Below are 286,471 nucleotides of genomic sequence, written 5' to 3'. Positions count from 1 at the left end.
AAGATCAAATCCCGTCATTAAAGATGTTGATGAAAATTCAGCTGATTCTCGGTGCGTGGAAGAATCCCCTCGAGTTCAGATAATACAAATAGGAATATGCCTTTCTTCATTTACAACTTTTGCATTGCACCTTCAGAAATACCCCCATGAAAGATGTAATTGCGTGAATGGGACCGTTTCTTTAGGGTCAAAATCACTCAGCAGAAAGGAAAGGCCGTACCTATTGCCTCAGTGCTTAAACATTAACCAATATCCGATTGTCTCCCACAGGATTATTTCATTGCTTGGACTAATTAAGTAGGAAGGAATCAATAGCTTCATAAGGTCACTGACTGCGGGCAAGAAGCATGGTGGAGCGATATATTACGAGTTATGTATTACGATATATTATGGGTCAGAGAGGCAGGAAAATGTCGATGAATTATGTAAGGGGCGCAGGTGACCTTTCTTCCCGCAGTAATGACAGGGAATAAATCCGTTCCTGCTTGCCGGAGGCTGACGTGGTCCCTGGGTAACCCGGGCCGATGGGTATCGCGCTGCCAAGGCCATATAGCAGTCGTCTCACAACGAAGAGTTACGCCAGCAAACATAAGCCGGGCTTGGTTTTGACGTCTTCCCAAAGCAGGTGGTCAGGTCCACCAGCCAGGTTTAAGCCTTGGAAGGAGCTCAGAAGAGCTGATGTGCCCCAGTCCACACTGCTCAACTCTGGCTGCCGCCCTGTAAGATCTCACTGCCTACAAAGCTGCTCCAGGCAGAAGTTCAGGTCCTAATGCCTGCGGCAACAACAGCTTTAGCCAAAGGAGGAAAGTGGCTGAAGTGGTATTCGAGCTTTGCAGGCTGTGACAGCCCAACACAAGTGATGTCCAAGCCTCGGCGTGCTTGGATGTTTCCACCTGTAGCAACCATCTCATGGAGTTCAGATATTTGTAGAGTAAAAGCATTTATTTTCTTGTACTGTACAATTGTGTTCATGCAAAAAGCTGAGCAAGAAAGTGAAGAGGGCTTGAAAATAATGTCTGGGCTGAACCCTCACTTACAGCTCCAAAAGAGGAATGGGAAAGGAGGGAAGCAAGGCTAGCATGAAAGGGATACGCCTTGGAAGTGTCTTGGAATCATCTTGGAAGACTATTTCACCCTTGTTTCTGTACAAGCTACTGGCGAGAAAGCTACTGCATCATGACTGCTGTCTCACAGCCCATGTGTTCCCTGGTGGGATGGTGAGCAGGACGTGGGGGGACAGCAGTGGGGACGCATGAGCTCCAGGTGGGACCATGCATTGCAAAGCCCCAGATATCTGAATCCAATTCACCAGTGTTTGTGCACTTGGCCTTAGAGGAAAATTCCTATGACTCCCTAGCGAAACAGGTCTGACAACATGGCAGCCGGAGGAAGTCCCAGGAGAAGGACATTGCCAAAGCCAGCGGGCACTATGGTACCTTCACTGTCCACTTCAGGGAGCAGCTTGCGCAGTGGCTTCCTCACTTCCCAGGTGCTGTTGATGAACGTGGGCATCACTTTGAGCAGCTCCTCCTTGTCTTCCTCGTGGATAACAGGGATCGTCTCCAGAATGAGCTGCATCTGTTCCAGCTCGTGACCTCCTACACAGGGAAAAAAACAGGCAGTGAGATGAGACCCAGAAGTTAAACTGGGAGTGGTGGAGGAGGTGGTATTATTGGCCACCCTCTTGCATGGCCGCCCCTCTGAAAGGAGCCATGTCACCGCAGCACCACATCTCCTGCCAGCCCCTCCACGCTGATGCATCCCCACATCAGCCAGCACTCTTTGCTCCAAGGAAAATGTGGTGGGACTTCCAGCTGGGTCACCTCTTTCTGAGGGTGAAAGAGTTAACCTAGATAATTTGCCCTCCTGGTGTAGTCACCCCAAGGTTGTCTGCGCAGCTTTTCGACTAATTTGGCCATCTATTTAAAATGGCTACGAAGCAGAAACTGTACCCGACTGAATCATGGGGCATGAGAGCTATCATCCATTGGTGGGGTCCATCCTCCCAACAGGAAAAGGGTTTTTCTGACTGGGTCCCACCTGGCTGCTGGGCACCAAGTCAAGGCTCTGATGGTGACGATCCCCACAACTGCTAGGAGCAATCATATCTTTTTTAATCCTTTTCCTTCAGGATGTATTTATCCACGCATCCTTAAGCCCCTGCTCAGGACTGACTACCAGTCAGTGAGAGGAGAGAAGCGGCAGTGCCAGCGGAGCAGAGCCAACCACCTCATTAATGAACGTTAATCCTATTCTTTACCGTGCTATTGGATGTGACCAAGAGCTCCGCAGCTGATTTCCAGCTTCCTACATGTACAGAGAAGCAGCCTGGCAGAAATACCGAGTCGTGCTATTGATTTTCTGTCTGCCAGAAGCACCGGTTATAAATATTCTGTCGTTAGAGGAAGGACTATCCATTAAGACAGCGAACTGGCTGGGGTGGACAAACCAACCAGGATTTTTTGGCCACCAAGCCTCTTGGTATGCCACTGATAGATTTCAGGCTGCTTCACCAGCAAGCAGCGCCCGGATGATCCACAGCAAGAGGATTGAATCCCATTTGCGGCACAGCACTTCCGATCAGTCCATAGGGAGGGTGGAGAGGTCAGCTTATAGGGGATGCTGGAGGCCATTGCTGGTGGACCTTTGGAGGTCCCTGGAACCAGACCTTTGGAGGTCCCTGGAACTCTGCAGGGGCTGCCCATCCCAGCCCAGAGCTCCCTGTAGGCCTGCAGGTGGTTTCCAGACTCACATCCAGACTCACATCCAGCTGACCCCAAACACACACTTGCTTGGGCAAGGGAAGGTCCAAGCATCAAGGTTGGGAAAGGGTCTCTATCAATTATGGCCTCATCACTCCAACAAGGTTTGGTTCAATGCAGTCGTGGCCACTTTCACCCCGAATGGCAGAGCACCAAGCCAGGACATGGCAATGAACTTAGAGAACCCCAAAGCAGCACTGACATTAACATGGCTGGTCACCATCACACCACATATCTGCTCAGAACAAAGCCTCAGAAGATCTGAGCAATAGGAAAAGCAAAAAAAGACAGAGGGACACCCTCCTAATATCAATCCTGGGCAAATGAATTCACTTTCCTACAGAAAAACTAGTTTTAGGTCACCTAGAGGTTCACATCATGGCTCCAGGAGAAACTAAAGATGACCACCAGGAAACAAACACCTTGTTAGTCAGGCTAATTCCCAAACTGTGATCAAAAGTACAGGGTATTAAAAGTCCCAAAGGCATTGTGGCTGTTCTCCTCTCAGTGCAGCTCCAGCCACTGCTCACTGAAGGTACCCGGCAGCCGAAAGGCACCGGGTTTACTCACATAAAGAAGCTGCTAACGGAACACAGGAAGCACTGAATTATCGCTCTCACAAACCCAATTCCCCACCATTATCCTCTATTTATGTAATTCCTAGGGACCTTCTGGAGGCATTAATCCTTGAAAAGAAAAACATGAACTACAGGCAAAATAAACGCAATGTGCTGTCGTTACCGAGGAGAGAACAAGGAGCTCTGCATCATGTTTTGGAAAAGGGAACCCTTCCCCGGGCTTGTGGCCAAGCCCCGGGTGAGCACCCCAAGCTCTGCTGGTGAATTCTCTGGGAGCAAGCACCGATCCTATGGGAAAAGCCACCGCGCCACCTCCCAGCGCTCAGTCATGGGCACGGCCCCGCTGGTAAACCCCACGGAGATCTGTGAGGACAGGTGGATTTTCTTTTTCTCCTATTTTCTCTTGTTTCCACTGGTGATGCTTCGGCAGCAGAGGGTGGAGAGGTCACTGGAGGGAGCTGTAGCTACTCAGTTACAGATGCTCTTCCCCATTTTCCACACTGCTCGTGGTGGGGGGCCTCTCTAATGGTCTGCAAACCAGGTTTTAGCTGTTGGAGACACGCTACGCTCCTGCGAGCTTTGGGTTAGCCAAATTCTTGTGCCCTCCCGGAGCTCTGCCAAACCGAAAGCTGCTCCTGCCACCACATTGCCCAGAGAAGGGGCTGCGAGGAGGGTAAGGGGACTGGGGGTCCCGCTCTGCCGGGCACTCGATACCTTGAGTAGCAGAATGAAAGCAGTGAGTGACATCTATTCCTAATAACCGATCACCTCAATTTAACTGCGTTGCTTAAGGACTTCAGACAGACTACTGAGTTAATTATATTGACTTATGCTAAGCTCCCAATTTAAATTGTACTGCTGACGCATACTCAAAAAACAATTTATCCAGTGTAAGGCAATTACTGGAGGTTTGCAACTTTCTGGGAACTACATTGCTGTTATTTCCCACGGGGTGTTTGCCGGTGACCCAGGACTCTCTGAAAGCCTCGTCCTGCAGCCCCGGAGTGTGGCTGCATCTGGTCAGGGACAAACTCCTTCTCTCAAGCAAAGAGGAGAAAAGCAAAAGCAAAAATGAGCCCCTGCTGTCATGCAACTGTTTGCCAGTTTTAGCTATTCTGAGGTTTGGGGGTTTATTCTCTTCCTCTTTGGACACCAGCAGATGAAAGAGGGTATGCGGCATGGGACACCATGGACACCCTGCCCCGCTGCTGGGCTCCCACCCCAGCTCTTCTTTACTTACTGGTATAGGGGGAGGCCAGGAAAATGGGGCACGGGGTCAGGACCTTCCTGTAACAACTCCACGGACTATTTTTTAAAGCAACCTGAAAGGAATATGAATTTTGAGTTTTGGTTTTGATCCCCACCCATTAAGTAAGGATCCTGCCGTCATCTGGGGGCTTATTAAGCGATTGCACAGGGCTGGAAAGGAGAGAAGCAGGAATGCTCACATACTTGTCTGGCCGAGTCCAGTCTGTGATCTGCCAAATCCCATCTCCTGAATCTCTAACCTGCTGTGTACCCTCAGGAACCAACCAGCAAAGTCGGGTCCCATATGGATGCCCTCGGGCATCTCACCCGGGGCAGCCGGGACAGGACTGATCTCACCTGTAGCCACGTGTAACACCAGGATGGGCACTTCAGCTTGTTCCCTGAGTGCTCTTTATGAGCAGTAGTGGAAAAATAAGTATTTCTAAGGCACAGTCTCAGCTGAAGGCAGAGAGCTAACAGAGGCCAGATGAATCACATCCTGGAGCTGCCTTTGCCTCTGTCTTCACCATGACAGGAGCTTTAAGGACCAGCTCAGACACCTAGGCAGTAGATGGCTGGTGTCAGCCAAAGTAGCTTCTATCCCTGGGATCCACAAACAGCACAAAAACCAAGTTGGGGCTGAGAGAAGGGTCAAGCACAGTTTGGAAGGCCAGGATAAAGACAAGTGCTTGGATGCTCTGATGGGGACAGCCAGAGAAGGACACGGACAAGCCAGTCTGTTTGACATGAAGAGCAAGTACAGGAAAAGAGAGATTGACTTATTATTAAAAAAGGATTTCCCTGGGGCTGCAGCTACACCCAATTTAACATGAAGCAGCACGGTCCTCCGGTCTGGTGCAATTCCTGCAGGACTGGGACACTGCTATCTGCTCTGGGGTTTGCTTCTGCTGCTCTGGTTCACCCGGGGCTAGTTCTAGTCTGGTGCCCTGGACTGGCAGAGCCTTGCCTCTGCCCTGGAAAGACATCGTCCAGTTTGTTCCCACCCAAAAAGCTCAGAGACCCTTCCATGGTGCAAACCACAGCTCGGCAAGGGGAGGCAGCTGGCAGAGCTGCCTCAGGAGCTCACTCATGTGCAGCATCTCCCAGCAAGACCAGAAAATGCCCGTGTCTGCAGGGACAAACAGCACATGGAGACATCCCCACCCCTGGAATATATCCCAGGGAGGCAGCAGGAGTAGCCAGGTCCCTGGACTCAAAAATTTTGAGGAGGGGAGACCAAGGACAAGAGGAAGGAAGGATAATTTTAATGTTCTCTTCTGCTTAATTTTCAGCTTTCACAAAAGAAACATGGAAGCTGCAAGTGGGAGCAGGGAGGGAGCAACAGAGCAGCTGCAAACACCGGCTGCGTAGCTCTGCGGTGCTCTGAAATACTTGTGAAGAAAGTGTCCTTCTCCATTATTAATGGGTCTAATTATTTATTTACACAACTCTGCAAACAGCTGCTCACAAAATGCGTTAAACCTTGTCATTTAAAACACTAACGGGCAATGGTAGAGACAACCAAGGAGGAGAATCGCTGCAGACTTTGGGCAGGGAGGCAGCTTCTTTGATAGGCAGAGTGGTGGCTTCATTCCTGAATGAATGGCTCCGCGTCCCAGCTTGGGAAGCACAGCTTTGCACCCCACAGTAGCTTTTTTGGAATTGTATTAAATAAAGATTTGCTTCTCAAGAACATCAGAGTTGAGCTTTAAATGCTGCCCTGGTAATAATGCACTCCTTGATGGAGCTTTTTTTGTCTCCTTTTCCTTGCACTGCACCTTTACAATTCCAATATCCGCTTATAGGAAAATCCTGAAAATGGCTGAAAAATGGGTAGTGGCATTGAAATGTCTTCCCTCAAAGAAAAGAAATACCTTGAGGACACCAATCACACTTAAAATCCATGACAGAGCACAAACCTCTTGGGACAGGGCTACATTATCTCATGTCCTTATACTTCACCCTACAATATTTTTTTTCATTCTCCCTCCCAACAAAACCCTCTTATTTTCCGTTGGAAACCCTGAAACAGAAAAAGGTTTTGTTGTTTCATCAGAATTGTTCTTTGTTTGGGGTTTTGCTTTTGGCAGCAGACCATCCCTGCCCAGCAAGGCTCAGCACAGAGGCACCGCCGACTCCGGCCAGCCTCGGGCACCCCACCGGACGGTGGCTTCCCAGTGGGCGCCATCACACCCGTACCACCACGTGTCCATCCCAGACAAGCGCAATAAGGCAGAGTGAAGATCAAGACGGTAACTCCTCTCCAGCCCCAAGGGCCTGTCTATACCAGGGGAGTTTGCACCAAACAAGGGATCTTCTAACAGCAGAGTGGTTTGCTCTGGAGACAGCTCTCATGTCTAATAACCAACTGTAGGATCCCTGTAGTGATGTTGGCTACAAAGAGAGGGGAATTCCCTCTGCCGTGCTAAAAAGCCTTTGAATTGGGTAGCAAGGAAAGAGGGAGGGAGGAAAAAATTAATCAATGGGAGCCAGAAACCTACCAGCAAAGAGCATCCTTCCCGTCAGCATCTCAGCCAGGATGCAGCCAGCTGCCCACATGTCGATGGCTTTGGTGTAGTTGTTCGGTGAGAGGAGGAGGCGAGGGGAGCGATACCATTTCGTTACTAAGCCTTCGGAAAGGTAACCCTGAAAAAGCAGAAACAGAGATGTCAGCAACCTTGCAAGAGAGCTCCTCTGCTCCTCCATGGTCAGCCCATGCTTCCCACTGTGGCCCCACCATCGGATCCTGCAGAGAAACCTGCCCAGCACGCTTGCAGGGAGAAAAGAGGTGAGATATACACCACTGGAAACAGAGATGCTTCAGTGCTCCAGGAGGCAAAGCGCTTGCTGCTCCCCAAAACCTCATTTGCTGTTCGTCACCGTGATATTGAAGCACCTTCTGCAAAGGACAGATGGCTTTAATAGCACAGATTTGCAGATCACACCTGCAAAAGTTATTTCGGGTCACTGTTAGAGGACTTAGAGGTATTATATAAATCCCAGTTCCACCATCTGAGACATTTTGGAAGTTAAGCACATTATTTAAGTACTGTGCTGGGTCCCAGCTATAACCCAGCAGTGTGTGAAGGAAGCCTTTCCCAGTTCAGTACCCCAAGCACAGCGCTTAGATTTCCAAACATTACCAGTTTGCAATTTCTCTTGATTCCATCTCTAGTTAATCCTATATCTATAGTCCCTCCATAGCTACCTAAACCACTAGTAACCGCAAACTATGTACCACTGAATTCCCATGGATCCAACTCCCAGCACTGATGCTGAAAATGAGTTTTCAAAGGGTACAAGGGGACACAAGACCAGACCAGAGGCGGCACGGGGAGCACACAGGGCTCCCGAGCAGGCAGCACCCAGAGGATGCTCTCAGCCAGATCCAGCCTCGCACAGACACCAGGCGAGTTTACCGCATCTGCGTCCTTGGGATGCTGCTGCAGTGAACCCCGCTTCAGTTTGGGGCATGTGCTGGAAACTGCGGATGAGCCCATGCAGCATCTCACAGGGGAGAGATGTAGGATCTCGTAATAAAGAGGAAAATGAGGGAATAGGCAGAAAAACAGATTTACGGAGGAACATGTCTACCGCGTGGAAGGAAAGCCTCCTGGACCAGCAGATGTCTCAAAGCATCGCCGAGCGGGTAACAGCCCCGTGAGGGCTCCTAGCCAAGACTCTTGAAAATAAGACGCCACGGGATAAGTGGGAAAGCCCTTTCGGGGATGAGCTACCTGACGCAGAGCTAGGAAACCCTGCCCTTTCTGCTCTGAGCCTGAGTCCTGCCTAATAAATCCTCTCCCTCCCTCGCCGCCCAGCCGCTGGGGCCCTGGCAACACTGTAGGCAGGTGGGTGACGTGGGGCAGGTCCCCGTCCTCCGTCCTACTTTGCTTCCAGTGAGGATGGTCAATTGGGATGCTTGACCCGGTTTTAAAGGAGATGGCCTCAGCTGAGCCCCACAGGACAAAGATCGAGCACTGTCGTCTCTTTGGACCACAGCCCTCCCACTCCTGAACTCACCCGGGAGATTTAACACAAGTGCCAAGCACTCAGAAGCTCCCGCAGAAATCAAGGGGATGCGTTCAATCCTGGAAATAACGCTGGCATCGTAAGGGATGTCCCAGCGCCCCTGGCTTCGCTTGCCAGCCAAGCTCCGGATGCGCGGGCGCCATGCCGGGGTTGGACATGAATGGTTATTTCATCAGGATAACGTAGGAATATTCATAAGTGGCATTTTCTATATTAAATATAATGCATTAACAGAATGAGGTAGCCTGAAACGCAGTAGAAAAGACAAAATAAAATTAAATTATAAAGTTGAATTGTATTTAAATGCCATGATGCATTTGGAGAGTATCAAAATGCAATGACAGCATGAATACAGTTCATATAAAAACTCAGTTAAAAACTCCATCCTACCTGATATAGTTTCATAAACTGTTTTCAGTTGCAATATAACTGCACGTGCATCCTTGGGGATGTTATGGGATACATCTCCCAGCCTAATGCGAGAGCAGTGCACCATCACAAACACTGCGAGGTCTGTAATGCTCCTCTTCTCCCAAAGCAGGTTTTTGTTCCAATTTCCAAATGTGCAAATCATCAAGCTTTTAATCATAACGAGTTTGCTTTTCAAAGAACATTTTCATTTTGGTCTTCTTAAGATAAGTTCTAATGGAGACTGATTAGCCGAGAAGTTTCATTTAATGCTGTTATATTTTTACTAATGCTGCTGAATCGGAACCGGCACAAAAGCCCCCAGGCATCATCCGATCAGACCACTGCTTTTCAGCTACTGCAATTATTCCCAACATTCGTATTTATTGGAAAAATCCTAAGAAAACAAACTTTGGGGATGGTGATATAGGGCAATTCTCGGCTGGAGTAATTTCCTCCCTTTTCCCAGCAAAGGAATGCCAACCTCCTTACAGATTTAATGCTCAGTTCATACAGTTCTCCTCTCTGACAGCAAGATGGATTTGAGTTCTTGGAGGTGTGTGCACCATGAAAAATGTATGAGCAATATACTGCACATCTATATGTTGCAACAAGCCAAACCTTTACCAGGCACCTCTCATGTATTGGAGAAAATTCCCTGCAGAAACTGACTATTTTGGACACATTTTCACCCCCTCCCCTGCTGTGGGAGGTTACTGGTGGTAATTAATTAGCAGCGCTTCTCATTGCACTTCCCTCTTCTGTTACCCATCACTGTGTATTTGACTGTTGTCTCCCTGCTTTCACCTGCTGAATAACCCAGACCATTGGGTCACACACCACCAAGCCCAGGAACGACCTGTGGAGAGGAGCAACCTACAGCTTCTCTCCATCCCACTGACTCGTGGACCATACAGCTGGACCTCCCCCTGCTTCCCGTGGCATTCCGCTGCTGGGCTCTGGGTTATCCCTCCTCTTCCTCAAGGGGAAAATACTGAGAAGGGAAGTTTGAAAATCAAGACTTTTCTGACCCAGCCCGAGGTTCTCTGATGGGAGCGGCAGGAGGTGCTCCCTGACCGGGCAGCACAGCATCCCAGTCCTGAGTGGCTTACCCAGCCTGAACACCTACATCTGCTCTGCCTCCATGGCAGACAAAAACATAGCCTAGATTTTTATTTTTATATTAATACGCAAGATGAGTTCCTGTCCTACCACCTGGAGGAAGTAACCATAGTCCTGTGGACTATCAAGTCCTATGGAGAAATACCACCACAGCTTTGGGAGCTGGGATCACGCCATCGCTGGCACAGCCGCAGGATGCTGGGGTAAGGATCCACCTAAACCTGGCTTAGGTACGGGCTCAGCTCTTACCTGCGGTGCCAAGACCTACACGAGGGCAGCAGCTGTGCCAGGATGCAGAGCCTGAGCACTTCCAGCCATCACCTATGCAAGGCACGGGCTTTAGCACAAGAATTTCACCATTTATGTAGATTCAACCAGACAGAAAGACCAAGAGCAGAAGCATATTAATTAGTTCTAACTAAGACAGAACATCCATCTTCACGACAGTTTTCTGTGGATTCAGCATAGCCCTTTCTGAACTGAAGAACTGCTGGAATCTCTTTAAAAAACGATATAACAGAGTTAATTTAAAAACAGAATTATTTTCAAGTCCAAGGCTTGCTCTCAAGCTCTCCCACACTATTTTTTTTGCAATTTTCAAGTATGATTGTCCTGCATCTCCTCTGCTCCCGCGGTATTGTGCGGGAACAGCTCAGGCAATCTATACAGGTGCTGAATTCACTACAGGTAAGATAAGCATCAAGTTGTATCAAACAGCACAGCAAGGAAACTGAAAAGGAAAGAAGAATGAATGCTTTTTCTAATCTTTACACAACATGGATTTTGTCTGTTGCTTGTAACACCAGAAGGAAAAAAAACAGTTCTAGGCAGGCGCGGGTGCTGCTGCATCCCAGTGTCATGGTGGTCATGGCACGCTGGACCACCTGCAGCCCGAAGGATGCTGGCACAGCACGGCAGCACGTGGGGAGCACAGCAAGACCCACCAGTGCTCCGAAACAACCATCGGCCAAGCTGGGAGCTCCTCCTTGGAGCTGGAGGGACCAAGGGCACATCTCCTCAAGGCTGATGCCAAAATTCAGGATCCCACCTGTGGCAAACCAAGCAGCCCCTAACGCCACAGCCCAAAGCCTCTCCTGAGGCCTCTCCATCTTTCTGCACTCAAAAAGCTACAGAGTTGCTTGCAAACTGGAAGTCCAGCCAGATCCAGCCACAGCCTGTGTATCCGTGCCTCCATCCACAGCCAGGAATGGGACTCCTGCTGCTGCATCCGCGGGAGCCGGGACGGCTCCTGCTGCAGGTGGCTGCAGTGCCAAGGGGGGAGAACTCAAAATAGCACCAACCCCAAGCTTTTGGAATAATCTCGGTGCAGCAGCAGGCTGCTGCCTCTTCACAGCATGGTTTTTAGCCTTATTTTTTAAAAAGCAGGTAGGGCAGTTCTAGGACAGGCCAGGAAAGGCACCGGGTTTGCAGGAATGTTGCTCCATAATAAAATAATCGACCTGCTGTTGTGCACGGCTCCAGCAACGTAACGTGTGTTCTCATCATTTTGGGATGACAGAGAGCATTTATTTCAGGAGCACAGATTATTATGGGCTTCATGAGAGGAGAGGGAAGGAGAATAACAGAGTTGGGGTCACAGTGGGGAGGCTTGGTGCTGGCTGCATGGGGCCACGTGCAGCTGCCCCAGGGTTGAACACAGAAGGTGGTCACCTCCAGGATAAGTATGGAGCAGCGTCCCACATCCTCATCTCCTTTGAAGACCTTCTCATGATGACCCACCTAGGAATTGTATTGTTTTACTGGATGAACTGGAAGCTATTATGTTTGCACTGATCAGCAAGTACAAAATGAAAGGAGGACTTCAAAGGTTTGAAGATATTCTGGAAACTATTTAGATTTTCCCCTAAAAGGGCTGCCACACCCTCCCTAGCATGGAATTTCTGCCAATTAATGCTTTAATTAATGTTGCAAATAGGCAAAGGTAGAGAGAGCTCCCTGGCAGCCCCATGTAGATGCCCCCAAGCTCTTTGGGGCACCAGGCAGAGCCCCCAGACCCCTAGAAGAGGTGATATGACTGTCTTTACAACACGGGCAGGCTACGGAGTGCCCCACTTCACCGCCTTGTCGCCTAAGAGATTCAGCAAGTCTCCGTGTCCCCGTATAGCAGGTATTTCTGTTGTATTCTCCAGGTGGGACCATCCCAACCCAACAGCTTCTCTCTGACCAGCGCCGGGTGACACACCACATGGGATGCACAGCCAGGCCTGAGTCTGCCCTCCGAAACATTTATTAGTCTTAAATCTAAACATTCGTTGGTATTTATCCCAATTTTTAATGCTTGACTTTGCTACCTCCCTGCTCTCCCATCCCTCCTGCCCACCATTGAGCTGAGGCTGCTCAAGGAAGGGCAACATCTCACTTTTACACCGCCTTCCTCCCCAAACCTGGGGAGGGAAATCACATCTGGACTCTCCTTTGGAGCCAAAGATACTTATTAGGGCATAAGAGTGAGGATGAACGGATAGATGGGAAGCTAAACACACCCAGGCAGCCTCTGAAGAAATGCAGGCAGGGACTGGACCATGGGGGGAAGGCAGGAAGGTGTAGGGCAAGGAGGACCACGAGGCTGCAGACAGAGGGGGCACTGCAGAGTGCTCCGATGGTGAAGGCAAGACGGTGAAGGCAACAACGTTCAATAAGGAGGTGGTTTATGAAAAGGGAAATGCTTGGCTTTGACTTCTTTACATGAGGACCTCACGGAGGCCAGAGCTGCCCCCTATCTTCATCTCCAACACTCCTCCACTCACCATTTGAGCACCGAGTCGCACAGCAAAGCGTTCAGACCACAAATAGCAGCGACCGAGGAAAAACGGATTAACGTGGAGATGTTCTAGAGGGATAAACAGCAGGATTAGCGACTCTTGGGGATAAAGAGTAGTAAGAAGTAAGAGAAAGGAGCCTGTATGGCTGGATGGTGACAGCATTGGGAAGGGACAGGGTGACAGAGAAAGGGAGACGCACAGGATCATCTCCTCAGGGTCCTCTTCTGCTAGACCTAATATTCTGTGCCCTAAAGAGATGTTTGCAAGTACATGAGCACTCAGGGAGCTTAGAAGCAGGTTTATCTGAGACAGGGCTAAAATTTAAGCTGTTGGGTCTGAGCAGCCTGTGAAGGTGTAGACCCAGATCTGAACTTGACCTTGGCAACCTGAAATCCATCTCATTTGCTACTGGGAAGTTTCAAACGAACAGATGCCCCCGTGCTGCTCTTACCCCATGGAGAAAGGGATTTAAGCAGCAAACACCGACCAAATGTTGGGAGAAACGCAAGCAAAGCTGCTCTGCTTTAAAGCTGGTGAAGACCAGCACCCCGCTGTGGTCCAGGGCACCTCCCAGAGTAGGAGAGCTCTCTCTTTCCCGCCAAATTATCCTAATTAAACGGTTGCCTGCTGCAAGCCATGTAAACAAGACCCATTGCCAAGTCAGGGCTATTATTTAGATGGTATATGTATTTCTAAACCGTGCTTAAAACTCTGCTCACAATCTGCCACAGTTATTATTTGCCATTTTAGGACTCAGCAGGATTGTTTGGGATAAGAAACGTCGGGTCAGAAGAGCTGTGACCTTTCAGACAAACAGCAACACACAACCTGCAATTTTTCATGGTAGCAAACCCCAGCCATTTGTCTAAGCATATTCCAGACACAAAACATCCCAAAGGAAAAAAATCCAAGCACTTAAGATGACCCTTCCTTGCCACAAAAGCTTGCAAGAAAACACTACACTAGAGGTGTAGCTCTGCACTGCCTTCAGAGGTTTGGATCTACTGGGTCTTAACAGCAATTAATTACCCAGGGAGCAGAATTTCACTTGCTTTTGGGCAGCTCTGCATTAGCACCTGCTGGTAGCACCAAAATTCGGGGTGTAAGGATCCCTGTTCTGCTCAATGCCAGTCAGCAGCGGGATGGAGGCTCGGCAGCTTCAGATGTGGTGATGCTCCAGTCCTCTCCTTCTTGCTGATGCTTTCTGCAAGAGCACAGACCAAAGAGCTTATAAATCTGTATGAGCCCTTGAGAAATGTGGAGGTTGAAAGAGAAACACGGAAAGGAATTGATTTTTCTGAGTCATCTGAGAAGAGCTGGAAATCAAAGGCGGGACTGACCCAAGCTCCATCCAAGCCCTCCTGTCGTACCTCTGCCTTTGCAGTGCCCGTCACCCAGCTTCGGGAAACACAGTCCTCCCCATTGCCCGAATTCATGAATAACTGACATTATTTGTGGTGCTGGATGCTCACCGCAGCACTGCTATTTTCAGCTCTGCTCTGGAGCAGTATCCAGGTCTCTCTGCACAGCGGGGCTCTGCCATTTTTTTCACACTGATCTCTCCCACCCCTGGGAGGAATCGGAGGATGTTCGTGCAATGGCATCTTGAAAAGTTATGTCCTACCAAGAAGCTGCAGCCATGGCCACCCTCCTGACAGTGCTTTCCCACTGCACTGGCTGTTATTAAGGTGACAGAGAATTGCTTCGAAAAAACAGTAATTCTGCAGCAGACACGGACAGACATCTCCTACCCTGATCCTGCAATCTCTGACAAGATGATGCTCGTTAAATCAGTGACTTTCTGTATTCACGTAGCGCTGCCGCCTTTGCAGGAGTTTTCTCCAGGAGTAACCCTCCCTTGGGAAAAGCCTCTGAATGCACCTGCCTTTAAAAAAACCCCAACAATCTGCTCACTTAAAAAGCCAGAAGCCTCTTCCTGAGCTGGATAATAACTAACTGGTGAGGAAGGGAGCACAGAAGGGGGAGGCAGCAGTGACAAGGACCCTGCACTCACTGCCCAGTGTCCCTTGAAACTTTCTTCCTTTTCCTCAGGCTCTGTTTCTCCCCAGACCCCAGACTCAAAACCAGAATGGATCAGGGCTCAGCTTCAGGATCTTTTTCACCATCCCTTTCCCTCTTCCCTTCCCTGCCTCCCTGCGCAAAGCAACGGTGCCCAAATCAAAGTCACACCGGGTAGAAACCCCCTGGTAAATGCAAAGCGTGTTTAAACTTCTGCACAGGCACAACGGCGGGTCCATGGGGGACACTGCACTCATCCACACAAGCATCCAGCTCAAGAAAATAGATTTTATCTTATCTTACAATACCTAATAGTAACTTTAACCAGAAACCGGCTGCAGACTGCATCATGTCTATTGGTGCAGACCACGCAATACTTTGCTTTCTCCTGGGACCACGTCGATCTGCGAGCTGGCTGATGAAGCCTCCACCGCTTGAAAGCTCCAGCCTAGACAGCAACCCGCATTAAACATCTGCAACTGCCTTCAAAATCCATTAGCATCAGGACTGCATGTTATGGAAACTTCTCACCCGCTTTCCTTGCCTCTCTCCTTCCCACACTGCCTGCCCGCTGCCACCACAGCCACTGCCCTCACCTTGAGCTGCTCCACCAGTGAAGCCACCACGAGCTGCTCTCAGTTCCAACCTCTCCTGCAAGGGAGAGCCCAGGGGCAGCTCGGCTGTGATGGCCGTGGGATACCAAGTCCCTCCCCAGCCCCCTGTCCCAAGAGAGAGCAACACATCCAGGGCTTACCCCACCAGGAGGGTTTTGCTGCTAGAGACTGCCACGCTGAATTAAATTTGTTAGAGGAAAAATGCAGGTCTTTTAATAGCTGCATTTTTGACTGGGTATAGAACTGGTTTAGCACCTTAAATTATTTTGCAGGGTTTGGCAGCTGCCTGGGAATACGATCTGTTGTGGAGAAGACCACAGCACCCAGGTCACTGATTGCTTGTTCAAAATTGCCGTTCTGGGGGAGTTTCAGCCCTCCTTGGACAGAGGGAGAAAAGCTAGCGACAGCAGCAGGAGAGGAAAACTGAGTCAGTCCCAAAGACACCCCCCCCAGGAGGCAACAGATTTCCCCTACTCAAGGGCAAGTATTTGTTTTCCTGCATTTTGCTTCATTCCTCCTTTCCCTCCTTCTCCATCCCAGCCAGACTGCTGCGGGAAGGCATGTGTGGACCAACGGATGGGATCACAAAGGATGCCCAGGCTGGGGGGCCCAGGGGACTCTGGGCATCCCCTGCCCCGAGCGGGGCAGCAGTGGGGCACACCAGCCTGCCTTGGGCTGCACCCAGCCGCTCACAATTATTATTGCATTATTATAACACAGTATGTAAGCACCAAAAGGCAAAAAAAATTATATATTATTTGGATCTTGACCTCAGATAAAAGAATATGACTATATCTCAAGGACCTATCCCTCTTTCCCTATGATTAAATAAGTGTAATTCAGATGGAGTTGGGTTTTTAAAAAGCCAGTTGGCACAGAAGTGAGGACAAAGACAAGCAGAGCGGCTGCAGACGAGCCAGGTACCCTTTCCATACGCTTCCACTGCGGGGATGAACGGCAGCTTGTGTTTTATAAAAGCGGCAAAGCAAGAAACAGAAAGTTTAGTCATTTAAGTAAAGCGAGCAAATGCACACCTCCCCACCGCTGAGACGGAATAAAATATGTAAGTATATATTTGATACATATGATATAAAGCAATGAAAGGCACCTGAATGGCACCTGAACCCTTGCTGTGCCCTGCTCGGTGCTTGGCAGCGCTGGAGAGGCCTGGGGCACACTCAGCAGAGCTCAACCCACGGGTTTTGCCCAGGAAACGCGTCCTGGCTTGGGGCAGGGAGAGCAACTACCACCAGTGGCCACCCCAGCAGGGCTTACAGCTGCCCAAACAGGCTCAAGGACCAGTTTCTCCAGAGAATATCAACTGCTGCACCCTACACACGTTCAATGCCTCCCCGTGCCGGCTGGCAGCTCGCCAAGAGACCACCGGCCTCGGTGATTCGGCATCGCCTACCTTGTGCGAGTAATGTTGATCCACGATTCTGGCCAGCCCAAAGTCGCCGATCTTCAGCACCAGGTCCTCTGTGCTGATGAAAATATTAGCCGGCTTGAGGTCGCGGTGGAGGACGTTGGCCGAGTGGATGTACTTCAGCCCCCGCAGCAGCTGGTACATGAAGAGCTTGGCGTGCTCCTCAGCGAGCTTCCCCTGCTCCAGCAGCCGCGCCAGGTCCGTCTCCATGTACTCCTGGACGATGTACACCATGTTAAACTTGAAAAAATCCCCGCGCAGGTTGGTGCCCTTCGGCCCCAACACCTCGTACACCTTCACGATGTTATCATGGTCCAGGCGGCGGATGATTTTTATCTCCCGGAAAGCATGCTTCATGCTCCGCGCGTCGCCAATGGTGATCTTCTTCACCGCCACTTTGCGGCAGCTCTTGCTGTCGAGGGCTGACAGCACCAGCCCATTGGCCCCAAAGCCCAAGGGGCGAAAATTAATGAAGCGACAGCCCAGGTCGTACCCATACATGCTGGCGATACAGTCGCACTTCTCTGCCATCGCGGGCTCTGTCTTCTTTGTCACTTGAAAAGCTGGGAGAGTCAAAGGGCTTCCAGATCACAAACGTGGTTTGAAATCAAGTGCCTCATTATTACTTACAGATGCCCATCGCTTCAAGATGACACGCAGATGCAGTGAAAACAGAGGCGAACACACACACATGAATAAAATGTTTTAAACTGGGTGAGAAATCAAGGGCTAGAAGAAACTTTCCAAGCAGCATAGATAAACGCAGTCCAGAGATCTCGGTTATTTTTCTTGAGACTAAAAGATCAGCACTGCTACATTTTTCAGCCACTTTCTTGTTTTCCTTCTCCGATATTCCCAAGATGATGCCGAAATGTGGAGCTCGCGGTGCAGCTGGAAGCCCAGCCCCACGTCCCCGGCGTCTCAGTGCTGGGGCAGCCGGCCAGCCCCGCTGTGGGGCAGAGCCCAGAGCAGACCCATGGCCCCTCCGCTGCCCCAAACCCTCCCTGCCCACAAGTTCTGACAGTGTTTTCCCCACCAGCGAAGCGCATCCAGGCGCTGGCCCGGCTCCCCACCAGTCAGCAAAGCTTCTCCCTTCTTGTCGCTCCCTCTTTGGTATGGACAGACCCCATCTTCCACATCAGCAGATAGAAATCTCGACAGCAGCAAATATTTTGCAGGCCAAAACTCACTTTATCAGCTGCGTTCAGTGCAGTAAGTTTCCACGTTTACAGTTCCAGCACCTTCCCCTTGTATGTCTTTCACTGGCAAAGCCAAGTGCCATCGGATCTTTCCAGCTTGCCGGAGGAGTTCCCTGTGCCGCACTGCCCAGTTATCTCTCAGCAGCGCTCAGTCCTGCTCCTGGAAGAAAAGAGGAGATGGATTAATTTGATACCAGCCCTGCCTATGCCATGGCTTGCTGCAGGTTAACCATGAGCAAAACTGTGACCTCTCAGAGACTCATTTTTTATCCCCTCCAAAGGCATGCATCATTACCAGCATTTTTCAGATGGTTAATTTTTCCTTTTCAATTTGTTATACACAGAAAACTGTAACTCTCCCTTCCTTCTTTGTTGGTCTTTTTTATTATTTTTATTTTAATCTGTCTGAAAATGTTACAGAGCGATTTGCAGAAGGCAAAGGTTCAAAAGCACACAACGTCCTCAACTGCCCATTTAAACCGCATCGCAAGGAAAGCACGGTGGCAGCCTGCGAGGGTACAAACCCTCCCTGCTGAGCAGCTCAGAGCAGAGGACACCGAATTTTTCAGCTTATAATGACCAAAGTTACTTGAGCAAACAAGGTGGTGCCACTCTGGCTCATTTTGCAAAGAGCCTTAAAAACTGGCTGCAAGGGTTGGGACACCCCCTGAACTTGGGGTCCCACAGCAAACCTGGGCAGCAGCTTGGGGATACCGCTGCCAACCCCTTCCCTTACACAGCAAACCATGTGATTTTAGTGCATTTATGAAGAGAGATGCTCCGGCATTGCTCAGCCTGGGGTGCACAAGCAGCTAGCGACAGGGCTCGTTTCTCCTCCAGCGTGCCAGGGGAAGGAGGAGAGCATCCTCATTAAGATGGACGAGCCGTGTCGTTAGCTGCGGAGATTTGCCATCCATCAGCAGTGCCTGTGACCGCAGCTCAAGCTCCTGGCTCCGGCAAGAGCCGCTTGGCATGGGGAACCATCCCCCTGCTTCTCTGGGAGCTTTGCTGGTAATGAACACAGGAGTGGGATGACCCAGTGGGAAAATAGGAGCTGACTTCATCTCTCACCGCGTCCTTCATAAGGGTGCGCTTGGCACCCGGACACCACAAAAAACAGTTCCTCCATCTGCCCAAGTTTAGCAGGTACTCCCTTCAGAGGCATAAGCCAGCTTGCAGCCTCCCAGCTTTTCTCTTCTCCTCCAGGAGGTCGTGGTTTCACAGACCCAAGAACTCCTCCACGCAAACAAGATACGTATATAAGACAGATAGAGGGTCCTACAGTGCTCCTTGAAAGTACAGCTGAATATATAAATATATATAGAGAAAGATTAATAATATAATGTTTAAGTTGTGTTTTTTTCACCTCCTACTAATATGAAAAGACTTCATGACACCCTTGGCATTAAGAAGTTGGAATAAATGAACGTGGACCCAACGCAAGCAAGGTGAGCAACAGCAGCGAGTTGTGGCATCTCAGGAGCATAACCCCATATTTCAAAGCCTCTCTGTGCTAACAAATGCTCCCTGGAGTGATGGAGGAATCTTTTATCATGATACACTGGCTTTTAAAGAAAAGCAAAGCAGCAGATGAACCTGCTGGCACCATGGCAGACCCCTCACCCAACTTCTGGCAATGGCATAATGGCCAAATACTAACATCTGCTGGGGATGAGGATGCAGATTTAGCCAGAGGCACAGAGGATCCTAATATTTTGAGGATTTTCCTGACAAAATGTCGTTTTCCAGCTGCAGGTCACCATGCAGGGGTGGCCACAGGCAAGGGACCACTTCTTGCAGATGCTCCGGTTGGGAGAAGATGGTTCAAAGCCCTCAGAGCCCTTCAGAGTTTTCTAGGTAAAACACTGCTATTTTTCCCCTGCAATTACTTAATTTAGAAATAGAAATGAACAAAAGGCATGAAGAGTTAGGAAATGTCTGGGCTTTTCTTTTTTCCAGATGATCAGCTCATCAAAGCTTTCGACCTACCACCTCTCCCTGCAGACGTTTATGAATCTCAGAGGAATGAGGACACCCTCTCCTGCCCCGCCTCCATACTCCTCCCAAACGCTCCCCAACACCTCATTTTACTGCACCCCCTCTTTGCCACAAGACCCACATGCAGACCGATACCCCGTGCCACCCTCTAAGGAGGCCACCAAGTCCTTCTGAAGCTGGGGAGACCTGCAGGGGCCAGCCAGCTGCATGACAAGGGCTGTGACCTTGCACAGGGATGTCCCAGATTACCAACTGGTCCCAGTGCTGCTCAGAGGGGGGAAATAAAATAAAATTACGGTAGATCTGCCCCCGTTGTGTTCTTCACGCCAGAATAACACCTCTGCTATAGCCCTTAATCACCAGAGCTGCTCTGTTAACCCATCAGTGGGTTCACAGCCTGGTCCTTCGCTCTGTACTCCCAAAGGATCAGGCATCGCTGGTGGTACCCTCCTGCAGAAGTGACCCAGAGTAACAACGGGGAAAACATCAAATGTTGAGCTTTGTTTCTGTTTGCAACCATCAATAATTAAAGGTGGAAGAGAACCATAATGCTTCAGGCCAGCACAGAGCAGCTATTAGAAGAGAGAACCAGTTAATGGTTAAAATAAAGGCATATGGACCATATGATGGCAGGGAGGCATGTAGGCAGGGCAGGGATACCCTTGGAAGAGCATCTGCCAGCAGTTCCCAAGCAGTTTGGCAAACACTGCTTGCTCCTGTAGTTGGAAGCAAAAATAATTACAGCCTCTCTTCAATTCAGCAATTATCTAATGCTGGCTTTTGCACGCAAGGACTGAACAGAGAAAGCCGCTCTTGCTACTAGGAAGCAGGGCAAGCCAGAGAGGTGCCTTGGACCACAGTCACAGGAGGGGAAAAAAAGGATGAGAAACAAGGAGTGAAGGGGAAAAGGAAGGTAAATAAATCCTGAGGCTCAGCAAGGACAGCAGAAAAGAGCACCCTGTGCAGGAAGGTCACCACTATGCTGCAACCCGGCTGCGTGGCCATGGCAAGGGAACGCATGTTGCTGAAACCCCAAGAGGCAGTCAGAGGTCTGAGGACTACGGGGAGGTTTAAGGACAGCTGGACCTGATGACTGCAGGAAAACTGGAGCTTTTCCACTTGTGGTGGCTAACCTGAGTTTCTTAAGGCTCTGCTGAACACCTCCGTCTCTGCATGGTTCTCCTGGATGTCTGAGCAAGAAAAAACCCCAAGAAAAGTTGCAAAGAGAACTATGAAATAGTGCTTGGGTCAATATGCTTCAACAAGGTGCCACATTGCATTCGAGATCCATCTTTACTTCATCTCTCAGCCCCGTCACCCAGAACCCACCACGTTTCTCAGCTTTTTGGCACTACAAGCCAAACTCCACAGGGTTGGCTGGGAGCAGGTAGGGCTGGATGGGATGCATGGGCTCCCACGCCGAGCTTCTTGGCTTACTCTAGATGCAATGGAAGGAAACCAAGTTTTGCCTCGTCAGCTTAATTATTAATAATTAGTACAGTTCTAGAAGCACTGAAAGGGAAAATGTGCTGCGTAAGACTAAAAGGGAAGAAAGAACCCTATTTCATATCACAAGCAAAGCGATGAGCGGTGCTCCTGGCTACATCTCAGTCCCCAGCTGAGTGATGACCCTGCAGCATCTTCTGCAATTAGAGGGGCTGAGGCAGAGTCACCCCTAAAAGGATGGCGCCGCAGGATGCAAATCCTGCTCCTGTCCTCGCTCTCGTGGTTGGGTCCCTCTCACTGAACCATCCAGGGAAAAGCTGCTGGTGAATACAGGGAGATGCACCATGGCCAAGGGACTAGCAGGCAACTTGCTCCCACGGGACTGACTGCTGTCTCTGTCCTTCTTATCTCTGCCTCTTCCAACCGAGACAACAGCAAACCCAAAGAATCAGGCTGATCAGCCTTCCCTCAAAGGCTACAGGAGTTATTTTCTAGTGCTCTCCATTATCCAAATTGGACATCATTTCTGACTGGTTATTTCATTAGAAGCACTAAAGAAACAAAGTAAAGCATGCACACAGCCTGGGTGCTGCTCCCAGGTGATCCGAACAGCCAATGCCTGGAAACTGCAGCAGGGGAACAACCATCTGACTATTTAAAAGTGCATTTCCAACGAAGGGCTTGGGACAGTACTGAAGCTAAGCAAGCTAACCAAGGGGCAGTTTGGGGATGCCAGCCTCCATCATCATCAGTCCCGGTTTTTCCTCTCTTCTTGGTCCTCCAAGTCTATTGTAATGAAAAAGTAGTGGTCTAATGAAGATAACGGCCAAGACCAACAGCGGTCATAAAACCAGCAGCGATGCTATTTGGCTGCAGATGACGGACAACGTGGTCTGTTTGCATGAAACTACAAACCACAGTCCCAGGGGTTTTCCAGCTGATGAGGCCAGGATCTGCCATCTGAATTCACTGGGAGCTTCAGGGCAAACTGCAGCAGAGCACAGCCAACAAACAGGTCCTGAAGCACAACAGAGGGTCAAGGAGCAGAGAGTGATAAAATTTGCGGTTACACCAAGATGACGTGCAGGGAGAATAAATCTGACTTGTTTATACCGGTGCAGTCACCCCAATCTTTTGCTCGTGTGCTCGACAGGGTGTTTTGCTGGGGTGCTGGAAGATGGTAAAACACAAAGGGACAACAGTTTTAAGGGATCTGAGTGCTAACTTTATTCCCATTTCCTTTCCCCTCTCCTATCGAGCCTAGTTTTAAAGCTAGGAAAGCTTTGGGGTACTTTCAGAACTCATGTACCAAAAATTTTCTCTGTTGGAAAATTCTCCTGGTCTGCAGACCATGAATCCCATCAATTTAATATATATGTGTGAGGTCAAAGTCATCGTTCAGACTTGCAGCACAGCCAGAGGGAAGGGTCAGGAGCTCCCACGATGCCTGTGCTCCGACCAGCCTGCCCTCCAGTCACCTGGGCACGGCGGGACGACTAAGGAAGGGATGCGGTTGCTTATGAAGAGAATTATACAATCAAATTCCCAAGAAACATTGAGCATAAAAGAATAATGCAGGATACGTAGAGACATGTTTCCTCTTTATGAGCATTGAATGTATTTTACAGTTTCAATTTACCTCTCACTCACTTTTTCAGTGGGGGCAGCATATCTGTTTCACTGTTTGCACAGCATATCACTCCTGAGATTTTATAATCGGGACCCCTTATACCGTATAACGCAAGGATAAGAGAATTAAGAAGTTTTCTTTTATTCTTCCATTATTTCTCTCTCCTATACCACTCTGTGCAAGGAAAGCATTTGCCCTCACAATGCTGTTGGGATTTGCTTTGACCTTTCTGCTCCCTTCACCCCTCCAAAGGTGCGGGGGGCTCTGGGTGCCTTCGCACATGTTCGGGGGGGCTCTGGGTGCCCTCGCACAGGGTCTCCACTGCCATCTCCTAGTGAGCTCCCAGCATTGCCCAGCACAAGATCTGACCACGAGGCTGTGATGAGCTTCGCCTTTTCATTGAACCCACTCCAAGCGGCAGCGATCTCGCTAGCTGGATGAATTCACTAAAGCTCAAGTGTCGTAAAAAGATGTCTGTTATTAACAGAGCACCACAGGTGCTCATTAAAGGAGGATAACAGCAATCTCTCCCTTGAACACCTTGTAAAGGGCCGGATTCTGCAAACCATTACATTTCAACAGCCTTTTCAACTGGGCCCAAGATTAAACACCGTGCTGCAAAGCAGGAGGGGTCTGGCAGGGGCTGTGTTCACCGTATAAGCTTAGCTTATTGATTCCTCTATCAGGTAGATCTGGCAGGAGCATGATGAGATTCATTTTTTCGTTCCCTCTCTTCGCCCCAGCATCCCTTCATCCCCCAGCAAAAGCCTTTCAAACATCCTTTATCTCTGCCTGGCCGCTCCCCGTGCCGCAGCATCCCCGCTGCGCATGGCGAAGGCCATCTCCGACCTGCAGGAGTTGAGCAGCAGAGACCCCGCAGCGGAGGGCACAGCAGATCGAGACCAGGGAGTTTGGTGCCTGCTGCTCCCGTGATGGACTTTAGGAAATCTCTCCAAGTGTTAGTCACAGTAACGGAGTTACTGATGCAGAGGGAAATACAAGCAAGCCTCCTGTAGCTCGTAGCTCCCAGGCCAGCGACTGCTTCAAGGCTGAAAATTAATTAGTCCTTCCCATCAATAAGCACAGGCTCCTGGTGCTCAGTTCTGCAGGAGCATCCTGCAGAGAGCCCCAGGGAGGGTCGCTCTTCAGGGCTGAACGCAGGTAAAGGCAACGTTTCTGCTCTTGCCTTGGCAAACAGCCTCTTCCCTCCCCTCCTGCAGCTCCAAGCTAGAAACTAGAGTATCTGGTTCCCTGCTTTGCAACCTCCTGCGCCTCCCAGGAGTATGAGGTTTCTATCACAGAGTTGGGGGTCCCCATGCCCTGCCCGTCTTGTGACCCTCCACACATCCTGATGCCTACAGGCCGTGCTCTGCACTGCTCCTCCCGGGAATAAAAGCACATTGGGAGATTAGATCTGGCAGATAGAATCCCAGGGAAATGGGAAAATGGGGGGTAAGAACCCACACCACCAAAATCGGTCCAATCTCAGAGGAATAAGCTGTTCCCCAAACCTCATGATGAATACAGCCAATGACAGGAACCACTCAATCTTCAAAGGATGCTGAAGAACAAGTGATGCTCTTGTGCCGTGTGTCCTCAGCTACCTGGGTGCTGGGGTCTCCACCAGGGACACCCTGCCCTGGTACCCCCGAAAGCATCACAAGCCTGTCCGCAGACACTGGCAAGCACTTGGACCTGTCTAAAAGCAAGCTGTGAAGTCACAGGACTGCTGTGGTGAGCTTCTCTGAGTGAAGCTCTTGCTAATTATCACCAGCAGAGTCCTCCCCCCGGGCAGAATGAGACCCTCGTCCACCAGAGCTGCTTATAGCAAAAAGTCAGAGATTATTACAGTCAAATCCATGAACGCACTTTGGGTTTCTGAGCATGGGCTTTATCTGCCCAGCTTCACTAGAGCTGCCAATGCACGGCACATCAGGTACCCTGTTTTTCATTAGGAGTTTTTTTCCTTTGGGATCTATCATGCCTCGACAACAGGGCTATACCAAACAACAGACATGCAACCTGCTCAGGAGTGCATTATATACCTATTTTCCCCAAAACAGTATTTATCAGATGCCTTAACACCAGGATCCAAATGGAAACCCATTGAGAAGGAGATGAGCAGAGCTGCCAGCAGCAAAAGGCCAGAAGGCACCAAGTGGCACCAACCCTTCCTTCAAAGGTGAAATCTCCGTGAGCCAGTGGGAAAAGCTGGAGGGAGAAGGTAAAACCAAAGGGAAGCAACATCAAAATGACCCCAGATTCCGGGCTTGAACGGTAGTAACACACACACACAATTTTCCTATGGATACCACTGTAACATAAGAGAGCAGCGCAGCATCACTCAGCGTGGCAAAGCCACCTCTGCTGCCCAAACCTTTCGCAGGAAAATAGGAATTTTCCTCCTTAACGGCTAGGGCACTTGCGGCCAGGCCAAATTACACTCAGGAAAAAAAAAAATAAAAAAGAAAAATCAGACAACGCTCATTAGTTCACAGAAAGAACAGAAAACAATGAAGAACTTGCTGACACTCGCAGGGATTTTAAGTGGTGCGGGAAAGCCACCCGGCTGTTCCCAGCCAGACAGCCGTTTTTGGTAAATCAGCTGTGGCAGGGGGCTCTGAGCGGCTGAACACAGACGAGACATGGGGAAAGATCTCGTTTCCCACCCGGACACAGCACGTGAAACCGCTCCGGGCTTGGCGGTCTGCAGCCAGACAGCAACCAGACAGTGCCTTGAACAAACATGGTTCAGTCCATGCATCCCGCAGCCAACGCACCCTCTCCCACCAGCTTAAATACATTTGTTTGACATGGTATTAGGCTGGAAAAGCCCTGTTCCATCTCTATGGAGGCATCTGCCTGGATCAAGCTGTCCATGACAGACAGACAGAGGTCGTAGCCGGCGCATTTTGCTGCACCTGTAGCCTCCATCCTGCTCTCTCTTCAGCCTTAGCACTGCCAGCCGCGGTTTTCATACTGCACGGGCTTTTAATGGCTGACAACACATTGATTTAAAACCAGCAGAATTATTTCCGTTACCTAAATAAAGCAATTCCTAGAATGGATGACTCAGAAGCCTCTCCCCTGGCCATAAATCAGAGTGGAAACACGATACCTCATCAGGGCAAATCACTTTGCCCTTTCGGTTTGGCACCTACAGTCTTTTCTTCTAAAAAGAAGACGGGAAGATCCGTTCTCTGCCGGCCCTTCGTCGGAGAGCTGGGCCTTCGCTCCCCAGGACGCCGTGGCTCAGGACTTTGCCTGTGTTATCACTGGAGGGGCTGGACCAAGATAAGCAAAAGCAGGATGGTTTTTAAAAAAAGTAATTAAAAAAAAAATACAGAAACAGCCCTAAGGGGGTTTTTTACTGTGACTGAAGAGCCCGCAGTAGGAATTTTCCCCAAAGGAGGTATGTGCAGCATGTGCCAGCAGGCAGAGAGATGGCAGAGCGAGTCCTTTGACTCGCCCCTACCCTCCATGAGCCCCAAGAGGTACCTCTGCGAGCAGAACGCCCGATGTCCTTTCAAAACACTGAGCTGGGATCTCACAAAAATGCTTGCACTTGTGTCTCTCAGAGCTGGTCTGTAACCTCTCCCTTAATCCTTCTGCTCACTGACAAATCTCATCCAGTTTATTTTGGGGGACGGGGCTGGACCGCTTGCAGACCTGCGTGCTCAGCTTGGGAAAACAACGAAGACAGGCTTTATGGAGAGGAAAAAACCCTGCATTTGTCTGCAGAAACCACTTTGTAAAAGGTTTCCACCCCCACTCCTCCCACTGTAGTCCGCAGTGATGTCCCCACACTGCTGCAGCCTCAACACAGCAAGAGGTGCTCCCCCAGAGGCTGAGAGAGGAAAGGGGTAAAACTATGCAGCGCAGAGACTTGCCCAGTGCCCCAGCCAGAAACATCCCCCCGATGCTCCTCTCTCCTCCCAGGTGGCACCACCAGGGGCTTGGGGGAGCTGTACCTCCAGCCGTGTGCTCTTGCCTGCATTGTCTTGAAGAGGAATCACAGAATGGTTAGAATTGGAAGGGACCTTACAGACCATCCAGTTCCAACCCCCCTGCCCTGGGCAGGGACACCTCCCACCAGCCCAGGTTGCTCCAAGCCCCATCCAACCTGGCCTTGAACACCTCCAGGGATGGGGCAGCCACAGCTTCTCGGGGCAACCTGCGCCAGGGGCTCACCACCCTCACAGGAAAGAATTTCTTCTGAATATCTAACCTAAATCTCCCCTCTTCCAGTTTAAAACCATTCCCCCTCGTCCTATGGCTCCCCTCCCTGATCAAGAGTCCCTTCCCAGCTCTCCTGGAGCCCCTTTAGGCACTGGAAGGAGCTCTAAGGTCTCCCTGGAGCATTCTCTTCACCCCCAACTCTCCCAGCCTGCCCTCACAGCAGAGGTGCTCCAGCCCTTGGATCATCTTCGTGGCCTCCTCTGGACCCGCTCCAATAAGTCTATGTCCTTCTTACGTTGAGGGCTCCAGAGCTGGATGCAATATTCCAGGTGGGATCTCACAAGAGTGGGGTGGAGGAGCAGAATCCCCTCCCTCGCCCTGCTGGCCACGCTGCTGGGGATGAAGCCCAGGATATGGTTGGCCTTCTGGGCTGCCAGCGCACATTGCCAGCTCATGTTGAGCTTCTCATCAAGGAGAAGCGATCAGAGACATCCATCTACAAACAACCCTCTGGGAGGGCGATGGCAGCCTTCGCTGAACTGATGTTCCCTTGAGGTGCTGGGGTTGCCGGACCAAGTGGCATGGCTGCTGAGCACAGCCAGACTGAGTACACAGAAAACATGACCCATCATAAACAGCACAGGCTGTTCCAACCTCAAGGTGAATTAATCATACATCCAGGAGACTGTCCAGACATGGTATTTCTCCATAAGCTCTGTGATATTTGACCACCGTTGAAGAGTCAGTCCTTGATCCAAGTGCACAGGGGTTTAGGCAGCAACATTCCTGGAAGATGTTCCTCTTCAAGGGCAGGCTTGAGCCATGTTTCAAACCCAAACTGCCTCACCGCTCCTACAGACACAAGCCCTCACTCATGGTCAGGTTTCTGTGGTGCACACCTCTGCCTCACGTTATCTCCCAGCACAATCAAAAGCACAGCCCTCCCCAGCCTGACCCATGCATCCAGGCTATCTGCCCCCATCTGCCTGGGGAGCAAAGCCGGTCCTTCCCAACAATGGGACTCAGCATCTCAAATTTCAGCCCTTTCCTTGGTCTGACTCCCTAAAGAGCAGGGCCACAAGGTCCCACACTTGCAAAGAGATGCTGGAGACCAGGAATCCCACATGAACAACTTCACGCAGCAAAGCTCCCCCTCTTCTACTCTGGGAAAAAGGTCTCTGCTGTTTTAATGCTTCCCAGTCTCATGATTTTGGGAGACTGTGGTGTGTAGTCATGGGACACCAGCAGCCAGCAAAGCTGAAAGCCAGTGGCAGTGAAAGAAATGTGCCAGCATCGTCAAAAAATAATGCAGGAGATTTTCTAGAGATTTAAAACAAAAATGTTGTAAGTCCTGGTCCTAAAACAGCCCGAGCAAAACCAACCCATGCTCCCAGTGACTTTTAGCCATCCAGATAATAGATGGGGAATAAAAGGCTTTGCTGGACCACTGCTAAAGCTTGCTCTCAGTATAATCACCTACTACTATAATAAGATTACGTGGATTAGCTGTATTTTAAGGGAACGTCAATGAACTGGACAGCCTTTCTAGGCAGGTTTTTAGCGCTACACAGAATAATACCAGAAAGACATCAAACCAGGCAGCTATTTTTAGAAATCATTCCTCTAAATAACCCAGGTGGAGAGAGATCGCAAGGCAACAGAGGTGCGCTAATGCAGGCAGTAGCGGAATGAATGAACGTCGCAGAGAAAAACAGATTCATCCCTGGTTTCTCTTGGCCGAGTTGCACATGAAATTAATTCAGCTGGACCCAAGCTTGCATTCCTCCAATGCTGTGTTGTGAAACGGACTCAAACGCTGGAGGGAATAAGCAACACGGGACACAATCTGCTAAGAGAGGAAAATGAGAGGGTTGTCACCAGGATGAACGTGGGGAGGTTTGTGCCTGGTGCCTTCGGGGTACCTGCAGCCTGACAGAGGTGACGAGCCCCAAATCCTCTCCCTGGCTGCCAATGGGACACGTGCCTGGGAAGGTGTCCCCCAAAAGAGCCTGAAATTAGACTTCATCATCATCATGGCATCCTTCACCATGTGGGAAGCAGCAGCCGTGTCCCATGCTGAGAGTGTGGGGTAGCAGTTCACTGAGGTGCGGACAGACAGGCGTTCACCCAGCACTTGGAGGGACAGGTCTGTTTTGTAGTCATTGTACTCTTGCTCAGAAACCCAGTGATCTGGTACTCGCTCTCATTTTCTCCTAACTATCCTCAGGACTTAAGAGGAACTCTCCGAGAATCTGTTTTTTTTTCATTGCTTTTCGTCCTTGGAGCTTACTCCCGCAAAACACCCAGCAACTTCAAAATTAGCTGGACACTGCACTGTCCAAAGTCCTTTACCCTTCTTTTCCAGGGCAGATCCAAGCTGGAGCCTTAGGGACTGAAGCCCCAACATTTTGCTTCCCGTGTTCCATCCAGCCGCATCTCTGCGCCTTTTCTCTCATCGTGACTCAGCCAGGGCTCGTGAATAAAACCCAATTAGGGACTAAACATCAGAGCAGCACAGCAAAAGGATGGCCCCTACCCCAGGCAGCTCAAAGCCTGGGATCTTTAGCTCCCACCCTGCTGAAGCGACAAAAATAAGCCATTAAAAAGTCACTTTAATTGCCTTGCCAGTGGTTTGCACAAACTCCAGCTAATGCTTGAGGTTAGAAATGAATTGAGCCTTAAATAGTAAATTCTCTTCCATTCTTCCCACTTTTACCCTTAAATTTTAACGGGGTTGTGGTGAGGAGGGGAACAGACCCAGCCAGTCCTCCTGCTCTCGTACCCAGCTCCTCTGCAATAAGGACCCAGCTCAGCGCCGCTGGGTTTGCTCTGCCATGGGTTCCCATTGCAGGCACCCAATCTGTTTTGGGACACACCACCCAGGCTGCTGCCTAGACGCAATTAAGATAGTTACAAAGTTGATATTCTTCATGCCAGAAGTGGTCTTAACCATGATGAGAACTGAGAGGGTGCAAACATACGTGGTGGTCCTGCAGAGCCCTGGAAAGCTCTGCTCCATCCCATGTGGGGCTCGTGTTCCACAGACATTGTCCAACACTTCATGTCCAAGTTTACCGCTACTCAGGAGCTGAAAAGTGCCACCACTATACCTTTGTTGAAAAAGAAAAAGATGCAAACAGAAGGTGAGCATATGCAACAAAGCCCAAACAGCATCTCACAGGAGCCCAAGCGGAGCGTTGCCTGCCCGCTGCCTGGCTATCGCTGTCTTCTATCCAAAGATCATCTCAACTGGACACGATCCTGCTCCCCATCAGGGTCTTGCTGCAGGGAGCAAGACAGCAGCTCCACAGCTGAACTGGGGGCTGCTGGTTTGCTCTGTTTTTAAATCTGAGGCTTTAAACGTAGGCCAGGGCATCAGCCTGGTGCTTTGGTGAGAACAACGTAATTAAAGTCCTCTGCACCAGCTTGGGCTCTAGACCACCAGTGCCCAGCATTTAGCCAAATACTGCTCCAAAACATCCCTCCTGCTCTGCACAGGGCCATAAAAGAGTGATCAGGATGGAGCAATTTCACAGCCTTAATCCATTTCTCGACTTTTGGCTCCAGTGGGCGGTAAGATATCCATTCTGCAAAAGGAATCATGCCAAGAAAACCTGGCTGAGTGGTTTGGTTTGCAAGACTCAAGCCTCAGAGACTTTTTTTTCTCCATTTCGATATCTATTGTTCAAAAAATGCTTATGATTCTAAAGCACTTTGCAGATCTTACAGTACTTTGCTGGGATAAAGGAAAGCTGACAAACATATTACAGCAATAAAGATTATTTTTTCTGTCTGAGTAGTAGCAGGCGCATGAGATTTATTCAGATAAAAGAGGCCAGCAAGGGAGATAAGCTTATATTTCAGGATATAAATCTAAACCATGGGGAGATTTGGAGACTCCATGGGGAACAGGGACCCCGCATCTCCAACGTGGGCGGGAAGGAAGTTCTGCAGCATTCCCATTCCCGTGCCAGAGTCTGCAGGACTGTCCTCATGGCACTGGTGAAGTGAAATGGGTGAGATGAGCAAAAGTACCACCCATGCTCCTCCGTAAGGAAAAAGGAGAAGTTTTCCAAACTTTGCCATCACTGTTCAGCTATTGCATTAATCCTGTGACTGCTCCTGGGGTCTGCTGAAACACACAACATTTTCATGTACTGAAAAGACATTGCAAGTATTGGAATTTCTTTCAAACTTCTTCCCTTTTTCCAAAACACTCTCTGCCCATTTTGCTGCAGACTAAGAGCAGACAGCAATTAGTTTTCCAGCTCAGAGATTTTTTTTTTTTTTTTTTTCATCCCTAGACCCATCTTTCTAACAGGCGAGAACGTGGCATTTCTAATGACATAAGGAGACAAAGACTGTAAAAGCCTTTCCCGAATGCAGAATTGCCTCCGCGCTCTCCAAACACACAAGATAATGAGGCCCTTCAAGTGCGGCGATCAAACTCCTTTCTACCAGCCCGATTAGCGCCGCTAACAATTTTGCTTGCGTCTCCTCCGCCCTCACCCAGTTCAGCAAAGCGCACTCTGCAGCATTTGCACTTTGTTAATCAGTTGGTATTTACCAGAAATCCGAGGTCGCTTGTGCTGAGCCGTTCCGCTTGCTCACCTGCCGTAACGTCAGGGGATGCAGCGATGCAATCGCTAACCCCGGGCAAAACCCAGAGCACGCAGATGGCACGGGCGTCTGTCGTGCCTAAAATCAAGCAGGTATTTTGGGAGCGACCGTATCACCGTATCATTACTTTCAGAATTTTTGTTTTCTTTTTAAATAAGGAGAATGAGCCTCTGTGTAATTACAAGAGCAGGGAAGACTCAGGTGAAGCAGGAATGTGAGACAAGTTGAAAAGTCAGTAATATCAACCATTGATATTGTTTGGCAAACCTAAAGCCCACCAAGATGCCCTTTGAGATTTCCCTGCACCTCATTCAAGCAAGAAAGACGACTCAGTGACGATACCGTGCACATCGCGATCCCTTCACAGCCACCGGTTATGACTTGAGCTTTGTTTTCCTAACAGAGTCTCATCAAATTGCATATTTCGTTGTTCACCTCTGTTAGCAAAGAACCCAAAACTGACCTCGGGTGTAAAGCAAACACCGGGGGGGGGGGGGGGGGGGGGGGGGGGAAGATAAACATGCACATGAAATTTCAACTTTGCATTGAAATTTATCGCACTGGATTTTAGCAAACTGTGGCATAGGCATGCAGGAGCGAGGAACATGTGCCAGCTGCTGTTGCTGGCACAGCTGTATGCACATCTGGCCCCAGCCCTGCAGCATCCATCCCCTTCAACCAAGCAGCAACCCCGGGAGGAACGAGAGCTGCCCCTTTCCACCCTACAAGCTTTTTTTATTTTTTCTTCATAAGGCTTCCCTTTTTGGCTCCCCAATAAATCCGCTTCCCCGCCAGCTCCCTGACCACCCACATTCCCCACTCTTCTTAGCAAGACAACAAGCCTGACCTACCCTCACAGAAACAGCAGCAGCCTGCTCCGTGCTTAGCTCCTTACTAAAAGCACATAATTATTTCAATTTATGGCATTTCTGACCACAGTCAGCCTGGAGATACGTGGAAGGAAACTGAGGCTGTCCTGCTCATTTCAGGCTCTGAGGAAAGGCTTTCCTAAATTGATACAACCTCAAATTAAAAAAAAAAAAACAACCCGAAACCGAAAACCAGGGAGAAAGTAAAATTCCCATAGAGCCAAAGAATTGTAATTCTTAAAAGAAATTATCTGAAATACTCTCTGGGTCAGATTCATGGCTTATAGAAGAGATGCAAACCAGTCCCAATGTTTCAAGCTGCAATACTGACAGAAATGCAAAGAAACAACTTTTATTTTTTCTCTCTCTCTTTTCCCATTCTCCTTGATCTCATTTTAATTGGAACCGGTCCCAGCTGAATCAGATCCCGAGAAACACAGTACCTACCCTCTGTCCTTGAAGTCATTTTAAGCCGGGACCTATTTCCCCATTCACGTTTCCAGTCCTGCCTCCTCCCAGCAGGTCAGGGATTAATTTACCTTTACCCAAAGGCACTTTCTAATAGTTCAAAACTTTCCGTATTTCACGGGATGGGGCAGGGGGAGTTAATGGAGCACACAGCGCCGGCAAGGGGCCGGGTACAACCGGTGCTGTGACGGCAGACATGGGATGATATTCCACCTGGCTTGCAAACGCGATCCAGCCTGCCTTTTCTTCTGCCTCCTCTCCTCCATAAACCCCCAGACCAGGAGCACGCACTCGGGGCTGCGGATACCCCCGGCTCCTTCCAGAGGGACCGGCAGCACCACAGCCACAAAAGTGAGAGATGGGGAAGGGGAAACAACTTGCAGAACGGGTCATGCTTCTGTAGCTGATACACTGCCTTCCCCCTGCCCCGCTTCACCTACACGTAGGAACAAGCCTCTCTCACGGTCCAGAGGTGATCTGAAGTTTCCTTTAGGGAGGGATTTTGGGAAGAGGGCTTAGAATGCCTCCAGAGGGAAGCAGCCTCTATGCTGAAACATTAAATTTGATTAGCCTTTTTATCTTAGTTTACATAGCTAATTGTTGCAGGTGTATCAGTTACCATGTAATTAATACTGTTGTAAAATCAGGTGTAGCCAAGAACTGACTTGTGCAAACAATCCCAGCAGCTGGGACAGATGGACACAGACAGATATTGGCCCGGGGGGGTGTTTGCTCTTCCCTGAATCTGGGGGGATCCTAACACGCAGCTGAGACGCTTCCCTGGGAAATCGTATGGACTCAGAAAGTCTCACACCGCTCAGCCTGGGAGTAAGACAACAGCTCAGGGTGTGGAGGGTAACTTTTTATCCGCGGCAGGTCACGGACGGTGAGGAAGGCACTCTTAGTGCACGAGCAGATGCAAGACGAAGGACAGAAGAGCAGAATGCAGGTTTCCCACCTACACATTGTGGATCCACACCGGGTCCCAGGAGGGGACCGCTCTCCCCACCGCAGAGCAGCTGTGCACCCAGAAAAACCCAATGAGCATCCCTGCCAGCGACCTGACAGACACGCACATACCCGGGCATCGCTTCTCACACCACCGGGGATACTCACATCAGTGCTCCAGAAAGCTTTTTCCTTGAGTTCCCAGGCTCCTTCCCTTCCTCCCAGGAAAGCCTCGAGGATACACACGCTAAGAGCTATGTAGCTTTGGGCTGCTGCAGCGGTGTGGGCTGACCAGCAACCTACAGAGATGACTGTTGTGTATAATATAGAAACCGAGCTGCTTGTTCCAAGCACAACCACGCCGGCTGCTTTTTAAAGACAGGCTTAGCTCGGATGCAAAGTGCTGCAGGAATTAGCAGCGCTAATTCCCCATGCAGCCTCCAAGCCAGGGGATGTTGTCGGTAGGGAGATTTGGGAGGCTGTCCCGCTCCTGACCCGGTCCCAGGGACAGGGAGAGTCCGCAAGGTCAACCTGGCAGGGCTGAAATCGGCTCCTGTAAATCCTCGCATGCAATTCTGCCTGGAAAGCCCTCGAAGCAGATCACTGTTTAACCTCACCCTAGCACGGATCACAGGAAACACTCAGGGGCTTCCCGGTGCCAAGCTTGGGCTGCACCAGTCGGCATCGTGCCTGCCTGGGAAGTGCAGCCGGTGAGGTCTGCAAGGTGCAGCAGTCGGTTAGGAAAGGAGTATGAAGGTGTTGAGGCACAAAAGAAGAGATTCGGTGCTTAAACATGCAAAAATAACTCAAACCATATGAAGTATGTGATTTTCTTCCACGGTGGCGTCAAAGACACTCGAAGACCATTTCCTGGGTGTTCGCAGGCCATAAGCACCAAATTTCACTCTTCTACGCGTTCAGCTGCACTGGTACAAGGAGGACATCGTCTTGCCACTATTCATCACATACATACACCCAAAGAGGCAAATAAAAATACCACAATGCAAACAACTAATGAATAATCAATACCAAACCCAAGGAACACACCGGTAAGTCTTTCGGATGAAAAACCGCTGCTGGCACGTGAAGTAGCTCACGTTTCAGCGTTAATTGCCCGTGGAGCAGCAGCAGATCTATGTGACAAGGATGAAGCCAAGATGAACTGCCATGTCTAATGCAAGTTCTCTTCCATTATAGCTTCTTTCTGTTTCTGCGCTAGTCACAGAAACTACGAGCCCAAAATAATGGCAGCAGTGGCTAAATTTAAAAGGGCAAGTTTTACAAGGCCAAAAGCAATTGTCAGCAGTACTGACAGTACGGGACTCGCTTGAAGCGTCTACCAAAGACCTCAAAAGTTATAAATCCAGAAAAACAGCAAGAGTTAAATCAGGAAAAAAACATTCTGGCAAAAATGCATGGAAACATGATCTTTTTGAAAGAGAAAGAAAAGGAAGAGGAAAAAGAAATGGTAGCAAAAAAGAAATGTCCAGAGTCGGTGACTTATGAGGACCTCTAAAGGAACCCATTAAATCTGAACAGCCAACAGAAATAACTGTAAAGCAAGTTACTTTTTAAGCGTGCCAGGAATAGAGAATTAGCTGCTAGATTCACTATTAGGTACTATCAGTAAAATTGGGCATGAGTACCCGTGCTGCCGATGGGATGCAGGGGATGGGATAAAACAGTTACCAAAGAGGACAAGAGAAATTTGGTCTACAGATTAACCATGCGCGTCCCATTCTGCAAGGCAGGACCTTTCCCAACAACTTCCTGTATAACCTGTCTTAAAACCCCTTAATGACAGAGACTTCAGTATTGCCAAACATCTGCTAAAATAAAGCATTTAAAAAATCAACCAGTGAAACACAGAGAAACTTTGTGTAGTCACAGTATCTTAAGAAAGGATGAAAGGCGAAAGGCAGGAGCAGCAGGCAACCTGGGGTTCAGCTCCAGCTAAAACAGCAGGACAGAAATTTCAGGTAAATACACAAACTGGAGACTAAAAATACAATTCTAATCAGCCAGATGTGTTTCCTGGAATTAGGTCTATTTAAAAGACTTATTTTTTCTTTGACAGCCAACAGGGCTGCATGACGCAGGCCACTGCAACTGCCTCGACACAGCGTTTGCCCGCATTTCTCCAAAGCACATAATATTTTGAGGTTAAGTCTCACACCAGGTGTAACGAACCCCACACACGTTAGGTGTGTGCCAGCACAGCCCCCAGCGTGGCTCTTGATGAGGAGAGACCAGGAGGGATGCCAGCACCTAAGCACAGTCCTCGGGGATTTTTGTCACCACTCAGTCTCATCTGCGATTCCTTCTGGGGGATTATATTAAATATAAACCTGTAACACACAATAAAAAGCAGTAACTAACGGATGGTTGGTTGATGACACAGTTGCGTGGAGACCGAAATCACCTCTGCGGAGGTCACAGTCCAACAGACCGTGTTTTCACGTGGCAAATTAATAGACAGGGCCACAAAAGGCACCTCTGCCCGAGCCAGAAAAGGATTTGGGATGAGCGTGGGGCAACTCTTCTGCTTCCGCCATCAGAGCAAAGTGAGAGCAAAAGGAGGCAGTCCTTGAAGGTGCAACGGGAAACGTGTCCATTAAAAGTTGGAAAGCGAGCTCACACCAACATGCAGCATTGCCAAGGTCACGGCTGCGTCCAGACTGGCACCTGGATGATGCTGTCACACCGGTGAAGTTCCAAGGGTGGCCACAAAAATCAGACATGATGGAGCAGGAGCCTTTCAGCATGAGCACCTTGAATACTTCAGCCTCCTGAGGTGCAGGTGAAGAGGTGACACCGCAGGCAAGGAGCTGGGAGTGACAAGTCACCTTTGTGACAAGGACACAACAACATCCCCCCTCTGCAAGTCAAAGCTAGATAAGTTCAACCTTGAAACGAGATACCATCTCCCCAGAGTGAGAGCAATTAAATGTTGGCACAAGGTATGGGAGGAAGACGGTGGCAGGAGTTCACCATTGCTTAGAGCCATTAAAACAAAATTAACGGGCTGGTTTTTAACCCAGCCTTCTGTGCCTGCAGGAGGATGAGCTGCAAACGCCTCCCAGCAGTTGCATTTCTGCAACACCTCCCACCTGGGGACGTGGAAAGTTTCAGAAGCATTATTTATGCCTCAAAAAAAGGCCTGAGTGGTAAGAGAACAGCAGGGTCAGGCTAAAAAAAGGAAAGATCAAGGCGAAAAGTCTGAAAAATAAGGTTTGCAAGCATTGGGTGAGATTCATCTCACTTAAATTTAGACCTCTCCGGCTCAGATATCCAAGTTGGAACCAGCACCCTGAACGGTGACTGAGGTTTACCACAGGGCGAAATGAATCCTGCTTGGGAGGTGCCTGTCCCCTCCATTTGGTGCGGGGCAGCTCAGACCAGAGACTTTCAAATGCTCCAGCGAGGGCAAACAAATGGCACCCACAAAAACAGCTTCAACTGTGAGTGAGTTGCCTGAAACCGCCTGGAAAATTGAGAAGCAATTTTACCTCATATTGCCAATTGCATATTGTCTGCACATCTCTCTTCTAGGTATAGAGAAGAAATAAAGAGAGGCCATCTGCATGAAGCACTCAACCTGCAGAGCTTGAGGCTGGCTGAGATGCTTGCGGTTCAGCATCCTTTCTGAACATTTAATTGGGATTTTAGCCCTTATCAGTCCTCACTGGGCTCAGCTTTGGGAAGGAAGGGACTGAGGCAAGCCTGGCTTTGCTCTGCTTTGGCTCTGAAGCTCACAGTGGTGGTTCTCCCAAACCCAGGAGAATCGATGGTATGTGGGTTATCACATCCCTTTACCCTCTCAGAGGGGCAACGCTGATGCTCACCTGCTGGGTGGAAGATTTATCCTCCAAATATTACGTGTAACTCCAGCCCTCGACCCTGTGATATCCTCGCTATGGCCCTGGTCTCCCTTTCCCTGCAATCCTTTGCACGCACACCTCCACAAGGCTTCTTTGTTACCTTCAACCTGATGGACGTCTGTCCATCCAAAAGGAGGAAAGCGCACTGCAAATCTGAGTCTCAGTGGCATCCCTTGATCACGTCCAAGGTGGTGAAAAAGATGTCACCGTCCCCATGCCTCGTTCTGCAGGAGGCTGGGCTCCTGCTGCAGACCATGAAAGGGAAAAGCATTCTGTGTTTCCTAGGATGTTCCCAGAACAAGGTAGGATTAGATATGCCTAATTAAGAGCAAGAAGCAAGCAACACAGAGCTGAATGCAGGGACTGAAATCCCTTCTCAGCAGTATCCAAGTGTTGCGTCCCCAAAACCAAGCTGCTTTGTGAAGAGAAACCCTCCCGAGATCCTTGACGCTCCATATCACCTTCTCCAGCCATGACATTCCCCCAAGTGCACAGACACGAAGCAGACTCGAGGGACAGGTGGCAGAGGGACCCAAACACCTCCAACACCATCCAGGCTGAGCTCTGGGTGCACAACCAGACCTAAAGGGACACCTCTTCCCAACCCACCCTGTGCCTTGGGGCTGGAGGATGAGGTTTGGCAAAGCGCTGTGCCCGGACAGCCTGTCAGAGCCGCTGGGACATCAGGGTCGGGCTTTTCCCCCACATTTTCTGGTACTCACACTACACCAGCCCGGGATAAATCTTCCAAACAGGCATTTACCACACACGGAGCACGTCTGATGCCATTAAAGCCCGGACCATCGCCACCTGCCATCTCCAAACCCACGCTCGCAGACCCCGAGGGTCTGGTTCAGGCGAGGAGTGAATAAACACAACGGGCAGCAGACGCAGCCTGCCTTGGAGCGGGGAGACGGAGGGAGAGGAGCAGATTTCACCCTCTCCGGACACGGGGAAGGCGGACGAGGACCTGCCGGGCACGCTGACACCGGCTCGGTTGCGTGGAGATGTAGCTGTGCAAGCCCGCAAGTCTGCGTATATCTAGACATAAAGCACGTATATACATATAAAGCACAAATATACACATAAAGCACATATACAAAGCATATATATCCACATAAAGCATGCACATACATACACATAAAGCGTGTGTAAAACCGGAGAGAAGCAAATGCATACGCGTCCTCTCCTCCTCCCGGGCAGCAAACCGGGGCTGCCGGCGCCTGAGGGGCTGGAAGCCCACCCGTTCCCAGGCGGGGGTCGCCGGCAGGCCCGGCGGTGGCGGCGCCGGGCTGAGCCCCGGGGAAGGGCGAGGCGACACCGGCACCATCCCCGGGACGGCTCCCCCGGCGGGCTCCCCGCTGCCGGCCCGCAGCTCCGCTCCCGCACGGGCGCCCTCCGGTCACCTCACACCGCATCGCCTCCACCCCCCCAAATCCCCTCACGACCGGTCCCCGGCGGGCTCAGCCCGCAGCACCGGCGCGGCGCGGCGGAGGCGGGAGTCAACGCCCGGGCGCGGCGCGGACAAGGGGAGGCGACGGGGCGCCGCACTTACCGGCACCGCTCCGCTCCGCCATGGCCCGGCCCGGCTCGGCGCACCGGCACCGCGCGCGCCCGCCCCCGCCGCTGACGTCACCCACCGGCCGCAGCCGCCGCGCGGGGGCCACCTGCCGGGGGAGGGGCAGGGGAGGGGGCGATTCCCGGTGAGGGGCCGCCGGAGGGGGTATCGACCCCCTTCACTGTCCCCGGGAGGGGCCGCCGGAGGGGATCCGTTGTCGTTACCCCGGCTGCTCCTCACGGTCCCCGGTGAGGAGCCGCCTGAGGGGATCCGGTGTTCCGTTCTCCACCCGCCCCGGCCGGACCCTCTGAGGAGCCGCCTGAGGGGATCCGGCTCCCCCTCACCGTCCCCGGGAGGAGCCGCCGGAGGGGATCGTTGTCGTTTCCCCGGCTCCCCCTCACCGTCCCCGGGAGGAGCCGCCGGAGGGGATCCGGTGTTCCGTTCCCCCCGCCCCGGCCAGACCCTGTGAGGAGCCGCCTGAGGGGATCCGACCCCCCCCCCCGCCATAGTCCCGCCTGACCACCCACCTCAAGGCGTCCCTCACAGCGGCCCTGAGGTGAACCCCCTCACTCTGACACAGCCCTCACTGGGCTTTCTGCCTTTTTTTTTTTTTTTTTCACCTCCCTGTAGCCAAACGCGTATTTATTTATCGGTATTAATGTGTGTGCTTCCAGGTCTGCACTGAGCCAGTGTCCCGGCCCACTTTGGCCCCGCAGAACCCTGGACATGGTCTGTCTGTCCGCTCCTGAGGTCTGTCCCCGCTGAACCAGCAAGAGAAAGGTGTAACGGATTTGGGGTAGTGCCCCAAACTACAGGTGAGGTAGCTGAGGTCTTTCCATCCCCAGCTGGCATGACCTGCTGAGCAGCCTTAATGGAAAAAAAAAAAAAAAATCCACTGTACGCTGTATTTACAGTGTGAAAGAACAATTAAAGGGAGCTGCTTCAACAGTCTAAGTGGAGGAAGCGCGATAGTTCGATAGTTATTGATCCCCTCCAGACAAGCGTGCTGCTTTGTTAGAGCTGGAGGAACCGAGCCTCCCTCGTCTCCTGCAGGGGAAACGGTGAGAAAAAAATAAAAGGGAAAATGGTCTGGTAAATTAAACTCCCAGGAAATTGCACAGAAGGAAATGAAGGTGTATAAACAATTTTTGGTGGTACAGTAATGTGTAACAGGGCAGCTGTTTCACTGTCAAAGATGAAAATGAACGTTCCCATCCTGTTACCCTGTGAGCAGGAAGGTATTGAATCGGTGCTTGTGCCCATGAATCCAAGGGGTAAAAATCAGAAAGAGGAATAGGAGCATTAACAATTATTGTTAAAACCTCCCAGGGAAACTGATTTCATGTCCCGCATCACTGCGAGCTGAGGTGCCGCATCCCAGTGCCTTTCAAAGCCAAATGTGGAGGTTATCCCCCTGGCTGACACAGGTGACAAACACACAGCCGGGGAGAAGGAAGGGCATCCCAGGGCCCTCCAGGGAAGTGTGTGGTGGGGGAAAATGGGGCTGTTTGGGCAAAGATGTTCTCAAACATGACTGTTGGCTGGCAATTTACTTCAAGGTTTTATTACAGCAAACTATGCTGTAATACCCCCAGCCCTGACTTGACGGTCCTGGCCCAGCATTCAACACAGAGGCTTCCATCACCTGTCAGCTCTGCTCAGCTCGAGTGCCGTATGGGAATGGAAAATAAATTACCACCCCAGCCGTGAGGTGAGGCTGGAACACACGAACACTGTGCTGTGGGGGCGTGCTCTGCATTCGCACTGGCTGGGAGCGATCCGGGGATTCGAGGACTTCTCTTCCACAGCTTGGAGCCTTTGGTTTGCAGCACGGCCGTACACCGAGATATTTTGCTTTAACAAATAGGCCAGCAATCTCCCTCTTGCAATTAAGCAATAAGCGCGTGCCCACATATGTACACGTTTATATTTTAAAGGGTGGATGCTGGTTTGGTTAGATGTGTTTGATTTTGATGAAGAGGCTGGATATTACTGGTGCTTCAGAAAACCAGGGCAGCGCTCAGCATCTCCCAGGGCCTTGGCGACCATCCCCGGAGCAGCACCGTGTGAACAACAAACTCTGGCAGCGCTGTGAATGGCATCGTGGAGCGGCTCTCACGCCACCCTAGCAACAAGCACCGCAGCTTGGCAGGATTGGTCCCAAACGCTAACGAGATAAAGGGGCTTCCATTCAAACAGGGTGATTAAACGGCGGTAACTCCAGGCAGCTATAGTTAGCTCGCCTTCATCATGAAGCTGCCAAGTGTAATGAATGGAAATACCATATTTCAGTATGCGGTGTTGGCGCGACTCAAAACTGTATGCCATAAATGGCAGGTTTTGGCACCTGTGGCTGTGTGATGGTGCTGTTACATGCACACAGACATCACTGGAGAGCTGCCGCTCTCCCGCGTGAGGTAGGTTCAAGGGCGTGTGTTTCCAAGCAGAATGAAGAGAGACAAGATGATAACATGATAAGCGACTTAATTAAACACTATGGAGCCTGAATAGATAATCATGGGCCTGTGCTGCATCTTCACACACGAGGAATTGTGCCTCTTTTTAAGCGGGGAGAAGCAAAGCTCTCAAAAACCTGCCTGAGTGTTTACATCAATTTCCTGGTGATTGGTGAGGAGGGACCCGGCGCACTTGATCAAAGCAGGCAGCGCTGTTGCCTGAAGCATGTGCCAATAATGGGAACTGTAAGAATCTTTTTTTTCCTCACCCTGCCAGAAACGTGGTTTTTAATCCAGGCTCTCTCCCTTCTCCCTGTGTGAAACAGCCGAAAGCACAGGTGAGGCAAAGGCAGAAAGGCGTAGCATCGGTCCTGCCTGAAACCCAGCGATTCAGCCTTCCCGCTGCAGGCTTGGGCTATCGGATGCCTTCAGGAAAAGGGTGCTTTTCTCTCTGCTCTCTCCTTTCCCAGCACTTCTTATTTTCATTGAGAGAGGGCATGGTTTTATTGTCTAATCACAGCATGTGCAGCATTTTATTTGTACCCCGAAATTCACAATTCACCCCTTCTGCAGGCAAAGAAGCCGAAAACCACGGGGGTGACATTCAGACTGGGGGACTTACACCCTGTCCAGGGGTAGATTTCACCTCAGTTGCATAATGTTGCTGTGACACCCACGGCAAAATGTTTAGCATAATATTATTCTGTCTCCTGTTAGATGACTTATCCAACATATTTGGGATGTTAAATCGTTAGCTGCTGAAATAAACAGGACTTGAGTGTCCACCGCACGAATGAGTTTCAGAAATCCCCTGCCAGATCTGAACACGGCGACGTCAGTGAAGTGATACAAGTCAGCCTGGCGCCGTTATGTGCCGCTGCATACGGTACAGTCAGCACGTCCTTTTTGACACGTGTAACACCACCTTTTCCAGACACATCCCCAGTATTTTATCAGCCCTTGGAACATGTCAGGAGTTGCCCTGTCTGTTAGTGACCCACAGTAGCACACCCTGGGATGAATCATTAATGCTTTCACAGGTCCATACACAACAGACAGAGAATAAAGACTCTTTTTTTCATGCAAAATTCCATAAAATGAAGTGCTTGTTAAGAAGTGGCCATGTTTCCACAGGTGCTAAGATAGGCTGCTGGGTTTTGGGGGCACCTCAGGACCCATGAAAAAACCCATCATGTTTTTATTCACCAACACTTTGTAGGTTGCCTTTTCTCTACATAGATGGGGAATACTGCTCTGGGTTATAAGGATTTCCCATCTTACAGTCGCTTTCTTGTGCTTGTGGGGAACCGCAGGATAATTTATGTGGGAAGGGACCTCTGGAGTCACCTAGTCCAGCCCCCTGTTGTTCAGAGTGTGTTTCTTCAGATCAGGTTCCTCACAGAGCTTTCCAGTTGAGTCCTAACCATCTTCAAGGATGGGAGGTTGTACAGCAGGGTAGGGTGAAGGAGATTAAACAGAATTGGGTTTCGCGTGAGGCACCAAAAAGAATACAGTGTTTCTTGCCTCGGGAGCCTCCTCTCCAAGCTGCAGGCTGCCTACCCCACACATACACACTGCTCACCAAATTTTAGCTTTCCTCAGCACTTTGAGCTTACAGCCCAATTTCATTCTGTCAGCTGTATTATTAATCAGCAGGCTGCAAATTATGTTGCTATAACCCACATACTTTTTGTATTTGAAACTGGAAATAACATAAATTGGTACATAGTAAACAAATCCCAGCTTTCCAGGAGAAGCACACGACTGGCGCAGCAGAGCAAGGGGAGCTGTTATGGGACTAGGACAGCCAGGAGCCCCAGGAGAACGACCTCGTCAAGGCTGGACCCCCTTGACAGCAGATGGAGATAATTAGCGGAGTGCTCATCCAGACAGGCTCTGTACAGATCCCAGGGTTGCAAACACACCTGCGAGACCGTCTCCCTCCTGCTTTTCACCTAAACTGCCACTTGGTCTGCTCAACCGGGGCAGATGAACCCAAATCCCCGGGGTTTGGCCCAGCTGAGCAGCCACGCAGAACTACCCAGAGAGCTGGGTACGGCATTTGCCTTATCATTGCCTCAACCCCAAACTGGACAAAGCGAATAGCTCTCTAAACAGAGGCTGAAAAAAAGAACAGGACAATATAAAATATTTAAAAATCTCCTTGACTTCCTAACCTTTTGTGCAGGAAAAGGACATACAAAAATACCAAAGGAGGAGAGGCTGATTAATGGTTGGGCCAGAGCTATTCTCCAATATCCATGTTTCCTATTCCAACTAAGTTTGCTGTCATAAAGGTCAGTTTATATTTCTAGCACACATTAGTTGGGCTGGAGGAAGGAAAAAAAATGCCATTTAATAATGCATATGCTTTTCCCCCCCCCTCCTTTTACTAAGAGGGAGATGCATTGCTCAGTTGAGCTTCGGTGCAGCTGTGGTGGTGGTACAAACACCAGTATGGTACGGCTCAAGCACAGTCCGGCCACATTAGCCATGGCAGCTCCACTGACTCCGCTGAAATTACTCTGTATTTGCACCAATGCCATCAGGAAAAGAGGATTTCTGCAGGGGATCTTGTGACAGTAATGTGTGATGTGTTGCCCTGGAGTAAGTATTAATGTACAAAAATGAAGTGGAAATTAAAAACAGCAGGACGGGAAAGTGCTGTATGTCAAGCTGGGGAAATTAAACCACTCTAACTCACCACGTGCACTGTTCACTCCTCCATGCATGCTCCAATTTCTCCCTAAAGTGTCATAAATCAAGTAGATACTTAAATGTCAGCGTATACAAAGCAGCTGGGCTGGTGGGGACACATTGGTGGAGTGAAGCAGCAATTGCCGGACACCAGAACATCAGCCGAGACACACTGATGAGTTGTCCCCTAAGGTAACAGCTCGTAACAGTCTGCCTCTTCAAAACTAGAATGCTTCAAGGGAGGAAATCTGAGTACAAGATCCATAAGGCACAAGTGAAGTATTACTCCCTGCCAGCTCCTCCAGTGCTCTGCAAGGAACGGAGAATTAAATGGAGGAGGAAGTGTCTGAGATACTTTGGAGCCATACTGAATTCAGGGCTGCATAACGTGGCAGGGGACAGCGCGGAGGGGCCATTTTGAAGAATAATTGAGCAGCTGAGCAGATGTGATGCCCAGACATCGAGCTCCTGGGGACGAGCCCATGCAGTGAAAGGGTTGTCAGCAACACAACGCCTTTAATTTCTATTTTTTGCAAATAAAGAGGATGATGCTTCTTCATCGCCTTGTGCCTGCAGATCCTGTCCCTGCCACAGCTGCACCCAGGCCTCAGCACCCTGCTTGCACCCTGAAATAACACTGCTTATTCCCTTCTTCCTCCATCTTCCCACATCACGTGGATCCCAGCCTGCTCCTTCCATCTCACTTGCAACAAAGCTAGTTAAGAGCAAAGCTTTTGATTCCCCAAACTGTCACCAATTTGGCATCAACTTCCTTGAAGTCTTCCTTTTTTCCTTCTGTCTTATTAAACTGACCTAAAACTGCCAAAGCAAAGAAAAAAGATGAAGTCTCTCTCATGTCGTAGGCAGCCACCTTTGTAAATCCCTAGGAATGAGCTTGTCACAACTCCCTGCTACGGGGGAATGCCGTTCAAACCATCGTTCTCTGCACACCCACATTTTCCACCTCCTGCTATTATTTTTCACGTATACTATAATCAGCCTTTACAGACCATGAACCTTGCACCCGGGAGTGGAGGTGCCTGCTGGAGCAATGGCAGGAGGAGACCCCTGAGGAGATGACACAACTCCCAGCCACATGTGCTGAGGGGCTCAAGGGACAGCCTCGGAGAGCCCAAAGTTTGTCATGGTGCTTCCTGGTTTCTCTCCCACCCCAAAGTCAGTTTGTCGTTAGCAATTAGTGCTGGCACCAGCACGGCCCGGCAGAAGGAGCTCCCGCATGCCTCAGCATCACCTCCCTTTCCCTGCCCAGCATCCTTCCCCGCTTACCACACAAGCCGTTTATCCTAGCCTCTCGATCATTAGTAAAGATGCTAATTAAAAGCACAGCCTCTGCCTGCCCATAACCCCCAGTGTCACTGGTTTAGCCATGGCTACTGAAGCCACGATGGGCATGGGGAGCCCAGGCGCAGCAGGAAGGGACCACGCAGGGTCTAAAGTGCAATTTTGGAGACTGGTACCCAGATCAGCTGCATGCCCGATTGCTCTAGGCATTTTGTACCCATAACAGAAATCCAGCCACAAGAAAGAAAACCAACAGAATTATTTTAAAACTTGCATTTTTCTTTCTAAAAGCAGATGATTTTCTTTTGCCACGGCTGCCCCCAGCATCCTGAGACCAGGCAATGCCAAGATTAAACAGCATCACCTCAAAACTGTCATTTCCCCACCCTTTTGGGGCAAATCCCTTGCAGGACTTCGATCCAGGCCTGGCTTTAAGCAAAGGAGCTACCCCAGGAACGACTCACCTGCTCACGTGGATATTTGAGTGTGTTACCAGCTCCCAGCATTTGCATTCCTGCTCAGTTGCAGGACTGAGCCTGCAGAAAACAAGCAGCCAGGTTATCTTCTGCATGGACCTTCAGAAAGCATTGCTCTAAATTACCTAGGAGAAGCACGGGAAGCAGAAGGGAAATGAAAATGGGAGTTAGTCAAGGTCTTCCTATGAATAGGTTATTTTATTCATTAATTAAAGCAGAGCAGACTTCAGAATGGGAACAGCTTCCCCGAGGTCCCAATTAAGTGGGATGGCTTTGCACCAGCCGCAGTGGGTATCCAAGGGACTGGGCGAGAATGGTGGGATTGATGGATGATAATGAAGGAGCTGTTTAAACATGTGCAAGTGAAGTTCTCAAATGACCTTAAGCAGCCTGGTTTGGGAAAGCTGTGCTCTCTGCGCTGGGAGATGCTATCTCCTCTGAGAGCAACCCAGCTGAGGCATCATCCAGCCCTTTGTATTTTAGATCCAATGTCTGAGGAATATTTCAATGTCAGAAATAACCAAAGGCAAGTGCATAGCAAGATGTTTTTTTTTTTCCCCCCACAAGACTGGCCATTTCCCTGCATTGCTGTTCCACTTGTAAATAGCATTTTTAAGCTTAACAAGGTGTCTTGGAAGTGATGCAAACTGTCCAACCTCCCGGCCCACAGGACTGCAAACTGAAGAGAAATGGCTCATGCTTCGTAAACACCGTTTCTGGCTCTCAGCCTGACGCTGGCCATCGCTGGAGACAGGTCCCTGCAGCAACAGCCATTGACCTGGCTGAAACCTGTAATTCTCATGTCCACGCTTAACAACCTCTCAGATCCCATGACACACCAAAGCCGAGCAGTATTTAGCCGACTTAGCCTTTTAATAGGGGGTCAGTTTGAATTTACAACTCAATGCAAAACCCTCCAAAGCTGGGAATGCAAAGGGGTTGAGGAGCAGACGCTGACAACAGCCTCCCTGCAGAGAAGTCTCCTGGCCCAGCATACGGCTGGAATGTCACATGGAGAGCACGGTTGAGAGAACGCCTAAGGTAGTTTAGGAAATGAGGTTTTAATTAATACTACTGTGCTTTTTCTAGAGGCTCTTGTCTGGGACTTCAGCAGGTCAAGGTTGGCAGTGATGCCGAGTTGCTCTCTTCCAACCCAAGCTAAGGTGCAAAATACCCTGCATCTGATGTGCTTATGACAGAAGCATGGCTGTTTGAGGAAGAATAGCTCAAAAGACACTCATTTAGCCCAAGATTGCCTAAACCCTCCCTCTGATGACACCCGTGTTACCACACACCGGCTGCGATGCTCCAGGTTTCAGTGTGCCTCCAGCAACGGCCCATGGGCAGCACTAGGACAGGATGGAGGAAGCAATGCTGTGGCTTGCTGGCACACACCAACCGGCGGCACTGGGACTGGGCATTGCGGGCTCCAGGTCATCAGTAGTACAGGAAAATTTGGCTGCTGACGAGGTGCTAACATTGTTAGCTGTGAGCTGTGAGCTTGCTCTTCCCTGCCAGCCAGGTCTCCTCCGGCCATATGGTGCCAGACAAGTCTGGCAAGCACTGGCTGTCACTGGAGGTGTGCAGACAGGGCTTGACCCCCAAAATCATGCACAGTACATGGGAAAGGCCAGGTTAGCTGAGGGTCCCAGCTGTACCCATCACCCTGTTGCTCCCAGTTTCCCTGAGGTCGGATCTTGCCAGAGTTGTTGTCCAAAAGGGATGGGGAGGCAACTGCTCACTCTCTCTGCGTGCATCTCTCTGCTGCCTTTTCCCTGTGGGCTCCACCTGCTGCTTTTGTGCCAAGCCTTGCATATCTTCATTAACCAGGGCATCATCCCAGGAATGCCACCACCACATGGGACATTGGTGGCTGCTGATGGGGACACATGGACCATTTCTCCATTCCTCTCCTTTCTTAGGTGGCCACAGGCAAAGGTTTCACCGTGCCAGAGTGGAAAGCAGAACTTAGGGCTCTACCCCTCAACACGTGGCTCCCATGTTTTTACTCTCATTGTCCCCCAACAAAAGGCAAGGACTGAGTGATTTCACCAGGACATCTGTTTCGTGATGCACGCTGTGGGTCATCACCAGGAAAGGGTCTGGGTCAGCCAGGGCTGCTTTTATATGAGTCAAGGAAGCACCAGCCCTGGCTCACATGGCCATGCAGTGCCCTGAAGACTTTTCCAGTGCTGGTTTGACATCCCTGGTACTCTCAAGCTTGCAAGACGAGGAAGACATTTCCAGCTGAAGAACAAAACCAGAATAACCAGCTGGGCCACTGGTGCCAACTGGTGCCTTCGGACTGGAGAAGACTCCAGCTGCCTGACAGCTTCTATGGACATGAGTCCTTTGATGGCAAGTGGAGCCCAGGCAGGGTGGTGGGAGCAGATGATGCTTGACCTCTGCCAGGCTGGAGGCAAAACCTGCTCTGAGCTGAGTCATGGCAGACCCAAGTAGGATTCTTTTGGCTCCCTTGTAGAGTAGTTCCCCAACAGATGGCTGGGTGGAGAAAAGTCAACGTCCTTCTCTATCAGCACCAGGTGAAAATACAGCAGCATTACTTACTGTAAGAAAGGAGACAGTTTTCTAGGGTGATTTCTCTTTCCCGAGGCGTGGGGTGAAGTGCAGCAATGTGCATGCAGCTCCTCGCACCCAGCCTCCATCCCAGCTCTAGCAGCAGCTCTGGAAGCCCATCCTCTGGCATCGACCAGCCCTGCTCCTCACACTCACCGCTGGACTTTATTCCTCCAGCTTCCTTTCTGGGGTGCCTGGTGTGAGCTCAGGCCAAGAGGGGGTTTCACTCAAACCCAAGGAAGCTCTGGATCAGCTGCCTCATGTACCCACTAACCTTTGCGCAAGGTCTCATCTTGGGAAGTTCAAGATAGCCCCAGTTCCATGCACACATCCAGAGGTGCACCACAACCCCAGTGCATGACCTGCTGCTTCTGCAGCCCCCAAGCAAGGCACAGCCTTTTTTTTTTTTTTTTGGCATGATAGAAACTGAAAACCCCCATCTGAATTACATTCACCACCAGCATATAGAGTCAAATCAGCTCACCTGCACTCCTTCCCTCCACCCATGAGCTGGCTGGCATCACCATGACATTTTCTGGAAACCTGCCCTGTTGTGGCACAGATGCGGGCCCGGTAGGGAGGGCAGGACAGCACAGAGAAGGCAATACTGAAGGTTGTGCTGCAACAGAGGAAAAGAAAAATGATGCTGGAAACCCCAGCTGAAAAGGCAGGACAACCTGAAGAAGGTAGAGAAGACATCAAGCAAACCTCAACACCGTTGTTGCTAAAGCCCACTATCATCAACGATAAGGCATACGGAGAAAGAGGAGGAAGGCGCTGCAGGATTTCAGAGGAAACCTCTAAGATACGTGCAACAGATTAATCTGTAATTTGATATTTTCATCCAGGGAAATTTTGTTTATCTCATCAGCTGAGGTACTCCATGACCTATTTGTACATTGTCTATGTGTCTGTGGGTTGTATGCTCCCTCCTAACAGCTGAGACAAAAGCCTGGATGCAGCAAAAGAGAATAAAAGACTATAAATGCTCCCATGGAAAAGATGTCTTGAACTGGCTGAGGAGCTTTGTGTCTGGGCTCTGTCATTAATCAAGCTAATTCAGATAAGTGAGTCGTTCAAGTGATATTAGGTCCAGCAAGAACAGCCAGAGCAAAATAATCAAGGCTTTAGAAGAATAAAGCTCTTGAAAATACAGACCAGATTTCTGATGGCTGCTGTGAGCATGTCTACAGAACCAGAAAATCAGAGGGGTCAAGGGCCTGGAAGCTCAGGACATGCTTTTGAGTCAGAGCACAAAGGATTTGGCGGCCACACAGAGCAAGAAAGACCCTTCAGTGGCTGGACCTGCATGAAGTTGGGTGCAAAGTCACATTCCATCAGCCCAGTTCAGAAAAATAAATGGTTGGTCTGGAGACTTCTAAGCACTGTTTTTCTGGTTGTTGGGGATTCACTTGCCTGCATCTGAGTTCCAAAACCAGGAATAAGTTATGATTCACCACCTCTGAAGCACCTTTGCAAGAAACCCTCCCCCTGCAGCCAGTGCCACCTCCACCACCCAGATCCCCTTCCATGCATCACCCCCCAGATGTGGGTGCAGAGAGGAGCCAGCATTTCAGTTCATTCCCTCACTGGTGCTTTTGGGGTGAGAAGTTTGGTAGAACTTTTGTATCACCCCACACCAGAGTTTGATGATAAGAGGTAGAACCAGGAGCAAGCAAAGGATAAGAGGTGATGCTCAAGCCATCTTATGGTCCCACTGTCACCTCCCTCTGCGCTCTTTGTGCCTTGAAGCAGTATTTTGTAGAATTGGAAAAAATAGGAAATGTCTTCTCCAGGCACCAAGGGTAGATCTCCCTGCATGGGCTCCCCATCCTCATGCAAGGCTTCTCCCCGCGCTGTCAAAAAGCTGGGACCTCAACTTTGACTGGATGAAAATATCCCGACCAAAGGCAGATGAAGGGAAATATTGAAACCAGCATCAAAAAAGCTGTGCGACCATCACAGCAGTGGCAAGCTGAGCAAAGCCTTCAAAAACCTGTGTTTTAATCTTGATCTGCTCCAAAAGTCAGCTCTGCAATGCCCCGCAGTTTTGTGTTCCCCACCACCTCCGCACAGCGTGCTTCCAGCTTTAAACAAAAGGGTGTTTTGCTGTATTTTCTGATGCTTCTGATACTATTTTGTAGAGCATCTCTCCTACGCTCTCTGCTTCCAGGTGAGCTTCCCAAGCTTAATAAATATTAAGGTCATGGGGCTGAAAAAAAAAAACCACACACGCAAGGGAGCAAATCTGAAGCGCAGGTGGGAGAAACATGGACACACATGGCTTCACATGGGGAAGGGCTCCTGCAGCATCATCTGCATGGAATTGAGAGACAGGGACCCATGGAGATGGTGCACTGGAAAAGTGGTATTTCCCATTTCTTTCCTGCTTCTGGACACACAAGACCTCAAAGCCCAAGTAAACCATAAGCAGAAGTGTCCCAACAAGGAGAAAAACCTGGAATCACAGAAAATTCACATCCCATGTGCTCAGATAAGGACCTAAATTAAAAGATGCAAACCATTGCTAACCGAGCAAGGTTGGTTGAAGATTGACTACGTGCACCCTAATGTCCTGAAGAACCACGACCACGAGCTTAGTCTGTAACATTTGGCCCTACTAATGGCATCACCAAGCCCCGCACAGTGAAGGGGGAAGCAGATTCCTGCCAGTTTCAGGCAGCACCATCTCTGGCGAAGGAGATGCCAGGTCTAGGAAGGAGAGCAGGACCGGCTTAGAGAAGAGGGTAAAACACGGGGCCAGAGCTTGCACCCAGCAGCCCCCAAGGCCAGACACAAGGACAAGAGGTTTTTCTCAGCTGTGGCTGGATTTAAGCTGGAGAGCTTGCTTGGCTTGTGAAGCCAAACACTTTGGCTTGTGTTGTGGCCTTGGGAAGTACTTTAACGCCCTGAGGATTCATTTTCCACTTGTACAACAGGGATAATACTACTAATCCATGCTTAGGAACCACTCCAGACATTAACATTAAGGCGTAATCACAAGAGATCCCCCTCCTGGTTCACGTTGCAGCGAAAAATATTAATGACTTGAAGTAATTTGTGACAATTCAGGGGTGGGAAACACTGAGGATCTCATCCAGGCGCTTGACAGAGCTCAGCCTGTCCCAACACAGGAGGAAGTCCCATGAGCATGTCACTGGTGATGGAGTAGACAAAGTATCTCAAAACCTCTAAACCCCTCCAGGAGGGAAGGAGAAGTGGCCGCAGGGATGGAGAAGGCGTGGAGCCAGCCCATCCCCGCGCACCCAGCAGCACAGAGACATCCCTTCGATGCTCTTATACTTTATTAATAAACTGCGGGTCTCGCCGCATGGGCTTGGCTCGCTTGCTGCATCGGAGGCTTTTTAAATTTTAACTGGCGTGTGCATATACATTCATACCCAGCCAGCTCCTGTCTGAGATGTTGCCATGGCATCTCCCAGCCCCAGGCCCACAGCACTGGCATTCAGCTGCCAGATTATTCACATGGCACTGCCGAGTGAGAGTGGGGGGTTCATAGTCAGGGCTCACCAGCACAGGGAAAAATGGGCTGTTTTTTCATTCATGGGGCTTTAACGAATCATCGAAATTGCCGACGTTCTGCCTAATTACCCCTTCATTAGCAACAGGGGAAAGAAATATTGAACCTCCAGCAATTTCTGAATTTCCCAGTTGCTGGGAAGGGGCAAGCGAAGAGCTCAGGGGCTGGTTCGCCAGAAGAGCCCCAGCACTGGGTTTGGAGTGAACCCCACAACCAGATCCTACAACAATTCACCTGTAGGGTCAGCACTTCCCCAGGCGCTCATATATATTCCCATATATTGCATCCTCCTTGGTGCAGCTGATGTGAGGGGTCCCAAGGCTGTTTCCCAGCATGGAGCAATCCTGAACCTCTCTCCTTAAGCAACCGAGCGACAACCAGAAGAAAACGTTGCTGCAAAGAATAAACACAAAAATCAACATATTTCCATCTCGTAACAGTCAGCACATTATTTAATCAAAAAAACCCATTAAGATCAGTGTGATTTCCCAGAGGGGAAAAAACATTTTTAAATTACTTCAGCAGCTGGTGCTCACTGCAGTCATTGTAAGGCAGGGAGACAGCTCTGCCCTAGACACCCACCGCACCCAAAAGTGATGAGAGGACAAATATTTCTAATGCTAATTCCCCGTGCAGCCAGGCTACGGGGCCACCTTCACTTTGTTGAGTCTTCCCAGGAGGCAGCACAGGCTGATAATTTACAACCTATTTATTCAGACATGCTTATAACGAGGAGCCTTTTCACCCTAAGATTTCTGGGGGTTTTAAAAGCCTTTTGACTTCTAGGATATTGCAGGAATACATTACTGAGTATTGCTAGAGCTAGAAAATGTAATTTTGATTTAAGCTCATCTGGAGGCAAATAACTGCATCATCTAGAAGAGCTTTTTTCCTTATCAGGCACCTGGAGTTCTGACCAGGTAGAGGACACGGTCCCAAATTATGAATTCATTTGAAGGGGAACCTGGTTTCTCCAGAGTGGGTGTCATCAGAAGATGTGGATGTTGGGAAAAGTATTATTTAGAAACTAGAAGCTCCCACGGCAGCAGTAGGGAACACAAGGATCCCATTAGTACTTTAATTTCTTTAATTTCCTTACTTTTTTGCAAGGGTGCAGAACCAGGCCCTCAGACCTTCAATCCAGGCTGCCAAGACGACCGACACAACCACGCTCTTTCCAGATGGAAGCAGACAAGAGACTAGCGATAAATGCGCTATTAATTAAACATTTGTCTTGCAATTACATACTTCTGAGTAATTATCGCCATCAAGACAAACACCAACTGGATTACCCAGAGAAGTGACAGACGGCAAAGGTTAACGGGTCTTTTTCTCCCTTTGCAGTTATTCCTGAGATCTTGCAGAGGGAAGGGCAGGATGTCCGGAGGGCCGCTACCACTGCAAGGGAGGAAACAAGCCCATTGGGGGAAGAATTACCCTGAACTGGCAGACTTTGAAATTACAGGACTGAGAGGGTGGATGATGATTTCTTCAAGGCTTGATGATGCAACCTAGACCATGGCCAACAGCCTCCAGTGGTTGTGCCTCATCCCTCTGTAGCACCTTCCCATGTTTTATCGTCCTTAAGCTCCATGAGGGTAAACCTGAAGCCACCGTTACAGGCCCACAGCTCAGCTGCAAGGTTCTGGGCTCTGCAGACACCAAGGCTGGAAGCCCCCAGGGGTGGCTTCAAGTTTATTGTACTTGTCCCTCCTCCCACCCCAGCCCATCTATCCCCACAGTGGGGTCAGCACAACAGCTGCTTCAAACAGTGTTGTCTCCCCTTGAATCAGTTCCTTCTACATCAAGTAATCCAAATGCCTTTCTTTTCACTTACATCAAACCTTTTTAGCTGTCCTCACTTCCATCTTCTGGCTTCTCTTTAATTTGTCCTTAGACGCAACCAGGACCGCACAGAGAAAGGGTCTGAGCTAAGTCCCCACCTGTAAATTAGTATGTTGACTGACTACTTTCCATTTCTAACAAAGATTTCCCATTTGGTAAACCTATTTTATATATATATTTATTGTCTTACTTTGTAATAGCCACACAAATTGATTCCTACTTTAATCTGTACTCTGCTGTGATCATCAGGTCTCCTCCAACATACCACTGCTGGCCAGCTCATTCCCAGCCTGCCCCCAGTTTCTCCTTCCAGTGGATATCCTTGTCTGTCTGTCATCATCCCAGGATGAGGAGAAGGCAAGGCACCATTAGACACACAAGCTAGGGAAGCAGAATTATCTGCAAATCAGATTTTAACAAAATCCACCAACCCAGAGCCTTGAAGTTCTGGGTAATTCATAGCATCCAGCCATAACTGAGAAGATGAGAAAGGGGTGCCCAGAGATGAGGTCTCCCTGGAGAGACCAAGGCAAGATGTAAGGAAGGAGATACCGGACAGAGATTTAACACCCATATACTCCCATAGTGGGTATCATGAAGTTGCAGCAACTCTGCAAGTCCTCCCTACAATCCCGCGCAGCTCAAGGCGGAGGTGCTCTGGCATGGTTGAAAGCATCACATAAAACCTCAGGCTATTAAAACAAATAGGAAAATATGGATTATTAAAATCAAATATTTGAATAGTTTGAATAAATCTCAGACTTGCACAACAACTGACTTAAAGTCACGCTTACTCACAGCTGTCTCTCCCAGATGAACAATACAGAAGCAAGTTGCAGGTCTCTTCCCTGCTCTGAACAAATCATTTTTCTACTTTGAGAATGAAGGCTGCACAGAAAAGCAGCCTCGGTGCATTCCCAAAGGATAATCTGATTTGCTGAGCCACAGCTGAATTATTAATGATTAGCACTGTGGTTTCTATTAAGGAACAAGCATACAGGTAGCAACCATTACGCCAGCAAATCTTTTAAGCCAGCACAGCTCACATCTATGAAGAAGCTCGTCCAACTCCTGGCCTGCACTTGGGCCACGGGGAAATTTAATTATTTAGGTTTCTCAGCTGCTGCATAAATATCAAACATAAAACAGTAGTTCATAATTGAAATGCTGCTGCTCAGCACATGGCAAAAGAAGCTGCATCAGCAGGGAGGAGCGAGATGAGGCTGGGGAGCATGAAGAGATACATGGGATCAGGGCTGAGCTGCTCCCATGAGCAAATTCCCCTTGAAATTAAAAAAAAAAAAAAAAAAAAAAAAAAAAAAAAGGGAAAAAGGCAAACTTCAGAACAGATCAATCCACAAGACTTCTACTGAGCATGAAACAGCCTTAAAGTATTGCCAGGAGAGTCCAAGCAGCTCCAGTTCACAAAGTGACTTAAAGGCCTGGACTTACCATCACTTATTAATCTCACATCACTTAAATAAAAAGCACTACTAAACTGGAATAATAAAAAAAATGCCATCACATTGCTACTCACCACTATGATATTCCACTAGTTTATTTGCATTCAGTAAATCCATGAAGAACCGAGGAAGCGGGAAAACCAATTCTCAATATGAGGAAACAGAGGCTATGACCTAGTACATCAAAGTACAAATACATATAATTGGTTTCGATCATAGCTTTCCAAAATACTTGGTTTTATTCAGCTTTGAAAGCAACGTATGAAGGAATAAACTTGTTCCATCTTTTCGCCTATACATATAGAATGCATAAGTGCTTCTGTCTATACACAAACGCCAGTGCGTTTAAAGTGGTTTCATTTAAACAAGTTTTTCTGCACTTTAATTGCATCCCAAATCCCAGGAAATTCCGTGTGACGCAAGATTAAAAAAGTTAAATAAAAAAAAAAACAGTGTTTAAGAAGAAAGCACCATTTAGCTTTTTTATTTTACTGTGGAAAACAGTAAGCCAAATTACAGAGATATTGAAGCTTTGTAGCTGCTTAAATATATATTCTGGTTATCACCCACACGGGTTCCAAATTTAGCCCAGCTCTTGGGTTTTGGTTGCAGTCAACATGCCTTAAGGGGTCTCCCAAGCAAAAAAAAACAAACTGTAAATGCAAAACTGGATTAAAACCATAATTTTTTTAAAATCAAAGTTTCCTGCTTTTCCATGCTGGCCCTCAGCACAGGATTTCTCTGTGGACAGCTGAATGGTTTTGTAGCGTGTTTGAAATGCAAAGCCACGCCACTCCTCTGGCAAGGGCAAGCTCGTGCACACGCTTGTACAGGGCAGGTTTGCCTATTTGTCGAGTGATTACAGTCACGATGGCATGTCAAGATTATTTAGTCCCGTGAGCCATAATAAGCACCACCCTAGAAAAAAGTTTTTAATTTTTAAGTTAAAGAGAACAATTCAGAGGGTCACCTGATAAAACTGTGCATGGGAGACAGACACCTTTCTCAACTCAGAGACTCTTCTCTCAAAGTCCTTGATATCAATTATCTTCTTTATCCAGCATTCCCTTACGCAGTTATTTACCGGCTTTGCTCAGTGTTAACTCCCTGTAAGTGAAGATCTGGCAGGAATGACATCAAACGCTCATTTTCCCTTCCTCCTCGTGGGCACTGTGAAAGGGAACATGTGCTCTCACAGATGGAAATCACTGCCTCCTGAAATAACACACAGCTAAACACCGAACTAAATACTCATGGGTAAGAGCGCTTTGAGCATCGATTTCAACAGGTAATTATTTCCATCAGTGCCTCTTCAGAAGAGGAGTTAAGGAGAACAAAAAAACCCCGCATTTTTCAACCAACAAAACAGCAAAGCAACAGGAAAAAAGAGCATATTAAAAAGGAACTTTTCTTTGTATCAACTTTTTAGACACATGCCTGGGTCCCCGACAGGCACAAACCCAAACTCCCCTGGGACCCGCATGTCACTGCCTTTCTTCTTCCAAGCAGCACGGTCAGGCAGTTCATCAGTCCTGTTCCTGCCAGGCTTGCGCAACGTTGCTTTCTTGCTGTCAAACGGCATCTTTCCCTTCCTCCAAACCCCCCACTGGGCAACAGGACTTAGTTTGATTTCTGAACATCAATGCCAAATTTAGCAGACATTTCTCTCTGCCTCTGCCCAAGACATTTACCACATCGTATCAGATTATCACAAACATTAAGTTCCATATTTTGTCTAGACCAGCCTGAGGAAGTAATTTTGCTCACCAAATACATATTCATCAACTGCTTCTCCTGTTCCTTATGGCTCCCGTTATGTCCGGGGGGTAAAGAGCAATGGGCGTGAAGGCAAGTCCTGTCCTGAGGAGAACAGATTAAGGCTGCGGGAAGATCACAATTCCTTTCTCATACATCAGGTAATTAAATTTGTGTTACCTCAGTTTGATTTCCTTGTTTTGGGAAGCTGAAATATCAGAGAAGCTGACATTTGGAAGAGCACAAGTTAGCACTGGAAAGCTGCAAGTTAGCTATATTTTGGAGGAGTATTACATTAAACAATCTGGCAGGACTGTCAGAAACACTGATATCCATTGCTATTGCCAATTGTATGCTGATGAAAGATACGGGGAGCACTAGCCAGAGAAAGAAATATGTAAACTTACAGCAGAAGATAGTCATCTTTCAAGGCAATCCCTGGAGACGAACATTTTGTCCCCCAAACACTTTGGAAACACCAAAAAGTCATTCAAAAGAGGAGACAGGAACTCGCTGAGCACCTGGGACACCAGGGCATTAAGTTTTTCCAACTCACAAGTCAGCGTGAACTTTTTGAGGAGGAAAGGTGGAAAGGTACAGTAAGTGACCACAGGCCACGGCTAGGCTTCCTCGTGAGAAGTAAAAGAAAGAAAACATAAATGTTAGGATAAGGGATTAAAATAATGAGCACATTTGTGAGAATCTGCCCGAGGGAAAATAGTTTAGAAAATTAAAAACTCCATAGTAACAGACTGAAAGCTGTTAACCAGCATCTAATTAATCACAAACTGCAATGCCCACAACAAAACATCAAAAGGAATTACAGGGGAAAAAAAAAAAAAATATTCATGTGGCAACCAAGCTTACCTAGACCGAAACAAGTACTAAGGGAAAAAAAAAAAAAGAAAAAGCACCATAGCGATGACAGGACTTCACTGTGAATAGCCAAAACCAAGGTTATGGTGTATACCATCAGGTTTTGGTTTTTAATATCTAGCAGAAGGCAGTCTCGACCCCAGCCTCAACATAAGTATTTAAAACCCTGTCAGCAACAAGCAGCCATCGGGTTGGGAACAGTCACATTGCAAGCTGGAGCAACAGCTTAGTCTCTGGCTACAGTTTGCCATTACACCAGGTGTCCGAGGGCAGAGTCGCTGCAAGCTTGCCCAATTTCTGCTGCTCTCGCTCTACTCCAGCCTTTAAATCTGCTACTGCAGATTCTGTGCCCAGCCAGAAGGTCCCGCAGCTGCATGTTTCCTGTCCCTGGAGCTACACAGGGCTTTCATGATCCAAAGACCTGCTAATTTGAACAGCGAGGAATCAAACATTTTGAGAACTTTTAAACAATCATTAAGAAAGGGTCTCTCATCTTTCCCTAATAATAATTGAAACATTAGACACCTGTCTCAGTCTTGTTTGCCCGTTAACAAGTTCCTTTTTAAGCCCGCCATAACTGTCCCATATACTTAGATTTCTCCTTATAGGAAAGCATTCACTTGGACGTGGTTCTCTGGAGTCCATTTGAGGCTCTTTTTGCTTCTTCCCCACACTTACAAAGCTAAAGCCATAAACTAAACTGCAGCAGAAGACATGTCAATGTGCTGTAAATACTTGAATAGCCCCATGTCCCACAGACCAACCTCCCTCTAGGTTCATCTATGCAATGGGATCTCCTCCTGGGGCAGTCCGGAGAGCTGAGGAGTGAGATGATCAGAGGAGAGCAGGAGAAAACAGAAGTTAGGCTGCTGGACAGTCTGGAGGAAGACATCTGGAAATGTCAAAACCAAACATGACATAAACGGCAACGCAGCGCAACTGCTTTATGAGGAGATTTCTTTTTATTAAATAGAAGGTTGCAAGTCCTGAATCTTGAAAGACTCTTCAGAGTACATGAAGCTCCAGCAAAATAAAAACAAACCACAAAAAAAGGACCTGATGATCCACGGACCCAAACCTCCACACTTTATTTGATATAAAATAAGCTCTGCAAAAGAACAGATGGACTCACCTGACACCTACGGAAGTCGATTTTGCACATCCTCCTATGCTGTGTGTTTATCTGAACATGAAATACATTCCAATATGATGCAGAGTAGAGACCTCAGCTTGAATCTCAAACATCCCAGAGCAAAGGACCAAAAAAAACACCCACCCACAAAAAAATGGGGATCTAGAATTATATAGCACTCACCGGTATCTCTTTATTGAGAAAGTTCAAAGTTCATTCAGGGTCTTTTGCTTATTAAATTGTCATTTTAACACCAACAGGATACAAGAGGAGGTATTTTAGATTAGTTGTTATGATAACATCAGATACAGGCTCATGGAAGGAAAAAAACTACAGCTTTTCTTATCAACACAGTTTTGATTACTTGCAAAGTTGGTATTTATCACAATAATTCTACTCTGGAACTTACTACACTAATAGGTCATTTGAAAGGAACCCATAATAAAAACTGTGACATGTTTGAACAGTACTTTCAAAGTGAAAAATCAACATTTTCACTTAAAAATCCCCACTGCTCTACTGTTTCAGTCTAATGGGTTGGTCTGAGGGGAAAAACTGCCTGCATGATGAAGCATGAAACCCATATGGCTAACAGAACCACCGATCATCAGTCTGGAAATGTTTAAACCACCTCAGATCTTCCTGTTCAAACGATGCAGGAAACTGAAACATACAATTAGGAGAAAAAAAAGAATAAGAAAAGGAAATCTGGAAATTGGGTTGAGGGATTAAAAAAAAAAATCAAATGCTTCCTTTCAGTAGCTACAGAGTCTTAAACACAGTCTCCAACTCATAAACACAAAAGGATCATTATTAACATCCAGAGAATTTAACTTTCATGTGCTGACCTGAAAATGTGATTAAAACCGCCTGTAACCACAGGTGCACAAATTGCGTATCTGGTTTGCATTTGTAATTTACCAAAAGACAACAGTTCCTCTCAAGTTTTCAAAAGAAAACTCAAATACTTCAAGGCCATCTGATATTGCCACTCCTAATTTAGGAGAGATGTCTGAGAAACGCTTCGTGGCCCTCACTACTGCCTTCTAGAAAATAAGAGAGCTGTATAGGAATGCCCACACATAGAATCTCTCCGTGGACAACAAAATCTCTCTCCATCTCAAAATACTTCTGCCTTCTATGTCTCGGGTAAGCAGAATATGGAAAGCTCGTTAGCAGATGACGTAGCGGACAAGTCTTGAGCCACGAACTTCTCTCACTCTCTGGCAGTGGCGCAGGATATTCAGGATACTATGGAAGCGCTTATCCACTTTCAGTTGAGTGAACTCTTTGATATCAGCCTCCACAATAAAAAATTCACCTGGAAAACAAATGACTTTGCTGTAGAAATTACTATGTTGTAGGATACACTTAACATTTCACAAATAACAATACAACCTCTTCTTAACAATTCCACACACTGATGAAAAAATACAACCAGCAGTAGGACAGCCTCACACTCTCAGGAATATTGTTCTATTTCTTAAATTTGTCACCAGAAAGAAGAATTACCAACCTTCCCATGAAGTTCAACTACCCTGCATCATCCACAGGCCCCATTCAGCGAGCTGCCTGTTGCCAGCTGTATTTACTAACATCTCTCAAACCATCCACACTCCTTTATCAGGGTATAAAGTCTGTAGCAGTCCAAAATACCACCCAGGGCCAGATACAAGATGTTCCACAGATGTGCCAGAACACAGGGATAGTAGAAAGTCAACTGACAGCACACCTCAAAGAGCCTTGATGCCTAACAGTAAACTACTTTGACGCCTTGCCCATTGGCATTCCGCTCTTGATGATGCCCAAAGCAAAACCAGAGAGATGCTCAGGGTCTGCTTACACATCATAGCACAGCTTTACAAATAAAGGCATCACACTTCAGCATTTCAATCATGCAGCACAGCTGAGTAGCAGTGTAATTTGAATCCCAAATAATTGCTTTTCCATGTCTGAAATAAGCTGTGGCTTGATGATGTTCTCTCAGCAGGCACTCAAGTTCTGGAATTGGCCCTCTGCAAATAAAAGGAAGGAGACCTGCATACATCAGTCCATCATTCCCTTGACTGTCATCAGATTTGGAAAAGCATAATTATTGGTTAATTAAGAAAATGCAAGAAAAAGACTAACCACTTGGAACAGCATCCTCCCCATGTCTCTAAGAAAATGGCACAGGAAGGTCCCGCATCAGAGCTGGCAGCCCATCCCTTCTTGCAGTTTATTAACTTTCTAAAATGAAATTCTCATTGTCAAGTGCTTGTAAGAAACAAAGGCCTTGACTGGAGTTAATGCATTTAAAATGCCTGCAACAGAAGCCCAAGAGCAAGACCCCACAAACAGGTACACACGAGGAAGGAAGAATTTATTCAAAGCACTCCATAGCTATATTCACTAGCTGTTATTTCATATTCAGTCTTTATACACTGCTCAGATGGGAGATAATTATAGATCTAGTAAAATGACTGTACATTTAAGACTTCCTGTAACATGGCATAAGATTTTAACCACGCACCTTCACAAAACCGTAAGAATGAAGAGCAACCTGAAACCGGGAACATGCTATTTAAGATATAAGACAGAAATATCCAATTATCTTTAAGGAGAGTAAGTAGAAGGAAATAACATTCTTTTGTAGTATCATGCATTCAAGTCTTACAAGAAAAGTGGAAGGCTAAGGGTATTCTAGCTCAGAAAAGGAGGACAGCATTCTCTCTTCACCTTTTACCCTTGAAGTAAGGCAGAGGCAGCATCGTCTTAGATAAGATGGAGCAACTCCTTTCTATTAAATTATTGGAGAGTCCTTCCAGTTTAACCAAGGAGAACGCAGCTGAGCTGATGCTAGCTGCAAAGCTGAAGATGCCAGGAAAGCTTTTATTTATTCATCAAACCAGTACAAAATAGCTTTACACAGGCAAATCTGCGTTTTTCTGTAAATGTTTCATCTTTAAATTTCACCTTATGAGTGATCTAACAAGGACATGCACTCGACTCTGAAGGAGCATCCAAGGATGTGACAGTCATTAGAACTCAAGTCCCAGAGTGCTGTTTACAAGTGTAGTGTTCCCCAAAATATTGCTCAGCCAGAGCTGAAGAATAACAGACCGTGTTTTCTCACAGACGGGGCAATTTTGAGAGTCGGCGACACAGATGTCTAATAGGAAGTAGAATCTTCCAGAGACAATAACTGTAAAAAGCTAGAGGTCTTGCCCCAAATGGGAACTATGCTGGAATCTCAGAGCTTGCAAGAATGCCAAATTCGCATACAGATGAGAAGTGGAAAGTTTGTTTACTTGGAAAAGAAAAAAACCCCTGCATAACTGCTTAAAATATAACTAAAAGTCAGATAGAGACGATTTGCAATTTCCAGTAATAGGGCAGTACCCCTAAATCGTGTTAGGAACCCAGGGATAATCCGCATACCGGTTTGGCAGCCTGTTGTACCTGGGGGAGCATCAGAATGTCCTGAATCTGTGCAGAATACAATTTCTTCTTAGATTTGCCCAGAACTCAGGGCAGCAACATTCAGCATAGCAAGATATTGTTTACGAAGAAACCAGAGCTGGCTAAAGGGTGGTGGTTTGGTTGGGAACAGTAACTCCATGCACTAAATAACAAGCTGAACTAACAGAGTCACCTTACTAGCTGGGAAGTTACCCCAATAAACCAGGCAGTGTCTTTTCTCATCTTGAAATCAGAGGAAGAGGTCAGCTGGCAATCAGCCCAGTCCGAGAAACTGTGGGAATCCTAAGCAGAGAGACACTCACAACAGAAATTTAACCAAACACATCAATGCATACACAACCTCAACCTGAAAAATGCAATGGATAAAGACATTTAATCATTTTGTGCTGGCCAGATAAGAACCAGCTGACAGCCTGCCAGACCTTTTCTCTAGACTTTCTAGATCATTAGTCACAACAAACAAAAACAAAACAAAACATCTACCACATACACACACACACACACTCAGATGCTGAATGTCCTAGTTTCCTAACTGAACTTTCCAGCCTAAAGAAGAAAATAAAGACTGTCTCTCAGGTACTTGAAGAAACTAAAAGCCTCAATTTTTCAGACTTAAAAAAAGAAAACACTTTCTGGCAGAAAATTATCTCTGACTAGTTGTAGCTTTCTCAAGTTGCTACAATGGCTCCTTCACTGCAGCTGAGGCTGCCGTGGCTCACCTTGCAGACTAAGCAGCATTCCAGACCTAGGAGGGCCCTTCTAGTGTTTAGCCTTTCTCTCCTCTACAGCCACAGGCTCAAACTCCTTACTATCATCCTGAGGACAGTAACAGTTAAAGCAGAAAAAAAAAAAAAAGTAAATTTATAATTTGTAAATTAAAAATGAGGAAGCAGGTATTTTAAGAAATCACAGATTAATATAAGCCATTGTTAAATTGAAGCAAAACTTGTCTAGAAAAAAAATATATATTCAAGCCCAAATCAGAAGCCAGTCACATGAAGTAGCCTAATTGCATGCCTTTAGCATGCTTCTATTAAAGTCCTTTACAACACTGACTTTCATATGACATGTATATCTTATAGGTCTCAAAATAAAAGAAGTGCCAGGCACGTCCAACATATCAGAATTTTTTCCCTACAGAAGAGATGCATTTAGAATCTAGTAGTTAGTGATGTTACCACCATACCATAAATATTGAGTCTTGATAAGCAACAAATCCAAAGGAAGGAAGAAAAAGTTGTCGTTTGTCATAAGGTGACTCCTGAGTCCCAGTGAATGCTTAGGGCAGAATGTTTTTACATTCTGTCCAGGGAAAAAATTCAGAGGTGGGCACCAAGGTGTTGTCAAAAAAAGATCTCTCTTTCTGTGAGACAGAAGAGAGTTTGCTCCACACTTTATGTCTGAACTTGGAAACATGAGTGCATTCTAAGGACATTGCCAAGCTCAATACATGCAGTACACCCCTCCAGGAATAATTACATACTTGTTCTCAAAATGAAAGGAATGTCAAAAAGGGGATTTTAATATTAGAGATTTGCTGTGCCACATATCTTTGGAAAAACTAACCTGTACGAACAGCTTGCTTATAAATTGAAAGACATTTTGGTGCATTTTTGTTCCCTCTACGCTTTTAAGAAGAGAAAATTTCTTAAGACTATCAGACAGCCCTGTCTCTTCCACAAAGCCACTGCAGCATGAGTGATTACCCAGATTTCCCAACTTCAGAACAAATTTTTAATAGTTCATCTCCATTCTAGCTTAAAAATTGAAAACACAGTTTATGCAGTTTGGTTACCAAATTAGGAGTTTTCAAAACCTGTAAGGATTCCAAAGTAAATCTTTGTGCACACAAGTTTTTGCTACAACATGCCACGAAAGTGACACGTTTTCAGTGAAAACATATAAAAGTAACCAAATGAGTTAGGGGAAGACTCTTCAGTCAAAACAATAACCCATGTTGCTAAACTATAGACTTTATCCAGAAGAGGTGACCAGATTTTATACTGAGTACCCAGTTCTGTAGAGTAAAGAGACATTTATGTTCCTCATGGCCTAGTATCTGATCTGGAGATGAATCTCATTTCTGTTCTCCTCCCCTTATATCAAGGGAGAACCAGAACTTTCATTGCTCCAGACTGTTGAAGCATTGTTCATCCCCTGTGCTGGACAGGAATTCTTCAGGGCCAAATCTGATTTAGGCTGTGGCACCATGTGCTGGGAAGGGAGGGAAAGCCCGCTAAGTCTACAGATTCCCCATCCCCCGGGTTCTCTGTCTGAGAATAAGCAATAGCGGGTTTTCTAAAATTTTTTGAGACTGATGATTTTAAACACTCCCACAGGTTAAACCATTCCATCAACTACCAGAGTGCCCAGATGGACTGTTTTCTGAGAATAAGATCATAGAATCATAGAATCAGTGAGGTTGGAAGGGACCTTTAAGATCATCAAGTCCAACCAGTAACCTACCCTGATAAAAACACCACCACTCCTAAACCATGTCCCTAAGCAGCTCATCTACCCTTTTCTTAAACACCTCCAGGGATGGTGAATCCACCACCTCTCTGGGCAGCTTATTCCAATGTTTAATAACCCTTTCAGTGAAAAAATGCTTCCTAACATCTAATCTAAACCTGCCCTGACATAACTTGAACCCGTTTCCTCTTGTCCTATCACTTGTCGCCAGGGAGAAGAGGTCAGCTCCCATCTCTCTAAAACCTCCTTTCAGGTAGTTGTAGAGGGTGATAAGGTCTCCCCTCAGCCTCCTCTTCTCCAGGCTAAACAACCCCAGATCCCTCAGTCGTTCCTCATAAAGTTTGTCCTCCAGACCCTTCACCAGCTTTGTAGCCCTTCTCTGGACACGCTCCAACACCTCAATGTCCTTCTTGTAGTGAGGGGCCCAAAACTGAACACAGTACTCGCGGTGAGGCCTCACCAGTGCCGAGTACAGGGGGATGATTACTTCCCTAGTCTGGCTCACCACACTATTCCTGATGCAGGCCAGGATGGTGTTGGCCTTCTTGGCTGCCTGGGCACACTGCTGGCTCATGCTCAGCCGGTTGTCCACCAACACCCCCAGGTCCTTTTCTGCCAGGCAGCTTTCGAGCCACTCCGCCCCCAGTCTGTAGCGCTGCATGGGGTTGTTGTGACCCAAGTGCAGGACCCGACACTTGGCCTTGTTGAACCTCATACCATTGGCCTCAGCCCATCTGTCCAGCCTGTCCAGATCCCTCTGCAGAGCCAATCTACCCTCAAGCAGATCAACACGCCCCCCCAGTTTAGTGTCGTCTGCGAACTTACTGAGGGTGCACTCGATCCCCTCATCCAGATCGTTGATAAAGATATTAAAGAGAACGGGCCCCAGCACCGATCCCTGGGGGAACAAGTTACACTACAACATGGAAAGCACATGCTGTCATCGGTCATTCAATATTTTGACCTGCATTTTTATACTTGTGCTGCAATATCCGAATGCTATGAGTTTGGTACTAACAAATGTAAAAAAAATACCTTTTGTATCCTTAGTTTCTTCTTCCAGGAACCTGTGGTAGAGATTTCTGACTGCTGCATTCATAGATTTCAAAGGCTGATGCAGTATCTTGTACTTGCCCACCACAGCCTTGTTAATTTCTTGAACAACTGCATTAATTTGATCGTACGTTAAACGACCTTTCATATACCTACAAATAAAAATAAAAAGCAGTAACCAGAAAGTCACAAGTGAAATTCCGTGTTTATTTTTCTTTCATCAGCCTTAATTGAACATGTTATTCCTAGTTAGAAGCAGTTTCTTCTGCTTTGTGTTAATGAATAAATGTAGTAGTTAATTTTGTTCATTTCCTTGACCGTTTAATAATGTTGAAAAGCCAGAAAGATGAAACATTAGAAAACTAAATTAAGAAGTAAAAAATATCCAGTGCTTAAGCTGTAAGGAGCTTTTCAAAATTGAGTAAAGGTTGCTTTTATAGTGTACCACTTAAACTACAAACACAAAAAATCAAGTAACTTTGCAGAAAACATAACATTGAGCCAAAACTGAAATTAAATGTTTCTGAGTAAGAGTGCAGTTTGGTTCATATTATAGTCATAAATAACCTGTGTTTGATCTTACAGCCATTCCTTTGTTTTGTTTTGTTTTTGTTTTTGTTTTTTTTTTTTTGTTGTTGTTGTTGTTTGGTGGTGGTTTTTTTTTTTTTGCTTTTTTCTTTTTTTTTTAAGAAATACCAGTTTTGTGTTGTTTTCTATATTTTATCGTGCAGCCTACTGAGCTATACAGACACAGTTCTGCACTACCAACATCCACTTCTGAACTTTCAGAGTATTTCATAAAACTAGTACGAAAATAGTAAGATCTGTTGATAACAGCCTGGAGGTACAGGAAGCACAGAAGATAAAAACAAAGCGATGTGGAAATATTAGAGCACTGGAATATTTGCAAGCAAGGCTATTCAGCATTTATAGATGTAAAGGCATGCATTCAAGGAAACAGGAAACATACTACAAACTGAGAAGCCATTATATAAGAATGAAATCTGAAACTCATATGACAAGCAGTACGCTAAACACAAAACAAAACCCCAGAAAACACTGCAGTAAAAGCCAGGGCAACCTCGCAACTTGAATTATCCTGTAATCACCATTCGGCATACAGTATCAGCTTGCAGATATATGGAATTGAGAAAAGTGTTACACTTCATTTTAAGAATGAATGGGGTTCTTTAGGTCAGGACATCAGGCAGCTAAAAGCTGGAGGACAATAAGACTGAAGAGATCAATGAACAGGAAATTCTTCCCTCATTTTAATATGAAAACCTTTATCTTTGAAAAACATACAAAGAATTGCAAGCACAAGTAGCTAATGAATTACAAATTCAATATTTCAAACCAGAAGACAGGCAGGCATTCTACAATTGCCAACTAAAAATAAGTGCTTGCTGCAGATTTTAGTAACAGCCAGTCCCTGTCAGGGAAATAGGTTTGCACAGGGTGCGTAAAAACTCCTGAAATCAAAGCAATTGCTCTAATTTCACACTGAATTGCTACTAAGTTATTTGTAGCCAGTTTACAACTTTATTGGTATTTCGCTTAATCCAGATTCAAAGTTAGAGCTGCAGCCATTTTTATAAAAATGCTCTACTTAGCACACATAACATCTTTTCAAATAAAAGCAAGCACTACCACTCCTGAAATGCAGTCACACTTGGCATAAATAAGTAACACAGCCCATAACCACAGAAGGGCTTTGCCTGTATACATTAACTGCTATTTATTGCTCTATATGCATCCCTTAGCCTATTTATAAAGTCACGGGGGAACGTGCAGAGCCGTGAATATTAAGGCCAGAGGTATAAAGCACCTATATTTAGGTTCCTGTGCTCCCACTATCAATAGAGATACAGTGGATACACTTAGTGAATCCAAGAGAACACCTCAGCTCCTTCCCACAAAGAAACAAAGAAGCAGCATTCAGCTGCCTAAACCTCTGCACTGAGTGCTCTTTGACCAGCCCTCAGGCATCCAAGATGCTCTCAGGAGGGCAGCAGATGTGCTGTGCTAGGGTATACAGAAAATTCAGAAACTAAAGATCTGGCAGTACACGCCAAAGCATCTCCAATGGCACCAGACAGTTCTGCTCAGGCAACTGCAATACACCATGACAGCTAAGCAGCTGAGATGTTTTCTGGTTTCCACCAACTGTACTGACTAGCGACAAGAGCAGGAGTGGGGGCACTCGGGGAGCGTGAAGACACCTGCGTCACAGACACGTAAATGCAGGCGCCTTAATCTGAAACTACATTCTGTCAAAAAGCAACTGGAATTTTTCTTCTGTGCGTAACTGTAAGGATCATAAAACCCCCAGCTGTTCCACAGTCTTCTCATGTTTCTATCCAGCCATGGCTAGCAAACCCGTAAGTACTAACGTTTATTTCAGTCCATACATACACTAACATAAAAATACAAAGTCAAGGAGTTTCAAATTCATCCATTTAATTTAGGCTTAAAATAACTTTAAAAATCGGCTTCACTACACCAAAAGGAAAAAAATTCAGAACTCTTTACAGAAAAAAAAAAAAAAAAAAAAAAGAGTGACCCAATTTCTTTTTTTAATCCACAGAAGCCCTTTTCAAAACTTTTTTCCATAGGTATGAAAACCAAAGCACAATGCTACATTCTTCGAAGAAAATAACAACATCAATATATCGCATATATACCACTGGAAAAGAGATAAATCTCTTAATGGCCAACCTGCTCCCTCAAAAACACTTAGGCTAAAAGAAACATATATTCTCCCAAGTTACCATTTTCTGAGACTTTTGAGTTATAATAAATGTGCAGATTCTAAAAATATGTTAAGCAGTAAGAATTTTAGAGACAGAATAAAGCAAGCATTTTCCTTTGCCTTGAATTCAAAGGTAACCGAGACATCTACTGTGCCATTTCCTTTTTCTTCCTCCAAAAAGTGCCTTCCTGCAACAGATATGAAGGCTCAGATAATTTGCAAGTTTCTTACTGTGCGAGAATATTCTATTTGATCAAGGTGCTCCATATCTGCACCTTAACACAGCGTGTACCTTTGTTAAATACCTGCTGCAGACTTCTAAAAATAGGAAGTCACTGAAAACTGCATATCCCTTTTAGTGCCCTAATGATGTAAGGGATAGATTCTCCTTCACTTTCAGCACAAAGGGGATGAAAACCACCTAGATTTTTCAGTTAAAATCTACCACAGCTGTGGTTAGGAGGGATTGAGGAATGAAACTCTTGGCAGATGCAAACCCCATGATACCCAGCTGGTATGGGATTTAGACACATGTGATGCATATGCACAGTTGGGCTTTATTAAGTCCCTCAGACAGGCTTAGCACAGGCACAGTCCTGTGCTAGCACAGCCACGTGGCTCCAGGACCAGAGCTGCGTAAAAGTGCTGTAGTATCCCTTGTTACTATTGCCAGAAGATATAAGAAATCCTACATCAGAACCAGCGATGACCTGGAGAACTAGGATATGACCCTAATCCTCATTCTCTTAGAAGAATATGTCAGGTGTGAGAAAGTTTGGGTCACAAATATTTGCTGCTTAGATTTGATTAAATAGTATGCAAAATTGCAATCTTAGTGGACTCCCCAAATCTTGTATTGCAACACTGCCAGGCAACAGGAAAAAAAAATGGTATATTAATAGGCCTACTTAAATTCATGTAAATCTTCCTTCAAAGAACAGACATGCTTTTCCCATCTGAATAAAAATATTTCTATAGTTCATAAGCACAGTCTAAGATGCAACCTTTCCATAAACCCGAGATGAATAGAAGAGTATCCAGCTGGCCTCTGTCCCCATTCTCCCCACCCACAAACAGCGGCAGAAAACCTCCCACTTTAAAGGATAATGAAACACTTCCAGGGATTATCAGGGAAGATCATAGCTTTAACTGGAGGTTAAGACAACATTTGGCTGGAATGGTCTATGTCTGCTTTGCTTGCCTTAGCAGAGATAATGACAAAAAATTCCCATGCTCCAGCTTTTACCTTTCAAAAATTCTATTAGGAGAGAAGTACCTAAGGGAGTACATCCACCAAATACTAGATATGATCTGCAGAATAAAAATACCAGATGCACGCACTTTTAAATAGTAACCAAAATAATCCTTTATTATTAGCTCAACATTCAGGCTCCTTCATTTTTTGGTTTGAGCAATTTGGTGGAAGAAAACGGACATTGCTCACCTGAAAATTTTGAAAGCTATAGAAAAGATGATTTGGAAGCTTCAAGTAAATCACAGACTCAAAAAAAATTCTTATTGAAACAAGTGTTGCCAGGGAACACACAAAATCTAGAGTCTAGATAACAATTTAGCCTTAGGCATTAACAGAATTTTCTCTTTATTGCAGAAATATTTGCCATTGTCCCCAAAGTGCCAATTAAGAAAAGTTATTCCTACATGACAGACTTCAAACAAGGATATCTATTAATCAGATCCTGGTGGTAGGGGAAAAAGCCCACAGCTTTCTATTCCAGAAATTTGCGATATTTCAGTGGGAGGTGTTTTTGGTTTAACAAGTCTGATCTCTTGCCCCATCTCAAAACAGGTAAGTCAAGACTTGAAGTTTTTGTAAACCAATACCTGGGTCAAATAAAAGCAGCATTTAAAATTGGTTTTCTTTTTAAGTGTAACCATACCTTTCATCTTATGAGATGATGGCTCTTTTTTTTTTTAAATGTCAGTTCTCAAAACATGAAGATAACCCATCTACTAGCTAATATATTGCTGTTTGTACAACTAAAGTGACTTTTGAGATGAGTTTGGGTTTTATCTGATTAGTTCTGATCTTCCCTACATATACATGAAGTACCACCAAATTAGCTCTATTCCTTTCATTTTCAGGTTTGCTGGTATTGCATATAAACTATTTGAAGTTATCATTATGATGTTTCACCCTGTGGAACATTTAAAATTTCAAAACATCTGTCAGTCTCAGTTCTGCATAAGCTCACTTTCCCAAACCTACATTTGCCACCCAAACTGGCATGACAGGGTCTAAGAAAAGCTGTGTTTACTTACGCAGGAACACTTTCAAATTCTTCTGTGGTTATTAAGGGTGCTTCTTTAATAAGTCTGGGCTCTTTTGTAGGTTTCTTTGTACGTTCGGGTTCTACAACTTTTGTTTGTTCTTCACATTTCACAGTTAGCCCAGTGATGCTGTAAAATGAATGAATATTAAGTGTATAAATAGCTGATAAGTCGTAAGGAGAATACCATTATATTATCAAGTCTGCTTCCTCACAGACCTAAGTTCTGACCCATCTGTTAGGCTGGATGAACACAATTCACCATCTTGCCTGAAAGAAAAATAAATAAAGCAAGCCTACTCCATTTCAAATTGCATACTTTAGCTGACTTCATTATAGCTCTTCATTTCTCTGCTAGAGAGGCTGCTAGCAGGTGAATTGGAAGCAGTCCAAATGCAGCACAGAGCAGTTAAGAATTCAATGTACCATTACATTTCACAGAACATGAGGCCTCGCCTCTTATCAGATGAACCAGAGCACAGAGCTGCAGCCTAACAGGCAGATTTGAAATACTTCACAGCTCTTTGAAACAAGTTCAAATCTTGGGAAGCCTGACTCATCCATTAATCTTTTGAAGCAAAGAAATTCAACACCATCCAGCAGGCTGGGATTTTTTAATTTTTTTTTTTTTTTTAGGCAAGATCCCAAAAGCTGAGGAATTTCTTGCTTTGAGTGATTATTACAGCATTATTTTTATAAATTCACCCTTCCTCCAAACCTTCAGCTTAGAGCCTCAAATGAAGCGTTATTCGCCAGCCACCCACCTAGCTGCTCTCCTACTCATCAGTAGGACAGCAAAGAGGATGCATTTGGCCAAATTCACTGTCATCTGAATACAAGAACATTACTGGGCTGAGATGTGCAACAGAAATAACTAAAGCAGCACTGAGCTGACCTATCACAAAGAACTGATCCTCTACTTTGATCTAACCTTCCCACAAGAAGAGATCTTTCTTTGTCGTGGGGCCCTACAGTCAGCGAACGGCACAGCATGCCTCTGTTGACCCAAAGGCTGGGATTTGACGTGTCATTTGACAACCCCAATCCCAGTGTCCCATTTCCCAGGTAAGACTGCAGTGTGGAGGGAAGCCAGTGCCACCTGCTGGGCTCCCAAACTATCTGGTCCATGACAGTTTGCACCTTAAAACTTCACTCCTCCGTAGACTCCAGTCTCCTGCCATCCTCCTCACTTTTCTCCTCTTTTCTTATCTAGATGATTCCCCTCCTCCAGGTACTTCTGCTTTGGGTTCCTAACCACTACCTTGCCCGTACATTGCTACAGTGAGGTGGTGCACATTCAGCTCACTGCTGACCTGCACAACGAAAAGAAAGAACCAAGGCTTGTATTCAAAATGTGGGCTTGGCGTAGTGAGAAACTGCTCTCAATAAACACCTGGAATAAAAAGGGCCTAAGATACATTGAACTTGTTTTTTATTTCAGTGAGATTCCTCTAATATAAGAACATCAAAACCAAGAACACAGGAGAGAAGCAATACCTAAAGCTATGAATTGTTCAATTCGTCTGTGTGGGCATTTTCATTCTTTCCGAGATCTGAAGACCTGCCTCCCCAGTGTTCAAGTGCTCACTCTGCTTTCTGCATTCCTTATCTCATGATATTCACTCAACAGACAATTAATACTCAGCTCCCCAAACATTTTTGGATGTAGAGGAACAGCAGTGGAGAAGGTCAATGGAGGAAGGTTTGGGGAAGAGGACTGAAGACCTGTTTACAGTGATACAGATGGACTCTGACAAATTATGGTCTGTCTTGCACTTGCTTGATCCTCCATTGCACAAAACAGTGAGCACCAAGAAGTGACAACATGGGGACAAAGGAAAAAGGGTGCTTTGACAAATGGCATTAACATATAATGTATTATTCCTCAGGAAAAAACAGCAGCACAAACTGACACTGTCAGAACAGCAGTTGTATACTGGCAGAGCATAATCTGTAGAAAATCATTAGAAAAACTTGCTTAGTTCTACATGTGTGGTTCCCTCTAGAAAGGGAAGAAGCAGCTAAAGTTGTATGACAATTAACTTTTGATCAAAAGCAGGACAAGACTGGAAGGTAAACCAACATCCTAAAGAATCTTTCCGATATCAGAGGTGACACAATGGCTAAACAAGCCTCATTTGCATCTAAATTCCAAGCAGCTAACATAAACTTAAGACAAAGGTTTTTCCTAAACTAAGAAAGTAAGTTATGAGGAGGCAGAAGTCCAGTGATAATCTCTGAAGAACTTACATTCATTCACACACACACGCAAAATTTTCTGCAACATCTAAATTGAAAAGGAACAAGACATCTCTAGACACATTTTAGGAGGCCATTTCCTAAGCTAAGAGTTCACATCTGAACAGTCGCATTCAGAAAAAAGCTTCTGCACAAGTCATCTCTCTACCAGCTAAGACTAGTCCAATTTTCAACACAAGCAGTGCCTACACAGATAAGAATATTGCTACACACACTTTTAAATTCCAGTTCCTTTTTCTCTTCTGTAACCCTGTTTCCACATCCTTAACCTTTTACTTTGCTGGAATAGGCCTGTAATGTTTTCAGCCTGAGGCTTGTCTGGCATTAGGAGCAAGACCAGGTAAAGCTGAGAGATTCAGGGCACATATTGGAAGCGTTGAATTCAACTAGACTGATGCATTGCCTTCTAACAAGCTACAAGGGTGGAAACAAGGGCTGGGATCTCCAGATGTTAAAATCGAGATGAGACCCCCATCTGGCATACACTAACAGCACTCAAAAATAAAAAGTAACAGACCAGAAAAAGAGCTGACCTCTCTGAGAAACCTAGTCAGAGTTATTATGTCTTACAAGCCTTCTGAATAATAGCTATTGTTTCACATACTTGTGTCTCATTCTCTTATTTGAGCTACTTTATACTGAACAGCTGCTTAGTACAGCCCTTTCAAAGGCAGGTGGATGTCATTGCTAGCTAAAATAAATGCCAGGCTGCTGCAGGAAAAGGAGAACAAAAATACCACAACCATAATTCAAATCCCCACAGAAAGATGATTGAGGTAAAGGACTTTTTTTTTATTATTATATTTGGAAGGGCAGTGTTGAACTTTAGCTCTTGTGACCCAGCATTTGGATCACTAACCCACCCCTCAATCCTTAGGCACTGCAACTACCAGATCATTGTGTTTGCAATTCTAAAGCAAGGAATGCTCAGATTTATCAAAGAACTAGCTTTATACTATAATGTCACACCTGCCACTGGAAGCTTCCATCTGAACAACTTGGCATTTTATAGGTTTCACCTGAGGGATTTGTTTGGGTGCTAGCACAAGCCTGGTAGTGAACAGTAAAGAGCAAACTCCAAAATCAATACATATAACCACACTGGCTCCCAAAATTTCACAATTAATATACAGTAAAAGGAGCAGAGCTCTACAGTGCTGCAGCTGGACACTGCCAGGAGCAGCCCCATACCTCCATACTCATATACCACATACCAGCTCTGAGTTGGTTTAGGCAGATGGGGAGGAATGTTTTCACGGAGGTGCTGTGCTTCAATTTGATCTCTCTCAGCAGACTTCTGGAGCTCCTGAAATTAACATTAGACTGCATCAGAAATCTGAAACTTAATGCCAAGCAAGTAAAATTAGTTTGTTGTTAGGGCAATGCTAAAATAATTTTTTTAAGTTAAGAGCTGCTATTTACTCTCTCCCCAACATCTTACTCCTTTACCCCCTACCTTCCCCAAGAGCATCTAGCAAAGCTCAGAAAAACAAAGCTAAGAGTGAGAAAACATAACTTTGTCGGTCCTTACACACAAAGTGTCGGAGAAATTCGAGTGGGCAAGAAATAAATCTGTAATAATATACCCTAGCAGGTCTGGGTGGTGGTGATGAAGAGATACTGCAGGAAACATCTACATTTCCCCAAACAACACTTTCACAAGAGACTTGGCACATGAAAGCACTGCTAATACACACTAAAACAACAAATAAATATTCTAATTAAGTAGTTTTCATAACTATTTTAAGTTAAAACTAGAACTGCCCTTCAGATCTCAGTATCTCTTATGATAAAGACATGCTTTCAATGTATAAACCTTGAACAATAAATTTTTTAATGTCCACTATGCTGAACAGCTGCTTAATAAACCATCAGAAAGCCTGTTCTGAGTCCCAGTTTCACTTGTAAGCACATGCATCCAAACACGCACTTAGGATCTAGAAAAGAGCACACGCACTTAGGATCTAGAAAAGAACAACTATGCAATTATCAAAGATTCCTTTGAATCTTTCAGCATTTTATGAACAGGGAAAAAGATTACTTTTAGCAAATTCTTCAGCTTTTCTTGCTGTTGAACTTCTGCTTCCATTTTATTCAGGAGATCATGCAACAGAACCATCTCATGTCCTATTTTACAGAGCATAGATTTGAGGGATGGTTCCTGACCTGTCAAAGAGAGAACGTTAAGCTAAAAAGCCAAAACACCTCCAACATAAAACCAAAATCCCATTCCGCTCCCCTCCACAAGCAGTGATTATCTGCTAACTCTATGCTCCCCAGCCACCGTATCTTCCCAGGAAAAGCAGTAATATTCACTAGTCAGTCAGCCTCCTACTCCATGGAGCCCACAGAGTTCAAAGCTGCTGCAGGAAAAAAGGCCCCTCTCCAGCACGAGGCTAGAAAGCACTAAGCTGTACCCACTACCACTGCAGACACAGCTTCTAAATGCAGCCTGGCTTTCACAACTCAGCACCCTGTTCTGCTTCATGATGTCCCTCTGTTTAGGGTTATAGTTCCTCTTCAAGCAGGAGGTTAGCCTAAATGACCAGCTGACCCCCCCAACCAACATTTCTATGATCCTGTGTAACCTCTATTTGTGCCTAGCAAAGGACAAGAGATGAATCCAAAACATTCAGATCAATTTCAGCACCTCAATTTAAATAAATTTGTTACCCACTGGGTGTTTACATCACAGCCAGGCACTCCTGGAATGCTAGGACAAGACACCTGTATAAACCTCCCATCTATGACTTTGCACATTTTTGTAATTAGGCTTAACATTCTTGCCAAGATATTTTTTCTTCTCCCATCTGCAGCTTTCACCACCAAATACATAGAATATAGGGTGCATTAACCACCAGTCTCCAAGTTCCTCAGAGAAGCATACTTTCACTTAGCTCACATTCTCTGCTTGGCACCTGATTCTCTGATAACACTCCCATTTCGCCATCCTTGCTCACTTTTTTGTTGTTGTTCTCTATATTTTACTTGATTTTCACTTCATGTAACATTCCTCGCCTAATTAGAGCATTCCCATTTTCTGCAGGGAGGTGCAACCCAAAACCCACTCTTAATTTCTTTTACCTATGTTTCTTAATTGAAGAGTCTTTTTAATAGTTGAAATCTTCATGTTGATGTGAAAGCATAAATCTTCCAGGTCTGAGGATGCCATATTCCTCTATTATCATACTGAGGGGAAATAAAAAAAGAATGCAGTAATTTAAGAAAGACCTAAGTTGCAAACACTAAGCACACAAGCAGAATTTGAAAAGGGATACTGGTCTGTTAAAGCAAAGAGAACTTAAATGAAGCAGTAAACATAGTAACTACCTTTTATTTCACTAAATTGGAAACAGGAGAGGAAGCACAAAGTGACTGACACCAGACAAGACAAAGCAATTTCCCTGAACTCTGGAGATAAGTGCAGTGTAACATCAGTACAACGATTCCTCATTAAACTGGGTAAGTTTTACATTAAGGTGTTCACTACTAAAGGAGTTGGAAATTTACTGCAATAAACAAGAAATATCTGGTTTATCTAAAGTACTGCTATAAGGTGCTCTCAGGGAGATTACATCAGATGATGAATGTTTGAAGAGGTGGGTTGTTTGGGTTTTTCTTTTTAAAGTAATTGAACAATGTGCACTTGCTTGCTAGCAGAGTATGGAGGCACAAAAAGTAGCACTGTATATCGGTTACTCTTGTATAAGTATACTTATTAACTATTATAGAAAATAACTGTTAAAAAAGTGTTGCTGAAACGCATCTTTCCCCAGCCGCAGTGTTAACAAACCTCCATTGAACACTATCGCCTGGCAGCCCTTGTGGCTGCAGCGCTCACACGGCCCCCTCTGCTGGCTACCTTACGCCTGAAAACGAAGCTTTTAGTTTAAAAAAACACGATCAATCAGCACGCTTGCTAAATTACTTGTTAGAGATGTACCGACTTCTACACCTTAGGAGAAACCGTTACAACCCGCGGCAGCCCCCGCCCTCCATTTTCCCTCACGTCCGGACCCCACAGGGGCATTTCCTCCCCCCAGCGCCCCGCTCTCACCGCTGCCGGCGACCGGAGCCGGCTCCCCTCGGATCGATGAGGCGGATAAGCGGCTGTTCGGAGAAGGAGAACGGATCACCGAGAAAAACCCCAACCGTCCCTCGGCAGCAGCGCCAGTTCAAATCCGCCGCGCTCCGCCGGCCCTGTAGCCGAGCGCAGGCGCCGCGCATGCGCAGGAGGCGGCGGGCGGGGAAGGCGGGAAGGGCTTAGGGGACGGGCCGGGGAAGGCGGGAAGGGCTGAGGGGAAAAACCGCCCCCTTGCCAGGAACTGGGTTTCCCCCAACAAAGCAACCCCACAGCGGTCGTTAATTGGTTACATAAATTAAGTTTATTTCGGCATTCAACAGAAGACAAAGCCCTCGGTAAAAAGTGAGTCACTTTTCAACGTATACTCATACTGGTATGTCTCACATAGAACGTCATCACCCATTGCTTTTTTTTCTCTGGGAGGGAAAGGGGGAAAAAAAAAAGCTTACATTTACCCCAAACTCCTTTTCTTCTAATTAGCTACAAAAGTCTATTGCTAAAGATAGATTGCTTGTCTCCCCAAAGAAAAAAAATAAGCAAAAACTCTGTTGCTTTTCCCCCAATCCCCAATTCCCTAATAAAGAATAGCTGTTTCCTCCCTCCCCAATTCTAAAAACACCCCCCCCCCCCAAAAAAAAAAAACAAAAACCAAAGCAAAGAACTGAGAAAGAAACAGGTTAACATACAAATTTGTTAAGGAAGGACCATTTTTAAAGCTATTTCAATGCAATCCAAGAAGTGAGCGCATTCAGCAGACTTAAGGAGCAAGGAAAATCAGCACAGGAGGGGGCGCATGATGCCGCCAGACAACAGGTTATTGAAATTGCTCGGTAGGAGAATGCGTTGTTTTATCATTTTTGGCGGTGACAAGAGCTTCAGTGGCGTGGGGAGGGCAGCACGAAGCCCTCCAGCAGTCCCGACTGCAGAAGCCCACCCAGCCAGCGCCTCCTGCCACTGCCATCTCCCAGCCTGTATTTGTCCCAAAATCTCCGGCAAATTCAACATTGAATGGAGAGACACGGTCTTTTAGACAAACCATAAAAGCATCGGTAAAAGGAGAAAAAAAAAAAAAGTCAAAAGCGCTGCTTCACAAGCAATTTTCAATGTCAAATATTAATAATTAAAAAAGACAAAAAACCCAGGACAAAGAGTGATGTCCAGAGCCCAAAAGCTCAAAACACACATCTCCTCCTAACCTGGGATTGTTCACAGTTGCTAGCTGTTTCAAAAAACAACTCCATTGTCTGTTCTGGACTTTAAACGCAGGGTCATCTTGCACTAACAACCTCTGCAGTAAACTGAATTACAACATATGAACATAAGAAGGAGGGGAAAAAAATAGAAACACCATCAGATATCGAGAAAATGTATTCTAACTCCCCATGCTTTTAAGAATATTTGAACCTGGCATTCAAAAATTTCTTTTGCTGTTTAACCACACCATGGGAATGATCTGATGTTTGCACAGACAACTGAAACTCCTCCTGAGGTCTCAATCAGTTTAGTGATTAAAAACGACATTTCTTCTGTGTGTTTTAAGGTTAGAGGAAAGAACTGCAGAAGAAAGATTCTTTCTGGAGTCTATTACACCATCTAGTGCTATCTGAAGTCACAAATCCAAATCTACAATAACCTTGCAGAAAGCTGTGGTAGGCAAGATGAAGGTACGCTACTGTAGGGCACTGAATATCGAAATTGCCATTTCACATCACCCACAAGAAACTTTCCCAAGCCAATACACAATGTTCTTTTTGTTTCATGAACATAAAATATTTAGCAAGAAGGTTACAAGTTGTCTGTTAGCGTTCATCTTTACAAGTCTATTTTATCATCAGGAAGCAAAAGAAAAGTGATCTTTACATTTTATTAAGCAAACACTCCTGAGTAAAGAGGCTGATATCCACTGTCTTCTCTCTTGCAAGTAAGCACGCAGACACTCAGCATGCCGAAGAACTGGAAAAGAGAGCACACAAGAGATTTAGTTTTGCTGTATTTTTCGTTTCAGTCATCAGACTCAACACCTATATATTAAACTTCTTCATCACAGCAAGGACATTCCTTTCATATTAAAAACACTTAGAAAATACATCTACAGAAAGTGATATTTTTTGCATATCAATTTCTAATAATAGTTCCAGCACAGCTTTTTCCTCCCTGGCTTTTCCCATTGATTTACACATCCACGTTAATTCCTAGTTATCTTACTGTGGGAAAAATTTCAGTGAAAGCACGGGATTATTCTGGACTTAAAATGAGTTCTGTAGAATATTTAAGCATAAAAAAATGCAAATAAAGATAGTGCAGAATATAGAATAATAGAATTGTCTAGGTTGGAAGGGACCTTGAAGACCATCAAGTCTAACCATCAACCTAACACTGCCAACACCACCACCAAACCGTGTCCCTCAGTACCACTTCTACCCATCTTTTAAATACCTCCAGAGATGGTGACTCCACCACTTCCCTGGGCAGCCTGTTCCAATGCTTCACAACCCTTTCCGTGAAGAACTTCTTCCTAATATCCATCCTAAACCTCCCCTGGTGCAACTTGAGGCCATTTCCTCTTGTCCTATTGCCTGTGACTTGGGAGCAGAGACCGACCCCCCCTCGCTACACCCTCCTTTCAGGGAGCTGTAGAGAACAAGAAGGTCTCCTCTCAGCCTCCTTTTCTCCAGGCTGAACACCCACAGGTCCCTCTGCCGCTCCTCATCAGACGTGTGCTCCAGACCCCTCACCAGCTCCGTTGCCCTTCTCTAGACACACTCCAGCACCTCAATGTCTTTCTTGTCGTGAGGGGCCTAAAACCGAGCACAGCACTCGAGGTGGGGCCTCACCAGTGCCCAGTACAGAGGGACAATCGCTGCCGTAGTCCTGCTGGCCACACTATTCCTGATACAGGCCAGGATGCTGTTGGCCTTCTTGGCCGCCTGGGCACACTGCTAGCTCATACTCAGCTGCCTGCTGACCAACACCCCCAGGTCCTTCTCCGCCAGGCAGCTTTCCAGCCATTCTTGCCCAAGCCTGTAGCGCTGCATGGGGTTGTTCTGACCTAAGTGCAGGACCCCGCACTTGGCCTTGTTGAACTTCATACCATTGGCCTCAGCCCATCAATCCAACCTGTCCAGATCTCTCTGTAGAGCCATCCCGCCCTCAAGCAGATCGACACTCCTGCATAGTTAAATATAGAAAAGATGGTTGATTTAATAAGGAATTCTAGATCTAGGCCTTTTAAGCACGCCCAGCTTTTTGTGCTTCCTACCAAATGACCAAGATGGATTCTCCGTTGACTTGCCATCCCAAATTCCCTACTAGCATTTTGGATCCCTCCCTTATCATCACACAAATGAAATATAGAAAGTTGGAAGACAACAAGTGAGGAACAGAGGACTGGGTCTACTTCAGACCCAGAAAAAGGCTGTAGGCTAATAGGACATGGTAGAAGAAAAAGGCCCGGGATCAAAGGGCAAATAGCATTGTTTTCCATGAGGGAAGAGATAGAAACACTTACCTTTACAATGGCAAACCCCAGGATTACAAGCATGGCGTAGCTGATAACACTCTGCAGCCCAGACTCCAGCTCTGCTGCACAGCCCTGCCATGAAAGAGATAGGTGAAAACTAGTTAAAAGATGTCAATTCAGCTGGACTTTTTTGCCTTGTTTCTCCCCAACCCTTCAAAGAATCATAGAATGGTATAGGTTGGAAGGGACCTTGAAGATCATCTAGTTCCAACCCCCTGCCATGGACAGGGACACCTCCCGCTAGACCAGGTTGCTCCGAGCCCCATCCAACCTGACCTTGAACACCTCCAGGGATGGGGCCTCCACAGTTTCTCTGGACAACATGTTCCAGTGCCTCACCACCCTCACAGTGAAAAATTTCTTCCTAATATTTAATCTAAATCCACCTTCTTCCAGTTTGAAGCCATTCCCCCTTCTCCTATCACTACATGCCCTCATAAAAAGTCCTTCCCCAGCTCTCCTGTAGCCCCTTTAGGGACGGGAAGGCCACTATAAGGTCTCCCTGGAGCCTTCTCTTCTCCAGGCTGAACAACTGCACCTCTCTCAGCCTGTCCTCACAGGAGAGGTGCTCCATCCCTCAGATCATCTTTGTGGCCTCCTCTGGACCCGCTCCAAGAGGTCCATGTCCTTCTTATGGATGCAGGACCTTGTAAGGCCTGTCTAACCAACCACTGCAGATCTGAGAGCTTCCATTCTTGTCTTCCAGACCCAATGGCTTGTCGTTCTCCGCTTGCTTGAGGAGAGGCACTGACAAACTACAATTCACTGCTTCTCAGTCTCCTCTAGCTCAGGTCACTTGTGCCAAAACTCGGAGACAGGAAGACCAGCAATGGTTTCTATAGAAGTCGGCTTAGGGGCTTGTGCCCTAGACTGAAGGACCTGGTATGCAATTCTCCAGATTCATAGTCAGTCCTAAAAAAGTCTCTTGCCCTACCCCAGATCTGTTTGAACAACTATGTGCCCTGGTCTTGTCACATTGCTTCTGTAGCAACATGAAATGGAGTTACCAGCAGACAGACAAGACCAAACAACCAGACTGGTGCCCCTCCTTCATCATCTAGGACCTTTTAAAGAATTATATGGGAAGGAAGTTAGCTAGAGGAAAACCATGGGGAGAAAAAGGCTTGGGGGATAAATTGCTAGAAAGAACTGGATGAAGTTATCCCTAAACCCTGCCTGCGGTGCTTTCCTTATTCATTCTGGCTGGTTGAGAATGATCACACCCCAGCTGTGAAACTGTGCCCTTTATCCTCACCCGTGTATTGAGTTCCTGCGGCTGATCCAGACGCCCTGTGCAGTTCTTCATATCTTGCCTGCAGCAGCTCAGAGGGACACTGTTGTTGCCGGTGGAATTAAACCACTGTGTAGTTGTCCAGTCACTGTAGTTCTTCACCCCACAACAATGAAGCTGCCAAACATGGGACAGTTACAGGGATGTATGAATATATATGAACATGAAAGCTAATGTTGAGTTAAACCTCTCTTAGGGATACTGGGCAAGAGCTGCCCACAGTATGCAGCAGATTGATGAGAAGTAGTACTTCAGGAAAAGAGCTGTAGATATAATAGATCAACCCCTCTCGTACATTATTACCTTCTTTTTGGTTTATTCTTTGTGAAAGCTCTAATATTAAAGTGACAGGTTGCAGCATAGAGTCTTCTGTCATCTTTCTATGTTATGGTACAGGATTCTCAGCAGCGGTTATTCATACATACTCATTTGGTCTGATCCAAAGGCCAGTCTCATCAACAAGATCATTCATTTACATGAACTTAACACCAGGAGCCTGAAAATGCCAACTTTGCAAAGTGGGGAGCGCCCTCAATTGCCTTGGAGAATCACAGAATCATAGAATAGTTTGGGTTGGAAGGGACCTTTAAAGGCCACCTAGTACAACCCCCCACCATGAGCAGGGACATCTCCAACTAGATCAGGTTGCTCAGAGCCCCGTCCAACCTGACCTGGAATGTTTCCAGAGATGGGGCATCCACCACCTCTCTGGGCAATCTGTAGAATCAGATGCTAAACACTGCTGCAGAGCTGAGTTCCAGGATACAACCATACTGGCCCTCTTCCCCTCCCTTCCCAGCCCAAATTCCTTGTTTACAACTCAATTGTTCTTTTTTAAAATAATTCCCAGGAAAATTTAAATGTTTTCTTACCTGTTCTTGCAAGTAATCCACAACAGTAGACTCTGGATTATTCCCATTATACTTCTCAAAGACTGAGTGCATTGTGCCTTGTACGTCAGTTTTTACCTATTTAGAGAGGGAAAAAAAACCATACTTTTTTAACATGAGAGCTAAGAATTTTATCTAGTGGAAACTGTAAAAGATCTGTATCCCAACTAACATCTGTATCCCTAACTAAGTCAGGGTAAAAAAAAATTAAAAATAAAATAATAATCAAGCGATGTTTTAGATAAAATGCAGGTAGCACTTAACCAGAATTATGTTCCTGCATAGAAGCTTGCCTCCCCTGATGGAAGAGCCCTCCTTTGTGAGCATCAACAACTTTTAATTCCAGAGAATGCTGCAATGCCTGCCAGGTACTTTATGTATTCACCATGTTCCTGACAAAGACTGATCCACCTACTGGATGGTGACATCCCCATTCTGACTTGCCCTGCAGACTGCAGGATAGGGGATGAAGTGCAAGGAAACTAGATATACTGAAATGCTCACATTTCGACAACACAAGATCTATTCTTTACTTTTAGGTTGGTACAGAGATGCTAATTCTTTGCTTACCTTTTCCCTGTAAACAAATCCCAGGACAAAAGCGGATACTTCTGCAATAAAGATAACCAGGATAATGGCCAAGAACTGAAATTAAGAGAGAAGGACTATAAGGAAGAATTCAATTCCACAGCATTTGAATTCAACTCTACATTACCCATCACATTAATTTATAGTGTTTAGTTATCGTTATCTGTTGTTGCCTCTCCAATCAAAATAGCTTCCAGAAAATAATTTAGAATAGGAGGTTACTGTGCATGGCTGGGACTTTGTGGCTCCCCAGGATCTGTACCCAACGTAGGCAGCCTCCGGAACACTGCCGTGATGTGATTTGTGTGGAGAGCCTATGAAACACATTAGAAGGCAGCTGTTGAACAGGAGACTGCACAGATAAAACTTCTCAAAGCTCATTATTTTCCACACTTATCTCCAGCAAGCTAGCTGAGGCAGAGCCATGAAACTGTCCTTCGCTGTGGGTATTTGTCTGTACACGACAGGACAACTAATAATTTAGCCTGCACCTCACTCACCATCAATCAGTGCCTCACAGCAGTACATAACTCCCACAAAGGAGTGGTGCAGCATATTTCAGAATAATCTTTTACTTTACTTTTTGTTCTGTGCCTCCTGAGAAGGTCTAGTGGAGCACCTCCCGTACCACGCAACAGGGTGAAGAAGAGGACACGCACAAACATGCAACACTCACCAGCCCTAGGCCAACTCGAGACTCCCGGAAGGTGGCACAGCAGCCGATCAAACCAATGATGAACATTACCACAGCAACGCAAATGATGATCACGGCTGGCAACAGAGCATACTTGTCCTGCAGAAAGTTGTCGTAGCTCTTGTAGGTGTTAATGACATATCCCCCAACATAGCTGAGACCTGCTGCTGCTGCCTGAAATGCAATAAAGTAAGTTATTAGCAACTATTTATTAAGCATCTGCCCAGGAAAGTAAATATGGATCTTTTTGTAATGGCGTAATTAAGATTTTAACTGCAGAAGTAATGACTACAGTATGCAAGGATCTAGGGGAAAAAAATGCATGTATCTGAAGCTAGCTCATCCAAACTTTAACACAGAGAAGACAGAATTCACTTCCTGAGAATCATTCCTCTGCTAATGAAGCACTGCTTCAGCCGAGCTGAAACATGGGAGTCTACCAACGTGCATCAGCCAGTGTCTCTGCAGAGGGCCAAGTTCACACTTCCTACCCAAGATCACCTAACTCCTACCCAATGCTGCATTTCGAGGGATCACTTTTAAGATGATCACTGCAGGGGTGGGCTGTTGATTTTGGCCTTTTTTTGAGAAAAACTCATCCTTTCCACTCTCACAAGAGCATTAACCGCTAAGGCATGAACGTTCTTGATCTCAGCAAAACACAGTCCCTTCTTTTCCTGGAGGAAACAGATTTCTACAACCTCTAAAATAAACAATGTTTTGCCGATTGAGGCCAATATACAGTGCATCAGTGACAGCTGCCCATCTAGCAGCCCTGGAGACCGAAGGCTTTTGTTTGCAGAACTGGGATCAGCCCTGGAAACAACACTGACAGACTCAGCAATGCCCTGCCAATGCCTCACCAATGGCATAAACAAATTCTCTCAAGAGTTGCAACAGCACATCCACCCTCTATAATCCTGCAGCATAAGGAAGCACTGTCCATACTCACGTTCTGGAAACTCAAGGGAAACCAGCCTGTTTGTTTTCAATAGGCTACAGCTGGATTTCATCATGCAGCTTATGAGCAGTTCTTTACTTCCCCCAGTGCTGTACGTTTTAATTAAATCAAATGCTCCTTACACTGGAGCTCGGACTTGCTAATTCCTTTACCTTGTTTGGCTCTTTCCCCTCCAGCCAGGTCTGGTGCCTGCCCTTCAATTACCTCCAAGTGCAGGGGACATACTTCATTTCAGACAGCTCTCATCCCACACTACTCTCACATTCCTGGATGCTGCCTCAAAATTACCAGGATCAGATGCACCAAGTGATGAAACCAGGGTCAAACTAACCCTTAGAGACGTTTAGCACATGTCATGCAAGATCCTGCTGTGCTGGGGCTCAGATACAGCAGGTCCTTTACGAAGTGAGATACAAGGAAAAGGAATAGGATCACCAGTTCTCAAGAGGTTTTTTTCTTCTCCATATGCATTGGGTTTTCAGGTGGTGCTAATGATTAAAGCAGTTCCTAAAAGTTCCTTTAACTTTTCCTTGCATTGAGGAAAATCTCTTTCCCATTTCCCTGTCTGCAGGCATGCAGTGACCAGGGCTTCTTCCTCCCACCCCTTTTTAGGGATGCCGGGAAAGACCACTTGAGCTCAAAGGTCACCATTGCCTTTTCACTTCACCACCATGAGCAACCTCCCCTCTTTCTCCTCCAACACTGTGCTCTTGTACTGAAAGTGGGAGAGGAAAAGTCCCTGGAGTGGCAGCAACACTTAAAGGTGGGGCTGGGTACACTGTACCTCCGTCCTGCTTTGCCTTCAATTGCACGAAAAGAGCAAGGTGTATGACTCAAAAAGTGCATCCCATATTTATGGCCTGGAGAGCTGGATGCACGTGCAACTGTCCACCTATTCTCCATTCTGGAACAGCATCATCTGGGCAAGGGCAGCCACAGAGCAGGAAGCAACACTCCTGAGCTAACTATCCATCATCGCGGAGTAAATGCGATGACGGGATTTGGCCAATATATCCTTTATTTCTAATATTTTCTAGGACTTCCGAGCACTGTCATCTGGCCATAGTGGCCCCAAACCCAGTGAAAACAATGCAGATTCGAGAAAGGGGATGCAAGGGCTTTTATTAACCACAGAAATGTTCTCCTCAGCTGGGCTAGCACCAGCTCAGAAAGCAGCTTGTACAATTCCCAAGAGTTCCGAGTTTGGCCCCTGCTCCCATGGAAGCTGTGGAAAACATCCAAGTGACCACAGCAGGAACAGCATGATGCTCTGAGCTGACTTAAAAACTTCTCCCTACTTTTACATGGCAAAATATATTACATGAATAATGCCACGGTTACTGTTATAGTTGTCCCATCCTGACTGTAACCCCTGACTGGGGTTGTTCCTGGGTTTTGAAGCCTTCCTGGTAAACAAGGGTATGGCTGAAAAGTAATGGTATTCTGGTTTCTCGGGCTTTTGGGAGATTTCAGGAAGGTGCACCATGACTCCCCAGTGTGCACCAAGTCATCATCCTCCACCGTGAATACAGACACAACACAGCGATGCTCCCAACCACCGTGCTTGTACCCCAAAATCACTTCATCCTCAGTCTCTGTGCTGCTGCCATCACTGCAAACCTAACGCAGAGCTGAGTTATGGCTTTATAAATTCCAGGCTAGAGAAGGTACTGCCAGGTAGTCACCCCAAACCAAAGGTGGAGCCAGCCACTAGCAGCACAAAGCCTCCTGTGCATGGACTTAAACCTAGTGCTCGCATCTGGGCATAGTCACTAACGAGAACATTTTTCCTGAGGCCATCAGCCTTTGGTACAGCTCAGCACCCAGGTTGGGATGTCCCACCACAGTTGTCATCAACTGCTGAGTGCCCACAGCCCCAGGAGAAAACCAGAAGGACTGAGACCCTCAGAAAGGTTCATGATGGAGTAAAGCAGTCACTGGGGAAATGGAGCAGGGGTGACTTCACCGCCCGAAAGGCAGTACAGACTGAGTAGCTGGGGTACAAAAAAAGCATAAGCCACGTTTTTTCTGGCAAGTATATGAGTCATCTGCATCCAGCAGCAATGTCATGTCAAAACATGCATAACGAAAGAGCCTTGTGACTTAGTTAATGTGTAAAAGTTAATGTGCAAAGTGCAAAGTTAATCATGTGTCACCTTCAGAGAATGTAAAGCCCTGCTTTTTTGCTTAAGTCCAGTCCCAGCCTTTGCAAGTAGTTCTCTACATCTAAAGACAGTCTGCTTCATAATTTAATCTTCCTATAGGATGCTTTACACAAAAGAATCCTCCAATATTTCCATTATTCTTCTGCAAGTGATTTAGATGACCGACCCATTCTTCATCTCTCCTCTCTACGCCTGGTATTCTACCTATTTTCAGCATGCTCAATATAGCACAACGCAAAGGAAGGATGCACAGGAAATACTAAAAGCTGTGCAAAACCAAGAAAAAACTTGTTGCTAGTAAAAAGCTACCACGAATTCAAAAGCATAGTGTGAAGCCAATTCACAGAAGTCCTGTAAAGCCAGGACTAGCAAAGCTCCACGACGGTAAGCCAACATCAGAGGGTCCGGTGTTGAGTTCAAGGAGATTCTTGCCCCAACTTTATCAATGCAAGTAGAGACTGGCACTATCACAGCAGGTTTTACTGCAACATTCAGGATTGTCTGCGTTCTGGTAAGAGATGAAACACAGCCAGCAAGTGGTCTATTATAATTTCCAAATTTCTGCTTCCAAGCAGAAAAAGGAAGTATAACGAGGTAAAAATAAAAAGACTTTGGGTAACGATCTGGCTTAAAGGAAGTTCACGTTTTTCCCCACAAACTGAGGAACAGCCACGAATTCACCCATAGTTTTTAATTCAAAGTGAGTTTTTTGAAGCCTGAAGAGCGGGGTCACTTGGGGAAGCATTTCAGGTAACCATCTGTTCCCTGGTTTGGTTGTTTTTTGTAGATGAGTCCCAGAGCTAAACTTTGAAAGTGGAGAAGAAAAATATTTCAACATATAAATCTTTGAGCTCTCCCACTTAAGCCTTTCCAGTACTGAAGGCAAGTTCAAAATCCAGTGGAGTTATTTTCCCCTAACACTGCAAAATCTTCAGCCCATTCCTGAATCTACCATGAAACTTCTCTTGAAGAGAAACATGACAAGAAATGTCCTTTGCACTTCTGAAGACAGACCTTAAGTCGAGAGTAAAAAGTGTAAAGTACAGCCAATTAAACAGATTTCTGTTGGATCTCAAAAAGAAAGAAGAACCTTTCACAAACACAAAGGCCAGTTTAAGCAATTACTTTTGGGGAGGGAGAGACCAAATAATTCCTTCTTCATGATTAATCAAACACCTTCTCAAACACATCTAAAAGTACATACACGGTTGCCAGGATTATTCTGAGAAATTAATACTATAAATTGTTATTGTTATTTTTTTTTAGGCTGCTGCGTGGAAGTTTTCTTTCAGAAGAATTCAGCGCAGAACAGGATCACGCGATGCATGGAGAGGCTTGGCCCAACACAGCTGGCACAAACCCCCGCACAGGCAGCCAAGGAGTGATGCAAGGCTGATATGGGACAACCAGTTCATCCGGTCTGTGGGGCAGCATCGCTGCCTGCACGTTGCTGTGGTCCACCAGCCACAGCAAGCAGAACATCCCAACCTTACCCCTTCCTCCCCAAACTTCCCCGGCTGACTCACTGGGGCTCCAGGAAACACTGCTGGTATTTACAATGCAGGTGATACTCATAAGACAAGCTGAAGAGATGAGGTAAATGGAAATTTTGCAAGAAAGCCCCTTTTCACAGCTGAGTGACAGAGCTGCAAGCGTCTCTGCTCACATCGTTCAAGGACCTAAGCAAGACTTTTACTTGCTTTTTCATATCCTGTGCCTCTGACAAAGCAGAGATCTTAAATTGTTTGAGTGCGAACAACAAACTCCTTGTTGGGGGTGAGTGAAAAGAAAGCAAAGCCGTAACAACAGGGTTTTCCTAAGCTGATGTTAGGGCAGGGTTACTCACCAAATTGACTTCACCCACCTCTTCCATACTTAGCCCGGCCGGCTGAACTGGGCAGGCAGGTATACAGTGGTGCTCTGCTGCAGGAATGTATATAACATATATAACGTGCTGGAACTCTCTCCAGCCATATAATACACATGCAGCACCGTAAATATTCAATCTTGCCCGTGAAACAGAAGGGAATAGGACTGAATGGCTATGAGGAGCCCAAGCTCTCTCACTGATGCAGAACAGAGATTTTATATATTTTTCTAAAGTACAGCAATTTCTTTTACCTTGTGTCCCACCATCAGAAGGGGAAATTTTAATATGTTGATGACCATAAGCCCCTGCCTTTCTAGAGGCACTTATGGCTATGCAAATACTTCATGACACTTTATCAATGTCACAGCCACAGAAGGGGCTCCTTAAACTTTCCTCTATACAACTGCTCTGAAAAAGAAAAAAAAAACCCATAAAATTTGCATCTATCAGTCAGGCAGAACAGATATTTTTCCACTTTGCCATCTTTGTTTTAATAAGTTGACCTTATGTGATGGCTGGGAACAGAGGTTTGTGTTCATTTGCATTTATCAGCATAGGCTTCTTTGCCCTCCGCCAAACCTAAATAAAATACAATAAAGGAGCCAAACTACTAGCTACGAAATTAAAAGGCAGTGTTTGTCGGTTTGGGGTTTTGTGGGGTTTCTTTTGAAGGTTTCTTCCAGCATCCTCCAATTTCAGAGTGTTGATTTGATCATTTGGCCTGTTAATGTGGACAAGTATAGGGTTTTCTTTTTAAAAGATAATCAGTTAAATACAGAGTAACAAAGCTATAGTGTTAAAAGGGAAAGCTGTAAGACCAGGGTAAATTGCAAATTCTTGCGTTCAGCAAGATGCATCCTCCATGTAGTGAAAGAAGTGAGATAATGAGACTTAAAAAAGTCATTTCTCCCACATCAGTTTTCAGACAGGACTTTCCCAGGGCCAGCACTAATATCTAACACAGCACAAAACTTGGACTGATTTGACTTTGTCCCGTATCATTAACTTTTTATGGGCAAAGAAAGATATGGCAAATAATACTGTTTAACGAGTAATAGCAGTTGTTTTCTGCAGTAAACTACTATAAATACATGCTGGAGAACTATCAATACCCACACAAATACTTTCTGAACCATTCCCTTCTAGTTCTTCATTAGACAATCAGCTCACGGAGGAGTTTTAGTTAATTTCAAGGCTCGAAAACCACTTTTTTTCACCACTGTCTTTGCACAGCAGTGATTTAAGCCAGAGCACCTCACCCCATACAATACCTGATGCTGATGTTTTGCCTTTACATCTAACAGCTACATTCACTGGGATGCTATCACGTTTTCAGCAATTTTAATTTGCCAGAGGACATATAAGGATATAATCTTCAATTACCAGTTTGCCACGTGTTTGCCACTACTGTGCTGTCCCAATGCCCCCCCCCCCATCTAGAATCAAGCCCCAGCAACACTGGTCTCAATTACAGCTGCACATCCCCTCCTTAATGCAGAAGACACTCCTCGTCTTGGGTATTTTTTTGTGTGTACAAAAATGGGGTTTGATTTAACTTGACAGGTAAATCCTCTGCTCGAAAGGGTTTGCACAACACTTCCTCTATAAATGATTTACTACCCAACAGCCAGAGTGCATGGCAAGGGGTATTACTCTTTCTGGCTCCCTTGCTGCTTTACTGTACTACAAGTTTTATTCTTCCCATTCGCTGCCAGATTTTCATGTCCTCCCTAGCTGCTGCGTTACTACATGTCCACGGAGTCAACAGCTTTTCTAAGGACTTCAGGGGAAAACAAAGGCACTGAGCACTTCCAAGAAAGCCTTCTTCCTTTTATGCTCGCTTTAACAACTTTACAATTCCTGTTCAAAACTGCACTTAGCCCATACGGACCACGCAGCTCCCCAGACCTGACAGTCTCCCTTGCACCCAGGCAGAGGTTTTTTTTTTCCCCAGAAATTAGGCAATTAGGGCAACTCTAACTCATCATTTGTTATCCCACTTGCACAGATTCCTCTCCCTTTTCCTGTCCCAGGTTTAAAACTCTGCCGGCTGGGAGGGACCTCCCGGCTTCGGCTACTGTTTCCTACTGTGCTTACGGTATCATTTTCTCTGAACGATAAATCAATTATTGCAGCACTTGTGTGATCTGGCTTCATCCAGGACAGTGTGTGACCCTCCACGTGCAGCACAGAGCAGAAGGAAGGCTCCAGCATGCCCATCAAATGGCCACGCAGGCAACGACTGCTATGGAGGGGATGTACCCACCATCTGCTGTAGCTCCTGGCCATGCATAGCTGATGGCCACTGCTAGACAGGCTGGTGGTACAAAGTCACAAAAGCACAGAAGGGTTGAAGTGGGAACAAACTTCTGGCGGTCATCTGGTCCAACCTCCTGCTCAAGCAGGGCCACCTAGAGCTCGTTGCCCAGGACCACGTCCAGATGGCTTTTGAATATCTCCAACGGACAGGGACTCCAACACCTTTCTGGGCAGCCTGTGCCAGTGCTCAGTCACCGTCACAATGAAAAAGTGTTTCCACAGGAACCTTCTGTGGTTTTCTGTGCCCATGGCCTCTGGCCTGTCACTGGGCACCACTGAGAAGAGCCTGGCTCTGTCCTCTTGGCACCCTCCCTTCAGGTATTTATATACATTGATAAGAACCCCCGGAGACTTCTCTTCTCCAGGCTGAACAGTCCCAGTTCTCTCAGCCTTTCCTCACAGGAGACATGCTCCAGTCCCTTCGTCGTCTTCCTTGCCCTCTCCAGTATGTCTGTGTGTCTCCTACTGGGGAGCCCATCACTGGACCCAGCACTCCAGACATGGCCTCACCAGCGCTGAGCAGAGGGGAAGGACCACCTCCATCCACCTGCTGGCAATGCTCCTCTTGATGTGGCCCAGGGTGCCCTCAGCCTTTTTGCAGCAAGGGCACATTGCTGGATCATGGTCAGCTCGGTGCCCACCAAGACCTCCAGGGCTTCATCTGCCAAGCTACTTTCCAGGACACACATGGATCTGCTCTGCTCCCCACTGTCCCATAGCTCTTTCCATTTCCAAGACCTTGGAAGCCCATAGCTTCAAGTATTTCCCCACTTTTTTTCTGCTGGAAAAAATAAACAATTTAAAAACCTAGTACATACACTTTCTGTGTTCCCTCAGACTCTCATGTTGTGAAAACATTGATTAGCAAAATAATAAAAAATACTGAACTCAGCAAGTTGGCTTTTTATTGGAGCAAAAAGCGCCACAGCTGTGAGCCCCCCCAAGTTGTCCTCGATTGTCAGCCCCACCTACAGCCCAGGGAGAGACTTAACCGCTGATCTCGTGCCAGATGTTAGCCACAATTTCAAAACCTTTAAACCACAGTCTCCTCATGTGAAGTACAGAGTTGGGACATAGCCGACAAAACTGTACTGAGCCTACTTACACAAAGCCATGGGAGACTCTTCAAAGAACATTATATCTCAATATTCAGCTGCGATGCACAACTACGGGGCATGTTTCAGCTTGCCTTCAAAACATACCGCAGGGCTGCTCAGCAGGTATGGTGGGAAGCGCTTGTTTTTTCCTTTTTCTTCCTCAAATGAAAACAATGAGCAGCAGCCAAAGGTTCTGAAAAACAGTGGCTCTCTTACAGGGGAAAAAAAAAAACCAAAACTAATACCTACTTGCAGTTTCTGCAAGCAGCAATCCCACACATTCAAGATGAATTCTGGTTTTCATGGTTTTGTTGTAAAGTTATGCAAAATTATGTTCCCCTTAGAGTAGTCCAAGCATGTCTTCTGTTCCTCCAGCCTAATTCTGTTTTTTTTTCCACCCCCTAAATGCCAGCATGTATCCTATGAAGCGTAAGGGGTGTGATATCCTCGTGAAGACACTGCACACCAGCACAAAGTAAGGAATCCTGCCCCAAATCCTCTGCTTCTAATGCTTAAACCTCTGCCTTGGGGTCAGTCTGCTGCTGCTAATCAAAATCACAGAGCAGCACGCACAACAGGACCGCTATGGGGAGAAAGCAGCACCACCCTTTCCACTCTTACTCTCCCCAAATACAGACACAGCTGCAGGGCAAGAGCTCGCTGCAAATTTCAGCTGAGCATGGATGGATTTATCAGCTGCTGCCAAGTTGTTTTGGATCTAACAGTCAGTTCAGACACAAAACACCCTCTAGTTCAATATTTGCCTTCAGAACCACCCTAGTTTCTTAACAAGCTGTTTCTGGCTCAGCCACCAGATCCTGTGACTAAACCGAATAGCGAAGTGTACCTAAAACACAGCGGAGCTAATCCTACAGCCTGGGGAAACATCTCAGAGCTGGGGACGGAGCAGACGCCTCTAATCTGCCCTGAAATATTGCTTGTCACCCAGCTGAAAGGGAAGGGACATGGGCAGTGGGGCCACGTGGCTGGTGTGCACCTCTTCCCGTAAGGAAAAGTGAAGGTTGGGATTCTCCTGCCGCAGAGGGGCAGCTCCACGGTAAAGCAAACACAGCTTGGCAGTGCGACGCTTCTGGGGAAAATGAAGGAAATGCCCAGTTCATACAACAACTACAGGTAAGAGACGCTTTCTATTCTGCCTAGATAAAGCCTCCTCCAGCTCTGAACTTCTTGCAGAGGGGTAACAAAATGGGACCTCTTGAGCAGCTGTAATTATCCGAGGCAGTTCTACAACATCAAACCTCTGGTTTTGGAGACCTGCAAACTGTGAGACTTGTGAAGAGACCAAAGTGCGTTTACAGCCAGATCCAGAACCCGGCCACTCAACAAGAACCTTTCCACAGCCTCAGGGAACAGCCAGACTAAGGTTGTTCCCCAGAAGCACACTTCCCCTTTCCCAACCGCACAGCACCGACATCTTAGTTTTAGTTTTGTCTGTGAGGCCCCTACATGTACAGCAAAGTGCATTTTCCTCAAAGTCAGTTAAATTCAGCTTCCTGATTTGGGACAGATTAGTTTAAAATAAGGAGGAACTTTGCCCTTTCAAAGCACGCTCAAGTGGATCACGCCAAAATGCCCAAACCCAGTACCAAGCCCTGGCATCAGCCCTGTCTGGTGACCACTCTGGCTAACATGGCTGGTTTTCCCCCCAAAGTTCAGCAAGGAGTTCACTGTGGAGCAAGAAACGGACCCACCACTTTCTACTTCCCACTCAATGCACCTCCCGCTGGGTTAAGACGTCCCCCGGCCCTCCCCGGCTCATCGTCCCGTGGGTCCCAAGGGACCCCAGCCAGTACCATGGCCCATCAGAGGGGCAGAAACAAGGAGCCTGGAGGGTAACCTGTCATGAGCCCTTTCAGACGTGGATGAATGACCACAGCTTTTCTCACTGCGTATGCTAAGAAAAAAAAAAAAAAAAAAAAAGAAAAAATAAAGCTCTTAGTTAAGCAGCTTTTTCTGCTGCAGACGGTGAGTCAGACTGACCCTGTGGCCCATCAGCGTCGTTTCCCTGACCCGGAGCGGAGAGAGGAGCTTCCAAAGCAATTCCATCTTCTTATCAAGTATCACACGCAGCGTTCAAACCAGGCAGAGCTGCCTGTCCCCCACTGTCACACACAGCAGGCAGCTACAGGCAGGATTAAGGATTTGCCCAAGAACAGATGGAGGAAAGGTGAGAAACGGGTCACAGGGCTGCTGACACCCACGGGTCACAGGGCTGCTGACACCCAAACCTCTAATGACTCTTTGGACAATACCTCCGTCCTTAAAAAGAAATGTGTTTCTATCATCAGTAATCTCCAACATAACCTTTGCTATTCACTACATTTTCAATTCCACCTGGGGATTAAAAAATCTCCTCCTCCTTGGGGTTTTTAATTTATTTTGTAAGTGTCCGTCTGATTTCTCTCTGACTGAGTGAGCATTCCCAAACCTCCCATCACCGGCATGATTTCAAACCACTCACAAATGCAGGAACTTTTTTTACATATATGTTTATCCCTCCCAATTACTAAAAATGATTTCAAAGTGATACCACAGTAATATTGTGATTGCTTGAGCTTCCAGTGCACCCTCTCACATCACTTGGCAAACCACTGTAAAGTTGAAAACCAGTAGCTTTTGGTCTTGGATGCACCAACGGCAAAGGAGATAGATTAAGAGCAGACCAGACAATTACTCCAGGATGCCCAAACCAGGCTGAGTATCTCCTTGCAGCAGAGATGACACTAATACCCCAAAACACATTTAATTCATGCTCCTTGGAAACTCTCAGGTCACAAATCCAAAGATATTTGCAAAAAAACCCCCAAATGATGCAGAGTGGAGAAGATAGGAGAGAGGATAGGGGACAGCCGGCCAGTGTGAGCTTTGCAGTGCTGGGACATTCTCAACAAGGACCAGGTGTGAAGGCAAATCCCCTCTCTATTCTCCAGCCAATTGATGACTCTTGCAACGTCAAGTCCCAACCCAAAGACTGCAGTTCACACCTCTTGTTAGCAAGAGGCAGAACCCAGCTGGGTTTTCCGAAGTCAATAAAGCTCCTGAACAACTCATGTGGGGCTCAACTGCACCTCAAGTGTGTGCAGGCACAGAGGGAACCAGAGAAAGCCAAGTCTGGCTTCATCGCTTGCAAGTAGAGCACACCCTGCCAGGGACCACAGCTAGGATCACTCTCCTGGGCTTCTCCTCCTTGGACAGTCCTGTTGCTGTCAACAGATTGAATTCTGCTCTCTCCAATGCACCAGTCTTCCTACAACCACCCAGACAACACCCTTATCCTTCTCTCTAGTGTTGGGCAAGTGAAGAATGGCTGGGGATGTGCCCACCTCTGGTGGACTTTTGGCAATGAAGTCCCCAGGACTCATGGTAAATTCCAAACCCTCTCTGGAAGCAGAGGTCTGTTTGGTGACAATGAAGCTGAAGAAGGTGAGCAGGGGCAAGGGGCTAATAGCTGAATTCAGCAGCGCAGCTTTGGGGTTAAAGAAGGGAGGTTAGAAGAAAAGTAAGCTGGGAAGGGTGTGTGGAACCCATTATGCAGAAATATCAGAGCATGAAACTTTCATCTAGTTTTAAGATTCCTAATTTCTTCCCTTAGATCAGTAAGTGAATCCCAGCATCTCGCCTCTCTCCTTCAAGGACCATCGTAACATCCCACCCAGCTGAGTCCCCTCACAAGACATTGTCAAGAACATCAGAGCCTCCTCTAACCCTTCATCTCCCTCTTTTAGGTTCCATGAGTTAAACCAGCATCCCGTCTTCCCTTAGAACAGGCCAACACCCACTTACCAAAACAACCACCCACTTGGACCTAATTAGTAGGTGCTAAAAAGCAAAATTGGAGGTGGGCAAATCTCCCACAGCTTGAAGCACCACCCCTGGGGAACTGTGTAGTTAAAACAGCTTCAATCAATGCCTTGTTTGTGGGGGTTATGCACATCCCCACACACCCCCAATCCACACACACCCTCCCAGTAGCAGAATGACCTGCAGGGACGATGCTGAACCTGGTGGGTAACAGAGAAGTTGCTTTTTCATCCCGTTTAGGAAGTCCCTATTTGTCAATCTGGAAAATCTGTCTTCGCTCCCACACGATGATAATGATCAGAGATCCAAATGTGGATTTATTGCCTTTTTAGGATGTTTCTAAGCTATAACCTTTGTCAAAGCACCATATCTGCACTGGCTGCTGAATACGCAGGTGGTGAATTATTTTCCATAATCATTTCCAAGCTGGGTAAGATTTGCAGCCTGCAATGCCCAAGCACGAATTACTCCTTAGAGAAAGACTCCGACGTTCTTTGCAAATCTTATGTTTTGATAATGATCTGGAGCCTTGTACTTGGGAGAGCCCCAACAGTTAGAAATGTTCTGAAAGAGCATAAAAGAGGCAGTTCCTCCTTCCCCACCCTCATCAAACCTGAATTCCAGGTTCTGCAGTTCTGCTGCAGGAATGCGATTACCACATAGTAATGGTGGTGGCAGCCTCTAAATGCCACGGGCTTTGGGGCTGCAATGCTCTTCCTGGGATAAAAAACCAAAGGGTTGGTGTGGGTTACCCCAAATTCAAAGGCTATAGATGGGGAGAAGGATAATTACTGATCGTTTGTGGATCCAGATGACCTAATAGCTTCAGTCACGATTAGAGATTTCCCTTGCAGCAGAAGAAAAAACACCAGCAACGCTTCTAGGAGGACACAAGGCTGATTTTTAAAAGCCAAGCAATGATGCTGATCTGTGCTACACCTGAGCTGAAGCTCAGGGGATTTTGACACGCAAATAGTGGGATGCTCCAGTGTTTCTCTGCGGGTATTTAAAAAAAAAACCCACCACGAAAGAAACGTACGGGGTGAGATCATGTTACTGGACATGCAGCAGCGAACACGACCTCCTGCACTGTTCAGGCTGGCAACAGGAGAGGTATATCATGCTGAGCCCCCTAAAATCAGGCACGGGAGCTCCTCCCTACAACCAGCAGCGAGTCCCATATATTTACAAAACAGGGCACAACACCCCACAAGACCTCAGGGTTTAAGTCAAGCAATATTTCATTTTTTTTTCTTTTTTTTTTTTTTTCATGTAGTTTCTCTCTTTGGGAAACCTCCGGTTCTCTTTAATTCTTCGTTGCTTTAGAAAAAGTCTAAAAAGTCAGCCGGGCGATGGCAGAAGAGCACAGCAGGGGGGTGCCGTTGTGCTGAGCCCTAACCCCCGCTGTCACCGGCCAGTAATTATTGAGGAAGTGATTTGCAACGGCGTAATTGTAGCAAAACATAGTTGGAACAACATTTGCAGCCATTTCCCCCCCCGCCCCAATACTCCTTGCCCCAAACTGGGAAGGCAGCCCCTGCGTGATGCCCTCACCCCCCACAGCCGAACAGCTCCGCTTGTTTGCAGTCCCAGAATTAGCTGGTTGAGTGCTTTAATGACACGCCTTTAAAAACACTACCGAAAAAACTACTACATTAAAAACCCTCCGAAAAAAAACCCAACCAAACTCCAACACTTTTTTTTTTTCTCAGAAACTTTAAAACCCCCGAATCTTCTTGTTCTTTAAAGATATATACATAGGGTTTTCTATAGAAATTAACATCACCTGCACATTGATAAACTAAACACCCGTTTAACTTTGGCAACGCCGGTTACCCACATCATGGTGTGTCCCACGGCACCGTCCTCCTCTGCCACAGCCCTTCCCTGCAACCCCCACCTAAACCAGGGGTGTCCGGGTCCCCCCCCGCGTCCCAGCACCCCGCAGTGGTACCCAGAAGGCGAGGCTCAGCAGCAGCAGCACCGTCTTGGAGGTGATCACGCCGCAGTCCATGGCGTGGAGCAGGACTGGGGAGGACGAGGAAGGACCCAGCTTTGGGTCCCGCGTGGGGCCGCCCACGGAGCCGCCCCGTAGCCCAACCCCATCCCTTCCCACCCACCGAGAGGCAGTCAGTGTTTCCCTGGGGCCAAAAAAGCAGTTTCCCAATCTTTTTTCTTTTTTTTTTTTTTTTTTTCTCCAAAGGAGAGCTGGGAACAAATGTCAAAGCAAATTAGTGTTGACTTCAACATGTTTTGGTTTTTGCTTTTTTTTTTTTTAACTTCTGCAACTTTCAAGCTTGGTTAAACGAGCTTTTGTGAAAAGCTCCCGCTGTAGCTAAAATGTTTCCATCAAATCTGCCTTCCAAGATTGCTAACCCAGAGCCGAATGTTTCCCTTCATCCTGTGCTTCTCAGCCTTTCTGGTTTGGCACCGTGTCACGGCAAGCTTCCCAGTCACACGCGCCACAGATAGTGGGAATACAGCTACAATGTGGGTTTGGACACTGGACAGTACGTCCTCATCGCTGAAATGTGAGGCTGAGCAGCCGCAGGGAGAGGGATTTGAATTTGGTGACTGCAGAGGGCTGCAAACGTCGCTTTATTTCCACCAGCCGAGCCTCGTGCTTTTAAAAGATTTAGATTTAGCTTAGATATTAGGAAGAAATTCTTTCCTGTGAGGGTGGTGAGAAACTGGAAGAGGTTGTCCAGAGAAATTATGGATGCTCCATCCCTGGAGGTGTTCAAGACCAGGTTGGATGGGGCTTGGAGCAACCTGGGCTGGTGGAAGGTGTCCTTGCCCATGGCAGGAGGGTGGGACTGGATGATCTTTAAGGTCCTTTCCAACCCATTTTGTGACTCTCTGAAAAACAAGCCGAAGGTGTAGGGCTGGCAGCCAGGGGTTTGTTTTGCAAAGCAGCAGCCTGAACTGAGCTGAACTGAACTCTCCGCTTGAATGCAGCGATAACGAGTTTCCCGTCTTTGCCCCTTCCCGGCAAAAATAGATGTGATCCAGTTTCCTGCGGGAGATAGGGATTTTGGAGCGGTTGTGCTCTGCAGCGGGAAATCTTGGAAAGGGAGATCACAGGCAGTCTCTGCCCGCAGCCCATGAATTTAAGCCACTGCTGCTTTGAAATCACAGCTGTGCTGGCTGCCGAAATCACAGAAATCCCCACGGAGAAAGTGGGGTGAAGCCGATCTCCAAAATTAAATTCTTTTAGGAGTAAAGATCGGCACGATGTCAGACCTTGATGACTGCTGACAGAGCTGCTCCTGCCAGCAAGCCTGTCTGTGCTGTGACAATTTCTATCACAGCAATAAATATTAACAGAGTGTATAATTGTGGAGTATTTCTTTATTTAAAAAAAAATCAGCATTTTCACTTTTCCTTGCAGCACGGCAGGCTGAGGTGCTTATAAAGAAAGAAAATGGCCCAGAAATCATTTATCTTCATAATTTTGTGGGAATGACTGGTAATCTGGGGGCAATACTTTGAATTGGAATGATCAGGCAAATTCTGACATTTCATTTTCAATGTGAAGGAATTAAAAAAAAAACCAACACTGAAGAAACCACCTTGCCAACCAAAACTCCACCTTTCTTTAATAGCAAAATATTGGTTCTGTTTTTGTCGCTTGTTAGTTCTCTATTTTATTTAAAAATATAATAAAGGTAGTTTCACAGTGAGAATGAAATAGCGATCTTAATCAAATTGTTAGCAGCTGTATGCTGTTTCTTTCAAAGCAAAATGTTATTAAAATCAATGGCAGCTGATATTTTATTAAAGGTGGCCTCGAAAGTAACTTGCCAGAACAAAGATGTGCCCGCGGAGACGTATCCCAGCCCTCCCAGACAGCCCAGCTTACAATATTCCGCACTGTTCTCCACCAAATTTAGTTTTAAAATCAAGAGATTCCTGTTGAACATGGGATTTTTAAAAAGCAGTAAGCTGGAAATTTCACAGTCAACTTTGGAAATGAATGGGGGAAAAAGGAAATAAAAAGTATCTAACACGATAACACAGAGAAAGCTTAAAAGGAGACTCAGTTTCCAGAGCTGCTTTCTGCCACGGGAGTTTTTGCCAGGGATGAATTGGGTTTGTTTGGTTTAAATCTGAATATGGTTTAGGGAAAAACAACAATATGGTTGGGAAAACAACAGGTTTCCCACTGATTTATTTATTTATTGCATGTTTTGCAATGTGGAAGCTCAATGGTTTGCACTGGAAGCCGTAACGTTTGGTAGGAGAAGGATCCCTACTTTTCGCCTCATGCACCAAGCATCAACCATGTAAAGGCAAAAATTCCCTTTTCCACACCAGGACACGTCTGAAAATCTCTCTTTTTAGTTTTCTTACCACTAGACTGAACAACTTGTCAGCTCAGGTATTTTTCAGACCTGCTTCTCTCCCACTAAGCCTCATTTTTCTTGAAGTGCCTAAAAATGGGGAGCATGTTCCCCGAGGGCTGAGCTGTGCCGACGAGGACACCAGAGCCCTCTGGCTTCTCCTGCTGTGCTGGGGCACTGCTGACTCACTTCCAGCGTGTGATCATCCATTGCTCCAGATCTGTTTCTGCCGAAGGAACCGCTTCCAAGCCGGCTGTTCTCCATCCGCTTCTCCCGATTATTCCTGCCAGGGAGGGTGACCCTGCTCTTGTCCTTTCTGCGCCACATCTGATTTTTCAGCCCTTTCCTCCAAATCCTCAAGGTTGTTTGGAAACTCTGTGCTTACCCCAGTCCCAGCCCTCGCCACCTCCGTGTGCTCTCTGGATTTAAATCCTCTAGTCTCTCCTCCAGGTTATTACTGAAATTAAAACCCATGAGAGGCGGGTGCAGAAGTCCAGGTGACAGCAAACCGCGAGTGACTGTCCCCGGGCCGGGGATCGGCCCCGACGGACAGGCAGCGGGGCTGAAGCTGCTGTGGGGTGCAGGAAGGCGTTAAAAGCCTTATCATCTGATATTTATTGCTTCTTTCCCCACAGGACCTGTTACCCATCACAGAAGGAAATGAGATTAAAGGCAAACCATTTGTCCTTGACAAATCTACGTTGGCTGGTATTCATCTCCGTATTTTCTTCTTAGTTGCTTACGAATGATTTCCCAATTACTTATTGCATGGTCTCTTTGATGTTGTTTTTCAAGAACTGAAGTTAATTGGCTTGTAATTTCCAAGCCCCTTCCTTTTTTTTTTTTTTTTAAAAAAATAGAGCTTATCTTCCCCCTTTGTCAGCCTGCCAGCACCTCGCCTCCCTCCCGAAACCCCCACTGCAAACAGCTCTAAGATGGCTGGAAACACTTTTTAAAGTCTTCTAGGATAAAGCCCATCACGCAAAGTTCATTTGAGATCCATCAGTTTATAAAACCTCAGTGTAACCTGTCCTTTCTTCACTGTCCCGTTGACTCTAACCCTTTATCCCTGCTTTCTGCTGTGCCAGCCGCTGATTGCGCCGGATGTTTTGGTGACCCGTGGTGCAACGGGGAGAGAAAATCAGTATCCTGTGGTTTGGCGTGTGAAGATGACGTAGAAGCACCTTTCATAGTTCATGATCTTACTTCTCAGAATGGTTTGGATCTCTTGGAAATACTCATGTAAAAATAATGGGAAGGAAAGTTTACAGTCAGCAGTGAGAGCTTTTTAGCTAAAAACACAAATAATCTTTTACGGAGATCACAAAAGTAGCAAAAAGTGAAGTTTGAAAAACTCCAAACTCAAATACTTTAAGTTTCCTTTTAAATATTAGATGAGTTACACACTCAGTTCTTGTCCCAGTCATGAAAAGATGTGTGTCCCAGCAACAAATATTGACCTTTTCTCATTTTGACAGCAGGGAAATCGTTACCGCCCAGAGCTTAATTAGGAAGGGAAGGACTCTCCGTGGCTCTTCATCCCATGCCAGCTCTGAGCCCACCACAGCAGCTGCATTCACTGGAGTGCTCGTGCGAGGTTTTGCAGTTTAGACCTTGCCGTAGCTCTAGACATAGAATTTTGATGCCTACCATGCTTCAGCACTCTGCTGAGCAGGTTCTACAGATAACAGGGCACCGACCCCGAAGCTGTGACTGCAGCGATTTCAAGCCTCATGCTCCGCTCTGCTCCATCAACCCCGATTTCCCGGGAGGGGAATTTTGACCACACCACCGGTCTTACCACACTTGCTGACCTGGTGACCGAGGACAGCCAGGTAGGACGTAGGTGGTGAAACCCTGAAAGATGCCTAGTTAGCTCTTCTGTGATATTTCACTGTCATTACAAGATACGGCTAAAGCAATTCAAAGATATTTTGGTCTCTGGATCCCAGTGGCAGCAGTGACAGGTTGGCACCTAAAACCAGATGAGGCATCGAGGCTGTGTCCAGCATAGGACTTAAACCAGTGCCTCTAGAGGGACAGGAATACTGGCAGCACTGGGTACCGACAAGCCTGGGCAGGAGGATAGAATCTTCCCAGTGAAACTTGGAGCATGGAGGGAGGAGAAAGAGAAGTTTGCTAAGCAGAGCACTGGCAGGTCACCTCTTGGGGCAGGGAGGTAGGGAAGGACCGCAGGCAGCTTTTCAGAAATAAGTGCAGTTTTAATGGCCGGATCCACCAAACTGTGTAAATCTGCTAGCAGGGCAGCCCTAAGATACACTGTCAGTGTTCATGACAATCTTCTCATGCTGGGATTATTCACCCCTTCTTCACGCTGTGTCCCCCTTTCGTGGTTAGTCTTTGGTCTTTCAAGGCTGAGAGAAAGAAAGGAGAAGAACATCTACTTTACTTGCCCATGGGCATGGAGAGAGGAGAGCAGCTGATCTTCTCTCCCACTCCCTTCCGTTGTGTGGGTGAGGGGTAAAAAAGACCATTTGTGTGACGGCGCCTGGCTCAGACGTGTCTGGGGAAGGGCTCTGATCTTTGCACTTCTACATTTAAACCACAGCAACCAAGCATGACCCGTGCATGCAGCTGATACCATCAGCCAAAGCCAAAAACATAGACCTGTCCCATCAGCTGCCTCCTTTCTTCACTCACGAAGTTCACTGATCTCTTTTCAGCTCCTAATATTTGAAAGCTGACCAGCTACTCCTGGGCTCCGACTCAAAATTTCTCAGCCCTCACACGAAGCTCAGAGTTGATTAAACATTAAGAATTACTCGTCTCCAAATGACGCGCCAACACTCAAAGCTCGCGTCTCGCTGCTGTGTAATTCCACGGGGAGACACACGGCTGCGAGAGAAACACGTGCTTTGTTATAGATAACCCCGAAGAATGCTGAGAGCCGACCCTGCTTACAGCTGCACGATGAAACGTTTGCAGGACTCAGGCTGCAGAACTCACTACCAGCACAGACTGAAATTAATCACCAAGGTGATTAATGAGAGATGAGAGCCAAGATGTAAGGCTGTTTTCTTGGGGGAAATGGCACATTCCGGCCACAGCCGGGGCTCTGCGCCAAGCCATGCGGTGCTGGGTACCGGCTGTGACACACGGCTGAAGGAAAGGCTTTATTTTTAACTTCTATTTTTAATGTACGCTAATATAAGTTCAGAGCTCCGCAACTCACGCCTCAATGGAGGCATGTTTGTGTGACTCTCCCATCCCTATTTCTGACTCAGCCAGTCATGTGGATCTGAGCAAACAGCAAATCCTTCAAAAAACAAAAGAATAAAAGTACCCAAAAGACACAGAAAACAGGAGTCATGATTTCCCTAAGTATTTGGAAGATTGCCTGAAGGCGCTGGCAGGAAGGATTAGAAGGGAGCATGACCGGAAGAACCTGAGACGGTCCAGAGTGTGACCGGTGAGGAAACCCCTGGGGAATTCAGAACCAGAGAGGAACTGGCAACTTCTCAGAGCTCCAGCCTGGGAAGCCCAGGGCATCTCTGGGGGCAGAACTTTTGATCCTGTCGAAGCAAGTGAGCTGGTGTGCCCAAGTGCTAAGCTACCACAATCCCCCACAAAAAAGAACAGGCAGCCACTGTAGGAATAGTTTTTATCTTTTGAGGAGTGGGGATGACATTGGTTCCCTCAAACTGAGTTAATTTTTCTTCTAGAGGAAGAAGTTAAAGGTTTCTTCTGTACAAAGTAAAGGGGGAGTCGTTCATCAGCTGATACCAATCAACTTCTCACACTTCCTCAAAGAGCAGAAAGACCCTACTGTCCATGCTGGGTTTTCCCACTGGAGATTTTGCTCTTGATGAAATGGCTCTGGTTTGCCAAGTTGCTCTAACTCATCACATGGTGCTGTCCTTCCCCCCATTCATGCCAATGGACATTGGTATTCTTGCAGCCGAGCCCAGGCAGATCAAGCCCGAGGAGCCACATCAACCCGTTATTAGGGTTTAGCTACGTGAGCTGTATTTTTGCACCAATCTGTCTCAACGGGGAGAGAAAGGAGAGGTGACTCCATACCTTTTTGTGGTGGGCCACGCTCCATTTCAAGCGGTTCAAAACCTCGGCCCATGTCTAAAGCTCTGACTTTTGGGGCAGTTGTCGACACCTGTAAGTGGGGCTTTTTCCTGGAAAGTTCCTTGGCTGTTCCTTAGAGAGAGGTTTCAGGAAGGAGAATCCAAGCCAGCAAACCCAGGACAGACCATATGCTACTTATATCCTATATATATTCCCCCAGGGAGGAAACCCTGGAGAACAATGCAGTGACCAGGATCTGCTTTGGCGTGAGTTAAGGAGAATCTGTTTTTTTCAGTTAACACTAACATAAAATAAGCTCAAAGTCACAAGACATCCGTAACACCTTTGGACTAAAATTAGCTTTTTCAGGAGTAAATCTTTTTATACCTGGTGGAGGGACTTCACAAAAAAAACATTAATAAAGGGATTGGAGGATCCACCCCCGCACCCCCCCCTTTTTTTAAAAATCAAACAGATGGAAGCCCTGCATGTTTGTATACTGTCTGTATTTATTTATTATACATAAAATTGACCTGTGTTTTCGTGTAAACATTAAGGCAACATTTTCCATTAAACACCCCATAAAATATTAGGAAAAATTGTAATATACCAAGAAATTCAGCCCTCCCAACACTTAAATACCAGAGTTTTCAGGGGGAAAAGCCACAGTTCCCTGCTGTGAAGTTGTTTCCCTCTCCCAAACATCTCAAAGAGTAAGTCACAACAGGATGAGAGCGTAAATCTCTACTGAAACAAATGCAAGGGATTCCAGTACAAGCACTACCGCAGTGGCATAACACATACTACAGTATGGAAATGCTGTGTTTTGTGTGATGGTGCAAAGACCCCATCACCGATACCAGAAATAATTGTGCTGCAAATTGCAATGGAACAAGCTTTACAGTCAGTGCTCAACATCGACCTTTCTTCCTCTGCATCATTTTTGCAACTTGTTATCAGCCAAGTCTTGATTATCTGCAAGAAAGCAAAGTTCGTGGCAGTATCTGTGTTCCTGGGCTTCAAAGTTTCGGCAACAGCTTTTTCCTGTGACTTCTTTGGAGCCAATGAACTTGAAGTAATCACTGATCCACAGCCAATGTTTCATTTCCCATTTTCCTCCATTCCGGGCAGCTCCGTAGCCTGTCCTTTGGCAGCACAGCTACCATGGGAGGCCTCCACGTCTACCTGCCCGCCCTGACCAAGGAGCTGTGGGGTTCACACAGCGACAATCAACCTGCGGGCACGGGGAATCCTCTCCCGCCATTAATCTTCCTTTTATGCACTTATTAACTCACAACCTTTCCACTCCTGCACCCACCGGTGACAACCTCTGCTCCCACAAGATGTCACCACCTCTTCACAGCGAGGTAACTTTACACGAGCGAGGAGCCCTGTGTGCTCTGTCACCCTCGGGGGCTCAGCCCCCGCGGTTGCTGCGGGCCGGGGCAGAGGCCTGGCCCGCCTCACGCCGCCATGACAACCCCACGTCCCCCCCTCCCACCTCCGCCCGCATGCGCATGCGTAGCACCGCACCCTCATCCCCACTCTTCCTTTCTGCGCTTGCGCACGCCCCCGGCGTAATGAAGTCACTTCCGCCGCTGTGGGGTTGCTATAGCAACAGGCGGCGTGGCTGTGGTTATGGAGGCTCAGCGGTGGTACCGGGAGGTGACCGGGCCTCTCCCGTCCTCTTTCGCGCTGGTGAGGGACCACGCTGTGCGCTGGTGGAGGTCGCTCCGCTTCCAGGCAGTGCGGGGTCCTCGGGGCGGGCACCCCAACGCGCGCCTCTTGGGGCAGGGCCCGCTGAGAGGAGGTGGGAGCGGAGCGGGGTCGGGTTACGGGGGCAGACAGCCTTGGTAGGCCCCGCCGTCACCCGTTGCGCGTCCCTCGGGGAGCCTGTACCCGTGCGGGGCGAGGTCGCTCCTTTAGGGGGTGCCAAAAGTTGGGGTGTGGTGGAGTGTGAGGAGGTGCATAGACCCCTGGGGAGCTGCGCTGGAAAGGGAGGCGGCTGCAGGTTGTCTGTGGTGAGGCCGTTTGTTTGGTATGCATAAAGTGGATTGTAAACACCCTCTTGGATGTATAGGGTAAGATTTATGCTGTGGGCTGGGCAACAGACAAGTGCCGGCACCTGAAACCATTTCATGCTCTTGGTGTTGTGATCTTCAAGGCAAGGCTTGTCGGGATTTACACCTAATTACCTTGAACTCTCATCATTTGGTATTGTCACAGAATTGTAGAATCCCAGGTTAGAAGGGACTTCAAGGATCATCTGGTCCAACCTTTCTTGGCAAAAGCATGGTCTAGACAAGATGGCCCAGCATCCTGCCCAGCTGAATCTTATGTTCAATGTTGGGGAATCCCCCACTTCCCTGGAGAGATTATTCCCATGGCTGATTGTTGTCATTGTGGAAAAATTTTCCTCTTGTGTCCAATCAGAATCTCCCCAAGAGTAACTTGTACTCATTACTCCCTCATCTTTCCCATGTGACTCCTTGTAAAAAGTGAGTCTTCATCTTCTTTGTAGCTACCCTTTAAATATTGGAATGTGGTGATAAGGTCTCCCTTAAGCCTTCTTTTTTCAAGGCTGAACAAACCCAGTTCTTTCAGTCTTTCCTCATGTGGCAGGTTTCCCAGTCCTTGGATTATCTCGGTGGCCCTGCTCTGGACCCTCTCCAGCCTGCCCACATCTTTTTTTGAGCAGCAGGGACCAAAGCTATACACAGTATTCCAGGTGTGGCCTGACAAGCCCCACGTGTACTTATGTACTTATCTGATCATCAATTCAACTAAAAAAACAAAACAGAAAAAAACCCAGAATAACTGATTATATATTCACTACTGACATATGCTTTCTCTTACAGAAAGCCAAGCCTCCTAAAGAACAAACAAGTGAAAATTTTGTCTTGGCCCGCAGACAGAAAGAACAGGAACTCCTTGAATATGCTGATTTCTTAAAGCTCCACAACCACTGTCGCCATGTCCATGAGTGGCAGCAACGCAATGAACAAAAATGGCTGCACAGCGCTGCGCAGAGAAAGGTGGATGCGACAATGAGGGAATATCTGGCAGGGACTGATGAGAGAAGAGAGAGGTAGCAAACAAGTAGATAATACCAATATCTGCCCTACTATTTTCAACTTAAGTGTATGCAAGATAAAAGTAGTAGTATAGCACTTTCATTGCTTGATTTTTAAAGAGAACGAAGAGTCAGAACAGAAGTGTCAGAAGCTCTTAATTGTTGGGTGTAACTGAGGGTTTTATTGCAACCTCATTAAGTTAATGTTTAGGTCCTACAAGTAATGCTCTGACACAGGTAGTTGAAAGAAATGAAAATTTGTCAGAAGTCTTTCAAAAATAATAAAGTTGAAGCATATTACTGTTGTAAAAAACAGAATTGTGCTCTGCTGATCTTAGAAAAAAATCATATATTTTAATTTCTCTGTTACTCTTTCATGTTAAGTGACTTTGGAGCTGTGAAGGTCATCAGTTTGGTATCTTGGTTTGATGTGTCTTCACAGGAATTGTACACCAATTGCACAGAATAGCTGAGGTTGGAAGGAACCTCCTGAGAGAATCTAGTCCAAGCCCCTGCTCAAGCAGTCACCTAGAGCAGGTTGCCCAGGACTGTCCACTTGGGTTTTGCTTATCTCCACACGTGGAAACTCCGCCACCTCTGTGGGCAACCTGTTCCAGTATTTGACAACCTTCATAGTAAAAAAAAAAAAAAGTGTTTTTTTTACCCTGTGCCTGTTGCCTCTTGTCCTGTCACTGGGCATTACTGAGAAGCAGCTGTCTCTTTTTCTGCATTCCCTCCTTTCAGGTATTTATTTATGTTGATAAGAGCCCCCGAACCTTTTCTTCTCCAGGCTGAATAGCCACAGATCTCACGGGAGAGAGAGAGATGTTCCAGTCCCTTAATCATCTAGTGGCCCTTCGCTGGGGTCTGTATTTTCCTTGTGCTGGGAAGCCCAGAACTGGACCCAGCACTCCGGATGAAGTCTCATCAGTGTGAGAGGAAGAATCACCTTCCTTCACCTGCTGGCACTACTCTTCCTCATGCAGCCCGAGATGCTGTTGCCCTTCTTTGCCGCAAGGGTGCATTGCTGGCTTAAATTCAGCTTCTTGTCTGCCAGGACCCCCAGGTCCCCCTCTGCAGAGCCACTTTCCAGTCAGTCAGCCCCCAGTATGTACCGATGCATGGGGTTATTCCTCCCCAGGTGCAGGAATTTTGTTGAACTTCATGGGGTTTGGTTTTTTTTTTTTTTTTTTTTTAGCTGCTTAAGAGCCCTATGCAAAGAGATTCGGCTCAGCGTGTGGTGAAGAGGGCGCAACTCAGTTTCCAGAATTAGTCAGTCTTTGGCTTTGCTGCCATAACTCCCACCAGGAGTGCCAGTGTAGGTCCATAGCACTATTGCTCGTGCATCCCGTTGCATGAAAGTGAGGGTGATTTCTCAGAGACTGCTGTAGCATTTGGGCTGGAATTAGTGAGTTCCTGGATTTCTTAGTCCTAGGTTTGTTACTGCTAGGATTAATAGAGACATAAATGGCGGTGTGTTTAAAAATTGCCAATTTGTCATAATTTTCTTATCAAAGATCTTTCAGAATGAAGTGGTGTACGGAGTGATGCTAAAATAACAAAAGGTAGTTTGAGAGAAGATACAATTATAGATGTGTAGAGAAGGGTAGTAAATACCAGGGAGGGATTATGCTGAAGAATAACAATAGTACAAGAGCAAATTTGTATCAACTGGTGACAAATGTAGCCTGCAATTATAAGAGTTTGTTTAACGGGGGACTGAAGTTGTAAAGCAGAATTGGAAATGGGTTTGTAAGATAAGGAGCTTAAATCCTGCCAGGACAGAATCCCTCCCGTTGTGCTGTAAGATTCCCTCCATGGGCACAACAGGAATGATCCCTGAGTTAAAATTTGATGCTCCCTTCTTTGGCATTTGCAAGAAGTGTTGAAAGGAGCCCAGTACCCATTTTGCGCTTCCAACAAATAAACTAAAACTTTATCATTCAATGGAAGGATTGTTTTAGCTTTTATTTAAATGTTTTCATTACAGGCTTCGTGAGCTTCTGGAGGCAGAGGAAAGTAGGTACTTCGCTGAGATGGAGGCACTTGAAGAAACGTTACAGGAGAAACACGGAAAGATGAAGGAGCGAGCAAAATTACTGAGAGAGAAGAGAGAAAAAGAAAGACAACAACTGGTGGCTGAAAAACGAGAGCAGCAATTCAGGTATGCTACAAAATAGAATTTGGGTTAAATAAATACAAGGAGGCAATTTAACAAGAAGGTGACAATAATAAACTGAGGAAGGAAAGATGAATGCGATTGAAATGATAAAACAAAAAAAAAATTAAGGTGGTTTGGATAGAGGTGTATGAGCTTTGCCAGAAGTTGAAAGGCCTCAGCTATACTGCGTGCAGTGGAGCAGAATATAGTCTTTTTCTGACTTTCAGTGAAGGGGTGCAGCCTCTAAAGATCAGAAATCCAAACTGGTGATGCTGTAATGCTCAGTAAACTCTGTGAGGAAAAAAAATTCATTAGTAGAGATGAAAGCAACAGGTGCAGAGAACCGTTCTGTCTCCATTATGTGATTTAAGTGTTGAGATACAATGAAAACATTCTTCCAACTGTAATGCCAAAATCCTTGTCCTGTGTGAGCATCCCTGCATTTTCACCTGCCAAATCAGCTCCTTTTGTAATTCTTTGTTCTGGCATATAGTTCTATTTCAGCTTTCTATTACTGGAGTGAAAAGGGTTCACGGAAAGTTAATTTGGCCTAAATAGCGCTTATTAAGCTAATACATTGAAGACCCTTAAAAAGTTAAGATTGTCCAAAAAGACAGTGTTTTATTTATTGTGTACTTTTCAAGCTAAGGTTTTAATGCGACCTCGAGGTCTGTGCCAAATCTTCCTGGATGCTGAGCTTAGCAGCATCTTTTGAAGTCATTAAGATTTGTAGGTGCTTCTCAGGCCCTGAGGCCTTGGCATGACATCTGACTTGTTCAGTTCTTGGAAATCTGGTTTTCAAAGGAAAGGATGAAAATAATATTAATGTAATTTCACTGTAATCATTTGAAGTGTCTCTTCCCAGTCTCCCACAGCACTATGGAAATCCACACCACCTGCTTCTCAGTGTGCAGAGGCTAGGGATAAAAATCAACTCTTGCTTTCACTTCTGTATAAACTCTAATTAAGTAATTTCACAGATAAACGTTGGTTTCTTAAATGTGGCGTTCATTGACTGAGACAGGCGTTAAGGCAGTGTATGCGCTTCTAAATTTGCATGCTGGCTTTAAAATATGGCCCTCGCAATTCACACTTTCTAGTTTTGTTCCTTACCCACACTCAAAGTGGTTGAAATTCACCTTTAAAATTGTTTAGAGGAACAAAACACTGCTGGAGTGCCTTTTATTTTGTACTTGTAGCTTGTCTTACATGCCAAGGAGAAGGGATTCAGCTTGCGATTTAGACACCTAAAGGTAGGTATCTGAATGTCGGTATCTTTTTATTCGCTGGGAATCTGAAATCCTGTTCTACTTAGGATTTTTTCATTGACATCAGGACAGTTAAAGGAACCTAATGTCATCCTAAAGTAGGCATATACTGGTCTGCCAACTGAACTGCCCCCTAGCCTCCACTAACCACATTGATTAAGTTCCCATTGATCAGAATGGGAACTTAGCTCACATGTAGATTCCTGTTTAGATGCCTAATTTTAGACATTTTAATTGTAAAATTAATCCCAGTAGTGAATCTCATCATCTGGTGATACATACTTGGACTTTCATGTTGCAGGTGCCTGTCTTTATGTCTCAAGTCCTCTTTCCTCCCAGCAGAACCCTATTGATACATGATTCACTCAGTCTCATGGAGTCATTCCCATCACCCTTCTACCTTTCCCAGGATCTTTTCCCTTGGATCTAAGCAATATTCATGCCACATAGTATCCCATTAAAAACTGTTGCTGGAGCTTTACTAGGTGGTATTCTTCTGGCTGCAGTTTTTCAGAGGATTTAGAGGCAGTGAAATCATCTTTCTTCACAGTTGTTGTAAGTGGCAATCTTTGAGTATCTCAGCAAATGAATCTTCATCCTACAGTGCACAGTGTCCTTCTCTTTGACTGATGTCCTGATGGAATGGAAATACGTTTTCATTGTCAGTTCGTCCCTCCCATTCCTCTAGCTCTGTCTCTTTCTCCTTTTAAATTAAGGTCTTCATAAAACCCCAAAACTTTAATAACACCGGCTGACAACAGTTCACCTTGTCTGTTGATCTCTCCTTTGAAAGACAGATACCTTTCTTCATGTATATGCTTACTAATATTTTGAAGTCTTTTCTTCTCTGTCCTTTTCCAGTGAGAAAGGAAGTCTCTACTGTGGTGACCGATTCAGATTAGATTAGTGACTTCTAATATCTGAATCTGCATGTATTTGTCTTCTTTAAGTAGCCCCAAATCTGTTCTTCCCCCGCTGTTAGCTGTTACTCTTCCTCCTGGCTGGTGCAGAGATCTGGGAGCAGGCTTTGCTGCTCAGGAGACCAACACTTACTGCAAATCCACAACCAGAAATCTGTAATTGTGTCACAACCTGTTCTCTAGGGTAGTGGTCTCCAAACCTTTTTGATTGTGCAACCCTATAAGTAAAACAGATTTTTAGCACTCCCCCCAATAGGTTTACCTATTTATAAATTATATACTTATACAACTGTAGAAGTGTATTATGTACATTATAAAACATACGCAAAAAGAAAAATTATAGGAGAGTGAAGTAAAGAAGAAATAAAGCTATTATTATTTTTAATGTTATTTATTAATGGTACAAAACACATTTTCCACCCACACCCCGATGGATTGTCTTGCACACCCCACTTTGGAGACTGTTGCTCTAGGGCAAACCCAGAGGAGCCCTGGGAGGTTATTTCAGTAACAGGTGGATATACACATTGTTTTCTGTTTCTCTTTGTCTGCGAACTTACAACTATTTTGAATATCTTTCTGAAACCTTGTACAGACTTCTTTATATTTCTTTTCAAGCAAGGTGCTCCACTCTTTTGCAGGTATAGATTCTCAAACCTGAGCTATAGTATCACCTATAGTGCACAGCACTATATTCCAGAGTACTAAAAGATACTTTTATCAGCCATGTGGGCTGCGTTTGGAGCTGTAGCCTGAGGGTATAGATTTGACAGCTTCTCAGCAGTGATGTTAGCCAGAAAGAGTTCTTCGTCAGGAGATGACAGAGGGCACAGTCCTTGGAGCACCGCTGGAATTCATTTTCATGAAGGGCTACAACTTGTATGAAAAGATACTCAGCCAGTTTTAGCCTGAGGGCTGTGTTCATCATTGGGATCTTTAAAGAAAATTGTGATGTCTTAAAATTTGCATAAAACACATATTACATCCTCTTTCCTGTGATAACATCAGAAGCATCCATACAGAGAATGTTGTTATCACAGCAACATTGTACTGCAGCTATAAAATGAATAAGTAACAGGGGGGGCAGTGGAACAAGTGCAGATTGCGTCTTTGGAAAGTGGCTACATACAGGCACAATTTTAATGTTAAGAAGCTTAGGATAGCAAAGTGAGGAAGAAAACCAGCCATCTGGGGGAGCAGATGTTTATAGGTTGCTGTAAAAGCTGCTTTGAAGGAATTATTTTGATGAAATCAAGCAATTACGGGGTTATTTTATATTAAAATTTGAACCATGCTGAACTTTTATTTAACTTCTCTTCCCCTCCGAGAATTCAATTAAATTCAGATTAGGTTATAATAATGAAAAAGAATAACTAATTCTTTGTTCCTTCACTGCTGACAGAACTTTGAACCCATTGTGTTAAGGTAATACAGTTATTTCTAATGGTGTATGATTTCAAATCTTAATAATGGCTTGTTTCCCTCAGAACATTTGAGAAATATGTTTTTCCATGAATGCTAATTAGTACTGTAGTCTGTAATCACCACTAACTCCTATCCACAAGCTGGAAGATAGATCCTAGTGTTAAAATGTAAGAAAATCGGCAATGAGGTAGTGCATTTCTTGACCTGCTTGAAGGCAAAGGCACCTCTTGGAGTGTGCTGTGGCGCACAGCATGACTGTTGCTATGCTGCTCACTGCTTTCGTTGTTGGGACAACCAGTGGTCAGAGGGTTCCCGTCTTGCACAAGAGGGAAACCAGCTGTCTGCTCCTTCCCTTCTGTATTTCCTCACCCTTTTCTTCTGAAGCTGAGATGAGGATGGTTCCTCACTGCAGGGACAGTTTCTCCTTTAGAGGATGAAAGCCCAGCTCTCGGGGAAGAACTCAACGTTTACTTAGAGGATGCGGCATGTTTGGGGAAGGAAAGTGCTAAGTGTGCGAGGTTTTATTTTATAGAGACTTTCTGTTGATGAAAGGGGACTTGACAGATTAATGTTGTTTCTTCTCAATCAGGACCAGTTAAGAGGTTAGAAATACCTTCTGGATATCAAGCAAAATGGGAATTTCGTTTTCATGGTGCTGCCCTCCCATTTATTGTTTGTGTATAGTGCTTAGCACCTTTCACCACAGGTTCTGTGGCATTAGTACTTTACAAATAGAGGATGAAGAAAGGTGCCCCAAGCCCCAGAAGCTTACAGCTGAAATGCAAGGCAGCAAAAAATAAATGCCGACAGGAAGAAAATGTGGTGAGACCTCTGCTTCTGCCTGAAATTGCAGGTCATGGATTGTGTTCTTTGGCTGTATCTCACTCCTGCAGCACCAAGGAAGAGCGAGGTGTAGCAATCCTTCTTCCCTTCTGCAGTCACAACTCTGATTTTGCAGCGCTCCACTGTAAGTTTGACTGGTTGGATGGCTCTCACCGTGGCACTGAGAACAGGGTCAGGCTGGCTTTCAGCACTATCACTTTTTTTGTCTGTCACCAGCTTGTTCAGCTGGTTCTGAACTGGAGGAGGGCTATTTGGGGAAATGCTCTTTGTGGTTTATAAGCCCTAAGTAATTTTTATTAGGCTGGCTTACCATGGAGTTTTATTGGCAAAGCTTTGTAAGATCTTGTAAGCCAACACATAATTATTACGCGCTGGTAGTTACCTCAACTACATATCAGTGATACCAGGAGCTGTGCTCATTCTGTACTTGTTAGTGGGAGGTGACGAAGGACCCATGTCAATAAAGAAGCCATTATTCTGTAGAGTAATCTTGCTAGTTTTAGGGCAGAAATAAGTTATAGACCACCAGTTGCATCCTGTTTGCCTCACGGCCAGTGGATATAGCAACTGACCTCAGGGAGAGGCCAAATTTGCGTCATTTCTGTAGCCTCCATGGAGGCATGAACCCATGGCTCCAGACTGAGAATAATGCTCCTATTAATTCTGTACCCGAAACCCAGGTCAGGGAATATAGGTGTGGGTTTAGATGGAGACAGCAGCTATGTTGGATATAGCAATCGCTTAGAAAAAGGAAGACTTTCCAAAGACAGATCCTTAGCAGAGCCACAGACCGTGAAAAAGCAAAACACCAAATATCTATCTTTAGTGCTGGCAAACTTCATTTTCCTTTGAAGTTAAAAAAAAGAAAAGTCTTAGGCAATGGAATTCATTCAGATTTGGTTTCATCCCTGTATTTATGAAAATTAAATAACTATCCTGATGTGGAGACTGATAGTACTATGACATAATTGCTTGAAGAATATTTAATATTTTTGCTACACAGGATTGTCAGCTAAACATTGTTTAAAGTAACAGTATTTCACACTGTACAGGTAACTACTACTGTCATGTAGTGGTTCAAGATTCAGTCAATGATATGATGTCTGTTATGAATTTCTAAATAGCATTGCAATAATCTGTAGAAGATGGTTTCATTCAGCATGAAATTAGGAGATAACTTTTTAGGTCACAGCATTCATGTGTGTCTATCTCACATCCTTATGGCTTATAGATCCTTAACACTTGTAGATCTTCACCGTTGTCTGCTGGTTTCACATTTTGATTTTACAAAAATCTGTGTCCTGGTTATAGAACAGAATTAAAATGCTTGTATATTGTTCAACTAAATATTGTTTGATAGCATATGTTGATCTCAGTAGTGCTTTGTTTGCAAAAATAAAAGCAGAATCTGTAAATAGTCGCGTGTTCTTCAACTGAAGATAAACATCTGCTTATATGCAGCTCAGTTGCAGTTGGTAAATAAAAATTGAAAGCTGCATTACTTGTTTGACTTTCTAACTTCTCCAGACTTTTATTGCAACTTTACTGAATTATCCTACAAAACTTAATTAAAAAAATTAATATTTCTAGTGGTTCCTGTTCTACTGTGTAACCTAAATTTCCGCTCTGAGAGTATTTTCTGAATATGAATGAGCTTTCAAGTGACTAGTAAACTATTCTAAGACTTCATTTGAATAAAAAGCAACCTACACATTTGAACAAGCGTAGTGTGCATGTGTTTTATATGTTAAAAAAATTATATATATAAAACCGCACACAAGGCATGTTCCAAATACATATATACATATATTAATATAGTCATTATCTATAAATACACATTGTATGTATAAATTATTACTGTATTGTTTATGTATACATATATATTTTTTTTTTACAAATGCAAATATAGGACCTGCTTTTCAACTCATTAATGTTAAAATCTCCATCAAATCAGGCTCTCTGTGATTGCTTAGGCCTCCCAAGGAGTCAGGGTCAGACCAGGTGTAGAACTTGGCATCCTGAGCTGTAGTCCTCCAAGTAGTTGTGAGCTGGGAGCCTTCATCCATCACACACCTCCAGACTTGCTTATTATTTTGAGACTTTTTTTTTTTTTTAATTTTTATGTTGTCTTTCAGAGAACAATGTGAGGAGCTTCGCATACAGTGGATGAAGAAGCATCAGAAAGAATTGTGTGAAGACCGGCTGGCCCAGCTAGCTCTGAAGGAGGAACTGAAAAAGCAAGAAAAGAAGGAGGAGCAGATGTTTGCAGAGCTTTGGGAAGAGGACAGGCTGGCTAAGGAAAAGCGGGAGGCGGCGGAGATGCAGAAATCAGCAGAACAGAATCGGGAAGTCCTGAATGTGCTCAGTGCCCAGGTAGCAGTGCTCAGTGCTCACAAAGAGGAGGCGAAGCGGCTGAAGGAAGAAGAGGCTCGATTGCTGGTAATTTCCATGTCATTCTCAATTCAGGGTTCTGTATAAGGCCTTCCTAATGATAGGCTTACTAGACATTTAGATTAATCCATACCTTATTTGTATCTTCACTGATTCCATTAGTATGTGAGACTGTCCTATTATGCTAAGCCTCTTTTCCAGAGCTGTGGCAAATGTATTCCTGTTTACAGAGGGATATACATCTTTTGAAACTTAGAGTTGTAAAGGATTTTGGCATTCAAAGCCTCTCAGAGCCTTTGTGGAAAATGGAAATGTTTTTAAGCTTTTGCCAGACATCTTTGCAATTTTCTGATTTCCAGTTTCCTGCAGGACAGCTAGAGTCTTGCGTCCCAGCTGTAATGCATAACACCAGATCTCAGACCATGATACACACGTTTAATCATCACGCTAAGTGCACTGGGAGGAAGCAGCAAGAGTGCGCCGCTCCCAGAAGGGAAGGCGAGCCAGGAGCTGAGGGTGACAGCAGGCCAGGCAGGCACACTGTCCTTGCCGACAAGAGTCCCACAGTACCCAAAGGAACAGAGCAGGGCAGGTCTGCTGATAGTAACCGAGGTCATCTAACAGTCCAAACTGCTCAACAGGTCTGTAGTGATGATGGCCAAGATGAAACCAGGAAGTGAAATCAGCAGGGCTGGGTCAGGATCGACCTCAGGCACAGACGTACCTGCAGCATAGCTCACGTAGGCACAAAGGTGAGAGTCTGAGCCCAGCTGCAGCTCCCAAGTGACTCCTCTCAGCCCTTTCTCGCACCACTCCTTCCCAGCTCTCTGATCCGTGGCTCATGTCGGGGCTGGCTGCGAGCGCAGGCAGCCAAGCTCCTGCGGGGAGGTTGCAGAGCCTGTTGGTGCACTCAGGACCCTGCCATGTACATGAGGAGACACATTTATATGAGAAATCCCAACTGCTTATGCCCCAGCTGACTGAATTTCAGTATCTACATCCATTGTTTTATATATTTTTTTAACAGATAAACAAGCAGTGCCTAAGCCCTCTCGCCTGTTAGTGCTGGCTGCTGTTGGGCGCTACGTTGCGGGAGGTGTTTGGCTGCCTTACCCAACTTTTCTGACCACTGCCCTCTTCCCTCCAGCCCCCCATCTCTGCCGGATGTGGGCTTGCTGTAGTTGTGCTGGCTTTAGTGAGGCTTGCTAGTTCACAGCATTCTGTGTCGACTTTGTGACTTATGGGAGACTACTTAGTTCAGACTTGGTCTTCATTTTGCAGCTGTTTACATGTAGTGATTGATCATCGGTTACTCTGTTAGGCACTGGAAGCTGATGTTGGCAAGATATGTACTCCGCTGCTTTTTAAAAATAATGACAATAATGAATCTAAAGCTCTGAAAATCCTGGCTGTAAAACGGTAAAGTCCTTATTCCTGTCTAGACTGTAATGTTTCGCTTATTTAAAAGCACTCAGAATAAAATAATTTTCTTGTAACAACTTTTAAGATACTGCCAAACCTCCCAGGCAAAGAACACTTCTACTTAACTGGCCTTTTCAGAAAAATGCTATTAGAATAGCAGACTTTGTAGCTTCCCCTGAAGACAGCTGCCTTGGGCTCTGTCAAGGAGATAAATTTCTGGAAACTGGTTTAGTGTCTGAAAAAAGACTTTCTTCAAAGGGTCCATAAAGGAGAGTTTCTGTATTGAAAATGGGGTGTAATCCTTCTTCAGCAGAAGAGGGATGTGACGGGTGGCCTCATTACAAGTTTCTCAGTGCAGGAGTTGGTAGCCTGTAACGATCAGGGGTTTCATCTGGGTGAAGGACACATTGTGGACAGGTCAGTGTCTCTGTGTATAACGGTTTCTTCTGGTTGTTGCAATGGAAATAAAATTATTTAGTGAAGCAAAACTTGCACCTTTGCCACAATAGACCATCAGTGTGCATCAAGATATCTCAGGCTGGATGACAAAACAGGGACAGCAATTTTTGCATTAGCTACATTACCTAGATTAGATGCCTTCCTCCCCCTCTGTCTTTTCTCTCCATTAGAGTTGTGATTTCTTGAGATGATGATGGAAACCTTGTTATTCTTGCTGTAGTCTCACAAGTGCTAGACAAGTTTCTGCCATAACACTTTGGTCCTGGCTTGCAGATGAATTGTTGGTAACAATTTCTTTGTGCATTTGCAATGTTGTGTTACCCCATCGTATAAACTTTCATAGACTAAGCACCATGGTTCCCATCCTGGGCTACTTTTATACAACTTCACAACATCATAATTCAGCCTGAGACAGGCGCCAACTTGCCCATTAGACTGCTAACTATTTCCGCTTTCTTTCTGTCTTACTGTTCAAAGATTTTTAGATTACTTATGTGGCTCAAATACTATATACTGAGTTTCAGAGCTGTTTTGCCAGCTTCTGAAAGTGAATTTGACAATTCAGGCAAATAGCAAAGTCAGCTTTGGCTTGGAAACACGGCAGGAATCAGTGGGTGCTTTATGGCCAGCGTAACAAGTTATGTTCCTTAGGAAGTGCAGCTTGTACTTCCGTATGCAGAAGATTAGACACATTGCTTATGGCAACCCTGATGATGCATGTTAGAATATTTATTCACATTATGAATATTTATGCACATTTAATTTAAAAACATGTTAACCAAAACCTGCATACTTTCAAGACTACTGAGGCATTGTTTCTGAGATCTGTAGATAAGTTAATGATGGCCACGTACTGTTTTATGACTATGTTTGAGTGCAGTTGTGCTTGTAAACTTATTCAAATGCAGGATGTTCAGGAATTATGCTAATTCATTGATGCTACTTTGGGACTTTTTTTTTTTTTTGCTAAATAATCTTGAATATACATATACCTGTTTGATCTTGAATATGCGTTTGCTATTTTCCATTGTTTCTTTCTTAGAGAACTCAGCTTTATTGTCAATTTTTCTGTTCTTTCCAATATAAAGTGGAATGGTTTGAAGCCATGGAAATTCAGTAACTGCTCATCAGCATATAAGGATCCAATTACTTACTTTGTGCAACCTTACGTCCACTAGAGATGCAGTGCTCTGAACATCCAGCGCAGACACAGGACAGATATTATATGCAGAAACAGGAGAAAAACATGGCTCTGTTGTTGGTTAGTAGTTATGGCTGCGTGTAAAGGCTGGGATATAGATCGTGTGTGCTGCAATGATATTGATTTCTCTAAAGAGATGACGCCGTCTCTCCGCTTGAAATATTTGGAGAACATCAGGCATTCCAGTGTTTTGGTATTGAAGTGCATGTGATAATTAAAGAGAAAAATCTTGAATTTTAATGGACGATATGCTAAAATGTTCATGCTTTAACAGGTCTAATGGATGACACGAATTCTCTAATGTCAGCAAGAAAGGCTTTAATGCTTTGCTCTTCAATGTTCCAATTAAACTCATTCTAGCCATCACTTAATTTGAAGTTATGCAATGGTTTTACAAGCTGGCTATTTTTACCATTGTAGGAAGAACAGCAGCAACAGCTTAAGCTAGAAAATGAACAACTTCAGATGGAGAAACTACAGAAACAGAGGGAACGCAGGGATATGTTGCTCAGCGCAGCACAGGACAAGCAGAAGCGTCTTAATGAAGAAAAACAAGGTGAACTTGCCCTAGAGATGAAGATCTTGGAAAAATCTCTTCAGGAACCCCAGGAGGACACTGAGGAGAAAACAAAAAGAAAAGTAAGGCCTAGAGCTGTTCATTGTGAAGTTGTGGGGCAATACCTCATCTAGACTAATTTTATGGCCCTTGGTGAACTGCACAGTATAAATGAGATCAGGCACAAGTGCTTTTTCCTGAACAAGTTGATTCTTTTGTTGCGTAGCCTGTTGCCTCTCCTCCTGCCAGCACTCTGCTTCTCTGAAGAAGCCCATTATCTAGTAAAACAACAGCGAGTACTTTAAAGCGTGCTTTGCAATCAGCAAGGCTACCAGGCTACACAAAAGACGTAACCGAGGTTAGAAAAATATTTTTTGTTTCATGGACCTGATTTATTAAATATTTGTAACTGCAGAGGAAAGTAAATATTTAACTGATTCTAATTCATTAATACTAAGAAACAGTTTAAATCTTTAATAGCTGGATATATAGATGCAAAACCTCACATTAAATGTCTTGGAGATGCCATGAAACAGTGGATGTGTCTGTCATTCCTAATTTTAAAACAAGGACCAACTTCAGGGTGAAAACATGTCTCAAGGTAACTTTAAGAGCGAGCAGGGAGCTGCGTTCGTTATTATGCTCAAGGTATTTAGGAGCTCCTGTACGTTAGGAAAGCTGTATAAACTCAGTTAGACCTTGGCACAAAATTACAGGAGGTGATATTTATTATTAATTATTGTATTTGTTTGATCCCAAGGCTTCTAATGCAGGTGATGGTGGAGTAGCCTGGTCTGCTGTAGCAAGCTTGTAAAATGTCTGTGTTGTAGGCAGCTGAGCTGCTATGGGGGAAGGGATCACTCTGTACTTGTTCTGCTCTTATGCTGTTGTCCAGGCACCGCCAACCGGCCAGGAAGAAGATTCTACACAGCTCTCTCCCATAACCAGGTTTGGAATGGAGCTCCGGGCTCCCAGTTCCCACACTGGCTGCAAACAACCACTTCTCTTCACGTTTTGAAAGGCTTTTTTGAACTCCTTTACTCAGATCTGCTAATGTCTGTGTGTTTGCAGCAAGAGCTGTTCAAGGAGCAACAGACTTACCTGGCACACCTGGCTCAACAGCTGGAGGAGGAGAAACAGCGAGAAAAAGAAGTGGACAAGCTCCTAGATGAAGAGATCGCAAAGGTTTGGGCCAAGAAGGCTGAGCAAATGCGATTAGAAAAGGAGGCTAGAAAGCAGCTACTGAAAGATGTCCTGGATACAAGACAACTGCAGATGGAGGAGAAAGGTAAGTAATAACAGCTCGCTGTCTGCGCACCAGACCTACTGCATGAATGCAAGTCTTGGCAAAGGCAGAGGGAGTACAACACGCTGTTTTTGGGAAGCCCATCTGGCCCAGCATGCACAGGCTGTATGGTTGAGTGGACAACAATGCTACTGTCTCTGAATCTGCTTCTGAAACTTCACTCCTACAGGCATTCAGTATGCTAATTTCCCATTGCTGTCACCAGAGCAAAGCCTAGTAAAGTAAGGATTGCATGAGCAAGCAATCATTATTATTAATTATGTTGTTATTATGAAGCTCGGAATGTGAAATCTTTTCTACTCTAAGTGGATGAAAATGAAATAAGCTGAGAATACACTTGCCATTGTTTGTGTGCTTCTTCAGAAGCATTAAAACCCAGGCTTGCTATTTAGGCTGCTTGGCTGGAATACAGCCTTGCTGTCCCTTCAAGCTTAGCAGTGCTTTTATCTTCTAAAAGTTGTTTGGGTTGTTCTTTTTGTTGTTGTGTTTTTTCAGTGCAGAGAAATGCAAAGGAGCAGGAAGAACTCGCTCAAGAGAGGAAGTTATTAGCTGAAGCAATCACAGAACTCAAGCACATCGAAGAAGAAAAATATGCAAGGTATTTTTCTTTTATGCCATTGGTTCATTTCATTGCAGATCAATCTCTTACACTTGTGAGCAGGCTAATTCTCTTAGTTATCTGAAAATGAGCACTGGGTGGGCTTTTTTCTCGTCAGACAGGCTCAATAGCAGCCCTGTTACATTGCAGTTGGTATTAAATCGCTAATTCTGATCTTTTCATACAAATAATAGTGTTTCATTACATATCCTTGTTTTGGTCTTTTTGGACGATCATGTGACTTACATCCATCATGTTTATTAAATACATCCCTTCATAGTCTGAGCTGTTATTAGGAGTGGCAGTAGTTTGGGGAGGAGGGTTAATGAAAGGTTAGTTCGTTACTTACCTAGGAGAACTAGTGTGTTCAGGCTTATTGCTAAACTCCACCCACTCACATCCTTTAAACAATCATATAGTCAGCCGCCAAAATACCAGACTACTGCTCGTAACCCAGCTGCACCGAGTTCTCCTTACCTTGCAGTTGCTCGGGATGAGAATAGTTATACGCAGTAGCTGAAATGTTCCTCTGGGTGTCATGCAAAGCCCAGGGCAAAGGGCCTTATTTCATGTACTCGATTTCCCTTTTGTACTGCAGCCCTTTCTCCATGGGAGGTAACCGAGTAGCTCCTTCCCGAGCCAGTATCAGTTGTGTTCTCTGATGGCTTCACTGGTAACGATGTCTTGGCTATGGCAGAAATCTCACCCTTCTGAAGGAAACATGCCGGGCTTCATTTTGGATATGCTTCACTTAGCAAAGATGCATTCAGTGGTGTCAGTAAGTGTTTGCGGTTCAACTGCGTCGCATTAGTGCGCAAGTCTTGACTAGACTGTTGGCATTTTAAGTATCTGTGTGAGTCTGTGTGACTCCTGCTCCAGAAGTGCCTGAACGAGTAGGTAGACTTCCACTGCTTCTCCAGAGGGTAGCGAAAGTAATATATGTCTTGAGGTAGAGTTGGAAGAACGATTTCTTCTGACAGCTATTTCCTAGAATATCAGTACAATGCCACAGCAGGAGCCTGCACTCTGCCTTCCCCATTGGCAGTAACTTGTTATCTTCAGACCTGAGGGAGTGGAGATGGGGTGGACGGCTGCTGCAGCAATGAGTCTGAGCTAGGAAAGGACTGCGACCTGACACTCTCATTCTCTGTCCTCTCACCGCCACTGTGAGGGGCAAGGAAGGCATGCTGATTACAAGAGGTTGTTCTTACTCTTTTTTTTGTTTTGTTTTTAATTAAGCACTGATTTTGCAATCTGCTTTATAACACACAGCAGAATGGAATTAATTGTCCGAAGAACGTAAGGTTAACATGTCGCATTTGGTTAATAGAGTGGTAGTTATTCTTAATGCCTAAAAGGAGTTTTGAGTGGTTCTTCAGTCTAAGGTTGCATGCTAACAGATTAAATAATAATAATAATAATAAAAAAGTTGTTTATTATTTTACCTGCACTTCCTAAATAAGCTATTCATATGTCATTTCCAGAAAAGTAAAAGAAGCAAAAGAATACCAGGAGCAACTCAGGGCTCAAATTGCCTATCAGCAACAGGCCCGTGATGCTGAGGAAGAAGAGAAGCAGCGAGAATACGAATCAGGTCTAGCAGCGGAGAAAGCTTACCAAGAAAGGGTACAGGACATTCTGTCAAGGCCTTGTGAGAAACTAGCAAAACCCCACCCTTTGAGAAGAAAACTAATGTCTAACTTACAAGCAAATAATTTATGATGATTTTTTTAGCTTACTTGGTTGCCTTAAAAAAATGTTTTCTAAGGGTGTTTATAACTGACTCGAGTTAGCGAACTCCTGTCTGCTGTGATGCTCAAAATATTTAACTGGCAAATACAAGAAACATGGGATTTTTAAAGGATATTTTTTTCCCCATTGGATTTTCTTTGACAAAACAACTGATCCAAATCAAAACATTTGACATTTTAGTACGAGAATACTGTATGTTCTCTGCAGTGTACTAATGTCTTACTATGACGTGAATGATACGTAGGCATTCCTTAAAATCTGCAAGAAGAAAACTCTGTAGAAGGGTTTCAGCAAACTTTTATTAAAATGCCTTTCAAACTGCAAATATTTGCAAAACCTTTTTTTTTGTATTTAGACAAAAAGTACCTGGTGACTCATCTTAATTTTCCTTGTTAAATATAAAACTACGAATCTATTTTACTATGGGCTAGACAGTAAAGACCTGATGTTGCTCTGCATATATTCTGATATATCTGTGGAATATCACCGTCCCAAAGCTAGTCTGTGAGACCTCTGCTTGGACAGATTTACTTGTGCAGGATTGAAGTAATCCTTTTCTTGCAAAAAAAGGGTAGTTATCATTTTGATGACAACTTTGCCTCTTTGGACTGCCTTGGATTGCCACCAATGCCATAGTCTGAACACACAGAATGAGGGGGGGAGGAGGGGGGCTGGAGCACCAACAATATTTTAAGACAGAGCAATACAAAAAATGGTCAGATGTCAGCAGGAAGGGCTCGGAAGGGTTTTTGGCAGTGGGGAGAAGGGGAGACCTCCTCACTGCTTTCTCAGCCCCCCATGTTAATGGCCAGATTGCCCTTTGTGCAGGAGGAGCAGTGGGTGGCACTGGGAGGACAGGTGGGAGCAATCCAGCTTCTCCCCATGGCTTTGCCTGTGACCAGCTCCCTGGTATGTATTTCATTACTTTTTCCTCTCTGCTTTTCAGAGGAGGAAAGTGAAGAATCCATTTAGAACTTCATATCCACACTCATAGACATTGTGGCTTTTGGAAATGCATTATCTTCTCACATTTTTCCATTTGGGCCTTTGCTGCTGCTTATCGGCAGATGTTTCTCTCTCCTTCTTCAGCTTCTACCATCTTTCCTCCAGCCCCTGCTTTTCTACCCTTTTCTTTTCCGACTTCCATCCCTCACTAAGCACTTCATCTACCTTTTTCCGCCCCCCTACCTTCCCCTTTCAGTGTTGGCAAGCACCAGGACTCTTGTCTTTTTGTCGTGTAGGAGTGTGAAGGGATGCCCAGAGAAGCTGATAAATGGCTGGGATGGGAGCTCAGGAGCCGAACTCCCAGGCCTCTTGGAATGAACTGGGAATAAACTGCCTGCACAGTCGCCTCATCTTCTTGGTTTAAAGCAGACACCGAGTCGACAAATGCTTTTTGTCTATGGAGAAAGCCATACAGCTGTTTGCAAAAGGCCAGGTAGGGAAATATTAATCTGAAACAGTATTGGTGATTTTAGCAGAGCAACCTTGGTAATTCTGGGTGTAAATGAGGGAAGAACCTGGCCCTAAGATGTTGCCTTGCTAAGGGGCACAGCACCCAGTGCGGCGGGGTTTTATCCCTGCTTACGGACAAAACTCCCCTGAGAGCTGCTTCCTGGGACAGTAGATGGAAGAGGGACAAATTCACACCATCCAGACAGGTGGTGATACAGAGCGGAACCTCTTCATGTCTTGTTCCTTCAGTCCTTTGTATCCAAACAGGGTCTGTCTCCTACAGACATCGAGAAAGGAAACCTTCATAAATGTGAAAACATTGCAAACCAGGAGCGGTGGGTTGTTCGTTGGGACGTCTAGCCCTTACATGATGCTTTTCAGCAGCCATCTCTAAAGCCATGCAGACTTCAGAGCTGCTCCTCCTATTTTGCAAGTGGGAAAGACCATCTGAGGTAACGAAAATAGTTTCATCAGTCCAGAGAGCTCAGGTAGTCACAGGTCTCTGCTCTCACTGCTGGGTCAAATTGGCAGAATGATTAAGAGATTAATTTCCTGGTCTGCTACAGACTTCTGGTGTGGCCCTGCGCAAGCAACGTAGATTTTTCTTTACTGCTGTGACCCCTCTTTGAAAAATGAACATAATAGCACATTCAGAATTCCAGGATTAATTAAAGTGTGTTATTAAAGGCTGTGACACTGTCGTTGGGTGCACCTAATATGAGAGACAAAAACCACCGCGCTGGTGAGCTCGGTGAATTTGAGCCATCCAGAACCATAATAAATCTTTTTTTAATAAAATAATAACTCAGAAGAGGTGGTCAGAGCTATCAAGCATTTATAAAGTGTAGGAGCTCCTGCTCCTGGAGGCAAAATTCCTCTGCAGCGAACATGAAGTTTGCACAAAAACAAAAGACCAGACTGGAAGAGGAATGGGCAAGGAAACTCTTCTGAGAGAAAACTTGTGGTTGATGAACACGTTGCTGGGGCTGCGCCCTTTGCTTTGGAGACTTCAGGTTGGTCTAGAAGAAAGGATAAGGTTGACACCAGGCTGCTGAGTGGCTCGGTGGGTCAGCAGACTCCTTTAGAAGCATCCTCTCCATGCCCCTAAGAATGACTTTCTGTGTCAAGATTGAAGAGTTTCCCTAATCATGGTATTTTTCCCGAGTGAGTGATCCTGGAGCCAAAATTAATTAAACCGAGAGCGCAGGGACACCACTGATAAGTGCAGCAGCCTGGTCCATGGCTGGGTGGCCTCCCCCTGCACCAGGGGTGTGAGCAGCCTGGAGGTGAAACCACTGGTATTTATAAACTAGGTAGTTACAGCCTCTTCACTTATACAGGTACTACAGCTTTGCAAAACATGCTTTCCCGTATTTTTCACGTTGAAAGAAGAGCAGAGGTGTAGAGCATGTGGGTGACCTGCCTGTGGCAGAACCGGCTTGTCCCTCAACACATCTTCCCAGACCCACTCCGAGGTTTGAAACCCTGGCACTTGCCAAGGTTTTAAGACTTTTCTGCACCCACCCATCTGCTCATAAGGGCTTTTATACTGACTCCAGGGCTTTCCTTGGTGATGCTTTTGGCTGTGCATGAGGCATTGAGCTAGGGAGCAGTTCCTGGTGCCCTGTGGCACAGTGCTGGCTTGGTCCCCACTCCCCGTGGCTGGGTTGCAGGCTCCCAGGGCTGTGGGAGCGCCTTCGGGGCTGGAGGCTCGCTGCAAAACTACATCCAGCTTTGGACAGAATCGATTTGATTTACATGAAATTCCTTCTCTGTTAATTATTCATTGCTTTAATGCAGGTAGGAATACTTGCTGCAGAAATGGCCAGCGCAACCATGTCTAGGGTACAGTGACACCGCAGCCCCAGCCAGATCCGAGGACCTAGCACGTGGTGACTTCTGCATGGCCCAGGAGGAGGCAAGTCCAGTTTCAAGGTCCTTGGGACAACTCTGCATGCAAAAATTCAGGACCTGGGGTTGTATTTAGCAACAGTCAACTCCGTCCCGATGGCATTTGGAGTTGTCAGAATTGATGCTCCGTATTTTTGCATTACCTGCCACTGTGCCCCGCACAGGCAGTGTCAAATACAGGAAACATCCAGCTTAAGCACAAACCCTTCCCAGCAAACTTCAATACACACACAGGGAGTTTAAACTACTTTGTGCAGATAGTGCCCCTAATTTTGAGGGATGAGGTTGACTCGGCTCGCCTTTTACCCCTGGCCACCTGCACTCACAGTATTTCTGTGGAGGATTTTGGGATGGTGTTTTTGGTGCTCCTGCATCGAAACTCAATGCTGTAACTGTAGTTTGGGGGTCAGGGGATTTCACTGCAGAAATGCTGGTTTCTCCTGCCTGTGTGAATTCAACGGCAAACTTGCCTTCAGTCTTCTACCTAAATATACCCCCAAAGCTGTTGTGGAATGATGGGGTGCCTGTTGCAGAGCAGATGACTCTGCTCCTACCCTCTAGTGCTGGCTCCAGCACCCTGCCCGTCTCCCTGAGCCCTCCAGAGCCCCTCACTGCTCTGTGCCCCCATCTGTCTGTCCCTGGGGTCTCCATGTGTCTTTGCAACACAGGGACAAGGCTGGGACCTGTGAGCATCTGCGGGAGCACACACATCTCCAACACCCGTCCTGTACTTGCAAGGAAGCCACTGGCTCTGCTTAGAGGGAAAAAAAAATTGTATTTGGTTAATTTTCACCTCTAAGTGCCTTTGACGCGAATGCAAGAGGTGTTACCATAAAACGCTATTTGAGAGCCAGTGCTTGTTAAATATTATGAGCAACACAAGTTTTGATTCCCAAATGAAAAGGAGCTTCTGCCTCCCAAACGAGGTAATTTCCAGGAACTCAGCACTTGGGACACACTCCAAGGATTTCATATATATTTTTGGGGTTTAAGTTTCTGTCTTTAATTAATGGTTTAGATTAATGGAAAATCACACACGGCACCAGCTGGTATTTCATGGGAACGGCTGTGCTTTGCCTCTGGGCTGTCACTGCTACCCAGGCTTCACTGAAACCTTTGCTCCTGCTTGCACCAGTACTTCACATTTTGTTTCTACAGTTGATTTAATAAAAGGAGAGGAGCAAGTTTTGTTTGCCCAACAAAGCTACCTTGGAGGCTTTGCAGAGATTATGAGGTCAAATGTGTTACGCAGGGTAATTTCTAGACAGGGCGCAGGTTTTTCTCCCCTTCTTTGCTCCTTCCCAAACTTCCCCCAGAGCCACCTGCAATTTATTTGGCTTCATCAAGGACATCAGAGCTGGAAAAGGGAGATATCTGCGATGTTGGCTATCCTCCCACCAAATCTGTGCTGCTCCTTGCCAGGCTCTGGGGGGAGGGATAAGGGAGAAGATGCCAAAGGGGGGTAGTTTCAGCCCCCAAGGGACGAGGAGTGGAGGGTGAGATGCCACCAGCATCGCTTTAAAGGAAAGCTGTGGGCGCTCTGGGAGCGGGCACAGCCTGAAACCACAGGAGAAGGGATCCCCGCTTACCAAGGAAACAACCGTGGCAGAGGATAAGCCCCACTGAGCACGTTTTCTGCCTGCTTAGTTAATATGCAAAACACCTTGAATGATAATGAATAGCAGTAGTGATTACTTAGGAACGCTTTGGATTTGCATCATCCTTCCCAGGCTCAAAAAAAGTGCCTTATAAGCAGGAACTGAAGCATGGGGTGTTCCCCTGGGAGGGAAGGAGGCAGCGTGGCTGCAGACTGATATGCTGGGGACAATTTTTGGCTATTTCTGCCCAATTTTTGGCTGTTTCCTGACATCGGTGTAGGATGGAGTGACACACAACCAGGAGCACAGTAGTGGTGGGAACCCAAACCCACTTCCAGGCAGGAGAAGATGGAGAAAAACCCTGTTGCTGGTGTGTTCCTTGGGTGCATTTCCAGCAGGCTCATGTGGGCAGAGCTGCTCGGCTCAGGGCCTGGCAAAGGGAGGGGATTCTGCTCCTCTGGTGAGACCCCACCTGGAATATTGTGTCCAGATCTGGAGCTCTCAAGAGCAAAAGGACGTGGACTTGTTGGAGCGGGGCCAGAGGAGGCCCCGGAGGTGCTGGGAGGGCTGGAGCCCCTCTGCTGGGAGGACAGGCTGGGAGAGGTGGGGGGGCTCAGCCTGGAGAAGAGAAGGCTCCGGGGAGACCTTAGACCCTCTTCCAGTCCCTAAAGGGGCTCCAGGAGAGCTGGGGAGGGACTCTTGATCAGGGAGGGGAGCCATAGGATGAGGGGGAACTGTTTTTAACTGGAAGAGGGGAGATTTAGAGGAGGTATGAGGAAGAAATTCTTTCCTGTGAGGGTGGTGAGCCCCTGGCGCAGGTCGCCCAGAGAAGCTGTGGCTGCCCCATCCCTGGAGGTGTCCAAGGCCAGGTTGGACAGGGCTTGGAGCAACCTGGGCTGGGGGGAGGTGTCCCTGCCCAGGGCAGGTGGGTGGAACTAGATGGTCTTTAGGGTCCCTTCCAACCCAAACCATTCTATGGTTCTATGAAAGTCCCCCGTTAAGGCCATTCCTTACCCCCTACGTACATGCGATCCCCAGCGGAGGGCAGAGGACGGCAGAGCCTGAAACCACCGCGGGGCACCCGCCCGGGGCGTCATGACTGAATTCTGTGAGAAAGGAAGAAGACTAAAAGTGGGGGGGGGGGAACCACAAACCCACCAAAAAATACGGACCGTTTTCAGCACCTCACGTGAAGGAAACCCGGCAGCTCCTTCCCGCTGTAGCGGAACCGAACCGAGCCCAGCCGAACCTCGCCGGACGGATCCGAACCGAGCCCGGCCGAGTCTCGCCGGACGGAGCCGAGCCGAGCCGAACCGAACCGAACCGAACCTGGCCGAGCCGAGCCGAGCCCGGCCGAGTCTCGCCGGACGGAGCCGAGCCGAGCCGAGCCGAGCCGAGCCGAGCCGAGCCGAACCGAACCTGGCCGAGCCGAGCCCGGTCGCACCGCCTCATACCTGAGCGGGGCGCGGCGGAGGCGGAGCAGTGCTGCTTCCTCCTCCTCCTGCCCCCTCTCCCCCCGCCGCGCCGCTCCCTTCCCTCCCCGCGCCCCGGCCGGCGGCGGCGGGTGTAAAGGTCGGTCTGTCGGTCGCTCCGTGTCCGGCGGTCGGTCCGGCGGCGCCGCTCGCTGCCGGCCGCCCCCATGCCCCGCGCCTAGCGCCACCCGCCCCGGCCATGTCCGCCGCCCAGCTCTACACCAAGGTGAGCGGGGCGGGGGTGGGGGTGTGTGTGTGCGCGCGTGGCGGGGGGGTCTTTTTTGTATTTTTTTGGGGGAAGGTGGGTTGTTTCGCCGTCATGGAGGGGACCCGTGAGGGAAAGTTGCCTTTCCCCCCACCCACCGGTGCCCGGGAGAGCGGAGGGGACACCCCCCCCCCCCTCCCAGCCCGCCCCGGGAGCCGGGACGACGGTGTTGTGAGGGGACCGGTTTCTGTGGGGAAGGGCGAACTTCGCCCGTGGGTAGCGGCGGCTTTGGCCTCGTCCTTCGCGGGGGTCCGTCCCCCCGAGCGAGTGAACGCGCAGCTAAAAACACGCTCAGCTGCCCCAAATCCTCACAGGATAAATCTATTTTTCTTCATGCTCCTAAAACACCAGGGTGGAGGGAGAAGGGGAGGGGGGGAAAATCCTTCCAGCTGCCACAACTAACCGAAATGCTCCTGAGGTGCCCGGTTTCCAGAGTCTGTTTTGTTCTGCAACTCCTAAATATAATCCCGAGGAAGGGGTCCGACCGACCGACGGACCAACCGAGCGCTCCCGCTCCCTCACGGCGGCGAGGGAAGGTAACATGGCTGATGGCCTCTCCGGGCGCAACGCGCCGCCGGGCTGGCACCCCTGTGCCAGCGGGATGGCAGCCAGCCGCCCTCCCCAGGGACAGACACAGGTTTGCTCCGAAAAAGTGGTCCATGTCACCATGGGAAGCGCAGGCGCTGGTTTTTAAGCGGAGCCTGGCATTCAGACAAGATCGCGCCGCTTCTTCTTTTTCTCTTTTTTTAATTATTTTGTGGCTGTGCGATACTCGGGCAGGGTGTTCCCGCTCCTTGGCCAAAGCGGGCTGGGGATGCGCCCTGTGTGGTTTGGGGGTTTCTGCTCCCCCCCCTCCCCAGCCAGAGGTTTGTGTCTGGAGAGATCTTTTGCTGATGGACTTGGCCTGATGAAAGAGCTCTTCGCACGCAGCGGGAGATTGGCCCCGTACGGAGCGATAACCGATACGGAGAGAGCACTCCCTGTGCTCCGCGTCTTCCCGAGGCTGCCCGGGAGCGCTGCAGGCAGCCGGGATCCAGGGAATGTGCTTAGTAAATGTCATCAATAACACTAGGCAGGGGCTCATCGAGAAAAGTGCTTGGCTTCAGAGTGGTTTTTGCTGAAATGCTGTAAAGTACCAGCATCATCTACTGTAATAATGAGAATTTTAGTGTTTTAAATTCTTCCTGTGACCATGATCGGTGTGGAGATGCTGCCAGACTGGCACCAGCCCTCCCAGGGAATCACTTTTTGTCCCTGTGCCGTTCTCCTGGGCTTAACTTTGCCGCAGATTTCTGTTTCTGTAACTCATTTTGCGAACAGCTTTGGTGTAATGTTGGGGGTTGCTGCTTATTTTTTTGCGGCCGTTGATATCAAACGGATGCAGGATGATATGTGAATCTGGCGACTCCTCCTTTGAACCTGTGAGAATTTAAGAAGCCCCCCTGGATTGAGCTGGGCTGTTTGTGAGTGGGCTGACCTCCGTCCTTCTCGGGAGTGCTTCAAAAGCAAAGTCTCAGGTTTGGAAAACCTTTTTCCCTTGGAAAATCTGAGGGGGAGCACAAGGAAAGCTGTGACTAAACTGCTCTGACGTGCCAACTCCAGCATCTCAGCGGATGAGTGCACGGATGCGATGGCAAGCATCCCCAGGGAGGAGGGAGGTTGGCTGCAAGCGCTGTGTTATCTGTGTCTATGGGCTGGTTATAACAACCGGGTTAATTGATTCTTAACTTGATGAACAGGTACTTAACCTGTGTCGTGTTTTTATGCTAACTTGGTTAGGTTTACACTCCTGCTCATCTGCTGAATGGGTATAAGATGCCTGATGGGGCATCGCTTGTGGTCCTGTTGCTGTATAGGGACTTTCTGATGAGGCACTTAAGAAGTGATGGGGATTTGGTGACAATCTGTGCATCTCATTAATTTTTAATTTATTTCAAATAACTACAGAGATTCTTGATAAGAGCTGGTGGTTCAGCTCTGCCAGTGTCTGTCTGTCTTGCGGGGGCATTTTGGGGACACAGCTGGTGCTGTAGGTGGTGAGGCCACTGATGGTGCCTTGAACTCATATGGGTCATCTGTGGGGCAGAGTGCTGGTGTTGTGGTGAAATTTAGGACTGTCCTGCTGGGTTGTCTTCTGTGTGGGGCTTTCCTGTTGCTTCAAAGCTCAGAGCCAGCACAGAAATGTTTCCTGTGACTTTGAATATATAAGAAAAAGAGCAAAGAAGACTTTGACAAGCACGACAAACCCAACAGGCTTAAGATGCTGAGCCCAAGGGTGCGAGTTGCTGATGGAGATCCCCAAAATGAAGCAGATGTGTTGCTCTCTAGCCTGCACTTGGAAAGCATAAAGGAGGGTCCCGGTGCTTGCTTGCACATCACCTCTGCGTGGATGTGGGCGTTCAGCCCCATGGCCTGTAGCTCTGCTGGGCACTTACAGCTCTCATACAGTAGAGGCTTCTGAGAGCGTGGTGGGGAGAAGACAACCTGCTGCGGAGGGCTGCCCTGCCTTGAGCACTCTGGTGTTGATGCACCTTCTGTGCCTGGCTGCCAGAAGATGCTCTTATAGAGTAACTGTGCATGGGGTGAACCAAGGAAAGGAGGGGGGAAGAGCTGGGGAGCTTCAGTGGGCTGTTACGGTTCAGGAGATGACTTTCCACATGTGGAGGTGGGGCCTCCTGGATCACCTTGTCGGCAGGATGGGGATGAAGCTTTTTGAGGGAAGGTGGACGATCCGGCTTGCTGGAATCAATACAGCTGTCTTGCTAAAAGCCTATTGATCCGACGCACAGTGTTGCATTAGCAGAGCCACACCGGTACCTCCCTTGGAGTCCTTCCTCCTCCTGGTTGAACCAGGATGAGAGAAACTGCTGGGGAGCCACTTCGTAGCAGCTGAGTGGGACTTCTCAGTTCCTGCCACCTCTCTTTCGTGCTGGGCTGTAATGAGAGCTGCTGTGTGTTGTGTAGAGAGCCCTTAGCTTCCACTTGATGCTTGCAGATTATTTCCTGGGACCTTGTGGGACATGCAGTATTTTCTTGGTGCTTAAGTTCATTCTTGCTAAGCCATGCCAATGACTTTGCTGTGTTAGGCTCAGTGCTGCCCTGAGTAGCACTTGAACTGGAAAGGAATCCATCCTGGAAACACCAGCAGCTGTGAGTTGCTGGTGAAGGCCCTCTCCATGTGAGGTCTCACCTGTGCCCCTTTAAGAGGAGGGATGACTAGTTGTTTAATAGCCCCCATTAAACAGGATAATTAACAAGCTGTGCCTAATTATGAGCATGTGAGTGGCTCCAAAACTGCATCAGCCTTCAAGCAGGTAGAACTCCACTTGGGTAAATAGTTATGGGGAGACCATTATAATACTCTTCTTGCTCCTGATGCGTGGGGACTTTGGGATTATCTGGCTGTGGATTTTATTTTGTTGCAGAAACAAACATGAATTTAGTGTGACTTGCATCCTAGCAGAAGAGGAGCTGTATGGAAAGGGTGCAGACGTGGTCCTGGAGCCACCGTCACCACTGCATGCAAGGGGAGCAGGGGAGGTGACAGCATCGAGGACTCCCACTTGGAAAAACCTGTTCCAGATGGAGAACTCGTGGAGCTTTGCCTAATGCGTATGGCCCAGTTACTCCTTGCAAACATCTTTCTAAGGCTGCCAGGGGCTGGTCCTGCTCCTGCCACGTCCCTGGGGTTCCTGCTGGAGCATGGCAGTGGTGGGATGTGCCCAGCCAAACTGGTTGGAGCTGGGCAGGGGAGTTGCTCCAACCCTATTTAGCTGAAGCGGGAGGCAATGGCAGCTCCCTGCATGCAGCGCTCTTTCCTTCCTCTCCAGCCAGAGCCCTCCAAAGAAACCTGTTGCTGATGCAGCTAAACTACAGCCAAGGTAACTGCAGTCCAATCCCCATAAGCCTGTGCAGATGCCAGCATTACTCTGTAATGAGATAACGGGGACGCTCCGCTCCTCTGAGCTGGGTGCTGGGCAGGATGGAGAGAGGACATCGCCCCTGGAAGATGCCTTCTCCAGCAACGGTTTGATTTGCAGCGTTAAACCAGAGATTAGACTTGTTTGCATGGCTGGCCTGCGTTATTGTAAGGTGAAGCTCTTCATATGATTAAAACAAATATAATTGCTTTGGCTTCTGGATGTTCTGCTCTCTTAAAGGTACTTCTTAAAATATGTTGATTGTTAATTTAAATGTAGCCTCTGAACCTAATGCAAAATAGTGCTTCTGCCAGGCTAGGGAATAAGCTGTGCCTTTCTGCTCATGGGGTGTTGTGTAGCTCAAGATATGCTCTTCAGAAGGTTTTCAAGCTCTGGATGAGTAAGAAACCAGAGTATTTCTTTCTTTTTTTTTTTTTTTTTCTTCCCATTGTGCAAAGTGACTGTTATTTGCCAAGTATTTTTTAATAGATGATAGAACTCAATGCATTAAAAAAAAAAATCCTCTTCTAATGGCTAGTGTTGGATATAGAAAACTCCCTGGTTTTTGCTTAAGGTTGTTGTATTAAATAAAGCAGCTGGAATGAATTGGTGGTTTCTGACCCTGGGGAAAAACTTTTCAGCAGTGAATATTGCCAGTGTGATTACACACTGATTGAGTCAATGAATTGGCATAAACCTTCTGGCAGAAAACCTTTCTGAAAATGATTTATCCTTGGGGCTCGGGGAGGATTCATCCTTAGAGGGTGCCTGTGTTTGGGGGTTGAGGAGCGGCTGGATCAGAGAAGATTTTCTGTGTATGGTGTAGAAAAAATTATTGGGAATAAGTGTGGGAGATAGGGAAAGTTTGGGGTTCAGTCCCAGGACATCCGCAAGAACCGTGCTGCAGAGCTCTTAGGGATGCAGAGCTCCCGAACTGCTGCTCCTGTTAGGAAACGCAGGTTATACTTGAAGGTTTTGGTTGTTTTTCTTTTCCTTCTTTATTTTAGCTTATGAGAACATGTCTGGGTCATGCCACAAAGGGCGGGGACAGCTTGGAGGCCACGCTAGGATTTTTATTTAAGGATGGATCCATCGGCATCCCAGGTCTCCTCCTCATCCTGCGTAGTTATTAGCTGCAGTCGCAGAGAGGAAAATCATTGAAATGTAAAATATGATTGCTCCAGCCGGCTCGCTGCAGCTGGGGACTGTGCCAAGGGCACAGCCACCTCCGCTACTGCTCAGGAACCTCCTCGGCTTCCCTGGGACATCATGGAGGAGGGAAAAGCAAAGCCGAACTTGGTTTAAATACCATTCGGTCCACTGGTTATGTGGCCTTGAGTAGGTGTGAGGGGGATGAGAGGTGGGTGCTGGTGGCTTGGTGGGCATTTCCCTTCTTCAGCAGGCAGGAGGTGGCCGGAGTTCTCCGTGTGCTCTGCCGGCATTGTGCAGATGGGTGTCCTGCTGCAGGGCATGCCGTGGGCTTTGTGCTGCAAAAATAACCACATTTTCTGTTCATGCAATTGTTCATCTCGGCTGTGCATTTAACAGCATCTGTGCTGGTGTTAGAGGAGAGCCGCTGAGCTAAGGAACATGGAGCTCAGTGCAGGTGCTGGGGCACAGCCCCAGGAATGACTCCAGCAGGGCTTAATTAGCTCGATTCCTGCTTTATGTGCTCTTGCTGGTTGGGATTAGTCAACTTGCCTTTTTAAAAAAATTATTTTTAAGAATTCCTGCCCTGATACTGTTTTAAGGGTGTGAAATCTCAATGCACAAGTCCCAAGTTGCAGCTATTTGCTGGGTTAGCTCCGGGGCGCAGGATGGAAACCTGGGGACAGCAGTGGGTCCGGAGCCTGGGGCAGCGCGTGGCTCCTGCTGGTCGTGTGGGGTGGAATAGGATGGGATGGGATGAGTCGGTCCTACCCTTTTCTGCCCTGAGGAAGGAGTTTAACCGAGGGTATTTGTCACAGGCAGCCTGACTGCCTTTGAGGAATGTGTTTACAACGGAGGATTTTTGCTTCATTATTCTTCTCTGCTGCCAATAACCGGGTCTAGGAAATTACGACCCTGAATGTGAATGCGTGCATCCATTCTGATGACCGAGAAAGAAAGTTATGTATGTTTGTATCTGTATTCTTATATATGTACATGTTTGAAGCTGATCTCGGTTTGCTGTAGTGTAGTGCAGTGCAGTTCTAGGCACGTTGGAATTCTAACTTATACGCCGATTGGTTTATAGCTCTGGCCAAAAAAGGAGTAGTGTACCCTTACGGCGATAGTTGTCCGGGAAGGAAACCACAGGAGTAGCCTAACTTTACCGTGAAGGTGGACTTTGAACCTTCTGAGTTAGTCAGCGGTGTAATAAATAGCAGGTAGCGTAAGTGAAGCCCTGAGTCGGGTTTTTTGTGGTATTATTGTCCGCTCTTTGACCCATTCTGCAAACAGAGGCATTTTGTGGTGGTTAAAGGAATATCAGCATGAACCACAATTCAGGTCAGGAAAATGACTGCTTTTATTGCAGCAAGACCCCAAGCTTTAGCAGGCACCTGAAATGTTTGCAAGACATTTTAGTGAGGAATTTGCTATTTAGCAAAACCGGACAAAAATTCACTATGAGCTTTCTGTGTCTTGAGTTGGTTGTGTAAAGCAATTGTCCTCATATGCCTCTGGCTCGCTGCAGGGCACATTTCATGCGGTTGGGTTTTGGCTTAGCCTGATTCTCCAGAAATGAGCAGACACCTGTCCAGAGATGGTGGCAGGGCTGGGGGGGGACCAGGGCCTGGTAGGTGATGGTTTTCATGTGGCCTTCCTTATTTGAACACTCTTTAACGTGATGCCCAGGTCATGGTAAACTCATCAGTTTTACTAATGAGGCTATTAAGGATTTGATATTTATTCCTTTCCTGCGGTATCCAGAAGGTTTGGAGAGGAACACCCCTACAGGGAAGAGTCTGCAGCCTAGAAATGTGACCTTTTCTCCAGCTGTGCGCTCCTTTTGTCTTTGATTCATCTGTGTCCAAAGTTTTCTGCAGCCAACTGAAACCTGTGAGTCATGGGAATGGGTTAAACGTGTCAAAGGCTGGACTACAGCACTACAAGAACTATAAGCGACGTAGGTCTATAAATCCTTACTGTAAGGAATATAAGCCCTTAATTGCAGGGTATGGCCCCAAACCTGTGGCTTGGTGCAGGGTGGTGGGATGGTGGTGCAGCTCCTCCAGCTGTGTGTGCTCCTTACCTGCTGTGTCATCATTCTTCACCATTTTTAATCAAGTCCTACTTGATTTTTTTTTTAAATACTTATTTTCTCATCCACAAGCAGGTTTTTTTTAGTACTGGCTTTTAGTCCCTTGCACTTGTCTGTATGAAGCTGGTGGTGCTGTTAGGATGTTCAGACCCTGCTCTGGCAATTACAGCAGATCACCAACAATACTGTGTAATGCATCTCACTGCCCTCCCCAACTCTATTTATGGTGTAGGGCAGGTTGTTGGATACCCTGGCCATGTCCTTAACGCATGGCCTTCTTCAGTCCATGTTTCCTGTTCCCATATGGACATCGGTGGTGGTACCAGTGGGGTGGTTTTGTGTTGTCTGGGTGCTCGATGTTGGTGTGCTCGAGGTGTTTGGTGCTAATGTGGCTTGGCTTCTCAATAGGGGTTGTGTGCTGTGTCCACCTGTCCGTTCTACCTTTTGGATGTTCTCGTTGGCTCTCATCCATCCTTCTGCCCATGACTTGTGCTTCCATCTTAGCCCTTTCTTGAAATCATGTCTTCTCCATGCATGAGGTTGACCAGCCCTTTCAGCTCAAGACCGCTTCCCATCCTGCTGAACTGCGGGCAGCCCTGTGGGGCTGATGGGCTCCACGAAGAGATATGTTTCACTTGGTGGCTGCACCAAGGTGTGGAGCCAGCGCTTAAAGCCAACTAATCCATACCTTCACCATTCCCGTGAGTCATCGCCCAATCTCCCTTACCATAGTCCCACTGAGGTGCTGGTAGGATGTGCTAACCACCATTTACAGGGCTGTTGAGAGCAGGATGTGTTGCTGATGAATCACAGCCGCTACTTATCAAAATGACGCGTTACATCTCAGGGATGTGTCCTGGCGAGTCACCGCTCTTCAAAGAAAAAAGACCCTTAATGTATTTAAAGATGGCTTTTAATGGAGGACAGTGATGAGGGACTGCCCGGTTTCTTGCGAAAGCCACGCAGGGATGATTTCAGGTGGCTCGGGCAAACCTCCAGCTGCCAAATCCCTGAGCAGGCTGGACGCAAGCAGGCAGCCAGAGCCACTGACATATGTCTTAGCAAATGAGTGTCGAAAGCTGTTTAAAAAAAAAAAAAAACCCAAACAAAAAACAAACCATCTGATCCCTGTGACTGCCACGAAGCCGGTTGCTGATGCTACGCCCCAAGCGAGCAGAAAGTCGGTTTAAGCATATCTCAAGGCAGTGAGTGGATGCTGAGACTCTGAGATGATGGAAGCTCTAATTTTCAATCTAATTAAGCTGAGTAACTCCCTTGTGGATTTATGCTTCTTAATTACTTTGAGCTCTGATAACACGGGTGCTGTGGGTATCGCTGATCTTTTGGCAGTAAGTGTGATGTCCAGCTTGGAGAGAGGAGCAGTACCCACCGAATGCTTTGGGGACAGCACGGGCTTCAGTCAAGGATTTAATCTCCTGGTGGGGTAGAGATAGAGAGCTGGAGGTGACTTTCACATGGCAGTACTGGACCTCTGTGGCCTTGGATCAGTCCCACATCTCATTTTAGGACCACAAGTCCTGGTTTAGAGACGAGATGGAGGTGCAGGAGAGGAAAGTCCTGCTCCGGACCCACACAGACCTCAACGAGAAGTGCGTGTATGAATACTGGTGTGGCTCTCATCAGCCTTTCCTACGGTGGTGGAGTGCCCGTTTCTTGCCTAGCTGATGTCTGCTTTCACCATCACGTTCAGCGGTAAGAAATAAAATAATTAAGGAAATGAAGGACGAAGTGCTCCTCATCCAGTGTCACGGTGCTGTCACCTTGCTTTCCTGTTGCCACCTGGCCTTGTAAGAAATGACTTTTCTACTGGGATAGACCATGAACTACCATCTGGTAGTTAATGGTGCCCACAAGGCATGTTTTGGCTGAAACAAGAGCTTTCACACCACTACAAAGGTCTTCTGGAAGCCGCGCCTGCATGGGGTGTGAACATCTCACCCAGGGGCTGGTGGAGAGCTGCCCTTGGGCTGTCTACAGGGACTTCCCTACTCCCAATATTGGGGTTTTCTCCCCTAGATTTTGGTGTTAGAGAGATGCAGTTTGCTTTTCCTCTCTTGTCTGGCTGTGACACCCTGAAGGGCAGCTGGGGACGTGTTGTTTGTGGCTGAATGGCTTTCAGTGGACTGAGGTCCCTGCGTGAAGGACTCTGCTTTTGAGCTGAACTTGCCCTTGGCTCTTCCCCAGCACGTATTTTATGACCCTGGGCATTATAAAGACCCTGGCCAGAGAGGCGGGAAGGTCATGTCACGCTTCTGTAGAGCCTAGAAATACCAGGTTTGAGATCTCTTGCTCTGCTTTCCTTCTGCTTTTTTTTTTTTTTATTATTATTTTCTTTTCTAAAGCCTTTGGTTTTGTTTGGACCCTGCCCCAGCGAGGTGAGACCTTGTTCCTCCCTTGTGTGGAGAGGCGAGATGAATGCTTGTGCATTGTCTGCCTTGCTATGGAGGATGGGTCAGAGCTCTTAAATAAAATACTTCCTTTATTAGAACAGAAAAACAAGAAGGAAAAGAAAAAAAAAAAAGAAGAAAAAGGGGGGGAGAAAAGAAGAAAAAGAACTGGGGTGCCTTAAGTGTGCAAATCTGAATTCCAGAAGATATTGATGCTCAAGGTTAAATAAAGGGCTGGTGCTTTGGGTGCAACTGGTGGCAGGAACGGCTGTGGATTTCAGCCTGGCAGTGCTGCTGCCGCCCTGGGGGTGATTTCTGCCGCCCGGCCCCTCGCCTGCTCGCCAGGAGCTGCTTTGAAGCCTTGTGTGCTCTCGCCGTGCCAAAATAAACTTGGAGTCGAGGCTGTCGGAGCTAATCTTCATCCTTTCACGCTTTGCCCTCCCTGCTGCTGTTCCGGTGAGCAATGGCTGTGCTCGCACCCACTTATTTTAGGGAAATCAATCCCTATCATGGGAGTGTGGGGACCATCCCCGTGATGCCAGATGGATACGAGCAGTGCTGCTCAGCTTTGAGAAACACGGAATGTCCATTCGCTTAACCCTCAAGGTGGGTTTAAGTCATCCTTAGGAACAAAACTTGCTTGAATTTGCCTTTCAGCACCTGACACTCCATGCTGGAGAAGATGGGATGGCCGAGATTGCTTCAGACCGTGCAACTCCTTACAGTCTCCAAAGAGCAACTTGCATCCCAAAGTCCAGCACCAGGCAGAAAAAACGCTGATCTTGCCCAAATGTAGCCTCCTGGGGCTGCCCTTTTTGTCCAAGGAGCGGTATGGTGCAGAAATCCATATACGAAAGAAGAGTCTGTTCTCAGAAATAGAATATTCTACTTGGCAATGCCAAAAAGTCTGTAGAGTCTCCAAGCTTTCAGAAATTTCTTTTATATTTTTTTATTTTTTTTTACTCATTTTTACATTTTTGACTGGAAAAGGTGCTATCTCCTAGCAGACTTTGCTCTGGTACAAAGTTTCAGCCCTGGAAGGTCACGTGAAGTAAATCAGCAGAATGCAAACTCTGCTGTTACTTGCTAAACTTTACCCGGATCTCATCTAATTGCTGACTTGGTAAGTACTTTGGAGCTCCAGCTCTTTTCCTGCGAGGAGGGAGCTCAGCCCCAGCTCCAGTCCTGGTGGCAGTGCTCGTCTTGACTGAGCATCCTTCCGGAGTCCTCACATCCTCCTGCTCCAAAAGATGATATTTTTGAACCCTTTGGATATAAATCCCGCCTGAGCTATTACTTGCTGTTATATCCTAATTTTAAATGGTGTTTTCTTTTTACAGTAGTAGGTTTACTGTTTTTTCTCCTTTTTCTTTTTAGCGTCAGATGACTGCTTTAATCAATCATTTGCGTCGCTAATCTCTAGCACAGTGGTTTTTAGCGTCGTTGTGTGAAGAGCGGACTGGATGTTGTGGCTGATAGAAAATCCCCGGGACTTTAATGCGCAGGAGTGTTTTTAACTATCGGACCATGCAGTTCATAAGTTAGTGAGGTTTCATCCTTTTAGCAACTCTGAAGGCAGTTTCTTGTCTCTCCACATACAGTACTAAAGGCTAAATATTTCTAAAGGAAAAAACTTCCAACAACAGTTTAATTTTCCTCGGTAATATTTTGGGGGCAATCTGTTGGCGACTGTTTTATCCAGCATGCCATCTCTTGGCTTATAAACCTTTTTGATGTGGCTCATTCAGGGGAAAAATGGCATTACACACTACCTCAATCACTCAGATGTCAGAGAGGATATCGCGTTTGACTAATCAGGGGAAATTTGGGAAGATTTAGTAATGCCAGGAGACATGACCCACTTACAGATAAATGCTTTTCAGACAATAGAGGTTGAGCTATGTGGTGGGGGAGGGAGAAACATTCACAGGGTAGAAATAATTATTATTTATAATTTTAAAATTATATTTTATGATGCTGTTTCCCAGCTTTCTTTTTCTTTCTTCTTTTTAAAAAAAAAAAAAAAGAAAATGCTGGCACTAACTGATTTTCCATAAATCTGTGTTATCTGGAGGTGGGTGCCCATCACCTTTGGGATGCTCCTCCAGTCACAGGGGACGGCTGATGGGTGTTGTGATGGAGGGTGTTGGGGAGATGCGGTCCTGCGCGATGTGGCTCTGGTTAAGCTGTTGATGACCAGCATTGGCTGGTTATGGGGATGGGGAACCTGGTGTGGGAGTTTGCCTTGAGCGTTCCAGCTCAGGAAGGTGTCCACCCGATGAAGTGCATCTTAGGTATGTAAGGACAGAAGAATATTAATCCGTGAAGCCAAGTTTCTGTGTTTCCTTCATACCACGAGCCTTACATGTGGTTCATCCCTATTCCTGTGTAATTTGGGGCTTCTGGCCAAAACAGAAATTGCAGAGGTGTAGCACTACGATGTTGTAAAACTGCGAGAAAGCCAAACCTGATGCTTAAATTTATAATATAAAAACTTTTTCTTCAAAGGCAACAAAAGAGAGCATTCTCCAAGTAGTCACTACGTAATTTTCAGCGCTGCAAGTTCTGTCAAGCAACTTGTTGTGGCTGTTTCTTTGTGCAAGGTTTTATCTTGGCAGCCATGTGAGTTGAGCAAAATCAACTTAGTCTCCTCAAAACTTCTTATAACCCCATATTAAAAATACCTTTGCTATCCTTCCAGAATATAGCAACGATCTTTCTGTCTTAATTTCATACTGGAGCTAAACTTTTGACTGTATTTTGCAATTTGCCGTGCTGGTGTGACTGTCCACCGTGATGGAGCGATGTCAGAGCTCACCTGAAAATGGGAAGATGCGCTTTGCTGCACGGGCAGTGTTTGCAGGGGGAGAAACTCCACCCTAAGGATGTGCTGAAACCGCTGCTGGCTTCTGGAAGGGGGTCCAAGTTTTCAACCTTTTATTGTTATTTTTGAAAACAACCATTTGAATGATTGTTCAGCTGCAGGTGGTTTTTAATGCTGTATTTTTGCCTGCAGCTTCGGACTTCATTGCTGTGCTACAGGGAAAAACAACCAAACCTGATGCTCTTGTTTTCTAAGTAGTTCGCAGAATTTTGTTCTTTTAAGAGGCACGTTATAATCCTCAAGCATCTGCCAAGCAGATTAATGCTTTCCCCAGGTTAAAGTCTTGCTTCTTCTGCTTTTAAACTTTGAAGCTAGTAAACAGACAGTTTTTTGGGTGCATCGCTGTTGGTAAACTCTGCTTTTATATGCTGTTAGAGTGGTAGCTGGAAGATACGCAGCCCTGGTGCTTGTCTAGATGAATCCATTGCCTTCGCACATCCTTCGGGGTGTTTGGTGAATTGGTCATTGGGGTATTCCTGGGGGCTCTGAACTCCAAATTATGGTTGTGCCCTATGAAATACTCAAGTGGAATTTCTGAAGCGTTAACGGCGGATGTTGGAGCGCTGATTGAAGTCATGCGTGATGCTGAGAGCTCTTGTGATCTTTGGGTGACTCAGGAGCGATGGTACCCGGTCGGACAGGAAGGTGGTCTTGCTCCTTCTGTAAGCACTGGTGATGCTGATGCCTGTCTGCTCACTCTCACGTGCCTGGGAAGTGGCTGGAAAGTTGGGAAGAGCTAAAATATATCTGGGATCTGGACAAACCTGTCCTGCAGTCAGGTTAAACTGCAATCCAGTTGGTTTGTCTGGGAGGGAAGAAGCCATTTTGGAAGGACTTGGCTCCAGTCTTCCTGCTCACACAAAACCTGTATCACTTAGCAAGTCAGGACAGAGCAAAACACAGTGGCCAAGGCCTGAAAGAGCCAGCCCAGCAGCTGGATGTGCTGGAGGTGAATGCGGATCTGAACTGTGGCTCGTAAGTTGAAAGCTGAATAGCTTTTGAAACACCCCAAGAGATGGAAGAGGCCTTGGCTGCATGTGCCTTGCCTGCTTCAACTCCATAAATAGCACCGATCTCTGTCTCTTACAGGTTTTGTTCATAATTTGTCTGCTTTAAAAATTGGCTGCTTTGTTAACACGGTTGTCCAGCGTCTGTGATTCAGGCTTGGAGGTGTCTCTTGGGAGTCCATCCAAGGGATTCATGTTAGATGGTTGAGTTGGGTTGCGTTAAGTATGTTTAAGGTGTTTTATGGAAGCAGGCCAGTTAAAAATGGAGACTTGGCTTTTTTTTCACCGTTAGTTTCTGGGCAGAGCTTAAGAAAAGCTGAAGCCACCGGAGAAGCACTTGTAGATCTTGTGCTGCGGTAATAAACCTGCAGCGAGGGAGGGGATGGGGCCTCCTTCATCCCATAAACATCTTTTTAATTGCAGTGAACGTGGGCAGCTGAGGCAGGTGGGAAAACACGGTAGTGGGCTTCAGCCTCTAAGCCAGCCTTTTTGTGGGGGTGGGGATGACATGTGACATCTTGATGCATCTCTTCAGGATTCCAGTATCCCTTCAATAACCAGATGCTGCTGGTGGTGGTGTCCTGCAGCTGCGCGCCAGAGCAGTGTCCTTCCCACCAGGCAGGAGCCTCACTCCGGGCTTTTCCCATCCACGAGGATGCTCTGAGCCTCCCGAATTAGAGAGCCCCGAGCTGCCCTGTACAGGGCTAGCGGTTGGTGACTCTGCACGTCCCTTCCATGTGCTCACAAAACTTCCCGCTTTGGGGGATTTAAGCAGGTGCTGGGGGTGTCTCTTGCATTTGATTTCTGCAGATTGAGCTTATGACACTGGGGGTAAATTTATGGTAGTGAAAAAGCACACGTTAGAACTGATAATAACATTTAATTGCAGCAGTCTATCTAGCTACTGGAGCAGCCCCTGTCCTTTTATGTCTTGTGATGGGGAGAGATTTGCAACTTGTTTTCCTTGGTGTCAGTGCGAAATGAGATGAGGACTTTCTCCCATGCATGCAAATCCTGATGGGAGTTCAGAAGCGTCGGAGGAGCAGGGAAATCCTGGGTCGTGAGCTTTCCCAGACAGCATTTCTGGCTGCAAACAGGGATGCTGAGGTTTGGATGTTTCTTTTCAAATGAAGCCTTTTGACAGTGCTTTTCTGGTAGCTGATGGAGGGGAAACCTTCTCTGAGAACAGGCTAAAATACCCTTTAAACAGGTTAAACTGCTTTCCTATGAAAAGAGCTGTTGTGAAAATTGGTCCCTTGGGGTTTCTCACCAGGACATCAGCGCTGGCAACCGAAACAATCTCAGTTTATGGATGTGCTGCGCCCCTTGGTGACAGCCACGTTGTCCCCTGCTCCTGCATTGCTGTGGCCATCACTGCTATCTTTGCAGGCTTTGCAAAGACTTGGCCAGCATTGGGTTTTGACTGAGGTGGCTTCTCTGAAATGTATTAGGCTGGACCTCAGATCCACATTCCCATGGCTGGAAATAGAGGGAGCATGGAAATATGGGGACTTTTGTACCACCTCTGCAGGGGAATGATGGAAAGCATCAAGGAAAATGAAGAGAAGGTGACCAGCAGGTCCCTTGGGCATTGGGGCAGGCAGGTTTTGCTCTGCATGGGTTGCTTGGCACGTGGCTTTCCAGCATGGTACACTTAATGCTGGGGACATCCTTCGTCTTTGCATGTGGAAATGACCCCGTTTTGCAAATACGATACTGGGAGGACAGGGGAGAGATGGGGAAAGCAAATGTTTGCATTTCTCCTGTTGACTTCATCTTGCTGATGCTCTAATAGGGCCTGCTCCTCTCTCGTTCGAGTCTCTGCTCTTACTGAAGTATTTTTGAATGTAGCATTTGTTTACTGGAAGTGGGTCTTATCTCCACCGTACCTGGGAATAGGGAGGCTGCGCTTTGGCAGGAGCTTTAATAATGCTCTGATAAGGGCTCACTGCCGTCCTCACAGGGAGAGCTGGCTTATCGGGGAGCGGCAGGGTGAGGGGTGCCACAGGGAGGAGGAAAAGTGAAATGGTGGCAAAGACTGGTTGGTATTTGGCAGCCTGCTTGGCTGTGGGTCGAGGAGGTGAAGAGGGTGGGCACAGTCTTAAGACTGGAAAGCACCTATGCACTGCTTATCTCAATATCCTGGGAGGAACAGAGGCAAGGGCATGACTTCTCTATCAAAAATGAATCTTAGTGACCGTTACATGTATCAAGTCAGTGGTTTAGGTTGTTTTATTCCTTAAACATCCCATTCCTTGAGTTGAGTTGCCTTATTTTCATGAATTATATTCCAATATTTATGGTAACTTGAGAGTTGCATCTGATATTCTGAAACTTTGGGGGAAATAGCTATAAGTGATACCTTTGTGGCTCTAGGAGAAAGAGGGAATTGATTGAAGTGGAGTTTGGGATATGATAGAAACCCACTTTCATCTCTTAGCTGAGCTGTGGGCAGCTCTACAGTTGGATTGTTGGTGCTGCCTTAGTGAGGCCACTGTCCCCTGTGACTGTCCCCGAGCTCTGCCTACCCTCCTGAGGTGGTCTGAAAAGCTGGAAGCTTGAATTATGGCTCTTCTGACCTGGTAAGCTGATGAAAAATTCACTTCAAATTCTGATTCCTACTCTTGGTGCTTCATTTTATAAAAACATATATAGAAATAATCTTTTCCTCAGAATTTCTACTTAAGCACTGCCCTGAGTTTAGCTGAAACTCCACGTTAAATACCTATTGCTTGAGTAAAGGCTTATAATTGTGCTCAAAGTGCAATAATACTTGGGTTATTTCCGATGTCACCAAGGAAAGCATGACTTCTGTGTGATGCAAGCGGTAGAAAAGAAGTGACCCTTGTCTCCCTGGCCACACCGAGCCGGGGTGGGGGGAACCCTTTTCAGTTCCTCCAGGCAGTTTTGATGTATGTGGACAATAACTGAAGTTCAGCTCACGAATTTTGGTTTAATCTCGTGGTTATGCTTGATGCTTGTTTGTAACGAACAGAACTTGGCTTCTCAGTGGGTCGGTTGATGAGATCATGGCATGGGATGCTTCTGCAGGCAAGAGGTGCCTGTGGATGTGTGTCTCAAAACTGGCTTGATTTGGGGCAATAAGTAAGAAAGTGCCTTTAAGTGTCCCGAGTGGAAGGTTAAAATACCTCGAACCTTGGCAGTCGTGGTGTGAAGCAGGATTAAGATTTCTCTGGGAGTTTTCACTCTGCATTTCTTAAGCTCTGGGTCACGTTTGGCTTGGGGATAACAACAGCATCATCTCTTTAAATTTCTAATTGACTGTAATTATCCAGAAATGAAGTCGTCATTTATGCTTGGCACACACAGAAGAGCACCGTCTGCTGGTCCCTCCAAAAAGAACACGTATGTCATTTATTTCTGGGCACCAAAACCATATCATGCCATATCATGTGCTCTCCTGAGCACATTCCCAGTGCTGTCCATGCCGCTGATGCCCAGGAGCGGTGGTTCCTTTTCTGGTGCCGTCATGTGCCCATGCCCTTGGCTTTCAAAGGGGAGGCACCGCAAGGCCATCTCCTGAGGTGGCATTTGCTTAATGGGCCAGAGCTTGTGTAGCATTTGGCACCAGCTACGTTGGGGAACACAGCTTCAAAGCACAACTTTTAGGCAGTCGAAGAAAACTATGCAAGAGATTTCTTAGACTGGGGAAAGAAACATTACAGCCTTACCGCATCATGTTGCGCGCCCTGAACGTTGGTTGAGGCTTTATTTTAGGTTGGTATGACCACTTCTGTTGAACATCTGCATTCCTGCTGAAAATTTCATGGGACGAGGAGCCTTCATCCAGCAAATCGTTTCATTTCTGTCCAAATTTGGCATGTGGCACACACTTGAAGATGCTGGTGGGCACATCACTAGCAATGGCTTAACAAGAAATGCCTGTGAAAAACATAATGTTGAGGGATTTCTCTAAATTTAAGGTTACCGTTGAGGAGGAGGTGGATGAGCATGATGTCTTTTCTTGCAACCTGTGGAGTTGACAGCCGTTTGGCTTGCGGCAGCCTGTTTTCCCATCAGCTGCTGGGAGGGAGCTGGTGTGGATGCACCATGCTGTGAAAGGCAATGAGATTTCAAAGACTAATTGCTGTGGAACTTCAAATGAGTCCTATTAAGCAGCTATTGTTAAAGCAGGGATGCTAAAGACTTTGGAAATGGTTCCTAAAATACAAATTTGGACTCACTGCATGCCAGCTTTTAGGCAGAGGAGTCTCTGTTGATCTGTATGTGAGGTTTGAGGAGGCTGGGGGGAGGGTTTGGGGATCATGGTGGTGGGGAGGAGCACACCTTGCCCCCCACGGTGGCCTGACTCCCCACAGCGTGTGGGCAGTCCCAACACGCCGTGCAATTCCACATTTCCCACAACCAACCTGTTGATATGCGCTTCACAGGTTGGATGGCTATAAATGATGGCCAGGTGTGGTGACCCAATCAAGGATTATTTTTGTTTTTCCCTAAGAAAGCACCTAAAAATACCTTTTCAAAAGTTTTCAGCAGACTGGGCTTTCTCCAACCTGCGGCACAGCTCTTGCCATCATGTGCGGTGTGGGACAGAGGAGAAGACCTGCTTCTAGCCCCAAGGGGGAGATGAAAGGGCGGATAGCTGAAAGAAAGGGCAAATATGAAGGGATGTGTGTTTCTTCAGCATCTCTCTGCTTTTTGTAGTTCCCATCCCTGTTCCAGAGTCCTAAATCACTGCTGCGTGCATGGATGCGCGCAACCACTAATGCCTCTGGAGGTCCTGCAGGACAAACCCCCACACCGTGAGCAGTGCCTGTCCCCAGGCTGTCCTCCTCCTCCTCCTCCTGGTGTCCACATGTGCCAGTTTGCCCGTGGCAGTGGCTGAAGGTAGCAGGAACACCCTGAGTGGGAGCATGAGTTTGGGTGTCCCCATCCAGCCACTGGCCCATGGAGTTTGCAAAATCTCGTGTCTTGGGACTGAATATTTTGTCAGAAAGAGTGGAAACTTTTGGGCTTGTACATAATGAGCTGGGAATTGGCAGCGTCGTTTGCAAAACCTTTGCTTTCACAGCAAAACAAATGGGGCTGTAAGGTAATGTTTTTCAAATTTAACTTTTTTTTCCTTGTTTTATTCATCTACTTAGCGAGGCATGGAGTCATTGCCTATGGGAGAGAGAAAAGTCGAAATGCCGTGTTTGGTAGAGATGGATTTGAGTTATGGTTTTGCCCTAACTCGAGTGAGCCACTCTTTGTGTCCCAGGATTGTCTTCATGCACTCTTAAACCACTATAACTTCAGGGTGTATTTTCACTTGTTTTGATGCTTCTCTAATTAATAATCCTTTTTTTCCTTCCACTTTGGGTGGTAGAAGTGGGTTTAACTAGTTTTGCTTGAAACAGGTTGTAGTCCTTAAGCTGTGCTGGTGGGACCAAGTGGCTTCAAGGCAAGTGGCATCGGCTGAAGTATGAGCATAAATGCATGTCCTTCCCGAAGGGAAACACATCCCTTGGATGGGAACTGGATTTCCCGGTCTTGGGGCAAAAACCCTTGGCCCTGAGCTGGGGGATGGTGTAGTGGGATGGAAATCCCATAGCTGGGATGTTGCCGTGCTGCCGGTGATGATGGGAAGAGCCGGCGCTGAGCCTTGCCTGCGTTGAAACTCTGCACCCGCTGCCTGCTCAGCACTGTCTGTGCCCAGAGGTAGCGTGTATCTGCTTGGGAGAAATAAAGAAACACTCCTGTAACATGGGGAGGGATGTCTAAATGAGTAAATACATCTCCTGTTGGGATATGGATGTTGTCCTGTGCATCAATGAAGGAAACACACAACAGAGCAGCTTTGTGGCAATGGAGAAGGAAGAAGCAGCACCTGGTGACTGTGATAACTTTTTTTCTAAATTTTTTTTTTTTTAATTTATTTTTATTTTCTCCTGTTTGGGGTGTTTTGCTGTGAGGACACTTTGGTATTTCATGAGAGCCGTGTTTGACCTGTGTGGGAGTGTGTGTTTGTGTGCTGCTGGGGCATCCGCCCTTCCTAGGGGAAGAGATAACCTTGGATTTGCCGAATGCACGGGGGACGTTGCCAAGTCGGGGGAGAAATTCAAACCAGAAGGTGAAGGCTAGAAAAGACGCATTTGGTGGTGTGGTTATTCTTATATTTTATTTTAAGTGGGTGCAATTGCCCTTCTTGCAACCCTTCCTCCACGTGGGCAGTCTTCTGCTTTTTTATCATCTCCTTTGTTGAGCCCTTCCCGCAGAACACAACACTGTTTTGCTAATGGCCTTGCCTCTCAAATCTCCTCCTGCGATTCAAAATTCAGAGGGTGATGGGGATGGTCGTTTCCTTCATTCTTCCTTATTTAAGCTTTCATGTCTCCTACATTTATTAGAAGAAATTGTATATGGGATTTAGGGTTTGGTTTTCCAGGGATCTGCTGTGTGATATAAATAAGAGGCTGCGGGATATCAGTGCTCAAAGATCTGGAAAGCTCAAATCTCCATATTTTAGCTGGACAGCTGAAGTCACAAGGAAATAAGGAGGAAAACGTAGCTGACGGCCTAGCCATACTGTACCTTCCATTTTCTATATTAAAAAGGAAATTACCTTTTATTTGAGTTTCCTCAGAGATGTGTTTTGAATTGATTTCAGCTTAGCAATTGCAAAATTTTGCTTATTGTCTTTGTCTCACTGGGGAGAAGACACAAAATATATACGTTAATACAGAATAATGTGTCATAAAAGTGTGCATCTGAGCTCTGGCGTATGGATATCCTGGGAGAAGCGGAGCTGGGTACAAATCAAATTCCCAAAGACCTGGAAAGTACTGCAATGAAATGAAAATGCAAAAGCAGTCCTTCCCTCCAGGAGACCCTTTCTTTGCCACCCCCCAGCGAGTGGGGGTGTATGAATATTTGTTCACCACTTCAAATACTTTAATTAAATTTATTTGTTCCAGCTTTGCGTCTTGACAACTGGTGCTGTTCTCCAGGCAGCTAATGTCTCCTTGCTTATTGCTGGATTTTTTTAATTATAACCAGTAAAACGTTGCTTACTTAAATCCTTAGTAATCAATTTGTTTTCCTACAGTTGCTTAGTAATGAAAAAGATGCGAAGTTGGCTCGGGGGCCTTTTGAGCACACCCCTCTGCTTAGAAAGGGCTGAAGAAACGCCCCGTAAATACAACTATAGATCAAAACCCCTTTGAATTAAGCATGTGTGAAGTGATGCTCCAAGAGGGTGTTTTAACGCGTGAGTTCCGGAGAGGTGAGGGATAACTCTACAGGTTGATTAATCCAATTACTTCTTTCTAATAAGGTTGAAAATCCAGTCTGGTGGAGAGATGGCTCAGCAATCAAAGGTAGATTTTTTGGTGGTGCTGTTTGGGCATGGCAGTGTCTGGTGGGGAGGGCGGCTGAGTGCTGAAGTGGCAGGCGAGGTGGTGGGTACCCCAAATTTCAGAAGATGCTTGTGACACTGTGAATGCCATGTGTGTTACCGCAATTACAATCTAAAAGCAGCTGCTGTTTTTAACTTTTCCAGTTGAAATTCTTGGTGTTCCCTGGCTGCATCCCGTGTCTGGGGCTGCCCAGTACTGCTGAGCCTGGCTCCTCCCAGCATCATTTTAATATAAAATCATTTAATGGAGGGTGATCACTGCACTGGGGAAGGAACGTGCTTATGAATTTCCCTAAAGCATCACAAGGCTACATTATAGAAAGAGAACTGGGAAAACCTGAGGTGAAAGGCCATTTAAAACTACTTAATTAAAACCCAAAGGCCATTTTTTGACTGCTTCACTAATAATCAAATATATGGTGTATATTGAGCATTTTTTGGATCCATCCTATGTTCATCGAGGTGCTCAAGTGGAGTTCAGATGGGGAACTGGGTTGTGAAGACAAGATTACACCACAGCACTGTCCAAGGTTTTGATTAATCGAGAATTACATGAGAGAAAGGTAATTAATGCCAATCAACAGGGATTTGCAGAAAGTAGCCTGGAAGGGTTTAACTTGTGCAATATGACAGGCTGTTTGGTAAAAGTCATGCTATGGAGATGCTTGACCCCTGCATGGTGTTTTTAATTAAAAAAGGAAAAAAACCAAGTCTGTAAAACCCCAGTAACCTTTACTTGAATAAAAAAAAAACCCGGCTACATGGCTGAGTTAAGACGGTGGTAGAACAGGTCTCATCCTGATTCCCCTTTGACACCGGGTCAAGCATTTTTTTTCTTGATCCTGTGCAATGTGGGAATTTTTTAATCCATGACTCGAAAGAAGAGGTAATGAGCACTGGAGGAGCTGGGTTGGGTGGGTGGTGGCTGGGAGCACCCCATGGGTGCTGGACCCAGGGGAGATGCTTGGGAAGGGGGTGTTGAGGACCCTGTACCAAACTGCTGCTGCCCCGGTGCCTGCAGCTCTTCCAGAGGAGCTACAAGTCAAGTGCGTGATTATCTGGGTTGGCTTTAGCGTCGCATTTTTGTGCTTCCCTAGGGACTCCACAGTGATTTAGGGGGTTGGCAGAGCATCCCTCTTTCTGGCAGCGTGGCAGAGACTGGATGGTGATGGTCTCCCACCCAGCAGACCGATGGCTGGCGGCTCTTGGTGCGGTTCTTTAATGTGAGCGAATATTAAGTTTTGGAAGGGCTTTGCTGGGGATTGTAGCAGATCCTCCAGTGGAGCACATGCTTTAAATTCAGGCTTAGGCATCCAGAGGGGCAGCCCTGCCTTGTACCCCCTCATTTCATAGGGCTTCTGGCTGCATCCCTGCCTGTCCCGCTGCCAGCTCTCAACCTTCGCTAGTTCTGCTTCAGAGCAACCAAAGGCGAAGGACTCCTGTGCTCAATCTGATGTGAGGTTGGAAAGGCGCCGCTGCAGAAGGAGATGGACAAGACGACCTCAAGTGCTGCCAGCTCCAATTAACCAGGCACCACTCTCCTCCTGTGACATCTCGGGCCTCTGCAAGATGGTTCGTTAGCAGTGATGCAGGTGATAATGCACATTCCCTGTGGGTGAAGTCTTGTTGACCCTGGCAGAGGTTTGGTTTTATCGTTTCTTAAAGAGCAGAGGAGCAAAGTAAAACTAAAAGAGTTTTTGCGCTTCCCAGATCAAATCGTGGCCTATGAGGGGATTGCTTCCCAGCCCAGGAGGGACTGCTTTTCCCCCCAAATTAAGACAGAATGGTTTATTTGCACTGTCCCAAAGCACCTGGGGCTCTTCCTGGTTTTGCAGCATCTAATGACTTATTGCAAGAGGGATTTTGCATTTCAGCCCATTGCCGCAGTGAGAGCGGGGCTGTGTGTGTGCCCGAGACCTTGATGCTGAACCCGTCAGTCTTAATTAAGCCTGCAGTAATGAGCAGCGCTGAGATGCTGTGGAAGAAATGGTAGGGGAGATGATGGGAAGACATGAGTTGGCTGTTAGTTACGTATGAGACTATTGATTAGTCCTGGAAATCATGTTTAATTAAAGTAAAGCCTTTCAGGGTAGCAATATGGGGGGGTACGCTTGGTGTTGGGGCTCACCTGCAGCCCCGCTCTGCTCGGTGCCAGTTTTACCTCTGCCGTTGGCAAGATGAAGCTGGTGCAATGATGAACCAAAGCCTTTAAAACCCCCCTTCATTAGAAATGCTGCTAACGAGCTGGTGGATAAATGCTGGAGATGCTGCTTGTCCGAGCAGCTGAGTACTGCTCAGCTGCTGTGACACTTTATGCAAATCATCGTCTGAGTTAATTTGGGCAGGGGAATAAAATTCAACAAATAGAAATAGAGCAGATTTAGTGCTGGTGGGAGCCATGGAGCCCATCCATCAGCGTGACAGCTCTTCGGGGAGGGGGAGGAAAATATCCCCATACCTAGGAGGCACCAGCGAAGCATGTTGCTTTCCGAGCTCAAACCAAGCAGCTCCTGCTGGCGCTCTGGGATGTGCAGAGAAGCTCCCCAAAATTTAGGAGCCCCGCCTTGACAGGGGTACAGTCTGGGTGTGCATTTGTGTGCTTTCCCTGGGTCTGTCTCCATGCTGATAGCACGAGGAGGATGGGGAACATGAGCCGCAGTGTAGATTACGCTCATCTGCTTTGGCACCGGCTGTTTGGATTTGTGTGTTTTTTATCAGCTCTGGGAAACGCATAAATTGCTCATTCTCACGTTGAGTAATTAGAGATGCTTCTGCAGCACGCCGCTGTCTTTCCGTTTGCATTTAACGCTCTCAGCAAGTTTACATTTGCATTCTGTAGCTCAAAATGATGTTTTTTATGTTTTTTTTAACAAGTAAAAGACTATTATTTTTTTTTGCCCGACCCCTTCGGCAAGACTTTGGGGTAGTGTGTGTCTCTTGCTGCGTGTTGAAATGTTGATTTGCGAGTCATGACCTCTACTTCCCGGGTTTCTATGCTGAGAAAGAAGTGGCTCTTTTCCTCTTAGAGGTCTGTGCTGGGGATGCTGGGCTGGTGCTGGGGATGCGTGGCATCCCAGCATCGGGTACCGGCACTGCAGAAATTGGGTAGTGGAGGCATGTATGGCACCAGAGCATCTCTGCCCGCTCTGCACCAAGCAGTGAAACCCTCTGCCGTCCCCTCCTGACCCTTGTGAGGGTTTGCCAGCCAGCGGTACCCGGCAGCAGACAGAGAAGCCAGCTTGGGGTGAGATGCAGGGGTCAGCGGGTCCCGGAGTCACGGGACAGCTCGGGGAGCTCTGACCTAAATATGGGCTTTGCTTGTCTGTCAAGCAGGGGAAAAAAAAAATCACTCCCGGGATGAAAATCTCATTCAGAGGATGGGAAAAGGGAGGATTATGGTTTGCCATCTGCCCTGATGTTCGATATTGTAAATAATAATTAAAAAGTTAATGATACACGAGTCCCTTAACAGTGAGGTTTTTGCCCTGCTGCCGAAGCACCTCGCCTGTGTCTTGCTGCGTCACGGGTGAAGCAGTTTTTTCTCTTGAGTCACTGCCAAGTGGGGCAGAAGGGATTTTTAAAGCTGCAGGAGCCCAGGAAAGCCCTGGAGCTGGTGCCTTTCCGTGCCCTCCTCCTAACAGCACCTATGGAGCGGCTCTTCCCAGCACCAACAAGTGCGGTGGTTTGCACAAGGGCATTTAGCACAGCTAAATAACTCCATAAATAACCACCTGATGATCGTGGGGATGTGGGGTCCTGCTGTGGTAGGCATAATGCCAGTGGATGGGCAAAAATACAGTGGTGACCCCAGTGCAAATTAATGAATGCTTTAGTGCAGAGGTGGAAGAGGATGCTGTCAGCATCCATGCACAGTACCTACAAGGAGAGTCCTCTGTTGTTGTTTTTTTTTTGTTTTTTTTTTTTTTTTTTCCCTGCAAGAGCCTCTTTAAATTATCTCTGTGGAGTTAACTTTAAATATTGGTTTAAAAAAAACCCCAAAACCACAACATAGTGACAAGAAAAATGACATCCAAACCCTGAATTGTGCTGTCAGGTATGATCCATTTTAACTTAAGCTAGGGTTTGCGTTTTGTTCTTTTTACTTGGGAAAAGCAAAGTTTGGGAAAACTTTAATTTTAGGAATAGGTGGCTTGTGAGAGCTGAATGGTTGTTGTTGGGCTGTTTTGAAGTAAGCTGCTTAATCATTCACATGCTGTATGTATAAATGCAATTGTTCTTGGGGAAGCCAGGACTGAAGCTCGTGCTGTCTCTTCTTTCATATGTGTGTTTTTTCCTCTTGAAGAGCATCCAGTAATACTGGATCACGTCATTTCTTTGAACAACATAGAATGAGGTTGGCAATAAGCCCACTGCAGCGTAGGGAAAAGTAAAATTGTGCTTGCTTTATGAAGAAAAATAGACAGGTATTCGTCCCAATCTCTTCCTCGTTCTTAGTTGACGTGACCTTTGATTTTTTTTGAAGGTGTACATCACTGCCTCTGGTTTCTACTAAAGTCCTTTCATAAGTTTTTCTTAACCTGTGTGGAAGAACCTTGGTCATGCGATAGTATATCTTAATCTTCGTTACTGAATTCTTAATTGCTAGGCGGTTGGTGCTATTGTATCGCCAGTATTGTGGGTTTTCTGCTGTGCCCTCCCTCTGACTGCGGTCCTGTTGGAAGGATGCCCCTGGAAAAATGCCCTTTATCCAGGAGCAATGAAAACTTCCCAGGGTCGGCTGTGATTATTGCCATTCCTGAAATAACTCAGGGGATTAAAAAACAATAATGATAAAGATGGATTTGCTGACTTCCAGCTTGCCACAAAGACTATTGCAACCACCAAACAGCCCAGACTAAACCGAGATACCTAATTTTTAAGCAATTTTTTTTCCTTAATTTAATGGAAAACTATACTGTTTTCTTTCTTCAATGGAAGTTTATACTCTGTCCACACAGCAGGTTTAACTCCTCCTGTGCAGACCAGTATCTCTTCCCGCTGCACTGGAACATTCACCGAGCGCATCTCCCGGAATTTGCTGGGAATGCCTTTGGCCAGCACCGAGGGCTTTCAAACAGCACCTGCCTCTTCTAATTTAATGTTTGTTTCAGTCTGCAGCGGCAGCCTGCTAAAATCTAAATCAAATCAGGAGGTGGACATTGAATTTATTAAGCTTCTGCTTAATCTGAGTGGAATAATGCAAGAGGCTCCGAGAGCAACGAATTGTTTTGGTTTTATTGGGAATCCGGTTTAAAAAAAAACCCAAAACCAAAATAGATTTTCTTATTTTATTTTCTTTCTTGAGAGTCTGACCACACGGAGCTATTTCTGATTAATGCTAACGCCTCGTTCAAAGGCGTCCCCAAGAATTAAAGACATGCTTTTCTTTCTACCCTCCCAGCTGGTAACATAGGAGTGTTGGGAGGTTAAGTGATTTGTCCAGGGTTGTGTCTCCCGAGCCTGAAGTCAGGCTAATCCTCCAGTCCCAGTGCTTTGAGGTGGACCTGCCTGCCCTTTCATAACATAACAAGCTCTTCTGAAAGATCAAGAGGCCGTGAAAGCTAATGAAGCCAGGACATGGCATATAAAGCGCAGTAATTATGCCAGAGGTAAGATTATGGCAGTAGAGGTTCATGGAGATGCTCTCCTCCTGCCCGGGTGGGTACCTGTCTGGGGGCATGCTTTCAGTGACCTGGTGGCTCTCATCTATATGAATTTAATTGGCAGACGTACGGTGGGTGAAGCAGCTTCGGAGGGAGCGGGTTGCAGAAGTCGGAGGCAGGCGATGCGAGCGTGGCGCTCCAGCGTGCCCCCGCCATGGGCTGTCTCCGAGCTCCCGCAGCTTTTAATGAAAGCTCGCTTTGTAAAGATCTAAGAACGGCAAAGTGCTTTTATTTTTGGCGCTGGACGGTTCGACATACTTGGGGTTTATGGGTGAAAGGGAAGTGTTGGATGTAGGTTTGTGTAGCAGCCTGCCCTGCCTGGAGGGCTTGCGTCTCTGCTGGAGCACAGCAACGAGGGGAGGATGGTGAAAATGCTCAACAAAAAAATCGTGGTCCCCTTTTTGAACATGCGTGTGCGTGCACGCGCGAGAGGACAGCATTATAGATGCTTGGGGAAATGCATTCATAACAGCCTCTTCTAACAGCTGACAGCTATTTAGCGGGATGCGAAGTGCTTGGTGCAGGGAGTGCTTGTGCTGCAGCTGTGGTCGCATTCGGGATCTCCCAGCTGGGGAATGAGTTACCCCCAGGGCTTCTGAGACCTTGCAAACACCCATGTCTATTGCCTTCTCTATTGCATGATCCCTTGCACATGGGTGTATACAAAGAGTCTTGGAGAATCAGTTTTATTATTAAAATTCTATAGTTTTGTGGTTGGGGTGGCTGATGGGCTGTGAAGTTTTGCACCACCGGCTTGTAAGTCCATCCCTGGGTGGTGGATGCTGAGAGCTGCTATGTTCTGCCAGTGGTTCCTGCATCTCACCTGGGTGTTGGATGGCTCCTGGCCGTGGTCAGTGATGAAATGCCTAGAGGTGCCAACATGACCTCTTACCACTGCTGGAGGCAGACCCAAATTTCATCCACTGTGCAAATACCACCTGAGATTTTGGGTTGCTTTGAGGTCATTGTGCCCCTCTCTGCATCCATCTGTCCAGGCAGTTCCATGGCTCAGCCCAGCTCCGTGTGCAGGTGGAGAATTTGCAGGATTCCAGCCAAGACCAGCAACATCTTGTTTCTGAGGCTGCCTCGAGCCGGGTACATCCTGATCCCTGGCTATTCTGGGCATTTCTAGAGCGTGTTTGATCTCTCTTCTGCCAGGAGAGAGCTGGCACTGGATGAAACCACAGCGGTGGAGATGAAAAGGCAGGCAAGGCACTTTGCAGGAGGAGCGAGAGCTGCAGCAATGGTCCATAAAACCCTTCCCGTAGTGGCAGAGCCTGGAGAAACTGGGACGAGGATCAGAGGGTGAGGAAAGCTGAGTAATGCATCACCAGCTGCACCTACTCCTGGTTTCGTGGTCCGAGCAAAGATGGGGCTCCTGGTTGTCCTGCAAGGATGCTACATCTCTTGCAAGGCTGCTTTTGGAGGGGACAGGGGAGATTGGGCTGAGGGTCCCGAACCGGCCCTTTCCCTGTGGCGGTCTCCCTCCCTCGTGGCAGGGAAAGCACAGGAGGCTTTTTGGGGTGCCAGAGGTGGTGTGCTGAGAAAATTCTACTTATTCATTTTATCATTTTATATCCCCCTCCCCCCCCCCCGGATAAAACTGCTGTTCCAGCAGTATATTTGTTTAGCTCCATTAGCATCCAAGGGTTCCCGCTGCTGTAGCTATTGAGCAACTCTAAAAATAATGAAACACGGTACATATAAAAATCTATTGCTCTTCAGCTGCAGAGCAGACTGTTAGACAGCTGCTGCTGCTGCTTTAACTCCTGGGTTGCTCCAAGCATTATTTGCCTCTTGGTTTTAAGATGAGGGACAAAGCTGTCTTTGGTGCTACGGTGCTGGTGTCGCTTGGATTTGCTGTCGTTTGCCCCAACACCTTGTGTTTTGTGTAAGAATAGGTTTATATAGATATTATTTCAATCAACAGGAAGAGTTGGAGGGGGAGCACGTCCCCAAAAATGCCAATAAATCAGTGGTCGTTGAAGGGTTCCTATAGACTCTGTGTTGCCTGGCTGAGTCCAACATCAGGCTGGCTTTATGGGACTGTTTCCACCAAAAAAAAAAAAAAAAAAAAGCCTGACTCGAAGTGAGCCCTTGCAAGGGTAGAGCAATTTTGGGTTCCTCGTTCTCGGGACCCTGCCCTGGCAGCCCGATGAGCAGGGAAACTGGTACCTGCTCTGGTAAAAAGAAAGGTGGATGCAGAGGGTGAGGGAAACCTGTGCATGGAGGTTGCAGCGTTACTGCTGGGTCTGCGATGCGTTTGTCCCAGCTCCTGAGAGCGAGTACTGGAGGTGTCTTGCACAGCAACAGTTACTTGCTTGGCATGAGGATGTGCCTTTATGCAGCCTGGGCAGACTATTTATCTCTGCATCATAAAAGCAAAATAAATCTCATTAGGAGAAGGTGAGTAATGCCATAATCTGGTTCCTTGTGAGCGGTGCTGCTCGCTCTTGGATTTTGTCCCTTCACGGACACTTTGGCTGGGCTATACGGGTCCACCTTTGGGGTTTCCTCTGAGGCATAAGGGTGGCCTGAACATTGGAGATGCTAAAAAGGCTAAATGTTGCATCTAAATGTTTTTCTGGAGCCTTGAAGCCTGTTTGCAGGTTTGTCTCCAGTCGAAGAAGTTGGCTTTGGTGGCTTCTATTACTCACTTAGCTCAACAGCGTTGGGTTTGGGTTAAGGCTTGCTCTGTGGAGAGCAACCTATCGTTGTTCTGTGCAGAAGAAATATGCTTTGGTGTACAGTCTGCTGGGGGGAAACTGCTTATTTCATAAAAACTTCTAGAAGGCTGTTGTTTTTTTTTTTTCCAGGGAAATTAAATTTCACTTTTACCTTGAGTCCGTATCCCGCTTCGTTAGATTGGTAACAAGCCAGTGTTCACCTCGTCCAGGAGATGCCTGATTGAAAGTCTGATTGAAAATCAGACTTCTGGTCTATAATTTACCCAAAACCTAAAATTAGAATTTTTTTTTTTTTGGACTGAAATAAATGGTTCAGCTGCACTGACTTTACAATGAGTGTGGGATTGTATCCATGGTGAATTAATTTATTTATGATTTAATTTCCTGAGGTTTCCTTGTGCTTAAGTTTTTTTCTTTCTTTTTTTTCCCCTCCTCTCCAGTACACCAGGGTTTGGATTCCTGACCCTGATGAAGTTTGGAGATCGGCAGAAATTATCAAGGATTACAAAGAGGGAGATAAAAGCCTCCATCTGAAACTTGAAGATGAAACTGTAAGCTTTTGAACATCGTTATTCTTTTCAGTAATTTAAAGCTTCGAATTAATGTGTGAAGAAGCCTGAGCCATCTCATATTTTTTTAGGAAGTATTTTAAAATGTGTTTCGTTGCCTTAATGCTTCCAGCTTCTCCCTGCCTGCTCTCTCCCCAGATACTTGTGTTAAAGTAGGTTGTGAGAAAACCCTTGACCTCTCTTATCTCTTTTCATCCCCTGGCAAAGTTGTAATAGTCTGTGATATCAGAATGATTTTTTAATTTTCTTTTTATATAGCAGCAATATGTTAGAAATATCAGCTTATGCTTTTTGTTGCCGAACCAATTGCAAAGACCACGGCTGGTGGCATCTGCTCAAACTTGGTACTGATGGAGAAATCACATACAGAGCAGAAGCGACTGCTGTGCAACAACTTTCTCCACGCCTTAGTTTTTCTCTTTAAGTATAGTCTTATGTAAACCCCTTTTTTCTCCATTTTTTTTAAATAAAAAAGCTCTAAAAGACAAAAACGAGAAACTCATTTAAATGTAGATGTTTTTTTAGCAAGTGCTGCTTTCAAATGCACGAACAGCCCAGGTTCCCGGCGTGTGTGCAGCCGCCGATAAATCATTCCCAAAGCAGGATGGAGGCTGGGGAAGAGCAGCTGCTTTCTGTCCTGCACAAAAAGCTCAGGGGGTGGGACGTTGGGTAACAACGGGGGATTGTAGCTGAAGTTAACCCTGGCATTTGCATCAGCTTCAAACTTTGAGTGGTTTATGGGAAGGAAGCAGTCTGGCTATGTGCCTGCCATGAGGTGCATGTCCCACACGTGGTGCATGGTGTAGCAGGAGGAATAAATACATTTTTAATGAAGAATTCCACCTAAATGAGCTTTCGTCACTGAGCAGACGGGGTTTTCGTGATTGTCTAGAGGGTGATCTGCTCTGTTGCTAAAAGAGTTAATAGAGGCCACTTTCTCCAAATTGAAAAAGCTCAGAGGAGGGCAAGTAATTCGTGTCCCCTGCCAGCTGACCATTTCCATACTGCGGGGAATATTTTCACCCTATTACTTAATGGGAAGATGGAGAACAGGAATGAGACACGCTTGATTAGGCTATTCATCAAAACATTTCTTCTTCCAGAGCAGCGCAAGCGCGGGTTCTTTGCAGTACGTGAATATGTCAGGTTTGCGAAGAAAGTCATTCACGTTGAAATCTGCACCCAGTGCAGGATGCTGTTGGCTCTCCCCGGGGCAGCCCCAAACTGTGCTCGTCCTCCCCAATTTGGTCTTCCAGCATAGGGCAGCTTTTTGAGGAGGGTAAAGGATGGATTATGCTCCTCTTGGAGATGCTTTTTTCCCCTCCATGGTGATAAATCTGGATGAGGAGATGCTCAGATGCCATCTCACTGTCCCTTGGAAGCGCCAGGTATATTCTTGTAGGACCATGAGAAGATGCCTCTTGCTTCTTGGTGGGCTCCCTGCCCAGTAGCCCTGTGGTTTGATCTCCTGGATTCACTGTCCCGTGTCTATCGGTCCCTCTTCCACATCATATCAATCATTGTTTGAGCATATCTTTTTCTCAGATGACATCATGCTTTGTGCTCATTATGCAAGCATGATGCTCATGATTGACATGTTTCCACTGTTCCAGTTATTCCACACAGCAGCTTGTCCCTGCCTCCCAGTGCCATCGGATGCCACAGGGGTGACCCTCACTGCAGGTTTCTCACATGCTTTTTCTCTTGCTCCTGAGGCAAGAAGATGGAAACCTTGGAGAAACCAAGCAGCAGTGCTCAAGCTTTTGCAAGAAACTGGTGACAGGTGTGAAAAGCGCTACAGGCTTTAACTCCAGCGCAGGTTTCATGCGCAGCGCTAGTGGGTGCCCTTTTGGGGTGCCCAGCAGAGATGGGTGCCAGGGTGCAGGTGGGCGCCCATCTCGTCCACAGCAGCTTCTTCCAACTGCTAGTGGTGCAAAGGACATCTGCAAATACTGCCGAGCACTGCAACCTCCATCCTTCTTTTCTGGTTGAGATCTTCAGCAGTTTTAGTATTTGGGAGGGGGGAAGATTTTTCTTTTTGCTCTTTAATCTGGATATTTCCCTGGAAACCAAAGTGGCTAAGAGGTCCTGCAAGGTCTAGCCTTTTTGTACAGCTGAGTTTCGGGTCAGCAATATTAAAGTACAAGGAGATTAAATTATTACTAGGTGTTGTAGGTAGTAGCTTAATAAGCACGTCACGGTCACGGTGAAACACAGGAACATCTCATTTTGGGGTTGTGCAAGAGACCGCTGCTTAGTGTGGGTGCTCCCAGAGACCCCTGTTTGATGCTCTACCATACGAAACCCTGCTTGGAACCAAGTCACGTTGGGCTGAAAAGCTTTAGCGAAGGGGAACGGCGCACGTGTGCATCAGATGGAGATACCGAGCATACATATCTTCGGGGGATTCGAAGCTGTTGAAAGCCTTTTGTTCCTGACAGCCAACATGCATTACCCAACTGTTTAGTGCTTCTCTTTTGTCCTTGTGCTTTAAGTGAATTTTCATGGATTTTGTGGTTTCTGGCTGTACTCTGCATGCAAGAGTACTCCTCCTGAATGAAGAGCTGATTTTTAAATATCACCAGGGATCCCTGGTGTGTTTGCCATTAAGATGTGAGACTGAGTGAAAACTCTTGAAAATTAGCGTTGGCAACGTGGAATCGGAGTATAAAACAAGCCTGAGGTTGTCAGACGTGCTGTGTGACCCTGTCCTTGGGCGCTTGGGTCAGCTCTTGTGCTGTTTGCACGGGCAGCGAGCCAGTGCCAATGCGATGGTAGTGGTGCCCTTCTGCTTGCAAACTGGGATTCTTCCCTTCTACTGGGAGTTGAGCATCAGGACCCCATCCTGAGACACCCCACGGGAAGCAACATTGCAGGCGATTTTTTTTTTTTTTTTTTTTTCTCCTTTCCCCTCCCACTGCAAAAGAAAAAAAAATACACTTTTTCTTTAGTTGGTGGCTCTCCTGTTCGTTTGGGGATGAGCCAAAAATAGTTAGCATATGGGCCGCCGTATGCTTCAATGGCGTAACCTGGCTTTTCAGATATTGAAGCAGCAGGGTGTCCGTGCTTCTCTCTGTCCTTGTCTGCCTGAAGGGGTGTAAGGTTTTTAGTATTAAAGGAAAGCGAATTAAAAATGAGTTGAGAAATCACTCTGATGGGAAGAATATGGTCTAGTTTAAAATGAGGCTATTTTTTGAAAATGCTTGGATCGGATGAAGCTGTGGTTTCAGTATGGTACCTGTTACTACTCGGAGCTGGCTAAAGGCTGTTTGTCCCAAGGCTGGCCTGAAAACAGCTCAGGTGTGCTCAGGTTGGTGCTTGTGGACCATCAGTGTCCACCAGGACCAGCTAAAGCCGTTTACCCAGGGAACTACCTGTTCACCTGGTAGTGTATCATGCAGGTCCCTATAGCATTTAGTATAAAGGGGCTTTCGTTTCATTTAGAGCAGGATGTGTTAGTATTTTATAGTGTGAGCATGGAGTTATGCTTGGATAAGTTATAAGACATTAAAGGAGTTGTTGGTTTTGGGTTCTCATGTTCCTCATGTGTGTCTCTTCAGCTCTACGAATATCCTATTGACCTCCAAGGAAATGAGCTGCCTTTCCTGCGCAACCCAGATATTCTGGTGGGAGAGAATGACCTGACAGCCCTCAGCTACTTGCACGAGCCCGCAGTCCTCCACAACCTCAAAGTCAGGTTCCTTGAGTCCAACCACATCTATACATACTGCGGTGAGTGTCCAGGCCACGTGTTCAACTTCTGGAAAGGAGTAGGTTAAAACATGTCCACATAGAAACCTCTTGAGACCATAAGCCAGAGGCTGTGGCATGAGGAAGGTCTGGGGGCTGTGAATTTGGGACGGGTGGGAGACAGGAGCGTGTGCCAACAAGCTTTTGGTTGCAAAACTGGAGGTGGTTTTTGACGTTTAGTGCACTGTGAACTTCCTGAGCTGATGGTCCATGTATGTAACTCTTGGTGGAAACATCTTGTCAGATGAGTTTGAGGCCAACTTTGCGAGCTCTTGGCAGTCTATGGGGAAAAAAGTAGGACGTAGAAAACTCCTGGAGAACAGCAGTGTGCCAGAAAGATGCGCTCCGACTGAGAAATGTCCATAGCGGGTTTTCCTCCTGAAAGACTGCAAAAAAAAAAAAAAAAAACCCTTGCTGCTCTGTTGTTTCCTTCCTTTTCTTGATGACTTTGTGGGTCATTGAACTCTTCAAAGCAGAAGGAGGGCAGGTGTGAGGTTGGGTTTGTCCTTCCTGGGAAGGGGTGGCCTGCCAAAACCATTCAGTTACCTGTGAATGGATGGCAACAAACTACAACCTAAAAACGAAGGAAGAAGGCAATTCAGCCGTTCTTATTCAGTTACGTTGAAGAATATTGAATGTTGAACCCTCTCGCTGGCACTCGAGATGACCTTGCTAGCAGTGATGCAGACTAACGATTCTCTGAGTGATGAGTTAAGATTTCGGCAAAGAGCATGGGACTGTTTGTGCGGCAGGGTTAAGGCTGGTACATACAGCTACGATTAAGCGTTGCAGCTTTTGCTGAGAAAACGCTTGGCAGGAGGAGACTCTTCTTTAAAGTAACGGCCTTGAAATGTGTGGCCTTAGCAGCTGATAATAGTAGTGATTTTCCTTTAAATTTGTAACGATGTGTAATATTAGACTACTGGAATAACTTGCAGCCTTTTGCAGCATCCCGTGTGCTCCCAGTCAGCTGCTTTCATCCGAAATCGGTGAGGTTTCGTTAGCGTGGCTTCTCGTGAAGGTTTATGATAATCTCGAGCGTGGCATCGCGTTAGTGAAGATGCACAGGTTCAGGCTTAGCAAGTGTGGGTTTAGCTACAAAGCCCTGTGCAGGTGCAGCGTACCTTGTGCTCTGTGTTATAAAGTAGTTGAGAAGGGGAGAAAAGTGCTTATCTGGCAGCAAGGGCTGAGGCAACTGCAGCGCGGTGTGCGTCGTGGCTGCAGGAGTGTTTTCGGTGACTAAAGGAAAAAGATATGTGACCTGAACAGAACCAAAAAGCAAACAGGAGGAGGGCATGGTGAGGTGAAGCTGTTGGATTAGTACCCCACGGAGGCAGGTAACGTGACTTTGCTGACCTTTGCCTTTCATTGCGGGTTAAGTCACGTATGGTGGTGTTTGCTTCAAGCTGAGAGTTCCCGTGCTTTGCTGTAATTTGAGTGTGCCCCAGCCCCGAATCGGCCAGGCTGGGAGCACAGCACCCACATCCACCAGCCACGTGCTCTCCAGAGCTCCCTTACAATAATTTAAACCGGCAAAATCTTGAGGATACTTTGGAGATGGAACTTCAGTTGTGCAGGGTGCAGAGCAGCTCCCTCGAGCCCACGGTAGCACCACACGTGGCTTTGCCTCTCATTAATTCCTGGGCTCGCTGCCTCCTCTGGGCAGGAATGGTGTTCCTATGGCTGGAGAGGAAAGAGACTTTAAAGCTTTAATGCAGACTCTGGCATTCCTTTCCTGTGACTTATGTATTTCATTTTGATTTGAGTACATTCTTTGTTATGAGCTTTTACACAGAATTTAAGCCGGGGAAAATCCGGAATATTTGTTTGGGTCTAGCAGAGCTTTGGTTGCATAGGAATTGCTTTACTGAAGTGATGGCTCAGGCACTGTTTAGCCCTTCTTCTCACTCCTCCTGCAAAGTCTGGCTTCACACAATGAAGATTATTATATATTTGCTTTTCTCACCTCCTCTGTAGCTGTACTGGAGCTTACAGCCTTGCTATCAAAGCATAACGCTTTGAAGGAGATGCTGAGATAAGAATTAGTTCTTCCCTGTTCCCTTCTCATCCTTTCTTTTCTCCAAGCACCGTATTAAAAAAAAAACAAAAAACAAAACAACAACCCAAAAAACCAAACAACAAAATCAAAACAACTAACACAAGCCCTGAAAAGCCCTGAGGTATTAATTCTGTGCTTGGTTTGTAACATATCTGTTTATTTATCTGTTCTAAGGTATTGTGCTTGTTGCCATCAATCCATATGAGCAGCTGCCAATCTACGAACAAGATGTCATCTACGCGTACAGTGGCCAAAACATGGGGGATATGGATCCTCACATCTTTGCGGTGGCAGAGGAAGCCTATAAGCAGATGGCCAGGTGAGCTGGGCGCCCAGTCAATGGGGTGGAGTCAAACAGTCGGATCAAAAGCGGGCAAATATCCGATTAAATATTGCAAATATGCGATTAAAGTGAAGTTGAGGATAAGAGTGTGAAAATTCCAGATTTTCATCTCTGTTGAGAATACAAGGTCTTCGATCATGGCTTTATATTCCTGAGTTGGTCTGGTATCTCCCCATCATAGTGGCCGTCTTCACCCATGGGTGCTGTAGCTCTGTCCCTCTTCTGCAAGATGTAAGACTTGGTTCCTGTGTCAGCCTCCCTTCATTCTGAAATCTCTTTGAGGTCACGTATTTCTAGTTAATTCTTCTTACCAACTTGACCCCGTTATCGGCTGACGAGACTGCTGGGCAGGATGGCCTGATAGGGATCTTTGTGGTCCTCAGGAACTCACTGGTTCGGTGCAACTGTGATTCAGATTGGGATCCTTCTCCTGCTGCTTGGATGAGTTTCCTGGAAGAAATTCAGACCACTCCACAAATGTCATGTTTAATAGCTTGGAGGAAACCGCATTTCAGATAATTTGGTGAGATAATCAGACTAAACTCAGAAGCTAATGTTGGTCCTCTTTATGGAGATGCTGTGATTTTGAGTTAGGATGTGACTGGCAGAGATTTGGAGCTATTTATGGTTACTTCAAAGTAGCGTCTTCACCAGATGAATGTGGTCTGAGTTTTACTTTATCTATTTCTGTGTTTGTTGTGCAGCTGAGGACAGATGCAGGATTTTGCTCTTACTGAATAAGCCACTATCTAAAAGAATTTGAGAGGAAGCTGAAAGTCGTTGTACTGGGTATCATTTTATTGTAGTTGTCTGGACTCGTGCAGTATGTTTAGATTTGCTTGTGGATTAGCTGTGATTTTTATACAGCCCTGGCTTTTAATAGCAAGAGTAAGCACTGAACTGTTTACCAAGGGTTTCAGCTTGTTTTCTGCCGTGTCTTTGCTATAAGTGGCGGGTATGGATGTGTTTCTAATCGAGGATGAACCAGAGTTCAATCCTGAAATGCATCTGGAGGTGCATTGCCATAGGCAGAGATCAGATGAATTGTACCCAAACTGACTCCAGCCTGCGATTCACACCTCCTGCAAGTGCTTGTGCTTTGGGCATAACCCCTTTGGGAAGAATTTAGAAATTTTGGGAGCTGTCTATAGAAAGAGGAAAGCTTAGGGCTCTGTCCTTGTTATGTGAGTCCAGGCTGAGCAGCAAGCTGCGTGGTTCTTTGCAGAAGATGGCAGGGTTTGCTGACCAACGTGAACAGGAGGCATGGATTTTCCTGGGCGCACGTCTAAATTTTAAGGCAGTTGCTTGCTTTTCTGGGGAAGACTTGGTGGTTTCCCACATCCCTGCGTATTTTTTGAAGGCAGTGGGCTAACCGACAGCTCTAACCAGAGATGCTCAACTCTCTACTCTCGTCCTTATCAGAGTAAATCTGCTTTTTTGACGGCCGCCCACCTAATTCGTAACTGCTGGCTGTGGATGGTAGGGAGCACTCTGTTTGCCACGGGACGTGGAAATAACCACCCTCGAAGCTCTTAAACAAGGTGCTTGCTATTCTGCGCTGCTCTGGTGCTCTCTGTCTCGGGCTGGAATTACGGTAATTGCAGGCTTGGGTACAAAAGAGGGATTCAAATAGGGCTGAGAAGAGACTGTAAAGTGGATTATAAGAACCTGCCTGGTTATTTGCAATGTGCCTTAAAGTGTAGCGCACTATATTTTGAATCCGAAAGCTTTTGGGTGGACGTTGCGTTCTCTGCAGTTTGATCCAAGCTTTTCCCTCCGCGGTGCCGCAGGGAGAGCGGTGGAGCTGCTGGAGAAGGGCGCGTGGATGGCGTGTCTCGTGGGTGATGGATGTAGTGTCTTGGACAGGACTGTTTTTTGCTTTTTTTAAGTGAATTACTGACTCTGCGAGATGCCTTCCATTTGCAGCTCCGCTTTAGGCAATGGGGCTGCACGTGAGCGTTGTGGGACATGGGTACGTGGGCAGCTCAGCCATGAGGATGGAGGTCTGTGAGTGTGTTAAACCTAAACTCGTGCAAAATCATCACTCATTTGGCAGTATCTTAGTTTTTCAATGGTTGCATTGTCCCAGGCATTCTATAGACCGGGAATAAAACTCAAAGCTGCAATCTCAGAAGGTCAGACTTAGAATGTGACTGAGAGCAGGAGACCAGTCTCTAGCTAACGTTTTGGGTTTCTTTCCTTATTTATCTCTATAAGTCTGTGATTGTGTATGTATATGCATATATAGGCTTACATATTTTAAAAAAAATTGAATTATTCAGTCTAAAACCAAATTAAATGGAAATCACATCATAGAAGAGCGAGAATAATAATGCAGATGCACATTCTGTATGAATTTCTCTGCTTTTCTTTCAAGGAGAGTGTCCTCAATGTGAGTAAGAAAATCAAACAGGTAAAACAAGCTTTCTCTGTGGAAACAGCTGATGTTATTTGCAATGTCTCTGACCGAAAAAGTGCTGAGTAAATAACTTGTTGGAGCCACAGAGCAGTCATTGCTGTGTGAGCTTGTCCGGTGTTTGGTGGTGTGTCATCTCCAAGTTTTGCAATAAGCGGCTTCATTTTCCTGCTTTTATATATGTCCATGGGATAATACTCGTGCAGTTTGCGTGGCAGAGCAGAACTTGATTGGCTGACTCTCATTAAACTGCTTCCTTGAGGTCAGACGCTGCACTGGGGTAATAAACCCTGCAAAAAAAAGCGTTGCTGAAATGGTGCTTGAGACTTTTTTTGGGGCCGCAGGTAAATAGTGCAAACTTGGAGCGAGTGTGTGAGCGGACTGATGGTGCCAGTTTCTCCCTTGCTGCTGGGTTTCAAGTTGCAGCGTTCCTCCGAGAGCAAACTTTTCATCCTTTTCATGAAGACCTGGATAAGGACGGCTGCAAGGTGTGTCATGTTTTTATAGGACAAATAGAGCAAGGACATAACGAGGAAACATGAAGTCACCTTGAATAGCTCTTCTCCAGTGCAGAACGCGTGGTCATATATAAAAAAAATATAAATATGCACATATATAATATGCGATGCCTTTTATATAAAATATATGTATGTAATAAGTATATATATGTATATTTTAGCTTTATTAGTGGCCCAGAGCACACTGAGAAGACGCAGTGGAGGTGACTGAGTTGGATTGAGTTGGATGGCAAGGAAAATTTAAGATTCTCTGTTAAATGAGAAAATTTGGAGGCAACTAGATTTTTTTAAATTTTTCTGGGCTTCTAGTATACCATCACTGTGTAGAGACAGGGTGCCAGGGCAGAACTTAAGACCTCTGCTGGTGTACAAGTGTTAGTGATGTTCCTGTGCTTTCTTGCCTGCCTCGAGTTGGTGGGGTCCGTGAGATGGGACTGGAGGCATCTTCCCAGGTGGCTGTAAAACTGTGCTGGATCCTGTGTCCAGTGTTGCCCCATCATCACGAAATGCCTATTTAAAAAAGAAAAAAAATAAATAGCTGCATGCGTATAACAATATCTGATCCCTTTTTTGGGGGGACAAAATATTTTGCAAAGCATCTGAACGCTTACTATGATTAGGACGTGTGTTTAAACTCCCCTTTAAATGAAAGCTTCTCCCAAAGAGGATGCTTTGCAGTGAGTTGCTTTGCAAGGAATTGCTTTGCAGCACTTGCATGTAAAACAGCTTAAAAAAAAAAAAAAGGCAGTGATTAAAATTCATATGTGACAGCCTCTAATTTTTCCGGTGACCAGCTCTTTAGAAGCTCCCTGCATACCCAGTGTGAGATTAAGCGCTCTCGGTTCGTCAAAACAATATTGTTTGAGGCAAAATACACAGCATGGAGTCAATTTGCTCCAAGTGCTGCTACCGGAGGTGGTGGAGTCAAGTGTTGGGGTGGTGGAAGGGTGGATCATTTAGTGATTGCTAAATAGCTGAGGCTGTGGGGTTCAAAACAATTTGTGCTTTGGGACACAGCAATGCGACCGTCTCCTCCTCTGGTCTTGCTCTCCGTCCTCCTGATACTACCTGGTGAGGTACGTTGGGTGTTAGTGCCTTTTGCGCCTTTAGGTGATGCAGAAGGTATTTGCACTCCTAAAAACAGCCTAAAAATCTTTTGGGGAACATCCAGAATCCCTCAGAGAGGCAGCACAGCCGCTGGTACCCTGGATGATTGCTTCTTGCTTTTCTTAGAGGAACAAAAGATCCCTTGTGTGCCCAAATCTTGGCGGTGGCTTTTATTTCCTTGTGTGTCATCACTTTGCGCAGAAGCCTGGAGTCTAGCAAAAATTCCTCTTGAAACTTTTATTTTTGCTCAAGTCAGCCCAACCAGCAGCTTTCCACACAGGAGCAGGGATTATTTCTCACTTCTCGCCCAGGCACACGTTCCTCTCGATGAATATGTCCCATCAGTCGCTGCCAGCTCCGTTGAGCTGACCGACGTTTGCACAGTGACAGCGCAATGCCAGCTTCCCATTCCCAGCTTTTGGGGCCTTTAGTTACAGGTCAGGTGTTCCCCTTCTTGTGTCCAGATGCTGAGCTGAGTCTATTAGGAAAATCACCACAGTATGCTAAAACAGTGGGTGTATTTGTGTGGCTTTTCTGTCTTTGGCCCCCGTCTCTTCCTTTAGTATTGGTTGGGTTCACTCTGGGCAGAGGCCAGGACTTGCTAGTCCAAGTAAAGTTTCTTAATGCCTGTTTGGGTGGGTTGTTTGTTTGTTTGTTTGTTTGTTTTAAATCATGCGTTATCCTTAATAAAACGCATAATTGAACAGTGGTAGGTGATAGAGGTATGTGGTGTGAATAGCATTGCTGTGGGTGACGGGGAAGGAGAATGGACACGCCAAAGGCTGTCAAACATCTTTCAGAAACGGGGAGCAGGGAATGAGGTGGTCTTTTCTCAAATCGTAAATCAAACGGCGAAAGCATCGTAAACCACTTGCTGTATGTTATGTTCTGTGTGTTTTCCAGTTGGCACATCTGGATCTTGCCATGACAACAACATATGGACCTTTTAATTAGCATGACGTAGCAGCAGTCTATGTCAGCTAATAAACACAAAATAAGTGCAATGTTCAAATCTTACAGTGAAAAAGATCTCAGGTAATAAAGGACTTGCTAAATCCTCTTAAGAAGTGTGTGCACTGGGTGACAGAGTAAGTGCTGTGCTTTTTATTTAGTTGTGCATTCGTTAGGCTGATGCTTTAACAGATGCACTGTGGCTGCAAAGCTGTTGCATGTGGTCAGACAAAAATATCTCCATCTGATCCATGTATAACTCTGCTAAATTGGAAATGCAGAACGTTTTATTGTTCTCCTGCCAAGAGCGTGAAAGGGCTCTGCAGACCTTAACTGACCCTTGCAACGTTGGTGGGAAAGCAAACGTTCTGGTGACCTGTTGGTTAGACTGGAGTTTCCTCCTTCCCAGTGTGAGGATCTCCTCGCAGTGGTGTCGATAGCTCTTGGAGAAGGAATGAAATAAGAAATGCAAGAGTGGTTTGGTGGATGATTTCAGCTTCTGTGTATCTGCTCCACAGGTCTCGGGTGGCTCGGTCGACGCTGGTGTCTGCGATTCAGCCCAGGGTCAGCATCTACTGTGTGATTCCTAGATTATAAGTTGTATGGAAACAGTGTGTCTTCCCTTTTCAGCCCCCCGCCACCACAAGGGGTGGCATGCACTGTTTCTGGCACTAAATGCTCAAACACCTCAACTGCAGGCGGGTTCCTCTGTCTAGTAGTGGCTTTCCATTCTTGTTGGAAGTTAGTGCACCCGAGTCTTGCATTGCACTGTCAAAAATGTATATCGAAGTGTAAAAAAAAAAAAAATAAAAATCACTGCTTGCCTGCACCAACAGGCAACACAGATGATGTGTGTCTTGCAGAGATACAGATGCCGGTGTGCAGGGCCACGACTGCTCTCTTTTCTGCTGTGGGGTGCGATGCTGGAGCTGGAAAAGAGCAGAAATTGCAGCATCGACCCTGCCCGTAACCTAATAAAGGCGGAGAGGGGTATGGGCATGGTGGGGGATGTCCTTTGGTAGCACTTCAAATTTCAAGCTTTACAAGAGGATTTAAAGCCATACAACGAAGGGAGCGGGTAGGAGTTAAAAGAGAGATTAACCCCTGACAGAGATGCAAGAGGAATCAGACTGGCACAATAAATAAAGCTGAATGCTGTGTTATATTAAAAGCAGGGAGGGGTTTAGGTCTCCTGGTGAATGAGGCTGGGTCGGGGGTTTGCTCGGCAAGGCTTTGCAGCAGGTACCATCTCAAAACTCAAGCTCTGCTCTAAAAAAAGGGTTAGAAAAAACCCCAACCACGCAATAGCCTTGAATTTAGGAAGGGGAGATACCGAGGGGGATCTCTTTTGTTTAGCGTCAAAAGTGGGATAGGGAGAAGGTTTTGGAAGAGCTGTCCCATAAACATGCCGGTGCTGGTGTTAGACCTCGGGGTTTGCAGAAGCAGCTGGACACAATTTTTCAGAGGTGCTATGAAGAGAAGAAAAAAAGGGAGAGATTCCAAATAATGTTGCCCAAGGATGGGAGGAGAGACCCTCCAGTCTTACTTGCTGTGCTATGGGAGAGGACAGAGATGCTCTGAGTATAAGTGGCCAAGTAAATGATCTCTTTTTTTTGTTTCCTTTTTTTGTTTCTTTTTGGCAATTTGGACTGAGAACGGTGCTCTTTGCTATCAGCTTTAATCATAAGTGAGATATCCCTTGTAGAAAATCGTAAATACTCATAATGGGAGAGCTTAAGGTACAGAAAGGTCAGTGCCTGACTAAGAGTAATGATTACGCGTGTGAAATGGCACCGACTTGGAAGGAGTTGTAATAGGCTACATCAGACACGTAATTACTGCTGTGATGCAGGAGAACCGTTTGAGCTCTGAGGTGTGAAAGCTGTAACACCAAATATCATTAAACATTTGAAACTGTTTACAAGCATCATAATTGCATCAGAGCACAAAGACTTGCCATTGTTCTTGCCCACCTCCCAGTCGCTGCTTGCCGTCCCTCGTCCTCAGTGAAATTCTGGAGATGTCAGGATGGAGGTGCACCCAAAAGTCAATGATCTTGATTTCTTAAAATCTCTTTCTGGGGTTTTCCTAATGTATATAAACTGTAATTAATTAGATAGTAGTGTAGGAGTTTTACAAGCATCGGTGGCTGATGACAGTTGAGGTGATGAAGGAAGGACCTTCTTTCTGAGACTGCCACAGGGGGTGGAAGAACAACTGAGTCTTGTCTTCCTGGTGCCTGCAGAGCTGAACTGCTGGGGTAGCATCATTCAAGCTTGGGGAGCAAAAAGCTGGTGTGATTCTTGCCCCCCACACGATCCTTTTTGGGAGGATGAAGTATGAAGCTTCCTCCATCTGCAGGGCTGCAGTGCTCCACAGAGGCTGCCTGCTGCTTGCCTGGTGGCTTGGGTTGGACCCAGGGATGCTCAGTGGTGCGATTCCAACGCAGAAAAGAGCATTGGGGTGCCAGAGAGCTAGTAAAATTGGCTGGGTGTGTGTTTTGCTCTTGTTAGAAACAGCACACAAAAGAATTGCTGACCTCGTTTTAGTGTGGCTGAGGAGCTTGTGTTCTTCCCCAACGGGGTGTGCAAAGCATAAATCCTGGGAGAAGGTCATCCTTCCTGCCTGCCCTTAGGAATTGGTGGAAAGACTGGAGACAGCTCAGCATTTTGCAGAAACTTGGAGTACACAGTTTTCTTTGTTATTGAAGGGGCATTTCCAGTCAGCTGCACAAAGCAGTCGGGGGAGAAAGTACCTTAATGGGGACCAGTGGCACTCCCACTGCTCTTGCAGGAGGAGTAACTGGTTTGCTGGAGCATCGCATAAAAGCACTCTGACCTCTGCAAAGACATCTTAATTGCACCATGGTATTTCATCTCGGCGTTAGAAACGTCAAATTGATATGCGTGTTAAATAGTGTTGTACAGAGAGAAGGTAACACTTTGTGCTGCTGGTGACCGCTGCAGAAGATGAGGTTAATTTGCACGTTACCTGTGCTTTGAGCATCGTGCTGCGTGCTCATCCTTTTCCCATTCAGGGCCAAACCGGTACTTTTAGGCTTTTTCCCAGCAACTAAGAGATTCAAGTCCATATTTTCTCTCTGGCTTCTTGCTAAAACCCAGAGGAGTGTGAGTAAATTGACTCCAAAGCTGCACAGGACAGACCCTGGGGGGGTACATCATAGCTGATGCATCTTCTCGAGTAAGACTCTTGATGGGCTGTGCATGATCTAACACCCTCTGGGGGCACACGCAACAGTTCAGTGATGTTACACCAGGCTTTGGCATTGCTGAAATGGGATATTGCGGTTTTCTTTCTCTAGTTCATTGCATGAAGGTGCAACGTTACCTTTAGAGTTGTGATGGTACTGGGGTGGGGAAAGGTTATAGCAGCTCTGGGGTGGTTCTGGCCAAAAATGTAGTTTGGAGCTGTGGTGTGGCCCGTTTAGGTGTAGGTTGTTGGGGAAAAAAAATTCATTTGTCTCCCACATCGGTGTAAGCCACTGTATAAAAAGAATTATCTACCTCCAATAAAAAAAAAGAAAGACGAAAAAACAGAAGTTGCATAGGGTGATCCATGCTATTTATGAAAGATGCGATGTAAGAAAGACCTAGATGAATATTTAGCAGCAGATGTTTGATAATGCAAACAGAAAGCATGTCCTTAAACATGCTTGTTTAACCAGACACTAAATAATATCTTCTTGGTTTTCTCAGAGGGAAAAGTCCAACTACCTCAAAGTTGTGTTTTCATATTTGTGTTGACCGATGACGCCAAACGTGGTATTCTAAAAACCCAAATTAAAGCCAACAAATAAAACAAGCTGCCGCCGCTCTCAGCAGCAACGCTGCTCCAAATTCCAGTTGTCCCATAGAAATGGGAACGATTCCTGGCTTCCGAGACTGTTCCAGAGGCAGTTTTTCTCCACATTGCAATCCTGCAACACTCTGATTTTTGTCTTCACGGTGTGCAACTTCTGTTTAATCATTTGAAGGCAGAGTTAGACCCTCTCAGTTTTTCATCGCTATCATTAGCACTTGGGAGGATGTAATCCAATGGATATTAAATTGTTGCATTTTTATATATCGCTACGAGTGCAATGTAATAACCACGCTTGGTTTTAACCTGCAGAGCACTGTCAGTGCAGAAGTGTATTAGAGCCTGTTTTGTATCAGGGCTTTATGGGCGTTCTCGTTGTGGTCAGGCTAAATTCAAACTATAGTACTTAAACCATTTTTAATCTTCCGATTGCTTTATGAACGCTAATCCTCCGAGCATCCTGAAAGAAGTAGGTTAAATATGATTTCCGCAGTGGAGAGGCTCATTGACTCGTTCCACGACGCGGAGAATTAGTGTCGTATCCGGGATTAGAGCTGGAGTGACCCCTGATAATTATTCAGAGGGTCTGACTCTGCCCTCGTTTGCTTCCGATATTTTTCCCCTCTCAGAGGAGCTGTGTTTTTAGTGCAGCTGGTTTTGCTCTCGCTGCTGAGATCAAGATGAAGTTGTGCAGTGGTTTGCTTAAAGCTCCTGGTGCCAGTGATGATCTTCTGAAGAGATGACTATGGAAACAAGTCCTGTAAACTCTAGGTCCCTTCTCGTGGCTTTATATTTGCTGCTTTAAAGATAGCTGACGTTGGAAACATTCTGACTGTGAGTCTAGGTCTGGAGAACGTTTGAGGTGTATTTATCTTCAAATACTTGTGCTTTCAAACATGGTTGGTGAAGACTAAAAATGTTGGAGATATATATGTGCACGGAGATGTCCCCTATCCTTTCTTGACAGAGGGGTGGTGGGAACCATCACTGTCCTTGGGTTCGACCCCTTTGCTGTTGCCATCCCCTTTCTCGCAGTGAGAACTTTCCAGGGAAGTTCAGCCCTGACTTAACCAGGTAAACTGATGGGAAATCATACATTATAATGACTGATGGCATTCCGAGGGTGAGAACAGCATATGGAAATACTCAACAGTGTCTCACCTCTGACTTTCTGATGGAATTGGAATGGGTGCAGCTTGTAGTACAGTTGGAGAGCTGTGTCCAGCTTGGTGGGCGTGAAGTTTGAACATTTCTACACACCTTTCCCAAGCTGTTCAGAGGCATCTCTGAGGGTAGCAGCATTCTCTGCATTGCTGCAGGTGAAATACCAGCTGCTTAAACAAGCAGGGAAATCCATTTCCTTAATGGAAAGTCTGGTAATTAGCAGCTAGTCCTAATCAGCACAGGTATCTGTTGGAATTGTCTGTTCTCTGCATAGATAGCTGAGTTTTTTTTTTGTTTTGTTTTGGTTTTTTTTTTTTGCCTTTGGCTGCACCTTTAGATGTTGCCCTAATAAAAAAACTGTTTTGTTTTTTTTTTCCACGCATTGTGAAAACTCCAGTAACTACCTTATTTGTTTTGCTGGGCTGCGCACCTCACCCATCTCACTGTGTGCGTGGCCAAGGGTGAGTCTCGATGAGTATTGCTCATAACATAACAAAAGAGGTGTTACTCACTGCACAGCAGCTCATGAACAGGTATTACTGCTTGAAGAGGGCACATTGAGATAGCGAAGTGAAGCAAAACATTCAGATTAGGCTTTATCAGATGCCACCAACACTTGGAGCCCTCAACTTTGGAGGTGCTATCGCCTCTTGCATTGAAGAAATAGTCTTGGATTTTGTTCTGGTTGGAATTCTGTGCCTTGATGGTTTTGGAAGCGTCTCTGATGGATGGAGGCTGTAGCTTAGCTCATGGTAGCCAGTTCTGGGCTCCCTGATTCAAGAAGGACAGGGAACTGCTGGAGAGGGTCCAGAAAAGGCTACAAAGATGATGAGGCGACTGGAGCATCTTTCTTACAAGGCAAGGCTGAGGGACTTGGGATTTTTTAGTCTGGAGAAGAGAAGACTGAGGGGGGATCTTACCAATACTTATAAATCCTTAAAGGAAGGATGCAGGGGGATGGGACCTGTCTTTGTTCAGTGGTGCCCAGTGACAGGACGAGAGGTAACAGGCACAAACTTGACCACACGAAGTTCCATCTAAACCTGAGGAGGACCTTCTTCACTTTGAGGGTGGCAGAGCACTGGCACAGGCTGCCCAGAGAGGTGGGGGAGTCTCCCACTCTGGAGCCATTCCAAACCCGCCTGGACACCGTCCTGTGCCACTGCTGGAGGTGACCCTGCTCTGGCAGGGGGTTGGACTGGATGATCTCCTGAGGTCCCTTCTAACCCTGACCATTCTGGGATTCTATGTATTAGTTTTCCAGGCTGTGTGTCGTCTTCAAAGCTGCTCTAATTGAAGAAACAAAAGTACAGCAGACCCATAGGGGTGAAGGTTGGGGAGCTGCACCTTTAAGTGCCTTATACCTAGTTTTGAGCTGTAGCAGTGGCGCATGGTGGGAACAGCATCTTTGGCCATCACTGAAACCTCATCCCCGTCGCACACCCCATGTTGCTGGACAAGCGTGAGCATGTTGTGTGCCAACATGTGTGCATCGTGTGAGCCGTTTGCCGTGGGGAGAAGAGCACTGATGCACATCCTAGCAGCATAACAAGCCACGGCGGCAGCCCTGAGGTGCACAGGGGCCACATAAGCCCCAGGAGGAGATGTGACACCATTGCCGTGCTGCAGCAGAGCCGGTATTCACCCACAACGCTTCATTTTATGCAGGCTTTATTTCTATAATAATTTTCTTCTGTGCTGATGCTGCCAAAACTGACTGTATTTCAAGCAACCGTGTTGCACAGGGAACCTGCGCAATGGCTATACGTTTCAGTATTTTTTATTCTGTGCTGAATACAAACAATTCCTGCCTGGTTTTAACCATTTTTGGTCACTGAGCAGCCTTTTTGCTCTGAGCTGCTTCGTGGGGTTCATTTGTCTTTCCCTGCTGGCACCACCAGCAGGTTACTTGTACGCAGAAGAAGGGAAAGTCTCTGTACTCTTTATTCCTGAAGGCTTTTATTCCTGAAGTTGGAAAGGAAATGTCCAAACATGCATTTTTCCACCAAAAAAACAACAATAGAAGAGATACATTAGTGCAAACACAGGACCTTGAGTGGCCTTGCTGTCTTGCTTAGAAGCCAGCAGCATTTTATTTTATTTTATTAATAAAATACAACTCCAGAAGTTTTCACGTGCCATGGAGAACCCACCTGGCCCATTTCATGTAGCAGCACATCAGCTGTTAGGGCAAATTGTTGAGCAACTTTGCAGCTGCACTGCCAGGTCATATTTTCCAATAGCAATACGTGGTGTTGGCCATGTATTTTATCGCTAGGTTCAGTGTCTTTTGGAGAACTGATGGTATTTTAAAAAAGATAAGCCAGAGGGAGGAATTAACCACTCCGGATGCCGCATAAAAGGCAGTTTCTGAGGGGATCTGGAGACCTTCTTGGATGGGCTCCCTGCTGGTTTGGTCTCTGCCTCCTCCAGCCAGGCACAGCCCAATAGCTGATATGGAGAAGTTATGAAAGAGGTCAAAATTGGTAATAAGAGGTCTTAACTATGAAACTTAAATAGAAAAAAACAAACAAACAAACAAAACCAGGTTACAAAATATTACCTTGTAGTAGTGCTGACTGGATGACAAATAATGCATAATCCCTCTTTTTTGAGCTTTATTGACTTCATTCAACTGAAGTCTCTCCCGGACTGATGTAGTTTTCATCTTCTGGCTTAAAGAAAAAAGCAGTAGGGAAATATTTTCTGAAATGTACCGCTCGGGCAGTACCTGTCATGCTGAGAAAGGGTAAGAAGCGATAATTCTTGAGTAACTTTTATGCAGGGGCATCTCTAAGCCAAACCACCTTTGCATTTGCAGAGCTCCTTTTGGAGGACCAGTGCTCGCTGGCAGACATCTCAGTTGTCACCTGCCAGAACCAGGACACCTCCTCCACTTCTCCCCTACCTCTGGTGAAGGATAGTCAGTTCGTCTGTGCTCGCAGCCCATGCCAAAACCTCTGTCTGCCCCTTCCTTTATAGCTGACACCACTTCTATGGGTTGCATCCTACTGATGGCCAACGTTGGGCGTTCACTGCTGGAGCTCAGCGATTGGTTGTCCACAAAGATGATCAAAGCAGATGTGAAATTTCTCACCTACTTTAACCAGAGATAAACCATGGTAAATCACCGCCATCACCTGTCCCGGGAACTGCTGCTATGGCTTTATCCAGCATACTTCTATTTTTGGTGCTTAGTCTTCCTTCCTCACTTTGGAGCTGGCACCGATTTTTCTCCGTTGAGTTCACGTGGTTGGTAGCTCGTGCTACAAAAAGAGCTTTACTGCACACCCATGGAAGTCTAAAGGTGCGAGACCGGCACGTTGGCAGACCCATGCCCAGATCCTGCCAGCTGGCTGTCTTCAGGAGAGTCATGGTGGCTTTGCCAAGGTGTGTGGAAGGCACACAGCCGTGACTTAGCAAGTCCTGGGTGAGGTGTGCAGGCTTGTCCCCACCCGGGTTGAGTCACCGGGAACACCGGCTCTGGGTTTTTTCGGCTGCCTGGGTGAGGTTGTGCTCAGTTCACGGTTGGTATTTCTGCATTAACTGCCTGATAGCTGGAGTGGGTGGAGGTTCCTCCTGCCTTCCTGCTGGTGGATGCCCAGCAGAGCGGTGGAGCTGACCAGGGGATGGATTAAGAAGTACTTCATGAATCGATCCCTGAAAACTATAAACACGGCTGGAAATTAGCTCGCCAGTCCTCTCCTGCTGGAAGTGTTGGAAAGTTGTGGTTGGCACCAAAAAGTCACATGTTTCACTTGACTGAGGTTTTTCTCCAAACCAATTATCTTGAGCCTAGAAGGAATTAAGATGTACGTGCCTCACGGTGGAGGAAAGTAATGGTGTGGTGTTTGAGTATGTTTGTGTTTTTGTTGAAAGTGTAAGAGTGGCAATCATTTAGCCTCTGTTCTCATCTCTCGCTGGTATAAACTTAAGCTGAGTATCTTAAATTGAAATGCATTTTTATGGTGTTTCCTGATGTCAAGAGAACTGCAAGGTGTAAATTTATTGTTGCGCTTGTACATAGGATTTTGTGTGCCTGCATTCAGCTGTGATTCATGAAAGCCAGGCAGAGTCCGGGAAATTTAATTTGATCTTGTTTAAAAACAGACTCTGTTGCATACTTACAGCTTTACCCCAATGGCTCTCATATTTTTGGGAGCTTATATCAAATCCTGCAGTGAAAACTCTCTCTTTCCCAAGATCCGTGGCCAAATTGCAGAGGTGCCGTGTTTGCCATGTGCCGGCGATGCCCTGGGGAGTGGATCCCACTGCAGCAGAGGCACTTGCTCCCCGTGCCGGCAGATCTTTGCCTGGAGGGATGTCGTTCTCCTGGAAAGCTCCTCTTACTGCCTTGGTCCGTCTCTGCCTTGCAGCTCAAGCACGTTAAACTGATTATTTATTGGGATATATCTAGTGGGTACCATGTTGTGCACCCGTGGTGGGAATGACCGGGTATTTTAACATAACCGGGATGACTTGTGTAAGTTTTTTCTGCGACTGATTAATTTTGCAAGCAGAAAAAGGCATTTGGATGATTCCTGTGCTCTGTGTAAGGCTAAAAACCTACACAAGGTGATGCACCCTTGACTTCCCCATGCAAAGTCCTGTGCCTTGTGGGTGTATCTGGTGGTCTGTGCTGGTTCTGGTGGCATCAGAGTTGCTCCTGTCACCCGGCATCAGTGGCCGCTCCCATCGCGGCTGGAGAAGGGTTTGCAGCAGCCCCTCGGCGCCAGGATAATGCTTCCCACTCCTGCGAAACATTTTCATACGTGCAGATAAAAAGGTCGGGTGTGTATTTGCTTGTATTTTGTTATCCTGGTGCTGGTACACCTGTATCCTTTTATAAGCAAATTTAGTGTGTGCTTGGGAGAGGGCAAGGCTTCCCGAGCCTTCTGTTAACGAGCGAGTCCTTCTTAAAAACTACTTTGTATTGCAAAGCTGCAGGAGCTGAACAAACTTGACATAGTGATATCTACCAGGAATTGCTTTTAAACTCTTTTATCCGCCTTTTTCTTACCCCTTGGCTCCAGAAGTGCTGCTGCGCTTTAGAGCAGTAACTTACAATTTGGCAGGATTTGGGGATGAATAAATGGTATGAGTCTGATGTCAGAGACATGCTTTGTATTATCGTTGTCAAAGTTTTAACCAGATGTTGGGATATGTATGAAAATACTGATGTTCATATAATTGCATAGGGAATCAAATGACTTCTGCTATTTCCTAATTTTATGGTGCTTGATTTGATTTCACAACTTGAATATTTTTAACATATTTTGAGCGTAGAGGAACCTTTCTGGGTATCTGTGTTTTAATAGCTCAGCAACAGGCTACTTGAGCAAGTTTCACAACTAATTGCCCATGTTCTATTGAGCAAAATCTCAAACGCTTGAGTGAAGGTGTTAGAGGGGGAAAATTAAATATCTAACGTTAGAAACTGATGTTCAGCCAATGCCTGCTAATAGTTCTCCAGCCAAATGTTAAGCAGCAGAGGTTTGTTATTGCGGCATGTAAGGAATAGGCTTCCCAATGCTGGGCTACGTGCTCCAGGGGTGAAGAAAGCAGCAGCTCTTCATGCAGGCGTTCATCTCCCGCTGTCTCTTCAGGCCCCTGGAGACGTTCTAGAGATGTTCAGAGTGTCCTTTACATTTTAGCCGATACATATCACAATTGTGTATTATTCACTGTTACTTTGGTAGAGTCCAGAATAAATCCAGCATCCATAATGTAGGTGGTAACAAGACAAGGGAGACGGAGACATGAAGATGGAAGATTGTTGTGTGATGTGAACGAACTATTAACAAGAAAATAGATTGATTCACAAAATCTTTTCTTCTGTGCTGCAACAGGGATGAGAAGAACCAGTCCATCATCGTGAGTGGGGAGTCTGGTGCTGGAAAGACGGTCTCTGCCAAATACGCCATGCGCTTCTTCGCAACCGTCGGTGGTTCTGCCAGCGAGACCAACATCGAAGCCAAAGTCCTTGCGTCGAGCCCAATTATGGAGGTAAAGCTGCATAATTTCCTTTGTCCTTCTTGCAGTCATCACTGCGTCCCTCCAGAAGTCACAAAACCGGTGAGAGCCATAGGGGCTTGTGAGCCAGACCTGATTTGCAGCCTCGCAGCAACTCTTAGCTGGTCTGAAAATACAGAAATATGCTGATAATCCCTGTTTAGCACACCCCAATTGCTTCTCTGTTTGATGGTCTTGAAGCTGAGCCCGTGCATCCCCAGCATGGCTCCAGGAGCTGGGTTTTGGTGGGACTCCGGAATGGAGAGCCTGAGCAGTGCTGCTGGTACCATCAGTGTTTTATCATCTTGATCTTCCTCCTCCTTTTGCCACCACGTGGTACCTCCTAATTTTCTTCTTTAATTGTACAAGCATGAAATAGAAAAGAAAGATTGAACTGTTTGAGATATTTCAATGCAGCTTTATTTTTGTTAATTTTCTCTTGCTGTCGATCATATAGGGGAATAACAAGTCCCATTATAGGGAAATTGCTGCTCTGAAGGAAAAAATTTCCTTTTATGAATATAAAAGAAGGGGAAGGAGGCTTTGTTTCGTTGCACTGTGACCATATGGTGAAAATAAATGTCTGAGTGCCTAAATCCCATTTCCCAAGCAGATTTTGGAGTTTTGCCTTCACTTGCAAAATATCCAGGTCAGCACAAAGACAAGATTTGGGCTTTTCCAAAGTCAGTTAAGCACTTCAGACTCACGTGGCTTTCTTTTAAAGGCAGGAGCTCGCAGTGCTGCTGTAGTGGAGTGGAGTGTGTCCTGCGCTTAACCTTAGGCTTGGCTTAACCTGCAAGGAGGCTTCCCATCGCAGTGCGTTGCAGCCAAATTGTCTAATAGACATGGAGGTGGTGGCTGATCCAGGATGAAAACCAAGCCCACCCCAGCCCAAGAGGCAGCGCGCATGGTGTGGCATCATGCTGCCTGATGTGGGGTGCAAGCTGGAATGGTAAAACAAGCAGATGAAGTTCAACAAGGCCAAGTGCAAGGTCCTACATCTGGGTCGGGGCAATCCCAAGCACAAATCCAGGCTGGGTAGGGAATGGCTGGAGAGCAGCCCTGAGGAGAAGGACCTGGGGGTGCTGATTGACGAGAAGCTCAACATGAGCCGGCAATGTGTGATCGCAGCCCGGAAGGCCAACCGTATCCTGGGCTGCATCAGAAGAAGTGTGGCCAGCAGGTCAAGGGAGGGAATTCTGCTCCTCTACTCTGTTCTGGTGAGACCCCAGCTGGAGTACTGCCTCCAGCTCTGGAGCCCCCAACATAGGAAAGACATGGACCTGTTGGTCCAGAGGGAGGGCCACAAAGATGATCCGAGGGCTGGAGCCCCTCTGCTGTGAGGACAGTCTGAAAGCGTTGGGGTTGTTCAGCCTGGAGAAGGCTCCGGGGAGACCTTATTGCAGCTTTCCAGTCCCTAAAGGGCCTACAGGAGATCTGGGGAGGGACTTTTTATAAGGACACGTAGTGATAGGATGAGGGGGAATGGCTTCTAACTGGAAGGTAGATTTAGATGAGATATTAGGGAGAAATTTTTCCCTCCAAGGGTGGTGATGCACTGGCGCAGGTTGCCCCAAGAAGCTGTGGCTGCCCCATCCCTGGAGGTGTTGAAGGCCAGGTTGGACGGGGCTTGGAGCAACCTGGGCTGGTGGGAGGTGTCCCTGCCCATGGCAGGGGGTGGAACTGGATTGTCTTTAGGGTCCCTTCCAATGTAAACCATTCTATGAGCAGTAAGAAAGCCACGCAGATATATGGCTGGTAGAGGATGCTCAATGATCTGTCACACTGTGGACTTCAAGCTGTTTTCCTCTTTCTCTCTGTGAAATGTAGCTGCAGTACCTGGGAACACTTACCAGAATCCAAGGAAAAATTCATAGTGCATGCTGTTCTTCTGTATGACCCCATAATTTTATTGCTCTAATTTTCTTGCCTGTGTTCAGTTCTGGATGTGATTTCGAAGTGCTGGGGCCAGGGAATCTGGCTCTCTTTATTGGAAATTGATAAGGATGTTGCCCATGCAAAAACCATAAAAGAGAACTGCCTGGTTTGCAAAAAACCCAAAGTTAAAGTGTGAAGATGGAGTTAGAGGGTTGCGTGTGTTGTGAAATAGTCCTTAGCAGTGAGATGTGCTGTGGTTGATGTATGGGACCCATATCCCCGGGGCAGCTATCTCTACATTATAGACAAGGAATCGAAGATCAGGTGATGATGGTAATTCTGGGTTGTAAAATATGTAGTTGTGGTGTTTGCTATAGCAGTTTGTGAACCTCTCGTTTCCCTGGGGGACGGGTGTTGGGCTCTGGGCAGAAATGGAGAGTGTGTGCTCTCTTTCTGCCCTGCTGGTCCGGGATGCGTGCTGGAGGGTTGGAGGTGAGAAGTGGGGGCTGTGGGGCAGGGAGTGCTGTAAGCGATGGGGAAAGGTGAGCTGTGGTAAAGGGGCAAATAAACGGGCTTTTGGGGGAAGGAGGTGTATTAGCTAGCAGAGGGGTTGGCGTGGTGGTGGATGGATGGGGTGAAGAGCAGGCAGGGGCTTGGTGAAGTGGTCTGCAAGGAGAGCCTGGGAAAGGCAGGCAGCCTTCGAGAGGTGCACAAGGGCTCTTTTCTGTATGTGCCCATTCCCTTCCATCGCTTCTCCTGTGCTTGCTTGAGGCTCGTCATCTCAGGGCGGAGGAACAGCGGTGGAAAATAAGGCTGGAGTAGCCATGAATGGGAATATTGTCTTTCTCTGGCCTGCTTGCATCACCATAAATTGCCCCTTTGGCTGCTTGATGGATTCCCGTGTTTGCGGTGCTGCACCCCTGGTGTTTGCGCATGGGCTGGATTCTCTCCTCTGCCTTCTGCCACTGTGTGGCAATGCCTGCCCAGGAGGTGACAGGTAGGCGCTGGAGAGTCACAGAGGGGCTCTGGCTTCATGGACTGAAGCCTGAACATCTGGAAATGGATTGCAGCTGGTTCCCTCCCTGTCGCAGGGCTTCTTCACTTATGTCCCCTCCAGGAAAGCTGCCAAAGTCGACCGTTCATTAACGAAGATGGGGGCATCCAATAAGACAAAACAGGAGTGCTGTGGCTGTTGGGATGTAGATGATCTAATTACTGTACAAATGCTCATTTCTGTTTATATGCTTTTTTTCTTCCATAAAAATTCTGCAGACGCCTAATTTTCAGTGAAGAGCCCTCCCCAAAGTCAGGTCGTTGCTCTGCCTTCTGCAAGTGGGAAGGGGTTTTCCTCAAATCCTCCCGTGACTGTTTATGTAACACTGCTTACAAATGTAAATGTTTAAAAAATTTAAAAAACTAAATGAAAAATTAATGTTTAATTTTGTTGTATGCAGGCAATTGGAAATGCTAAAACAACAAGGAATGACAACAGCAGTCGCTTTGGGAAGTACATTCAGATTGGCTTCGATAAAAGATATCACATCATTGGTGCCAACATGAGGACGTATCTGTTGGAAAAATCACGAGTTGTATTCCAGGTGAGGAGCTGTACTTTTTTTTCTTATTATTTTCTTTCTTTTGGGTGCTGTACTGTGGGAATTTAATAGTCTGGATCTTTTCTTTGGATTAAAAAAATGGCTTTAAAAGTAAGTTTTCTGGTGGACGCGGCTTCCGGATGTGTCTTTCAGGCTCAGTCTCTTGCAGTTGTTCTCGATAATCCCAACCTGGTGACCTCATTCTGGAGGAATATGTTCCCAGGAGACTCATTAGTTGACCTCTGTTCCCTCCATGCCTGAGGTTGGAGCCCCGAGGAGAAGACTGCTGCTCCTGGCCTGGCTGCTGGGCAGGGATGGAAAGCATTTCCTTGGGCAGCTGTTGAGATTTTTACTGAGCCATATAAAAAGCTAGGAAGAATAAATTGCAGGCAGCACTCTTTTGTTTTGGAGAGGCAGGAGAAGGGCTGAGGAGGGTGTGCCCTGCTGTGGCACATCCTGTGGGTCTCTTGTGCAGCCCTCAGGATAAGTTTTCTTGGTTTGTGCTTGAAATCTAGCGCAGAAGCACCTGAAAAACTTTTGATCTTACACAAAAAACCCCAAGCAAACAAATCCAAAAATCCTAAAAGCAGCCAACCTTGGGAAGTCATGAGTGTAGGTCATCCCTCAACATTGTTGTTGGTTTGCACCGCTGTGTTTGTTAACTAACTTAGCTTAGGGATAGGCGTGGAAGGTAATATATACTTATTTATTTCCTTTGCAAGATGGTCAGTATATTTTGGTCGGGGCAAGGCTTGGCACCTCCTTTTTCCCAGGTGGGACAAGGTCCCTGACTTCTTGGTGGCACCGAGGAGGTCTTGATGGTGGGAAGCAGAGCAGGGGGGCAGGGGGGCCCCAGGCTCAGTGAGCACCAGGTTGAGGGTGGGAGCACTGCTGTAACCTCTTCTCGCCTCTGCTAACTCAGCATTTTCCCCCATAGGCAGAGGACGAGCGCAACTACCACATCTTCTATCAGCTTTGTGCCTCAGCGAGTCTTCCAGAATTCAAAGACCTTGGACTAAGTGAGTATTTCTACCTCCATGCTTGCTGGTGACGGCTGCCTGATGGCAACAGGAAAACATTGTGGGATTGGAAATACAGGTTATCAATGAGGTTGTGTGTGCCTGTTCAGTGGGAGGAGGTAAAGGGAGATGAGCTTGAAGGGTTGCTTCTCCCTGGTGGCGCACAGCTTTGCTCATGCCATCTCCAGGGATGTGGCACCTTGGATGAGACCCCAGACCTCGGTCAGCTGCGTAAAGCGCATGAAGTTTGTGTTGCGCTGGTAGGTGCTGTCAGGCTCCTGCAAGCGTTGCTGGTGGGTGCGAGCTGTTGCTGGAGGTTAGCCATGGTGGAAGAAGAAAACTATTTTGTAGCAACTGCATGCAGAACCACAGTGAACCACATGCTGTGGCAGACGCCAGCTGATGCAGGGAGATCATGTGTTAATATTGTAGGAAACTTGCATAAAAATCTGTATTTTAATTATGAGTATAGGTTGATCTGGCCAGTGTCTTGCAGCTTTGTGCTTTGAATCCGTTATCTTTTTAGATTGGCTGTCGATGGTTAACTCCCTGGATGCATCCCAAGCTGGTTTGGTTTTGTTTTTTGGTTTGTTTTTTTTTTTTCCCAGGATTTGCAGCAAAACCTCTGTAAGGCACCTGAATAAGAGGTTTTTCACTTGCAGCAGGGGGTGTGGAGATGTGTTGTAATTAATTTTTTATCTTGAACGTTTGGTGTTGCTTAAAAAAAGAAGTGAGGCTTAAAACATGCTTTTAAGTATTTAAAAGTATTTAAAATGGCAGGTTGTGATCCCAACACAGAGGGTCTTGCTGCTGCGGAGTCTCGGCGGAGGTTTCCATCATGGCTACAGAGAGGGGGTAGATTGAGAGAGACTTTTGGTTTCTGGGTAATTCTGGGCTTATGTTAATGACTTTTTGGGTCACCGTAGGCACGTTGGCCAGGTTTCCCGAGTGCTGGTGCTGACACGGAAGCACTCCCGTTCTTGTCCTGTTGTCACCAGTAAGCCTCGGTGCTTTACACTGCTGTAGTCCATACTGTGCCCAGTGACAGCAAGCCACATCCATGAGTTTGCTAAGGCGTAAGATAATTTCTGAGAATGTCTAGGTGTACCCTTAAGTCTTAAGGTGGGAGGTGAAGGTTTTGCATGATTCCCTGTGCACCAGCCATAGTGTGAAACCTGGCTCTGTAGGTCAAGGCTTGTGCTTGACCTGGGGCTCCTTTTGGTCTCCAAGGGTCCCAAAATGGTGTCCCTCCAACAGCGGCTTCCCCGCTACCATCAAGGAGCCCGTATTTGGTCCCGTTACATGCTCACATGACTCCAGAACGCATGTCTTCGAGCACTTTCAAGAGTTTCTACCATGGAGTTATGCGCTTCATTTTTGCAAAAGTGTTCTGAGAAATACTCTTGTCCACTGGCATCTTAAAATTCAGAAATAAATTGTTTCAAGCCAGCCTGGAAGACGAGTTGATGTGGGAGAATTCCAGCTGGGAAACCACCCTTTTCTTCTTGAGAACGTGTGGATCAGAGGAAATCTCAGTCTTTTTCAACACGGCTCTTTACAAGCCTGGTCTGTATTTGCGGTGACTGGTAATACCGAAGGCTCAGAGCTCTCTGCTCTCCTGGTGCATCATCCAGGACATCTTTATGCTGTTGTGACTGTGGCTCTCGACTTCAGTGTCTCAAGGGAGAATGTATAATGGCACCAGCTGGCAGTGTAGGAAGCGGTGGGTGCCAGGGCCGTTAGCCCACAAGGCATTTCACTGGAGGGAAAGCCTTTTTGGGTCATTTCTAATCCAAATTTGATGTTGTCAGTGCGTGTCAGCCTCCAGCTGCGCTTTTCCATGGTGGTCGTGCATTTGCTGTAGCACAGGGATGCGCAGGTATCCGTACAGCCCGCTGCTTGTGCGTTCAGGTAAAATGCAACAAGGGGGAGAGAAAAAAGCGATTCTCTCCAAAATTAAAGCTGTGTGTCTTCAGCGTTTCCTGCTCCTTCACCTTGCAATAGCTTGAAAATATGTCCCTGAAATGTTTTGCTAGCTGGCAGATGCGGTGCTGCTCGTGCGCTGGGTGACGATGGCTTCTGGGGGACGGTGATGGGGCGCCGCGAGCTGCTTTTGTTGGGGCGAACCAGGCTCTGCACTGACCTGTAGAATTAATAGTGCTGAGCAGTTTTTTGTGAGTGCAGGTGTAAACAATTCACTTATTTTTCTTCCTTTCAAGGGATTTTTATTCATTACCGACTTTGCATCAGATTTACTACCCCATATCTCAAGATGAGTAGTCAAAACTCATGTGAGCTGTACCTATCCGTCAACCTTTTCTTCCCCAGGCTTATACAAAACAAGGAATATCCTGATGTAAAAATCCATCTTTTGTTGGACAGAGAGCAAGATGTTTATTTTTCCCTATCAAAAGCAGGAGCTGTTGCTTTGCCTTTGCGTCTTGCACCTGCAAAGAATTGTTACACTTCTATATTGCAAAAAGCTGGAAAACAGAGAGTCTCTGAACTTAACGTGAGCCCAGCAGAGCAAACCAGTAAGCGTTGGCTCTTCAGGTAGAGCAACCCTAAAAGTTTGATTTTAAACTGGGAAATATAAATAGGTGACTTCAAAATGTGGGAGTCAGTGTGCTACGCAGTGCCCTTTTGAAGTGTGGTGTCCAACAATGATGCCTGGGCAGTGGTGCAAACCAAGAATATGCTTTATTTGTTTGCGGTGAATCAAAGGGTTTCTGTGGTTATTAAAATCGTTGCGCGCATATTGAAATATCAATATTGGAGTTGGTTATACCAGAGGTGACTCGAGGCAGAAGCAGATCCCCATGTGGATGGTTAAAATTGGAGGGTGATGTCTTGGTCCCATCAACCACTGCCAGCTCTGGATGCGTCTTGCAGGATGTCATGCAGCATCATGAAGCTGTTAATGCGATGTGCATTATCATGGGCTGGATGAGCTCCCATTGTGCTGGGGAGGACCAGGATGGACATCGGCTCTCTGACCCCAATCAGCATTTTCTGCCCCTTGTTCCCGATGCTCCGGCAACAAGCAGAATTACTGAAACTCCGGGTTCCAGGGCTTTGTATGCCAAAAAGAATTAAACATTTTTCTTACAGCCTGAAAGTAAAGCTAATGCAAAAGCCTGCGGGAGGGCTGGGAAGGCATGGGGACCTTCTGGTGGCAATGCGAATCAAAAAAAAGTGCAGATTGCAGTGATTTTAAAGGTTACCAGCAGGCTCATGTGGAACGCACAGTAGGCTCTTTTTCTCATTATTTTCATGATACTTGGGAAATATGTTTGTGAGTGTTAATGATCTTTCGGAGCTTTTCTTTTACCTGGTTTGAAATGAGTTGAAGCTGGTGCTGAGGACTGATTTTGGGTGGGATGGGGAGGCTGTCTGCCTCCTGGGCTCCTCCAGCCCTTCCTGGGGCCAAGGCTGCTCCCACACTGCCAGGACTCAGCCTGGCAGCCTTGGGCACGTATCTTAATGGTTTTGGCCTCAAATAAGCCCTTGTTTTAAGGAAGACTGGTTGCATGTGAAGCTTTTTAAAGCAGGTATAAATCCCGCGGTCTCTTCTTGTTGTATCCGCATTTAAAATGCATCTTGGTCTCCGTAGGATTTAGCTTTGCGTCATACTAAAATAACTTAAGCACGGATGCTTAAATGGTGTAATGCTGGCACCGCGAGCATTTCTCCATTCCCTTTGCTCCCTGGGTTGAAGGTGTTAAGTGGGAAAGGTGTTACAATCAGTACGTAAAACAGGATTTAAAAAAAAAGTGAAAGTAGTAACCTCAGTATTTGAAGTAATACGCACCTGAGCAATAGAGCAGTTATTTGAATCCCAAATATACCACAGCTCTGCCCTGATTGGACTTGCTTTGCATGGGGAAAGGGTTTCATCACTGCAAGAAGTAGTTGCAGTGATTTATCAAGGTTATACTAAATTTGTTTCTAAGTAAACCATCATTTAAAGAAGACGGGTGCCCTTTGGAGATGGGCAGGATGGGGGACAGGGATCATCCCACTACACGATCCGGAAAGCTACTGCTTGCTGATGCATTTCTTCTGTTTCTTCTCTCCTAGCATGTGCCGAAGACTTTTTCTACACTTCTCAGGGAGGTAACACGTCTATCGATGGCGTGGACGATGCTGATGACTTTGAGAAAACCAGGCACGCCTTCACTCTGCTTGGTAAGGGGTTGCTCTGCTTGGAGACTTCCCAGCAGAAATCTTTTGCAAACGTTCTTCAGTATTTTGCCTGAATTATATCACTCTCCTGTAACACTAAGAGGTGTAAATCCATCTTCCTATTGACCTAGTTGGCTTTGCCTTGTTCTTTAGTAGGAGCTGCAGAAGTGTTTCTTACAGCTGTCTGCGAAGCAGCAGTGAAATGGAGGAGGACACTGAATTTAAGAGAAACCAAAATAAACCGTTCTGGAGTCAAAGCTATGCTGTAGCTTCGACTTGCCCTTTTTTTTTTTTTTTTTCCCACCCAATTTACAAGCAGAAAAAAGGAAAAACAATTTTTGCAGGGGAAAACTTTCCCAGAGTTTATTAATGTTTGTGTGCAGCTAAGTTTTTAAATCCTGTTAAGTCTCAGTGGCTCTCCATTGCATTTCATCTGTTGGGAGAGGAGCTCATGATGTTAGCGCCCAGCTGTAAAATCCCTCCGAGCGGCTGTATCGCAACTGCTGTGCTGGCAGCGAGCGTGGGGACTCATTTCAAGTGCTATAACTGCATTTCCCCAAAACTTGTCCTCTTTGTTTTTTTAGATGGGCTCGATCTCTTTTTCTTTGGGGTGACAGTGGGATCTTGTCTTTCACCTTTCTCTTGTCCATCTTGGGTGACTTCTATCTGTTAACTAATCAAAAAATACTCTGCCTCTGGTCGCTCCAAACTTGCCCGTGGGACTGTAATCCCCAGAGGACCCTCTCCCCATCCCCTTGCCACCAGCAGTCTCGCTTTAGTCCTCTTCTCTGCCTCCCCAAAGAGACCCTCCTTGCTGGTCCCGAAGAAGCAGTGTGCGAATATCTTCCTCCGCTGCCAATTTTTCCTGCTCTTCACATGCTTCCTCTGGCTCAGCCTTTCCTCGTTTTCCTTCGGTGTTTCCCAGCTCTGTCTCCTTCTGTTCAGGGTCTGGTGAAATTGCTACTACGCTTTCTAGTCTTGCTTTTTCATGTGTAACAAGGAGAAGTCAGATTTATCTGCAAATCCCCGCCCTAGCCAGGCTTAACTCCAATTAAGAGTGCCAAGTAACAGCGGAGCGTTGCTCCTTTTAGTAACCTTGAAACGTTTCTCACTGTGCTGATAACAGAAAAGTCCCAAGAGAGAGAAGAGGAAGCTCTTGATGATTCAAAAACCAGCAGGTGATGTCTCAGACCTTGGGTAGATAATTAGGACACCAGCGCTGAACACAAAAGGGGCACAGAAAATCCCGTTGGGATGTAAAAATGCAAGATACGGCAAGAAAGCTGCGTACAAGCTGCTGCTGAGCAAAGCCCCTGCTGGGAATGCCTGCAAAAGCTTGCCAGAAAAATATATAAAGCAATAATATCTTACACCCCCAGTGAAGACCCACAACACAAAGCTCCTGGTGAGACAGTGGGGATGGTAGGACAGAGTTTCATGTCACCTCTCTGGTGACTTGCTGTTGCACACCAGGCTGGAGGCGTTGTGCATCATGCTCATGGCTTTAATTTTCTCTTCTGTTTGCGGGACACCGGCAATAAGTTGTAATTTCTGTGCTTCAGCTGTCAGTGAGATCTCGCTGTTGAATTACGTTCAGAGAAGCAACTCCTTGTTCCATAAAAACCACAGAGCCCCCTATAATTCTTGATCTTTGTGGAGTAGCATCTTTGGTTTTGTGCATGTTTGCGATGGTATTAAACCCCTCTGTGATAAAATTGCTTTGATGCAATCATAAGGGGTAAAGAAACAATACGAGGAGCTCCTCGTGCCGTCTCAGCTGTCATTTTTGAGTGATGACTTTACTGAGAGTTTATGATGAGCTTATGGGGAGAGGTCTGATAATTCTGAAAACCAACAGCCTGGGAAGGAAACCAAACACCGCAAGCGTTTTCAAATAAACTGTAAATTGCAGTTTGTTTTCTGTTGTGAAAAATCAGCTATCAATTGTTTCCGTAGGAGTGAAGGAGTCTCATCAGACGACCATTTTTAGGATAATTGCTGCCATTCTGCACCTAGGGAACTTGGAAATCCAAGGGGAACGAGATGGCGATGCCTGTAGCGTATCGGTAGGTCACCAGCAAGAGTGGGGCATGTGGGGAGCTTTGCACGCTCATAAATCGCGCCACGTTGGATGTGTTGAGCTTTGCAGCAGTATCCTTTGGTAGAAAGCCCTTTTCCTCCTGGTTTTCTTTGTTGTTTTTTTTGTTGAAAACACATGGTAGTATACTGGTTGCTTTGTTTTTCCTGGAAGATAGTGCGTTATTTACCCCATTATTTATCCTTTCTAGCCAGCCCGTGAGATGATTCAAAAGTCGCTTTCCACCTTAAGTCCCAACCCATCTTTAACTCTTCCTACTTTCTTAAAAGACTTGACGCACAGAGTACTGGGGGAATGGTGACTCCCACCAGCAGAAGGTGTGATGCTCTACAGGCAAAGCCATGAGGCTGCTGCTTGTGGTGTGGCCAACCAGTACCCAAAAGAGCACCGTGTAGTTAATTAGCAAGAATAAATAAGGCTAAAGATGCCTTAGTGGTAGTTTTTCTGTGTCCGGGGGCGGGGGAAGTGATTATATGGAAAATACTGTCCTGTCAATTATCATTGCATCCCAGTCTGGGTCGTTTGTTCCTAATTAAAGTATTAAAATGGGTTCCGCACACACTTCTGGTGGTATCCTTGAGATAATGTGGTGTGCAATTAGTTGGATGCTGGGGGTAATTTGCTTGATATTTGGCAACATGGATGTGCAACAGTGGTCTGCTCTGACAATGTTGTATTCTGTAATGGAGTTCATGTTGTTTAATTACCTTCAGATGTAATTGCATGGTATTAAATCAATCCTGTTACGACTTTGAATCCATGGTCAAAAAGATATCGGAGTATCCCAGAGGTCTTTAAAAATGCGTTTTTCTCTCCACCCCCAAACCCATCCAGCTTCTATAAAAGCACATACTTAACTGGAAACAATTTACTTCCTTTAGATATGTATTATTACACTGAGGAAAGGGAAATTGATTTCTCATTGTCCAAAAGGCACTGCCCGCTATCTTAGCATAATAGAGACCCAGAACTGCCTTGCCTTAGTTTGAGGAGGAAAAAATACGATGCACTAGAGAAAATGAAGTGCATGTTTCATTTTATTGATTATGCAAAACACCAGCCCTGCTGGTAATGCACACCGTGCAACTTTGTTGTTCAAAATGAAGTTAGTTTGTAAAAGGCATGGTGTAATGGCATACCTTAAGCTTTAACTTGAGGCTTAATCAAGGTTGCTCTGAAGGAGCGTGTAGTTGCGGCTCAAGGAGGAGTAAAGCGGAGAGTGCTCTCTCCTGTTGGCAGTCACCGTGGAAACTTGCTCTTCATCAAGTTCAAGACCTTAAGGATAGCCAGAGCAGAGGAAAGCCATAGGGTGTACCTCCATTTCGAGCTCTGTGTGAGCCTTTTCACCCGTGTCCATGAAGACTGCGCAACTGGATGAGTGCTCATCACTTCTCTGTTTCCTATTGACCACAGAGTTACACGGTATTTCCCTAGGCAGGCATGAAACGCTGCTAATTTCTTGCACTGATCTGGGGACTCGCTGTTAAAACTCCAGTTTTGGAGCGTCACCAACCTGCTGACTTAGCTTCTTGTTATCCCCAGAGCGAGGACGAGCACTTGAACAACTTCTGTGGCTTGCTGGGTGTGGAGCACAGCCAGATGCAGCACTGGCTTTGCCATCGCAAGCTCATCACCACGGCCGAGACCTACGTGAAAAACATGTCCGTGCAGCAAGTGGTGAATGCCAGGAACGCCCTGGCCAAGCACATCTACGCTCAGCTCTTCAACTGGATCGTGCAGCACATCAACAAGGCCCTGCACACCACCGTCAAGCAGCACTCCTTCATCGGTGTGCTCGATATCTATGGGTAGGCACGTTTTCTGCTTTTAAGGCTGTTTAATTAGTCCTTTCTGATTTGTCTTGCTCTTCTGGCCGTGCATGCTTCACCTTGGCTTGTGGCAGGGGATAGCAATAATAGAAAAGGCTGCAAAAAGCGCGGTTGTGGTACATGGTTTGAAGTTTCGATTCTCCCTTAGGTTTTGCAGCCCTGACTCCGGTGTCTGGAGATCCTCTTGAGCACTGGCTTTGGGATTTACCTCCTGTGCTGTTCCCGTTCAGGATTTCTGTCCTGCGTGCTGTTTAAAGCTCCAAGCGTAAAGATGAGCTTGGGGTAAAGGTGCAGACGGGGAGACCAAAGACTGCATTGGCTCCACCTGGGGTTGCTGTGGGATTTGAGGAAAATACTTTGCCTCTTTGGCTGTGAAACCGCTGCTGCACGGCCCTTGTGCAGCGAGATGGCTTTTGGAGGACTTTGGGAACCTGCTCTGCCATAACCGAGGGTAAGGCTTGTAGCCTGCAGCCTCAGGTGCCACGAGCTGCTTTAAATTCGGACAGGGTATTGTCCTGTCTGTCATTCTGGCACTTAAGCGCTGGTAGAAGAGGGATGCGAGAGTCGCATGAGAAGAGTTCATTTCAGCTGAAGTGATGCAAAGAAGCAGAAGATGGAGGAGAAAGGAGAGGGTTATGTCAGTTGTGGGGTGGAAAAGGAAAGGGGTCTTCTGGGTTTGTTGTTTTTCCCTCCCCTATTTCAACACCATCCCTTTTCTGTCTCTCTGGGGAGCAAGGACAAGGGAGAAGTTGGGACAGCAGTGACCTGTTGTGCTTCCTTTAATATATTAAGGTACTTGGTTGCTCCTGTTTCGGTGGGGTGGACAAGTTGTAGCTGCTCCAGGAACCGGTCCCTGACCCAGAGCTGTTGCTGTGCTTGCTCAATCCCAAATCTCGTGTAATGGCAGACTCCTCGTAAGGTCTGTCTGATCGAAGTGAACCTGAAGTTTGGAACAAAATCCTGCCGAAGCTGTTTTGGGTCAGTTGCAGAAGGCTTTTATGGCTGTAGTACCTACACAGTAACTGGAATTGGATCTTGTGTATAAAACTCCCATGGGGTTTCTACAGCTACTGGTGTTTGGGATGTTGATTTTTAACATCTGCTGGACAGTCGCGGCAGCAGAGAAGATGCCAGAAGTCAGTGCTGGAGCATCAGCGTATCCCGCTGCCTGCTCATCTCCATCAGCGACTGCTGCCATACGGCAGGGTTTACAGGAGCACTTGTACCAAGTATGCTGAGAGTAGAGTCCTCTTTGGTTTGGGATTTCAGCGGGATGGTTTGAGATGGTGAGGTTGCTGTCAGAGGTTTGCAAGTGTCTGGGCTCTCCTAGGTAGATAGCACAGCACCTGGAAGTTCTTAAATAACCAGATGGGATCGGCACAATCTGTTTTAAAGACTGTATGAGATGGAAAAGGTGTTTCCCGTCGGTGTCCCTGCAAATAGAGGTTTCTACAGGCTGGAATATGATAAACAGAGCTTTGAGATGGAGCTTTGTGGGCGATAGCGGGTCAATGCAGAAAGCTGGACGTCTGAGTTACAAAATCCGACATGTTTTTTCAGAAATCTTGACTAAAAGGAGACTTGAGGATAACACTCATGAAAGATTAAGCTGGGCTTAAAAACCTGTTAGTGTGGAAGAAAAACCTCCCTTAGCTGCAGGTCTCCTGTGCGTCACATCCAGCGCGTGGGCTAGCTGATGCTTTTACAGCGCTGGTGTCACCGCGGAGTACAGCAGGTTGTGTTTTTTTTTTTTTTCCGTGGGGACCTGCAAGTCCTATCAAAAAAGGCAGGTTTGCAGGGGAAGGAGCGTGCACACAGCCTCCACTGCGCGTCCCTGACATCCTGAGAGCACCTTTGTCCCTACACTCCTAGAGGAAGACTGTCCCCATGGGTGGAATTTCTAGGGATGGGGTCCAAACCGAGGGCGCAGAGGCTGTGGGGTTTGGCTCCTAATTCTCCAGTGCTTGACCCTGCATCCTTAATTCTCTGTTAGTATCGGGGTGAGAGGGTGCAGCATTAAAAACCTTTATGTATTTATTGAAAAGGCGTTATTTGCTGTAGTAGCAATACCTCAATCCATCTGAAGAGTGGATTCACGTGGTGTTCCTGGACTTGGTGGGGATGGCTTGTTTTTCCTCTGTTTGCCATGTGAAGGGAAGTGTGAACACCCAGGCAGCCAGCTGTATGCTGGACTTATTTATGAACTTTAAATATTTTAGTATAAACCCCGCTGCTGCAGCGGATTTAGGAGATACCGAGTTGTGCAGCAAAATAGGGAACAGGAGAAGAACCAAAATGCAGCGTTTGCTCCCCGATGTCCGCTCGCGAGAGCTCTCCCCAAGCCGGGATGTGCCCTCCTGGGAACCACAGTGATGGGTTGGAGTGGTGAATGCGTTTATTTTTTACACCAGGATATAGGCACTGAGAAGAATAGAAACAAAACAGCCATTGGTTTGCTTTTCCTGTTAGGTTGCTGTCTTAGTGCAGTCACTTTTTGTGGGCAGGACCTCCTGGTGAGGACACGTGTGGAGCTGGTGACCAAACTGCTCTGTCAATTAGCAAATTGCGCTGGCAGAGTCTCTTAATTAGTGACTTAGTGAAATCTCCCTCGGACTTGATATCGTACAGCTGCTTTGCCCTCAGCTGGCACTCGCTGAGCGGGTTCATAAATCACATCTGGTGTCTCTGAAATGGAAAAAGAGTTTCCACTCCGATATCTTTTCCTCTTGTACCCCCGCTCTTGTGTTTTTCCACCTAGCTCGCCGTGCCCCTCCATCTCGGTTTTAATTAAATCTTTTCTTGCCCCATTGCTCTGACCATGAAGCTGGAGGGGTTGGTATTTCCAAGGAGGGGAGACCCTTTAGCTTCAAGAGCTGAAGATGCGGATCTGCTTGGTGCGACGGCCTCGCAACCAAGACCAAGGACATGTTCATCATTGAGGCTCTGGCCACGTGTTTAATATAAACATATGTTTGTTCCAGACACCAGATTTTGTTGCATTAAAGATGACAAAGATCAGTTCCTGAGATGGGGAGGGATTGGGCATTCTCTGCTCAACATGGGCTGCACCAGCTCTGGGGGCAGTCCCAGCCCGGGGGCAGGCAGAGCATGAGCTGGTCCTGGGTTTCCTCGAGGGCTGTGTGGCTGATAAAAGCACAAAAGCAGCTCCTTTCTCCCATTTTTCGTTTTCCTTTTCCATTACCTTTTCCTGAGAGCTGAGGCATTTTGTATGGTGAGTCCATTACCACCTGGCAATACCTGGGGAATAGCTGCATCGCGTGGATAGCAGCCAGGTAGTCATAGAATCATAGAATGGTTTAGGCTGGAAAGGACCTTGAAGATCCTGAAGTTCCAATCCCCCTACCGTGGGCAGGGACACCTTCCACTAGACCAGGTTGTCCAAGGCCACCTCCAGCCTGGCCTTGAACACCTCCAGGGATGGGGCCTCAACAACCTCTCTGGGCAACCCGTTCCAGTGCCTCACCACCCTCACAGTGAAAAACTTCTTCCTAAGGTTCAATCTGAACCTGCACTCTTCCAGTTTAAAGCCATTCCCCCTCGTCCTATCGCTACATGCCCGAGTAAAAAGTCCTTCCCCAGCTCTCCTGTAGGCCCCCTTTAGGGACTGGAAGGCTGCAATAAGATCTCCCTGGAGCCTTCTCTTCTCCAGGCTGAACAGCCCTAACTCTTCCAGCCTCTCCTCACAGGAGAGGTGCTCCAGCCCTCGCATCATCCTCGTGGCTCTCCTCTGGACATGCTCCAGCAGGTCCATGTCCTTCTTATGTTGGGGACTCCAGAGCTGGAGGCATTACTCCAGGTGGGGTCTGACGAGAGTGGAGTAGAGGGGCAGAATCACCTCCCTCACCCCACTGGCCACACTTCTTCTGATGCAGCCCAGGATACGGGTGGCCCTCTGGGCTGCGATCGCACACTGCCGGCTCATGTTGAGCTTCTCGTCAATCAGCACCCCCAGGTCCTTCTCCTCAGGGCTGCTCTCCAGCCATTCCCCGAAAGTACTAGAAATGCTGATTTTGTAGGAAAAAAAAAAAAGGCTTAATTTGTTTAGTGCTTTGACTGTTCTGCCAGCTCCTACAGCACCTATTACCTGACCAATTATTTCCCCGTGCATTTATCATTACGGCAGCTTATTCATTAAGCACAGGGAACTTTGCCACTTCTTCCCTTAGTTTAATCCTTACAGTTGTGTGTCAAAGACTTTTTTTTCCTCCCTCCTCCAACTGTGCCTTGAAAATAGAAATATAAATAACATAATTCCCTGTGGTAGCTGAAAAATATCCTTTTTTTAAGAGCAAGCTGGGCTCCCTCTGCCTGTCCCTGGGCGCCGTGTGCTTCAGCCCCGATCGCTCAGGGGGCTCTGCTGGATTTTTGCTGCTTGCCTGTAGTTTGTGTTATTAAAACTGCATATTTTTTCTTTTCTAATTGTGACTAGGAAGTCAGTTTGGAGCTGGCCAGTGGCCTGTGGAGCGGTAGGGTAGTGTTGCGGTGAGGGAAGCTTTGGAAACCCTGGTGAAGAGAGTGATCACCGAGACCGACACCAAACTCCGTCCAAGAAATGTGTTGGAATCAGAGCTGAAAGCACCTTTTCTCCCTCTGCCTTCCAGAAGTTGTTTGCTCACGTGTATCCAATTTTTTGTGCTATCAGGGATGCAATACAGAAGCTACAATTATCAATTGAATACCTCCTTTTTCTGTTCTATTGAATTACATTAAAAATACCGTGTTGGATCTTTTAAGACAGCAGCTACTGTTTCTCCATCACCTTTGCAGTGAATATATTTGGACTTAATATTTCATAATATTTTTCCCCAAGAGTGGCTGTTACATTTCTCGTCTCAGACAGCACTTCTGCCTGACGGGCAGGAAGCTACAGTCGTGCCGAATATCTCATTCATGCGTAGCAGAAAAGACTCTTGAATCCCTTGAGTTGTGGCAAGGAAAGATAGACGTTTTGGAGAATGAGGAATAAAGCGTAGATCTGGGATAAGAGGAATGTGAAGAGATGGTTGAATAACTGGTGTTCCCCATCACGCAGATGACCCTGTTGCAGAAAAAAAGTAGATTTTGAGACGAAGCACCGCTTAACGCTGATTTATTCATTGCTTTGCAGGTTTGAAACTTTTGAAGTGAATAGCTTTGAACAGTTTTGTATCAACTATGCCAATGAAAAGCTCCAGCAGCAGTTCAACTCGGTAAGGTCAGCTTGGAAACCTTCCATAAAACTGAGCGGAAAAAAGTACGGAGGCTGCATTATTGTATGTCCGGCTTCTGCTTAACGGCACGTACCTGCAAGCTGTCTGGATCGCATGGCCAGCATGAATGTAGTCCTTGGGGATACCATCTCTCCCGCACAATGATTGTGCGTTGTAATCACACTAAATATTCGTATGGAGTTGAAAATGTGGCTTGGTTGATTGATAAGGTTGATACTAGAAGCAGGTTTGGAAATGGTTTGTGCAAAGGTTTGCTGATGGTTTTGAATAAGTAGATAGTTCGCCAGTTTTCTTTTGTGTAGTTTCAATCCTAAACCAAAACCTGGATGGTTTTGTGCCGAGTCCTGATTTCCAGTGTTCAACAAACCATGGGTGGAAACCTGCCCATTAAGTGTGGCTTAAACCTCTGCAATGAAAACTCTGTATTAAATAGCAGGATTGGACACACTCCCCGTTTTCCACTTGGACATGCCTCGCAAAAACCTGGGATTCTTTTATTTTATTAGATACAAACACTTACCTGCCCTGGAAATGAAACCAGTGAGGGGTTGTCTTTTGCTTTTGTTGTAAGCAGGGGAAATATTACAATTAGTTTCAGGATACGAGGGGAAAAAAACCACCTTGTTAAATTTGAGCAGCTAAGTACAGCGGCATAGTTTGGCACTCTGAAACCGTATCATATGCACGGACATGAACATTTGCAGTATATCTAATGTATCAGATCACTGCTGCTAAAAATGAAAAGTAAATTATGGTTGTATTTGCACTATTCATATCATACTTAGTACGTCCAGCTATCGCTTCTGAAGCTTATAAATTCAAACTCTGAGATGACATGTTTGAAGAGATTTTAAAAAGCTGTCTTTGAAGAAAAAAGTCCCATTTGAAAAATCATTTTTTAATATGCTTAGAGTATCTCAGAAATAGCCAGAGACAATTTGTCTGCTTGGGCAGAGGTCTGATATATATATAAAAGCCATGCAAAGATTTTTTTATATATATATATATTTTTTTTTTTTTTTAATCAGAATCTGCAATAGAAATGTTCCTGAGTCTGTTAGATACTGCTGCTGATATCTCTTCTAGGATGATGGGTGCTCTTTGTGAAGCTCTGCTCACAGATGGGGGCACACGTGCTCAGCCCTGGCTGGGCTCCCAGCTTGTGAACTTGCCGCAGGTCAATAGTTTAATCAGCAGAGCACTGAAGGAGAGAGGGATTTTTTCTCAGCCCAAGAGATATGTATGTCATTGCCATTTCAATGTATGGCTCCCACCTAAATGTAGTGACAGCTTCAGTCATTTTCTAGTGAAAGTCATTTAAAGCTTTTTTTTTATTTTTTGCCTCTTGCCTCATGGTTGCCTAGTGTAATGCTTTTATTTTCCTTTCCAGAAGCTACATTGTGCAAATGGCAGAGCCTGTACAAAGCTGTACATTGAGGGCACCTTCTATGGCTTCGGGGTGTGCTGGGGCAATACTCTACTCCAGTGGGGACGAGTGGGTGAACGGGGAAGGAGCTGGTGCTGTGCTGGTTGGGGTCACAATCAGTAACGCTGCCATTTTTCCATTCTCAGCACGTGTTTAAGCTGGAACAAGAAGAGTACATGAAGGAGGGAATCCCTTGGACTCTCATCGACTTCTACGATAACCAGCCCTGCATAGACCTTATAGAGGCGAAACTGGGTATCTTGGACCTACTGGATGAAGAGTGCAAGGTAAAGGGGACCACCCACCTTTTTGCTGGCATTTGTATTTTTCTTAAAAGGTTAAAGAATGGGCTTTAACCTGTGGTAGCTTGCAAGAGGGTAAATATCTCCTTTCCATGTGCACTGCTGGTGTGCTCATGGCTAGGGTAGGCTGTTGGCATTTGCTTTGCTTTAGGACCATTCAGAACCTCCATGGCAGATATTTGGTACCAGCCTGGGTGTCTGGTCTCACCATGGATTGCCAGAGGTCATGTTTCTGGCCTGGCTGCGCACAGGGATAGTCATTGTTTACGACTTTTGATTTCTTGTTTAGCCATTCCTTCAGCATTCTTCCGTTGGGGTTTGGAAACGTGTCTTCCCTCAGCTTATCTGAGTTTTGGGTTTATGGGTGGCTGGGTTGGTTTGTCTTTTGGGAGAGTAGTTTGCTATCTTTTATCACGTGTTTCTCATAACAGCATAAATGAAATCTTGCTTAAAAGTTGAGTAGAAATGCCAGAACGACGACCCTTCATGAGAATCAATAAGAAAGGTTGGACTCTTTGTTCACTCCTTCAGCCACGAATTATCAAATCTATCTAGGAACAAGAAATGTAAGATGGGAGATTTTCTTGGGAAGTTTGTTTTGAATGTCTTTTGTGTGAAGAGTTAGGTGGAAAGTCCAGAGTCTTGCGGTATGATCATCTCGGCAGGAGAGCTCAGTGTGATGCCGTGATGAAAAGGGCTCCTACACTGGGAAAAGCAGCTCGTATCTCTTCCAGTTCTGGTGTCTGCGCAGCGATGACGATGAGGAAATACTGGAAATAGGATTATCAGATCAGGGCTATAAAATATTGTGATACTGAGGATAAAGAAACCTGAGTGCTGCACGTGGGTGGTTGTGATAGTCAATGGGAGGGTTTGCAGACCCTTTGACACAAAAAAGCCCTGGCGTAGAGTAGCTAGAAGTGGATGTTAGACAGATTCCACCATGAAAATAAGCCTTCTAAATGCTGAGAACAGCTTATTGGAAGGGGATGATGTCTGCCTTCCTGCTGGATGTTGGCTGCCTTTCGGAGCCTGTCTGGTTTTGCTGCGGTGTGCTCAAAAAGTTGCCTTTGGGAAGAGTTTCCATCGAGACTTTGATATATTCTGTGCCAGGAAATGTCTTGCTGATTGTGGAAGGGCTTTGAGGGTTTTTGGACGAGGGCAAGGAAGGGTGAGGCAAGGGGTGGTGGAAAAACTGAAGCGGGGAATGGGCCCCTCACCAGGATGCCCAAGGTGGCGAGAAGGACACATTAAATTCTTGGTGGCTCTCTGGGATCTATGGGTATGGGACAGATCCAGTGGCCTGAGGGCAGGAGTGTCATGTTGCATCAGAGGGAAAGATTTTGGATCCATTATTTAGACTAGCATTCCTGTTGGGATTTAAGGAGATGTATGACTTGTCTGGAAGCAAGGTGACCTGTCAAGTGGCTGCTCTCCTCCACGTGACAGGTCTGCCTTCCCAGGCATGATGAGGCTGTCCCAACCTGCACATCCCACAAGCTCAGCCCTCATCTGGGGTACGGACACTCAGGCAATCTCTTTGTCATGAGCTGGAGTTGGGGCTTTGCCCTTTTCAAATCCAGTCTCGGGAAGGCTCCTTAAACCATGAGAACAAATTAAGCTTAATTTGATGCCCTTAAAATAGCATCTTAGCCAGTGCTGGCTCAGAAGGAGGTCAGATTATTTGCTTGATATTCAGTATTATTTCATTTGGTCTCTGCGCTATTAAGCCCATTAAATTCCTCAGGCTTGAACCAGCTCCTGGGTGTTGTGAGGACCATAAGGAAAGTTTCCCTCGTGCCGTGTTGGCTGATAACACCTTTTGCTCCTCTCTGAAGCACCTGCACGGGTTGCTGCTGGTGACGTTGCATTAGTTGCAGCAATTCCCGTGCAACAGCAAGAATACGGCCAACTTTGCTGTCGGTCTGCCTGGTCCTACTTTTTTCATCCATGCTTTTTTGGACAAGAAAAATGAAACATAATATTGCCCCCCCAACAAAAAAATGCCAATTATCTGGGTATTTACCTGTCAGTGGGGAATGCTGTCATTAGTCACAGGCCCTTATTATGGGCTCTCTAATCATCTCTTTTATAATAACCTGCAAGCATTCTCCAGCTTTATGAAAATTTCAGCAATGCCTGTCAACTGAAAGCACTGGTTTATGGATGAAAACCTTCACCCCCGCATCACCGGCAGCAGCGTTTTACCTCTCAGGGTGAGCCGGCCGCGGTGGGCGCGGGACCACAATAGGGTAATTGCAAGTCGTCTCGTTAGCACGTACAATGGCGGATAAATATACTCTGGGACTTGAAATGGCATCGAGGGGGTCCTGGCAACATAATGAAGCATTAGCACAAATGCAGAGGGTTTGTCGGTAACGTTTTGTCTTCACAGTATGGATTTTTTTATTTTATTTTTTAGTGCGAAGTTGAGGAAGGGGGTGGTTGGGTACGTGCTGAAGCAGTTCAGCTAACGAAGGTCAGAGACCTTTGGTGTATAATGAGAGTCTTGTCACCATTTAGAGAAGAAAAAAATGAGAGAGAGTTGAAATGGGAATCGGCAATGAAAGAGAGGGCTCTCGAATTGAAATTGGAGTTTTAAGGACTAAACCTGTCTCGTGAAAGCAAATAGTAAAACCCTTAGCTCTGAAAAAAGAGGGCTTTAGGATCTGTTTGGTTTGGGGTTTTTTTTTGAACAGCTTCAAAGTCTTATGAGTTGGAAGCCTTTCTAGAATTATTAAGGTTGGAGGGGGCTTCTGGAGGTCATTTTGTCCAACCTCCGGTTATGTCCCTGGTCTGCGCAGGAAGCCTTATAGTCTCCATGGGACTGTGACCTTTTCTCCTCTGCTAAGAGACCTTGGAGTCCTCCCAGTGCTTCTTCCCCGTTTCTCGCACTGGAGCATCACCTGCCCAGATCTGGAGCTTTTAGGACCTCTTGGTTTTGCTTTGGCCTAAAAAGATGCTAGAGGAACACCAAGAGTTCATGTCCCATGCACGGAAATGGCCTTGGCCAGAAACCAAGGCCACCATGACAGGCATGACATTGAAGTGCTCTGACAACAAAGTGATGAGCCTGAAGAGGAAGGAAAGGGGTGAAGGGCACCCAGGAGAAACCTCCCTGCTGGTGAGCTGTGAAGTGTGGATGGAGTCACCATGGGGCCAATGGTGGGAAATAATTTGAGATAAGAGCAGAACCCTTGAGGAGAGGAAGGAGAGCGATGTAGAGCCCATCGGAAGAGACAGGCATTAAGGAGGGAGGCTGTCTTCTGAAAATCTGGCCATGGGAAGTTGAGAGGGTGTGTGGGAGATTGCTTGGATATCTGGGATGGCTTTAGGGTATGGTTGGCCTAAAAGGGTTTGATCAAGAACGGGCTGGTTGGAAGGGCTGATGTGTCAGTCACAGCATTGTTGTCCAAGATTTATTATGGATCTTGGTGAAATTCTTTCCTCTGAGGAGCAACGGGACCCTGAGGCTGCCAAAGGGGGATGTGTCTAACCAAACCCACAAGCTCCCTCGTGTTCTCAAACTCTCGTGGCTCTGTTTTGTGTTTTATGGCACGTTGCCATCGTGTTACGCTGTTAATGTGCCAAATGCATTTTCTAATGCTGTTCAAAAGATGCTCTTTAACCTTTCCCGTGTCCTTCTGTCAAGTGCCACAAACACTGAAGTCTGCTTCTAGCAGACCGGTTTTTGATCCCGCTTGTCTCCGTGCATCGCTGTGACCTTGAGTATCTGAGCAAATGTGTTTTCCTTGTCTGGACCTGTTAGTTTTTGGACCGTCAGAAATCGGCACGTCCCCTTCCTGTGCCACGCAATCCTGTCTGGGGGGATTTCTGCTCCACAAGCAGATAGACGGAGATTGGACCTCTGGACTTTCCTTTCGGGTGGACCGCCTAATCCCAACGGCAGAATAACCTCGCCTATGTCATGCTGTCAGCTTTTATGACTTTAAAGTCAGGCACATCACTTGTGGTGGAACGTGTCTCTGGAGCGTGGAGGAAGCTGAGGCTCTTTTCACACTTTAACATATATTGGAACGATAAGGAGAAAAGAGAGAAAAGAAAGAAAACATAAATAGCTCCTATTGTGTTTTTAGAGGGTTGAGTTTTACATCATTAGCTTTGAATGGACCTTTGTTGCTTTTGTTCAGTTAATTGTCCTTCTGTTGGAGGTGATGGTGGAGGGAATCGCACCCTTTAGTCCAAACAGCTCCGAACATCTCAGCTCTTTGGTGGTTGTGGTGGGTTCTTGACCCTGTGACACTTCTGATCCAAAAAACTCTGGACTTGAGCCTGGGGGCTGACCCTGCGCTGGGTGGGGTTGATTTCGGTTGCAGTAGCTCCTGGAAGCTCAGAGGCCAGTGCATGGAGATGGGAGGTGACCCTGGCTGTGATTTTGCTGCCCAACTCATTTTCTGCAGAGTGATGGGTGAGGGGGACAGTGAGGACCGACGAGCAGAAGCAGTGACCTTGTGAAATTACTGGTCTAAGGCTTTTCCTGTTTACAGATTTCCATACCATACGTGCAAAGCAGTTGGTTTTCCTCTTCCCCATCCCCTAAAAAAGTCTTGCGCTGATGAGATAGTCTCTAAGTAACTTTCTCGCTAGCTTTAAGGCTTTAAACTGCCAAGCCAGTACCGAAAGCTGTTATAATAGTACAGATAATGCCCCTGTTAATTTTTATCTCCGGGACTCGGTCCCTATCAGGTGCTTCTCAGGCGGCTAAAAATACCCGGGCTGCACAACGGTGAGCAAGGAGCGGTGTGGGTACGGTGAAACCCTCTTTCTGGGAGGCAGGAGCCATGCCTTTGAAGTTCAGCTCGGAGATAAGCAGGTTTTTCGGCGAAATGGATGGCCTAAAAGAGAGCTGGTGCGGGATAAATCAGCTCTCTGCGGCACGGGGTGGCTCAGGCAGCTGCGGTGCTCCTGCTCTGCACCCACAACTCGGTCCTGAGCAGGAGAGACCTGATGATCGCTCCAGAGAGGGTGTTTTCATCAGTTATACTTCATATTTATATGTAAAAAAACAAGAAACCCATCTGCATTTATATAGCTCCATAGTTTAAATATGCATGTCTATCTTGCACAAATAAAATATGTATATAATTGCATAAATAAATGCCTTTTAATATTTCTATATAATCTGTATTATTTCTATGTGTATCCATAATTGTCTACGCTTAAAACTGTAAAATATAAACTCCTTCTGGGGTAGCACAGTGTGCACGAGTGGCTGCCGCACTTAACTCGGCCGCTTCTTCCAGTTAACGGTGGTGGGCAGGAGCTGCTAGTCCCTGTGTCCAGAACCCTTCTGGTTTGTTTTGGCACGCTGCCGCGAAATCAAAGGCTGTTTCAGAGCAGCATGAAGAAATATTCCTCATCTGTCTCAGGTTTTCCTTCTTATTGTTTGCTTGCCCGGATTTCCTCTGTCACTTTTCGTCTAAAGGTCTACGGAAAGACCTGATGGATGATCCAGAGCTTTCCCTGACACTGCACAATCGGTTTGTGATTTATAGGCTTCGTCCCATCTAATTTTAAATATCGCCTAATGCTTTTCTTCTGACTCTTCCTCTTTTTCGAACCTAAATAATCCCATCAGCTATTTTTTGTCAAAAAAAATGATGTGTGTATGTATGTGCAACCACTGCTGTGCTGGTGGCAGCGATGGAGGGTCCACCAGCCCGTCCCCTTCCCATCGCTCCAGGACAGGCAGCAAGGACGGGGACGGACCCCATCAGCTGCGGTCCCCAGCCCTCAAGCGTAACAACTTCATTCCTTGTTTCCTTTGGTTTTTCAGGAATTTTGCTTTGTGGCAAACTTGTTGCGCTGGAAAAGTACAAAATAACGGATATTTATAGCCATGGTGCTTTCCTGGTACGCTCTTATGGCTTTTAGAAAGCTTTTGGGGGGGTTTGGTTTGTTAGCAGAGAGGCATCTAAACATACTTTTAAAAAAAAGAAGTCTTTATGGGAATTGTAATCGTGAGAGTACCAGAAGTTACAATATAGTGTTATATGCTGCTATATGTGCTTACAAAATAATAAACCAAAACCAAATTATTTGGGTTTTGTCCTCATCTTGGCGATATATCAGTAAAACATGGAGGTGCTGGCTAGGAAGGGAAGCTCAAACCCTCCCTGTAACTGCTGATTTGTGAGAAGTAGCCTGTTCCCTTGCTGCCCGTGTGGGGCTCTGAGGGTTTTTTGGTCATTGCTGTCATTTAGGATCTCTCCATTCTCTGCCCCATCCTACCAAAGCAATGTCTTGGGCAACGCCCGATATCTTGGTCTACCATGGCCAAATCCTTTCAAGGTTGGGTCCGCGTAGGACTTGCACCCTGATTTTGGTGTAAATAGGATGCAGAAGGAGGGTTTGGCATCCAGGAGTTTCCTGGCACAGGGGTTGGATGTATGGGAGGGGGACACAAGAAGCATTCGGCTGCGGTAGGACAGGTAGGTGGGTCTGCAATCTCAACCCAGTGTGCAACTGGGGTTAATGCATCCTGCGTTTGGGATCCCGGTGACCCCACCCCAAGTGCGCTGAGAGGCAGAGGTTTCGTAAAAATTATTATTTTAATATTTTAAAATTATCGTTTTATTATCACGTTTATTTTAAATGAAATAAAACAGAACCTCTTGCTTGTTGCCTCAGGTGGCAGTTTGTAAAAGTATTTGGTCACCAAAAACTGCATTAAAAGAGTAATGTTGGTGCCTGAGCAATTAATGTAACTTAAGTGCAAAAATACTTTTTTTTTTTTTTTTTTTTTTTCCGGCAAGAACTGTTCTGGCTGTTGGAGCAAAGCGAGCATTTGTTTGGTTTTTTTTGTTTTTTTTCCACTGGAAATGAAATCTTAGTGTGTTTGTCAAGAATATACATGAAAATAAAATCGCACACGCTCCTAGAACTGGGGGATGTTTCCCAAATATTCCTGTAGCCCATGTGGACTACAGGAAGCCCACGAGGAGGGTTCCTCCAAAATCTTCCCACACCCCATTTGCATACCTGATCATGACTTTTTGGTTCATTTTCAGTCACAGAATCCCAGACTGGTCAGGGTTGGAAGGGACCTCTGGAGCTCCCCCAGTGCCACCCCCCGCCAGAGCAGGGGCACCTCCAGCAGTGGCACAGGACACGTCCAGGCGGGTTTGGAATGGCTCCGGAGTGGGAGACACCCCCACCTCTCTGGGCAGCCTCTGCCAGTGCTCTGCCGCCCGCACAGCAAAGAAGTTCCTCCTCATGTTTAGATGGAACCTCCTATGTTCAAGTTTGTGCCCATTACCGCTTGTCTTGTCACTGGGCACCACTGAAAAAAGACTGTTCCCATCAATTCCCATTTTCTCCCCATCCAGGTTCCTAAAGGCACCGACCAGAACTGGGCGCAGAAGCTGTATGACCGGCACGCCAGCAGCCAGCACTTCCAGAAGCCCCGCATGTCCAACACCTCCTTCATCGTCCTACACTTTGCCGATAAGGTAACCAGGCGCCTGTTGTGTGTGCTGGGACTTGAACGCAGAAATGGGAAGTTTATGGAGGGGAAAAAAAAGAGCCGCTTGGAGGAAAATCAGTTTATAGCACCGGTGAGCTGCTTTTTGGTGATAGGGATGCCCGTTTGGCAGTAATCTCAGTTGGACGCTCAGATCTAGATCAGCTTCGAGGACTTCAGCCTCCAAACTATTGCACTAAGTTTTAAATAGTCGTGATTTTGAGAGTAGAGGAACAATCCTCTTTCTCAAAGCTGCGGTGAAATGACTTCTCCTAAGGGCAGCTCGATTGAAAATGTATTGGAAAAGGGAGTTATTTTTGAAGAGCGGGAGCTGCGAGCGTCAGCAAGGCACAGTGGGGAGGAACGCATGAGAGGTGACCCTGAGGGTGGTCCCACCCTTCAGAGGGAGAAGATGCCAACTGTGAAACTCTCAAGTCCCAGTGTCTGGTGCTGTAGGTTCTCATCCGTGGGCTCCAGCTTCATTGAATGTATGTGACAGGCATCACTCACAGCAAATAAGTATCTTAAAAGCTTATAGTTATCCAAAACACACCTTTGGTAGAAAGGAAAATGTAAGGCCAACCTGGGGACGCGTCGGAGGAGCCAGACGACGTGCAGGTGCTTCTCCTAACCAGGTTTGCCCTGTATGTGTGCGGCACCTTTCATGGCAAAGCCGATACTCGCTTTTCTTTAGCCATGTGATATTGCACATGTATCCTTCACAAACGATATCCCTTTGCAAGTTTTTCCTTTTATTTTTTTTTTTTTTGTGGTCAGTTATTTCAGCCAACTTCAAATGGAAAACAGAATACGATTTTCTTCTGTCCTCTCTAAATTCTTCCTTTGCATCCCAACCCTCTGCAATTTTCAAAAACAAGAGACCTACAAGAGACGTAGCCGGGGCATCTTTTGAAGTTTATTGATTAGCTTACAGTGAGTTCAGGAGTGAACGAAAGAGCACATTAGAGGGATTGGTGATCCTTGCGTTTTTATCCCTGGTTTCCATGGAAGTGCGGTTGGGTCCTGTATAGAGCAATTTAATGACTAAGAAACACTGTAGGTTTGCGTTCAGGATTTTGCTTTCGTTCAGATTCACTTTCTTTGATAAAAAGTGACCTTTAAATTCCAGTTGTTCCCTCCCCCTTCTCCCTCTCAGGATTTTTAGGTGAGCTCCAACAGTAGGGGTGTGGTGGGACACGGCACCTTGTCCCTCTGCGGTTGGACTTTACCCTCTGGGCTTCTTCCTTTGCCTCTTAGGTGGAATACCAAAGCGAGGGATTTCTGGAGAAGAACAGGGACACCGTGTACGAGGAGCAGATCAACATCCTGAAAGCCAGCAAGGTAAAAGCAGCAAATTGGGAGATAATCAGTGCCGCTGCTTTCCAAAATGTGAGCTTCATGCTTTGCGTTTCTGTGCCGTAGCAGGTTGTGTGCGCAAAAGCGGTCGGGGGCACCTACGTGAACAGCAGCAAGAAAGGGAAGTGGATGGGGTGTAAAGGAGGGAATAAGGGGGGTGTAAAGGAGGGAATAAGGGGGGAGAGGAGGGACGAGGCTGCTGGGGGCTATGGTTGCACCCAGGCGTGGATGCACATTGTCCTCTGCTCTCCTCCACCCTGGTGTCAGTGTCCTGTTGACGTGCATCAGAAAAATCCTTTCCAAACCTGCTGATCCTCTTTTTTTTTTTTTTTTTAAATTTTTTTTTTTTTTTTTTTGGTCACTGAGAGTGAAAACCAGAAACAGTTATGGGGCAGTGTAAATCCCACTTAACTCTTGCTCTGAGCTCCCCCCACATCATCTGGCACCGAAAGTGTTCTCAAAAGCACATGGAACCACAGGCGATCCTGGGATTAAAAGCCACGGTCAGCAGTGTAGTTCGTAAATTGTGGGCAGTTCTGCTGACCCTACCACCCTGTTCCCCTTAGCTGTAGTCCATCATACTTGGCCCTGCGACTTCTAATGACTTTATTAATTAGTAGGCAAGAAATGGGATTGATGTACAATGCTGGAAATCTCATGCAAACTCTGGGGCATTCCAGCTGCTCTAGAGCTGTTTTATGTTGCTGCCAATACGTGACATGAACAAATTAACACACGCTGACGATCGCGCTTGCTGTCGCTCCTGTATTACAAGATTTTGTGCCACGTACCTTTCCTCTCCGAGTATTGTACAAACAACTTGTCGGCACCTCGTTGCAGCAAGTGCCGATAGAGACGTATTGACTGAGCCTGAGTACCAAGTTTCCTGGTAAAGAGCTTTTTGGCACCGGGGGTTTAAAGTCTGCGTTAGTCCAGAGGGCTGTGAACTCGATGGGCTGGTGGAAGCAGAAAAGCAGTAGGTGTGAGGCTCTGTAGGCTTTCATGTGGGTCGTGCGTTAGTAAACGGGTTCTTGGCAAGCGGGCTTCAAGGTGGAGACTTTTTCGGCATGCATGTGTGAACTGAGTCGGTTTTACGCTGACTCTTCTCCTCCGTGAGCACGCATCTGCGCTTGGGTGGGTTGGGTTAAAAGTGCCAACGGTGCAGACTTTTAGGGCTTTTCAAGTTCTTGTTGTTTAAAACCAGACCAAAAATTCCCCCCGCAACCTTGAGTCTTTCCTTGTCAATTAGCGAGTTGAGACTTCAAAGGACCTTAACCCTTCCAGGGGCAGCTCTCCTATTAAGAAATTAGTATTAAAATCCAGCCCTGCAAGATCCAACACACCATCCGGCAGCCAAACTCCAGACTGCCAGACTCATTGTTCCCACCGGAGCTTGTATGTGGTGTAAGGAAAGGAATATATCAGCTTTTCTCCAAACCATTTCAAAGCCTCCCCCAGCACAGACTGTTAACTTGCATTTATTTTTTTTGCACTACAAATTTTGAATCCCCCTGTGTGTTGTAAGCAAATGTATCTCGTATCAAGTTTTCTCCTCTTTGTTCCACCCTTCTTTGGGTTTACAGGTGTGACCTTCCAAATCCCACCCTAAATAAGGAGCATGATGAGGGGACGTAGAGGAAGTATTATTTTTAGGAACATTTTGAGCAGGAGTTGGTTCTTGCCAAAGTAAGGTATGAGGATGCGAAATGAAATGAGCGTCGTCAGTGGCTTGCACTGCATCTCGGCGATGAATTTATACGAATATGGCAAGATGGGCAATTTTGTCATCCAGGGGGGCAGTTGCAAGCCTAATAACTGTGAAGCTGGGCTTTAATAATGCCTAAATCAAGATTTCTGTGTGTTGGGAAACACGCAGCTTTCCCAGGGTAAAAACTGGGCATGATTAGAGCTTATTAGAAATGCCAGGTAACCTGCAGGAATAATTGATGCCGTGTGATGAATTATTTAGCCGGTGCTGAACTTGCTGTTGGAAGTAGTGCTGCAGAACTGGCGGTGTCTGATAGGGATTTCTGTTTGACTTCTCGCCGTAGGTGCAGAGGAGAGCTGTAACTCACTGGAGTGTTGTAGAGTGGTGGGGATGGTGTCACCTGCAACTCATTCCTTAAAAAAAAAAAAAAAAAAAAAAATTAAAAAAATGCTGAAATGGGTTTAACAACAGCATTGCCTCCATGTCTCTCTCTGTCTACATAAGGACCATAATACAGTATCAGAGTGGGCTGGACTTTGGTTTAATAGCAAAAAAAACCCCAAACCCTGCTCCTTGCAACTGGTTTGCTCGGCCTTAAAACATGGAGATTCTTAAGCCATTAACACGAGTGCCTCAGGACCAAAGATCTGAGCTTACCTGGCCTGCAAGCTAACCTAATCCTCCTTGGGATTGGGTGTTAGGACTGTGTTAATTCACAGTGGTGGCTCTGTAGGTGACCCCAAAATCTGCATTTGTGATCCAGCTTAAATGCACTTGGCTCTGAGAAGCTTTGGGTGATAGTTTGGTGAACTTCTGCCTTGGAGCCGTTTCTTTAACGACGTGGGAGCTGTTGTCAGCCCATGCCGATGCCGTGCTGTCGCGAGAGGAAGAGCAACAGGAAGAGGATGCAGGAGCATCCTCACCTTCCTCCTGCGAAGCTGCTAAAACCTCATCTTCTGCTCTTGCTTTTGCTATACCGTTGGCCAGCAGATTCAGTTTTAGTTTTTCTGATTTTTTTTTTTTTTTTTTTTTCCTTCTCGCCTGCCATGTGCCCTCTATGGGTATAAACAAATATGTTTTTTCTTTTGTTGTAAAGAGCAACCCGATTTGCTGCGTTCTTCTTTATATTCCCACTAAGGTGATACACAGGGCAAGGGGGGAACGCTCTGTTTAACGTGACAAGGACTTAAACACCTCTCCGTCAGCAAGTGCATCGCTGACAAAGTGCTCCCACCTGGTCAGAATTGCGTTCTGCTAATTAGAATGCGATTACTGCCATCAACAAGATGGTGAAAGAGACTTTATAAAGCAGCTAATTAGTTTTGTTAGTGCTGGTCAGCTAAAACGGTTGAGAGTTGATGTTCTTGGAATTAAGGAAACCGATTTGAATACTGATTGAAAGCATATGAGTGTGCTGTTAAGACATTACGTTTCTGTCCTCTATAATTATGAGTTATGCACCAGTGTGCTTGATTTGCCAGTTGGGAAGACGGGATCCGTCCTTCTCGCTTATCCCCCAGCACTCGCTTATCCCCCAGCATCCATGGAATAGATCCTGGGCTGCTACAGACGGTCCCAGTTACACCAGTTTTGCTTTAAGCAAGCTGAAAGCTCACCTCTGAGATTCTTGTTCAGTGTTTGTGCAGAGCAAGCACTCCTTTTATTAACAGCAAGCGGACGGAGGGGTCGATGGCTCTCCCAGCTATGCGCTGAGAAGATATTTTGGAAACTGAAATGGCAGCCGGGGATTTCACCGCACCGTCAGGCGTGAGATAATAAAATGAAGCCTGTGTTAGATTTCTTCCAGCATCAAACACGTGCCACCCAAACATCCTGGTGTGTTTGCAGGAGTCAAAGCACCCAAGACAGTGACATGCCATCAAAGCACAACAGCTGTCAAGACGTCTTTTTTTGGGGGGGGGCGGGGGATAGAGGGTTAGGCAAAGAAGGTGTGAGCCTTTATTCTGGTAGGAGTTGAGTGAGCTGTGGAGATAAAAATGAAAGCTGTGAGTATGAAGCAGATCCTTAGTGGGCGCTGTCTTGGAGCATACAAGCAATTTGCTAATGTAATGCACACAGTTTCCTTTCCACGGTGGTATTTAGGCTGCCGTGCTGGCACGCTGCGCGAACAGCCTGCGGGACCGGGGCTGGAAACATTCCTGTCTCAGGCCAGGGATGTGGCAGAGAGCCAGGCAGCCCTTTACGGCACGGGGCTGTCCGTTGATGTCTGTAAAGCGGTAAACCCCTGCACTCTTCTCGGGATCTTATTGGAAATACACCCAAGTTCGGTTTTCAGAGGAGCACCATGCGGTACACTGCTGCCTCGTGTCGATGTTTTCGTGTGGATGTGTTGAGCGTGGTGTGCCACGGGCAAGGGAAGCGTGATGCTGGTGCCCCCTGCCACGGATGCTCCGGAGTGGGTGTTACTGGTGGTTTGCATGCTGCTGTGGTGGCCTCACGGGTGCTTCGGCAGTGTCACCAGGCTGGAGCCCAGCTCAGCTTGGTGATAAATGAAATGCCACCTGGTGACAGTGTTTTTTTCTTACATTTAAGAATTTACTATTTGAATGTAAACGCAGCTGTAGCAGGAACCCGTGTAGGTGCACGGCTGGAGTCGAGATGTGAAAATTTAACAGCCCTGCTAAACAGCCCAGATTTATTGTGACTTACTTAGTATTCAAGTCCCCCAGCCTGATGCAAATTTGAAGATCCTGCCTCTTAAAGAAAATAGCATTAACTGCATTTGCCAGCTCACCTGTTCTCCCATTTATGAAGCGGAAACGTTGCTGCTGGCTTGTCAGAAACCCCAGACTTCAGGGCTCTGAGAAGGTAAATGTGGTGCTTTCAGGGCTGCAGAATGACGGTCCTGCTGTCGCCTTGCTTGTTCACGCTGCAATACAGGGAATTAGTGAAGAAGTGCTGGTGTTTCTTAATTGTTCGGGAAAGCAAGGGTGCCTCTGCGGCCATGGTGGGAGCGGGCTGCTGCCTGTCCTCATGTGGAGAACCCATTCCTGGGGAATACGCTGTGAGGGCGCCATCCTTACTGCTGTCAGGGCCGAAAGATTAGCTCAAAAAAGCCTGGGAGCAAGAGTGACATCACGTTCAGGAGGTTTTGTGCCTTGCACAACGTGTCAGTGATGCAGCCTTTCAGTTTGCCATCCTCTTTTTTTCGCTTGTTTGGTTTAATGTGCACATTGCAAGGTTTGATGAACTACGAAACAGAATGGCCGATGCTTCTGCTGATGTGGTTTATGTAGGTAATGCTTTCTGCTTTCGCTTTATTGCCCTTTTTCCCCTTCCTGGTTTAAGATGGGTAAAAAGTGAGCGGAGCAATGTGACTCGGGTGGGTTCATTCAGCAAAGAGCAGGGCCAGAAGTGCTCAGGTGTTGTCTTTCGTTTTAGTATCAAATGGTAGCAGACTTATTCCAAGATGAGAAGGATGCTGCGCCCACCACTTCCGTGGGAAAGGGAACATCCAAAATCAGCGTCCGTTCTGCCAGACCGGTGATCAAAGCTGCCAATAAGGAGCACAAGAAAACGGTGGGCCACCAGGTAACGTATGACATGAGTGGGCCAGTTGATGGCAGGGGAATCCAGATACGTTTTTACAGTTGAGATCTTGTTTCTTCAGTCTGAAGCAGAGATAAATAAAAAGCTGTTGGGGGAAGAAGGGGGGAGAAGTGAGGAGACCTTCCTGTGCCCCGTGTTGATGGAAACTGTTTGGCTGTTGCATTTTGGACACCTTCTAGCAGCATCTCTGGAAGAGCAAACTTGAGTAGTCTTGACTAGAAAGAGTTGAGACATGGTCTATGGAGAGGGGAGGCCACTCTGGGATTCACTGGACTGTATCCCAATGTACTATGGTGCTCATAAATTGAAACAACTTGAGAAAAAGAGCATTTTTTTTTCTTTCCCCCTGTGTGGACAGTCAAGCAGTACAATAGGGGCCCAGAGAGGTGGTGCTGTCTCCACCCTTGGAGATTTTCAAACCTCAAGCCCTGAGCAAACACTTGTTGCTGTTGTGTGTCATTGAGCTGGAAGCCCTGAACCCACCAGTGTCTTCTGTGAATTGCTACTGCGTGCGTTGGGTTGATGGGGAGGTTCATGCTGTGTCACATCCAGAAGCTGACACCGCAGGTGGCTTCTTGCAGCACCTGCCAACTTGGGTTGCATGGTACAGCACCTTCATCCCTCCTCAAAATGAGTGGTTTTGTCTTTCAGTTCCGCAACTCGCTGCATTTGCTCATGGAGACTCTGAATGCCACCACCCCACACTACGTGCGCTGCATCAAGCCGAACGACGAGAAGCTCCCCTTTAAGTAAGTGGGCTTTCAGATTGCGGAATCCCAGACTGGTCAGGGTTGGAAGGGCCCGCTGGACTTCCCCCAGTGCCACCTCCTGCCAGAGCTGGGGCACCTCCAGCAGTGGCACAGGACACGTCCAGGTGGGTTTGGAATGTCTCCAGAGGGGGAGACTCCCCCACCGCTCTGGGCAGCCTCTGCCAGTGCTCTGCCACCCTCACAGGAAAGAAATTCCTCCTCATGTTCAGATGGAACTTCCTACGTTCAAGTTTGTGCCCGTTCCCTCTTGTCCTGTCAGTGGGCACCACTGAAAAAAGACTGTTTCCCATCCCTCTGGCACCCTCCCTTTAAGTATTTTTAAGTATTGACAAAATCCTCCCTCAGTCGTCTTTTCTTCAGCCTCAAAAGACCCAAGATGAGCAAATGTGTTCAGGATTACAGCCACAGAGTGTTCTTTGGACTTTTCCTCTTAGCTAAAGAGATTGCGTCTCTTGTGATGCTGTTCCTATAACTGGAAGGTCCCTGTAGTTTCCTGGAATTGCTTTTCTTGGGTTTTATGCCCCTGAAATGAAGACTAATGTAGGTCCTAGTAATTCGTAGATGTACTCTGCTAATACTGAGCATCCTTGCTTTGCCGTAATAGGGTCTTTGTACAATTTCATCTTGGAATCTCTTTGATTTAAATAGTTACAGTGCTAAACAGTGAAAAGAAGCAGAGAAAGGGATGAAAAAGTGAAGATAAGTAGTGTGCTTGCAAAATGGCTTGTAAACTGAAGAAAAATGTCTTGGTGCTTCCAAATAAATGTGGAAAAAGTGAAGGCGTGACTTGTATCTACTTCAGGCAGGTTTCCAGGTGAGCAAACAGCGGAAGCAAAAACCCAGTCTTGATCTTCCTCCGTAGTTCAGAGGTGTATCGCAAGCTGTGAACATTGCAAGCAAATAGCTGTCAGCCGCCTTTGACCTCTTAGATAATGTATTTGTGCCCAGTTTTGTTCCCTGGAACTCCAAAAAAAGCTTGGCCGTTAACAGGGACCACATAGACCTTATTGTGAAGTCTTCTAAAGGCCCTGGCGTAAACTGCAGGTGGTGACATTTAAGAAAGCGGGGTTACAATTATAACCAGTAAGCAGGGAGGCATTGCCCTCCAGCTGATCCAATGCAGTCTGAGTGCTCCCGGTGAGCACGGTGCCACCTCGGAGCGCAGAAGATGGCTCCAACAGCATCCTGCAAAGGAGGATGAAGCATCCATAAACAGGTTCACCCTTGGTCATGGTATACTGGCAGATGTAGATCCACCAGGAAGCTTCCCTGACTTGACTCTTCTCCCCCTGAAAATAGCAAAGCGAAGGGTGTTAGTGGTTAGAAGACATTCAGGAACTGGCTTATATTTGATTGATTCATTAGATGATTAGTTAACAGCTCTGGAGAAGACAATGTTGGCCGTCTGCTGGGACGGCGGTTGTGGTCGGTTGTATCTATTTCATGCACTGCTTTGTAGGTAGTGGAGATGCTCAGGGCTCCAGTCTCTTGTTGGCTATTTCAGAGGTTGTCCATTGAAATGAAATTCTGGATTACGCTTTTTGTTTGATTGCTTTCTTTAGGTAAAGCACAAAAGTATTTTCTAACTTTCTGTAGTGGGAGTGTGGTAGATGCTCTGCATGGTGAAATGGCTTCACCTTTCCAAAGGGTGTTTCCAAGACTCCATGTCCCTACTCGGCTCTACTTTCAGCCCATCCATCTTCATTTCTTTGCCTTTAACTTTGCGATTCAGTTTTTCACGTGATGCTCAGGATACACTTAATATTGTTCTATAAATGTGCAAGCCCCTGGTTGTCAAGGTGCAGTAATTATCTAAATGAACTCAGTTGTACTTCTAAGATGTTATGGGTAACAAATACCAGGAGGATAATTATGATTGTGTCTGCTCAGTTTGAGTGATGTCTTGGTCCAATGCAGTGCTCCCCATCTGGCAAATATCAGAGTTGTCAAAGCTCAGGATTTTGGGAACAAAGGGCAAACCAAAATAGACACAAGAATGATTCTGGAGGAGCAGTGTGCAGTTGTATGTCTGTAGTCAGCAGCAGTAGTCTGGAGTCCTCAACAGAAGAAGGACATGGACCTGTTGGAGCGGGTCCAGGGGAGGCCACGGAGATGCTGGGAGGGCTGGAGCCCCTCTGCTGGGAGGACAGGCTGGGAGAGGTGGGGGGGTTCAGTCTGGAGAAGAGAAGGCTCTGGGGAGACCTTACTGCAGCCTTCCAGTCCCTAAAGGGGCTACAGGAGAGCTGGGGAAGGACTTTTTACCAGGGCATGTAGTGATAGGACAAGGGGGAATGTCTTCAAACTGGAAGAGGGGAGATTTAGATGAGATATTAGGACGAAATTCTTCCCTGTGAGGGTGGTGAGACACTGGAACAAGTTGCCCAGAGAAGCTGTGGCTGCCCCATCCCTGGAGGAGTTCAAGGCCAGGTTGGATGGGGCTTGGAGCAAGCTGGTCTGGTGGGAGGTGTCCCTGCCCAGGGCAGGGGGGTGGTACTAGATGATCTTCAAGGTCCCTTCCAACCCAAACCCTTCTGTGATTGCAGGAGTCTGCACTTCAGAGGCACTTGTGCTGAAAAATACACAGTGCCCAGAGGCATCAGTGAAATGAAACATCAGTGGCACCACTCTGGGTTAGCGTTGAAGTGGTATCTCGTAGCATGCAGAACACTCGGTGTTATGTTCATTGTTCGGTGAAAAACCACGGACCTTTTTTCTCTTCCTAAAACATAACATTCTTGTGAGCTGAAAAATATCATGTTTTTGCTAAAATGAGATGTTTAGCCTGGAGAAGGGATGTAATAGCAGCCTTCCAGTACTTACAGGAGCTTACCAAGAGGACAAAGCCAGGCTCTTCACAGTGGTGAGTGGTGGGAGTACAGGAATCAGTGGCTACAAATTGAAGTGAGAGGTTCAGCCTGAAAATAAGGAAACTTTTTTTTTTTTTCTATCTGTGAGGACAGTCTGTCAGTGGAGCAAGGTGCCCAGAGAGGTTGTGGAACCTCAGTCTTTTACAGTTTTCAGCCCTTGACTGGATAAAGCCCTGACCAACCTGGTCTGCCCCTATAGCTGCTTCGGCTTTTGAGCGTTGAGGGTTGGACTAGAGACCACCTGAGGTCTCTTGCACCCTGCATTGCTCTCATTCCTCCTTCACATCTTGGTACAAACGTAAGATTTGTTTCTTCGGGAGGTGAGGGGTGTCAGACTGCCAGCCTGGAGGAAGAGTTGGCACCGCACAGTGATATTTGCAGCATCTGACTGCAGCCTGCATTTGAGGTTGATCCCTCATGGAGAAGACTTCAAAGAGAGAGGTGCAAGGGAAGCACATGACTTCAGCTTGTACCTCTGACGATATTCCTTCCAAATTCTGTTTCAGGCAGGGTTTGTGATCTCTCACTTGGATTTCCAGGCCAAAAGAAACCTGCTGGGTGCTTCTGCCTGCCACGGCAAAGAAAAGAAGTTCATCATAATCTGTATTGTCCCACTTTTAAGTTCTTTATTTCAGCCTCAGGCTGTAGCTGGAGTTGTTGCTAGAGAGGGTCCTGGCTGATAAATGATTGCATTTCACCCCTGCTGAGCAGAGCTTGGCCACGTTGCAGAAAGTTCCCCTCATCTACAATGTAGATTGCCGTGGGATCCTCCAGGACTGAAGCTTCCCCATCCATCTACCGGTCCTGTTTATTATTTATTGTTATGGAAATTGTACCCTTGTGGATTCTTCCTTGAAGCAAGTGACAGCCAAAACTGATTTTTTTTTTTTCTTTTTTTTTTTTCCACCCTGCGTGGTGTTTGTGGTGTTGTAGTGAATAACTTGCTGTAGATTTGACAGGTCTGGGGAATTTCAAAATGCACAAAGTACCAGGGGCCTATTTTTTATGCTGCTTTTGCGCAGCGAAAGCCGAGCAGAATTATTGATGCGGTCTTGACACACGGTTGTGAATACCTTGGGTTTTCAGGAAGGGACAAGCAAGTACCTGAGAAGTTTTTGTTCCTCATCCTTGTTCTGGAAACCTAACTATGGACATCTACATCTTAGGAGTCCAAGCTTGATCCAGTGACCTCTTCCAGAGTCCAGTGTCTTGAGAAGGAGAGCTGGGACCTCTTTGTGTGTTCTGTGTCGGGGATGGAAGGAGGGAGGAGTGATGGGGGATGCTGGTACCTGCGCTCTCTGCAAAGAGAGACCGATCTGAAAGTAGGTTCATGCCAGGAACCAGAGAGAGCACAGCCCAGGTGTCCAGCTGGAAGTTGGCACGTGGTTTTTCGGAGCAAATTACTGATGGAAATGAGATGCCAGCGGTAAGGGGTAATGCCAGCTAAAAAGAGGAGGGCTGACAGCTGAGAGCAGAAATACCTTTGAATTTCCATGTGACACCTACCAAAGCTCTTTGTTTGGAACATGAGCACCACTGTTCTTGGTAAACTTAATGGTCTGCAAACCCGTGGAACCTGTTAATTACCCAGTTTTGGTATGGAATTTAATACATCAGATTTATTTTGCTGTTGAATTGGATTTTTTTTCTGCAAATATGTTATTGCCCTGATAGCTGCAAAAGTACTGCTGTCTGGTTCATCAAGCAGCTTGTGGTGGGGTGGCCTGTCCCTTTCTCTATAGTAATTGTGTTGCTTTACGTAGTTGGGTAGATTATGGCTGTGGAGACTAATAGCAGCAGATTGTCGTCTTGTCCCAAGAGTAGCGCTTGGCATTGATGAGAGGGCAACAGCAAGGTCCGTTGCACTTGAAAAGTACAACGTCTTGTGACGTGGAGAGAGAACATGTGACATCTATGCAGCCTGTTTGCAAAGCAAGGTGTGGGATTTGTGGTTATACTGAGGTCTGCAAGGGAACAGGTACGGCCAAAAACTATCCGTGGATGTATGGGTTTCTTGAGCCGCTATACTAAAGAGGAGAGCAGAGCTTTTTTCCATGAATTGGAAGCTAATTCCTGACCCCAAAAGAGTCACTATCAGGTAGGTTGATGATGTGGGTTCCTCCTCACTGTGTTAATCTCTATCTTAAATATAATTGCAGATTTGATCCGAAGAGAGCGGTGCAGCAGCTGAGAGCTTGTGGAGTGCTGGAGACCATCCGCATCAGTGCAGCTGGCTTCCCGTCCAGGTACTGTCCTGGGAATTTGGCATGACATTATGCTTTTTGGTGATTTACTCCGCAAGTATGACAACCTCATGCAGCGCTACAGGCTTGGGGAAGAGTGACTGGAAAGCTGCCCGGGGGAGAAGGACCTGGGGATGTTGGTTGAGAGACGGCTGAACATGAGCCAGCAGTGGGCCCAGGTGGCCAAGAAGGCCAATAGCGTGTATCAGGAATAGTGTGGCCAGCAGGACTGGGGCAGCGATTGTCCCCCTGTACTGGGCACTGGTGAGGCCCCACCTCAAGTGCTGTGTTCAGTTTTGGGCCCCTCACGACAAGAAAGCCATTGAGGTGCTGGAGCGTGTCCAGAGAAGGGCAACGGAGCTGGTGAGGGGTCTGGAGCACATGTCTGATGAGGAGCGGCTGAGGGACCTGTGGGTGTTCAGCCTGGAGAAAAGGAGGCTGAGGGGAGACCACCTCGCTCTCTACAGCTCCCTGAAAGGAGGGGGTAGCGAGGGGGGGCGGTCTCTGCTCCCAAGGAACAGGCTACAAGACAAGAGGAAACGGCCTCAAGTTGCACCAGGGGAGGTTTAGGATGGATATTAGGAAGAAGTTCTTCATGGAAAGGGTTGTCAAGCATTGGAACAGGCTGCCTGGGGCAGTGGTGGAGTCACCATTCCTGGAGGTATTTAAAAGATGTGTAGGTGTGGTGCTGAGGGAGGTGGTTCAGTGGTAGTTTTGGCAGTGTTAGGTTGACGGTTGGACTTGATGGTCTTCAAGGTCCCTTCCAACCCAGACAATTCTGTGATTATCTGGGGCAAGGGAGGGAGAAGAAAACACTAATGTTTTCAGAACAAACAGGGTTTATTTAGTTCTGTTTATATCGGGATGGATTTTTTCCTTTTTATATCTTTTTCATTTTGCAAAAACCCCCCATTAAGCTCCTCGGTTCTGCAAATATAAGAGATTCATTATCAAGCGATGAGCTGCAAAGTGGGGCTTCTGGAGGGTGTGTTGCATCATGTCCTGCGTTTCAGCTGGTGCTTTCGGTTTGGTCCTGAGAAGTAACATGCTGTGGTGAAAACTCTGAAAATTCTGGTGCGTGGCAGATAAAGGAATCCAGCTTTGATCCCATACAGAGGTGGACAGCAAGTAGCAAAATAATGGCTTTATATCCTCTGCACCCATTTTGCCTTGAAGCAAGCGTTGCCCTAGAGGACTTCTTCCCTGTTTGCTTACTTTTTGGTTGTTCGTTTTTTTTTTTTTTTTCCTGCTGCAGTAGTCATTTCAGCCAAAAAAATTTTGATTATACTTGCAGAGAAAGAAAATAAGGGTTGTAAATTATCGTTGCAGACTTGCACCCCGCGCATCCAAAGCGTACTGGCCTTCAAACTCTTGCATCTTAAAAAGGAAAGGTTATGGGTGGTGTGGCTCTTTGCTGATTGTGATACAAAATTCCGAAGAGGTTTTTAGGACCTAATAAATCAGAAAACAGAAACTATAAATAAGCCCTGAAGATGACAAGGGCAAATAATTCTAAAAATGCATCTATTGCCTTTTGGTGCCAAGCAGCTTTGTGTTAATGTCAGCATAGCCGTCAGCTTTTTTATATGGAACAAAGGAGTTATAAATACGCTCAGTAAAGAGTCGGCTGAGTGTGATGCTGAACGCCACGAGAAACGCCCCATCCTGGTTTTTGGGGAGGAGTGTGCTGCCTTACCAGTTACTCTCATCCCCTGTAAAGCTGCAGAGAGCCTCTGACGACTGATGACAGCTTCCGCGTCTTGACATGAGGTGGCTCTGCTACGCTTAGGCCATGGAAAACCTCTGTTGGCCAGTGATCTCCATGGACGGGTAAAAACTGGTGATGGGGATCTCCCTGGCTGGCTGAGCTCAACTCCTTAAGAAGGAAAGAAAAAAAGAAAAATAAAGAAAAAGAAGAATCGTTTCATGGAAAACAATTTGTCTCTTTCCTCTGCCAGTGTGGGACAGTGGCAGAGGAGATTTGGGTCCTCCTGTTGGAGGTCCAGCCCTGTTAGAAGCCCCAGCACCAGCTTTGGCTCCCATCTTTGAAGTCTTCGAGACATTTGTGGTAACTCTTAAAAAGTTGCTCCGAAATTACATGATCTCTGCTGAGGCACAGTGGGAAATTAAAAACCAGCCCGCGCATCGGCTCTTTTATTATCTTCTGCGTTAAAGTAGCTGAGAGGTCAAATCCTTCTTGAAGTGAAAGCCCTAAAGCAGTGAAACAGCTGTGGTTTCATTTGGAAAAGGCCACAGAAAGGCGGTTTTCATCTCCTGAAGCAAGTGGTCGTGCTCCCCGTGCCGGAGGGGGGCTCCTGGCTCTGCAGTTTTGGGTCGCAGGGGAGGTTTGGGGAGCTCTGACTTGAGGCTCATCCATGGATTTTGCTATTGGTCTTGGCATAGCTGCAGCGATACCCTGTTCCCCTCCGTTCACAATTTTCCTAACAACTTGTAGCGTTTTTCCATCTCGGCTTGCTTAACTCTGCAGTTTAGACTCTATGGCACTAAAATCAACGTGTAATTAGTAAGTGAGGAGAGGAGAAACCACTGCAGCACCTGGAGACCAGCCAAAGTCTATTTATGGCAAATAATTGACCGTTGCGAAGACCGCTCCATCCTGAAAACCTCAAAAGGGATGCTTTTGGCTCTGCTTGTGGGCTTTTGGTTATGAGATCTTTTTTCCCAGGACACTAAGGATACAGAACTCTTCCATCACTGCAACTTGTCAGCTTTTGTTTTTCCTCCAGGGAAGAAAGAAAAAAAAAAAGGGGTGTAAATAGCTATTTCAGCCTTTCAGAGTGACCTTCTCCAGTTCAGCGTTTGGGATGCTTCAAGGGCAGATTTTTGTTTATTTTATTATTTCTAGAAGATAATGGTGTACAGCAACAACTCTGTATGAAATGAGACACTCGCTTCTGATAGTTCTTCACCCTCCTTGGTCATAAAATTCCAGTCTTGAAGATCCAGATGCAGGAGTTGGGTAACATCATTAAAAGACTGAATAATCTGTATATTTGAACCGGTTTTATAAGCCAGCTTGGCAAAAGCTGCTTCCACAGCATCTTATTTTGCGGGAAATGTAATAGGTGGTTTAGTTCTTTCTGTGTTTTTACATCCGTGCGATCTGTCTCGGTTTTCATCACAGTGAGCGCTGATTATTCCTCTGTATTTCCTTATAGTTTGAGACAAGTCAGACTATAATGGTTGATTAAGGATAAAACAAAAAAGGAGGGTCATTGCTTTAAATTTAAACCCTGTGTGAAGGCTATGAATTTAAACCACTTAAAGTAATGGTGGAAAACTTGATCTTTGGGAGTTTTGCTTCACGTGGGTGTAAGCAATTTACCTTTAGAGCAACAGGGAATTTTCGAAATGTTTTATCTTGAGAGAACTTTTATTGCAGAAACAGGAGAAAATGTTTATTTTCATTCTGTAGTACTTACATCTGAATATTTTCCAGCGCGCTGTCACAGGAGTAACTTCTGAGAGTGATGTGGCTTTGGGTCAGAGATCTCTGGATAAAGCCACCTTCTGCTGTTGTTTCATGCTTCTCCATCACAGTTACTTTATGGGTTGAAGAATCAAATGCTTTGGGGATCCGATAGTGTTTTTACCTGGTTCCTTTAAGAAAAATAGTAAGTTTTATAAGCTTTTAGTGTTCTTTAACCCATGTAAGACATGATATATTCCCACTGAAAGATGGAGGCGGTGCTCCCCGCTTTGGGTACGCCCGGCTTTATTTTATCATTTCCATGGGACGTTGCACTCTGCAGCTATCTCAACTAAATTGAAAATGTATCATTTGGTTTGAAATGTTACGCGGCAGTTAGGAAATGTATTTGTTAGGATGTACGTAAATGACTGTGATGAATGGACTGTCTTAGATGTGTAGATAGTAAATCTATCATCACCTTCTGTGGGTAAAGCATGGAAAATATCACTGTACTATAAAACCATTCATCTTCTTTGTAGAAACCGGCTACTTAAAGATTGTCAGTAGAGAATTAATTGGTGCAGATCTCCATTAATAACAAAATACTCTTTAAAACAAGTTTTTAACTCGCATTTTGTCAGAACGACATTTTTCTTCTGGCTGGTTCTGATGGTTTCCAGGCAGTGGTACAACGGCAGTGGTCTCCCACCGGGCAGTCGCTCTGAATAACGTTGTCATTGCAGTCTCTCCAAAATACTCTCATTGTAATTGTTATGTATGAAATTTATCATTTAAGTATTTTTGGCTTTTGTCTGCTTCCTCTGGTTGCTGGAGCTGTCAGATGCAGCGTCTTTGTATCAATTCAGTATGAAATCACAGCTGCTAAACTCTATAAACATTGAACATTCATAATTGAAATGTATCATGGGCATCCTTGGATATAACATCATTATTTTTTTTTTTATAATTGCCTTTAGCTGTCTCGCAGTCGCTTCAGGGAAACAAAACCTATAGATGACTTTGGCTACCAGCAGTTCTGTTTGCCCGCTCCCCCCGCTCCCAACAAAGGTAGTACATAAACACAGAGGGTTCCCCACCCCCCAACCCCCTTCATTCTGTTCTTTGAATATATTCCGGATAATTTCAAGCCATGCCAAGCCTGCGTGGTTTAGAGGTAATTGAAAGGCAAATCTGTTCTGCTGCGGTAAACAAGGCAAGAGAAATTTTCTCCCTGACCCGCAGTTTCCAAAATAATTTCGTGTCAAATCTTGACTCAGATATTCAACCTGCGTGCCCCCAAACAGGCTTCGGCTCCTCTAGAAAGATCGATGTAGTCCAGCTCCTTACTGCTGTAAAATATTGATCCCTTCAGGGGACGGTACCGCGTGGTGCTGGCAGGAGTTCTTACGCGAAACCGGGTTTGCTCGGCAGACGGTCGCTGGGACGGTTTTGGGTGATGGGGAGTGATGAATTTATTTACCCTTATTGGAAAGAATTTACATTGGGTAATTTTAGGCCACCAAAAGAAACCTTTTTATGGTTAAGTCGTAAAAACTTCAAGCTCGTATTATAACTCCTGCTTTCAGCTCTTCGTTCAGTGCTGCTGAAATAGCATCGCTGTAATCACCCTCAAACAATAGGTTGGGGATATTTTGGGCGGTTGCTGACTGCTTGGAGAGATGCTTTTCAGCGGCTTCCTCAGGAGTCAGGGTTTCTTACCCGAGCCCTCCCTTTTAATTGCAAGGTTGTAATTAATCCTTCTGGCTCTGCAGCTTGAGGGATGCTCTTGTGTTCGTAGCCCCGCAATTTTGGGTAGGAGCAGCCCCTTTGCTTTTCACCCGGTTTTGCGTAAAGCATCCAAATCTTGGTTTTTAAACCACAGATACAAAGCTTAATTTTTGGCCTGTGTTATGACTCTATTCCTCTGTTTCCTTTAGAAGACAAAGTCTCCTGCTCCTGGCCAAGCCCTCGAGCATCCTCCTTGCTGCTCAAGCCCAAGGAGGGTTGTGTTTTGTTTTGGTTTGGTTTGTTTTTTCATAGGCATAAGTTATTTTTCCCTGTGTCCTTCCGTTCCTTTTATTGCCTCTTCCCTTTCGTGACCCGCTCAGTTGTGCGGGTATAAAAATCCTCCTCCTGGTTACAGCTCTTCGCCTACACCACCCGTCTGGATCTTATAACTTGATCATTATAAGGAATTTTATTTATTTAGTGGCCCTCGGTGCTTTGCAGCTCCTAGCGATGAAGCGTGACCGTGTTGTGTGGCAGCATCCTGAAAACCCGAGGTCTGCTTTTCATTTTTTACCCGTCAACGAGTCGAACTGAGGTATAACCTTCCCATAACCTGTCCTGCCCTGCTAAAATGTGGGGTAACGTGGCACAGCTTTTGTCTCGTGCCAGGAATCGCTTTGTGATCTAGCAGGAGGGGAAGTGGGTTTTCTCTTTTTCCTTTTCTCTGCTGAAGATGCAGATGTTGAACCTAAACCGAAAGACATATATGTGCAGAAGAATTTAAAAGAAGTGTGTGCGTGTGCCAAAGCGTTGAGCTTCGGTATTTCTGTGCCAGAGATCTCTCCCTTGTAGGTAGGGTTGGGGCATCACGTTTCTTTCCCTCGAAGCGCATAGCTGTAAGGTAATTTTATACTGCTTTAAACCTGAAGTGGTTTAACCAGATGTGCTACACTAAACCTGAGTGCTTTAATTGTTCATTTCTTGGGAGGGGGATCCTGTAACAGCACCTCTGAACCTCTGCGGCTTTCTTTTGCTTGTGAACTGGGACTGAAAATATTCCAGTGAAACTCCTGATGGACCAGCTGAGCCCCGTGCACGGCAGAGCTTTTGTCTTGCTATTCTGTGGACAATAATACAAGCGGTGTGATCTCAGGACTGTCATCTCCTGTTAAATCAGCGAGGATGGCGAGAGCGGTCTCGTCGCAGCAAAGGGTGAAGCGATGCTGAGCCGTGGAGGTGCAGCGTTTGGCTGTGAACCTTTGGGAGATGTGGATAGAGGTGACATAGAGGACTATGGATGCCACCAGCCCAGCAAAACACCGTGACATCAATCAGGGAGCGTATTCCCTGCCACTTCCAATGTTTCGTGTGATGCTTAATCCTAAAGAGTGAGTTATCTGTGTTAACGGTGGGCTCAAATGAAAATAAGTGGAAAATCAGTTTTTACCACCCCGTAAAATGAGGCTCTGAAAAAAGATCCTTTATACAGTGATTTATGATCTCTTTTTAAGGAATTTCTGCAGGTGTCTGACTCTTGATCTGTGGGATCTCCACCTCTCTCGCGGTGAGGGAAGATGATGGATTTTGCTGCTTTCTGCCCAGTTTGGACCCGTGCCTCCGTGACGCGTGTTGCCTGTTCGCCGTCTGCTCTTTGCCAGAGGAGCCTGGGTGACAACTGCAGGAGGATTTCTTCCTCCGAACAGCGGCAGTTAATAATATCAGCCCCTAAACTGACTCTGGCAGGTTAATTGGAATCCTCCCTCCTTTTCTTTTCTCCCCCCTTCCCCAAGCTCTCCTGGGCTTGAGTTATACCTGAGCCAGGAGAAGGTCTCCAGCATCGCGCGCTTCGCTGTGTGCCTCGGGCACTGCCTGCTCGGCTTCTCTCAGGTTTGATTTGGAGCTCTGTAAAGCCTCAGACATGCTTAAAATGAAAACGGGTTTTATTTGCACGAAGCCAAAAGCATTAAGGTGCGGGTACAAACTGGGAAATGTAATTATAAAACGAAAGCATTTGGAAAATAGAGGGAAAACAAGTTTATGCTTAAACCTTACGTGACACAAGCCATGCGTAATCTTTGAGTTGTTTTGCTGTACCTTACCCCACAGAGAGCTCCCCGTAGCAGATATCTTGGTTTTTTTAGTGATAATCCAATACTTTTGGTTATTTGAGGGTGAGTAGTCTTGGCCCCAGGACTAGCCCATGTAGGTAGGGATGGAAGTCATCACTAAATCCGGCTACTCCAGTGCTACTCTGAGCAATCTGAGCATGGGAAATCCTCTCATCACAATTTCCCTCTTGCTCCTGTCTTCAGGAGTCCTCCGTCTTACCTTTTGCTTCAGGAACAATATTAAGGACTCTCTTTAGTTTCTGCCATTCCCATATTCTTTGCAAAAGGTGGCCTGGGTGCTACATGTCCATGCAGGAATGGTGTGGCACTTCCCAAGCCTCAGCGGTCCATTTTCTTTTTGCTTTTTCTCCCTTCATTCTCATTGTAAACAATTTCTTCTGCTGTGCTCTTTTAATTGGAGTATTGCTTTTAATCAAACTGGCTTTCCTCCCCTGCTGCGTTTTCTGGACTGATGTCAAACTGTTGGCCATGTATTTTGAAATATGTACTGTATTTCTGGTACGCCCGTCTTACCAAATATCCCAGCTTCCAGCCTTCAAGAAGTTTCATTAGGGATTATATCGGCAGTTGGACTAGATGATCGTTGTAGATCGCTTCCAGCTGAACTATGCGGTTCTATTCTATGAAGTATTTTATAGAGACGGCGGTCTTGAACACTGAGAGGTGTTCAAGTGGTGTGATGTCTCACCCAGTCCCACCACTGCAGAGTGGCCAAGCGTAAGGACCGGTGACAAGCATCGCTCTGGCCCTTTGCCATTTATTTTGCCTTTCTACCCCCTACTCTTGATCTCTGGAAGTGGAAAAATAGGAAGAATTGGGTGTAATAACACAAAAAAAAAAAAGCGTGCCTGGGGCTGCTGGGTGGAGAAGGAGGTGTTCCCGTATGGCTGCTCATCTTAGCTGCCAGAACATCCATGTGGGTGAGGATCAGGCTCACAGATGGTTTCATTGAGTGAGGGCAGAAATCAAAATCTCTGCAATTCTCTCCCATCTTCCTTTGATGTCTGTTATGCATATTTTTTTGAAATAACGATGGCCCTACTTGACAGTGCTGGAAATGCCTAATGTTTTAATTAAAAACTCCGGGTTTGAGGAGTCCGTAACTCACTGTGTTAATTTGGAGAAGGCTGAAACTTGGCAGATGCTGAACCAATTTCAGGATCCAGATTGCAGGCTCTACGTCTAACAGCAGCGGCAGGAGATGATACTTCCTAGAAGTAAGATACAGCGCTCTATTTCCTTTAATTAGCGTTACATGTTTGGAAACTTCACTGCTGGTGACAGTGAAGCATCTCCCAAGTGGCTGCTTTGTCTTTTCAGAGTCCAAAGATTTTGTGTTTGTTTTAAGGGTCTCAGCCACAGGCCAGAGCGATTAGTGAATGAATTGATTCAAAGTCAACAGAGTTTAGAAAAATATGATAAAGAAGAGCTTATTTGATTCGTTCTCTATCATATTATCAGTATTGCTTTTAAAATTTTTCTTTGGCCGAATCAGGAGATCTGTGATTTCTTGAAAATTAGCCTATCCTTTCCAAAGGGAACAGCATTGTTGCATTTGACTGGTAAAATGCAGCAGCTTGGGAAGCACATCAGGAGGAATGAAAACAAGGTGATCCATGGCCTTCCAGTTCCAGGGTTGAAACTCACTGATAAGGGCGTTCGGTGGCAGGCTGAGACTGGGGTGTCAGGTTTGGGGCCACCTAGCTCCTTTTGGATGGCTGAGGGTAGTGGTGAGAGATCCCTCCATACAAGTGTTTTGTATTTTGACTCATCTATGACTCCAAACACTTTATTTTGAGGAAATAATGCCGGGCATGCAGACTAATCCTGTGTATGCTTTGCTTTCAGGTGGTCCTACCACGACTTTTTCAATAGGTATCGTGTTCTTATGAAAAAGAGAGACCTCTCTAAGAACGACAAGAAGCAGATCTGTCAGACCCTGTTGGAAGACCTCATTAAGGTGAGCTGGGACCAAACCGTCGGCAATGATTTTTTTTATAGCATGGAAGCTCGTGGCTTTGATATGATCTGAATTGCTCTCCTTGCTCCTACTTCACCTCTTGCTCGTGCAGGTGCTTATTCAGTCTAGGCAGCCTGGGGCTTTTCCCAAAATGAGGTAGTCTTGCAAGGAGGTGGTGAGAGCAAGTGTGACATGGGATCTCTTGATTGCAGCCAAGCTGAACATACTATTTCAGTGCTGGTGAAATCCAGAGTTTGTCACCGACTGTATATAAACAACTGGCCATCTCCAGAAAACTCAGCCCTCCAACCCCACCTGATTTTGGCTAACGATAGCTGGAGTGCGTTTTAGAGGTCCAACTTTGGACGCTGTGTACCTATCATGAACCTTAGTCAAAGTCGGTTCTGTCACCCCATCATTACACATCTCTGTGCAAATGAGTAAGAGAAAAATGCAATAATTGCCCTATCTTGACATGTGGGAGAATTTATTGGCCACTAGGGTGTAGAAAAAGCATCCCACAGTTTGGGACTTTTTTTCCCTTAAGCAAATAAGAAGTCTTTGCCACCTCTCTTCGCCAAAACCTTTCTACTTAGACACGTGTGTGTTATTTTTAAATCGCAAATGTGCACGCAAAGGTTTCTTCCCGTTGTCTTGCTGTTGAGCCAGCCCAGAATGCGCACAGCATCTTAGCCAGATTTTAATTTTTGATCCTCGTTTTCCTTGCGGGATTTTGAGGAATTTACTCGATTGGCTTCTCCTCTGCAAAAGCCTTTCTCCTTATGCACCAAGTGTTTATCTTGGCTGCAGAGCCGTTTGCAGCGCATGTATGACTTTATATCTATAAGCATTAATCTTTTCAAGACAGAAATCTTTTCTTGAAGCCCTCTGGCTTCATTGCTCTATTTAATTTTAAAACAAACAAACAAACAAACAAAAAAAAAAACCAAAAACAACGAACGCACACTAAACAAACACACACCAAAAAAACCCACCCCACCCCCCCAAACCAAAAACCATTCAAAATTTGTGTACATATATGAAACTTAAGACTGATTTGTAGTGCTGCCTTCCTCAATGGGTATATAGAAGCTCAAGTAGTTTGGAGTCTAATAGTATCTTCATCACCCAATTAACAAGAGATATGAGCTGAGCTGATAAATTTGATTCGAAGTGGGTCTTTTAATCTGTATCTACTGAGCAACATAGACTGAAAGAAAAATAAAAATGTTTGCCTTAATTAAATTTAGTTTCCTTTATGCTTTTGAAAAGGATCCAGACAAGTTCCAGTTTGGACGTACCAAGATCTTTTTCCGTGCAGGCCAGGTGGCATATCTGGAGAAACTGCGAGCGGATAAGTTCAGAGCTGCCACAATCATGATTCAGAAGACCGTGCGGGGCTGGCTGCAGAGGGTCAAGTACAAAAGGCTGAGACAAGCTGCAGTCGTCGTCCAGCGCTACACGCGCGGGCACCTGGCGCGGAGGTGGGTCCTTGGAAGCCCTCTGAGGAAGGGCTAGCTGGGAGGTCAAGTGGAAAACCATTTCTGGGCACTTGTATTTATCAATCTGTTCCATCTTGTAGACCTTAAACTTGGGGGTTTCACAGGAGAAACATTGAAAATGCTCTGCATAGGGTGTTGTCTTTCAGCCGGTAAAGACAAGACCCGGATTGTGCATGTAGGTATCGCTATGGTGAAAGTTTCTGTGCTGATGTCAGGACTTGTTCCTGGCCCCTCTCCCCACCTGTATTCGGGGGCAAAAGATCAAAACTCTTTGCCTCAAACTGATTTCATATCTATATTGATTTAATTTCTAGGTGCTGGGCCAGGGCTATAGCATAGGCAGCTGGGCTGTAATCAGATGACTGCAACACTCTGAGATATTTAGGTGAAAGTGTTTCACAGAACTAATATTTTTCTGGGACTACTTCTGGCAGAGGGCGTTTGGATCGGCCAGTGAGCACTTTGCTAGTTGTTATGCAGTCGTTTTCTGCAGGGGCCGGGTTTGTGCCTCCTTGGTATCCACGGGGAGTTCTCGGAATTGATTTACTGTATCCTTTGTAATGAGAAAAAACACTCCAAATCACTGGCAGTGGGGCTATTTACAGTACAGGATAATAGAGCTCGACGTTTAAATCTCGGCGGGGAGGAACCTCAGGCTTCCTCGCGTCGGTGGCTCGCTGGGGTTTCTGTAGATAACACTGCACTGGATGGAGAGCAGGCTGCTGGCAGCAGAACTGGGATGGGTGTGAGGGAGCAGCAAAGCGATGTTATAGCATCCCAACATACAGGTCACCTTGCATCTTGTGTCCCTTACTCATGTCAAACACTGCCGTTGTCCTGCATCTAGCCAAGCTGGCTTCAGGCACTTTGCAGATAGGAACAAGGAGCAGGTTTGGGTCCTTTCAGCTTTGTTTCCCTTCTTCTTTTCTGCTTAGAGAAGCTGTGGTGTGTTAGCTATGTTGTTTGGTTTGGAGCAGCAATGTTCTCCCTGGCTCCGAGTTAGCATCTGCCCATAAGAAGGGCTGAAACCTAATCTGCAGCCCAATGAACTCCGCTTGCACTTGGGCAACGTGAGATGCTGCCTGTATGCTACAAGGCTCCTGCACAGTCACTTCTTCACTCCTGATTGCTGGATGAGCGTTGATTTCTAACATTTATTGGAGCAACAGAAGGTGAAGAACTTCCATGTTCCTTCCAAGGATTTCCTCTAAATCATTCTGTATTTTGGAAGAATATCAGAGATAACCGAGTTTGTGGTACTACGAGCGCTTTGGAAAAGGATTGGCATCACGGAGAATCCAGGGATGAGAAGGTCTCAAACAAGCACAGATTTTTCTTGTCCTCAGAGGTTCATGTACTTCTCTTGGTTCTCTTGGCTCATGGCTGCGGGTCCCTCTCGGCAGTCTTACAGCTGACTTGGAGACAAGGCAAACCTGTCCTAAGCAATAAGAGGAAGACTTAAGAAAAAGGGAGCGTCAACGATTAACTTTTAGCCTCTCTGGTGGGCTCTCCATGTGCACCTACAGACTTGGACTCTGTATCTGACTGTGCATCAGCCCATCATCCCTCTGAGGAGGAGAGGAGGAATCCCTGGTGATGTCAAAGTGACGGGGTGTGAGCTAAAAGAGGGGCTGAAAGCAGCAGAAACCACCTGCTGCAGTGTTTCTTCAACAGGATTTTCCAGTTCAGCTCTTCGCTCTGGTTTTATAGGGTTGGATGTCATCTGAATAACTCCTTTCTCTTCTCTTTGGAAACGGACCATCCCTTGTCCTCTTTAATAAGCTCTGGTTCAGTGGGTCCTAATGAGAAACCATTGGCCTTGACGAAGAGAATATATAAGCCGATCTGATACTGCTCTTTTAGTTTTGTTATGCGTTTCACAAAATAAAGAAGTGCATCAGCTATCTATATAATGCTTCATGCTGAGAGCAATAAATGAATCATAAATTCAGCAAAACAAGCTAATTATCAAATTAAATGGAGGTTTTATGGGCATTTATTAACCTGTGTAACAGCATTAATTCGGTTAGAGAATGGGGGCAAAGTGGCACGGAGCTGACCACATCCCTCGTTATTTACTCTCTGTGAATTGCTCGGAGCTCTGCTCACGAACGTTGCCAAACCAGTGCACACCGGTTTAAATGTCAAATCAATTTGCTGTTGTTTTCACCGGGGTAGGTACCCCATGCGACGCTTGCTTTTTATAGTTAGGGAAGTGATGGAGCCAACCTGGGCGTTGATTGGCTCAACCACGTAAGGCAGTGAGTTCAAACCAAGGAAAAAAGCTGGAAAATATTTGTTTTTAATGCTGTTCAGGAATAATGAGGTGTGTTGATTTCTGCTTCCAGTGCTTCTGGGTGCCATGGATGCTGTCCGATTGCATACGTGTTCCCATTATTCTGAGAGAGACATGTTAGCAGCTGCTCTTTTCTTAGCCCTACTGCTGGGATGCTCTTTCTTGAATGCCATCAAGCTGCTTTTGGACAAAAGGTCTTTCTCTCTGTCCAGTTTAAAACTTATTATGACAAAAAGAAGGGGAGTTTAGTTTCACTGCTAACCTTTTTCTTGTGTTTTGCAGGCTTGCCGAGCACCTGAGGAGGACGAGAGCTGCCATCGTCTTCCAGAAGCAGTACCGAATGCTGCGGATCCTCCGAGCTTTCCAGAGGGTCCGCAACGCAACCATCACCATTCAGGCTTTTGCTCGGGGCATGTTTGTCAGGAGGATTTATCACAAGGTATGACCCCACGGAGTGTCTTTGCATTAGAAAAGAGTAGAACGAGCCTTTAGATTTACCTCCACTGGCATAGCACGGCGACGTATTTACTGTGGCCGGTTTGATGTTTTGTGAAACCGACTGCCTCTGGTGTTTCTGGAGAGCACGCGTTGACGGCGAGCGTTGCCATTTAAAACTGTGCAAGCGAAAATGATTTTGGCAGCAGCACCTCAGCAGAGCAGCTCAATGAAGTCAGTCATTCGGATGCCGGGAGGCATTGTGGAAATCTGGAAATGTCATTTGATCTAACCCGTACTCTGCCAACCCTCCCTGGCAAAACTGAATTTGTGTTTAAGCAGTGCTGCAGGTGCCGTTTGCAGTACGGCAGGAAGATCGGTGGGGTCTGTCATGGAAGGCATCAAGTCGTTTATTGATGTAAATCCCTCTTTAATTAGTTCTGTCCGTTAGCTTTCTGAGTTAAACCAGGAGCGGAAAGCAAGGAAGTAAAGGTTTGATGACAGCAAGTGATACAATGAGAAATCTTCTGTCAGGAAACTGAGAACAGCTTTGGGGAATCTTCTGTCCACTCCTCAGATCCAGCCTGACTTTGGTAGTCACCTAAATTTATGCCTAATTGTTATCATCAGGGTTACTTGAAGAAGTCAGAGGCGTGATGAGTCAGGAGGGGAGAGCCTGGAGGTGATGGAGGTTACCCGGACACCCGGTGACCCACCGGAGAGATCAGGGATGTCCTCCAAACCAGAGCAGCTGGATGCTGGGGATCAGGAATTTGTGCTGCAACTGCTTTTTCAGCATCTATTTTTTAAATCGGAAGCCGCTGCAAGGGGATCAGCTGGTCCAGCATTTAAATTCTCTGAGATTCAAGACAAGCCAAAATCTCAAGAGGGTGTAGAAGTTGGCTGAAGGTCAGGCCTGATCATTAATCTCTGGAGCACGTGGATATAGGTGTCGGATATAGGTGTCGGTTCACGTGTATGCTCGGCAACAGATGCAGAGGTGCAGGTGATGCTCCGTGGGGTCAGGGCATGACTAGTGCCCACCAAGACTTTGCTGTAAGGCTGGAATAGGTCCCGAAGGCAATATTAGTAGGGTTTCTTCTAGCTCTTCGGGCACCTCCAGCTTTCTCTGTCTGTAAGAGCGCCAAGGCTGGAGACGTACAAAGCTCATTTCAGACAAAGTAACTCCTACCGCATCCTAAGGTCGCACAATCCCTTTATCCTGAATTCAAATTTGCGAGTGCAAAGAAAGCCTTAGGGTGAAACAAAAGATTTGTAAGAGAAGCTGATACGGTACCGTTTCTGATACAACTTATCCCAAAGTAATAACAGCAAAGTGTCTTGTAATCTTTAAATTCTCCTGGTATTTCTTTCCTCATAATACTGCGGCATAGATCAACGTAAGAAGGTTATTAACAACATGCTGGTTGTATCTCTGATATGTCAGCCTTCAGTTTTGGAGGAAGGAATTGAACTGCCACCTACTGCAAATACTGCTGTAAATTTAGGGGGAGAAATCCAACGCAAAAGCGCCGGAAGTTTCACAAAACCAGCCAGAAGTTTCTAGAAATTGAATCATGCAAGAGAACTGGCTGCCGACTGTAGTGAAAAGACTCCAGGGTTTTATCTGAAGGTTATCCATATGATAAGAAATCCCACCAACACAGCGTTTGTCTGCACTATAAATTATTGTAATGCAGAGGTGGAAAACAACTAAAATCCTGTTCTGGTGTGAGTTATACCTGAAGCTGAAGGGAGAGTACGTTTACTGCTAAGCATTGATGTGTCTGGTGGTGGCTATTTATTCTGCTAGCTATGGATCTTGTGGATCCGTGTATTATTCAAGGTGATCCGTGAAGTCTCACTTGAGCCCGCATGTCCCCTGTCCCCATTGAGTCCGCTACTCACCAGCCAGGCTCGTATCCCCTCTGAAATGGCCAAGCAGGTCTTGGCTCTCTCTAAAGAGAGCCGTGTATCTCCTAAGAGAGGACTGGATGTGTCCTGCCTGCATCGGTTGAGCGCAGTGACTGGAGAAACCCCCAGGAGAGGGGGTTAAAGTACCTACCAGGACACTCCTGCTTGGAGAAACCCTTTTGAAGGCAGATTGGGGAATGTTGGGTGCCATGTTGCAGTCAAACCAGGGCTCCTGCTACATTTACAGGTGACTTTTCTCCCTTGATTGTCCCATTTTATAGATCCTTGCGGAGCACAAAGCCACCATCCTCCAGAAGTACGCCCGTGGTTGGCTGGCGCGCACTCGCTTCCGCCGGGTCAGGGGTGCCACCATTGTCCTGCAGTGCTACTACCGACGCATGAAGGCCAAGCAGCAGCTGAAGGCGCTGAAGATCGAGGCCCGCTCAGCGCAGCACCTGAAGAAGCTTAACATTGGCATGGAGAACAAAGTGGTCCAGCTCCAAAGGAAGATCGATGAGCAGGTACGTCCTGAGATGTGCTGGGACAAGTGTGGTACTGCTTCTGCTTTCCCTCTCTTGTCTTGTCCTTCCTGGGAAGGATTTTGTCTTCCCGTGATGACTGGGAAGGATGTCGTGGTGGTGGGAGCCTTCTGCTGGCCAGACGCTTGTAAGGGTGGGACACCACCTTGCAGATACACTTGGATCTTGGGTCTCCACCTCGTTGTCTGGAGAGCAAAGTCAGTAAGAAGCAAAAGCTGCATTGTAATTGTTGAGAGCTGCCCAAGACAACTCGGTGCAGGAAGATAAAATTGGGCAATTTTGAAACCTCTTGCTTAAAAACCCAAACCAGCTCCACGTGGGATCCCTATGTCAAAGAGGCTTTGGCCATTACACTTTTGGCTTTGCAAGCACTGAGGATGCAGAGCCTCTGCCACAGCTTGTTGTATTGAACCGTATGCCTTGTGAGTCACATCACCTGGAAGGTAAAAGGTAAATTGGGTAAATAACTCACTTTGCGAAGTAGTTTGAGCGTGTTTGTGTTACTAGACGCAACAACTGTTCAGAAGTCAGAGCCACGATGAGGAGTGAGATGTGATGGATGGCTTGGGTCTATAACTTGATCACTTCATCAAATGCCACTTGTCATTAACGAGCTGCAGAATGATAGTTTGATTACACACTTGGTAGGTGGGAAAACCCTCCTTCTGACCTGAGACTTCGCAAGTTACTCTGATAAATACCCTCTGTGGTGCTTCCTACTGCTGTACAAGGACTTCAGGGATGAGTAGAAGAAATGCTGAGTAGGACCCAGTTGTATCCACTAATATTGATGGAGAAATTCATATCCACCTGTTTCCTTAAACAGCCCTTTTACAGGCAGGAGACACGTTCTCTGTAAGTCAGGATATATACTTATTTGTAGTACCAGTTATTAGTAATTGGCATTTATCATTGTGTTTGGGATGTTGTCAGGAATCCTTATACATCACACGCGGTTTTCTCACCGCCTTAAATCTCTCCCGTCCCCGGATGACACGAGAGGTCCTGCCATGAAGATGATGAGAAATGACTCCGCGTTGGCTCAGATGCTGCAGAGTCAAGACACCCGGGGATTTGCATTCCTGCTGGCCGCTTTCACTGCCGTATTAATTGGCTGCAAAGCACGCAGCGCAGCAGAGTCTGGCTTTTAAACCGGGATGTTTAATTTTGAGATGTCTGCTTCCACACTTAAATTTTGCAGACAAACTGTAGCTTAGGAACGGAAAACCATAGGCATAAGGTTCTTCACATATCATATAGGTTCTTTATATATCAGTATATCAGAAACCTGTTTGATACGACTGCCCCTCATCTGGAAGGTAGTTAGTGGAATTAATTAGGACAAGTCTTTTTAGGTCCGCATATTTGGGCTGGACTCATGCAATGAGCACGAATATCTGCGTTAGGTCGGCTGAGCTGCTGGATTTGGCTGCGGAGCGGCGGTATTAATTCTTTATTTTTTTTCTTTTAATTCCTTGCCATTTACTGCTAGGAAAAGTGTGGGGGTGGAACGAGAAAGAAAAAACAATCTTTGGTTAATGTCAGCTTTCCCATCCTTGATTATGGAAGCAGCAGAAAAGTCTACTTTAGGGAAGGAGACATGGAGAGCTCTTAAGTAGGCAGAAGATGGGCTGGAGCTCATCTTGATCTCTCGGTCTCTGCACAGACGGTTTTGAAGGAGTTACTTTGATGCTTTCTGTGTAACTTTTGCAGGAAAGGATTACTGTTCTGTATTATTGGTGGTAGTCTGTCCAGTGAGCTAATTTTAATCATCGTTTCAGGACTGACAGGTTTCCCTGGGATGCTTTGGATGTGCTGATGAGCACTCTTCCAGTGGACTTTCTTTTCAGCACGCTGGATTTTTTTTTTCTGGCAGCAGCGCATCATAGTTGCCCTGAAGTACCTTGATTTCAGTCCTTGCTAATCTATAAACATGACTTTTTAGAATGCCAATTAACTTTTTAAGAAAAACAAACAAACAAACAAAAAAAAAAAACCCAAAACAACAAAAAACCAAACCTGCAGGTAACCCGGAGAGCTGCAGTCGTATCATTTTGTGGTGGAAAATGTTCCTATTTCTGCTTCTTTAGCTCATGCATGAATAGAAAGATGCAATACTCCGTGTGCCCCTGAGGAAGAGAAGATCTTTTTTTGAAAACATTAAAAACTATTATTGTATGTCAGCCTCAGTTCACAAGCTCCAGCATCCATAACTGGGCCTATTTAATTCAGTTGCTAAATCAGGTGAGGGATTTTTTGCACACACGAGAAAGGTTTAAATCTGTTTTGCTGTGAAATACCCACAGTGGACCACTTTTTTTTTCTATCCACATTGGACAATTTTTTTTTTTTTTGAGTTTTTTTTAAAATGTGTATATTGTAACCGCCTGAGACACTTTTAAGGCTGTTATATGCTCTCGCAGCCAATATTTAGGCTCGCGGTGAGCTCCCTGCCCTGTCTCTGCAAGCGGCAGTATCTCTGTGAGCGTTTATTGCGAATCAAACTAGTTTGGGTAACAGGAGTGATGAAGTCGTCTCTGCCATTGGTGGCAAAATAAACTCTGGATTGGTTCACAGAGCCTGCGTTGAAACCGGGACGGTCACAGCTCATGTCGTCTGTCGGAGAATGAGCAGAGACTGGGGGAGCCTTTACAGGTGGGGGAAGCAGCAGCGATTCATGAATCGGAGTGATTATCTCCATAGGCAAAGCTTTTCTCTCCCAACGTATCTCTTTGGAAATGGCTTTGGTCGTGCAGAAATGTTAAGCCCTTCGTACCACGTGAACGCTGAATTTTGATGTTCACTAATAATTCGTTAAAAGGGAGGAAAGGCAAAGATGTTAATGGCCCTCGTTAACTTGTTTTTTCCATTTGAGACGTGTTAATCGTGTTTTGGAGCGCTGAGACTGCAGCGGGAGAGGGGTGCTTTGGGAGGCCACCTAGAGACAGGCCAAAAGGATGATCAGAGTGATGGTTGAAGACATGATCCGATGAGCCATATTGGGAATCTAAAAGAGATTAATCTTAAGTGTGGATGAGGGGTTCGCTATCCACCAACTCACCATGCATTTGTACGGGGGTCTGCCTGGTCTGGAAGACCCTGTGTAGACCTAGAAGATAAAATTCAACTTTCATGGGTTGTTTTTTCTTTTTCCAGGCTGTAAAGTTCTTTGAAAACTGTTGTACAGGAGCTAATAGGAGCTGTTGACTCTTACAGAGACAGATCGTACTTTTTTTGCATTCAGTTTTGTTTCCTTTCTTATTCTGGTGAACATCTTGGAGGAAGAAATTACATCTCAGGACCTGTGACTTTGCACCTTAACTGCTTATGCTGACTAGTCAAAAATTGTATATCGGGACTTCCCTAGTCCATTGACTTTTTAAAATTATGCATTTATGTCTTTTTAAGACCTTTTATCTTCTCCTCAGGCTTCTCTTAAGCTCCACGTGAACTAAAAACTTCTGGATGGAAGGATCAGTTTCTCCTGAGCTGGTGTGACTCTGTTGGTGCTAAAGCTCTGAGAAACAGCAGAGGGCTAAACTGCAGATTACCACGATGCTTATCTGGTCTGGACAACAATCTCTTGCCAAATGTTTTCCAGAGAAAGACCAAAACTGGTATTTCTGATGCTCAAGTGAAATATCCACCAAAGTCCCGTTTAAGAAAGGAAAGCCCTTTGGGTCTGTTGTGCAGCGAGTGATATAAGCCCAGATCTTTAAAACTGTATTGAAAGCTTTCAAAAGGAAACTTTAAAAACCAGATTACCTTTTAAGTTTCAAAACAGTTCTTTTGCTCTCGTGGTTATCTACCTAATGTTAGCGAAGCTACGAAGTTGGCTCTTTACGGAAGCTCTTGGTCTGTTGCGACTTCATCGTTGTTTCTGGAGCTGGCTAATAATGATGTTTTATTAATCACAATGTAGTCCTCATTGACTTTGATTTGAACCACAAAAATCAAAGCTGCTGAATTTTCAGGTCTCAAAACTTGGGAGAAAAATCATTGCTAAGGGCTTTAAAAGAGAAAATCTGAGCAAATAAAAAGACTATTGAGCTGGCACATGGCTTAAAGCTGGGATTTAGGGAGCCCTTTGTGCTCAAGGCTGCAATTATACTACAGCACATTGTCACTCCAGGTTCCTGCAGGCATAGGAGTCAGGAATAAAAGGATAAACCGTAAACCCAATATCGCAAACCGGAAAACCTGCAAGCCAATTGCGTTAAGCAATGTTGTTTGGAAGCTGTAATAAAAATGTAGATTTTTTTTTTTGTTTGTTTGGTTGCCAGTGCTATCACATGTTGTTTGCCTTTGCTTCAAGTGTAACGTCAATTTAACAAATGCCTGTACAATCATTACCAAAATATTATTGAGCTTTTGCCACAGTTTTGAAATTGTTTATGAGCTTTATTAGCATATGTGTGGAAATATTCGTTATTGGGAGAATAATTTATTGGGGTTTTGTATAGTTTTATTATTCGTTATTGGGAGAATTGTTATCCACCATGCTCCAGGATTTTTGACGGTTACTTTTGAAGTGCATCAGTGCATGCATTGGGTTTGCTTGTGGTCTTATTTTCTTCTTTTTGGGATGTTGGCTGCAGAACAAGGAATACAAACTTCTGAACGAGCAGCTCTCTACGCTCACGTCAGCCCACTCCTCTGAGGTAGAAAAGCTGAAGAAGGAACTGGTGCAGTATCAGCAGAGCCACCGGGGTGAAGGCCACCAGCTTGTCAGCTTGCAAGAAGAGATGGAGCATCTCCGGCTGGAGCTTGAAAAAGCTCATGGTGAGAGGAAGGTCGTGGAAGACAGCTACGTTAAGGAGAAAGACCTGCTAAGAAAGGTACTTGTATTTGTCACATCTCGTGTTGTGTAGGTGGTCATACTGGTGAAAGCTCACCCTTCACAAGTCTGAAGGGGAAAGGCTTAATTTCTATTCTTTAGGATTTTTTGTTTCTTTTTGTCACTGAATGCCCCTGGAATTTGCCTTTTAACCAGGTCATGGGGCAGCAAGGGCAGGTGGACATCCGTGCAGGAGCATTGACTGCCTCATGTCAGGAGGATGCCCCATCTCAATGCCTTTTGCGCTTGCCAACCATGAAGAACCTCCTCAAATCCAGTCCCATCTGAAATCAGGGCGCTTAATAACTCCTTTATATATATACAGTGATTCCTCATAGTGCGTAATGCCAAAAAGATCGGAGAAGGCTGTCGTAGATGTTGTAAATATTAGGAAGACGGAAGATGTCCTTCCTCAGCCCAGCCTGGTGTGGGTCATGAGGGCTCGGTTTCTGCCACGCGGTCCGTGGCTGGTGCAGCTGGTCGTAGTGGCTGGAGTTGTATGTGCAGAGTATGACCTGTGTGGGGACCAACTGGTCCCTCCCAAGCAGAGACGCTGCTCCAACACCAACTAGGCTGGTTCTTACGAGCCTTTATAGGGTTTGGAGCTGTGATGTGGACTAAACTTCTTAATTTTCTTCCCTTCCTTCATGCAAAATCCTAAACTTTCTGGATCTCTTGAGGTGAAGGTGGCCGAACGCTGCCGCCATTGTACAAGAAGGTTTTCTAGTGGGAGAAAGAGACTTGGGAGCGTAGAGTTTTTTTTGCAAAAAGTAAAAATGCACCTTTTACCCTGAATTTCTTTGCTGGTCAGGTTCATTCTGAATAACCTTCACAGCCATTCTCATAACCTGAGGCGCTAAGGTATGGGTTCAGTTTCCCACTGCGAATGTTTGTGACTGCTCAGATTAAATCCCTGATTTTTTTTTTCTTCCGCACTGGCGGTTGAAGTGGTTTCTTTGATCCTGTTATTGGAAAGAATTTGGGGCTTTTCTACTCAATGCATTGCACAGAAAAATCTATTTTGCAGCTGTTAACTCTAGAAAAGTTCTTTTTGTGTGACAACCTGAAGTTGAGTTGCTTTTGGAGGTTAAAAAAAAAAAAAAAAAAGGTCTGGGATTAGCTGTGTCTTAATTATGGCGGAAGAGTGCCCAAATGGGGGCTCTTCTTAGGGCACTTCGCTCAGCAACACTTGCCCTGGGCAACCTCCCCTTGTGGGTGAGCTGTTGGATGGTGGGTTTGGGCGAGTAGCTGTGGGGACTGCGTGGTCGGGACGACTTGATCTGAACATCTCGCACGGCTGAAACGCATTTTTGGGTGTGCTTCTCAAAAGGGCGTTCAGCCTCTGTGTGTGTGTTGACTCTCGGCTGGACCGAGAGCTGTCAGAAAAGCCGTAACTCCGTTCTTTGCACATGTCTTGCGCCCACACAGAGCTGTACGGTGTCAGTGATTTTCTTTTCTCCAGCACCAAATTAGAAGATCCTTGTTGGCACGGGGCTCGGTTCGTTAGCTGGCGGCAGCACAGGCTTTTAGAGCCTGAAACGATGCTTTATTTTTGAAGGTGATGCAGCTGGGGAAAAACTGCTTCTCTTTGTTCTTGATTGCAAATCCCCTTGGAGCACTCAGAAGAAAGGTTGATTTAATAACCAAAGAAATGCTTTCAAAAAGCATGAAAACAAAGCCCTCGTCGTAGAAGTGCCTACAGCAGAGCAAATACTGTGCACTTTACCGTGACAATAAATGGTTTAATTATAAAACATTTCTACTCGGCCGTGCAGGTTCCCGTTTCTGACATCAGCTTTCAGCTGCTCCCTTCGATTCCTCGTCAATGGGAAGACGAAGACGACCTGTTTCCTTCGTGAAAACATTCGTTTAGCCAAAAATGGCTTTCCAAGAAGATTTATAATAGACATTTTCAAGTATCAAAAGCATGGGAGGAGTGTTGTGGAACTGAATTTAGGTGTGAGAAGCACTTTTCTCCTTCAATAGCGAGGCTGCACTGTGGTCGTGGTGGGATGCGCTCGCTCTGGAGATGGTACCCAAAGTCTTCAGACACTTCTGAGTGAGACTGAGGCCACAGCCTTAATTTTATTGACTTGAGCTGGGGCTGCGGGTTCTGCAAATCCATATTAGTTCTGATTTTGTTAGTGAAAAAATGTCCTTTAATCTCTTCCTTACAGATTTTCTCTCCGACTCCTTAATTTTAGAATAGCCCTTCTTATTCCATTTTGTGATAGAGTTTATAACATCAGATCGGCTATTCCTAGGGCTTTTGGTGGCACCTAATCTTCTCAGTTTGATGAGCTAGGATGATTGCAAGCCTGGCCAGGAATTTTATGAGGAAAAATCTAAATGCCATCATCTTCTCCTCATAAGATTAGGGGAGGACCTGGAGCAAGATCTCAAGAGCAGGTGGTTCCAGCGTAACGGGTAAATAAGGGTTGAAGCCATCACGAGCGCTCACTGCTGAACATCTTCCATAGAAATCCTTCCAAGCGGATGCTGTTGCGTTTGAAGCACCTTCAGAGATGTTCCCTTAGAAAGATGAGCAAGGGATACAAAAGGTACCAGTGTGGGTACCGGAGATGGAGTTTGTGCTGCTTGGCCATCGTGTAACCTGCTCCGCTTGTCTCTACCTGTATTTAAGGGATTGTTGTTGTTCTCATGGGGTTTCTGTACACACCGATGGTGAATTCCAGCTTGTTTCTGTCTCATGTGGAAACAGGAAAGCGATAAACAAGTTCAGCCGCTTAAGATCACATCTTGAAAACATCTATATCCAATCTGGGTTAGAAATCTTTAAACCTGGCAATAATTATTACAGATTCTACTAAGTCTTTCATTTCTAAAATATCCCCTAGCACAGTTGAAAATGCTGCAAATTTTTGTCTAGTTTTGTTTCCCAACCATCATAACTTTGTTTTCTGGGCAGAAGAGCTCATTATCAGCACCCTTGAAAGAGCACTAGTGAAATAATTTCATCTCCCCTGCTCTTTTCCCTGATGGGTTAAACGAGTCGAGTTCCTCACCGTCCCATTCCAGCGCAGGTTTTCCTTCCCTTCTGTTGCTCTTGTGACTCTTCTCCAATTTTTTTAAGGGTTCTTCTTAACTTGAAGACACTGGTGCTGATCTGATGGCTGCGCGGCTGCTGTGATATTTATTTGAAGTGATGTTTGTTTGAAGTGATGTACGAAAGAGGGAATGGAGTTGGTTTTGGTACAGAATATTAAAATCACAGCTTAGTCCAGAGCATTTAAAACACCGGTAGTTCTGCATACATTAAATTGTGGTTTTCTTCACTTTCTAGTTGTATCGCCAGACTCCAACTTTCCTATCATATATATATATATATAGAGAGAGAGATGCAGGAGATTATAGTCGCGTGCAGACAGCTGGAGTAAAATAATGGATTGGAGAGTGAAGGGTAATGGGATCTTCCAGTTTCTGTGCGTGGGATATGACTGCTTCAGTCGTGACTTAGAGCAAAATATTCATTGTGCTTTTACCCTCACCGTTAGTATGTATCTGGCATATGCAGCATTTGATAAAATACCTTGATTTGAGGATGCTTGTGTGGACGACTGAAGCCTGCGCTAGGAATGCGTGCCAGCTGGGCTGCCGATCAATTTTATCTAGTGGTGACAGCAAAATTATTCTTCTCGGGCACTGAAAACTTTTATTACGGTGTGTACGGTGGCGTTTATCTTTGGCATCTTGAGTTCCTTCTGCTACGGGGAGCTGTTCTCGAAGCCATGACTTAGAGGATGCGATGGAGCAGGCGGAGGGAATGACATTACACGGGGACGACGTGTCAGTTTGTTCTCCTGCCTGACAGCAGCAGAATCATCCCGCTTAACCGTAGCAGCGTATTTCACTTGATAACGTGATGGTTTTGTGTTTTGAGATAACGCTGTCGAATGCAGCAGAATTCCCGAGGATGAGCAAAATTACAGGGTAGGTTGCTGTCAGCATCAGTGCAGCCTTCTTGTTGTCACAAGTGGCCTCGCTTCCCTTTATTTTTAATGAAGTAGTTAAAAAAAAACAAAACAAACCAAACTATTTTGCAGGATTTAGTTTCTGTTTTCATTAATTTTTGCTGGCAATTGCTGGTGTTAATTGCTATATGTGCTCCTGTTGTATCACCAAAGGACCTGGTACACACTGTGCATCACTGCAGAAGAGGTTCTGCAGTAGTGTGAAGCATTAAAGTGACTATAATCTTATTACGGAAAGTGGGTAGAATACACGTGAAATTAAAAAAACCCCAACTATTTAGTATTAGTCTTCCGTGGTGCTCACATTAACTTTGTCCGTCTTAAGTGCTGCATTGCCCGAAACAATCAGCAGATTCTTTTCCCCCCAACAGCAGTCAGTGCTGCGACTTGGAGATAGCGAGGAAGCCCGTTGAGATGTGGAAATAAACCTCCGATGTGATGACCTGATCCCCTTGTAGGAGATTCCCCTCCTGCAGATAGTGCTCGCCGAGTCCAGCTGCTCAGTATTTTGTAAGATTCGGCTAAAAACATTAATTTAAGGGAGAAACGCACTTAGGAAAAGCAAAGCGAGTCTCCGTTGCTGCAGAGCGGTTCTCCTGCGCTTCAACTCCTGATGTACAAGGGATAACCGGCAAAGCACGAGGGAAAAGATCTTTTAAACAGCAGAGAAAGTCCGAACAAAGCTCTCTGTCTCCCGCCAGGTGAAATGTAATCCCCCTGCCAGAGGCTCTGACCTGCAACAAGCAGTAATTCTTTCCCTTGTTTCGTAGCGCATATCCGACTTGGAAGAAGAAAATGCTCTCCTGAAACAGGAAAAAGAGGAGCTTAACACCCGGATCCTGTGTCAATCTGAAGGTAAGAAAAAAATGCCTATAGCACTGTAATGCCTCCGCTAAATGAGGAGCTGAACTGTTCTCCTCTCAAACTCCTTTTTTCCTGAGTGCTTTTCCCACCTTGAATACCGCCGATCTTTCTGCACCCCATTCCCGGTGGTTTTTGCCATTGTTTTGGTTGTGGGGAGAGTTCTGTTCGTGCTGTGCTGCCGGTGGATGGCAAGACTGGTTTAATGGGTGAAATGCGGAATAAAGTACCTAAAAGGGTTTTTTCGTTCGGTTATGTCGCAGCATTTACCGCAGGTGATGCGGGAGGCAGCAAGGCTGCTCGGGGGAGGTGGGGGGTAGAGAATAGCGGCGTCCCAAGATTGATGAATAAAGGATCCAAGGAACAGCACTGTTAATGATATTGAGCTGTGACAAAGGATTTCTCTAACGTGACAGGAGTCTGTGAGTGTTTTTTTTTTTTAAAGCAGAGACTTAGATGGTGAGACGTACAGAGAGGAAAGCAATCTGGGAAAATCCCAAACCACAAAAGAAACTCTCATGTGTGTTTTGAGCTTTTTTTATTTTTTTATTTTTTTTATCATCCTTTTTAGCTTCGATTTTGTTGCAGGGTTTACAAAGCATCACGCATCATTCTGTGGGTGTATCTATCGCTGCTCTGTGGTACACACGAAGTACCTCTTGCTCTCAGCCTCGTGCAAAATAAAGGAATGAAAATAACGTTAAAAAGAAACTTGCTGTAAATATTTCTTCAGCTGTTACGGGATGCTTTCGGGGCATCGAAGCTTGAGGAAAGCAAGTGGAGGGGTTTTGTTTGGTGTCCGCCCATTTAAAAGGACACATGGGTTGTATTTGCCCAGTTTCTCAAAAAGGGGAGGGGCCAGATTTGCTTCCAAAGGGGAGTTTTTAACCAAAAAATAAATTATTTATTTATGTATTTGAATATAAAATACTTTGAACCACCACAACCTTTCTATGATAAATGGTTGATGATGACATGAGAAAGAGATGCTGTTGTTGATTTGTTCCTGTGCCAAATCTGGTGGTGGGAAGCGGGCAGAGAAATCGTTAAATGCAGCGAGTACCACTTCTCTAACGTGAACGTATTTCCATACTGTGCTGGTCTTTTCCTATGTGGGTTTATGGCTGGCCCATGGGAACTGGAGCTGGCACAGTTGAGTTAGGCATAATAATAGATCTGATGGTTTGTAGGTGCTGGAGAGTTTTTCTTTAACTCAGATGGCAGAGGGCTGTGCTCTCCGAGCAGAAGAGCTCAAGCTGTTCCAAATGGCAAAGAGACAGATCTAGATTGGAATAGTCTCTAAATGTTAGAGAATGCTTCTTTGTGTTTTAAAGGTTCTTGGCGGAGAGCATTTCGTTAATTAATCATTGTTATTGCACGTGTTTACAAGAAGTTCGTTTCAGAGATGAAGTTCATAATTTCCTTTTGTTTTTTTTTCTTATTTTAAAGATGAATTTGCACGAAACACGGTTGAGGAAAATATCCAGATGAAGAAAGAGCTGGAAGAAGAGAGGTCTCGTTATCAGAATCTGGTAAAAGAGTATTCCAGGTTGGAGCAGAGATATGACAACTTGCGGGATGAAATGACGATTATAAAGGTAATAAAGCTGAAATTATCCCTCTTCTGTTGTGTCCTGGACATGATATTGGTGGCTGATTTGGCTCACTCAACCCCAAAACGTTTAGTAGGATTGACATTATCATGCAGTTTGTGCTTGATGTTTCTAAGTCTGAACTTCTACACTGAAGCCAAACCATATTTGTGCCTTGAGAAAAGAGCCTGATCTTTCACGCTTCTCTGTTAACTACGTAGAGAGATCTGTGGCTCTCGGCAAAAGCTGGTTCATGCTTCTTGTTTTGCTTTTTGTTTCGGTGATGCTCATGTGTAGGTCTTTGCGTTTAAAAAAAAAAAAAAAAAAAAAAAAAAAGCCCCAACAACATGACTTCAGAATTTCAAAAGCCAAAGTTTTTAGGTTCACCTTTGCTAAAGTGTTAGAAGAACTGTTGCAAATTCGATAAGAGTGCTGCTGGATTAGGTGGAAGGTTGAGCATTTAAAGGGACCCCCAGAGGGTCTGTGAACCGCATCATCTTGAGCTCAGATTTGCATGTTCGCACTTAACAGGCATCGGGTGTCACGAGAAGCCTTTAATTCATGCAGAATTTTTAAACTGAGCTTCTGTATCACTTCACATTTTAAAGTATTCCCTTGTGTTAATATGAATATTATGGTAGGGCATAAGAACTAGAAAATGGAATTCACTGTAAGATGACAGTCAAGCCTTTAGTAAAAATAACCTTAATGTATAGACATGCATTTGCTCTAAGAAACGATGCTTTGTGAGCAATCCTTCCTTAAACTCTGAATGCATTAAGTATCGGCACCTCTCCTTGGCAGCAAGCACCGGGGCACAGGAGAAACCCGTCCAACCAGAGCAGTTTGGAGTCCGATTCCAATTATCCATCCATATCGACCTCTGAGATAGGAGACACGGAGGATATAGTACAGCAAGTGGAGGTACAGTAAATCGGGGTGGGGAGGAGAGCCCTTGCTCTGAAGGGATGATGGACGTGGGTTTTGGAGCGCACAGAAGGAACGCAGGTTGGACTATAAGGTGTGATGGCTGAAGCTGATTTCGCACTACAGAAACACATGGTTAATTGCGTGAGAGGCATTGCAGGGTAGCGGTGCTGTGGCATGTGCTTACTCCTTTGCGCAGTCAGACTTAAATAGGACTCTAAAAATAATTAAGTGTTGTGTTTTGGCCATGCCATCTTAAAGACTGATGAAAATTCATCAAAGCGGTCAGCGTTGTTGCACAGAGTTATTCCTAGCACCGATGGCAGTGACTGTATAATGATCCTTCTCCGCACGGATACCGGAGTTCATTACCTCCTTGTCCCGAGCGTTTTCATTCCAATGCATCTTCACAGACGCTTTGCTGGCCAGCACAGCCCCCGTAATCACCAGTCTCTTAATGCAGAAAAGAGCAGCATAAATTACTCCCTGGCAATCAAGAATCACGTGGAAAAGGGAGATGTGTTTTGCTTACGTCTGCTAGAGTAGGCTGCTTTTTAAACTCCGCTTTGGTGACTCGAGAGCACGTGTGGATGATGACCGTTCCCAGAATCTGCCGCCCCACTGGCAGGACCGTGTTTTGTCCCACGTACCGTGCCCGCAGAAGCCCCTGCTTCCCTTTGCTGGCTGCTGTGTTACACTGCTTTAGTATTTCTGAACCTTTCTGAGAGCACGTGCTGAAGTCAAAGTAATCAGTATTGGCCGTGCTCTAATAGAAAATATTCCAGGTGAAGCCAGTTAAAAAACAATTAATAAATACTTGGCTAGAAGGGGCTCGGTAGGGCATTTTTATTGTTCTTAACTGTGGCCCCAATCAGACCGCTTATCTGTTGGGCTGTTAAACATTCAGTGATTTATTACAATGAGTCAACTGTTAATTGACATTAAAAATAAGTACGTAAAATGGGGGTTTGTTCTCTGAAAGTACATGTCTGTCTTGGGATGCTCCTGTTACCAGCTGTGGTTGGGGTCGGTGCTGCCGTACAGTCAGGGTGTATCTGGCACCGTGCGCGCCTATAAAACTCGACTGAGGTCTTCTCCTTTTTCCACATCCCTGTTCTTCTCCAGGAGGTTGGGATGGAGAAAGCCGCCATGGACATGACCCTCTTCCTAAAGCTACAGAAGCGAGTACGGGAGCTCGAGCAGGAGAGGAAGAAGCTGCAAACCCAGCTGGAGAAGAAGGAGCAAGAGAGCAAGAAATCCCAAGTAAGAGATGTTTTTTATTGATACTAATATTTCCTGGCTTTCCTTGATTGCCTGAGGACGCGTGATGTAGGAACTGAGGTTTGAGAGTGACAAGTTCAAGTTAAGAGGCAGCAAATCCAGCTAGGAGATGGAGAGGAACTAAGGACAATTGGACAGAACTGATTTTTTTTTTTTATTTTATTTTTTCTTATAAACTGGTTATAACAGATCTAGGACAGTATCTTAAGCATCTTGAAAGCAACGAAAGGTAGAATCAATTTTGGAGCATTTCATTCTGCCTGCCCTGACCCAGTTTCCTTCTCTTGTGAGAAATTTGAAGTGTGGACCGAGTTTTGCTAGCAAAGGTCAGGATGAGGAAGGAGAAGGTGAGTATTTGGAGGATTGCAGATGGACGTGATGCTGCGGCCTTACGGACACAGATACCACCTTTGGGCTGGATCAAACCTAGAGGCATATCAGTGCTCGGGAGCTGTCAAGAGAAGGGCCCCTGGTACCCCACATCTCCGCATCTTTTTTTGGTTGATTTGCGTTATTCAAGCGCTTCTTTGCAGTCCTGGCTTCCCCTCGCCCAGCAACGTGTGGCGTGAGCTGATAAGTACTTCACAGACGTGTCAGTCATTCTTGTGTCCTCAGTTTGGTGTTACAATCTGTGTGTGTGTTTTTTTTTTTATCCCCAGTAATGATCGTATAGGAATATAGCATAAAAAATGGTATAATAAACCACAAATAGCAAGGTAGCTGTTAGCAGAAGGCGTTCTTCCTTTTCTCAGTATTGCAGGGCAGGGATATTCCTTTGATATAGTCGTTTGTCCTTGTGGAAAAAAAGATCTTCCAACAGTTTGGGTGGTTTCGGGTGGTTTCCTTGGAAGTCATTTAAAAAACACATATAAATCTAGATTACTGACAGCTCAGCCATAACTTAAAAGTCGGTCCGGACTTGCAACTGGAATCTGAAAATGCAGCTTTCTAGCTGCCAGTGAACTGATCTTTGGGGTTGGGAGCTTTTAATAGCGGATGTCTTGTATATGTTTTACCCTACCCTCTGTAACTGAGGCTTTGAGGCTTGTTCGGAGGCCAGAGAGTGGGAGACGATGGCGTGCCGTGAAACAGCAGTGCTGCGCGCATGGTGTCGTGAAGCAGCAAAGGCGCTCTTCTGTGAAATGCAGAGCAAACGCCATCAATCTTGTTTTCGTAATTGAAATTTCTGGGGATCCTGTTGCTTTGTTTGAGAATTATTTTGTTTATTACTCTCCAGCACGAGATCTACGTATTTTGTATTTTGGCAAACACAATGAGAGACTCCACAAAATCATCAACAGTAATTATTGACTTGCTTCACCAGACATCCTTACTGATCACCTCTAGCAATTTGCAGGAAACACTTGAAACGAGAAACTTTCTTCACCCTCTCATCCTTGCTACAGAGGCAGATTAAAAACGTGGTTTCCGACTGCTATGTCGAAGATTGTTCCCCTAACGACTGGCACTGAAGGCTGCAGTGATCCACAGTTGTCAAGATATTAATGAGAGATATTAATTTGTTCTCTTTAATCCACGCAGGTAATTGAAATGAAGACCGAAGTGACTTCGGACCATGAAGATTTTGCGTACAACAGTCTGAAGGTGAGTGAGGAGCTCCTGCTTAGCGTTGTAACCTATTGCATGGCTCCAACAGCCCAAACAAATTGTCTCAACGTGGCAATAAGTCAAAATCTTCTGTAATCAGTTCTGACTATTAGAGATAGCTGTTTGAAATTGGTAGCTCTCCATCAGCGCCTGGGATGGGCTCATAGATGTTTTTCTCTGGGGCAACATCTGTTCTGCTCTGATCTACCTGTTTGAGTTGTCCACAGTGGTAACAAGCCCACTTACGGTGAAGGGTGCTTTTTCCACTCTTTATATTCCCACTCTGACTTTCTTGGGTTTCCTTCGATGTGACACTGCAGGTCTCAGCAGTTTGCTCTGCAATATCAGTGATACTTATCACTTGTAAAAAGTCCCTCCCCAGCTCTCCTGTAGCCCCTTTAGGGACTAGAAGGGGCTCGAAGGTCTCCCCGGAGCCTTCTCTTCTCCAGGCTGAACCCCCCCAACTCTCCCAGCCTGTCCTCCCAGCAGAGGGCTCCAGCCCTCCCAGCATCTCCGGGGCCTCCTCTGGCCCCGCTCCAACAGGTCCATGTCTTTCCTATGTTGGGGACTCCAGAGCTGGAGGCAGCACTCCAGGTGAGGTCTCCCCAGAGCAGAGCAGAGGGGCAGAATCCTCTCCCTTGACCTGTTGGCCACACTTCTTCTGATGCAGCCCAGGATACAGTTGGCCTTCTGGGCTGCGATCGCGCATTGAATGTAAATATAAGTTTATACATTTTAAAATGATACATGCAAACATCAGTTTGGGTAAATATAATAAATACGGTTATTGCTGAAGAGTGGCGTTTGTTTGGGGCTTAAGGGTGTTTCTGGGTCTTGTTCAGTACTTTTTGACCTGAGTCTTCACTGCCTTCTGTTCACTTTTGGGTCCCAATCAAGATCTTTTTGATGTGCACAGCCCCTTCAGCGGGACAATACAAGGTGTAGGCGTTAGCAGATGGCCGTACGGGCTTGGGTTTTGTAGCCATCACACGGTCTGCTACTTCATATGTGTCTGCTGTCATCCAGCTTTGTGTCTCGGTGTTATTGTCCTGTACTGTCACGGCACCCACGGTGGCAGGGATTTGCCTTTGGGATTAGCTTTTGGTGGGGAGCCTTTTTTTTTTTTTTTTTTGTGCAGATTTTTAGGGAGGGAAGCGAGTGAGGCACAGTCCTTCCATAGAGAGGCTTATTTGGGTAAGAGTTGGTTGTTTCTTTTTGTAGTGCTGCTAAGAAATCTGAGAAACTTGGGCTAATGCTGGTATATTTACAGCAGGCGTAAATTATGTGTCCTGTGTAATGGATAAATAGAGTTTTCAGTAGATGCTGTCCCAGCCAGGTGTTTGGTTAGCCGCGATGCAGGAGGGATGTGAAACTCCTCACTTACTCTCCTGGGGAAGATTCAGGTGGGAGATGGTGCCCTTGAGTCACGCCTTTCCGACAAAACGTTCCCCAGTGAAAAGTGTATTTTTCTGACTTGTTTTTTTGGGCTGGGAGAGGGGGATTGCAAGCGCCGAGGAATCCTTGCCCTGTCTCTGGGTTCCTAGCAGGAGCACAACGCGTAATTTAATTTCTCGCTCTTCGCATAGCTGGGATGTTTGTTTCATCCCTTAGACATGGAAGCTCATCGCGAAATTCTAGAGGATTTTATTTTCTCTTCCTATTGAGTACCAGAAATAGAAGAGAGGGAAAATTCCTGGCATGGCAGTGCTAACCTCTGATTTACAGAGGCTTGTACTTCACTGCTATCTAAGCCCCTTCCTAAGGGTGAGGCTATTTCCATCACCGTTAGTGCTCGGGTACCCCTTTCACAGCTCCATAAATGCTGTACATGTTGGGATGAGTGTGAGTTCACGTTCAGGATGTTCTGACTGTGTAACTTGTCAAATAAATCAGCGCTATTGCACTATGCAGAAGAAAGAGCATTTCTCACGGCGCAAATAGAAATCCCCCTTTTTCGTGTGCAAAGCATTTTATTTTAGCTTCCGTTCTGCCATCGCTGATGCTGGTGCAAAAAGGGTGTGTGGGCGGGGGACAATAGATGTCTTGCCCGTGTCTGTGGATGATTTTAATATTGCTTCACAAAATGCACTGAGAAAGGAGCAGGGAATGAATTTAAATGTAAACTCTGACAGGAGTGCAGGGCAGGGGCTCTTGGAGCGGGGTTGTTGGTTATCGCTTTCTTCCCTGCTCTTCCTGGCTTCGGTTCTAACCACAGCTCAGCTTGATACAACCAGTCCCTGGAGTTAAGAGTGTGGCTGATCCATTAAAAAAAAATAATCAAGGAGGGGGCAGGGAAGGAGAAAGAGGGAGGGGGAGGGGAAAGAAGAGGAGGAGGGAGAAGGGAAGGAAAAAGAGGAGGAGGAGGAGGAGGGGAAGGGAAGGAAAAAGAGGAGGAGGAGGAGGGGAAGGGAAGGAAAAAGAGGAGGAGGAGGAGGGGAAGGGAAGGAAAAAGAGGAGGAGGAGGAGGAGGGGAAGGGAAGGAAAAAGAGGAGGAGGAGGAGGAGGGGAAGGGAAGGAAAAAGAGGAGGAGGAGGAGGAGGGGAAGGGAAGGAAAAAGGAGGAGGAGGAGGAGGAGGGGAGGGGAAGGAAAAAGAGGAGGAGGAGGAGGAGGGGAAGGGAAGGAAAAAGAGGAGGAGGAGGAGGGGAAGGGAAGGAAAAAGAGGAGGAGGAGGAGGAGGGAAGGGAAGGAAAAAGAGGAGGAGGAGGTGGAGGGGAAGGGAAGGAAAAAGAGGAGGAGGAGGAGGGGAAGGGATGGTATAAAGAGGAGGAGGAGGAGGGATGGGTAGGGAGGATAAAGAGGAGAGGAGGAGGAGGGGTAGGGAGAAAAAGAGGAGGAGGAGGGGAGGGGAAGGGAAGGAAAAAGAGGAGGAGGAGGGGAAGGGAAGGAAAAAAGAGGAGGAGGAGGGGAAGGGAAGAAAAAAGAGGAGGAGGAGGGGAAGGGAAGGAAAAAGAGGAGGAGGAGGGGAAGGGAAGGAAACAAAGAGGAGGAGGAGGAGGAGGGAAGGGGAAGGGAGGAAAAAAGAGGAGGAGGAGGAGGGGAAGGGAAGGAAAAAAGAGGGAGGAGGAGGGGAGGAGGGGAAGGGAAAAAGGAGGAGGAGGAGGGGAAGGGAAGGAAAAAGAGGAGGAGGAGGGGAAGGGAAGGAAAAAGAGGAGGAGGAGGGGAAGGGAAGGAAAAAGAGGAGGAGGAGGGGAAGGGAAGGAAAAAGAGGAGGAGGAGGGGAAGGGAAGGAAAAAGAGGAGGAGGAGGAGGAGGGGAAGGGAAAGGAAAAAGTGAGGAGGAGGAGGGGAAGGGAAGGAAAAAAGAGGGGAGGGGAGGAGGGGAAGGGAAGGAAAAAAGTGGAGGGAGGAGGAGGGGAAGGGAAGGAAAAAAGAGGAGGAGGAGGAGGGGAAGGGAAGGAAAAAGAGGAGGAGGAGGAGGGGAAGGGAAGGAAAAAGAGGAGGAGGGGGGAAGGGAAGGAAAAAAGAGGAGGAGGAGGGGAAGGGAAGGGAAAAAGAGGAGGAGGAGGGGAAGGGAAGGAAAAAGTGGAGGAGGAGGAGGAGGGGAAGGGAAGGAAAAAAGAGGAGGAGGAGGAGGAGGGGAAGGGAAGGAAAAAGAGGAGGAGGAGGAGGAGGGGAAGGGAAGGAAAAAGAGGAGGAGGAGGAGGGGAAGGGAAAGGAAAAAGAGGAGGAGGAGGAGGAGGGGAAGGGAAGGAAAAAGAGGAGGAGGAGGGGGAAGGGAAGGAAAAAGAGGAGGAGGAGGGGAAGGGAAGGAAAAAAGAGGAGGAGGAGGGGAAGGGAAGGAAAAAGAGGAGGAGGAGGGGAAGGGAAGGAAAAAGAGGAGGGAGGAGGAGGGGAAGGGAAGGAAAAAGAGGAGGAGGAGGAGGAGGGGAAGGGAAGGAAAAAGAGAGGAGGAGGAGGAGGGGAAGGGAAGGAAAAAGAGGAGGAGGAGGGGAAGGGAAGGAAAAAGAGGAGGAGGAGGAGGGGAAGGGAAGGAAAAAGTGGAGGAGGAGGAGGAGGGGAAGGGAAGGAAAAAGAGGAGGAGGAGGAGGAGGGGAAGGGAAGGAAAAAGAGGAGGAGGAGGAGGAGGGGAAGGGAAGGAAAAAGAGGAGGAGGAGGAGGAGGGGAAGGGAAGGAAAAAGAGGAGGAGGAGGAGGGGAAGGGAAGGAAAAAGAGGAGGAGGAGGAGGAGGGGAAGGGAAGGAAAAAGAGGAGGAGGAGGAGGAGGGGAAGGGAAGGAAAAAGAGGAGGAGGAGGAGGAGGAGGAGGAGGAGGGGAAGGGAAGGAAAAAAGAGAAAGAAAATTAGGGACCTTATCCAGCAAATAACAAAAATTCGCAGAGCAGCTATTTGTGTAGAAAAGCAATTAATCGCTTTCTTTTTACCCTTCTTTCTCTGAGCACGAGCAGAAAAGAGTGGAGAATGAGTCGAGGCTTTACCCGTACAGCAAGAAGAGTTAAACCCTGTTTGGTATCGATTTCCCACCACGCGCGCGCACTTTTCAAACTCTTGTTAGCTTTTCCAGAATTGTTTTTTAAAACGTCTCACACGCTCCCTCTGCTGAGCTGTGGTTTGTGTGGATGCGGGGGAATTGCCGGATCGAATGCTTTTCTTTGCTTTTTTCGTTGTTGTTATTTTTTTTTTTTTTTTTTCCTTTTTTAATGACAGATGGTATAAAGTACCTGACCACGCTCTGTCACTGAGGGTGTTTGTTCAGCTTGGAGTCTGTCCAGATGCCAGATCAGCTATTCTGTTCACACCTCGGCTGTGATAAGGCGTGCTATTTATAATTTGTAACGATTTATAATTATAACACCCGTTTCCTATGGAAACGAGGTTTACACAGCTGTGCTAGCTACACACTGTATAAATTGTATAAATTGCCTCCATCCCCATCTCTCCCAGCCGTTTTTGGATTCGTTAGCTTGACTCAGCCCGAGCTGATAACGAGGCAGATATCCCATAGATAAGAGGGATCCTGTAGGAAAGCTGTGGAAAGGGTCAAAAACCAGCAGGGAGAGGGAACACCTGGATCTGGAGGGGGAAGAGCTTGTACTATTGTAGACACTGGAGAATCCACATGGGGGTTGGTTGATCCCTAGGAAAGAGCTGACCCCAAATTGGTCAGACACCAGACTGTGCCAGCTCGCTTGCAGGTGTCTCTGGTTTTGCCATGCGGTGGTCAGATGATGTTCCTGTTGTGTTTCGGTGTTGTCCGAGAGGTCTGGGGGTACGGGGACAGGAAGGAGCAGTCCTGGGTGCCACCATGCAGCAGCTGGTGATGGAGGATCTGGTGCAAAGAGAAGGTGGGCTCTTGGGATTTGGGCCGTGAGCAGGACACCGGGGTTCTGGCTGTCCTTCCCCAGCTGAGACCCACAGCGAGGACTGCCCCATCCGCAGGAGCAAAGCTGCTTTTGACCCGGCTGGAATGCTCCAGGTGGGTTTTGGGTGCCGGTGATGAACTGCCAAATGTGGCGTTACCACTAGCAAACAGAGCTTCATGGTGAAATATTGAAATAAAGGCTGTCTTGGCTGCTGGAGTTTTATTCTTCTGTCTTCTACTGTCATGCAAAAACAAGCCCTTGAGTAGTCTCGGCAAACACGGCGATGCTCGCGCATCATTATTCAAGAGAAATAGTTGGCGTCAAACTCATACAATATTGCTCTTGCCTGTCAAATGCGGGCAGCCGACGAGACATCAGGGCAAGGAAATTTCTCCACGCGGGCTGGGGGAATTACAAAAACGTATGAGGAAAGAAGCTGTAGTGGGAATTCGCACAGCCGTAGCTCACCTAACAGGATGCCTGTCATGATGTAAATCAGCGTCTTCTACCTTATTTAATGAATATTAAAGACAACTTCAATGTTGTGGAGTTTGTGGTGATTCCTTGATTGAGAAGGACAAGGGGTGGAGAAGAAACAAACGTGTTTGGCTTCTTTAACGGGTTACTTCTGTGTTTAAAAAACACCCTGTCAGCCTGTAGTGTTGTTATTAAATAGCAACAGGCTACTGATTACAGTAGAAATCTTTTCTGAGCCACGTGTGGACTGGCGGCAGAATCCAGATCCTGACATGAATCGATGGTTCGGCGTTGATCATCGGTAACTGAGTTACCTTAGAGGTGTCTCCTTCTGAGGATGAGGCACTGCAAGACAGTTAATCTAAACTGGTTAATGGCTTGGTGTTTTCCAGAGGCAAGAGCTGGAGTCGGAAAACAAGAAGCTGAAAAATGAACTTAATGAGCTGAGGAAGGCTATCGCAGACCGAGCGACCCAGAACAACTCGTCCAACGATATTCAGGACAGTTATAACCTCTTACTGAATCAGCTGAAATCGGCCAACGAGGAGTTGGAGGTGCGGAAGGAAGAGGTGCTCATCCTGAGGACACAGATTATGAAGGCAGCCCAGCAAAAAGAAACGGGCAAAAACATGGTAATTGAGAGGGTAACGAATATTTTTTTTTTTTTTTTTTCCTTTTCCCATTCTGTTACTGAAAATCCACTGCCTGCCCGAGCGATGCCATTTTTGCTTTGGTAGACTCTGGGTGGCAGGATGGCACGGGGAGGTTCTAGAAGGTTCTGTAGTGTTATAGGAGGTTCTGCCTATGGATAAGATACAGTCCGTGACATCATTTCAGACAGCCCAGGACTACATGTCCCGTGGTGGTCTGTACTGCTGTAAGGGGCTTGACCCCAGACCCAATGAGGTCTAACCAGCCCACGCTGAGGAACAACTGGTCCAGCCCTGCACCAAGGTGTGGTGGTCTGAGATGGTTCCTGGTGGTGTTTTGTGACAACTGGCTTATTCTGAAAGGAAACGGGATGGGGAAAAAGAGCTTCTGGACCAGATTCTGCTCACTTGGTGCCGGTGCGGCTGTAATGTGTTTCTACTGGTGTGTAGGCAAGAAGACAGCCTGTCCCATCAGTCGTTTGAGGGCTTTTTGTTTAGAGCTTGTTCTGATGGAAGAGTACGTTTTCTGAAAACTCTCACTTGGGCTTTTTAATTCACCACCTTATCATTCCTCGAGGTTATGGTATGTTTTGTATTTCAGACCGCACGCAACCCCTTATCTCCCTCCCAGGTTCATGCATCCTCCTTCCATCTTCTAATCTCTGCTGCTGTCTGTTTGCACGCGCGTGAATTCATAGAAACTCTCTAGTCTGATGGGTGCCCTGAGGAAGCTTTATTAAGGATGGTTGGGAGTTGCACGGTATCAGGAACTTTGAGAGACAGGAGGAGATGTGCAGGATGTCAAGCTGCTTTGTTTTGCCCGTTGAATTTAGGAGAGCATCACCACCAATGCCAGCTGGCCCAACAGTGACAAGCACATTGATCAGGAGGATGCAATTGAAGCCTACCAGGGGATGTGTGAGACGAACCGGTAAGTGTGGCCCAAATTTTTTCCACCAGCGGGAGGGGCTGACCAAACCATGAGAGATGAGATCCAACCCAAAATTGACAATGCAGAGAGTTGCCAGCTTCTGTATTGTGTCCCGGACCTTGAGTCAAGGACGGACCATAAATATGGGACCAATGATGAAGGTCTTGTTATGGGTGAGGAGCCCTTATCTTTGGGGCAGTGTGTCCCCAAGGGAGGAGAGGTACTGGGCAGGTAGAAAAGCCAACATAGGAGTGAAAAAAAAAAAAAAAAAAACCCAAACAGATTTTGACTTTGCTTCCAGTACATAAATAGTAGCAAGACTAGGATTTGGGATATGTTTTAGGAATTACTTATTTCAAGTAAGTCCTCGGGCTAGGCTGGGAATACTTCTCGTTTTCCCAGAGGCAAAAGCCCGTGGTGGCGAACTGAACTAACGAACACACGCTGTATTCTCTGCCGACACCCACATTATTGGTTTTCTTGCATCTAAACTGAGAGTCGGGAACATTTATTTGATTCCAGGTTTCCCATAGAGAGGGTTAATATCGTGAACTTCATGTCTGTCCTTATAGTAACAATGGGCTTATATTGCGAAGCATTAAATCAATCCTTGCAGCTATCCAGGAGGACATCAAATAAAAAAGTAGTATCTTGCCAGAAGACAAAATTACGTGGATTAAACAGCAAGATAATATGTAAAATAAATATTTATTTTACTGCAAGGAAATTGGATGTTCGTTTCCTTTTCTCTCGACAAAGAGAGATGTGTGAGGCTTTTTTCCTAAATAATTTGCATACGGCAAGGTAATCGGAAGACTTAACCGTTGTGGACTAATAGCTTTTAATAACACAGTATACTTTGCCACTTTGTAAACCGGTTGCAGAAGGTTAGCAGTCCAGGCTGGGAAAGACCGTGACTTAATTAGGATTTTTTTTCATACCTGTATGAATATAAAGAAAGGCACACCATCTTTGAATGAAGTATGAAAAATTGGGAAGAGTCGTTTAACGCATTCAGAACTGGATGGCCAAAAAGGTGCAATGGAAAATCTGTGTGCCTGCATTGACGTGCAGAAATTCAATGTAGGTACAGCTGTGCGGTCAACTTTGGTCATCACGTCTGTGCTCTATGTCCCTCAAATTCCTGACATAATTTTTCGAAATTTGCATCTATTTTGCTTCTTGGGAAAGCCTTAGGAGAACCTGTGGAGATCTCCTGGTGTGTGAGTATGGACATGGGCTTGCCGGAAGGGTCGAGTTCCTCATCATTGCATTTAAACATAGCTTAAAACCCTGACGGCTGGACGGAGGCTCTGCCCGTACTAGTACTGCCGACTTTGACTTCGGCCCGTGGACCTGGAGGAGTGGGGATTATTGGGGTCCAGGACTTTTGTGACGTTGGTGTCTCACCTGGGCATCGTGTCTGGCTGGATCAGGACCAGTGTTTGGTTGGTTTTTTTTTCCAATTAGTTGCCATTGAATACTTGCTTTCGTGAAATCAACTTGCTAATGAAATTTCTGCCCTTCCTGCAGCGTAGAGGTGATGACATTGATTTAAACATCACCTTCTTGTCAATAAATCAGTGTGGTTTTAGGTCACTTAATGAATTCTGTGGCTTTCCTCTGATTTCCTTCCAATTTTCTCCTGGAGCTGTGGGCGCTCGTATGGGATGTGAAATCCCATTGTCAGGCACAGAGTTAATTATTCCCTACTGTGCGTTTTCCAGTGTGCACGTGTAGGGATGGTTGGTTGTCCTTAGGTGTTGGTGAAGGAGTTGGAGTCAAAATAAGAATTGCTGCTTTCATAGGGCATGTGTCTGACCTGTGTGGATGGTTTGTATCACCAGTCCCCAAATTTGGCCATCCTGGGCTACCTGTTGTCTTCTCTCACTCATCCTGCTGGGAAACTCCAGTCCTTCCTCAGCTGTTCTGGTTTCCAGACTTTAACTTGTGCAGCGAGGGCGAAATCAAACACAGAAACCATCAAAATGCTGCAATAATCTGATTTTCCACAATCTCTTTCCTTGCCGTTGCACAGGTGAGCTGCAGTTTAAGAAGTTCATGTGATCCAGGGGCCTTGGTGCTTTTTGGTCTCTTGAGATTTGGGAGGGGGAAATCTGCAGTCTCCAGCCTCGGTTTCTTATTTCCCCTCTCGTCTACCTCTCGTATGAAGCTTGGCTGGAGCGTGGCTCTTGGACCACAGTAGCACTAGCTCTCCACGCTCTCACCCTCATTTTATGCGGTGATTTATCCAATGGCTGTGTTAATCACCACCACCTTCTCCATTATATTGGTTCCCTGTGTTGTTTTTTTTTTTTTTTTGTGTAGTGGTTGGTTTATAAATTGTAGGCTGGAGCCAATGGCAATAAACCAGCTGAAAACAAATGCTCGGGGAGCATGGATTGTTGTATTTGTCAATATAAATTAACATTCCTTCCCCCCAGCACAGATTTGCATTCGTACTTAGGCAGCTCTGTACCCAAGTGTGTCGGCATGAGAAATACAACTGCTTTCTCTTTCTGATCTTGATCAATAAATATTTTAATGGAAAGCTTTTCTGGTGGGATTGCAATTCTGAAGCGGGATTAATAAGCAAGAGCCACTTTTTCTCCCACCTGTGCTGCAAGGAGCACTCCCGTTTCTCTTTACCCCGATACCTCTCATTCTGTGGGCTGTTTCTAACCGAGGTGGACGTTCTTCCGTCGGTCCAGTCTGACCGATGTGGTAAAGCTGTGGTCCACCCATGGGTCACTCCTAGCTTGAAGTCATCATATCTTAGCTATTTTGGCTGGGGATGGAGCGCGGCTTTATTTTGGAAATAGACCTTTTACTCACTTTATGTCTATGTAATCCAGGATTTTTAAACACAGCAGGAGGAAAACAGGAAAAAACTTCCAGGTGCTTCTAACCGTGTGCACGTAGTGATTCTCTTTTTCCACGCTACTTTCAGGGGAAAACCCTTTGATGCCAGGTCAAGGGGAAGTTTGAATTAAAAATAAATACAGTGACCTCAGCTTTTTTTTTTTTTTTCCTGCTGACTTTCAACTGCTAAAGGGAGAAGCATCAAGTTAGTTTCCAAGCTAATTTTCTGCTTCGCTAACCGAATGTAAAGCTAAGTAGGCTTTTTGTTCCCTCTTGCAGTTCTTGGGATCTTTCTTGCAAGCCTGTTTGATCTTGGTGGATATGTAGAGCCAACAAAAGACCAGGTGATGATGTTAGAGATAATAACCTGGCAGCTCAAAGCAGATCGGGCTTAGTCTTTGAAATTAACTTCTGCGATAACTTCCAAGTGATTTCAGTAGAGTACGTGGCTTTGGTTTTTTTTATTTCTGTTGGGTAAGTCCCACCTGCAGCCGCAGTGGAAGAAGAGCTTCATGTGGAAGATGCTTTTGTGGCTGGAAGAGGCCATCACATGGAAAGGGTTCATATCTCTGCTTGCCGCTCTCCAGTGTGTCTCTTCTTATCACTGCTTCCCACTCTGTCTTATATCTAATCTGTGATGTGCATTAGTTTTCCATTTAATTAAAAAAAAAAAAACAAGCATATCTTTGGTTGAAAATGAAATGCCCCTTCTTTATTAAGAGATGATAATTATCTGAAGATGCTAAAATTAATGTCTTTGGGGTTTGGTGTATGTGCACCTCCTTTAAGCTTCTTGGAGGAGAGGAGGGAGGCGTTTGGGCAGGAATTTCTCTCCTTTTCACGGAGATGGTTTGCAAACTGCGTGTTGCCAGCTGCTCCCCCAGACCTGTATCTCCAGGATAAGGATAAAGGAGAAATGAGGCTGTGAATCATCTCTTTTCAACTCATTTCAGCCTTATTTGAGAGAAGGATTTACCCAGCCTTTTTAGGAAATTATTTTGGCACATACTATAATTAATCTAATTAGCTAGAAGGACCCCTGTTGACTTCTAATGTCTTGGCCAATATGAACTGGTGGGAGAAGGGGATCTTGACGGTTTCTGAGTCAGTGCCGTGTCGGTGAACATGGACTGAGCGTTTATTTCCCAGGGCAGTTTTATCTCGGTATAATGGCACCCCCTTGAGCTGCTTTCCTCATTTACCACAATGCATATGATTAAAAAAAAAGGAAGGAAAGCTATTTTTCAAAGGAGGTTATGCAGGAAGATGCATCTTAAAAATGCTCTTCACCCTGTGAAATTTCCCAGGTTAATGACATGCAATAAAAAGTGAGGATGCTTCTTGGATTTTTTTTTCTTTGTTTTCAGTACCTAAATATGCATTCTGTTAAGACTATCTGAGCCAAAAAAATACCTTATTAACAAATATTGACCCAAATCAGACCAATAAACCTTCTCCCTCTATCGGTCAGTCTACAAACCCTTTTGGAAACTTCCTATGTATGTGTAAAAATAAGGTTTTAATCTAAATTTGTACATACAGTTTTCACAGATGAATTTTCCAAATGTTAATGGCTGAAATGTTTGCTACTTTTGAGAAATACCACGCTCCTACGCCAGGGTGGAAGGGAGGTACAAGCTGTCAGACACCTCTCGAGTCCTTTCGCCCCACCACAGTTCTCACCGCTTTCCTCGTGTGAAAATTGGCGATAGAAAGTTTGCGTATTTTGCTTTTCCACTTAAATATGCAGAGCTTTCCTTGCCAGGGAATGGCATCTGCTACGCTGCTTTTCAAAATCAGAGCTGCATATTGGCTCAGTTGTTTGGGGTTTTTTGCCTGAAAGTTTAATGATACGTTAAGTGGCTTTTTGTTGTTGTTGTTATTGTTGTTATTTTGTTTGGTATTTTATTATTATTTCCCCAAAGAAAAACTGTTTTCAAACTCACATTGAAGCCAAGTAAAATCTCACTGTAGCAAGTGTTTCTGCTCAGGTTGACCGGCTCCCATCGCTCATTTGTGATGTGTTTGACACCTCATTAAAGAAGAGAAATGAGTTTCCTGCCTTTTATAGCTTTAAAAAACCCCACCCCCAACTGTTAAAAGGAAACTTTTAGTATTAATGTTAGATGAGACTTTTCTGGGTGTTTTTCTGCCTGGGTGGATACGGAGGAGATTGGATCTCATGGGGGTGTGAGGAAACAAACATCCGAGGGGTGTTTGGACTGAAGGTTGCTCTGAAGAAAGGCCGATGTGGTTTTGATGATTGAGGAGACCCTTGACTCATGTAGAAGGAAGAGAAATTGTTTTTTTTTTTTTTAAGACCAGTCGAAGTTGACGTAGAAGGAAGGAAGTGGAGAAACTTGTCTTAAAAATGTCTTATTAGTGAGATGTGCCCGAACGCAGAAGGTCTGGAAGAAGAGTGAGCTGTTCCGAGCTGTCAGTACGCACAAACAGTGGGGTCGGGTTATGTTTGCACTGGTGGGGTTGGATGTGCACGTGGGCTGTTCCAGCTCAAAAATAGTTAATTTTTCTTTTTTTGGGGGTGTGAGTAACCTTTTGGGAGCTTCTAAGGATCACTCTTTGCTTTTCATTTTACCCCCTCTGTGCTTTTCACTTTACCTCCTCTGTATTTGGACACCTCTGCCTTCCTCTTGTGCTGCCTTCTCTCTCATTTTATCCCTCTTGGTCCTTGTTTCTCTTGCCTGGTTTCTAAGCCTAAGGTTTTCACGAGGGTTTCGGCTAGCCGGTGTGGCGTGGGCTTGCCAGCTTCTGCTTGCGATCAAATGGGAAACAGTTTAATTTAGCCATACGGAAATGAAAACTCAGGTTCTGACCTCCAGGAGTTGTACTTTTTGGTGAAAACAGGAACATCTCGGGAATGATGATAACCTGCCAGGAGGTTGGAGTTGGGTGATCTCCGATGGTCCCTTCGGACCTGAACGGGGTTGGGTTCCTGTGTCGGCTGTGGTGGATTGGGGAGGAAAACGCTGCACGGGAAAGCATTTCACCGCTGGGGAGGGAGGAGAAGCTCCGTTAACCGGGGGCATCACAGGGGGCGCAACCAGGGCACGGCCCTCATTTACCGTGGTGGAAAAGCAAATACAATGTAATGAAAATGTGCTTTAAAAAAAAATTAAATTAATATGGGTTCTTCACCTTTTCCCCTTCTATTGCAATTGACCTTTTGTCTTTCTCTACCCTCTCGTTGCCTTTTTCTGTCCTTTATTTCTAGCAAGACTGAGGACTGGGGCTATCTCAATGAAGATGGAGAGCTCGGCTTGGCTTATCAAGGTTTAAAGCAAGTTGCCAGGTCAAACACTTTTCCTTTTTCCCCACTGCTGCTTCTCCCCTCTCTCCCTTTCGCTTGCCCTTTTGTTTCTTTCTCTTCCTCTGCTGTTGTCCTGTTGCCCTCTGTAGGACCTGTTGTCCTCTCCGGGAGCAGCTGGAGGTGGGATATCTGAACTGGAGGAATTGAGACCTTCCTCTAATTTTCAGAGGATTCTAATTGTGATTCTAATTGGGCATTGTTAATGGTGGCTGTTGTCACTAATGCCTGAGCTGTGATTCAGTAAGAATTATGTTATGTTAATGGGAAGTCGTGTGATAAAGGTGTTGGGAAGCTGTTATCTCCACAAAGCCAAAAAAAAAAACCCAAAACAAAACCAAAACCATTTTAGATGGCTTTTCCTGAATTGCACTAAGATACAGCACCTCCCTAAAGTGTTTTCTCCCAATCCTTGACGTGTCAGAAGCGGAGTTCCTGTGCTTGTATTGCGATGCTGTCTGCTTTGCTTGCTCCCGGGGATTGTGCGCTCCCATCCACTCATTGCCTATAGGTATAAGGTGGAAAGTGTGTGGTGGACACGCAGTGCCATCCTTCCATGGGCCCTCCCCATATCCTGGTCTGATGGGCAAATATCCCAGCGGGACACACCAGGGCAGTACCTGCAACCTCCGTATCTCCTGGAGATGCCAGTGATTCTGTAAGGATCTCTCATCTCCGAGTTAACGAACATTTAGGAACACAAATGGAGATTAAAGCAAGGCAGAAGGACTCCTGAATTCTTCTCCTGGTTCAACTTGGTGCTTGAAAGAGGTGATAATTAGTTGTTAATCAGTCTGTGCTTTCCTGCAGGGCAGTTATGAGACTCCTATATATGTGATTTTTATAAAAGAGATGAAATCAGCTGATTAGGGACAATATAGGGAGGAAAAGTTAAAATAATCTTTTGTATACAGTAGTGTAGAGTGGTCGCATCTAGAGGGATCAGAGTAAAACCAGACAATAACAGGAAGAATATTGGGGATGATTCATTTGTTTTTCAAAGCAATTTGTTTTTCAGAGAAGTGTAAGAACCCAAGTTTGTAAGAGTGTGTTTTTCTGAGGGTGGCTCACAGTTAATCTGAACCCACGCGAAGAAATAAAATTAGGTACTTAATTCATATTTCATGGTGGGTTTCTATTTTCCAAGCCTATTAAGAATATAACTCCTGAGAACATGATTACAAGGCTGAGTGCGTTATTGCTATAGTTGGAAAATATCCTCTTCTATCTTTTGCTGGAAAATGAGAGTAGAGATTGGGTTGTTTAGATCTAAAACCAAACTGGAGGATGATTGATCCTTTTCATCCAGAAATCTTCCATAGAAAGCATGTGTTCGTAGAAAGCACATCGTGAGCTACAGCAAGGCCATGGGCTTGGTTACCCCCCTGGGTCGTTCCTCCTCTTTGCCACCCATCGCCTTGTGTAGTTTGGGTCTAATACTTTGCACTTTCTGGCTTGGTGGCCCTTCCTCGGAGTCCTCATACCTTCTGGAGTCACTTATTTTGGTCTCCTTGAGAGAGCTGGTGGACTAAGGGGGGGATTTCCATTTAGAAGAGGGTAGGTGATATCCTTAATCAATTATCCTGTCGTTCGCCGGGTTTGCCAGCATCCCCATCAGCAAGGGTGTGTACAGGAGGGCAGTTAATATCTCAGCGATTAATCATCCTTCCACTGGATTAAAGACATCCTGCTTTAACAAATGGCTGGATAATGCACTAAATAAATGACTTACCCTTTAAGACGTCCCCTTCCCTCCGGGATTGTCCTTGTGCACAGGCTCAGGGCGAGGCTGGAAGGAGACCTGATGTGCAGGGGAAAAGGGGGTAGAAGAGGGTGGCAGGACAAATTATTAGAGGAAAAAGTTGGGTAGCCACCTAAAAGTGGGAGAAGGGCTGGTTTTGGTGACTTCCGACAGCTGTGTGTCATGGCGTTAGTATTTGTATGTCATGGAGTACAAGGAAACAAGTCTTTTCCCCCCTGGAGAAGAGTTCCGATGAAGTCAGTAGCAGTGGTGAAAGCAGGAACTGATCAAGATGACAGAAAATTGCCCTGTGCGTAGTTTTCTGCAGGTAGTTTATGATGAAAATTGAGATGTAACTGAATATACTTCTTTTTAAGCAAAGATGAATAGCAGCTCTAGAAAAAAAACGAGAAAGAATGAAGGATTTCAGCTTCTGCCTTTCTTGATACTCCCAGCAGTAGCGAGCGAAGCGGACCAACTGAACGGAGCCGTTTGCAAGACACGCAGTTTGGTTTTCAAGTGTAAGAACCGATGTTTGAAAGGGATTGAGCACAACAACAAATGCCCTTCAAGCTGAGCTTTTGAAAAACCCACAGTTGTTGATCTGCATCGTTTTCTTGCCGTGCATTTGCTTTTGGCTAATTGGAATAGTAAAGGAACACAAATTTGTGATACGATTGCAGAAAAAAGAGAGCTCTTGGATTATTTTTTTCCCTCCCTTTTATTTAAAAAAAAACAACCAAACAACCCAAACTTTTGATTCTCATTCCTCTAATTTCAAAAGTATTTAATCTGCAGTATAGCAAATGACAGACTAATGTGGCAATAATAGCTGTAGCACTGCTTTGTGTGTGTCAGTTCTATAGGGATGTTGACTTGTAAACGTCTCCCAAGTTGGCTGACTTTGAAGGATCTAAACTCAAACGGTGGTTACTGCTGCGATGCCGAAATTACAAGCTGATCCTGATCACAGATGGTGTCCTTTTCCCAGGTTGCTGGAAGCACAGCTCCAGGATCAGAGAAGAGAGCACGAGGAGGAGGTAGAAGCTCTGAAAAATGAGGTGGATGCGATGAAAGAAGAGCTGGAGAAACAGCAGCAGGCTTTCCTGCAGACCCTGCAGCTGTCTCCGGAGGCTCAGGTGGAGTTCGGACTCCAGCAAGAAATTACACGTCTCACCAATGAAAATCTGGTAAGAGTCTGTATTGAAAACACAGCCTAAGGAAAAGGAAAAAAACAAACAAACAAACAAACAAAACCCGCACAACCCAAAACAGGTTGAGAGAAAGGAGATGGGAAAAGTGAAGGGGAGGAGAAGGCACTGGGGTCTCTTCCACCCTTAAACTCTTCGCAGGATCCTTCAGAATCTCCCACTGGTACATTTGGGGGCTTTGGTACTTGGCCTTCAGTGGCTGTATGACTCTTGTGATTCCCTAGGTACTTTATTTTTTAATTTTATTTTTTTTTTCAAGCCTGCCTACTTTATGGCACTGCTTACCAAATGAGATCGCTGAAGTTGCTGGGCACCCCTATGCTCTGTAATTATGCGCAAAGATAACACAATACTTTTTACCTGCATTTATTGGGAGTCGGGGGGGGGGGGGGGGGGGAGCAGTTGCTACTCTGAAAAACTGATCTGGCTGATTTGTAAATTTTCCCTTTCTCACCTCCTGTATCTGTGTTGCGAGGTCTGGAGCGAACGCTGCTCCGTCCTAAGTTCAGATGAGGTCTGCTTGCTTTTCTCAACATCTTTAGTACCTAAACAGTTTAATTATGATTAACAGCCAGGAGTAAAATGCTTTGGGTGATGCATTTGTGAGTATTGCCTGCTGTAGGCTACTTCTAGAAAAGGCAGACGCACAAAATCCACAGTCTTTGCCCTGTAGGTAAGGGTGTCTGAGCAATCCAGAAATAGCACAGCTCCTCTTCTACCAAGATGCTCACACCATGCAGTAGCGGTATATAGACCAGCCTCAAACTCACCCCAAATGAGTTGTTCTTGGGTTGTTTTGGGTATTTTTTTAACCCAACGCATCTTGTTTTTCAGGATCTTAAAGAATTGCTGGAGAAGTTGGAAAAAAATGAAAAGAAGCTGAAGAAGCAGCTGAAGATTTACATGAAGAAGGTCCAAGATTTTGAAGGTGACTGGGCTGTTGGTAGACATTGGGGTGAGGGAAGAGCACTCTGGTTTTACTTCTTTGGCCAGCCTTGGAGAGCTGCAGGTTTTTCTCTTTTTCCTTCTATTAAAGTAAGACTTTGCTCATTCTGGCACACTGAACTAGCACTGAACTCCTCGTTGGCGTGACAGCAGGGAATGGAGAGTCCAAGTGAAGCTCCTTGGGTCATGCTTAGGCTGTCTTTGAGCAAGCACAGCTGCGCTGGTCTAGTTTTATCTTGTTACCGTGGGTGAACGTGGGAAACTTGAAAGAGGGTCCACGAAGTGAGGATGGAGGGTGAGCGCTTGCTGGAGGCGTTGGTCTGCTGCTTCATTTGGAGGGTATTTAAGAAACGTGTTTTGTTTTCGTTGCTGTCAAAGCTGTGACCCAAGCAGAGATATAAAGAGACCAGTGGCTTAGCAGGCAACTGCTCTGTTCTGGCAATATTAAGAGGGATTAAAACCACTTAGGATTAAAATATATTTGCATCATAGAATCATAGAGTGGTTAGAGCTGGAAGGGACCCTAAAGGTCATCCAGTCCCACCCCCCTGCCCTGGGCAGGGACACCTCCCACCAGCCCAGGTTGCTCCAAGCCCCGTCCAGCCTGGCCTTGAACACCTCCAGGGATGGGGCAGCCACAGCTTCTCTGGGCACCCTGGGCAGGTGTCTCACCACTCTCACAGGAAAGGATTTCTTCCTAATATCTTATCTAAATCTCCCCTCTTCCAGTTTAAAAGCCGTTACCCCTCGTCCTATCGCTGCTTGATCAGAAAACACCTCAGATGTGATATCTGTGTTGTAGAGAAGGAGTTTCCCATTCTGTGGAGATGCTGTGATTAATCACATAACCTCGTTCTCGTGAGCTAATTTCTGAAAACTAGGCATTAAGTGAAATTAAGCTGAATAACTGGAGGGTTTCCACGGCTAGAGCAGCTGGTCCCTGTCAGTGTGATCTGCAGGCAGCAGGCTGCTGTTTACTGCAGTGCTTGCACGCCGGTCTCTCCTGTTTTATTAAACTTTTATGGAAGCACAGAGTTCCATGGTGTGCCGCTGCGGTTCTTCAGTATTATTACCAGCCAGAAGATGAGATGCTGGGTTTATGGTTTGTTTTTTTTTTTTTTTTTTTATATTGCCTGGCTATTTTTTTTTTCCCTCTGTGAAAATGGTACGCTAAAAAGATTGCCATAGGGTTACTACCTTCTAGCCTGTGGTTCCTTGGAAAATAAAAAAAATTACTTCATCTTTTCCTCCTTAGCTCCAACTTTTTCTTAGGTCCGCTCTTTCTTTCGTTCAGAGTCAGAAGTAATGCTGACTGGTAATTCAAGACCTGGTTCTTTGTATTTTTATAAGTCTGTCGAAGCTGATGACATTATCGGAAATTTAATATATAATTCTTTGACCTGGCGTCTGCTCTAAGGCCAATGGAGGACGTGAATAGTTCTTGATCACCAGCTACCACCTTTCATGCTGTCTTCTCTTCACAGCATCCCAAGCCGCGGTACCAGCGGAGAGAAGGCATCACGAGCGTAACATGCAAGTTGCTGTCCAGAGGAAAGAGAAAGATTTTCAGGGCATGTTGGAATATTACAAAGAAGATGAGCCACTCCTCATCCGAAACCTCATTACAGGTGAGGAACTTGCTCTGCTCCTGTGCCTGGCTCCTCCTCCTTTTGCCTGGGCCATCTCAAGATTGGCAAATAGATCTTCTCAAATTAATCCCTCCTGGGGCTGTACGTTTATGGCGATGGCAATTTTGGTAGGTAAAGCAGCGCAGCGCTAAGCAGACAGACCAGCATGGGTATAATCCTTAGGGAAAGCAAAAATGGAAAATGCAAAAAGGAGGCTGCGGTTTTTAGAGCAGGCAGTAACTTGCTGAGCTTCATACGATGTGGTAATAGATTGGGAGGGGGTAGCAAAGGATAGACCCCGGGGATTTTGCACAGCAGTAGCGCAAAGATAGTTTGGTTTATGAGACATTCAGTGGTAACTGCACTTTTTGAGCTCTTTTACACTGGAAGTTCTGATCAGAATTGCTGCCAGCATCCCCTTATTCAGTGCTGTGAGAAGTCATGCTTCCCTGGCTAAGCGTTAGTATTTACCATGACTCTCTAACACCAGCAGAGTCTAGTGAGGATCTAAAAAGTGCTCGAAGAGCAGTGCTAGCCCGTTGCTGCGCTCTTTGAAGTACCCCTGTTCAGACAGGTTCTTCCTTTAGAGGCTACAAATTCCCACAGCTGCCATTAGGATTCAGTATCTTGAGGGAAAGAGTGATTTACTACCTCATGAATTCAGAGGTGGAGGTTATAACCTGTGGGAGGTATTCCTGGGAGCTTTTCTAAGGTTATTTGTGTGCTGCTTGGGTAGGTTTTTTCATGGTAAAGAAGATCTAGTGCCACCTGTGCACATCTGTGCATCCCTGAAGTGTAATGTCATAGTGTCACAAATTTCAGTGCAGACTGTTACCCTCCTGAGCCCTGATGCTGTGGCTTTTCTGCTTTGGCCAGCTCCAGTAGGTTCTTCTGTCCTGTAGTTGGACTTCTGGTTCCGTGTCCACACTGCAGAGAGGGATGCAAGTTGCAGAGGTGAAATCTCAGCTTCCCTAAGGCTGGGGAGAGAGGGGTTTGCATGGGTACGGCTCCAGCTCTGGTGTTCCCTGCTTCACTTGGCAGTTGGTGAATTTTAAGAGGATGTTTGGGTTTTTTTTAAAAAAAAAAAAAACCAAAAAAAACCCAACAACAAAAAAACAAAACCAAACAAACAAAAAAACCAAACAAACCCAAAACAAACCTAAATCTTCTAGACCTCAAGCCTCAGGCAGTGGCTGCTACTGTTCCCTGCCTTCCCGCCTACATCCTCTACATGTGCATCAGACACGCGGATTACATCAACGATGACCAGAAAGTGCACTCCTTGCTCACCTCCACGATCAACGGCATTAAGAAAGTGCTGAAGGTACGTGTCTGTTTTCTCTTGTCTTGGGGTTGAGATGGTGTAAGATGGTTGTAACCATGCCAGAGCGTGTGATGTTCAGCTCTCGTAGTGATTTTCAAACACACTCACTGTCCTTGTTCTTCTACGTAGGGAAGCTATGAGAATTATGATCTTAGCAATAAAATCATCCCCATTTACAGATTAAAAATAATGCTTGCAGGGAAAAAATGGCTAATACTGGCTGTCTGCAGAGAGTGAGCTTCCTGGTCTAGATGGGGAAACTCAAAATCACTTTGTTTTGCTGTGCCAGCTTCCCCCACCAAAGGAGGGGTCTCACATCTTTTCATTCTGCTCCTCCAGAAACACAACGATGATTTTCAGATGACGTCGTTTTGGCTGGCGAATACGTGTCGCCTCCTGCACTGTTTAAAGCAGTACAGCGGAGACGCGGTAAGAAACTCATTGCCTATATTTGAGTATTCGGACATTCATCCAGGATGGGTTTTCAGGTCTTCTAGGTCTGGTGGCTTCCCTCTGGCTATGACGTGAGGTCATCTCTGACTTCCCTCCTTTGTTAATTTGGATATAACATGAGGCAGCTCCTAGAATCATTAAATGGTTTGGGTTGAAAGGGACCTTTAAAGACCATCTAGTCCATCCCCCCTGCCATGAGCAGGGCCATCTTCAACTAGATCAGGTTGCTCAGAGCCCCGTCCAACCTGGCCTGGAATGTTTCCAGGGATGGGGCGTCTCCCACCTCTCTGGGCAACCTGGGCCAGCGTCTCACCACCCTCAGCGCAAAAAGTGTCTTCCTTATATCTAGTCTGAACTAGACCAGAGGTTTACGGGGCATTGCACTGAGACAAGACATTTGAGAGTTGAAACCGGGACCTTTACAACACAACGTGCAACAGAATATTTTGAATTTCATTTGATTTGTCTGAACAGCGGATTTCCTTCTGGTTGGCTGTTTTGAAGGCTGTTCCCCTGCTTTTAGTAGGTCCCACAGCTTTTCATTATTTTTAGATGGGGAAAGCCTGTGCCAAATCTTGCAATTTTATTCAGAATTTTTCTACTGATTTTTTTTCCTGTTCTGTTTGACTAGTTCAAAATAACTGCACTTTGAGAGAGCCAAAGTGCATAATCATAATGTAAGATTTGGGAAGGGAATCCTCTCGTTTCTCGCCACCTCAGTAATATTTCATAAGTTGAAATAAGTTTTATTACAGCCAATCCCTTCCAACAAAATCAGGTCATCACAGTCCTCTTAGTCCATTGCATGCTGCCATCCTTATAGCCATACATTCTGGGTATTAAAATTTTCAACAGAGCCAAATTATGTAATTTCTCATTTAGTCTGGATTTGTGTTAGATCTATTGAGCAATCAAGCTTTAAGAATAAAGAAGAAAAAAATTTCATGGAATCAAATTAACTATTCAGGTCGTTCCCAAGATAATGACTGGTGTGTAAAACCTCAGCGCTGGACTTCAAAGATTTAAATTAAAAAGAAAAATAATATAGATAATAGTTACGCTCCTGTTTGCCCTCTTCTGCCTGGATAACAACATTACACTTAAAGAAAATCCTCCCCAGAAAACCAGCAGGGTATAAAAAAAACCCCAAAACTTAAATTTCACGTTCTTTGCTGTGATTTACTGTGTTAAAAGAACCAGCTGTTTTCAAATTCAGTTGATAATTTGGTGAAAACAAAACAAAACAAAAACAAAACAGAGGGGAAAATTCATTCTGAGCAGTTTCCGAAATAGTTATCTTTAGTTTGAAATCCAACCTATTTTTAGGAAAATGGGTTTAAAAGAATAGCCCAAACTCAGTGCAGTCTTGCAGTGCAAGGAGCAGCACGGTGCTTTTTCATTAGTCAGGAAAAATGAGAAATTCTGAAGTCGACTCAAATTGTACACGTTGGGGTTTTTGCATTTTGCTAGTCAGCAAACAAAAAAAAAGTGTCATAGTTTTCATTTTGACATCAAATTGATAAGGCCATATGCAAGGGCAATTAAAGCATCTGTGTTAATTACAAAATTGAGTTAGATCACATTTGTTTCTGCCAGCAAAACTGGCTTTCGTGTCTGAGCCCAGAACTCGGGGCTACAGCATCGCTTTGCAGGATCAGAGAGCAGTTGCTTCTTCAGCAAAAAGCAGGGAACAAATTCAGTTACTTGGAGAGATTTCTGAACTTCAGAGCAGCTGAAAATGCTGTAAAAAAAAAAAAAAAAGGCATGTGTTTATCATAATTTATTTTTTTTCCTGTTTTCTGGTATCTTAATATATTTGGGTTTCCCATAAATAATTGCAGCTCACAGGGATAAACAATTAACTAAAAAAAGTTTCTCGGGGACTCAAATGTCATTTTCTAGTTCATCTATATATTGCAATTAGTACAAATGTTGCTCCTTGCTAAAGCTAAAATGAAAAACCTCATTGCTTAATGATACTTTTCTTCAAAAAGCAGCCCTCTAGTAATAATTTATGAACAAATGGCTGAGTAAATCAAAGGTGATTTATGAGTCTTGATCTTTTCCATCTTAGAGCCTAAAAATGTACTTTGGTAACATCTGGATATACTGGACTCTAATTTATTTTTTTTTTTAATAAAGTGATTTTACCAGACTATAAATAGGTGGAATAACGAGACCAGGTGTTTTAATCTCCTTCTATTCAGGGTTTCATGACACAAAACACGCCTAAGCAGAACGAGCACTGTCTGAAGAACTTTGACCTGACCGAGTACCGCCAGGTGCTGAGCCACCTCTCCATCCAGATCTACCAGCAGCTCATTAAGATAGCAGAGGGCATACTCCAACCCATGATCGGTAAGTTCACAGCACATTAGCTTTTAGGAGTGTTTGTTTGTTTGGGGTTTTCTTTGCTGTAATTATCTACTCTGAGTGTTTTTCAGACCTTTGTACAGCGCTAAGCATGACTTCTCCTCAAAGGAAAAGCCTGAAGTTGGACGAGAGGCATATGTTACCAAAAAACTCTTGGTTTGGAGGAGGTCCTGGTGTTAGCAGTGACTTGGAGTTAGGGAGCCAGCCCTGGATGAGTTTTTATTTTCCCCCGTAATAGAAACTAATGGGGATGAGGGTTTTCTTTTCCCCATGATAGAAAATATCTTCTTCCTTTCTGTGGTGAGACGGTGCTGGTGAGTCCGTAGGAACAGTGTTCTCCTCCAGACTAGGTTCATGGTTAAGCTTTTTATGAGTGAAAACGCACATTATGAGGGAGGAGAGAATTGGGAAGAGGAAAAAGAGTCTAATAAGGACTTTGTTTTGCAAGAGTGAGTCAGTATTGAGAAGAGTTAACTCCTCAGCTAAACCTGTCCTCCTTGCTAAGCTAATTGAGGGGCTGTTCTCAGAGCTCTATATTTTCTAGCTGCTGGGATTTTCCTTGAGCTCCCAGCCTGGACTCCTCTCTGGCTGGGACTCTTTCTCTTTGCCCTCCAAATGTCAGTGCACAAATTCTGTCTATATCCGATGGCATCACCTCCTCCCACCGCTCCATGTTCCACCTGTTCCTTGCAGAAGGTTGTCTTGTTCCTCTATCAGTTAGTCAGGCTGTAAGAGTTTTATTACTTTTAATCTATCTTCATTTCTCCCAATCCTTTGAGCCAATTAATCACTTTAACTGCAGAATTTAAGGCTCTGTGGTGGGTATAGAGGGAGAACTGATTACAGCTCAAAGGAGAGGTGTTTCCAGTTTCTGCAGCACAGAAAGTGATTTCTATGTAGTAACACCAAGTGGGGGAAAAACATGTCATCTTACAGATATTCTATATGTTTCAACTATTTTGTATTACCACAATAAACTAGCAATTCATGGGTCTGTCCTCTTTTTCAGACCTCCCAGCATCCATCATGTTGCCTAACTTTGACACTGCTGTAGTTCGTGACTGCCCATGATGGAACATTTCTTACCTCCAGTGATGAACAGGCGGATACAGGCTTTTTTAGCTAATTTTTCCCCCTTTTTTCAGTGTCTGCGGTATTGGAAAATGAGAGCATCCAGGGGCTTTCTGGTGTCAAACCAATGGGCTACAGGAATCGCTCCTCCAGTATGGCAGATGGTGACAGTTCCTACAGCTTAGACGCAATCATTCGCCAGCTGAACACGTTCCACAATATCATGTGTGACCAGGGCCTGGACCCAGAGATCGTGCAGCAGGTCTTCAAGCAGCTCTTCTACATGATCAATGCGGTCGCCCTGAACAACCTCCTGCTGAGGAAGGATGTCTGCTCATGGAGCACAGGCATGCAGCTAAGGTGGGACATGGGCTTAGGGTGGGAATGTACCTATCATAGTATCACAGAGCAGTTAGAGTTGGAAGGGACCCTGAAGATCATCCAGTCCCACCCCCCTGCCCTGGGCAGGGACACCTCCCACCAGCCCAGGTTGCTCCAAGCCCCATCCAATCTGGCCTTGAACACCTCCAGGGATGGGGCAGCCACAGCTCTCGGGGCAACCTGCGCCAGGGGCTCACCACCCTCACAGGAAAGAATTTCTTCCTAATATCTCATCTAAATCTCCCCTCTTTCAGTGTAAAACCATTCCCCCTTGTCCCATGGCTCCCCTCCCTGATCAAGAGTCCCTCCCCAGCTTTCCTGTAGCTCCTTTAGGGACTGGAAGGGGCTCTAAGGTCTCCTGCTTAAGGAAGTTTTTTTAATTTTATAAGGTGGTGGAAAATAGGGAAATAAATTGGAGTGGTGTGAGTAAAGGGAGAAACTGGATTCGGCAGGAGACCAATGCAGCAGCAGTTAAAGATAACCCCCATTGTGCAGTGCCCGTGCAATGCAGCTTGCTGTGCTGCTTGTGGATTAAATGCGTGTTACAGTAATTATCTCTGAGGTGGGCTTTCCCCATCCTTTCCTCACCCAGCCTGAGCAGGAAGGCTGCCCAGCCCAAGGACCAGATGATGTAGGACAGAACCATAGAATGGTTTGGGTTGGAAGGAACCTTTAAAGGCCATCTAGTCCAACCCCCCTGCCATGAGCAGGGCCATCTTCAACTAGACCAGGTTGCTCAGAGCCCCATCCAACCTGGCCTGGAATGTTTCCAGGGATGGAGCGTCTATCACCTCTCTGGGCAACCTGGGCCAGTGTCTCACCACCCTCAGCATAAACAATTTCTTCCTTCTATCTAGTCTGAATTTCCCTTCTTTTAGTTTAAATCCATCACCCCTTGTCCTATCGCCACAGGCCCTGCTAAGAAGTCTGTCCCCATCTTTCCTGTAGCCCCCTTTAACTACCAAAAGGCCACAATAAGGTCTCCCCGGAGCCTTCTCTTCTCCAGGCTGAACACGCCCAACTCTCTCAGCCTGTCCTCCCAGCAGAGGGGCTCCAGCCTTCTGATGGATTGCCCATTGGGATGGAGAAGTCTCTGCCCTTTCCTCCTGCTGCCCTCTGCTGTTTTTAACTTAACAAATGTTGTAGTGTCAAAGGATCTGATTTCGCAGGTGGATCTGAAAGACAAACCCCTGTTCTGTGTGAAGTGCCTCTGGCCTCTCGTGAGCCGCAGGCAAGCGGCAGCAGGGATGGCTGCTGGGTTGGCATCAGGGGCTTGCGTGCCCCATCGCTGTCCCAGCACAGGGTTGTAATAAGGATTGAAATTTGAAAGGACAGCTAGTGCGAACCTGCCAGAAAGGGGTCGTGAATATTTATCAGCCCAGGCGTAAATCTATCAACGTACTTCTCGGTGTAAATAATTTAAACCTTCCTTTTATAACCTTCTCCCCTTCCCACGGTGGATCCTTTGCATGTTCCCCTTGAGCCTGCGAGTGGGCACAGGCAAAGGCATTTTTTGTGTAGGTATTTTCAAAGGTACTTGGGTACCTTGCAGGATTTTGTTAGTGTTTATACAGCTTGTTAAAACCTTAATTTTAATTGGCTTTTGAAACTTGAATGTGTCTGCTGTAGAAAAGCACATCCCTTGTGCTGTTCAGCTGTTACATGGTTCATGGATTTCTAAGGTACATAGAGCATAAATTTTGCTTTGAGTTGTTGAGTATTAAGCTTTGGTCTGGTTGTCTCTTGCCATGCGTATCACAAATATACACCACGAAAAGCCATATATAACAGCACTGCAACATACCTTGAGTCTTGTAGAGGATTTTTGAGATGCTACGTCTTATCTCTCAGCTAACGTCTTATCTTGACCCGCTTACCCAGGTTTAATATCAGCCAGCTGGAGGAATGGCTGCGTGGGAAGAACCTGCAGCAGAGTGGAGCAGCACAAACTTTGGAGCCCTTGATTCAGGCGGCACAGCTGCTGCAGCTGAAAAAGAAAACCTCGGAAGATGCTGAGGCCATCTGCTCCTTGTGCACATCACTCACCACGCAGCAGGTAGGGAGCAGGGCAGAGATTTACACCAGAGGGTACCGATAATTAAAGAAGTGGGAAAGGGCGTCAGCTCTTCACTGCCCAGACTCACTGTGCTGTTCCTACAGTGGGGACAACTTGTCCTTTTCAGGACTGATGTTTGGTACTGACCTCTGTCAGAGGTGGCCATCGCAGTGGCTCCTCTCTTACAGTGCTGCTGATGGCGCTGAAGCTCCAGAAGAAACGTTCAAAGATGAAACCCAGTCCTGAGGAGTTCATGGTATAACTCAGACACTTGGGATTTTAAACCCACCTATTGTCTTTTTCCAGGGTCTAACCTGGCCATCTAGGCTGGCTGGATCTGCCCTTAAACTTTGAGACTCCATGGCAGGAGAACTGGAGTTGACCTTCTTTGCTGCTGGATTGCCTGGCCTTAGTTTGATAATGTCACAGAATCACAGAATCACAGAATCATCAGAGTTGGAAGGGACCTCTAGAGATCATCTAGTCCAACTCCTCTGCCAAAGCAGGACTGCCCGGAGCACATTACTCAGGACTGCATCCAGGCGGGTCTTGAAAATCTCCAGGGAAGGGGACTCCACAACCTCCCTGGGCAGCCTGTTCCAGTGCTCTGTCACCCTCACCATAAAGAACTGTTTCCGTGTATTTGAACGGAACTTCCTGTGTTCTAACTTGTGCCCATTGCCCCTCGTCCTGTCACTTGGAACCAATGAAAAGAGCCTGGCTCCATCCTCCTTCAACCCACCCTTTAGATACTTGTACGCCATAATAAGGTCTCCCCTCAGCCTTCTCTTCTCCAGGCTAAAGAGTCCCAGCGCTCTCAGCCTTTCCTCATAAGGGAGGTGCTCCAAGCCCTTAATCATCTTAGTTGCTCTTCGCTGGACTCACTCCAGCAGTTCCCTGTCCCTCTTGAACTGGGGAGCCCAAAACTGGACACAGTATTCCAGTTGTGGCCTCACCAGTGCAGAGTAGAGGGGGAGAATGACCTCCCTCGACCTACTGGCCACACTCTTCCCTATGCAGCCCAGGATTCCATTGGCCTTTTTGGCGACAAGGGCACATTGCTGGGCCATGGATAATTTACTGTCTACCACAACCCCCAGATCCTTCTCCTCCGAGCTGCTTCCCAGCAGGTCCGCCCCTAACCTATACTGGTGCCTAGCATTCTTCCTCCCCAGGTGCAGGACCTTGCACTTGGTTTTGTTGAAGCTCATTAGGTTCTTCTCTGCCCAGCTCTCCAGTCTGTCCAGGTCACGCTGGATGGCAGCACGGCCCTCTGGGGTGTCAGCCACCCCACCCAGTTTCGTATCATCAGCAAACTTGCTGAGGATACACTCTGTCCCCTCATCCAGGTCATTAATGAATATATTGAACAAAATTGGACCAAGTATTGACCCCTGGGGGACACCACTGGTTACAGGCCTCCAACTAGACTCTGTGCCGCTGATCACAACCCTCTGAGTTCTGTCCCGCAGCCAACTCTCAATCCACCTCGCTGTCACCTCATCTAGCCCATACTTCCTCAGCTTCCTAATGAGGATGTCATGGGAGACAGTGTCAAAAGCCTTGCTAAAGTCAAGGTAGATGACATCCACAACTTTCCCCTCATCCAGCCAACCAGTTATAACATCATAGAAAGCTATCAGATTGGTCAAGCATGATTTACCCTTGGTAAATCCATGTTGACCACTTCCAATAACTTCCTGTTCCTTGACGTGTTTGGAGATGACATCCAGAATGAGTCGCTCCAATACCTTCCCAGGGACAGAGGTTAGACTAACCGGTCTGTAGTTCCCTGGGTCCTCCTTCTTGCCTTTTTTGAAGATTGGAGTGATGTTGGCCTTCCTCCAGTCCTCAGGCACCTCTCCTGTTCTCCATGACCGTTCAAAGACGATGGAGAGTGGTCTAGCAATAACATCCGCCAGCTCTCTCAGCACTTGCGGATGCATGCCATCAGGGCCCATGGACTTGTGAATGTCCAGCTTGGCCAAGTGGTCTCTGTCGTAGGAAGGAAGAAGTGAGAGGTGTGAGCTGACCACCAGTGATTGTTGGGGATCCTTTCTCCTGTAGCTCCATCTAGAACATGAGGGGTGATAGGGTGTGAGCAGGAATGGGGTAACATGTGAAGTGTTGCAGAGGTGGCATGAGAAATACTGGGAAGTGGTCACCTGTGTCACCACGTGCCAACCAATTGGAGTCCCTATGTGAATCTGTTGTCCAAATCTACTCCCAATTTACAAATGTTGTCATTAGAAGTGATTTTCACAGGTCCACAGAGGTGTACCATACCTTACAGCAGGCAAAGCAACACCACAATGATACTTGTGCTACTTCTGCTTCTCAGTAGTGTCATGGGAGACTTATTATGGCCATGTCAAGACAAACTGTTAGTGGCACTTTGTATTCTGGAAAAGTTTGGCTTCTCATAACTGTCTGTAATCCTGTTTTGTTTTCAACAGATTGTAAAGATACTTAATCTCTACACTCCTGTGAATGAGTTTGAAGAGCGCGTGACAGTAGCTTTCATACGAGACATACAGGTAAAGTAAAGGGCCGGAAAGCAGAGGAGATAGTAATGATTTAATACAGATGTCATTAGTACTAACTCAGGCGTTTTGTAACAGGGGTGCTGCTGCATGTTGCCCTGAATTTAGTGCTCTGCATGTTCACATGCTTACTTGTAACATCCATATGCTTTGTGGTCATGTAGGAGGCATGGCCAGGCTCTTCTGAAGAGTTCCTATAGTCTGGGTAGAAGTTCCTGTAAATATTTGCTCAGAGGAAGGCTGCTGCAATAGAGAACAAAATAGTTGTCACCGTTTTGGGTTTTTTTTGCAATATCTCTAAAATTGTCTACATTCTCAAACCTTTGATGTTAAACCTGACAAAGGCAACAACTGGTACTAAATTTGTTTTCTTCTCCCACACCTCACAGACGCACTTGCAAGATCGCAACGATCCTCCGCAGCTGCTGTTAGACTTCAAGCACATGTTCCCAGTTTTGTTCCCGTTCAACCCATCCTCCATAACCATGGACTCTATTCATCTCCCTGCTTCTCTCAACTTGGAATTTCTCAATAAAGTCTGAAGAAAGCAGAATTAAGCCCACCTCTGCCACCCAGAGACCTCCAGCAAAGAAAGAAAAATCACAAAAGGAATTTAAGGAGCTCTTTAAATATGGACCAAACAGGTTTATGGAAGAACCAATACGCAGTAATAAATGGATGCTAAACTGTACAGTAAAAAAGAGACTGATCTGTATGTGATTTTTTTTTTTTTCCTTTGGTAATTTGCAGCTCAGAATAAGGATACTTGAAATATAGATTTATTTTTTACTGCTTGATTTTATGTTGACGTAGTTCAAAGTCCATAATCACCTCCAAAAGCCACTAACAAAAAAGAACGGTGAGTGGGAGACAACTTACTTTGATCTTCATAGGTGTCTATGAAGAAATGACAGTTAAATCAAAAACAAAATCTGAGACACTTATGCTGCCTTGAAGGATGTGTAATTTGTCTAACAGCTAGGTGGTTTTGTATGTATTAATAACGGGACATGCAATTCTGCCTCTTGTTCTCGCTAATAACTGTATCACAACAGTGAGTTGATAAAGTAAATCGCAGAAGGTGCGAGTACGTATTTATCACGCCGGCTAAGGTAACGGGCTTGGGTGCTGCTTGGTTCCTCCCAGGTGGAATTTGTCACAAATTCTGTATATGGGAAATGCTGACGCTCCTCCTAACTGCATCCAGTGCATCTGCTTCATGAGAATTCAAATAAATTGGCAGTTTGGACTGTCTTCCATGACCCAAATTTACATTAGTGACTCATAAAGGTTTTGTCCTAGTGAAATAATCTGGAGACAAGGGACTGCCTTGGGCCTCCCGCTTCTAGTCTAGACGAGCATCATCCTCATCCCTACTGTTGGCTTGGCCTGGGCTTTTAAAAGTCAAAAACTTTCATCCAGTGGCTATTGAGGTTCTTAGACCTCCTATGTGGCCTGTATCAGAATCTCATTCGTAGGTAAGACGCGCAACCCAGTTTAATCATCGGGTCCCCAGTCCTAGGTTAGTCCCAGCCATAGCAATCATTCGAAAAACTCTATTCAGTTCAATAGCCATCCGAAATTTTACCGGTCGTGCAAACCCATGGCTTAGATGAATGAAGAATACTTAAAAAAAAGAAAGTTTTAAAACAAAAGGGAATGGACAAGCAATGAAATGTTTTAACACAAAAAACCCAAAATTTGTAAGATGGCGTGTTAGTAATGTAAGCCATTTCTTTAAGAGTGAACGCAAACTCTTTGTCTTCAACAACCTTAAGTGAATAATTGCAATCAATTCAAATTGCTAGGATCAATTGTTTTAACCTAACTTATAAATTAAAACAAACCAACCCTCTGACCTCACCAGGTAGATGCTGAAAGGGGCCAGCTCCTCCCAAAAGCACTCATTGATTTTTTCTTGGTACTTATCAGGACCTGTTGAATTCCCAGTTACTGCAGAGCCGCTCTCCTTGCTGAGAAGGGGAAAAGGTGGGTTCCCGAGGCTGAGTGACGCTCTGCGATGATCCTGATGGTGATCGGTCTGCAAACTGTTCTGAGGGGTGATGCTTCCGCCCCCGTAGCTCAGCGTGCCATAGTGCCGCAAGGATGTCTGGCAGCGGTGAGAGCCCTGCTCAGCCCGGCACTGTGAGCGTTTTGTCCTTTCCGCTTTCCGAACAGTCTCGTCTAAGTAGATCTCTGCCTTCCCCGCTTTTGTGGCTGCGGTGCCTGAAGTCTCAGCGATTCCACAATGATTAAGAGCTTTTTAAAACAAACAAACAAACAAACAAACAAATCCTCTCTGCATCCAACTACTTTTAGTTGGTGGAAGTCATATCCCAACAGCAAATTTATGACCAGGTCTGCTCAGAGGATTAAAATAGAATGGGAAGTCTTTTAAACATACACTAAATCCCACCATGCTGCAGTCACCTTTTTAGATAAGGAGTGCATTTTGATTTAAACATCATGTATATAATCTATGTATATACAAACTGTAATAGGCCTGTATGTAGTATATATGTATATTACTATCCAAAAGCACATTTTAAAAAAAAAAAAAAAGAGTTGAGTGCTATGAAGAAGTATATTGGTCTGTGCCGGTGGGTAAATACCTTGTTTCAAACGGACTATGGTTTAGTGCGGCTGTTACCGGTGAAGGACAGACTGAAGGCCGTTCCCTAGGGAGAAGTTATCTTTTTCCTCTTAACCGTCTCCCAGCTAATTATAGAAGGAAATTTATGGCTTGTATAGTACCAG

General features: G+C 46.2%; 5 protein-coding genes across 8 annotated transcripts in view; 2 read left to right on the top strand and 3 right to left on the bottom strand.

Annotated features, from left to right (window-relative positions):
* Window positions 1–17,523, bottom strand: part of MAPK4 (mitogen-activated protein kinase 4) — a gene marked incomplete at both ends in the record, with an annotated part of 20,929 nt that extends 3,406 nt beyond the window's left edge. The window contains 3 exons of one of the 3 annotated variants that reach the window (XM_082497796.1): window positions 1,437–1,598; window positions 7,069–7,234; window positions 16,978–17,523. In XM_082497796.1, coding sequence (XP_082353922.1) covers window positions 1,437–1,598; window positions 7,069–7,234; window positions 16,978–17,523 — 874 coding nt within the window. The remainder of the gene's footprint in view (window positions 1–1,436; window positions 1,599–7,068; window positions 7,235–16,977) is intronic. The other 2 variants (XM_082497797.1, XM_082497798.1) reach the window with 2 other exon arrangements.
* A 43,557-nt stretch (window positions 17,524–61,080) lies between these two features.
* SKA1 (spindle and kinetochore associated complex subunit 1) lies at window positions 61,081–77,394 on the bottom strand (the record flags this gene model as incomplete). Its single annotated transcript, XM_082497598.1, has 6 exons — window positions 77,279–77,394; window positions 76,236–76,360; window positions 75,409–75,500; window positions 71,928–72,065; window positions 66,878–67,047; window positions 61,081–61,229 (listed from the first exon to the last, which is right to left on the bottom strand). The coding sequence occupies exons 1-6, from the start codon at window positions 77,364–77,366 to the stop codon at window positions 61,081–61,083; spliced, it is 762 nt and encodes a 253-aa protein (XP_082353724.1). The 5' UTR covers window positions 77,367–77,394.
* Window positions 77,395–78,931: 1,537 nt separating this feature from the next.
* LOC309683624 (tetraspanin-36-like) lies at window positions 78,932–99,509 on the bottom strand (the record flags this gene model as incomplete). Its single annotated transcript, XM_082497941.1, has 7 exons — window positions 78,932–80,231; window positions 81,787–81,870; window positions 83,054–83,206; window positions 83,962–84,057; window positions 84,550–84,624; window positions 85,244–85,435; window positions 99,450–99,509. 7 exons carry the CDS (start codon window positions 99,507–99,509, stop codon window positions 80,145–80,147), a joined length of 747 nt encoding a protein of 248 aa, XP_082354067.1. The 3' UTR covers window positions 78,932–80,144.
* A 7,992-nt stretch (window positions 99,510–107,501) lies between these two features.
* Window positions 107,502–125,428, top strand: CFAP53 (cilia and flagella associated protein 53). Of its 2 annotated transcripts, none has more exons than XM_082497531.1 (8): window positions 107,502–107,574; window positions 108,735–108,911; window positions 110,940–111,113; window positions 117,702–118,005; window positions 121,460–121,678; window positions 122,667–122,883; window positions 123,397–123,499; window positions 124,984–125,428. In XM_082497531.1, exons 2-8 carry the CDS (start codon window positions 108,850–108,852, stop codon window positions 125,219–125,221), a joined length of 1,317 nt encoding a protein of 438 aa, XP_082353657.1. In that variant the 5' UTR covers window positions 107,502–107,574; window positions 108,735–108,849; the 3' UTR covers window positions 125,222–125,428. The 2 variants fall into 2 exon arrangements, with proteins under 2 accessions (XP_082353657.1, XP_082353656.1); XM_082497530.1 differs by having other exon boundaries at window positions 107,508–107,574; window positions 108,735–108,964.
* Window positions 125,429–131,886: 6,458 nt separating this feature from the next.
* On the top strand, window positions 131,887–284,323 carry MYO5B (myosin VB; the record flags this gene model as incomplete). The annotated part of the gene is made up of 40 exons (XM_082497611.1): window positions 131,887–131,913; window positions 161,584–161,694; window positions 165,273–165,444; window positions 167,696–167,840; window positions 183,689–183,845; window positions 187,184–187,327; window positions 188,262–188,343; window positions 192,424–192,531; window positions 194,485–194,594; window positions 196,169–196,434; window positions 201,584–201,665; window positions 203,259–203,399; window positions 210,764–210,886; window positions 212,155–212,238; window positions 217,364–217,513; window positions 218,183–218,280; window positions 223,328–223,414; window positions 232,550–232,661; window positions 233,934–234,145; window positions 236,742–236,898; window positions 239,090–239,329; window positions 243,946–244,185; window positions 248,947–249,031; window positions 250,487–250,635; window positions 251,434–251,553; window positions 252,682–252,819; window positions 254,380–254,442; window positions 260,613–260,852; window positions 261,704–261,801; window positions 267,896–267,973; window positions 270,721–270,919; window positions 271,775–271,868; window positions 273,370–273,513; window positions 274,686–274,837; window positions 275,177–275,266; window positions 277,498–277,648; window positions 278,809–279,094; window positions 280,997–281,171; window positions 283,628–283,708; window positions 284,104–284,323. 40 exons carry the CDS (start codon window positions 131,887–131,889, stop codon window positions 284,254–284,256), a joined length of 5,544 nt encoding a protein of 1,847 aa, XP_082353737.1. The 3' UTR covers window positions 284,257–284,323.
* Window positions 284,324–286,471: the final 2,148 nt, after the last annotated feature.

This window comes from Vanellus vanellus (assembly GCF_965231255.1).
Source record: "Vanellus vanellus genome assembly, chromosome: Z".
In the NCBI taxonomy this organism is placed as follows: domain Eukaryota; kingdom Metazoa; phylum Chordata; class Aves; order Charadriiformes; family Charadriidae; genus Vanellus; species Vanellus vanellus.
This window is presented reverse-complemented; position numbering and strand designations above follow the sequence as displayed.

Excerpts from the sequence above, each read along its gene's own strand:
- CFAP53 (XM_082497530.1), top strand. The coding sequence starts at position 107,515 with ATGGAGGCTCAGCGGTGGTACCGGGAGGTGACCGGGCCTCTCCCGTCC. Across the intron at positions 108,965-110,939 it reads ACTGATGAGAGAAGAGAGAG|GCTTCGTGAGCTTCTGGAGG; the intron begins GTAGCAAACAAG and ends TTTTCATTACAG. Across the intron at positions 111,114-117,701 it reads AAACGAGAGCAGCAATTCAG|AGAACAATGTGAGGAGCTTC; the intron begins GTATGCTACAAA and ends GTTGTCTTTCAG.